Source organism: Argiope bruennichi, chromosome 7 (assembly GCF_947563725.1).
Source record: "Argiope bruennichi chromosome 7, qqArgBrue1.1, whole genome shotgun sequence".
In the NCBI taxonomy this organism is placed as follows: Eukaryota; Metazoa; Arthropoda; class Arachnida; order Araneae; family Araneidae; genus Argiope; species Argiope bruennichi.
This window is the reverse complement of record NC_079157.1, coordinates 67,043,596-67,302,138: the sequence shown is the minus strand read 5'-3', so window position 1 is coordinate 67,302,138 and position 258,543 is coordinate 67,043,596. Positions and strand designations below refer to the sequence as shown.

Sequence of the window (258,543 nt, the reverse complement as noted above, 5' to 3'; positions counted from 1 at the left end):
ACAATCCCCTTTTATAAAAATTGAGGATGGTGTAACTGCCTCTAACCCCATCCCTTCCATCATTACTTCACTCATCAGGGAAATGAAAGTGTGCTTACATATCTGACAGTCTTTCTTCCATATACTTATGGTACTCTCTAGTCTGGCAGAAGCAATATAATGAAAAGGGTTCCTTTATTCGTGTCTTTAAATGAAATTAAAATATTTTTGTAAATGTTTTATTATTATAAGCAATATTTTTTTACAATACTTTTTTACTTTTTAATGGTGTTGCTGCTTGTACTACTTAACAAACATTTTAAATTATTTCTGGATTAAAAATTATTATTTTAGACATTAATAAAAAAAATACTACAAAAAGAAAATGAAAATCTTCACCATTAAAATAATAGCCAAGAATAAACATAATGATTTGTTTGCAACAGTATGAATAATACAATCAGGAAATTATTACATGAAAATAATTTAGACATATTTAAAAATGTTTTTGCCATTTTTGAATATTTTTTAAAAAAATTATGTAACATTAGAAAGAGTTATTCCATCTATCATTACTCTGACTTCATCCTTGTGAAGTTGGGAAACAACATTAAATTTATGTTTTGAATTGGAAGCATATTATATAAGTTTTATATTTCTTTTCTTTTGTTTCAATAGATGTGTGGGTAGTACCTTTATGCACAGCTCTATGTGCATTAGGAAATAAAAGTGCCGGTATTGTAGTATGTTGGCAAACAGAATTAATTATGAAGTTAAGAGAGTTCACATCTCAATCTCATATTAATCCTGAAGCTACAAAAGCCATTGTAAGTTTCTTAATTTCATATTTAATTTATTTTGTTAAATCTGTTCTTCATTTTTTTTTTCTTTTTTTTTTTGCTTTTAGATAAAACTAGTTGATGTAATATTTGACATTGTTCAGGTTTAAAATCATTTAATATATTATATTTTTAATTTAAAACTATTATTGTATAAAATATCATAATATACAAAATCCTTTTATCATCCACTATCATTATCATCTAATTTTAATTAAAATTAGAATATCAATTGAACCTGATAATTTTTAAAAATAACTGATTGCTAATTTGTTTCATATTAACATCTATTACTAATATTGTTTAATAACAAACTTTGTTCACAAATTTTGAACTGTAAGAAAGATGGTTTTCATTTGAGCAATTGACTTAAGCTTAGTTTTAAGCATGACTAAATCACTACTTTAAGACCAATATAAAAACATCGTCAAAAATGTATATTCGAGAAATTTAAAAGAAAAAAAGTAGAGCAAAACAAAGTGTAAAAAAGACATACTTAATTTTTTTCTTATTATTCTTTTTTCATTTCTAATTACTTGAATAGGTAATTAATTTTTGCACTTTAAAAAATTGAAAGTATATTTTTTCATGTCTTAGATAATAAGTGTGCAAGATTTGGTGGAATTTGGCCCAATTATTTAGGAGATGTGGGACATACATGCATAGAAAAAGTGACTTCTATTTATATTATTAATAATTTGTTGTACTACAAAATGCCCTAAACATTGCATTAATCATTGTGAGAAAACAAGTTAATTCAAGAACGATGATTTAAGTATAAAGATATTGTTAATATAAACAGTGAAGAATTACTAGTATATTGGTTGATCAAACTACTTGTTGAAGAAAAACAAAAAATAAAATCATAAGAAATCAAAGCTTTTTTTTTTTTTTTTTACTTTTTTATATACAAAGTATAGAGAAAGTATTGTAACTGTCAAAAAATTCTAATTCGAGATTTTGACGAACTTCCACGTTTCAGATCTTCCTGAGTTCGAAAAACACATTTTTGGAAAATGCTCGTCTGTCTGTGACAAAAATAGCTCAAAAATTCTTGACATTTAGTATATGGTCGTTATACCAAATTTGCATATTACTATCAAATTTTGAACAAAATCTACATAGTGGAAGTCTGTCTGTCCGAATAAATTTAACACAATAATTAACAAAATGAATACAGCTAGGTAGACAAAATCGATACATGGGATTAACATCTACAGCCTAACACTTTTCAAATTTTGAACCAAATCCAATGAAGGGTTAATTGTCTGTCGGTCTGTACTTTCAGAAATAAGTATAAGTGATAATTCAGAAATGCAATGACTTAAATATATCATATTTATCACAGGATTTTGTGACGACAAGTGTAGTTCTGTTCAAATTTTTGTTTCATTTGGGTGGAGAAAATGCGTCTAAAAATAAAATTCAATTTTCAGGTAATATTTACCACATGCCTGAGATTAATCACCAAAAACATACAACATATACAACATACAACATATTCAATAAAAATGCTATCATCGAAAGTTAATATTTCATATGAAATGTTATAGAAGGCACTTTCTAGGACAACTCTTTTATTAGAGAGTATGTAAGAAACTTTTGGGGAAACATTCCTGCTGGTTTAACAGTGTTTACAAAATCAATAAAATGTGTGTATATCATTTTAAAGATGCCAACTATTATCTATTGTTAAATTTTTGTAACAAACACTTATTTATGAAGTTTTTACTTACGTCATTAAAGTATGAATTTAAAATAAAAAGAATGTACTTTCAAGAACACTTCAAAGAACTGTCTTAAAATAAATAAACAGAAATTCTGTACTGTTATAATATTAAAACAAATATGAAATGAGGGAAAAAAAATCGAATAATGAAAATCTTGCTTCATTATAATACTGGATCATAGATTATATAATATATGTATTGAAAATAAATTAAGAATCATTTAAAAGGTAATTATCTCCATCAAGATTACAAAAGAATTATTTCTATATGACAATTTTTTAAAAATTTATTCACGAAAAAACATGAAAAATCAAAGTAGTAATTTTTTATTTAGTAGGCAATTTTATTTAATAGTTTTAGTAACTTAGGCTGACAAATTCACAAAAAATTTATCTTCTGTGGTTTAATTTTCCATCATGTGCTGTGAAGTAGAACAAGTTTTAACTTATAATGAAAATATGTAAAAATTTTGTTAAAAATTTTCTTTTTAAAATGCAAATGATATGATCATAATATTTTGTTTTTAGGGTATGGTATGCACATTGCTTTTTCAAACAAGTGTCGACAAACCCTGGTTACTTCAGGAGGATCTGGCTATCATGAATGCTATAGACTCTGTCGATTTTTGGTGTTCTTACAAAATTGGGCGTCAAGCTACGAGATATGGGCATCATCAGTTTGCAATAAGAATATTTTCAATGCTTTGTAATAGGGTAATATGGATAAGTTGTTTATTCTTTAAATTTGTTACTTTATAAAAACTATTTTTTAAATTTATAAAAACAATGTGCTTGAACGCATGTTAGTAATTTGCTAAAGGTTTTAATATAATTTTTTTAGAAATATGGTATTTTCTCTTATCCACTAGTGCATAAGAGAAATGTGTATATCCACTAGTGTATTTTTTTTTAAAGTTTTAATATAATTTTTTTTAGAAATATTCTATTTTCTCTTATAAGTTGCTCTTATCCATTGATTTTTTTCTCGTCAGTGGTTCATTTTTCTTTCTCATGAAAATAGTATTGAAAGTCATTTATTATAAAGGAGAAATCCGAATCCATCTGGTGAGTGTTTGATACAATGAAAAATCCAAAAGGCCCAATAACAGATAAGGATGCTTTATTTGACAAGAAAGCATGAAAACTTAGATAACCAACACAGCCGAAATGGAACAGCACCATCAGAAACAGTACATGTAGTAAATGCACAGGAAGAACAACACATGCATTAAATAACAACAAACAAAAAGTAATCATTATTAATACATCATAGCAACACCAACTCAGAAAACTAACTGGAGATCAATACTCCAATGAAAGACCATAATCTCTGCAAATCGATATAACCTTTGTAAGGTGACGACAGAACTGAAAAATCAGGGGTATGTGGGAAATGTCAATGAATTTTATCAATCTGGGAAAATTAGGGAAAAGTCAGAAAAATTTGTAAAAATATCTAAAAATCAGAGAAAAATTGCCTATTTAAGCATTTTGCGCCAATCATGATCTTGATTGGCGATTTCGCGCAATCATTTCCCTTGATCCGAAGCCAAATGTCGCAAAACAATCATAGCAAAAGCAACCTAGGACAGCTTTCTTTCAAAGATATGGTGACTTTTTTTTGGTATTTCATTACGATAAGAAGAGCGATAAGCTGATGAATGTTGTTACGGGTAACCTCAATTAAACTTTCGGATAGATCTATTGTCACTTTTTGAAGAACAGAGAGTTTATAATTTTGGTTCAACCTGCTCGTGTAACGAACCTGCTTAGAAATAAAATATTTAGCTAACTGAAAATAACTTAATAGATCCTGAATCTTGGAATCCCCTAAAAGTTGAAGCTATAGAAGAAATATACCAAAGCATTTAACAGAAGTAAGACATTGTGATTTTTCACAGTTCAAAAATTTATATTCTGATTACCATAGGTTTCAGACATATATACATATATTTTTTCTTAAAACGGAAAAAAAAGGTGAATAAATGAGGATGGATGTTAAAAAGTTATATTGCTCTGTAATGTTTTGTGTCCAGTAATCATTAGATGATTTGTATTATGATAACAAAAATATTTTGTGTTTGTTTCACCCGAGTCCATAATTTTTTGTGACTTACAGTTAAAGAGCATGAGAGGTAATATATCTCTCCCCATTAATATATGAATTTTTTGCTAAATTATAAATAATAAATAAAGGTAAAATGGTTTTTTTTTTTCTGTATGTAAATATGAACCTGCTTATAATATACTATTTCGAATACTGTTAAAATGTTGTTTCAAATCCTTGCTTTTTCCACTCCTTAAAACCATATTGCATTATAACTAGTACATCAATGCTATTCCCGCATTTCCTCGCTGGTGTGGTGTGGAGAGGGGGGTGCCAGCTCAGGTGTCGTCCTCGTCATCTGACCGCGGTTCAAAATTACGTGGACCGTCCCAAAATAGCCCTAGTGTTGCTTCAAACGGGACGTTAAAATAACCAAAACCAAACCAAACCAGCATTTCCTCATGTCTTGAATATTAGTACAAGTGGGAACACAAGAATATTAGTACAACACAGTTTTTTTGTTTGTTTTTTCCCTTCAGATTTGAATAACAATCCTGATAAAGTTAATAGGTTTATTCAGAGAGGTAATTCTGTAGGAAAAATTGATACTGCAATACATCAAATGTAAGCAAAAGGCATGGAATATTGGTACAATGTTTCTTGTCAGAAGCAGTTTAGCATTTTGAGGAAAAGGGAAACATGAATTTTTCATTGCACTTAACAATGGAAATGTCTGAAGAATTTTAGGTTTTATTTCCAGATTATAATGATTTAAAAAAAATCATATAGAAAAATCAGGAAATTCAGGTAAAACCTATTATTTATCTAAAATAACGTGCATAGAATTCTTACAGCTTTTTGTATAAAAAAAAACAACTCAATTTCATAAATGTTAATTATCTCAATCATTGAGTTCAATTAATCTTTGTAATTCAATATGTTTTATTTAATAGCGATCTTGTAACAAGATTTATTAAATTCATGTTATTAACTAAATTATACAGCTATTGAAATGAAGAATTTAGTTTTAGACATATTTTGTCAATTGAAGATACAAGAAGCCAATATTAAGATAATGCTTTTATAATATGTCTATTCAATAATGAACTTAGACTTTATAATAGACTAGATTAGAAATAAGTATTCATTGCCTGGATACATCTCTTTTTTTTTAGCTCATACATTGATTTTAGTTTCTGCACAAACTGCCAATTCTTGTCTCCTATAAACTATTTATATTTATTCAAGAAAAATACGTTTTCTGAGTGCATTAACTACTGGATGACAAATCATTAAAAAAATGATTTGAATAAATTACCTATAATTTGTTGTAATAATTAAATATTTTTATTTATACCTAAATAAATAATTATCTAATATTTATGTTAAAATTTAAAGAAATTTATTATTTTAGTCATTTTTTCAATAATATCCTTATTTAATAAAAATATTTTTAAGTGTTATTAAGAAAGAAATGTAATTTAATATAAACTATGAACTGTTAGATAAGTTTTATAAAATGAAATTACATTTTTCAATTTATTCAAAAGGTACAATATGCTATTGCTAGGACTGCAAAAGATCTAAATTTGCCACTAATTATCACACGTATTTTTAAAAAAATTGAATAAAAAGAATGAGAAATCGAAGAGAATTTAAGGATTGAATAGTTGTACATGATTAAAAAAAATATTTATCCTATATGTTTGTGGGTATTTAGTATTTTTCCATGTTTTATTATGATATTTTAAAAATGGCATGTGTTTTCTTTCTCATCAGATTGACTTACATTTAAATTTTTTTCAGGTTAGCTCCGAGCATTTATATTTTTGGCTAGTAAGTTTAAGTGAGATCAGTCAAGCTGAAAATTGTCTAATGTCTAAAACTGTGAGAAGCAACCAAGAAATTATTGAATCTGTTTCTCAAGCTATTACACATTACATGAAAGCTGTGTCGGCTTTGAAAGTATGAATTTGTAATATTTTAAGTTGTGTGATATTTATAAAAATTGTTTTTAATATGATAAATTAAAAAATTATTTTGAAAATATGTACAGAAATATTGATGATTTTCCGAGTGAAAATATATCATCTTTATGAATTTTTTCCTTGATCATAAAAGCAATATTTATATATATTATAAAATTATTTTAGAATTCTTTTCTAATATTTTGAGATTCCATTAAAGAATTAAAACAAAGATATTAGTAATTGTTGCAAGGCACATATTGTTCTTAAGAAATTTCTTTGACAAATACTTCCACTTTCTGCATTTGATGCTTGAACATGTTTTAGTTAGTTTTCTGGTGTAGTGTAGTGCATAGTGTTTAAAAAATTGTATAAAATTATTCTGTAAAATATTAAATTTAAATTTATCATATTTTTTAACTGGCAACTAATATATAAAGATTTGGTTCAGAAAATAGATATGAGCAGATATATTGCAATGCATACTATCATTGTTCTTCTTGATATTGTAAAAAGATAAATAAAAGAAATTTTTTTTAACTTCTTATTTACTGGATATATTATTATTATTGTCAGTTTGCTACCTAGTTAAATTATTTTGATTGAATTTCTTTATCTGAAGAATTCATATGAAAATATGAATTTTTTTTATTGATATCTTGAGAAGGAAATAAGAAATTATTTTAATTATCTTTTAATATAGATTTGATAATTGTTATGTATATTTACATTAGACAATATTAGGAGAGAAAATTTTCAATATGTGAAATGATCACTTGTAATAATGCTGTTTGAATTTAAAATATTGTGTAAAATAATTTTTTGTCAAAATTATTTTAATTCCTCTTATTTCATCAAGCTAATCAGCATTTTTTAAAAAATGCATTGGGAAGATTTGAGAACATTTAAAAATTAAGAAAATCATGGTGGCTGAAAAAATTCTTGAAATTATGCTAGAATAAATGTGGTTTTAATGTGGAATTTGTAATATTTGAATGTGAATTATAAATCATTAATATTTTAGGCAGCTACAATACCGCAACATTCTCTGATCTTCCAATGTGAATATGCTCGTTTACGAAGTGAAGTTTTAGGGGCACATTTACAACTCCAATTGGCTTGTTCATGCATTAAAACATCACCTCCACCAGCCATAGCTGCATCTGTGGCAGCAGCAACTCGAGATGAACTTCAGAAATGTGGACGTGTTGTGTTACAGGTTCAGTGAATCATTTTATTATTATAATGTTGATTCCTTCAAAAAAAATTATTAAACAAAATTGGAATCAAATTAAGTTAAATTTTGATCTAATATATTTGAAATTTGTGAATTATGTCAGGAGATAAAATTATTCTTGATTTCATTATTTTTTGATAACATTCTCTGCTAGTATCATGGTTTATTTTGTTTTTATTTAAAATTGTATATAATTTATATTTTGAAGTTTATTTATAAATTTTCAGATAAGGAAATGTGCTAGAGATTTTAAATGTTTGGCTGATCAATATGGAGCTCTTTACCAATCTGTTTTCGATGCTGATCCTAAAACACTAACGAATATTCAATTGTATCCTTTGATGAAATATTTTATTGAAGATTTAATGCATAATTCCTAATAAATTGGGCAACAAAGTAATGTTTAAGTTAAAAAATAATAATAATTTCAGTGGAAGAGAAGGAAATAAATATTTTCAAATGTTTGCATTATATATTAATCTATTTATCAGTTTGATTTCTTCAGATCAGTTTTTTTAACTTATTTATTTTATGAATTCTTTGACATTTTTAAGATTGCACCAAGCATGCTTATTAATTGCTCAGGCAATTGATAAAGTGTCTCAACATAATCAAGGTATAAGGTAAGTTTTAACAATGTTAATAAGTAAATTTTTTAATATTTTTGTTACTCAATATAACATAATATTGACTCAATTTTGTATTGGGTTTTACGAAGCAACAATATAGCATGATTAAGATGTTTGATACCTTTTGTTCTGATACTAAACTTTTGGTTTGTAATACTTAAAAATTTCCTATTTTATGATTGTTTTGATGATGTTGTAATCTGAAATAATCCTCCTAGACATTTCAGAATTCATTGTGCATTATATGACAATGAATATATAAAGTTTGACTTTGAAAAGGTATTCTGTATGTGTTATAATTTTTCTTGTACAGTTAAGATGCTAACTGAAGACATGGAATTTAAATTTTAAAATTAGTTCCACAAAAATGTATTTTTAGTTTTTTTACCAAATAGTGATTTTTTAAAATTCTGTTATCAAAATAAAATAATTGTTTTTTTATTACTCTATTATATTAATTTTTTTAGAAATCACTAAAAATAATTCGATTATATTTCATCAATTTTTGAAAGCTTTAATTTTTTCTTGAAGGTTTTTTCATCTTAATGATGTTCTAAATAGAAACATTTTGTAATTTCATACCACACTATGAAATACTTGCATGAAAAGAACATTAAAGAATGTAAGAAGTGTATTGTAATACAAATGAGAAATTTGGCATGTCTCTTAAATTTCTATATGTAATCAAAATAAAAATTATAAAATCTTTCATTTAGAAACATTATCAAATGCATTTTTGAATAAAAAAACTAATTCCTTATAAATATAAAAGAAATTTTCTAATCTTTGTCAAGTCAACTTGTTTAAAAGACATAACTTTTAATAGTGATACAGTTTATCTATTTTAACAGATCCTAAACTTAATACTTTTAATGATTAGCAAATTATAAATAAATTACTAGTAATAAAGTAAAAGCTGAATTAATTTTTGTTTAAAATGATTGTAGTTACCAATTCAAGAGAAAAAAAATTTATATAAAATAGTTTTTATTTCATCAAAATAATATATCCCATAAATATCATTCAAAAATATATTTGCGTAATTTTTTTTATTATTGAAATTTTTTAACCTCTTATTCCTTTTTAGAGTTCATTTCATTATAGCAATATTTCTAGTAATTTGTTTTCATTATAATTGATTGATTTTTTATGTATTATACAAATGTTAACTTTTGATTAATTAATACATTATTAAAATAATTTTTTTGTTTTGTTTTAATATTATTTCAATTAAAATGGTGCTCTATTTAGTTCTAAGTGTGATTCTTTCATTAAACTCTATGATAGGAAATAGATTTATATAAGAAGTAGTAATGGCTCAATGGCTAATTTTTCACCAGTTTTTGAGCTGTTGAAATTTATATGTATATTTTCAAATATTTTTATTGCAGTGTCGCCACAGGGGAAGAAGATATATTGTCTATGGAACACTCTAAACAGTCTTTAGAAAACTACCAAATGGGTGAAGCTTGCCGTAAAGCTTCTACTCTCATTAGAGATTTCACAATTAACTATGATGAAAGAGTTGTTTCTAGACAAGTAAATATTTTTTTAACTTTTTTTTTCTTTTGTATTTTAGTGGGTCATTTTTTTAATTGGTGGTATATTAATTCAAATTTTGTTGTTAGCATTGATCTTAGGAAAACAATTATATAAATTTTAAGTATCAGTTATAGAAATGTTAAAAACTAAATCCATCTGTGTAATTCAAAATTTTTAGTACTACAAATTTTATGTTCATGACTAAATAAAGTTCCAAATATTTAAATACTATAAAAAGTTTTAGGATAAAATAGCATTCTTTTATCCAATGTGATCTCCAATTCTAAGACCACAATTATATAATTAAAGTCTTCACAACAATTATTTTTAATACTTCAAAATTTATCTAAGGGTATTGACTGAAATCAGCAGTGATAAAAGTTATTAAAATAGTTTCTTATTAAATTGAGTTTTCTAAAATCGGTGTTGACCATTTTATTTTACTAAAAAAAGGTATTGTTTCATGTGATATTGTAATAGAGTAATCCTATTCTATCGAAAGATTTATTTCATTTATTTTTGCAGGAGACAGACTTTTTGACAAAAATCAGTAATGAAATATTCCTTATTCCATTGTGTTTGCCAAGATTTTTTTTCCAGGCTCTTCAGTCTACTAGCATAAAGGTATATAAATTTATATTTCTTAATGTAGTTGAACATAAATCTAGACCAGAATTATACAGAACCCTTTTTCCACCAGAACTCTCAAAAATATTCTTGCTCAAAAATAATTTTTATATCATTTAAAAAAAATCAGTTACATTAATTTTTTGGGGTATTTAATTTTTTGAAAGTATTTTAAGCATATTTTACAATAATGTTATTTCTTGAAGTAAAACTCCTATCATTTTTACTATTACAACAGTTTTTTTAACTTTAGCTTTAATTTTCCTCCATTGTTGATGATCAAGATTCGTTTTATTTTCTATACTGAATAGGTTTCAACATAAGGCATGTTTTTAATTTTTGCAGTTGAGGTTTAACTTTAAAACTTAACAATTTTGAAAATCTTTTTAAAATGTATCTTTTTTTAGCTTTATAGCTCTTTTTTGTGATTGATTAAATTAAGATGGAAAATTAGGGAAATACATATCACAATGAATAGAATAGTTTATGGTTTCTGCATGGCTCCAATTTCCTTGAAAATCCATGAATACTCTTTGATTTTTATTTTACCTTAATCGGGGACCAAAATTATACAGAACCTTTTTTCCACTATAACTTTTTTGAAACTTTATTTTTCGTTGCCTTTACAATTTCGCCTATAGCAATAAATTAAAGTAATCTCACTAAAGCGTTCTTACACTTTTACTTATTTTTTTAAATTGCAGTTGGCAATCTCACCGCAGCCAAAAACATCTGGAGAACCTATTATAATACAGAATACTTCCCAATTGTCAATAAAAGTGGAAGGTGTAGTTCAGCATGGATCTAGACCAGGATTATACAGAAAAGTGGATAAAATCCTGATCACAGTTACGAGTCAACAAACTCGCACACCTCAACAAGATAATAAGGTAAGATTATATACAGAAAGATATCAAGATGGAAATTTAATATTGAATTCAAAAAACTCACCATGTTCCATTAAAATAAATCAGGCATATTTAAAAATGAGGAACTACCTATAAGAAATAGTTTACGACTTTAACATTTGCTTACGAGTAAAAATATGCATAGTGGTTTTTATTATTGATTCTTCTAACATTGAAAATGAAATATGTTTTATCTGAAAAATTAGAATCCCCCCCTTTTTATATTTGGTAAATATATATATATATATATATATATATATATATATATATATATATATATATATATATTCTTTAAGTGTTTTTCTTAGTACTTTTTTTTTTAATTTCTTTCTTTATTATTTTATGGGCATTGATAAAAAAGAAATCAATATTTTCATATTAGAACTTTTCATAACAATTAAAATTGCCATTCTAATATATTAATACCATTTTAAATAAACTGGTTTGTAGTGGCCTTGGTTTCTTGATATAAGGATTACAGATTTGAGTCTTGATTATGCTAAAATTCCATCCAGTATTTAGAACTACTCTAATGGCGTAGCAAAAGTATGGCACCAGGAGCATAATTGTTCTGCCCTAGTCATCATCAATGACTAGTCTGTATCATAATTTTCTTTAAAACATGATATAAATGCACAAATGTTTAGTCTTAGCATTCTTTAAGATATCTATCCAAGGCATTTATACACTCCTAGCTCCCCAAATACTACACCATTGAGCTGCTGCTCTTAAATCTGTTTATATATCACATTCTTTTGATGGTATGAGCTCAAGTTTTCTAATCATCTGCTCTTGGATACAAAATTATTAAGTCTATCTCCAGTAGCTCTAATGCATCTTTAAAATGAAATGTTATTAAAAATTATTTTCCCTGAACTTAATTATCAGTGGTTATCTTAAATATATTCAAATTACCTTATTATAGTGATTTTTTATTGTATTATACCACCGCCTATTTATTAAATGAATCTTCTTTTATCAGTCTTTTCCAGATAGTTTCCCAACAACAAGTCTTTCACAAAATGTCACTCCTCATTACGATTATTTTCATGCCCAGTTTTTGCTCGGCTTTCCTGTTGCTGGTCTTCATTCAATTACTATAGAAGCTGCAGTAATTGATGACAAAGAATCATTATGGAAAACAGGACCAAAAATGTCCCTTACTGTAAAATCTTATGATGACAGTAACAACCAAAAGCCAGTTGCACGACCCACATACCCAGCAAGATTTCAGACGTGAGAATTTACTCTCAATGAAGTCCATTTTAAGACAATTTTACATACCTTTCAACCATGTATACATTGCATCGTTTATATATATATGCAACTTGTATAATAAACTTTTATATATATATATTAGAATATATTAATTTTCAGATTGTTGAATGACAATTCTTTGTTTTAAGTATTTCAATAGTCTTAATAATAATAATAAATTATTTTACAAATAAAAGTTTTTTTTTAAAAATCTCTTCTCTAAATTGTACCAGAAAATAATTTCGTGGCATTTTGTTTCTTAAAGACAAAGGAAATTCTAAAAAAATTTCTGGTGCATGTTCTCTTATCTCACACAATCCTGGGGTGTATAATCATCTTATGCATAATGAGGCAACTATTCTCTTTATACATATAGCTTTTTTATTATTTAATTGACAGTCGGCTGGTTGCTGGGGATATAGTTTACATTTAATTTCATTTAAATGTTTTATGCACAAGTTGATGTTTAAATATTAATAGTACATTTGTACTATTTATTATGTTCATGAACTTTCCCTAATGGAAACAAGTGATTAAAAATATAATTGTGCATAATCTACCAAGATACTCAATAATACCTTGTGTAAAAATAATAAACAGGATTTTTCTTCAAGGCAAGATTTCAGGACAATAGAAAAAAAATACTAGGTGAAAAAATGAATTGTATAGTTAAAAAGTATGAAAAAAATATTTTTTACAAACTGTGTAATTTTTTTCTCGAATTTGACAACTTAAATAGGTACTACTAAAAAGATAAAATCTTGTAAAAATCAAGTTTTATTTATGCAATAATATTTCTGAAAATCATAGCGCATAAACTCATTTAATCAATTGAAATTATAATTAATATTTCTAAAAAAACCCAAAACCATTGTCAGTTTTACACTGAACTTGAAAGAAAAATGTGATCTAAAAGAGTATGATCGACTTCACAGACTAAGTCAGCAGAAGGCTGTGGGTACGGTGATTTCTTAAATGCTTCTCAATTAATTGTTGAAATGTAGGAGTAGTATTGAATTGGTAATCAGGGAGAATGATGATTTGATGCTAAAAGCAATATAAGTTGAAGAAGTTTTATCTAAGTAAGAGAACATGACAGACGTGTGAGTATATTATTTTTTCTTCAGAAGATAATTCATCCCAAGAGTAAATTGAATTGTTGATGAATATTATCATATGAATGGTTTATTTAACAAATGCTTAATGACTAAAAAAAAAACTGAAAGAATTAAATATATATGAATTATCAATTTTGTACTTTGTATTGATTTCTCTTATTGGCTCAGATTCAAAGTGATTGCTACAAGCAGTTCTACTATATCGCAACAAATTATTCTTTGATTATAAGCTTGACAATCAGAATAAAGCATTGACCTTATACATACATTTACTCTATGAATAAACTTGCCAATATCTGAAAGGAAAGAAATGCTCTGTAAAAATTGTATTTTCAATTACTAAATTTGATATTCTCTCGTACAACTGTGATTCTGTGTGATCATATGGTGAATACATCCATAAGAAGCATTCTTTGTATGGATACTATCAAGGCAAACTGAGTATTTCAATATTGGCAGGCTACTGGAAAAATGTATACACAAAACGCCTACAAATTCATAAAGGGCTGTAAGTTACTGCACATGTGATAATGCTTGGACTCTTATTAATTAGAAGAATATTTTAAAAATTCTATGTATATTTGGAGTTTTATTTAGATTATCTTAAGTTTATCAGCTATATTGATTATATTTAAAGTTTTTTTTTTTATTTTTTTAACTCAGCATGTTAAAATTATTAGGAATAGGCTTATACATTTTTTCTGAAGTAAACAAAACCTAGAAATTGGAAGCAATTATATAATAGTATTTAGATTCCAGTGTAGCTAGTACTAGGACTTTCATTATTGATATTCACCAATTACACTTTAAGATGATGCTATTTTGTAAAGACATTAATACATTGCAAGCAGGTATATTTCAATGCAGTCTTTACAGCACAAATCTAATACATAATTTTATGTGACCTACACTCTAGGGATAGACTACAAAAAAAGAATGTTTTAGTATATTGCATGCAAGAAACAATCAAATATTGTGAGTTAAAATGAATTTTTAATGCAAGTGATACTACCATTTTGGAAAAGAAACAAACTTTAATATTAAGATATGACATATGTTTATATCTTATTCCATACATGTTTTTAATAGAAGAATCACATACCAAAAAAAACTTTTATTCTGATCAAAAATAATAAATAATTGCCACAAAATAAATTTGCTAATTTTTACAAATATCAATAACAAAGGGGAAAAGCCTTAATGTAAAACTTAAAAAGTTGTAAGTGCAAATCATGATCCAATGTTGTGCAAAACATGATTCAGATCTGATACAGTTGAACCAATAAGAGATATCCGAAATTCAAATGAGCCCATATCTCTGTGGTCCTGGAAGTTTTTGATTCTCAATAATTATTTGTAAACAAACTTGATTAATAAAATCAACATTCTTTCGATAGAACGGAGACCCATATCTTGAAGCCCAGTGCATAATCTTGGATTAAGTATCAAATTTTAATTATTCTCACATCAGTATTTAAGTATATTTTACTAATTAATATAGAATTTATAATGTTTCAAAATAAAAATAAAAAAATCAGATTACTGTAAACAACTCTAATGTTAGACCATATAATTTTTTTTTTATAAATAAAGAAGCAAAATCACAGTACTAAAAAAATCAGTTCATTATTTTGACACTTAGAACTTCCAAGAACTGCTTTCATGCTAAATGAAATTTAATCATATTTTTCACAAATACTCTTGCAAAACAGTAATGAAAGATGCAATCTTCCATTTATAACAGTCTTTAGGGCATACAAAAAAATGTATCATAAGTAAAGCAAAAAATGAAAATTATGTACAGTCTTAAGTCTACATTCATAAACCAATTCCTTAATGATAACAGAGATATTCAAGTAATGATTTCAGTAAACTACAACATTTCAACATAAAACTGTGTATAATTATTGATGATTTGGACAAACAAGGGATGTGAATTCAACACTGAGATGCAAAAGAGTTTTAAAATTGTAAAAAGTGATCCATTTTCACTAAGTAATGTCCATCGTTGTCGTGACACAATTATGATTAATAAAATAGTATTCCTGGTATATCTGATGCAAACTAAAGGTTAAAAGACTTAATGTACAATGCAAATGCTAACTTCATATAAGAAATGAAACAATGGTAACAAGTCTACTTTTAATATTTCAAGTTCAGTTTATGCAAGTTCTTCAAGAAAAGATACCTTGAGAGCTGTAGACACACCATATTCCTGTTTTCAATAAAAAACAGCAAAATTATGCAGTCACACAGAATGTAAGAAATGAAGTTGAAACTAAAAAAGATTAAAAAGCAAGCAGCGGGAAGGAAAACTTTTAATATCTAATACAGTGTAATATGGCAGTAATGAAAACGACAAAGACTTATAATCCAACAATGTAAATTGTGTTTTGTTTTGCACACACACACACACACAAAATGATATATGATAAGGAAAATGCTTCCAGCTCTGCTTTATGCTACAACATAATCCTCCAAAAACACCTGAGATTTCAATGTAGGAAGCACGAACACAGTCATTCTTCCTTAGAAGAATCACAATATATAAAAGCACTTTGCACAGAACCATTAACTTCTTGTTTTGTGAAGATTAACGAAACGTCTCCTGAGTTTTGAAAGAGCTTACAACTTTATAATAAGTCCTTTGATAAGCTTAACACTTTTTTTTTTTCTATCGGAAATTGAAATGCTTTTCTCTGCTTTCCTTGTTTTGAGCAGCCTCATATGAAAATTGTCTTTATCTCAGTGAGAGTATGAAGACTCAGTCAATAACTGTTTCAGGAGGAGCAGTCGCAGCAGCAGTACTGGGCAGAGGGGTAGTGATGAGACCAGGAACAATGGGAGGTGGAGGGTTGTCATAATAAAAAGGAATTTTTAGATTCAATTTTCTACAAGGTTTGCGAGCAGATCGCCGTAATTCAGGTATGGTTATCTGTTTTCTTAGCTTCCTGGAAAAAAAAAAGAAAAAAAGTATTTTAAATTCCTGTTGTTTAATAGAAAATAGTCAATCTGAATTTAAAATACTTAGAAGGAAGTTTAAATATTTCTATGCTCCAAAATAATTCAAGTTGACAATATGGGGAAAGCTATACGAGGCACTGCCACATCTAATCAATTTAACATACCAACACTTTATTATTATGTTGAAAGCGCAATTTGATAATTATATGTTTTCGAGTTAAATAACATAGATTATGATCTCAATACATTAAAAGTAATTGAAATATCTGAATACAATAGTAAAACTAGCAAATGCTCTTTATCTTAAACTATTTCTTTGCTGCTATGGTGTATTAAAACACATTACTTCAATCACTGAGGAAATTGCAAGTTTGCATACCAACTTGAGTTGCTATTTACTGTTGTTTATATAAAAAAAGAGATAAATACATAAACATGTGCTACTTGGTCACATCTTTTATATAAGCTTTCAATAGAGTAAAATACAGTAGATGCTTATTGATCCATGTCTATATTTTAGTAAGTAAAATATTAAATATATATTAATAATACTATTAAATATTTGGGCTGGCAGTGCCAATAGCTGATTTAACAAAGTTTAATTTTTATGAAATCCAAAACAATTTCGAATGTTAACTTTTAAATTAAATACTATATTGTTGAATTATAAATATCACATTAGTATTTTATATTAAATCTAACTTTTTTTTCGTGACTAAAATAAAAGAAATAATTTCAAAAATAAAAAAACATAGATGTTTTCAATAATAAAAAGAAACCAGAAAATTTGCCATTCCTTTAAATTAATTTCATCAATATAAAGATACACTTCTACAATACTTTTCAAAACTTAAAATATTTCAATCATATAAAAAAAATGTGAATATAAATTCATTTAAACATATTCATGCTTTAAATCCAATATTGTTACTTTTTTAAGAAAAGACTTAAGGGAATAAAAGCAAATGTGTCAAGTCATTAAAAACACTTTAATCATCTAGAAGGCTAAGATAGCACACTAATGAATTTCACCTATATGAAAGGAATTTTTGAATAGTAAAAATGCTTCATTAAAGAAATATTGGAATACAACTGTGATACAGAAGGGAACAGGTTGCCACTCATTAAAACTGTTCTACTTTTTTGCTACCTAATATTTGAATAATTTAATTTTATTTAGCATAATGAACACAAACTAAAACAATTAAAAATTTTCTTTTCTTTTCTTAATTTTATCTTTCAGTCCCACTGTTAGTTTCATAAAATTAGGAGTTAATAGCAAACTTATTTTGTATGATTCAACAACATACTGTTGCTTTTCTTGGGAAAAACAACAATAATAGCATTTCAAGGTAATTTGTTCTATTTATTTATGTTATTCAAAAAGACAGAGAGGAAGAAAAGAAAAGAAAAGAAAAAAAAAAAAGATTAATCTATTATGCATAAACAAAAAGTTTCTTCAGTTATTATTACTTTCTGTTTTAAAATTATGCTTGAAATTGTATTTCATATTTTTCTAAATATATATGGGTATATTAATATGATCTTAATTTTCAGAAAATTTAATAATAAATACAATTTTATGCAATAAAACAAAGTTCTAAAACTGCATTACTTGTTTTGACAGGCTAATATTAAATTAAGTTGAAATTTAAAAAAAGTATTGTAAAAGCAATTTTTGTTTTCTAACAATTTTAGGGGGGGAAAAATTAGTATTATTTAATAACAATTAACATTAATTTTTACATTTGCTACATAAACATTTCAAGTGAAATGCTTTTCTAATTAATGATATTTACTAGAAAAAGCGACTGTAGTATAATGATTTTAAATTTTCAACTTTATTGTAAAAAGATATCAAAATATTTGTCCATTCCAGTAAAATGTTAATATCTTATTTCTAAATTCCAAATTCTTGCATGTAAATTAAAACTGTCTAGATTAATGAAATTTTGTGCAGAATAACAGAAATAATTTCAAATAAATAATTTTGATATGCTACTTGACTTTTTTAAAAAAAGCACACAATTGATCATGAAATATTTAAAGAATTCAACAATTGACATGACTATAAAAATATATCTTCTACATAATGGAATATCTGAATAATAAAATTAGAATTATTTATAATTTAATCTAATTTACCTGTTTTTAGAACAATATATACAAGTAAAAATTTTACACTCTAGCATCAATCACATTAAAAAAAATTTATAAGAAATAATCATATGTAATACAATATTAATAATTCAATCCATAAAAGCTACACAATTATAAATACATCCTGTAATGAGCATTTCAGCAGAAAATCAAAAGATAGATACCCAAACAGATCTAACAAATACTGTGTTGTCATTTATCATTAAAATTTTTTTGCTGCGATGAAATCATTTCAGCATTTAATTTTGAATTATATATTTATAGCATTAATATTACAAAACTGTTAAAATTCCTATTAAACTATTCCTATAAATTATTGTCAATAATTACTCATTTTACAATTATCATACCAAAACTCCCTCCCTCAATTTTTATTAACTTAAATCAGTACAAAAAGCATATTGTCCTTAACATTCATTAGCAAACAATGCATCTAAATAGTGATTTTTAAAAATTACACAGTCAAAGCATTAATAGAATATTTGAATACTAAAACACAGCACTGCTACCACAACCCAATCATGACAGTCCTTGCCTAATAAGTTAAAGGTTCAATTTTAGCAGAGATGAAAGAACTGGAAAATAAAGATACATCTCATACATTTAGATTTTTCTTGATAATGCTCTACAACTCTTTTGCCAGGTAATTCACTATATATTAGAAGCATCATTTCAATTAAAAATATCAGTTTTGTACAACTGTGGTTTACTTAAAAAATTAATTCCTGAGAGTTATCTATATCTACAAAACATTTTTTTTAATTAAGAATTTTTACTTGCTTACATTATATAAAAATTAAACTAATTACAGCTTCCTAAATTTAATTTATTTTGTTATATAAACCAGAATTCTCATGGTTCATTCTGAAATCTTTATCAAGTTTTAGTACTTAGGTCACATGTAGCTTTTTTCAACAAACTTTCAATGCTGTAATACCATTTTTTAAAAAACCAAAACAAGCTGCATTATTTAACATCTAGCTTGAAGAACAATATTTATGAAAGAGGATTGAATAGCAAATCTAAATGACAATTGTAAGTTATCTTTCAGCCAAACTATAGTAAGAGTATTCTTTAAAAAATGAATTTCAATTAAATTTTAAAAATGATGAAATGAATTTTTAACATCCACTTGAATGGTTATCAAGCCTAATTAAAATTTACTAAAATGATTAGAAATCCAAAATCAGTTTAAAATTTTATCTTTGATTTAGAATTATGCAATAAATGTACTGCATGCAATCATAAACACATTAAAATTTTGAAAAGAAAAAAAAATTACCCCCCCCCCAAAAAAAGCAAGAATATTTAGAGATTTCAAGATTATAAATATAAAATGTTGAAGTACATGCACAGAATTTGTTATTGTCAAATGACAACAATCAAATCGTTGTATGAATTTTCAAATGCTTCATTGAATGTTTTTATATCTGCATTGAACTCAATGCTTAGCTAGTCAATGGAATTACCAAAATATTTTTAGAAATACTTGCCATGGTCTTCAAAAATCCATTCAGTTAGAGGAAAAAAGATATGAAGAAAGAAATCTAGAAATAGGCTTCAACACAAAGGTTTAATCAAGGCAGAAATAAGCTTAACTGTTACTAGATGCGTAATCCTTATGACTTACCTATTGAAATCGATGTTCATATGTTCCAAAACAATTATTTTACGAAAATTGTTTTTGTATTAACTTAAGCCTAAAAATATTAATTTTTTATGCAAATTTTTTCTTTTAATTTTAATATTTTTAAAATTCAATTGATATATTATCTACAACTATGGTTTAAAATGTCATATCAGAATTTAAACTTGCACATCAAAATATATAACCAGGTACTTTTAGCAATCATAAACTCCATAGTAGGATTTTTACTTTCACTTTAAATTTGTGATATAAACACTTTTTTAGTTTGTAGTAAACTTATTGAATTGAATCCATGTTTTTTCATTCTTATCAAATAAAAATGGCAAATGTATTTTAAATGCATTCCATATCAATAATTTAACAGCATAAATAACAATCCGGCTGAACAAAGCTGGCTAGTAATTTTGATATTTATCAAAAAGTAATACTTTTCATTAAATATCAAAAATATACTAATAAATGTCTTCAAAGAAGTATTGCACTTGAATGTAGTATAAGTTTTCAATGGTAGTACAAGTAAACACAAATAACAGATTATTCAATAGAGTTTCTACACTATACTAACTTATGCTCATTATATTCTACATTACTTGAAAAGACTCACCAATGCTATTTAATGATTACAATCAAAGAATTCTTCCCTTACTATACTCTTAATATATCTATATATAGTAATAAAAATATAATCTTAATATATAATATATATATATATTTTAAATTTCAACCATTATATCTTAACATGTGTTAGAGGCCTTTGAGCTTATAACTTGGAAGCAAAATTTTAATTCAATAATAGTTTTTAAGATATATATATATAATCAAAAGTACCATTAAACCTTTTACTGTTCTTATCTGACATATTATAATCAGCTCCAACAATTACAGTTCATCTCAAGATCCTAAGATGAGCACTTTTCAATGATTATACTTCCAGTAAGGAAATATAATCATTGAAAAGTAGCAAGTAGAAAGATGAGAAGTTGTTATTTACAAATTCCATGATTAATTTTCTACCCTAATGTTAAATGTAAACATCTCTACCTTTTATCTCTCCTCATGCCCTATTTTTGACCAAATGAACAAATCCTTATGCATGTGCAAAATAGTAGAGGGTTTCTAAATTAAAAAATTATCAGTAGTTATATTTGTTAGTTTATCAATTAGGTTAACTTGTGTTTGTCAGCTACAATTGCTAATATCAATATTGCTATACACATGTAAGAAATTATTACTGTTTTGGGCAAAAAAGGGGCCTTTATAAATATGAAAATGTTATAATTCATTTTGAGAATAAATTACAAAATCATTTAGTATAAAGATTTTTTTTTTCAAAATTTTTAAGTTTTTATGTGGATATTTAAATAGATTAATCATAAATTTTACATGACAAAATGTAGATGGAAAATCAAAATCCTTTTTTTAAGGACTACTTTCAATGTTTTATATTCTAATTCCATTTATTTTTAGATAACGTGATTTTGGATTATTGCAATATTTCCTGCCCCCAAATCTTTAAATTTATTCAGCAATAAAATAATAGTTTCTAATTGCTATGACTTATTCGGCCATACTTTCTTAAATCACAAATAGTTAACAGATTACTGAATTTGATAAGTAAATTTCCCAGAAAACTATTATAACTTTTAATAATTGAATTATATTAGTATTAATTAAGTATATTTATTTTTTTATGATTTAAAAAAAATCAATATGTCTGTTTCACAAAATTTTTAAAGCATGTAAATATGTTACCAGAAGTTTGATTCCCCCCTCCCTCAATTCCTTCCATTTTCTAAAATGCCTAAACTTAAAAGATCACAATTTTTTTTTTTTTTTTTCAAAACCATATTTGACCTAATAAGATAAAAAGACCGAAAAATTTACTTAGATAATAAATAAATCCTTACATGCAATCTGATTAAAACATCTACTTTTAAAATAACTGCATATAAAAGAAACATTTTAAATGTCAAGATTAAATAATTTTAAAGCTACATTATTCTTAAACACAATTTTAAGGAGCCATGTAGATTTCTTTTTAATATTTGAAATGATCAAACCCTGCAGTAAATAAGACATTACCATTTAAGAAAAGGTGCAATTCATTAAAAACTACTATATATGTGTAGAAAGGTAAATCAAATTAGAAAGGTCTAGAAAAGTAAATGAAACAAATTGTCAAATTCCATTTTTTTTATAATGCAGACTTATGCATAGAATTAGTGATATCTTTTATACTTTATAATTTTTATACATAAAGTTTTGCTATATAATAAAACTTATTTCCTTGTAAGTTAAAACAAACAAAAAAAAAATCTCTACTATACTTATTGATGCAATATTCAAAACTATAGTAATAGAAATGATTATAATTTCTAGTTAACAAGTTACATCAATTATTCAAACACTCTTACCAATAGCAGGATGAAAAAAAGTATAGCATTAAATTGAAAATTGTGATTTGTATAAGAAAGCAACATACTTTTTTTACAATACTGATAATTTCCAAAATCTTTCTAAAAGCGTATTAAAGCGAAGTAATTTTGGAAATTCTAACATACAGTCTGCACCAGCAGAAAAATAGCCAAACATTCATTTGTTAAATCTTTCTTTATATATATAATAATTTGACAAAGTTCTTGTAAATAATGGAATATATATATATATATCTTATATAATATATATTAATCTTACATAACTTTTTCACAAACTGTTAAATCCAGATAAAAAATTTGCTACAACTGGTATTTATTTTATATATTTTAGCCAATTTCAATGAAAGGATTAACAAATAGTAGCAACTGAAATTTCTTAACTGTCTTTAAATATTTAACATTTATTTTACAATACTTCTAGACATTATTAAAAAGTATATGCACTATATACTTTACCAACAAAAATGCTGTATACAATGCCTAATAAAACACAATGAGCCACAATGAAAATCTTCTTTTTAACTAATGATTAATAGAAGAAATGACAGCAAGTAATAATTATTAAATTAATAAATAGGTATATTGTGAATATTCTGTCATTAAAATTTGAAATGCAGTTTTGAGTGGCAACCATGAAATTAAAATTAGAAGGGATTGATTAATACAAATATGGTTTTAAAAAAGCAACAGCCCTTTATTCAATTAAGGAAGTGTTGCAGTTTTTGTGCAAAATTGAGCACTCAAATTTAGGAGGGGAGTTTCATAGGACAATTTAGACAAACTATAATTAAAACAAGGCAAAATAATTTTTTAAAAATTAACAAAATAAAAAAACAAATGAAAACATGCTAAATCATGCATGCAAAAATGATAAATAAAAAGAATTATAAATTATTATAACTTCAAAATAAAAGGGAATGTTATTAACAGGGTTGCCACTCTTTATTTAAATAATAAATTCTGGGTCCATATATAAAAGCATAAAGCTTACAGATTACAGAAAGAAATGCTTCTTTTAAATATAATAAATAATGACAGTGGCAACTCAATAAAACATGTCAGAATTAAAATTCTCAGCATATCTGTAGCCACTATTTGTTAAACCTGATGGGAAAAATCTGAGTGACAACCCTATAAAAATTAATTTTTTAAATCAACATTAGAATTTTTTTAATTAAAAAGCCCAATAAACCCTATCTACCCTTAAATAACTTTTAAATTATATAAGCTTCATTACTTTATAATTTTTAATGCCAATTCAAATACCAAAATATTAAGAAGGGTTTGAAAAAAATAAAACTGAAAACATGCTAGAATATCTAAATTGCCCTCTTCAGAAGGTTTAAATGCAATTCGTCTTAAGGAACCTAATTCTCTCAACACTCACTTAGTTGAATCAGTGGCTACAAAGTAAACATCATCTGGGGCATCCACCCAACTGATCATTTGTTTGCGTCCACCCACTCGGGTGATAGTGGCCATCTTAGCCCGCCCATTCAAGGGCGTGTTCACTACGGAACTCCGAGCAAGGGAACTCACGTTGAAAATGTCAGGGGTAGACTTGATCACTCCACCACCAGACAGAGCTCTCCGCTTCGGCGGCACGGATGCTGAAATAAGTAGAAAATATTCATATTACATTATTAAGGCAAAAAACACATTTCTAAAAAAGTTTAAAAAATTTTCTTTCTTTCTCTCTATCTCTTTTTAGTACTTAAAAATGGAACAATAGGGTGTCCATAAAATAGAAAGGGGGAAAAAAAAACAGAAGTTTAATTACTGAAATTATAGGTAATTCAGACCCCATGCAAACTTCATAAATAAATTACTTTTTGAAAATTTACAGAATAATGATAATTTTTTTACATTTGAATAATAAATTTTTAGATTGAAACATTTAAAATTTCCATCTCATTACAGAATTGGCAAAAATATCATTCACAAAAACTAGCAACTGCAATCTTTGCACAAAATATCAACACATTAATCCCAAACCATTTTTAAAAATCTCACGAAGTTTTAAGTATAACACATCTTTAGAGATGCTTCTAAAAAAATAAATAAATAAATATAAATTAATTCATACAATATGTTGATTAAAATTAAAAGCAATTTTGGGTTCTTCAAGGAAGAAAAATTTGTGTATCGTAACGGAATCTAACACAGGAGTTTGACTATAATCCATTTAACTATAAACCTTAACGCTTTGTTGTACACTTCACATTAGTTTACAATTTAATATGGGCAGTTTTTATCTGCAAAATAAGATATAGTAAAAAATTCAAGTAGAATTCTTCACAATTTTACAAATCTTTCACAATATTACCAAAAAGCTGATATACTGAAAGAGCATTATATATATATATATATATATATATATATATATATATATATATATATATATATAAACTGCAAAAAGCAGTTACAAACATGGACATGAAATGTACACAGAAAATTTATTTAGTTAACAAAAAAATTTCAAAATATTACTAGACTGATTTTTAAATAAAAACTATGAAATCATAAACAGATTTTTAAACTCTAAAGGAATTGCAAGATTCAAAGCCAAATAAAATAATTACAACGCTCGTAGAAATTATTTCATTTGAATGAAGGATTAACATTACACACACCCATAACAAACCACTGTTATTATGGCCGAAGCATTTTAATTGAATGCACATATAATAAAAAAATATTAAGAATAAAATAAATTTTCTATAATTTTTTAAAAATTAAAATATTTCTCATATTTAACATAGAATTAGCAAATAACTGTAAGTGAATGTAAAATGCATGCACAATACACTAATCAATGCCTAAAAAATCACATAAAATGAAAGTAAATCTTATGGTGATAGTTCTTTAAAATGTGCTTAAGATCTCTTTTTATATAAAAAAAAACATTAAATTTACACTAACAATAAATATTCATTTCGTATTCTTCGATAAATTGTAGAAAATATTAAGCAATAAGATATTTTCTCATTTAGATTTCAATTGTATACTGAATATTAATCACTAGTTTTTAAATCCTTAAAATAAAACAAATAATAATGTTTAACTTTTTCTTCTAATTTAACATTTTTAGTAGAGGGGCAACAGTTGAAGTTCTTTTAAAACCCATCCTTATCAACGGAATTCTCATACTATTTAATCATTTTTAAAATAACTAATAGCAAATGGCATGAAAAATAATATATTACCACTTGCGAGGAAAGACAAAAATAATCTGTATTATAAATTTTATAGGAATTATAGTTAAAAAGGCTTTTTTTTAAAAAAGCATGATTTATGGGCAAAGCGCATTTTAAATATGCATTATGAGTGAAAATACAGATTGAATAAATATCTAAAAAATCGGAACAGTATAAAAATTTTAATTTTTATATTTATAAGATTTTTATATTTATAAGATTCATGTCTGTATAAGAAACCAAATAAACTTTCACATTTTATGGTTCAACAATTGTGTTATTTAATAAAACAAATCCCCCCTCTTGTCTAAATTTAAACCTTAAAAAAAATGTACCAGACACAGCATCAAGTAATACATTTTTTAAATATATGTTGTAAAGTTAAATAGTGCAATTTTCAGATAATTTTCAAAATTTTCAAAATATAATAAAGTTTTGATTATCTTTTATGCATTATGATACAATTAACTTTACTTCAAAATAGTAAAAATAGGCTACAACTGTTTGGAAATTTCTGTGTTATAAAATTCTGTCCTAGAAATCCCATATGCATTGGCAAATGCTAGATTGTCAAAACACTCTGAAATAACTTTGTGCTCCTTTGTTTGATGATTCAATAAGGTTACGTGTATTCAACTTAGAAAAATAGATTAATCGAGGGCTCATCATTTATTAAGCAGTAACCAGAAAAAAGAAAAAAAAGTATCCAAGAGCTTACCAATATCAACTCCATTCTGCTGCTCATATCCTCGTTTTCTAAGGATAGTAGGAGATGCACTAGCAATGTTAGGAGTCAGCCGAACATTGTTTTCCTCCATATCCATAGGATGTTTTGGAATTGACAAAGAACCATCTATTAAATATATGAATATATATATTATACTGCAAATAAAATCATTTTTACAAAACAAGATAATAAAAGTTTGATAAATGCAGGATATTCATGAATAAAATATTAAGATTATTTAGCTGTGTACCTTCATTTCGAGGAGGTGGTGGGAAAGCTTCCCTTTCTAATTTTGGTATTTTATCCAACGGTGTTGGTAGTAACCAATCAGGTGGTGGCAAATTTGGGGTTCCAAGTCTGTGTGACACATCCACAACCTTGCCTCTTTCATGAGGTTCTAATTTTGGTAAGTCTGGTTGACCTTCAATCATTCTTGAATGAACTAAGATTTTGAAAAATAAAATATCATAAATATATAAACTGATTGTAATTTGAAACTAGTTGTATGATTACTTTTAATAAACAAAATGCAATATAGAGGGAAAATTGCATATTAAGCAACAAATATTTAAAAAAAGCTATTTCTCTGCATTTTTGCTATAATGTTACTAAGGAGCAAAAAGGCTGAACACTTTAACATTTATGATAATTCAGATTTATATTCTTAATTCAATAAATGCAAAAACGAACTAATTTACACAGAAAATATATGCTTTTATTAAATAGAGAAAATAATAAAACAGTACAATTTTCAATATTACATCTACAAAACTTGTTTGAAATAAAAGCAATTAATCAGAAAACACTTAATATTTACATCCTAATTTCTAAGGGCCTAACAGCCTGTATATGCAAATATATTTTTAAAATAACATACTGTTTTCACAGGAACACCACTAGGTTTCAATCAATCAGAATTTCATTTTAAAAAATTCTAGTTTAAATATTTAAAGTAATGACAATTTGAACATAACTATTATAAAATTACATTTTAGAATATATTACACCAGTTTAATTTTAATATTTATAGTTTATACAGTTTTAAATATCAAATACTTATTCAAAGATATAAAATAAATGCTGAAAATGACATACATTCTTGTTTGATTGCCAATACATTAATAGGTTGGAATGGATTCCTAGCTGCATGCCGGGGTTTAATAAGATGTGCAGCATAACGTCTAGCTTTTCTTGTTAAAGGAGTAGTCTGTAAATAAAATGCTGCCCTGGTCTTCATGATTGGTCTTGGACTGCCAGCTCTAATAACAAGTCCATGAGCTGTAGCACAATGGCGAGCAAGGTGAGCTTTCAATTTAAATTCCTAAAAAACATTAATAAAATACAACAGAATTAGTAATCTCAATTGTATTCAAAAAAATCTTAATATTATTCAGAGAGATTTTTTAGAACATGTTTTATTTATATCATTTTATTATATCAAAAAGAACATCAAAGAGAAAAGTGGAAGTTTGGTTACCTTCAATTTTAAAATAAAACATTATTAAGAGGTTTATTTTAAAACAAAACATTTTTTATTATAAGACATTGAAAAGTAATAATTACGTTAAAACCAGTGAATCAATGATTAAGAAAATAATAATGAAAGATATCACTTAAGAATGATATTTATATAATTTTAATATAATGAATTTACAATTAAACTATAATTAGTTTGGTTTAGCTATATATTTTGCAGCACAAAATAATAATTGAAATATAGCAATTCTTTTTTCACTTTTAATATTTTTGGAATAATTTATGCTATTTAATATTTTTTTAAAGCTTATGTTTGAGTTTTTCTAAAGTATTAACACTAATATTCAAAAATCCAATATACATTCTAATCAAATACATAATTTCATATTCAAAATATATCTAAAATGATTTGTTAATATGCAAAATTTTAATTATTCTCAGACAGCTAAAATTTAAATACAAATTTTAAAAAACCTGATTGAATTTCATAAATTTATTTAAAATAATTAAAAAGAGCACTGTAACTTTTTGATAATGAAACAAAACCCAAAACTTCAAGGTGCATTTAATGGAAAATCAAAGGATATTTTAAGTGCTTACTTTTACACTTTTAAAATCTTGAAGCAATTTTATTTTGCACATTTAAAGGCTGCAAAATAATTTTAACAGGACAACTTTTATTGGTCAAGGATTAATACATAAATATTTTATTTATTTAATATTATAAATAAACTATAAGAAAATCAAAATATTTTTCCTTAAAACTCCTTACTAAAAAGGATTTAATAGTTCCTTTTTTATTACTCACTCACATTATTCCTATATACGAATAAAACTAAAAAGGCCAAAAAAGGAAGATAAAAACTTTTTCAGGTTCGGCTTGAAAATTCAGATTTATGCAGAATTTCAATTAGAACTCTGCTCAGGATTGGTTAGACAATTATTCTAAAGAAGTTGCACATTTCATTAGGAAAAGTACATTCTAAGAGAGATTTAACAAACCTGTACTAGTTTAAGATACATCAAAGGCATCCAATATTGCAATATTTAACTTATTAATGACCAATTTAATTTAAAGCATATAGATCAGAGTAAATTTCCTTTGTATTAAAATCATTAAAATTAAAAGAACTAAAAATTCAGAAAACGATTGGTCAGCAAAAATATTTTTAAACTCATATATTAAAAAAAGTTTTAAATTACAGTAAAATATCAAAGAGATTACTTTCAAATTCTTTACATTATTTAAAATAATAGTAATATATCAAAACAAGAAAGAAAATCCCAACAATTTTACCTCACAATCTTAGTAATGGGCGACATGAATCAGTTTAAAATTGTTTAGGAATTAAAAGAACATATACAGACTTTCTGGTGTAGAAGTCACAAAAAAGAACAAATTTTAAAATTCTTCCTCCCACTATATATATATGCATAAAAATATCTTCCCACTTTGAAACCCAAATAATTATTGAAAAAATTGCAACTCAATATATATATATATATTCAGTATTATAAAAGGCAGAATATAGCTTCCTTCATAAAATTCATTTATTCACAAATGCTTTAATTCTTTGACTTTAATACAGGAATTCCAATTCCTTAACAATTGCAATTTTAACAAAATTGATCATATTTCTCCATTATACTTGAGGTATAACTCATACTTTTGTATAAAATTTGAATTCAATTCTGAACACATTAAAATGGAAATTCCGAAGGTTTCTCCATTAAGTTTGCTTGCTTAGAAACATTTCACTTCTGTACATGAGAAATGTTACACTGTTAATAAGACACTGTTACATTCCACAAACTATTTATTTAAAATAATGAGACGTTTTCAAATTTAATTTGATGTTTTAAATTATAATAAGTATTTATATTTATATTTTAGTATGCTAATTTGAAATTTTAATTAATATTTGTATTCAACTGGAAAGCTTTCATTTCCTTTAATTTACATATAATATAGACTTAGTCCATATACCTTCTGCAAAAATTAATTTAAAATTGCATATTTTTAATGATTTAAATTTTTTAGAGAGTAAACAAAAAAAAAGTTTATGAACTAAATATATTAATAATTCAACAGACAGATGGTGTCCCCAAATGATCCTGGTAGAAAATAAATTGAAAAATTTTGCAATAAAATCCAATGTTTAAACCACATTAATCCTATTCATTGTGTTTTTCACTAAATTACAAAAATTTTAATAGCCCATAGTTTAAAAGGATGAATATAAAATAAATCCATATTTACCTTGCCACAGCCTGATATGGTACAACGATGAGGTCTATGTGATGCTACATGTGATGGAAGTCTCTCTGAACCTGAGCCAGAAACTAAATCCACAGATTCTAATAAAAGCCATAAATGAAATTAATGAGAAAAAAAAATTAAAACTTTTCATATTATAGTTTAAGAAAATCAGTATTATATACATACATTGACAGATACATTCACAAAACAAGTTTATATTTAAAATATATATATTACCTAGACGTGTGGGATATTTCAACCCTCCAAATCGTTTAAAATAGTTCCAACAAGATTGACATAGACGGCACTGTAAATGTGCAGGCCCAAATGCATACCATTGACTAGAAGTGGGAGCTGTAAAAAACAGCATCATGAGGCTATATAAAGATTTTAATAACTAAATAACATGTAACAATGAAAAAAATTTTTAAAATTAACACTAATATTGTTAAATTTCATACTTAAAAAGAAATTTAATATATATTTAAAAGAAACAATTCTTAACTAAGAGAAAGTTGAACAAGTTTAAAAAGTAATATTCGTTTTTTAGATTTTATGAATATTTCACTTTTAATAATTCCATAGTGATTATGTCTGAAGTTCACTCATAAATTAAATTATTTTTTTTCCATACACACTTATATATGTATAAAGTATTCAGATTTTAAAAATTAATTATTCTCTAATTACTTAAATGTAAACTTAAAAAAGCATTTTAATGTCTGAGATGTGTGGGTATTTTTATCATGCTTAATTTTTCAAACTTTCATTGTCTAACATTACACTGCAATATCACATGAAACTCATGAGCTTAAAAGAAACGTTTGCTCAGTTATATTTTGATAAAATTTCTTTCTAAAAGCTATATGTTCTACAAATATATTCCCATAGTTTCTTTTTCATCTTTAGCATAAAATCTATAATGGTGCCTGGTCATACTTTGAACAAAGGACTTTTAAAAGCTTTTAAAAGATGAAAATTCTACCTAATAATAAAGAAAATTAAATAGGAATTTAAAGACATTAATCTCTTGTCAATTTCATATATCTTAAATTGGAAAACTGAGGTAGATGTTAATGATTAGTTGAGTACAAATATCAAAACAATGAAATTTTTATAATTTTTTTGTATGTAAACTTCATATCCAATTTATTAATTTTTAATAAGTTTGAGATAATTCTAAATATTATTGAGTTAAAAATTAATATTTTAGATGAAAGTTAAAAAAGAATAGAGGTCATTTTTGATATATTTAGATACTGCTAAAAAATTTAATTGAGCAAATAAAAAAATCATTACAAACATCTGTACCTGCTAAAAATATTAGTTTTATGCACTAAGAATTTAATGGTACTTATTAATATTTTTAAATATTTTAAGGCATAATCATACTATAGCAGCTTTCACATGGACGACCGCTAGCTGACGGGCTTTCACCAGCACAAGCACCATTTAACACACCCGGTTTATTGTTGCTATAAATAAAATAAAAATACAATTAGTATAAATGAAATTTATTTTATTAATAAACAACAAATAATAAACATGAACATGATTAGACGAAATAACAAAATAGATTTAATAAAAAAGAATTCTTGAAAATTTAACAGTAAACTTACTAATTTGGAATGTAAACTTGTTTAAGTTTGCTCTCCGCTTCAACTGCTTTCACACGTTTCTGTTGAACATATCTGTCAGTTGTTTTCCACATATAATAATATTCAATCACATTTTTCAGACTTTTCCATGGTAGCTATAAATAACAAAAACAGAATATTCTAAATATTCCAGAAAAAAAAATCTACGCATGTGGCTAGAAGTCACTAAAAAAATAAATTGTTTAATTCCAATAGCTATTTTTTTTCAATTGAGGGGAGGAGGAACAAGCAGGCAATTTATTTTCAATAGAAATTTTATTAAAAAAAAAACAATGACTTGAAAAAAAAAAAAAAACTTACAAAATCCTGTCGAACGTCAATGAAATCTTTGCCATATTTTTCTAAAGCTTCTTCAAAAAGATTTGCTTCAGAAGCAGACCATTCTTCCATTTCATCTCGGCACAAAACAGGCCCTCCAGATGGTACAAGTGATGATATTGCACTAGTAATGTCATAATTGTGCTTGTGTAAAATGTCCATAGCATGAAACTAAAGGAAAATAATGAATCAATAAAACCATTTTAAATCATATACATTTCAAGATCTATTGCATTTTTCTATTTCCAAAGGCTTTAGTTAAAAAGATATAATCTAAAACGTTAGAACCTCATTCACAGATGCGAAACATTCAATTGAAAAAATCAGAAAAAAGCTATAATAAAAATTTACAGCCTGTATTAATGTTAATGTAACTAAAGATTATAATAATAAAAGATAAAACATTATTGCATATGCAAAAATCACACTATTCCTAAAAATAAAGGCAAAGGAGTGAGATTTTGTACAGTTGATTGAATGAGAACCATGCATCATCATATCATAATCAGAAGAATTTTATAAACAAATTTTAAATTTAAAACCAATAGTATAACAAATTTAAAACTTTTTTGGTTGGGGGGAAGGCACAGGGATAAAATAAAAAGGAGTCTTACCAAAGTAATATCACGTGATGCTGCTGCTGCACTCATATGTAAACTAGGCTGCTTAACTGAACTAGAACAATCCAGTGCTCTTGCAAAAGTGCCAACAGAGCTGTTAAAAAAAAAAAAAAATGCTCAGAATGTTTTTTATTTACAAGACGAGAAAGTAATACCCAAATAAGCAAAGATAAATTATTACAAAAATTGCAAATAATTATTACCGGCAAATGATGAGAAATTGGTCTATTTGACGATCTGTTAAGTTATGATGTGGTGTGTACACTAGCTGTTCCAAATCTTCAGATTTTCGTGGATCTTCGACACCTAAATAAATATTATAACAAATGCTTTAATTTTTTTTAATGCATTACACAAATAATATAACAACTTTTATTCTATTTAAGTACAATTTATTGCATCATTAATATTTAATCAAAATAAGATTAAAAGGAAAGGTAAAGTCAAATTTTTTAACTAGCAGAAATTTAAATAAATGACAGTTTTCTCACATACACAATATAAATGAGAATAAATTTTCTTTTAAATGTTTTCAAGAAAACAATTCCTCTTCTTTTTTTATTAATAAAGAATTCTAATAATATATGTCAAATACAAATTCAGTTTTTTTTCCTATCCTATATATTAGAACTTAGAAAGTAGATATAATCATGAAGAAATTTAATAAATTAATGAAGAAATTATGAAAAAATTTAAAAAATTACATCAAAAGAATATTCACCTGTTCTATAAAAACAGAAAAAGATATCTCAAGGGAGATAGTGTTTTATACTGTAATAATCTCAAAAGAGAAAAAAAAAAAATGTGAAAAATCATTTAATTTTTAAATTATTCAAAATATAAACAATTACTACCTTCTGGCAATAATGGAGGAATTTCAGCTTGGTATCTGGGTCCTACTCTAATTTCACCTTTATCAGCCAACAATGTTTTTTGTTGTGGATCAAACACCAATGAATAAAAGAAGCAATCCTTAAAAAGTAAACAAACAGATTGATGGAAATTTTTCTTTTAAAAAATCATATATTCAGCCTAAAATAATAAGAATTAAAAATTATATAACCTTATTAAAAATACAGTAAAAGATAAGGAGTATTTCAAATTATATTTCCCAGTCAAATGTGAAAATTTATCAGAATAAAATACAGGAATGAAATAAATATGCGATATGCCACTATTACAAAGTCCTTCCTTCTTTTCAAACATAATTGACCAAGGGGTTTCGTAGCTCTGAAGTATTTTTAAATAACAATTTTTTTTTAAACTTTTAAATGACAAAATTTTTCTTATTTCTGATTTATCTAAAAAATATTTTAATGTAAGAGAATTTTTTATTTTGAACTTTTTAGTACAGATATGATTTGGGTTTGTTTAGATTTGCAATTTTTTCAGAGATAAGTTTTTAAAATTCTATTTTAAAATTAAAAAAGAAAATCCTAATTGATTCACTAGTTATTATCTATAACTAGTGAATTAATAATTAGAGATAATTTTTCCCAATCCAACATTTTAGAGAAGGGAAGACTATTTTTGATTTGATTTCTGGCATTGTTCTGTGTATAAGTAATGTTTGCTAACTTTCTATTTAATAAAACACCCAAACCAAGAAAACAAAAGAAATGGACTTCATTGAAATTGGATAGATCCTCAAAGGAGTGTAAATGGCCAAAAATTCAGTACAAAAAGTAGCCACTGAAAAAGATGGCAAATTCAAGAAACTTTACTGCAATTTTGGCAATGCAAACATGTACAATTTTATATGCTAACTTCTGACAACAGCTATAAGTGATAAATGTCATTTTGCCTATACATGTATGAGAAGATTTATATTTAATAAAAAAATTCAAATTGGAATATCAAAAGAATGTATGATAAAAATGCAATCTTATTTTTCAAAATAAAGTGTAAGATGAATTTGCAATTTTAAAAATTCCACTTAACTATATAAAAATTGTATTTTAATAAAACAAACCTTTTAGAATTTAAGATCATTTTAAAAAAAATTTTAACACTAAATCTAATTTCATTGCATCGACTAATCCTTATTTTATAAATTTACAAGTAACATATGCTGAGCTTTTAAATTAAAACTTTTTCTAATTCAGAATATTAAAAAGTTCACAAAAATTTTAAAGTTTTGATCAAAGTATTGCTGTATTTACAAATACAATGTAATGAAAATAACATTCAAGCCTCTTAAGTAGAAGATCAGTGTAATCCTACTGCCACGAAGTCAATAAAATAGTAATAACAATTCTCAAAAGACATGATGTTCTCTCATTGCTTCAAATTCTCATATCTGACCTTTCCTTCTTAGTTAGCTATCTACAATTCTTTAATGTTTCTTTCCACCAAGTCATACAAAAAAAAAAAAAAAAAAAAAAAAACACTCCCTTTTATTAAAATTAAATTAAAAATAGTAAAGTTTGTTACATCCTAAAATAACTAACTACATAAATGACTGCAAATGATTTATAAAAATGTAAGATTTTATAAAACAAAAGGTAGAAAGAAACCAAGAACTTACATCTTTATTCAAATAATACAAGAGTGATTCTGTTTCATTCAGAAGAGTTACTGAACATTTCCCTCGAATGTGTGTTGCAGGCAAAGTCTCAACTTGTCTTGACAAAAAGAGTTCTCTGTGTTTTAACTGATGACGTTCTTTTTCAGCTAACTGTTCAGCTTCACGCTCTTGCTCTTCTTCTAAGGCACCTAAAATTAAAAATTAAGATCATTGTTTATTTGTTTAGTAACACAATAATTGAATAATAAATCTCAAATAGCAAAACAATCAAGATACTTTTTTTTTCTCAAATATTAAATCATTGTTTCAATAAATATTAACTTCGTTTATTGGAAAAATGCAATGAAATGTCTAAAAAAATCTACAGAGAAAAAAAAAAAATCATCAAAAATTTTATTGTCTATTTTTCAATCATTTTCTGATATGTTTTAAAACTAATTTTGAGGCTTACTTAAACACAAGAAATTATTTTATTCAAAATGAAATTTATGGAATAAGTGGCAATTTTTAAAATAAATTGAAATTTTATAGATAATTTCCATAGATTTACAATGAAATATACATCTCACCTGCCATTTGAATATTTAATATTCTAAGTGTAATCAACATATTATGGGATTTTCAAGAAAATGGCAACATAATAGAAAAGGGGCAGATGTCAGACAATAGATAAGGCAATGAATATTTGGTGAATAAGAGGCCAAAATAAAAACAGGAATCTTGTTATCCGGTTATAGAATTATTTTTCCTACTCACTCATTTTGTGGCATTAACAAATCAGAAATGACAAATTTTAATAAGAGGAATACAGTGATATTTGTTATAAAACAAATTTGTTGTCACAGTGTTGCCCACATCTGTCACAGTGTTACACATCTTTAATCACCAATAAAAAAATTGTGTCATCCAACCTTGTATATCTTTATTACAAAATTTATTATCAATATATATTTTTATTTACAAAATAGCTTATATCTTTATTAAGAAAAAAGAATGAAATATTAAAAGAAGTATTATGTAAACTTACTTATTAATGTAGCATCCATATTTTCATGACCTATTAAAACAATTAAAAGCATTTTAGAACAATATTTAACTATTTATTAATATAAATTGTTTTGTATAAATATGAATTTATAATTTTCAGATTTGGTACAAAATAAATAACTTTAAACATCAGGGGTGTTTGTGGGACCCCAAAAAATCCCCGGAAACTTTTACGGACTTACTACCGACATTTTGGAGTTTCGAGAAGGGGGGGGGGGGAGAAATGAAAAATTACGATTATGAAGTATTGAATGACCTAATTATAAAAGTTCAATGAATTACTTTTTTTGCAAAATTAATAACCATTAATTTTGCAAAATTAAGACCTTTGAACCCAGGTCACGTGATCGCACATCTGGTCGAACGAAGTCTTTCCCTTTTTTTTCTGCTGCGCCTACTTGCCGAAAAGAATCCAGAAGAGAATGTCCGAGAACCGGGGGAATGAGTCATAACTCGCAATAAGGAAAGAACAAAAAAGAAGTTTTTCCCCCCTTTTCACGCATTATCACTGCCTTTGGAGAAAGAAAGGAAAAGTTTTCACCACACACACTGACCTTGCGTTTTCTGCTTTCAAAGCAAACAAAATTACCCAGATCAAAATAAATAATTCATTATTATTCCTACTTCCTTTTGAACGACGATCCCCGGAATTTCCGGGTATCGAAGTTCAAAATCCCCGGAATTCCGGGGTTTCCCCGGAGCACAAACACCCCTGAAACATAATAATGTTTTTTTTTGTTTTTTTTTACTAATGTTTACTACTTAAATACATTTATTCACCAATTAAAAAATAATTTCAGTCAAATCCTAAATCCAGAAAAAATTTTATTATAAGAGCAAAAACAAATGTCGAGCATTAAAAATATATATATATTTCCATGAAAATTTATCTCACTATTAAAAGGAGAGTTGAAAGAAATATTCAAATCTGCAAAATGTTATTAGGTTAAATCTGTTTAGTTAAAAAAAAAAAAAAAAAAAAAAAAAAAGAAGAAGAAGAAAAAGAAGATGAAAGGCAAAGAAGGGAACAAAACATAATTGCTTTACAAAAAAATTACTAAAATTTTCTTATACCTTATAAAAAGAATGTTTTTATAAGTGCAAGCACATATGTCTTTACTTACGCTGCTTGTCAGCCATCATCACTAAGGATGTGGCAATATCACGTCGTCTGTAGAAGCACATAACTTTTGCCTCGACGTTTCCGTTTGGCGTCTGAAAATTAGATACAAAATTTATGATTATAAAAAGATATGAAATATTAATATATAAAATATATTTCTAATTTTTTTTTCTCCCTCAAATTAAGAAAAAAAAATCTAATTGTTCAGAAACATATAAATTTGAAAGGGGCTTTCTTTACTTTAAAAATTTAATTCCTGAAACAGCAAGCAGACTGCTATTACTTTGACTCATGAAATAGGAAATAATCAATGACAATAAAATAATTACTTATGGAATAATTTTTAAAACAGAACATTTAATGTTTTTAAAACTGCATTCGCATGTTGTTTCTTTTTTCACATCTGATATTCATCAATAAATATCAGAAAAGAAGATTTGTTTAGGTTCCTTGATTGAATAAATATTTAATAAAAAAATGAATTAATTTTTAATTCATATAATAAAGAAAAAACACTTTTTAGCTCAACTAAACTTTATTATATATGCAGTTTTAATTAAAAATAGGAAATTATATATGTGTGTTGTCATCACAAATTTTGTTTTTACAAAACATTTTTGGACAAATAAAATCATCATAAGATATTTTTACTACCTTTATAAGCTCTTCAATTCTTCTAATCTGGAAAGGAGCAGTTGCTGATGTCTCAAAATAGACATAATCTATAAAATACAAGATAAATTAAGTTTTTTGTACTAAACCATTCTATTATAACAAGCACTACATCACTTTCATTTTCTTAAATCAAACTACAACATAATCATTTTTTTTATATCGTCTTTAAAAAAATTCATGAATAATGAAATATTTTTTGCAACTGCATAGTAATTCTTCTTATGTTATCTTTAAAAATGATAGAAGAAATTCTAAAAATTTGAATTCATGATATAATTTTTTCTAATCCTTTTTCTAATTTATGCATTTTTTTTATACATTTAACAATAAAAAAAACTAGACTTTCAAACAGAAATTAATCAAAATGCTTTTTGCAAATGCAATTGTTTTTTTCTTTCTTTTTTTTCTTTTCTTTTCTTTTCTTTTCTTTTTTTTTTTGGCAATATTGTACACTTTAACATCATATGAAATGACTGGTAAAATAGACAAACAATCAAGACAAACTTTCAATTTCAAGCATTTTTAATTTTTTCACTAAGTAACAGAGAAATCTGGCTTGGAGAGCTATACTGATTTTGCAGGAAGATAAAAATTCAAGTTCTTGATAGAAGTGGAAGGGGTAATTATGGCAGGAGCTAGTTTTTACCCTATTCTACAATAATCATTAGTTGTACTAAATCAAAATGCATCATTTTAAACCTTCTTTTGCATAATGTCATTCACAATGACAATATACATACAAAAATTCAATGACTTTTTTTAAAAATCCACTAGTTGATATTCCTTCATACAAGCAACTAATGCCAAAGCAGAAATGCCAAAAAGCAGGATGCCAGAACTGCCTGAAAAATCCAAATTGAAATTTCATTTCAAAGTTACACCAAAACAGATTCTTTGTTTGACAATTCATTTCCAAAAATTTATATATTTAAACTTTAAATATCTTGAACAAAATTTACTATATTAAATATAAAATATATAAAGGTTTACTGAAATGAAAATTTACATTGAAATAAATATTAAAAAGAAGCACTAATAAGAATTATCTAATAGAAATTAAAATAAATACATAATTTTTAAATATCTTTTGTATTAAAAATTTATTAAAAAATTAATTCACATGATCATGAGATAAATAATTCTATGTATCTTTTACAATACACTCATTTGTATAAAGTTATCATTTCTATCTAAACTCAACTAGAATAAAAAGATTTCATTTTATAACTATTAATAATGATGATATGTAATTTCCAAATTCTAAAAAAACTCGTTTTTATAGCTACTAAATTTTTGTGAATGACTGAAACTTTGTTCAAATTAAAAGTGCATGGGAAAAAAAAGTCAAAAGCAGATTCATTTCATAAATAAGATATTCAGTTTAAAATTAGCAAGAGTATTATTAATGTAGCAGATAAATATTTGTATAATTACATTGATTCTTTTTTTAAAAAAGTATGACAAAATATTATTTTGTCAAAAAAAAAAAAAAAAAAAAAAAACCATGTGTTCAAAGTATCTATAACAATTTCTGATTTAATGCACATTATAAGAAACATAGCAACTGGAAGAGGAAAGCATAGAATCTCCTAGAATTTATGTTAGTTTATAAAAACTATAATAAAAGTGAAAAAAAAAAAAACCTAACAATATACATTAGGCACCATTTACTCTTGATACATCACTGATGATGATTGGGGGGGGGGGGGGAATTTAAAAAAAATACATATATATATATATATATTGACTCATGACTGCTGCAGTCATTAAAGAAACTAAAAATAATAATGGTAGTTAGTTATAAGTTACAATTTAATAGAAATTTATTCAACATGTAATATATCCTATATAAAACTTAAAGGAATCTATCTTAGTAGAAAACATCAAATCTGTATAACTTCCTATTTAGCAAACTTTTTTAAAAACTCAGTAAAAAAAATTAATAATTTTTTAAAACCTTGGAAAAGTTATACATAAAATATGCTATATTAATTCCATAAATCTAAAAATAATGTAGATTTAGTAATTATATAATAGTTATGATTTAAATTAATGTTTCAAGATAATCCACTCAATTAATATATTTAGTATTAATTAAGCACAAAATTAGTTTCAGTAATATAAGGAAATATACATAAAATACAATGTAAATATAGCAAAATACAAATTTTCTCTTGATAAATTCTGTTGTTGTTGCTTATCCCCCTTGGATTGAAATCCAATTCAAACCAAGTAAGAGATCAGGGAAAGAGAAGTGCAGTAGCTTCTGAGGGTAAAGATCCTTGATTGTACGAGAGCAGAAGTCTGACTTTAGCTCATATAAAGATGACACTCACACACTCGCTTGCAAAACTCCTTTTTATAGGGGAGCTCTTTCACACATCTCACAGATAAAACACTGGGTAGAGAACAACCATGCCCGAGCACGGGACGCCCAGATCACGGGGAAGACATGCTACTCCTAGGCCAGTGCTATATTTTACCCATGTATTAGATTTATTTTGCAATTTATTATTTTGCTTGGTTATTGCATGCCTAATTATTTGTTTGTTTTCAATAAAATTTCTGGAGCATTTTTAGTTTTTGGTCTATTATTAAAATTTAACAACTAATTCAGAATATATAGATAGGTGAGGAATCAAATTTAAATTAAATCTTTGACTGCTGCAGCCAATAATTATCAGAAACAAATAAACTATTAATAAATCAGCTTTAAAAAAACTAGGATATCACAGAATTTCAATTAAATTGTGAAGGATTTTACTTTATCTGCTATTCATGGTAAAAAAAAAAAAAATCTGCTTATAAAAATAAAAACAATAAAGAATTTTTTACACCATTTAAAAATTTTACAACTGTTAAAGTATACACGCATAATACAAAAAAAGCTTTAAATAAGTAAGAAAGATGCCAAATAAAAAGGAATTCACTTCTCAAAAATAGTTAATATTATCTTATACATAATAATACACCTTTCATGTTAATAAGATATAAAAATAAAGTTCCAAAATAATAATAATATTAGGAAAACCTGATAATATTTATATTCACAAACAGAAAAAAAAATATACACATTTATCGAATTCTTTAATTAATGCTCAAAATAAACAGAACAATCTTTCTGTAAAGCTTTGATAATATAAATTAATGGAAAAACTTTAATTCAAAATAATATTTTCACAATGTTATGGCTTAACAAGACAAATAAAAAAAAATAATAATTTTAAAATAATTTAAGAAACTTGAAAATCAAGTAAAAAATACAATATTCTTTAAATATATAAAAAAATCTACATTATTTCACTTAAAAAACGAGTCACACAGTATATGCTAGCATCATAATGCACATTAATTATCTGACATTATAATGTCTAATAGGGTTATATCACGATAGAAAACAAACTTCAATTTCCGAAAAAGTAATCAAATCATGTACATTATAATATAATGAGAATACTCTTCAGACTAATTAAAATGAAAAACTTCACATTATAATAAAAAAATTATGTTCTTCATCCTAAGTTATAAATTAATTTTTTTTTATATGGAGCATAAATTAAGATACCAGAAGTGCCGACAGTATATATCTAAGAAACCTACCTCCTACTCTATACATGTTAGCCGTCATCGTTAAATACAACTCATATAAAAGCCCATAGAACTTATTCCATTCATAAATTTTCACAATCAATAATTTTTACAGTTCATAAACATATCCGATTCTCAGTTCCAGTAGCACATCAGCCATCTTTGTTTTTTAAGAGAGGTAACGCATCTTCGATGTTAATCACTTCACTTCACTTGGTAAAAAAAAATCAAACATTATGGATGTTTTCAAAAACGCATTACAGAATTGAGATTGCCTTTTACTAAATCTCATCGAGATGATAATGGTTGATTTAATTAATTTTTGAAATTAACGGATTAGTATTACGTATTGACCCAATAATATGAGGAGTCATCAGATGAAAACGATTGCAGAAAGCCAATATCTTTCTCTAAACTTACATACCATATCTACATATAATTACTGAACTTGATAACAAAATTAAGGTCTTTGGCATGTAACGATGGCCTGCTACTAAGCGACATGAGATAATAAATGCGATACTTAATTCCATAGGAACTGAGGAAGATTGGTGAGGACCGAACTCGCAACGTTGGGGCTTGTAGCTGAGTAACAAGACCACTAAACAAAAGTGTACACTCAATCCCAGAAGTTGTTATCTGGCTTATAAGTTTCACCGCAGAACCATTGCACATGTGAGTCTTGTGCATGTAAAATCTGACAAAGAGAGTCAAGTTTCATTTAATTACATTTACGTATCGTTTTAAATCAACACGGAGCAATAGGAATAGACCTTGTAATTCTGAACCACTCTCATACGACGAGGACGACACCTCAGTTGGCACGACCTCTTTAAATTTCTACACCACATCAGCGGAAGGATGTATATCATGAGTGCATTTAGCACCGAATCGAAACCTGCTTCTGAATTGCGCGAGAAATGGAATAAATTATTTTGAGAATAGTAATATTTATGTACATAGAATCGTACTGCTAGTTTAGAATGAATATGATTGCTATTTTTTGTATTCTAAAGTACTTCATAAAAGTAATTTAAATAGAGAACCAACCGAATGAAACAAAATTCAGATGAAATTTCAACAATCTGTTGTTAGAACAAGATATTATACGATGTTATTCGATATTCCGAATGTCATATAATATTGTTAAAATATCGCAACAATGCTGGATTTTATATTAATTAGAAAGTTTGATACACTAATTATTACTTTTCAAGTTCAAATACACCGCAACAGTGCTTTAGTTACAGTGCGAAAAAATCGATGCTTAAAATACTTGCAAAAAGACCTGTGTTGAAGAATGAATTGAAAAATATGATTACTTTTGATTAAAAATACGATTAAATTTGTGAAGGCTGCAAAGTTGAGTGTTCTACCAAGAAGAGAACGGAAATGGATTTTCAAATGGAATTGTAGAAGAAATTGGTATTGCTGTGATTGAAAATGCTTCCAATTCCTAATATTCTTCGACAAATGACCCAGCGATGTCAAATGATTTGTCTCTCCCTTGGTATACAAACGAATGGATCTGCGATCCATTTTAACCCTTAAAGGATTACACACATATTTCGACACAATGCCAGGAGGTTATCAAGGATGCCCTGCACAGATTTCAGCATGTGATTTTAGTAAAGTAACTAGTTCGATTTATACACCTTATTGCGTAGAATGTTTCAGGTGCATTTTAACGTGTTTCTTTCCTCCCTTCAAGATTTGACATCTTGATGGATTGAAGTGAGTCAATTGAATGAAGTGGTTTTATAGTCATTTATGGATATTATAGAATCCGAGACTCCAAGAGTTCCTTTAGGCGTGTGATATTGTAGTGAAATTGGCGTTAAGGGTTCATTCAAGAAAAGAGAAGTATAGATAATTTCCCCATCTGTATGTGACATAATGGTTCTATGATGACTTGGACTGAAATGGTATTTTACTTCAAGTAGTATTTCCTTGAAAGAATTTATTTAATCGAAATGTTGTTAAATTCCATTATGTTTATATTCAAAATAGATTTTTAGGCTAACATGTGACTAAATATCGCATTGAAGGATTAGAAATGCAGAAAATTAACATATTCATATCTTCTTAATTATTTAATTAGATATGAACTACTATTCATATCTAATTAAACCTAGTTTTTTAACTGACACTTTTTTTTTTATTCAAGTATTTTTTTATTGTAAATCTGTACTTTTCACATTAATTTCTGTCTACGATTTCCCCCCCCCCCCCTTCAAAGTAAACTGATGCAGTTGAATGCTGCTTATTAAAACAATCTAAATTCCGGGAAATATTCTGAAAATGTATAATTTTGCTTCTTTTTTCAGATTTAAATTACTGAATTATTGATAATTTCAGTTTATAATGATTATTTCTTTTAATATTGCGTCGCTAAAATGAAGTTTCTTGATTTTTGTACATAAAGGTATATTAGCGTTAATGTTTATTCTTTTAAATGTGATTATATTTTCAGCTTCCTTAAGGAACTAAATAAAATAATTACTTTTGAATTCATAAAAATAACAATAACAATTTATTTTTTAAAATTATTTGTATTCGGAAAATTATCTATATTTAGTTTTAATGTATCTCAACGCAGATGAAAACAAAGAGTAAAATAGAATAAATTAAATGCTTGGGTAATTTTATTAGCGATATTATTTCTAAAAAATATAAATATCATTGAATGCATTAAATGATGAATGTGGAAGTTTTGATGCCATTAAGATAGATTTAAAAGATACCAAATATTATTTCTGATTTCAAATTAGTCACTGATATAAAACTTTAAGAAAAACATGAATTAGATAAATGTTCCAAAAACTTTGTACAGTTTTATAACAAAGATGTAGATGAAAACCTAATCCAGGAAATTTGTTTGATATGGGATTTGATTTTGAATGAAAGAGATGTAAATAACACACATCATATTGCAATGCATACTAAATAATAATTATGAGTTATTTCTAAATGCATTAATTGTGCTAAAACTTTTCTTTACGTTGCAGTTACTACTGCAAGTGCTGAGCGCTCTTTCAGCAAATTAAAATTAATAAAGAATTATCTTTGGTGAAGCATGTATTCAGGGCACTTAAATGCACTTGCTTTATTAAGCATCGAAAAAGAAATCGCAAAAAATGGTAATTTTTCTGAAGTAATTGATGTATTAGAAAAAAAAAAAAAAAAGCATTAAATAGCCATGCATTAATAATATGTGTTCGTGTTTGTATTTTTTTTTTTTACTTCACAAAAAATTTAAAACCCCAAATGGCTTCTTGCATCCAGGCCCATTCATAGAGAAGGCTGGCTCTATCTCTCACATAGTTATAGCAAAATTGTGCATACTCATTAGCTACAATATGGGAATATCATGAAAAAGAACTGCCTTTCAAATTGAAATTGGAGTGATCTATGCGTACAAAAAGATAGCGAGGGAAAAAAAACAAAAAAAAGGCGAATTTTCACGATTAGTGGTTGAAGCTATTGGCCATGATATTTTATTCTTGCAATATTTAGAGATTAGCATTTAATAAAGAAAAATAAAATAAAAAACTCGAAGAAACTAAACATTTACGGTTATTATTGATAGACATTTAAATTTTATATGATTTTTAAATTCCCTGTATTTCCATGATGCTGTGGCAACCATGTATCAATAAAAATGAAAAAAAAAAAAATTTTTTATTAAGAAGCAAAAAATGGGAAAAAAGCAAATTAGATAGGAAATGAATCAACAAGCAAGATAACGCAGTTCGAGGCGATTCTACACGTAGCCCATGAAAACAACCGATTGGTTAATTTGAAAATAAAAGAAACCTTTTTCTCTTTTTGAATTTAAAAGCACAGGAGCTGCTTTCTGAGCAGGTCTTGAAGTTACAATAAATCTTTTTTCACTCTCATCGAAAGTCTGGCTTTTTTTTCTGAATTGGTGTTTAAGAGTTTTGTTTTCGATTTTTGCTACCTTAATAGAAACACATCTGCTTTATTGAATATAGAGTTTTGTTACATTAGAATTTAATTCTTCAAATAAGGATATGTGGTTAATTTTCTATAACATTGTTCATATGAAACTTTTCATGAGGGATTCAATATTATTACAAACAAATATTATTATAAAAATCGATTAGCATTGTAGATTATTTATTGCACATCCTATTTTACATTCATTTTTTAATGAACATTATCAAGCTGAAAGAGTGACATGGAAGGACACTCTAACACTTTTATTTGTTGAATTATCACTTCATCAATAAATATAAATTAAAATGAAGGAATTTTTTTACAGCACTGTTCATTTCCAATTTTCAAGCTGCAACTGGTTTGTATGCACTTGTGATTAGTTGAAATTAAATATACTGTAAAATAAAATCTTTGCAGTTTACAGTACGTTACATGCAGAATGCATATTTAACTCCTTAGCATTTTGAAACATGCCTTAGAAAATTGAAATCGGGAATGATAATATGTAAAAAGATTTTAATACACTAATAAACTACTCAACTTTGCTACTCTGTTAATACCAAGTATTTTGAGATAATTGCTTGATGTAGTATGGTAACTTAAAATTACTCTTTTGAAATGTATATATTTTTAGGAAGAGTATTAATTCTTTTTTAAAGACAAAGAAACTGAGTGAAGAATCAATTACAGACATTTTACTATTAGGAGCTGAGACTTAAAACTCTTGAATAATGAAAACACATTTGGAAAATTAATGTATGATAAACAATAACATTTGAGCTTTTTAAGTATATGATTATAGTAGAGCAACAGAACCTTCAAAATTTTGCATTTTAAGACAAAGTGTAAATAATATCTGTTATGGGGAAAACATAAATACAGATTTCTTTAGTATAAATATATATACAGCTGTTAAGTAAATTAAATACGGCACAATTTGTAGTCTTAAAGGACATAATTTAATGGAAAATAAATACAGTAAAACATACATAAAATTGTATATACAATCAAAATAATATTTGTGTAAAAAAAAAACGAAAAAAAGAAAAAAAAAAAGATAGATTAAAATGTCTAAAAAATAAGTTATTGAAAATATGCAATTTTTGAAATGGTAAGAAATGTAGAATGATTTCTTGATGTATATATAAAAGATGCTGCAGACTAGGATAGGTTTAGAGTGAAAATCAACAATCTTTTGAACACACTATCATGGAAATCTAACAGGAAAAAAAATATATTATTTACAAAAATACAGCTCTGTGTTTTAAAAAAAAGAACTTCTAAGGAAGACACCTCAAAATTAACAGGGCACATTTACAAAACTTAAGTTGTTTTCAACATGAAAACTGGTATGACCAGATACATTAATTAAGCACTTTTTTTGTTGTTTAGCGATGATGAGATAAGTATGTCATTATAAAATTGGATTTAAAAACTATATTGCTATGTAATATAATCAAATTATGGTCTTAATATGTTATATTTTTTAAAATTTCTTACATGCAAATTCAATGAAAGATGAACTGAATGAGTATTATTTAATATTTTATACCTCTTCAACTGATATTTAATATAATAACTGCCATGCAATATATAGTGGTTGTAAGTATTCCTGATTAAATGTTAGACACAAATATTAATGCAAACTGTTTATTTCTAACAAATCTCAGATCTAAATTAAGACATTTACTGCTCATTATATTACGATGACAAGCCTTCGTATGGGGCATTTAACCAGAAAAACATAGAACAACCAGTTTAATTATATGGCAGCTGATTTTTTAAAAATTGATCATTCTAGAAAAACAGCCAAATTTGAAAGTAATAAAGATTTCAAATTTTTACAAACATTTTGTAAGTAATAATAATAATAAAAAAAATTCATAAAAATTATATTTAATTGCATGAATATTTCATACATTTTTAAGTCATTAATGTCAGTTAAAAATAAAATAAGTGTGTATTTATATAAAAAAAAAAAAGCCTCTACAGAATGACAAATCTATATTGTTTCGGAGAAGATATTTAATATCAATAAGTGAAGTTTACAAAAATATGCAACTACAGTCTTTTACATTTCTTTATACATATATACACATGCACATTTTTTAAATATTAAATTCACATGCATTCATTCCATTCAAATCAATGAAGTAAGTAAAGCCTCTTGATTTCCTCCTCCCCATGTCTTAATTTGGACAAATTAATTTTCAACTAGAGTATTTATAATAAAATTGAATGATAGTCATTAACAGAAAATAAAATAAATATATAAATAAATATTCATCAAAAATATTTAAAAAATACCTATTTGTTTTACAAATTTTCATTTACGAATCACATTATAATACTTGTCCTAAATCTCAAACTCTGGTATTGTAAACTTCTTTATAAAAAATGGTTATTTTATGTAATAATTACTTATTCAATGTTAATGTACTTTTATTGCACTACTAGTAAGAGCAAATTGTTCAAAGAGCAATGAAAAATATAATTTAGTTAAAATAAAACTATCACAGCTTTAAAGATACTTATATTATTAAACTATTATTTCATTTAGAAAATTCCGTTCAATGAACATTCTGAATGGAGTTATTTGATGTTAGACAATGATAGATGAGATATGTTAGTAAATTAGCATTGAAAAGTAAAGCTATATAATGTACTTTTATTCTGCATCTATAAAAATAACATTCATAATATGACTGGTCAGTACTGAAGAATAATGCCTTTCAATGTTCTTAGAACAATATAATAATATACAGGGATGAACTGCCAACCCACACACAAAAAGTATTCTATTTGCTTGTTTTGTTCTTCAACAGCTGATACAGCATACCTCTTTCAACTGCATCTATAACATTAAAAAATATATATATTTATTTATTTATTAAAAAAATAAAGCATGAAGAAAAGAGTATAATAAAAAGTATTAAATAATTATTTCTATGTATTACAAAATACAAATATGGCTGCTTCAGAAATTCTTATCTAATTTATTTATCTAATGTCAATTAAAAATTTGGCTCAAAAATGGCACAATATATTGAAGCCTCAGTTTAATATCAAAATCACTTCAGTTTAATATAAATATATTTCAAAAATATCCTTCAGGATTACTAAAATTTGCTACAAAAAATATTTCATTTAGACATTCTGTTTTGTCAAAAGCAGTGGATCTTAAATTTTGGGTCATGCTCCTTTTATGGAGTTATGATTGTATGCTTAAGAAAAGCATAAAAATAACAGGAGAACCCCTGGGTAGATAAAGATCCGAAAATAACAATGATTTAAGCGCGCGCGGGGGGGGGGGACACACACACACACACACACACTCAAAATACCAAAATTACGATGATTAAAAAAATTGTTTTTTTCATTAAAAAATATTTTAAAATTAAATTTTATCTAAGTTAACATAAGAAAAATTTCGCCACTTAATTAAATATATTTGCCTCTTAATAAAATTTCTCTGAAAAAAAATTAATGAAATTTGATTTTTTTCACTGAAGTTTTCTTTTTTTACTAAGATTTAGTAATAATTTTAAAAAATAGTTTATATGAAATATGTCTCAAGATAACAAAAATAAAGGATAAATTTGCTGTATTAAATTTTTTGTTTAAATTACCAAATGGAATTGAATAGAAATTTTAATATATATTGATTACTATCTCCTTCTGGCAACCACTTGGTTCACTAGGATTAATGATTGCTAAAGTTTAAATTAATTATTTTCTGTAACTCGATCTTAACAGTTTCATCAGCAAAATTTATTTATAATATCAGATTTGACAAATATATACAGCTTATACTATTTTAGAATCCTAATACCATTCTCTTCAATGGGTTATGGGTTCTTATAACTCTGGGGAGGACCATTCTGAGGATTTATTACAACCTTAAAAATGGGAATGAGAAGCTTTTGGGTTGGTTGTTTCCATTTGGGTGGGCAGAAAATGGTATAGAGTTAAGCCATCTTCTGTAGATGACAGGATGTACCTAATACAGGAGGTGTTACATTGTGGACAGTGGTGGTCATTAGGACACAATTGTAGTTTCTGCCAATGCCATCATAATATTCCAGTCATTCAGATTTATTTTAATGCCTTTCATGGTTATAGTTGCAGAGTAAGAGGAAAGAGCAGTAAAGTTTAAATTGGCATGGCATATCATTGATTTAAATTGATAAAAATTAAAAAAAAAAAATCTAAAGTGCAAATTTTCACATACAAGCTTCAAATTATCTGGATGTGGAAACTTCCAGATAATTTGGACCTTGGATTAACATTATTGTTTGGACCTCAGATTAACATTAATATAGTCTTATTTTTAATTTTCTTACTTAAGTTTAATTTATTATATACAAGAACCAGTCCCGTGACATCATATCACTATTAAAAAATGTATACACTCAATTCACCGATCTTTTATATTTCACAATATTGTAATTTCATTTTTTTTAAATACATCTTGTAAACTCCATAGATATTAAGTAGAAAACGTTGTAATTAGCTTTCAACAATAGCAAACAATTGACGAAACAAGAAAAACAATTTGAACTTCAGGGCAACAATATAATCTATTATTAAAAATCCGATTTAAAAAAAAATCTGAAGTTATAGCATGAAAACAGAAAAATTCAGTAGAATTTTTATTTAATTAAAATCTTAAAAACACTTTGAGGTGCACATTCCCAAACTCTAAGATATGTATATGCCAAATTTGGTAGAAATATGTTCTAAGAATACATTCTAAGCAAAGACTTTATGCTTGAAGTTTAAAGTTTACTGGTCATATGAAATAATTTAGAAACTATTAAACTATATTAAAATCTTATGCATGCATTAAATAAAAGTTATGCTAAGTTAATAAAAAAGCTATAAAAATGGACTAAAATTCAATTTTAAATTAATTGTTAAAACTATTTCACTTTAAATATTTCCAAATTTATTAGAAAAAATCTTGCTAGTACTAAAAGTAATTATTGAACTACCTGAATCTTCAGAATTCACAGTATTGACGTTTTCTGATAATTTTTCATTATCAGAATGATTTTCTTTTGTTTTGTCACTGGTAGAAGATAAATCTAATGGCACTTCTGAAAAATAAATTAACCTATACAATCAAACATACTTTGACAACAATGAAAATTAAATGAACTAAATATTTATTTAAGTTGGAATTTAAACTATTTTATTGTAGTAAATTCATTAATTTGCACTGCATATTATTTTAAAATTTTAACTTTTGTTTATGAAACACTTTTTTATTATTTTAACAGAAGGACACTGATTCAAAAGATATTTTTCTATTAATTACTGCATCATGATAAACTTTTACTCAAACATATTATTATATACATTGCATGATAATTCATCTGCATATGTTATTTCTATACATTCAAAATCTGTTCTGTAGCATTCAACTTAGCACTTTTTATTTTTCTCAATGTTAAAGTGTTCTTTTTTAGATACAATGAACGGCAAGTTTAGTTAATAAGTCATTAATTAAAATTATACTTAATTAGTGATTTTTACATTAAAAGCACACACATAATATTAATTACAATCTAAAGAAATGACCAATTTAATTAATAATTTAGCATATTTTGTTTTAATTCAAAATTTTTAAAACTTAACCCTTTCTGGTACATAAGACCAGACACAAAAACATTAAAATACTTAATTAATTAAAACATTAAAATACTTAATTAAGTATTTTAATGGGACATTAAAATACTTAATTAAAATAATTAATGTATAGAATATTACAAAATGTAAAAGATGAAATTTAATTAAGTATTTGTATTAAACAACTTTTTCCCTTTTCATGTGTTAAGCATTAGAATTTCCTGAAATAATAAAAAAAGTCTTTCTTATAGAGCATATGAAGTTAAATATGCAAAGAGAGTTTGACCTAATCTGGCATGAAAGAGTATGACAGAAAAGCCCATGTGGATCATAAAACATCATGACAACCTTGTCTTATCTCTTATAGTTTGCAAATTAAGGGAAATATATATGATTATGTTACTAACTAGAAAAAAAACAAACAAAAAAACGATTTAAATATTTCTAACAAATTTACACATAAAATATACACATATTTTGAAAGAGCAGGAAAAATTTTATAAAATGACACCATTTTCGTTAAGATACCTTAATTTAAAACCTAGGTATAAGCATCAAAATGAAAAATCAAACTGTCACAAAAATCTGTTATGTTGAAAAATGCAAATATCATTCTGGCTGAAGTATGTGACATATATAACAATTTTGTCCATTCCATCAGTTTTTATATGAACCTCAATAAACCACATCAGTGTTTTAGTTCAGGAGAATTTTAGCTTTTCGTTTACGATAAATCTCCTACATTGGCTTTCATCAAAATAGAAGACCGATGAGAGGCTATTGTCTGTCCTAATTTTAATTTCTGTTCAAATTAAGTCTACTGTTTCAATTAGGTTCAAGAAAGCAGATTTTAAAGCCAAATAAGGAAAGTAATATTTTTATTAAATTATGAGCACAATGGAATTAGTTTTAGTTCAGTTATATTAACGTCGCCGTTTTAAAGTAACACTAGGGCTATTATGGGACAGATCTCGTAATTTTGAATTGTGGTCAGATGACGAGGATGGCACTTGATCTGTCACTCCCCTCTCCACACCACACAAGCGGGAGGACATTTGGCATGGACAGATATAATGTGCACCAGACCCGCTGACGCAAAGTTTCTTTGGTGGAATCAGGTCACGCACCTGAAACCCTCTGGTTCCAAAGCCGAGACCTTACCACCAGGCCACTGTGGCCCTTGAGGACAATGGAAATAAACCAATAGATATCTTCATATCCAAAAGCAAATAGAAGGATTTGCATTAATTATAATTATCCACAAACCTTCCATCTGCACATTTTACTTTGAATGTCTATTTCAAACATTGCTGATTTCAGTGATGTATAGCAAATAAAGTACACAAAAATAGATAATGTCACTTGCAGATGGTAAGAGGTTAGCATAGAACATGGTTAATATAGTGTTTTATGTTCCACATAGACTCTTGTCATCTTTTGTTTGGCAGATTAGTTCAACTCATCCTTATACTAACTGCTGATTCTCATAAATCCAAACATACAGGGGGGAAGGATGATCTAATAACTTTTCTTAATACATATAAATTATTTTGTAAAAAAAAATGGGGAAGGATGAGGTATACTCTTGTACTTATTTTCCATGTTTGTTATTTTTGCACACCCTGTATTTAAAGAAACATATTCAGTATCTTATAAATGAATCACAACTTGGATTAGTTTCAAAGACAGCCAAAGTAAAGTGATATAAGTAAGAGGAGTAAATGGATGAAGGGAAAGGGGGAAAAGATTTAAATATATAAACATTAGTTAGAATAATAATCAGATGTTCATACATATAGTTATACAGTTCAGGGAAGAAAAATACAGATCAATTTTTCCCCTCTTTTGCTTGAATTCTTTAAAAAAATACTTAAAATTTTATATCAGTGAAGGATTTTTTTTTTTTTTCAAAAGCTTATGTGTGCATGTCATAAGTATTCACTTCAAAAATAAAAAGTATATGGCAGCACATATTTTACATAGAGATCGCTTTACAGCTGAGTACTCAACACAGACTGCCTTAATAAATTGTTTTTCTTTTTTAAACCAAGGCAATATGAGCGCCCATAAATCTAAAACTTATGAAATGCATACGCACCTGCAGTAGTAGATTCAGACATATGTGATGGTGCCATACCATACGATAAATAATATGGATAACATTGTGAATAATATGGATAATAAGAAGCCACAGATTTACTGCACCAAGAAGGATTCTTTTTACAGATGCTTTCATCTACATCAGTGACGATACAACAAGGACTTCCAGCCTGACATTTTTCAGCATCACTTTTATCACACAGATGCTCTGAGAATAAGGATAAATACAATAACAGCATAAAGCTTAAGGTTTTCCTGTTTGTTTGTTTTTTAATAAAAATTAGAACATTATTTTTAATATATTTTTAGGATAAAAAGTTAAATGTTAATTAATGGCAGAATCATGAGAACAAGTTAACAGATCAAAAGAAATGCAAAGAAATATGTGCAGACAGTATAAAATAGGATTTAGTCCAGACTCAGAAACAGATCGAGAAATTACGTACAATGCAAGAAAATATGGCAATAATATCAGTATATAATACCATATGATATGCCCCTCTCTGTTTTTACCATCACCCTCCCCCCTTATTTAATTGCAAACAAAAAGTACAAAAGAGTTGGTAGAGTAACCAAAAACCAGGGTCACACCAATTGTTATTGACCTAACTGTAATAATTTATTTCATGAAAATACAGGGTGTATGAATAAAATTTTGCAAGTGTATAATTCCTTGCTTCAGTATATTTTTAGGCATTTAGAAGAATATAGAAACTGTAATAAAGAATGAAAAATATTTCTTAATGGATATTTTTCTCTCATTACAGAATTTAATTAATAACATTTTGTATTACATCTAAATATTATTTCCATTAAAAAATTGTAGTTGCAAGTATACTTCTCAATCAATATCAATACATAAGAAAGTATATACAACTATTAATATGCTAAATACATACATAAATTCAAATATATTAATTTTTATATATTAATATGTAAACTAATTCAGTCTTTTTCAGCTTCAAATTAGACTATAGGGGTAAAATCTCACTTCTGAAGTGGAGTTGTAAGGTTTTGAGATTTAATATAACCTATAGATCTGTCATATATTTGGTCTTATCTTGACCAATGTTTAAAGGTTCTCATGCTAGTATAGTGTCAAATTTTTTTGGGAAAAAGTTCTAGATGTCTTTAATGCCTAATAAAGGTTTAAAATTATGAAAGCTTTTTTTTGCAGCTCAAAAAATGGCACATTAATTCGACTAATTAAATTATTATCAACATATTCTGAAATTTTTAGGAATATTCAACAAAGCAAAAATAAGAGAAAGTATTTCCATGAATAGGTAATTTCTTTACTTAATGATTGTTAAGCCATAACTACAACAAAATTTTTTACAAAATTAAAAAAAAAAAAAAAAAAAAAATAGAAAAAGCAAACAAATATTTGTTTAACAAGTGAAAGATTAGCGAGAATATAATTTACTTGAATTACTCAGATTGGCAAGAATTTGAAAAAATCAGAAAATGAAAACTGGTAAATCAAGAGACAAAATTCATGAAGAATTTTTAATAATGTTCAAAAGTTCTAAATATTGAACCAAAAAATAATTACTATAGGAACTAGATCACATTTAGAAAAGGTTTGAAATACAAAGTAAATACTCATATACATATATATAAATCTATTATTAATAAAATCAAAATATTATTTAATGCTAAATGTGACCCATTTCCAAGGCAATTTGATATATATCATACATAAAGTAAAAATTTGAAGAAAAAAAAAAAAAGCCCAGAATTTTTAAATAATATTTTAAAATTTATCAGGAAAATTTTCAAAATTATTTAGACAAAATAGGTGAATAACTACACAAATAATGAAAAATATAATATTAAAAAAAAGTGCTTGCAGATAATAAAAAATGATGGATTAAGGTGGGGACAAAGACAAAATTATTTTTACTGCAATCAGGGCCAGCCATGAGAGTGCGGTGGATGCTATGCACTAGGGCCCCCAACATGATCAAGAACTAAAATAATGTTTTGAATGGTAATAGTGGAATGGAAAGAAGAGAGAAATATCACTGGAATAATCGATGGGTTTTGAAATATACAAAGTTCACAGATATATTACAGTCTAGTGCAAGTGTGCAACATATTATAAGCACAAAGTAGAGTCATTTATCTCACCTACTAGCTCAAATTGCTCCCATTAGTTTGAAAATTCATACTACAAAATGTTTAATATTGTTAGATCTAATCACGTCCATGCCAAGGAAATATCCCCCCTGGGTTTCAAGACTGGATTTCAAAAAAAAAAAAAAAAAAAAAAGTAAGAAAAGTTATAGTTCAAAAAGTTATGAGTGGATCTGTTTTCCTGACAACAAAGTAATTCTAGCAATGAAATTACTTCCACTTCAGAAGTTACTATTCAAGCTTCAACTGACAAAGAAAGTTCTGTGCAAAGTACACAGTCTTACAATCAAAGTGTAGAAGCTGTGAAAATCTTTAAAGAACCATATGTTTACGCAAATATGATTGCATCAGAAATAATGGCCATAACAAATGTGATCAAGTGCATAAAAGGGATTCTGATTTACTACCAAGCACTATGACTGATTACCACCAAGCATTATGACTGATAAGTTTAAATAAGTTTTTATGTTAAAAACAGACCTGTCAACACAAAGAAGTTTTTCTACCACTTACTACTTAAAAAAAAAAAAAAAAAGCAAATTGGTGAAATGCAACTTCACAGCTGACTAATTTATTTCAAAACGCAAGATTCAGTATTTTGTTTTTGCTGTACATTATTTTTTTTAGAGGAAAAGAAAAATCTACATGATTTATAGGTGTCTATAATAACTGGAGAAAGTTATCAACTGTAATTCAAGATCATGAACATTCTATTTGCTTCTTTAAGTAACTTATTGCTTGAAAAGAATTACTAAAATGATTAAATTTATATTGACTATTGATAAAACAATTCAAGTTAATATAAATAAGGAATAAATGTGAAAAAACTTTTAAGTTGCCAGTTACTATAATAAGTGCTGAGCGCTCTTCCAGAGAACTAAAATTAATACAGAGTTGTCTTCGGTCAAGCATGAGTGCAGAATGCTTAAATGCATTTGCTATACTAAGTATCAAAAAATAAATTTCGAAAACAATTGTAATTTTTTTAGAGTAATTAATAGCAAAAACAAAATCACGCATTAAATAAACATGTAATAGTAATATGCGCTTGTGATTGTAATTTTTTTTTTTTTTACTTTACAAAAAAAATGTAGGGCCACAAGTGGATTTTTTTGCACCCAGGTCCTTTATAGAGATGGCCAGCTCTGACTGCAATGTCAAATAATTAGGAGGCTGCAGTGTAAAAGTTTTGTAAATTTTGACAATTTAAGAAGAATCCATCCCACAGAAAAAAATTGCTACAGAATACATTTTGAAATATATACATCTTGTAAATACAAAATACATCAAGAAAAACCGTATTTGTACTTAAATTTTTTTTCTTTTTGTAATAATTATTCCATGCTCTTTTATTTATTATTTTCAATGAGAAATATATGAACTGCTTAAATATATTTCTTTCCTGAATTTTTGAATAACACGGAAGAGAATTCTGAAAGTATTATCATTAATCTGAATTAACATTCAATAATATGTATACAAATATGAATAAAATTGTGTCATGACAATTAGTACATAATTGCGTTCAAATTAAAAATTGCCAAGATTCATCAATGAATACTTCTTACACAAACACACAAAGTGAAATATATACTTATTTGAATTTCTTCTAAAAAATTACAAACGAACATGTACCACAGAAAACCCTATAATAATGGATCATGTGGGCATATGGTAATAACAGCAGCTTCATTTTTAAAGATAAGTTGTAACATTTATTATACATTATTATTATTGTATGTGTTCCCCAAATTTAAAATTTTGCACATAATTACTCATATAACAGAGATGGTTTTTCTAAAAGCAGGGGTGTTTGTGGGACCCCAAAAAATCCCCGGAAACTTTTACGGACTTACTACCGACATTTTGCAGTTTTGAGAAGGGGGGGGGAGAGAAATGAAAAATTACGATTATTAAGTATTGAATGACCTAATTATAAAAGTTCAATGAATTACTTTTTTTGCAAAATTAATAACCATTAATTTTGCAAAATTAAGACCTTTGAACCCAGGTCACGTGATCGCACATCTGGTCGAACGAAGTCTCTCCCTTTTTTTTCTGCCGCGCCTACTTTCCGAAAAGAATCCAGAAGAGAATGTCCGAGAACCGGGGGAATGAGTCATAACTCGCAATAAGGAAAGAACAAAAAAGAAGTTTTTTCCCCCCTTTTCACGCATTATCACTGCCTTTGGAGAAAGAAAGGAAAAATTTTCACCACACACACTGACCTTGCGCTTTCTGCTTTCAAAGCAAACAAAATTACCCAGATCAAAATAAATAATTCATTATTATTCCTACTTCCTTTTGAACGACGATCCCCGGAATTTCCGGGTATCAAAGTTCAAAATCCCCGGAATTCCGGGGTTTCCCCGGAGCACAAACACCCCTGTAAAAGTTTCTTGCATTAAAGAATCTATGAAATTTTTAACTGAAATTTACAATAGTATCATTCTCCTCTTTCTGTTCAGTTCTACTAGTTTTCAGTATACAAAAAATAAAGCACATAAAAATAGTTCATCCTTTATTATTACTATTCATTTTAGCAATTTTACTGCTATAATGAAAATGAGGTATCTAAAGTTACAACTAACTTAAGTAAAACTTCCCAATCAAATCTATTTTTTACTTTCTTGTATATGAAATATAGAGAAAGTATAGTAATTGTTGAAACATTCAAATTCGTGATTTTGACAAATCTAAATTTTAGACTTTCCTAAGTTGGAGAAACATATTTTTGAAAAATGCCTATCTGTCTATAACAATGATAACTGAACAATACTTAGAGCTAGAAGGATGAAATTTGGTATACATTTAAATACTAAAATTGTAGATTTCTATCAAATTTGTGCAAAAGCTTCTCTAAGTAAAGCTAAATTCCTTAAATTTCTAACTAAGCTGTTCGAATATAAGTCAATGCTACGACTACAAAATTAAGAGAACAGATAGATAAAATTCAGTACATGAATTTAACATGCATAGTGTACACACCTATCATAATTTGAAGTCAAATCCAACAAGAAGTTGACTATCTATTGATCTGTCCGAAACGTATTAATGTGATGATTAAAAAACAAAGTGACTTGAATATACGAAATCTGGTATGGAATGTGCGACTACAAATATAGCTTTGAGTCAAATTTTTGTTTCAATCAGTTGGGAAAAATTCAAATGCAATTTTCAGATACAATTTACTACATGCTAGGGATTAATTGATAAAAAACTTACTAAGGATCATACAATAGGTCCAGTAAAAATGATAAATTTTTATTTAATATTAACATTTTGTAACTATTGCATGCCAATGTCATGCAAGAAGTTCAGTGGGATAACACCTTTATTAGAATGTATGCAGGAAAGTTTTGGGTAGATCCCTCCTCAATTATTTTTGGCAAAAATTTTAGTGAATTGAACAAAAAAATGCAACCAAATTTACCTAAACTTAAACATTGATACCAATATATAAATTCAAAACCAAAATTTGGCTATTTTTTGTCAATTGTTATCAATCAGTGTTCAAACAAAATTTTCTAATTATTTTAAATTAATTGCAATAATAATTTAGCAAATGATTAATAATATTATATATATATATATAATCTTTCTTATTTTAAATAATTTAAAGTATAAATATAAATAATCATATTCATAATTAACATCAAATAAATATACACATCAAAGAAATATTATATACAAATCTACATTACTTACCTTCTAACAAGCATTCTTTGGTGCAATTGGGTAAAGCACATTGGTATGGAAGATTACAATATGTATAAGGAAACTGACAGGAATTTTCTGAATCCTTACCAGAAGAAAAATCACTTTCTTCTTGTCTCAAACATTTTTCACAATGTTGATGGTCACTAGCAGTATCATCAGAGCACTTATGAGAGTTAATGGTTTCTTTGTATGGCGAGTCAATACTTTGGGCTAGTGATCCATGATTGGAAGACTGAGGTGAAAATTCACAACTGGCAGGTCGGGATTCTGATTCAGAAGGCATAACTTTTTCTATACTATCAATCAGCATTTTATGCTTATGTGTACTTTGTAAATTATGTTGATCAATGTCATTTGGGCCATTGTCCAACTTTGATGATAAATCCAATGGGGTTTCTGTAATAGGGAAAGAATGTATAAAGTTAATTTTAATTTACTGTTTTTTGAAATTTTACAAATAAAAGAAAAGCAATGACAAAAACAAAATAATGTTAGGGAAATAGAAATAAACTCCATGCAAAAAAATAAATAAAAAATAAGGACAATTAATAAAGTTAAGCGATGTCAAGCAAAAGGAAAGCAACAGCAAATTTCCCAGTACGTTAGAAAAATCAACATATATCTTTGAATGCATATGTTATTACTAAATATAAATATGATAATATGGTACAGGAAACTGACAATGTGAAAATTCAATTTTCTAACAAAGAAACAAAGTCCTCCTTACCTACCTATATTATGCGCCTTTTAAATATATTTACATAGATTCATATTTTAATTTAGATATATAATAAAACAATTATAAAACATGTAGCAAGATAATATATATATATCTTTTCACATTTTCAATAAAGCATTTACTCTAAATAAATAACAGAAACACACAATTATTCTAAAATAAGAACATATTGAGTTATTAGTCACAACAGGCAACTAGCTGGTTTATCAGAATATTGTATATATTTGATTTCAGATAAATTGTATGGATATAACTTTAATATCCACGATTCCGTCAAACTGTAAAGTCATGTTAATTTCTTTTTATTGCGTAAATGAACTTTTTAATAGACACCAAACCAATTTCATAATATCAAAATCTTATTGAAATCTGAGTATTGAAATCTAATGAGCTGGACAAAATCTAACTGTCCAGCTCATCTACGTTCTAAATTTTGTGATAGGTGTAAATTACACAGATACTAAACTAAACAGTCCTTTTCCTTCAGTTTTCATAAATAGAATAATATTATTGATTAGATATATATATATATATATATATAAAAAGATGAAAAGTTTGAATTTAAGGGCAACAATGCAACCAATTTCTGAAAATTAGGATTTTTTTTTAAACTGCTAAATTTTAGCAAAAATTCACAAGTTTATTAAATTGGTATAATTAAAAAAAGTTAATACTTTAAAACCATAAAAAAATTCATTTTTAAAAAATAAAATTTTAGAAGTTACAACACACACAAAAAAAGTGAGATTTCAGCTCAATCTTTTAATAATAAAAAAACAATCCGAGGTGGATGTATGTAAATATATATGACAAATGTGGGGAATTGGCCTGCAGATTACTAATACATACACACATGCACCTTCTACAATTAGTAGAGATTTAATTCCCTAATCAATGCTTAAAAGATGAAAACACAACTGAACAACAAACACAAAGAAAGAAGCAGAAAATCTTTATTAACAGGGCACTGAATAGGCGTTAATTGAAGTGCACATTGTATATTAGAAGTGGATGCATAGTCACACAAAGTAATTAATTGATTAATGATAACTTGACTTATCAACTGATATAATGCTTTATTATATCATGGCAGAATTCTTTATGTCATGATTGTGTTAAGAGACTATTCAATCATTCTTTAGGTAAAGCTGTATATGCATCAAACATATACCAATAAAAATATGGCTATGAGGAAATGTGAGCATAAAAATATTTTAGTCAAAAAATTGAAAGGACCGAATGTGATTTTCACTTTTTCATCCTGGTCTTTATGTTTAAACATACTTAGTAGTATAGAAGGAGATGGGAGGGGGAGAAAAAGAAAAGAGAGGTGAAAAAACACACACACACTTTGAGTTTATGAAACTGGAAGACCAAGGAAAGATCTTATTGAATGTTCTGATAGTGACTAGTTTTGCAGAGTACTAAGAGAATCATGATCATGTCAAGATATCATACTCCATACAAACAGGAGCATCTCTGTATTTCATAGTTAGTTATAGAAAATTATTAATAAACATTTCTACATAAGGGTTTAGAATAAGGTGAATACTGATTCATGATAAATTGCTTGTTATATCCATACCCATTGTATCACTAATATCTAATGACATGATAGAGATCCCTTTTAATAACTTCATGAAGTCTGGGAAATTATGGATCAAATTACTACTTTTTTTATATATAATTACTTACCCTTATCAATCAATGTTTTCTTGTCTCCAATATTGCTCAATCCATCTTCCTTGCATATAATTTACTGCTAGCATATTCTGAAAGTTTTGTTTTGGTTATGGAGATTTCATTTAATCATAATCCAACAATCATGTCTTTTTGAAATTTTGGTCTGATACTGCAATATCTCGAAAATGGTATGACAAGAGCACGTATGATTACTATTGAGAGACTCATACTGTTCCAATTCATGATTATTGGTGGCAGAGTTCTGTAGAAGTCTGAATAACTGTGTCACAGATTTCAAATACAGCATATTTGCTCAGATATTCATATCATTCTATATATACATATAATAAATACGTACCATATAATAAATACATTTTGATGTACTTAATTTTTAATAGCTAATTTTGAAAGAAAAAAATTGCAACGACAAATTTTTCTTTTAATAATACTAATAAAAAGAAGAATAAATAAACTGATTTTTTGAATATAAGTAACTAACATTTCTGTACATGTAATATAAATTTTAATATTTTTAAATCTCTAGAAAAATTAATATTTTCACTTTAGTTCAGCCTCACAGGCAAGTAGTTTTAAACTATATAGCTATAAACATGCAATGCTTTATTACTATATACACTGTGAAATATTGAGATAACCAGTAATAGCTATTTCACAAATATTTACTGTTTGAAAAACTGTAATTTATTTCAAAATGTTTAATAATGAAATTCAAATTATAATGCGACTATGTATTTTAGTAAATCTACTAATAAAATAAATAATTTAGAATTAAAAATTTGCACATTTTATTACAAGTTAAAACCAGAAAAACCAAAATTTAAAATCTTGTTGGTTTTGCCAGCTGTAAAACTAAATATTTCTTCTTGTATAGAAATTCAGTGATAAAATAATAATAATAATAATAATAATAATAAAAAACAATTGTTAATAGAATGCATCTATTAAAGCCATTTAGATAATATTAGTTTAAAATGTGATGATTTATTAAATATGAGGTATACAAAATTAGACTAAAACATTAAAATTCAAATACACCTTTCAAAAATCTATATTTATCTCTGACGAACTTTGAGTACAATAAAGCGTAATTCAAAGATATTGGAAGAGAATTTTTGTATTTTAAGATGGTATAAAAATCATTTCATGTAGTTCTTTCAAAAGTTACTGACAAAAACCGAGTAAAAAAAAAGTTACTTAATTTCTCATTAAAATTAAATTTTTTATTTTTAAAAACTGATAATGCTTTTTTCCCCTTTGCATTAAAAAACACAAAAGAGAAATTTCACCATGATTGGACAAAAATTTAATACATATATAAGGAACATAGGCAAACATAGTAAATTTTTGCTATTAAAATAAAATCATTATTTTTATTACTGCAACTGTATTTTTCAATCAAATTCCTTTTCCATGGTTACAGATAAAATTTACATTGTACTTTAAATATTAATCCAAAAATAAATATACACTTCATTTTAATTAGATACTCATTATACTATTTTTAGCAAACACTTTTACATTTGTAGAATTCAAATATTTGATGAATAATAATCAAATATTTGATGAATTTGTGATGATTTCAATTTAAACTGATCAACATAAACAGTTTGTTGCTTTTATCGCCATCAATTTTTAAAAAGTTATTTCAACCAAAACAATTTATATACTGTTTTACAATTTCTTTATCTTATGAGGATAATGGTTTATTTTTTTGCAAGCCTTCTTCCAAAATTGATATATTTTTCAAAATTCTGCTTTAATTATATAATGTTATACATTAACACCCAGAAATGTAAAATAATAGATGTTAAAATTTTTTATTTAAAAAAAAAGTTTTTTAGTTCATTTATATCACTTTCCTTATCAATAAATATTCAAAAGGAGAAAAAAAATCTCAAATGTTTTGGCTGTATTAATCTAAAATGATATGATTAACATCAAAGAAGCTAGATAGCTTTCTTAAACTTTTTTAAATGTTAAAAATATTAATATGAAATAGATTTATTTAAAATTTTATTTTTTATTTGATAAAGCTGAAAAACATGAATTTAATAAAATCATTCTACAACAAATTATTGCATGTGCAAATTAAAAAGTTATGCATTATGAAATAAACGTAGACAAAAAAATTTTACTTCGGAATTCGAAGCAATTTTTTTTTTTAAATCTTAATTTTAGCACTGGCAATTAAATGATTTGATGAAACAATGAAATTACTTTGAATTTATTCATAATAAAAAATAGTCATAAACTGTATGTAATAGTAAATTAAAAAACAATTATTAAATAAAATTAGTACAATTAAGTAGGTAATTTCTTTGAATTTTAAGATAGTTAAAATTTTTTTTGTCAATATTTTTCTAAGATACAGAAATAAAACCTCAAAAACTTGTTGATTATTTAGTATTTGAATTAAGAAAAGCCAACAGTGATCTTTCATTTTGGAAGATGCATGTATTACATTCCTTTTAGATCAGATAAAAATTTGAAGGTTTGTATGAACATATGCACATTCTGTTGTATATATATTATTTACCACTAATCTTGCATGAGTAATTTTTTTTAAAATTCTTGTATTTATTTAGAAAGATTTCAAAATTTATTTAATTTAGAGTAGAGAAAAACAGACTACTGTAGTTAAAATTTTTTTAAACTATTTTATATTTTACAAAAAAGTGTTAAAAATTAAACTGTTAGTTCTAACTATTGTTTTAAGATAGGCAAAATTGATAATACTTTGAATTGAAAATTTGGTTTAGTGTATAGGGCCTTTTTAATATTCAACATTTAAAATGTTTGCTTGTGAAATTTTTACATATCTTTTAGTTGTATATTCTTTTTCTTATATATTTTGTAATTCAAATATTTTTATAAGTGCTTAATAGGGGAAGAAAAAAAAAAAAAAAAAAAAAAAAGGGTTATTGAGATTTATAACAGGTTTTCATCATTGATTTATAAAGCAACTTTTTTATCTCTAACTCGCCGATTTACTTATCAATAAAAGTCCCCATCACTTTTATTAAGCAGTATTACTAGTTTATAGCCTCAGGCATTAAAAATAAATAATAGAAGGCAAACACATCTATCGACTTCCATTTCTTTTAAGGACATATTTCAATCAACTAACTTTTCTTCAGAAGATTGAGCTATAAGTTAATTGTTTAAAGTTGCTACCCATTGTCATTTCTAATTTTTAAAGCAAATTTGAAGGATAATTAAAACAATCAGTACTTTTGCATTAAGCACATACTATCAGCAAACAAACACATCATAACATTTTTGATGATTTTTCTGGTGATTAATGACTGGCATGTAGTTGATATATAAGTACCAAATAATCAATATGTTTTATAGTTTATTAAATTTTTTCAACTTTATTTATATAAACATCCTCTAAGGAGTACTTATTACTATAATTACTAAGATTTCTTCTTATAAAATTTGTTTGTAGAGCACTACATTCTGTCAGAGGTATTGCAGAAGATTTTTTAAAAAAATATTTAACATTTACTGCAAACTTACCCCTCCCCATATATCAATGATAACAAGGGAAGAAAAAATTCTTATGTTCTGCATTGGTGTAAAATTTCTTGCTTATAGGATGAATCAGATCCAAATTATGGCTACATTAAATAATAAATATAACTGGAAGACCTAATTAAAGGAGTTCTATCAAGGATAAGCATGTTAAATTTTATTCATGACAAGTTAAGAGTACTGCTTGAGTTGAAAATTTTTCTCTAAATTAATGAAAAATTAAATATTTTAATAATTGTCAAAAAATCTTCATTAAAACCCTGCACTTCCGGATTTATGAGCAAAATCTAAAGTTCTTATAACAAATATTAACAAGAAAAAAGTCATATTATGCTTAAAATCAGCCATTGAAAGCTATATAAAGCAATCCTTTTATGTGAAACATCTTTTATATAAATAAATTACTGTAACATACAAAAACATTCCTATCATTTAGAACTTAAGAAAGTTTATTTATATATCCAAGTTTCTTATGTCTCAGCAATTTTAAATTCAGTTTTACTAAATGGATATTGGATGCTGCAATGTTTGCTTGTGCAACAGAAACAGTCTTTAATTAATACAAAAACAAGGATTAATCATCATGAAATAGTTGTTAAATTTTTCTTCTGCTTTATAGAATTTGTAAGCCAAATTTGAAGAAAACCAATTCAGATGTTTCAATTTCTATAGCATTTTTAAAAAAATAATTTAGGCATGCCAATTTTATTTATATAGATTCAAGATGACATATCAAAGAAGCTTTCTGGATTTTTTAAACTTTGGATGAACAAGCTTTTATCATAACAATAATAAATCTCAGTTCAATTCATTTATAGTTAATTTAAATTTGTGATATTTTATTCCCTTAAATGTATCCATAAAATCAGTATAAAAACAATCATAAAGAGTGAAAATATAGGTAAAAAACAAAACTAATATCAGGAAATTTTGATATTGAAAATAACTTAATGCATGAAATATTAAAATACACATCCAAATAATTTATTTTGTGAAACATAACTGAATAAGATAAAACTCACGATTTAACAATATATAACAAAACAAAAGAATGTATTTGCACCCTTTAATTAAATATAAGAATAAGAATACAAACCTTTCAAGGGACTTTTTAAATCAACTACAGAAATGGGTGATAATGAACAAGGTGAAGTCCTCACTGGATATGTCACATTTGACCACTTACTCCACTGCTTTGATATTGAGCGACTGGAATGACTTGCATGAGGTTGATAACACAGGCTTTTTATACAAGTTTTATTGTGACTCAAGGCACTTTTATGATTAAGCATATCTTGCTTATATGGAGATGCATCATTCATGTGATTGGGGGAATTTTTTCCTCCAAGTATGCACTTGTTTTTTGAGGCACTATCATTCACAGTACAATGTTCAGAAGAAACATTACACCCTCTCGCATCACTCTTTGTCCAACACATATCTGAATCACACTTAGTGTCACTAACAGAATTAAAATTGCTACAAGAATCTGATTTCATATCTGTCTTTGAAAATCTTGAATTTGAAAGAACCGGGGATATGTAACCTTCACTAGTTTTAGATGATGCATCATCCACCTCAATGGACTCTTGACCATCAGCTACTGGTGGTGTCCAGGAAGAACTACAAAGAGGAAATTCGTATTCAGACTTCAGCTTGGCTTTTTTAACAGCAGAATGATCACAGTCTGATAACTCATTTGAGATCGAAGATAATTCGTCTGTTTTCTTTTTCAGTTTATGAACATCAGGAGTGATCACAAATAAATCATCCTGTATGCATTTTTTCTTTTGTCGGTCTTTTTTAAAGCTGTTTGAATGTTTTGGCAAGTCATTAGACTGTACCCATTGGCACTTGGTTCCAGAGCCACTGTCTTGTTGGGCATTTAATTTAAGTACTAAACGTCCTCCTGAAAAAGAAAATATTTATATGAACATAAAAAAACCATTAGGTTAAGAAAAAAAATAATAATAATAATAAAAAAATGCCAAAATATTATTATCACCATCAAACAAACAATTTAATAGTACTTATTGAATAGGTGAGCAGTCTTTCAATAAATAATAATAAACAAATAGCAACTAAAATAAAATATCAATAAGTTATTTGAAATTCAAAGCCTTTAAATCTAAACAAAATGACAATAAAATAGGCTTTCATGTACTTCATAGGATAAATTGAAAATGGATGATTTGATTACAGAAAAAAAAATGTTTATAAAACCATGGAAAGAGGTCATGTATAAAGAAGCAAGTAATTTTTATAGCAAAACATGGCATCAGAATGAAGAAGGTAGTTACTATAGGGAACTTTTTACTTTTGTTAAAGAATTGCCAAGTGATTGAAAAAAGCCTTTTCAGTATATAAAATTTGCCTAGTACGGATGTTGAAAACTTACAAAATATTAGTTCTTTTTTTTTTTTTTTTTTTTTTTCCCCTTCAGTGGTTATTTTCATCTTTTTTTTTAGACTTCGACTGACAATATCATTCTTTATGCTGCAAGTACCATTTCAGTGTCATTTACAGTTTTTTTTTTAAAACTAAGAATGTTAAATTGTTTATCTTCCTTCTAAATTATAAAAGAAAGGTATCATTTGAAATTTTTAAAATTTTATAACTGTATTGAGTGAATACTTTAAAACAAATGTTCTATTTTCTTGAACAGTGCCATAATCTAGATTTCATATCAAAAGAGTCTCTACAATCTAGAATGTTCTGTAGCATGTTCTTTGTGTTTATGACCTAATGTTCTATTGTAAAAATGACTATTATGTTTGCTTGACTTAAAGTTTGTCCCACAAAATTAGAATTACTTTGTAAACTATGTACATAGATGAAATATTTGCAATGGGAAAAGTTAAATTTCCCATTCTCTTCTGCAAAATCTAATTTCTAACATTAGTAACAAAACAGTACACCACAATGTTTAACCAATAATAATGTTAAAAAGCCTTTACTTATTTACAATATTTAAGAATAAGGTGTGTTATATGGAACAAAATTTGCTAATTTATCCTGCTTTATAATCTAAAAGAGTAAAATATTTAATTTAGCAAATATATCAAGAAATTTGTATCAATTATATAAATTTTATATAAAATATGACAATAAATGAGAAATCAAAATATCTACAAATAACACTAAAGTAAAAGGAATGAATGGCAATGAATTTTAACTAAAAACTATATAAATGTACATAAGATAATTAAATAATCAAACAAAATCCTTATTCTTTTATCATAACAGAGTATTATAGATCTTAATACTTATATTTTGGTCAGATTTCAGAATTTCAAACTATTAAATCTCCCCTTTTAAAGCATTTATCAAATTTAACTAGTACAGATGGTATATCACATTTTAGAAATATTTTTTAATAAAATTATTTTGAAACAGAAAAAAAACAACAACTTTTTTTTAACAATAATAATAAATTAAAATTAATTAAGAACATAAGATACATATAATAATTTATTACATTCTGTAAAAACTTGCTTTTTAAAGGAATATTCTAACTGCTTACAATTCAAAAATCATGCATTCTTTGCAAAAAAGGATAATTTATGATGGCTGTCAAATTATACTAAATTTGGTCACTAAAAATGCTATAATAAAAATCAGTTCACAGGAAAAATGGGACATAAAATTTATCTTACCTAAAAAAAATTTCAAACTTGCAACAGTTGATGATGCTGTAGTTACATCATTTTCACTTACAGGTATCTTCAACTCTGTAAATGTTGCCTTGCAAGGGTCAGTGGCTCTGGTATTTTCTAAAAAATTAATTGTATCTTTTGGGGGATCCTCAGGAACAGAATTGTTCTCAGGTACAGATTCTTCTGGTAATTCTTCTTCTTTTATACTAGCCTGTCAGTTTAAAAAGTATAAGTTGTAACATAACTAAGAGCGTCCATAAAATATTTTTACAAATTGGATATTTTATTAAAAAAAAAAAAAAACATCATGAATAAATAAATCTTAAGAAATTAGTATAAAAGCTGACATGGTTTGCCAATCTTGGTTATATTTAATTTTTCATAATTAATTAATCTTTTAGCTATAATTTCATAATTGTGATTCATTCAATTTGTAAGGTATTAAAACAATGATTTTTTAATTGTCTATAATATGTCCTGTTTATTACATACATGCAATTTGACAATGGAGACCAGTTCTATGGCATTATAATGGTTTCAAAAATGTCAACACATTGTTCGTCCTCTTCTAAATGTTATGGTATGGTAACTTCATATTTTTTAAATTCATTTTGCAAAAAATTCATATAAAAAAAATTCTTCTTTAGCTTCCAACAATGAAAGAAATTCACGTGATTGAATATTTGAAGAAACAATGAAAATGGTTTGAATTTTAGGGTAACAATATTATTACCAGTTTTGTGCAATAAAATTTTCATTATTTTGAAGAATCAAAACCTTAAAATTATCTGCTAGCACATATTTATCAAATCTGAAAAATAATATATATATATATATAAAAGCCTTTTACAAAATAATTTGAAAACATTGCCAAAATTTGAATAATTAATCAGATGAATCAAAATGCTTTTTCCTTCGTTTTTTAAAAATTATGATTGTATACCTTCTCCTCTTTAGGACAAGTGGCACTAAGTGTCTCCTCCTCCACCTCTTCTTTCTTCGGTGAAAATTTATTAGAAGATTCTCCTTCCAAAGCTTCTGTTTTTTCATTTTTACCTTCATAATAGTATTCTATTATGCTTTTAATAGGTTTCCAAGGTAACTGTTAAAAAAAAAGAAGCAGAAAATATTTATAACAGAACAGCATTCAAAAATAGCCTATTAAAATAAATAAAGTATATTCTTTTTCTAAAGAATTATATATGTATACATATATATCATATGTCATTGTATTTTCTAGAAAACGTAGTGTTATTAAAATTCCATAAAATTTATAACTTTGAGAGCTTAAAATTTTTACTCATATCTATTGAAAGTAATCATAATCTAAATAATAATAATAATAAAAGAATTACAAATAATGCCAAAGAATAACAAAGTCATTTCATGCATATTTTAGGAAATTTTAAATAAACAATATGCAATTATTTTATGCGAAATATAAAAGTGTCATTTATCATAAAAGGTCAAGTATTTTGCACAATAAAACATAAATAATCTCTTTTACTCCATTTATTAATGAATTTTTCTCAGATTACAATATTTATACTAATCAAAATCTATGATTATTATTGATTAAGAATTCTTAATCAGATTGGATATTATAAATGCATACAATTAAAGGGAATTCATTTCATTTCAAAAGCTAAGAGTTTTGATGAGTATGAAAACAAATATACTCCTATATTATGAGTTTTTAATCATTTCCTTGAAAAATGCAGATTAGTAAATATTAAACCAATTAATATATAAAAGTGAACATTATGAGAATAACATTAATTAAAACAACTGAAAGATTTTTAATACACACAAAACACAATACTTACATATTCTTTTTTAATTGCACTAAAATTTTTCCCACATGCTTCTAGAGCTTGAGCAAACAGTTGAGCTTCAGAAGGAGACCAATCATTTGTTCCAGATGATTTTGAAGAAGATTCACCAGATGAAGATGGTTGAGCTACTTTACAACCATCATCATGATGACAAGGATGATGAGATGTGACGAATTCAGACTATAAATAAATACATAATAATAAAATACAGAACAGAAGTCATCAGTTCCCAAAATGCATATCATAATAAAATTTACTATTACAAATACATCCCATTTTCAATTAATTGTCTGAAAGGTAATTAAAAAAAGGTAATTAAAAATTTTTAACTTAACATTTTATGTTCGAACATAATAAGGGTTATTTTGGAATAGATCTCAAATATTGAATTGTGATTAGATGATAAAGACACCATGAGCTGACACTGCCCATTCTACAAAGTTCTACACTTCAAAAGTACACAATTAAGAAATTTTTATTATTCTTAATATTGTAAATATGAGAAAAAACATACAATATTTTCATTTTTGTTATTTATATAACTCTCCTCCCTCCCAAAAAACACCCTTTAATATTATTAAATTCAATCCTATCAATAGAATCCAATGAAATTTAAAATTCAAATCAAAAGCAAATAAAACGCTAAAAAAATTGAGAAATATAATTCACAGAATTACTAACAAATAAGGATTTTTCTATGTAGCAGAATGAAATTGTTCTTTAAAACAAAGGAATTCACCAGTTTTAATACAATACCATCCATTACTAAAAAATCTTGACTAATGTAATATTTTAAATCCAGAAACTAATTTGCTTTCTGGTTAATTAAAAAATACAAAATAATTTTAAAAATATATAATATATTCATAACAACTTTTAATAACATAAGCATCATATGCAAAGGCGTTTTTAGATATTGTCCTCCCTTATGGTGTTTTAACACAAAAGTAAATTTCAATTCAATATACGAAACACATATATATGCTAAATAATTTAAGAAATGTAACTGCATACCAATCCTTTAATGGCTGACTGCAAAGAGTTGTCTGATTTTTCAGAAGATTTAGGGCTATCTAAAGATTTTGAAAATAATCCAATGCCCCTAAAAGAAAAAGGTGAACAAAAACATTACGATAGGGCATTCTTGACCACAGAGACAAAAATTAAGCATATATAAATGCGAGATAAAAAGAAATTTCCTTTGCAGCCATATTACTATGTATTTTAAGTTATTTGAGTAATGAATGCAAATGAGATTACTATAGTAAAATCTGATTCATAAAATCAAATATAAATTATAAGGTCATCATTTCCAATTTATAAATCTTGAAACAGTTTTATTCCAAGATACGCGACTAACAAAAAATCGGCTAATGAAGAAATAATTTTATGAACAGGAAATATGGGAAACAATAATTCTGTTATATTTGAACAAACATAGTATTATTACATTCAGATATTTTTCAGACATGGCATTTATAGATTTAATTTATAATGCTGAGAATGCTCTTATCAAAAAAAAAACTTTATTAAATGATATGTAGGCATTAATGAAAAGAAAAAAAAAAAAAAAAAACTATTTTTCATTAGATATAAGAGAAATTCACAAATGATTTCTCAATATTTTTAACATTTATTTCAGGAAAACAAAACCATTTTTAATTTTAGAATATCATTTTCAGCCTTGCGATTTAAATATAGTCTAGAAAAAAATGAATTTTAACAAAGCTGTTAATAAAGGGATAATTTATAAAAACAACATCATTCTTTTTTTTATATTTTTAATACAAAACACAATTTATTGCATTATACACTCATAAATCAGAAAATTCATAATACTAATTAAAGATAAACTTATTACCTACAATACAAAAAAAAATATTTTATTCTGTTTTTAAGTAATAAATACATATTTTTAAATAAATTTTAATCTAACAATAAGACATGAATATGTAAATTGGAAACATAATTAATTTAAATCTAAGAAAATACAGAGAAAAACTTACTTGGCCATAGACAAATACTCCTCAAGTGCTTGGTCACTTAACTGATCTGGCTTCCATTTTAAAGTCTCCAATTCCTCACTTTTTCTTCCATCTTTCTGACCTATATATAACATAGAATAAATAATATTGTTATTCATTTAATCAAAAGCAATAATATTCATTCCAAAATATGCAAAGAGCTATTTTTATGGCTATAAATTCACTTGATAATAAATTCTTAAATGGGTGAAATTCATACATAATTAATTCAACAATACTAGATAATGTACTACCTTTTAACCAAAAAAATATTTAGATAATAAAAAAATTATTTAACTTCAGAATAACCAAAGTAAAGGTGCATTTTGCCAATCAAAGTGTTTTTGTATTTTTTTTAAACAAGAACAGCCATGCTAATTTTTTAAATGTACCATTACCATCACAGATTTCTTGGTAAAACTATAATTCCCAACAATAGTAATTAAGCATATTTGCTCACAATATTCAACAGATTTTAAAAATCAAAGTGATCTTATTCTTAAAAGAAAAGAATATTGAAATGAAACTGCTTTAAATGGACACTTAATTGCAAAATATGAATTTGTATAATCCAAGAAAAATATTCAAAATTATGGGACAATTTTCAACATGATTTATATTAAAATCTGTAATATAATCAGAAAAAAAAAAAAAAAAATTCAACATAACTCACAAATTAGTCAATGAATTAAAATTCTTTAATATTTTTGCCTAATGAATAGAGTGGCTTATCTAGAACTTTAACATTATTTCAATGCAAATAAGTTTAAACTACTAGCATAATTGAGGAATTTATACTAATTTGAATTGGGCCATGAGAAAAAATCACATCACATTTCTATTTTGAACAACAGATATAATAAAAATATAGCTTAAGTATGCTTATATTATCTTTTATTTAAAACTTGCAGCTAAAAACAATCTATTTCTATTATAAAATACAAAACTAAGTGTAATTTGCAATTTCATGACAGATTCATTCATCAATAAATTATATTCATGCTGCCATGCATAAGATTGTAACTGTAATAAATTTAGATATCTACAAATGTATGAATTGATAAAAAATTATATTTAGAAATTGAATTATCCTTTAATATAAATTTTATAGATTAAATCATGGAATATATTCATGAAAAAATTTCACAAATAATATATTTATTATATAAACTTTATATAAATACCAGGTTTTAAAAGTGGAGGTATAGTGGCTTGATATTGCCTTCCAACTCTTATTCTATTTCTATTTTTGTTCTTGGCTTCATAATCCCAATATGAATCAAATTCAGCATCTGAAAAATGTTAATTATAAAATTAGGAAGAATATCATTTAAATCAAAGAATCAAAAATATTTGCATATGCTAAACCAACTAGTTTTGAAACAAATTTAAATGTATTAAAATACAATTTTTTAGCATGGTGCTTAATACTAAATTTCTGTGATAAAAATAAAAGCTTTTCATTTGTTGGAAATATTTGTGGCAGCACAGAAATAAAATTACTCTCTACAGCAAAAAACTTAAAATTTTTTTGAAAAAAATTTCTTCAACATAAGAAAAGAAAATTAATTAGTCAAAAAATTAAACACACACACCAATAGCAAAACAAAGAGATACTAATTCTCTACATTTAAAGATATACTAATATTCTGCCATATTATTTGTTTGTCTCATACATTTACAAAGCATGAGATTAATGAGAAATAAGTAATCAAAGCTTGCAAGGAAAATGATTCAGCTATCAATACTTAAATTTTAATTCACTTGATTGCAAACATATTTCTTTCAAATGAAGTTTCAAATCAATAAATAAGGTAGACAATACACAATACAGTAGATACAATTATACATTTAAAAAGCAAAGCTAATTTTAAATAAGCATTATCCTAATTTATAATAATATTTGAAATTAAAAGTAACTGTCATTTGGAATATTGTTTTTTGATTAATTAAATCTGGAGAACTTAAAAGGTTAGGATCAAACTTAGAAATCACTGACTTAGAAAGGGGTTCCAAATCTTTTTCTCTTTGTGAATCCCTTATAAAATTTGAAAAAAATTGATGAACTTCTTGTGTAATTGTTAGTAACAGGAAAGCAAATAATAAAGTTTAGTATAATATTTATTTCCCATGCTACACAATAGTTCATAACAAGAAACAAAAACATAATCTTAAAACATCCTAGTGCAAACATAAATAAAAACTATAATGATAGCTACAAAAAATAAATAATAATAAAAAAAACTTTCTTGAAATAGCTGTAGCTCTCCAAAGGAACAAAGAAATTCAAAGTTTGCCTCCATGTTTTGACAATTTCAGTCTTGGAACAAATTTTGTATTTAATCATTTACATTTATTTTTTACACAATTAAATACATACTGAAAACATCTTTCTCACATGAATATGTTATGTAAAGAGTAATAAGATTCTTTAACTAAACAGTATATTTATTCATTTACAACACTAAGTCAGAAATAAATTAAAGAGCGCTCTTTGAAAACAGCTTTTAGAAAAGTCTGACAATATAACTTTTTTTTTTTTCTTTTTTTCTAGTAAAGCTAGAGATATCTCTAAATTTATATCTCCTTGAAAAAGAATATGTATCCTATTGCTTATATCTATTAGGAAAATGTTCAGTGAAAGTTTAGTTTAAGATGTTCACATATTTCTTTCATTAATTGCGTTTTCTGATAAAAAGTAGCCAGGAGAACCAAAATATTCATACTTATTCATTTGCAAGTACTAGATCCAAAAATTGAATTTCCTTATCACATCTGCACCTTGTAATAACAAATTTAATTTACAAAAGATACCAGCAAAATATGCAAGTTTTTGCCGACAAAGAATATATATATTATGCAAGAAAACTAATAAAATGAAATGACCAGGTAAAAAAAAAAAAAAAAAAAGTGAACTTCAAACAAACATTCCAAAATTTTGTCTTAGTAAAGTTATCTAACAGCTGTGTTAAACAGTAAAGAAACATGAAGGATTCACAAGTCCTCACAAAGTACAAGAAATTGATAAAAGAAGTTTGTAGCAAACGATTTTATAAAATTTACAACTTTTACAGCATCACTTAAAGTAATAGATAATTTCACAGGAAATCCTTGTCTATGAATACAGAAATGAGAAAATTCATTAAATTTTCTTATTGATTTTCTTGACCCAGTCATAAATGTAGAATACTTTCATATTATTAATATAACATCATCTGTGCACATATCTACACAATAAAAAAAATTACCCCCCCCCCCTTTTTTTTTCTCCAAATAATCAATGAAACATTGAAAATTGTTCCAGTAGTAGCATAGGTTTTGGAAACAGTATGTCATGTTGAATAGAATTCTTAAAATATATTAAACCAATGATGGGGTTCAAGAGATCAGAATTCTCAATGCTTTACAGTTAACTAAATTAAACCTTGATGTAAAGATTTTACCTTCTGAATACGGAGATTAATAAATATTTATATATATTAGTGATGGCTTGAAAATGAATCTATTAATTAGTAAATGAAATAAAATAACCAACTCAAACAATCATGCATTTATCATCTTACATACATCAACATTAATACACTCTTTAATAAATGCTAAAAATATATTTAATATAGATAATCATTACTATAGAGCTTGCAACATTGGCTGACTTGGGACAGTATTGTTTGATAAAGGAAACAAATTTATTTTGTTGCCTTTTCTCAAAGCATACAATTTGCAATATCTTTTACCCACGGTCCAATTAAATCTGCTAATTATACTGTTCAGATCTTGCAATTTTATAACTTACTCAATATAATGCCTTGAGGGCTATTTTACTATCTTAACTTGAAGATGATAAGAAAGAAGGTATATTTTCTATTAGATGTTATTTTCTTTTAAGATACTTGACATTTTCTATCCTTTTATGTTGGATGCATTGTTTTAAGCTGTCTACAAAGACGTGATGATTTTAAACTAATGTTGGTTAAGAACTTTCTTCCAGAGCTGCAAAGTAGTTTAAGTTCCGACTCTTTCATAATAAAATAAAAACTCATTTGTAAACGATCATTGTCACCCCACCCTTTTCTTTTCAGTCAAGTGAAATAGTACCTTACTACAGTTTTCAGAAACATCCTGTTTTGTTTTGAAATCAGAAGCTGAAGAATAAACAATTGACTGCTTATCCAGCATGTTGTCACACTCAATTACTTGGCATACTTTCACTTATTGAGATTCCAATCAACAAGATTTAAAAACATCTGTATAAATGCCAGTTAATGAGCATATCCAGTTAACGAAAATATCAACCATGGGAAAACGATCTCACTTTGCTATCTAATCAGGAATACATGTCACAAGATAGGACAGATTTTAAAGTCGCAAAAAATCACAGTTAAGATACTTTATCTCATCCATTCCAGCAGCATATGTTATTTTGGTGCAGCAATGCACCTTTAAATATTTATTTTATCAAAAAATGCTTTTAGATTTTAATTATTAATATTGCAATACATACCTGTATGTAAATTTATTTCTTTATTTTTTTACATTAGCAATTTAAAATTCTGTTATTACAATATTATTGCCACAAACCTCTGGGAATGCATGAACCACGGATTAAGAACCAATATTTTAAACTATATACGATTTTTTAAAATGTTATTAGTACTATTAACTTAAATAATAACTAAAAAGTTAACTACTATTAACTGAAGTAATAACTAAAAGTTTAGCTAGTACTATTTGGAATCAACCCCTCCTTTAACAGCGACTATGATAACAAGGACTATAAATTAAGCAGGTGCAACTTGCTTAATCAATAGTTCATATTATTTTTATTTTATTATGAAATATGAGGACTTATTTTGGACTTATATGAGGACTTTTTTTTATTAACTTAGAAAAATACTCAGATGCTGAATCAAGCTGTGTTCACTTAAAATTATTTTATTTTAAAATCATAAAGATTAACAAATCAAATTGTTAGACTGTAAAAATACTGGAAAAAATAAAAAAGATCACATTATATTAATTTTCTTCTGGTAACTATTGAGATGTTTTCAATAGTTGAGATGATAACAATATATTAAGATGTTTTTCAATAGTTGTCAGAAAATTTTCATTATAACAGTAGTCAATTTCAAAGCAAATACTAAAAGGCATATTTCATTATGCATATTCATAATCAATCTGGGAAATAACTAATCAAACATCTTTATATAAATACATTAATCAAACACAGTGATAAAATATTGATCAAATTTAAGACATATCATTAAGATTTATAAAGCTCTGAAGATTCTGAATCTATATCAATAAAATGATATAAAATATTTAAAGAACAATTGCTTGAAAAAAATATCTGTAAGAGTAATTTATAGTATTGTTAATGAATAGTTCTGAGGATTTGCACAGCTCAACATAAAAATCATGATTTCTTCCCCCACCCCTTTAAATTATGTTCTCCACTGCTGATGAGCTTGAAACATGTTTCTATAAATTTCCAACAAAAATGCATTTGGCATTTTGTAGACTAAAATAATTCTGCCTAAGCAGATATTCCGAGTGCAGTTACAATTTTGAAAAGATAATATTTTATTTTTTAGGACTTTTAGCCTAGAGTATTTGAATCTTGTTTAAGAATACAGATATTTTTTATTAAAAAAATGCAGATATCAACACATTGTGCATTAAATCTTAAAAGCAATTTGCATTTATAAAATTACTATATTTTCAAAACATAAATTCTTTATATCTTACTTGATGTTCATAGTTTCCTCAGCAAAAAGATGTTCGAGTTTCAAATTGCAATAGACAATTAAACGGTATTTTTCAAGTATAAATATAACAGCACACTTGTTCTGTTCATGATATACTAGATCTTTCCATCATTTTGTAATGATGGAAATTATGCAGCATTACATGTTTGTTTATCATGCTCTTTAGGTAATGTAATACAAAATTGCATTAACAATAATTTTTATTTCTTAGATTTTAATAATAAAAAATAAACATCATTAAATATCTACATAGGCAGTGAATACAAATAGAATTTCATCATAATGAAGAAAAGTATTAATGTAAATTCTGCATAATAATTAACATTAAGAACAAATCAGTAAAAATAATCTATTTGACACCATCCAAAAGATATATATTTTTTATTTTAATAAAAAATCATTTTATGTGTTGTAAAATTTTAATATGGCAAAACAACACAGAATGCTTACTTTTTAAATTAAATTTTTTTTAAAAAATCACACCAATGAGCACATTTGTATCCTCTAAAATATCAATGAACTGAATTTAGCAATTTTATATAGAATAACCTGTATTTTAAAGTAACAAATGATAATAAATACATTTACTTATATTGTAGGTAATAATAAATACATTTACTTATATAAAATACTAATACAGAATAAGAGAATTATTTCATTTAGCACTTGGGGAAAAAAGGATTTCCATCAAACCTTAACTGTCGCATTAATAAAAAAATTATATAAAAATGTATTATGGATGTGGTCTCATAAGATAAAAGCTCAATGCTGAGAAACAGGAATTAACAATTTAATTCCTGAAATATCCACATGAATCATTGCATCTTGCCCTCTCACAATCTCTAACATGCATGTATGCATAACTCGTGGAACAAGCTTTTAAACATTTAAAATTTCACTTTCGACATTTAATTTCCAAATAATCATAAGAAATTTTTACCTTTTTAGAAAATTCTTATAATTAATTAGTATGATAAATAAAGGAACTATTAACTTAAGGTTTTTACTTAATCTAAATATTATTGACTTCCTGAATAAAAACCAAAACAATATACCATTTGAAATTAAAGTTTCACAGTTAAAATTTGGAAAAATATATGACCACAGGTTTTGATAATTTTTATCACAAAAATAAAAATTATAAACTTTTAAAAATTCTATTTCAACAAATTATATATAAGTATTTCTTATCACTATTCAAATATTTTCCATATTTATCATTCTCAATGCACATCAAGATACATAATTAAAAAATCAATTATTTATATCTACAAAGGACCATAAACAGTATAGCAAAAAAGCATTAATCCTTTCTGATACATGAATTTACGAATTGACAGAGAATCTTCATTCAAAGTTTTTAAATCACAATAAGAAATAAATAAAATATATATTAAATGGGTGGAAATTCAACATTAACTAGATTAATGCCTCACATAATAACATTCGCAGATAAATTTACTGATATAAACGAGATGATTAATTTCAGATAAATATATTTTCACAACACCACTATATTCACGAATAGTTTCGATACAACACGTAAATAACACTGAAAAACAAAAACAAAACTTGAAATTTATATTTTAGCTTTATTGATTCCCAAAATAGCATTTAGAAAAGCATTTTAACAATACATTTTAAACAGCGATTTCGCAAACTTTTATTTCACTATGAGAATACAATCTGTGAATAAAAAAACACGCCTTCTGCGATTACAGAAAGCAGAATTATAAGCTGTCACTAAATTTCAAGACAAGTAATGTGGTTATAGCAAATAAAATGTAAAGAACAATCCAAATCAACGTGACAATAATAGTCGACATCTGTTTTGTACCTAATATTCAAATATATGCACATTTATAAATAATCCAAACAACAAACAAGAGAAGGTAAGTACGGTAGCCGAACAAGTTAAATCATACCTGTGCTGCATTTATCCATCAAAACTGATATTCATTTGTTAAATGCAGTTCACACATTGTTCTCAATTTTCCAAAACAGTTTATTGCTAGTTAATATAGTTCTGATCATAATTTTTGGATTGTTTTAACCTCTTCAATGTCAATGACTAGTCCACTACTTAACGCATCGGTTCAGACGGGCGAGGTTTTCGGCCAGTTTACGACTACACAGTTCCGATACAATACAATCGCTAGTGGAGGCGCTTTCATCTGCGATTTAATAACACATCATATTTAATGGCAATAAAAAAAATTAAGTTGTCATTTTTATAAATGTTAACCTGAATTGATTTAATGCAATTCTATTTACTATTATAATTTGATTCAGTTAGTAAATGTTTGGTTAACGACTTTTATCTTTTTAAATTTCGAAAAATTATTTTTTTTCTTACTTCTGGCATATATTTGGTTAATATCAGATTTAAAATGGTACAGAAATAAATTTTATGCTTATTTATTCTTTTTAAATTATTTATAATCAGATATCATTCTTATCAAAATACGTTCAAAAATAAGTAATATTCAGCTGAAGCAGCTTCTTTTCTTTCTCAACTTTATGACCAAAAATGCCATCATCGGTGTTGAACTTACTTCGCTTGTTTCAATTTGCGTATGCCACGTCTAATTTGTGATTTTATGGTGTATTTTGTTCTTTATAATCAAAATATATTTAAGGATTGTTATTTATTTTCTAAATTGTATTCATGATGTTTTCATATCACCAGATTTTCATTTTAATATGTAGTGTTGTAGCTGTAAATAGTTTGATGTTTCGATTACCCGCTAATAGCAGACGGTGTTTAAAAGAAGAAATCCATAAAGGTGTGCTGGTTAGTGGCGAGTACGAATTAAGCGATGCGCCTGGCCAAAAGACTGATTTATTGGTTAGTTTTGATTTTTTGATTTCATTTCAGTCTTTAGAGCATATTTTTAAATCGAAAAAAAAAAAAAAAAGTGTGTTATCCTTTAGCGGGCCAAGTAAACATGGGGTTACCCGGTTGGAAAAATGCTTATTTCATCGCATCTTTTTCATTCCTTTGTCGGGAATATCCATACTGTAGTCATAAAATGTTCTATGAAATTAAAGAAAACAATTTAATTTCTAATACTTTCTTTGCCCTCCAAAGATGCATTAATTAGTTGATTTTTTAAAAAGAATCTATGTTTATGTTGGTTTGTATAAATATTAAAACCGACTCAATTACTTTTAAAAATTGGATTGCTTTTTTTAAGTACTGAGACTGCATTTTGAGTAAAACTTTTTTCAGTCATAACATTAGCCGCTCAAGAATAATCATTACACTGAATAAAACATATGTTGAACCTTGCAGACAATTGACAGTTATAGTTTTATTAAAGACTATGTATAATTGTTGCATTTCAAATTCTGTACTTCTATCAAATATTTTAACAAACTTGATTCTGAAAGTTTGGTTTTTGATTGCTTATGTTACCCAAAACTTGGTTATGAGTTTAAGCACAGAAATGTATGAAAAGAATAACAAAAAGACTATGTACTTTTTCAGTTTTCCAATTTTAATGTAAACAGTATCTCATAATCTTTGAAATATCAGAAAAACTTTTCTGAAATTAAGAGGTATTTATGTGTTTCTTTTAATAGCAGTGCTGATGCATGAATTCTAATGAAGATAGTAAAATTTTTATCTAAAAGGTAATTGAGATCAGAATGGTTTGGTTGCAGATTTTTAATTTCAGCATCTTATAAGTTTCTGTCAAAGATCTATTACAAACATGAATATAATTGTGAGGATCAAAACACTGTTTTGAGTGTAGTTAGGAGAAACAATGTTGTTATTATCGTCTAAACAAGCTTTAAAATTATAAAATCTTGCTCTAATAACTTTAATATAGCTTTAAAACAGTCTGTTAATCTAACTAAGTTAAACAAATCTTAAAAGTTATAAAATGTCATGATATTAAAAAAAATTCAATATAGAATCTTTAAATATTACATGCTAAAGATAGTTTGAATGATTTTTTTTTTATTTCAAAATTAGGGAATTTGTATGTCCTATAACATTTTAAAGAATAAAAAGAGCATGAAGTATGTTTTGTTAGCATTGTTTGTTACCATGGTAGTGCCATATTAACTGCCTTTATTCTTTTAGAGATTGGCAAACAACAATTTATTAAATTTCTAATTGCCTTTTCCACTGCATCAGATTTTTGACTGCATTTTTTAATTTCTGCATCTGATCTATGTCAAATTCCACGAAATGTTTTCATTGCTCACTTTATTTATGTTTGAATAGCTGTATGAAATTGCTTATATTTAATTGTTTATATTTGGAATAATTAATTTTACCACTTTGATTTCAAATTATTTTTGAAATTATATTTGATTTTCCGAAGTAATTTTAAAAAAAATATTGTGTTTTTTTTGTTTCTGTTTTTTTTAAAAGCTTTTCTCATTTTTTTAAAGCATTAAGCATGCTAAAACAAAACTGACTATTTCTTATTAGAAGTAAATATACTAACACTAACTGAATTTTTAAAATTCGTTCCATTTTCATAGAAGTAATTTTTGCTATGTGTACGCCGTTTGTTTTTATATATATATAGTGGATAATATAATGGATTTTTTTTTTAAATTTTCAAGAAATGAAACATTGTTCAGATTTCTATAAAATAGAAGTTTGTTTGAAATTTCTTGATTCATTTTGAAAAAAGTATTAACAACTAATTATATAAATTGGATTATTATTTTTTAGGTTACAGATACAAAAGGGCACATCCTGGTATCAAGGGAAAATGTAGATAAAGGAAAATTTGCTTTTGTGACAGATGATTATGATGTCTTTGAGGCTTGCTTTGTTTCAAAAGCTCCTGCTGGTACATATCAATTAAATTTTTTTAATGATATATTGTATATTCTGCTATTGTTTTTTTCTGGGATAGATACTAACTTCTTTGATCTACGTGTGATAAGATCAATATATGTTCTATAAAATATAATTTATGTGTAAAAATTGTACACAATAAATTTAATTTTACAGTACACTTATGAGTATCCAGTTCACAACTATCTGGCCTACTTTTCTTTTATCATTAAATGAGGAAGGTAAGGTGTTGCTTTGGCAACTTTGCAAGGCATTGGAAACAGACGTCTATTATAAGCTAAAACAGTCTTTTATTATTATTTTTTTTTCAAAAACAAAACTAAATTTTGACTCTTATTTCAGAGATACCTTTTCATATCTATATAATCATTTATCAGTAAAAAATAAAATCTGTTTGAGTCAATTTTCTTAAGAATTAGGCCATTTACATTAATATTCCCTGGATTTAAATTGTACAATTTATGTTAGAATATGAACAGTTTATATCCTTTAACTTACTTTTTCTCTAATAAATTCTTGAAACATGCTGTACAGTGTATAAACTATCAATATTGAGCCTTATATTTTAACTCGACACATTACCAACAACTGCTTCTATGATTCACCAGGCCGTGACAGCATTTACATTCTAAGAGGCTTGGATAAATGGAGGGCTTAGTGCTCAATAAAAAGTGAGAAAATATGTGTTATAAGCATGAGTTTTGGTATAAAAATTTTGTCTTCTGATATTAGTGTGTAAAGAAGTGAGATAAAACTCTGGCCTATCCATTTTTTTTTTTTTTTTTTTCCTGCTCTCCACCACATTAGGGTCAATACTCAGGAGTGTACTGTATTTTGTATGCATTATGTACCATCTAGTTTTAAGTATCTATATTTATAAATGATGTAATCTAACTTTCAATTACAGGTCAAAGAACACAGGAGCAAGAAGTTACTTTATCTTTGAAGCATGGTGTTGAAGCTAAGAGTTATGATAGCGTGAGTATTTTTATATATATACTTATCTAATTCATTTTTAGTTTTTTTCAATTTGTATGAATAATCTCTCTAACTTGCCCATGACCAAGTTTTGACTACTTTCAAGAGCCAGAAGATGGAATATTTTGATTTGAATTAAAATGCATTATTAGCAGTGAAATGCTTACCTCATATTATTGTATCCAGATTATAAATATTTAAATAATTGTCCAAATGTTTAGCTGTCTCTTAATGGAATGTAGTTATAAATAACACATTAATGTTTTCAGTATGAAAATTTACTTTTTGTGGAAACTATCCTCCTTTGGTAACCAGCTTGTTCATCCAGATTGATTATTGATTTCTTAGACTGTAAAACAATTAAAATGGGAAGTTAAAAAAAAATCACATTATTTGTTGGAGTTTAAAATTATGAATTTAGTTGAATCAATATGTTACAAATTACTGTGGGTGCTAATTAAATTTATATGTACTATGAAATAGAAATAGATGTGAACATTGTATTTCAAAATTAACATTCAAAGGAGCGAGTGAATGCATTAATAGACACGTTTGAATTTCATCTTGACCTTAAAAACAGATTGTTGCTATTCAATATTAAGTAAAAAAAAAAAAAATAGAAATGGAGTAAAATGTATATCGATGAAATTGATATCATTAATTGGGTATTTTTTTTTTTTTTTTTTTTTTTTTTTAAGATGCTAAAATCATTTTGGGGTTATACTTGTTTCTGCAGACATGATCATCTATTTCTACAGATAAGTGTGATGATTACCTATTTTGTTGATGGTTAGGCTTGTTTTGACATTCATTTAATCTTTGTTTGAAGTCTATGTCTTTATTTCTTTTACATTTTTTTTTCTCTGACTAAATAGAGCTTTTGAAGATACAGTAAGCCTAGTCCAGAGCTTTCTTAATTATAATTACTTCACCATTGATTTGCAAGTATTAAGTACAATTGCAAGAATGTTTATTGAAGCAATCTGAATCCTTTATACTGATTGCGAGGAGAACTCTTTCTGTTAAATGACTTTCTTAACAGCAGTCATTATAGAAACAGGTTTTGATGGAGAAGATCCATTTTGTATAGGTGGAATTCAGCAGATATGTAGAATTTATTTTATTCTTGGTATTAGTTTTAGGTTATAAAAAAGCTGTTTATCATTTCTCTTCTTTCTTTAGCTACAATTACTTGTTTTTATATTCACATATTTTACTTTTTTAAAATTTTATTAATCTTTTCCTTGGTTAAAATATCATTTCATTATTTTTTCTTGTCTCTTAAATTTTATTTCTTCTGAATTCCTCTCAGAATTTATTTCTTTTGCATAATCTATCTACAAAGTGGTCCATGGCCAAATGAACTACAAAAACTTAATGAATTCATTATTATAAATATACTTTTTATAGAGTTAATGTATTGATTTAAAAAAATTAAGAGAAAGTTACCTATTTTTTATCCATTTGGATTAATTGTTTTTTCTTGTGATCAAAATACTATATTAATAATATTTAGAATGTCGTAGGTAATAACAAATAAATTATCAAGAAATAATTATATTTCTGAAGTATCATTATTGTTCTTATAGTAAAATTAAAATGTTTATTAGCCTGCAAAATCAACTATTTCAACTACATTCAGGGAATGTTTTTGTTTTGTTTTGCCTTGAAATTTTAATGGTTTATATTAAGTATTACAAAATATAATTACAAATGCATTTTTTATTAATTTTCAACTAAAACCAACAATTTATTCTTTAAAAAAAATCTTATAGTACAATTTTTCTAAATAGATTTTTTTTTTTTTCATTTAATGCTAGAAATGGAAATTTAAAGAAGTTTTTGTCATAAACCAAAAATCAACAAAATAAAAATATATATATATATATATAAATAACTTTTTGAATTAATATATAAAATTGAAAAATATAGAAATCCATTTCAAGAATGTATTTTTTTTAAAAAATAAACATTTGAAAGTTTTTAAAGCAAATTATGCTGTATTGGAAAAATTAAGCTGGTTACTGATTTTGAATTCTTTTTATTTGAAAATTGTGTTGAAGAGTTTAAAATTTATTTCAAAAAATTTAATTAAAGTTTATTATTTTTAAAGGAATTATATTTTATGAAATTAGTATTTTATTTGCATCAAAATAATTGAATTATTTCCATTAAATCCTCAAGTACAATTCAACTATCTTTTGTTACAATCAATGTTAGGATAAAAGATAAAATTAGACCACCGATTTAAGCCTTTGTTTCGTATATTAAATTATAATTATTTGTGATTTTACTGAACTTATACATTTAAAAGAAGAAGAAAAACTTTGAAATTAAATAAAGACAACAATATTATTGAGCTGTATGAAAATATTCAGAAGTCCATGCGATTTTCCTTTTCTGGAATTCAATGAAATTATATGATTATAGAGAAGTAATTCCATTAAATATTTACTTCCAGGTATTATCCAACTCTTTAATGATATGAAGAATTTAACTTAGTATGAAGAACTTTATTCCTTTTTTTATAAAATAAAGCAAAAGAGAAATCAGTTCTGGGTTATTTCCTTGCCTTTTTATGTTTTGAATAGCTTTATTTCTCAGATATAATTCTGGGAAATTGAGAACTTTCCCACATGAATAGGGATTAAAAGAATTAGAATATTTAAGTATTAAGAAAAAAAAAACATTTCTACTGTTTAGATGTTCTAATTGTGATAGTAAAACAATGGTTTACAAAACTGATTAGTGTTTTTGAATAACATTGAATGGGCTTTGAACAAAAATGTAGAGGAAAAATTGAAGGATATTGGGAATGAATGATTTTCAACCCTGAAATGGTCAAAGGAATGCAGGGGAATAGTTTTCCTTTGCTGCTAATGATATTGATATTCATTTACAAATCTACTCATTTTTTTTTTCTATTATTTGAAATGACAGTTCATGAGGAAATGTTTCTCTTTAAAATAAAAGGGTCCTTTTTTCAAGCCTAGAAAAATTAATATTTGATTATGTAGAATACTTCTTGAAATAAATTTTTGCATCATTTTTGGTTGAAGTAATGTAAAGTGATGTTCAAATAATTTTTTTAAGGACTTTTATTTAGGTTTCCTTTTGAGTCTCAGCCTTCTAAAAGTAACTTCGAATTATTTTAAACATTACTATATAATTTTGTGCAATTAATTATGTTTTAGAAAGTGTGTGCATATTGAAATTAAGTTACAAATCAAATTTAGATTCTAAAAATCGATAATATGATAATTATTAAACGTGTTTGGAAAAGCATACTCTTCAGAGAAAATACAAATTTTGCAAGGATTTTATGATATTTAATTATGAAAACTTTACTTTATATTAAGAATATAAACAAACTTTCTTAACAAATATGAAATAATTACTATTATTTTAATGTTATAAAGATAGGTTGCATTTTTCCTGGAAAATTTAAAATGAGTGAAAGGAAAACAACTTTTTTCATGAATTGATCCCACTTTAAATATAATTTAGTAGGGAATAAAACAACATTTATTTCAAAACAGGCAAAGTTACAATATGCATTGTACGGATTGCATATTCTATAACAAAGTTTAGCTGATTTTTGACCATTCGCAAAACAGTATTATGATAAAATATTTTTTTAAATAAATAACAGTTTTAAGTCTGCCTGATGAGGATTTTTATTTCTCATGGTCCTTGTATTAATTGGAGTTACAGTATGCAGATTGTTTTCAAAATTTTACTTAAAATGATGAAACATATTTTCATTTTTGTGTTTAAATCTATCCTTCTTTTCTCAATGACTGTTATATATTTAAAATGTCTTCATTCTTAATTATAGATTGCAGAAGTTGGTCGATTGAAACCATTAGAAGTTGAACTTCAAAAACTGGAAGATTTATCAGAATCTATTGTGAAGGATTTTGCTTACATGCGACAGCGCGAAGCTGAAATGCGTGATACAAATGGTATACTTTATTTTCTTCCTTTTTTAAAATCAAGAATTTCTAAATATTTTTTAACATGTGTCTAGCCACAATTTTTATTAATTTTTTAATGATTAGAAACTAAATATTAGTGATTCTGTAATAATAATTATGAACTACTTCTGACACATTTACACATAACACAGTCTGTTCTCAACTTTTTATGAAACTTAAAGGTTGGAGAAGGCGTTATACTAGAAAATTGTATCAGACACTCAAATAATAATGAAAGAAAAATTTGCATTTAATAACTTATACATGTAAGTGATTTATTAACTGTGAACCTGTATGTTAAAAATAGTTATTTATCTATTTGTTTTTTAAAAATATTTCTCATTCTTTATATTGAAATATATTCAGCAGCATTGGTAATTGCCCATAGACTTTGAGAAATGGATTGTGTCATAGCATTAATCTGTATTGATTTATTCTTTTTTTTATTGGTACATGCATCTAAAAAAAAAGATTTATTCACTGAAACAAAAATATTCTGCTAGATAAATGCAGTTTGGAAACAAATACCAATATATGGACTTCATATCGCTGTTTCAGATTTTATGTATGCAATTTTGGTTTGTATAAGGGCCACCCAAATGAAAGTGGCACTATAATTGGTTTAATAAATAGTTTAATGATATTTATATAAATTAGTATTCAAAGAGAAGAAGTAATACAAGCTAGACAAAGTCACTTTGTAGGTGGAAATAAGTATCCAAGTGGTCCACGAAATATAGTATACCCAGGGTGAAGAAGTTCCGGGGTTAGTTGGGGTACCAGTTTTTAATGGCAATTTGGACTTCATTATCATCAGCAAATCACAATTTCTTCAGAACTTTCTTGAGTGACCGAAGACGTAGTAGTCACCTGGCGAGAGGTCTGGGCTGTAGGGTTTATGTTTGAGAACTTCCCATCAGAATTGTCATAACAATGTTTGGTACGCCACAGCCACTTGAGGACAAGAATCCTCATGTAGAAGATAACCTCACATGACAGCACGCCATGTTGTTGGTTTCTTGATATTCTTTTTCTGTTCATGCTATGTGGCAAGAGGGGCAGTTGTGCCTGTAGTTAGCCATTCCAACAGTAGCCGGCCATTGATGTTGAAGAAGCACATTAACATGATTTTACCAGTTCTAGCTGATGAGTGAGATGTCTTTGGCCATGGGGGTGAAGGGTGTCACCATTCCATGCTCATGCTTTTAGTGACTGGATCAGAGTGATGGCACCATGTTTTATCAATGGCAAAGATACTTGAAAAGAATTTATTCCCAATTTTGTGGTACCACATAAGGTGTTACAGGGAAATAGACATGTAATGAATCTTCTGCTCCGCTGTGAAATGTTTTGGCGCATATAGCGCACAAACTTTTCGGTATTGTAACCTTTCATGCAGTATTTTGTGAACACTTCCTTTGCTCATACACATTTCCACTGTTATTTCTTGAGTGGTGATTTGCTGATTAATTCTCATGAGAAGGTTCACACTTGCAACTGCTTCCTTGATTATAACCACATGTGCTTGACCAGGCTGTGACCTGATGTCAGTACTGCTTCTTTCACTATGAAAATTCCTATACCATGCTGATCTGTGACACATACTATTTGTGCCATACACATTTTTCATTAGTTGATAGACTTCACTAGCGCTCACATTTTCCATTATTAAAAATTTCATGACCGCATGTTGACATCATTTGGAGGCATCCAAGATGCAAATGATGTGCCTTTTAACATACTCCCATGCTATCACACATGTATCTGGTGAGATCTGATGATATCACATGCATTCCCAACACACTGCACCCTCTGTAGGGCATACACAGTCATCTTTCTCTTCAAATGGCAGAGTTATTACAGCAAGGTGACCCTTATAGTACAAAACTGAGTTATTAATTTCATTGCAAAACATACTTCTTATAAGGCAAAAATTAATTTAGCATAATTTGATTTTTCCTGGTTATCTTTTTCTAAAATAGCTCTTATTTCAGTATGCATTTTGAAATCTGTTTCCAGTTGCAATTATGAATCTGATAAAGTAATAACATGTAGAAAATGCTCTTTTTTTTTGTTTTTGTACAATATGATATTTTAATTTTCATAAATATTTTTTTTAAATGCCTTTGAATTACTGGATTATCCAATCTTTATAAAATATCGTTTCAAGACATTCTCAATTTTGCATGTGCTTATTACAATGCATAGTTTTAGAATGCCTGATTTTATTAGTATTATACAAATAATGTCATTTTTTCCCCCCTTCTAGAATCTACAAATACCAGAGTGCTTTATTTCAGTATCTTCTCTATGTGCATTCTTCTTGCATTGGCCACCTGGCAAGTTCTATATTTGAGAAGGTTTTTCAAGGCAAAGAAGCTTATTGAATAATTTTTTTTATTGAATTATGTAAAAATTTAAAAAGATGTTAAAAACTGTTTTTAAGTTCTAAATAAAATTTAAAATGCCATTTTTTAATACTTAAATTGGGTCAACTGGTTAAAAAAAGATATTGAAAACAAACTTTTTTTCTTGGTATTGGATCTGAATGACATGCAGCTGAAATTGAAATTTTTTTTAATGCAGTAATACATAGTTGAATAATTTGTTTTTATTGCCAGTACCTTTCAAAATTGATACTAAAGATTGAGAATTAAGAAACTAAATAAATAGTTTTCTGAAGCTTATTGATTATTTGTTTATGTATAGTTAAAAAGTATTTCATTTCATGTTTTATGAACATATTTTGGTTATTAGATATCATTTTATTAAAAATCGAAAGAAAAGATTTTTTTATTGTATAAATAATTAGAAATTATAAAAAGCATCATAATTTATATTTCTTTAAATTGTTTGATTTTTTTCCATTTAAATTTTCTTCATTAATGTTTACTTTAATTTTGCGTTATTTTGCATCAATTCTCCACCTAGCAAAAAAATCATGCGAGATTGGTTGTATACCTTTAGTTTGTATACAACCATTCACTATTAGTTTTCATTGGGTTGTTTTCAGTGAAGTTGTTTCCAAAATTAATTTTTAATGTATTATTTTATTCAAATATCAATACTCCAATGAAAAGCTGTGTTATTATTTGTAAGTTTTGTCATTAGGTGTTATTTGTTTTGTTAGTCAAAATTATCTCCTTTAAATAGCTTTTTTAATACTTTTGTATTAAATTGTTTTGACAATATCTCTATTTTTAATGCATTTACTTAAATAATATCAACTTTTCTTTGTAAATGATTGTTATATAAATTAATTGTTTGAAAACGCTTTATTACAAAAATAACTGAATATATTTATGTATATGTTTGTATTATTATTGTTCCAATTTTTTAAAAAAAAAACTCTAAGTATTTTGTCAGAAAAGAAATCAGCTATTCAGTGTATGTCCATCTCATTTGGCTTTCACAACATCAAAAAACACTGTGATTCATTTGAAAGGGTCTGAATATATTTTGTGTGTCAGACAGTTTTGCTTCTACATTAGTAATCACTGCTGTACACCAGAAAGAAATAAAGAAATTGCGAGTTTTAACTTAGTTCAGTTCTTTCTTGTTCTAAAATTTCTGAATGTACACAGTTCTTAAGTTTCTAACCCCTTATTCGTTTCAATTATTTTATGCCTCATATTAGGTACAATGATCTTTTATATTGCATAAATATATGAAATATGTACATATTACATCATTACAATATTTGCAAAAATATCTTTCATATTTCTTGTGATTTGCTCTTATTTCTACTTTTTAGAAGACAATGTGACATCAGATAAAAAAAGTATTTTGATTAATCATTTTAATAATTTTCTGTAGTCATTCACAAAGGAAATATTCATATACTAAAGTTAAGAAGAAAGAAAAAAAAATGTATAAATATCTGCAATAGCAGACAAACTTTAAATATGCAAATTTATACTTGTAGAACGAAATACTTGTATCTGTAGTGTTTAAATAAATTTATTGCCCTGAAATTACCATGTTGATAGCGGTCACTTGATATGCCTCAAATTTAAAAATTATCTCTCTAGATAAAATGCTGAGGTATCTAGTCCAAAAATTGCTCATGTTGTTTACTTTCAAATGGCAACAATCAAATGCAGATAAACTTGCTGTGTCAACAAAACTCCATGCAATCAGAGGAAAGAAGATGTAAAAGAACAAGATGATAAAAATAGGTGTCAAACAGAAAGTTTAGTCGATTTCAAAAATAAGTTGAACTGTTGCAAGATGAGTAATCACTGACTTATGGAAATTGATATTCATATTTTAGAAAATTATTACCCCACAAAAGTGGTCTTTGCATTGTCTTATAACTTCAAAGATTTACCGACAGTTTTAGCAAAGGCATTAAGCATGCTGTCAAAATATTTTGATAATTTCTCAGGTTCTGCAGTTACAAATAGCATGGGGTTTAAAACGAGATTATCTAATCTTCAAGTTATTTTATATAAATATACAATTTTTATGACATAGTTCTATCAGCTAGCTTTGAAGCAGTTTATTTAAGATGTAAATCTAGCCATTGACGAAATTCTGATTATGCTGCTGCCTAGAACTTTGAATTGAAAGGGTGTTGTAAACAGTTCAATTAAAAATGTTTTTTTTTTTTTTTTTTAGTTTTGTTGCTTTATAAATTTTCTGAAACGATGCAAATTCTATGAATTATAAAATATGAGAACTACAACACGTGCTTACATTGAATCATTTACATCATTATTAAATAAATAAATACTTTAAATAGATGCTTTTAAAAATAGTGTGGTTATTAAAAAATTAAATTAAAAATTGTGTGGTGGTTAAAAAAGTGACTCTATTGAGACCTCTTTAGAACCCATTCTGCCACATCGGATTTTGATGAAACTTCATATATACATTATGTGGACCACGGAGAAAAGATTTCTGCAATGAAAAAAGTAGTTCAAATTTCGACCACCAGATGGCGATTTTTAAAATTTTCTTATGCAAATTAGTCAAACTTATACAAAGACTTGCAGCTTGTTCTTAGGATTCGAAGTGCGTTCCGAACGTTCGCAAGAACGTGGATCCTTCAATGAGGAAAGAAAGTCCATGTCATCCAGCAAAAGTAATAGACTAAATTCTACAACCATCGCCACTACAGGAGATAACTTCTGTCTAGAAGCGGACACTCCTTGAAATTAATCGTGCCCTTACAGAAGAAAGATCGAGCTTTACTGGTAAAACTTTTATTAAAACGGCAGCAATAGCTTACTTGCCCTATGTGAATACCGCTGTTCAAAGGAATTTCGTAAAGAGCCCATGTCGAAAATGGTTTTAAGAAGATGATTCTGAAATTTGAAGAAACTGGAGACTTGGGCGAGCTGCCAGGAAGAGTGCGGAAATCGATTGCAAATGAACCTATCGAAGTCGCTTCTGCTGTGGTTGAATTAGCCTTCAGTTCTAGCTATTATTCAGCAAGTGTTTGATCGGTGTCCAGTGAGTTGGCGATTCCGTGGTCGATAGGCCGAAAAATTCTGTGATCCATTTTAAAATAGTATCCATATAAGATCCATGTAGTGCAAATGCTGCAACCTTGAGACCTTCAAGCACGCTATGTATTTGCTTGGCGATTTCTGGCGAGATGGAATTTGATGACGTGTGGACTTGGCAAATTCTATGGTCAGACGAGGCGCACTTTTCTTTAGGTGGAGCTTTGAATAATCAAAATTGTCGCATATGGGGTGCTTCACCTCCTAATGTCCTGTACCAACAACCACTGCATTCTAATTACGTGACTGCATGGTGTGGATTTACTGCTGATTTTATCCTTAAACCGTTTTTTTTTTTTTTTTTTTGAAACTTACTCGTCAAGATTTTAAAACATGCTCTGTCACGAGTGTATGGTACAGTGAACTTCTTCGACAGTAGGTGATCCTTGCTTTACAGGAACGGCGATATTTGCAAACCCCACATTGGATGCCAAATAAAAGAACTGCTTCGTGCTAACTGATGAGAATTGTGTAATATCTATAGCTTTCCCGGATGCCTGGCCTTCTCATTCACCCGACTTATATCCCTGTGGTTTCTGGTTGTGGGCATTCCTAAAACATCGTGTTTATGGAGGAGGAATCATGACTTTACTGTTCGTTTCAGGATTCCGAGACTGGCACTTTTAGACACTGGAGATTCGCTAAGGAGTAGTACGGAGAAACATGAGCGGTTTTACGACTCCTACTTCCGCGAATAATCCGAGTTCACCTTATTGTTAAATGTAAACATCTCCTCGTTTCAACTTTACTCTCACCCCTTTTTTGACGAAATAAATTCTACCTGACGCATGTGCAAAAGCGCTGGGGGTTAGAATCTGAGAATGAACAGTATCTGAGTTGAAAGCTAACATTACACTCCATATTGCTGAAATCCCTCAAATTTCATCGCACTGCTATAGAACAATCTATAATGCACTTTCAACATGCAATTAATGTCAATGAAGCACACGTTGAGTACATTAGCTGAATAAATTTTAATGATTCTGACAGATTTTTGTGCCCTTTTTTAGGCGTTACAATCCCCCTGGTGGTCAAAATTTAAACTATTTTTTTTATTTCAGTCATGCATCATTTATTGCCCCATGGTCCATATGGTGTATTATTTGACAACGGATTCTAAATCCCTCCACTCTTTTGCGCATGTGTTATAGTCTGTGTATTTTCTGTTGACGGTTCAATGCCATATTTTCTACCGCGTTACTAGTACCAGGCAACCAATAACGAGATAGAAAATGTGACCTTGAACCGCCTACAGTAAATACACAGACTATAGGATAGGTTTAATTCGTCAAAAGAGGGGTGAGAGGAAAGATGAAAAAGGGGGGATATTTACATTAAATAATTAGATAAACTCGGATTACTTAGAAACGAACGATATTCACATACGCGTGAAAAAAATTGAACAAAAAAAGTATCTAATCGGGCGAAAATTAAGGTCAAAGAATTCCGGAGATGGTATATACTAAAACGAATAGTATATACCAAGTTCCATCAAAATCCGAAAGACAGAACGTGTTCCAGAGGGGCTCTGAATAGCGTCACTTTAATTATAACCACCCTGCATATTGTTATATTATTCCTTAATTTTTTATGTTATATTTCATTAACAGACTTCTGTTACGATATCTCATGTTATATTGGTTTTAAATATTTTTATTTCTTTATAATTTTTTATATTAATTAAGTGCTTAGATTTGTAGGTAAAAGAATAATTATGATAATTTTATCAAGAATTGTATTATTTTATTTTTAAACAAATAGTTTTAATAAAAATGCATACAAACAAATGTATTGTCAGTAGAATCAAAATAATAACTAATATAAATCATCAATATGTTGATTAAGTTAAAAATAAATATGAAATTAAACTGATTTATTTATTGTTAGAGGAGTTTTGAATATACAAGACTAACTCCTCCTCCTGTGGTTGCAAAATGCCTAAATCCACCACTAGAACTTGTTTTAAAATAATGCTCACATAATTCCTTCTCTTCTTGCTCTTATTTTACAATTATTTTTGAATTCATTTATCAGTCATATTTCAATCCTTTAAATTTTCAATCCTTTTCCTTTCCTTTAATATTTCAATCCTTTAATTAAATTAATTTACGTGAACTTAATTTTAAAAGATGTAGTTCTGTGAATCTCCACTGGTCTCAGTGCAGTTTATTCAGTGAATTGATCTTGTGGCAAGATAAGGTTCACATCCTTTCCTTCCCTTGTGATCTTATTTTGAATTGATTCTGTAAATGATATTGAAGATTTTTCTCCAAATCTTATTTTTACTTCTAATTATTACTCGTCTTATTATTGACTGTTCTGTGTATTCATCTTTCTTTTCCTCTTGTTAAACTCCAAGCTGTGATGTGAAGTGTTTCTGTGCGTATCAGAGTTTCAGAGCAGGGTGATTTCTTTTATTTTCTCAGGATGTAAATGCATTTTGTTGTAAATCTAGTTTAAGTCATTAATTAATCAAATGTTTTTTTAAAAATCACTAATGCTCAAAAGATTAAATTTCGTTTTAATGACAAAAATGTTAATAATAATAATTTTTTTTTTTTCCAATTTCTCTACATATAAGAAAAATATGTTTTTCTTGCAACATAATTATATTATATAATAATAATTTTATTCAAAATTTCTTGAAACATAAAATAATACTACAAGATAATTACGAAAATGTTAAGACAATGATATTTTTGTTCTTCGAAATATGGACTGTCAAGCAAGCATTCTATTAGTCTGCCGCCCCTTTCGACTTTCAACTCCTTTGCTAATTATTATACTGCTCAAAATAATTAATAAGCAATTTTCTTTAATCTTTATTTATAAAAAAAGGGGTTATTTCATTTTTTTTTTCAAAAATTCTTCTATTGGAAAGAAAGCATGTAAAAATATGTTCTTAAAATTTTAAAAATTACGCGTGACTTTTTTTTTTACAAATTGAAAAAAAGTTAAAACATGTAATTAAAAACTGCAATTTATTTAAATTACTATTACTTTCACTAATATCAATGACATTTTTTTAGTTCAATGACATTTTTTTAAATGACATTAATAGTTAAGTTTTAAAAAATAGTATGAAATGCAAATGGTATGAGATCCATGTTAAATATTATCACAGATTAACTAAAGATATTATTGAAAAACAATCTCGTAACATAGTGCTTAACAAATAAAAAAATGATGTAAATATACATTAAGAGATTTGTTTTGAGATCTTTATTCATAATGTTCACGAACTATCAAATCAGACTAATAACAAATTCAGTTTTTTAATTTTGCTGCCATCCAGCATAAAAAATATAAATAAAATGTGATGTTTACGATCCCATAATTAATTTTTATTCTTGCTTAGCTGTATTAATTGTCCAATTAAAACATTAAAGAAAAAGAAGGGGGGGGGAGCCTTCCTCAATTGATAGACGCCAAAACAGATTTCGCATCCGATAATGACGCAGACATATGCAGCAGGTTATATTTAACTCCACTCAGCATTACAGACGACGGTGGTTGATTATATAATATATGATTAAAAGCCAACTTCGGCGATCTGCTGTTTGCCACTATCGTGTGCATCTTATTATAACAAAAGAAAGTATTATTTTAAATTGTACTTGCTTAATAAAAATAGGACTATCTAATTAAGTTGCGGAGTTGTGAAATGAATTGTTGAAACAGGCCCATTATTAAAGTTAAAGGATTTTGTCGAGGTTAAATCCAAAGAGAATATACAGGTAAATAGTGCTTCTGAGACTTCTTTCGAAACGAATAATAACAGGAGGGCAGATAACCATTGATGGCTTATCTGGTGGACAAGAACTTCCATATGAAAAAAAAGAAAGAAAAAAACTGTTTGCGAAATTGGTGTAGTGGTTGTAGCTAGGTACTCTTGTTTTCCTTTTAGAGAGCGTGTTGTTTTTGAGATTTTTCTCAAAAAGGGAGATTGGTAGTGATGGGGAGGTTGCAAACGACCATCGGTGGCATATTTAGAGGTCACGAGCTTTCATGTAAAAAAAATATTGGCAAAATCGTACCAATGGGTCTGAGTGACCAATTCTTTGGTTGTGTCAATTTTTTAAATATATAAATTTCATTAATAGCAGTAACTCAAGAACACTTCCTTATGAGATTAAATATCGTGAATATTAGCCATCTTTGGAGACCAACATTTACACTTAACTTATATCTAAACTAGTTAACTAAATTAATTGTTAATTTATCTAATTAAATAATTTAATTGCATCACCTAGTTCACCGAGTGTTACCGTTTGTTTAGTTTAGCTGTAATGATCAAAATCTATGAGCCTTGTAATACTGAACCATGAGAGAATCTTGTAATATAGAAACAATATGAGAAATGGGATATTAGCATTTTCCTCTCCATATTTCAGAACCACATCAGCAGGAGGACGACCAATGGTAAATATAATGACTATATTTAAAGAATTTTTTTTTCATTCATAAGCAATTCAAAATACCCAAACACAGTTTTTAGCCTTTGGGATGTATACGCTACAATTAGTATTTAGCTGTCCTATATGTAAAATTTTCAGCACGCTGATAAGTTTGATTGTTTTCAAATATTTCATTTATTCTGTTTATTAATGCTAAATTTTTTAGAATTATAGTCGATGTATATCATATTGTAGCAGAAATGTATGTTTTAATTGAAACTAAGAATATTATTCGATCTCTTTATTCAAAAACAGTTTAAAGAAACTTAAAAATTATTGATCAAAAGAAACATTTATCAAAATTTTAAAATCGAACCCGACTAAAAACTTTTATCAATACACAGTCTAGTGTATTGAAATTTTGTGTTGCCCATTAAGATATAAATCATTTTGAAAGCATAACAGCTTTTGTAATAAAAAATTTGAGAAAAAAAATTCCAGCATTATTTTACTTTAGACTTGAAAGATTTTGAGAGAATATTCTTTTCAGAAAGATGTCAAAGCAATTTATAGTTATTTCTGTCAGAAATTCAAACAGTAACTAATTTAACTAAGTTGAAATGTAACTAGTTTTGGGCGAAATTTTACCATAGTGGTTCCGGCTTATCGAAATCGGATACAAATTTAATGAGACCAAACGATAATAAAAAAATGATTTTTTTGGCGTTGATATTTGCTATTAAGATTTTCCCCCCTTTTTCCCGTGCTCTCTAAAATTTTTCTGGTGTTGCAGAAAAATTTTAGAAAGCACTAACGTGTTCGTGAGGATATAATTCTGATTACACAGAAGAAGTAATATTTATATGCATATGAAAAAGATGAAGGGATACATATCACGTTTTCGTGTGACATTTCTGTGTCACGGTTTTTAGATGTAATCCGCCACGAGCATGAAATATCCAGAAAAATTACCATTTGACCGGATTTTTCGAATTAATTGAAATATCCTTTATCCGAATGGAGTACAGGATATCCAAACTGTTTAGAAATTTTATTTATTAAATATAAAGTTCAATGTAAAGTGATTATCCAACCGGAATATAATTAATTATAATTTACTAATTTTCGATGAATCAATATTATTTACCAGGATTAATGAAAAAATGTGATCATATTCTGATAAAAATTAATGATGCTTCATAATTTCTTTCTCGATTTCCTGTTTAACTACATCAAAAGTTTCCCTCGTGTACTTAAACATTAACTTCATTGAAGTGGGAATTATTTTCATCCTGTAGATATGATTAGTAAAATTATTTCTTTTGATAGTAAAAATTTCTTTTAACACTGATTGGGCATATAGAAATCAAAAGGAAATTGGTTTTCATTGTTGTGAAAAACTTTGAAAATTTGTATAATTTATTCATTCAATGGAAAGTTCCTTCAAATAAGTCCCTTACGAAATTACACCTTTTTTTTCTTTCTGTCTTTTAAATTAAAAATTAGGTATTTTAAAGATTTTTCACGATCCCAGTTTTTTAAATATTTTTTTTCTGAAGTTAATTTTCAAAATGATTCATTGAGAACGTGCGAGTAAAATTATATGAAGTTGTTCAAGCACATTATCCATCATTGTATTCTGCTTTCACGAAATTATTGTTTTATTGAATTACACACAGTTTCGATTTTAAGAAAAACATGCAATTGTTTGATGACCTAGTTTGTTTAAACATGATATGTAGCATTCTTAAAAATTACTAGAGAGAAAAAGAATTTAAAATGTTTCCTTTTATTCGACTCGACTTACGTTGCTGGCAACTTCAAATATAACTGCACTCTGTTGACGTAAATCATTCATAAAGACTTTTTGTTTCTTTATTTATTTTCCTCACTTATTTATTTTTATTCTGGTTTTAAAGGTGACTCACTTTAAGAACACCTGGCGTAACACGAAGGGGGGGGGGGAGAAAAGAGAACGTCACAAACCGGTTGCGTAAAACTCATCTTCAGTGAGAGATTCACGTTCGGATGCGTTTCCGAGTTTTTCACTACCTGTGTGCGTCGGAGTTCTACCTCTCGGTTTAGAAGAAAATGTGTTTAGAAACAATGGAAGGCTCTTGATTCGTTTGCTAGTTTGAACACTGAGTTCGAAACGTTCTCATAGGAACCTCCATTTTTAAATAATGAGCTTACACGTTCTGATCTACGGCTGAGGTCGAAATAGTAAAATGACAACCTTAATAGAAAAAGGAACTTCTAATGTAGCACCTGCCTCTGCAGACAATTGTATTCAACGAGTGAAGTGTGTTTTAGTGGGAGACGGTGCTGTAGGTAAAACGAGTTTAGTAATTGGGTATACGACAAATGGGTACCCGAAAGAATACATGCCCACTGCTTATGACAAATATTCAGGTAAGTCAACAATCATTGATCTATTAGTTTAATTCTTTTGTAATTTTTATATTTCATTTGTTTTTATCATTCAGAAGTTGAAGTTCAGTTTTTTTACTAATTAAATAATTTTATTTTATTAATCAAATAATGTTTCAATTTTTTTTAAACTGTTTTTTTTTTTGGTTAAAAAGACTTTTAAATACCAAATAAAAATGTCACTTGAAATTTTTTTTCTAAAATTATTGCAATATAAATATTTATTTTTTATTTTATTTACTAAAAAAAATTAAAATAGTAAAAGGAAACAATTTTGTTATATTGTGTTATAATTTTATTTTGTACTCTTATTTATCTCTCTTAAGTAGTGGAGAATTCTTATTTCTCTACTATTTAATTTTAAATCCTTAAATATTAAATAAACGTACTCATAAAAATAAATAGTCATGACATAAAAACTCTTCGTAATTTTTTTTTTTTTTCACCTTCTAACTAAAAGGTGAAAAGAAATTTCTTGATCTTAATCCACAATTTTCTGGAATTCTATCTTAAAACGGAGAATCGAACTTCTTTCATGAAATAAAACATATATTTTTCAGATTCTCATAAACATGTTATGATAAGTTTTTGTTATTCTTAATATAGTAGTACGTCTTGAAAAATAGATTTAAGAACATTATTCATTGCGTAGGAGTGTTTCAAAATACTCTTGTCTGGAGGGGGCGTAGGAAATGTCTACTCTTTAAATTTAGCCACCATTATTTTTACAGTATCAGTTACAAAATTTGCAGCGTCACAGAATAGTTAATTCTCCATAGCATTTTTTCATAACTTAATTGTAAGGAACCCGAATCGATCAACAAACTTTCAGAAACATAAAATTAAATTAATATTTTTTCTACTTATGAGTTCCAAATTTATCCTTTTCAAACTCAAATTAATTAGATAATTTAAATAAGGTTAACTGAGAAATATCGTAATTTATCATATATTCGTTGAAATCGATATATTCGTTATAAATCAGCTGTTAATATTAATATTTACTTTTGTGTATTTCTGTATCAAAAGATATAATTATTATTAAGAAGAATCGGTATTTTTTCTTTTGATTATGATGTCAATGTATATATAAATATTGAATCATTTTTAACGTTTTGAATTAATTTGACAAATTAAAATTAAGGAATTTAATGAATCAAGTTCTATGTTCGAAAAAAATGTAAAAGAGAATTCTAATTTCTCTACTACTTAATTTTGGATCCATCAATATTAAATATACGTGATTTGCCTGTTTTCTCGTGAAAATCAGCTATTAATATTTATAATTACCTTTTTATATTTCTGTGTCAAAAGATCTAATTATTAAATGGAAGAATCGATATTTTTTATTTTGATTATGACGTCAATGTATATATGAACATTGAATCTTTTTTAACGTTATAAATTAATTTGAAAAATTAAAAGTAATGAATTAAGAATTTAAAAAAAAATCGATGGAATAAAAAGGAATAACACTATGTCAGAAAAGAAAAATGCAAAAGATGATTCTTATTACTTAATTTTAGATCCGTCGATATTAAATTAACGTGATTTAGCTGTTCTCTCGCGAAAAATCAGTTATTAATATTAATATTTACCTTTGTATATTTCTGTATCAAAATATCTAATTATTATTTAGAAAAATTGGTATTTTGATTATGATGTCAATTTATATTTAAATATTGAATCTTTTTAACATTTTAAATTAACTTGATAAATTAAAAATGATAGAATTTAATGAATCAAGAAAAAATATTTGATGAAATAAAAAGAAACAGAAATATATCTAAAAAAAAAGATGTAAAAGAGAATACTAATTTATCTACTATTTAATTTTAAATCCTTTAATATTAAATTAACATCCTCTTAAAAATAAAAAGATATAATATAAAAATTTTATTCTGGTGCCACAAACTATTTTAATAGCAGCAGATTTTTTTAGAGAATCCATCAATTTATAATCATCATTTTAAATTGGTCATAGCGAATAAAAAAATAAATAAAAAGTAAATAAAAAAAAGGAATTGTATAAAAATAACCGACAATACTTAATAATTTTATTTTCTCACATTAAAGAAAAAATCATACTGTGTTTTAGAGCATTATGTGGATCATAAAATGTTAAATTTAGTTCATATTAGAAAACTTTTCTAAGGCATAATATCACATCAATGTATTTTATATATGTTGCAAAATAAAATGTAAAGATAGTTCTATGCTAATAATAAACGCTTCTATTTATTTATTTATTCAAACCGATTATAAAAGAATTTATTCCATCCGAGATTGGTCTTAAAAGATTGTCTAAATCTGTCTTAGTTCTTAATTGAAATGTTAGATCTTTTATTTAAAATCAGATATTAGATTTTGCCTCTAATTTTTTCTTAGAAGAAAGGATTTTGCCTCTAATTTTTTCTTAGAAGAAAGGCGTGAAAATTTGCATTCCACTTTTCTGTAAAGACGTTAAACCAGTCTTTCAATTTTCAGTTGAATTTGAAGAAATTATCAATGTTTCCTTCGCATGACTGATCATGGTTACGATCGAAAATACTAATAATATATACAAAAATTATTTGTAATTGGAAACTTAATAAATGTCAGTAATGCTTATGATATTTGTAAATTGTAGTGAAAAGTATACAACTTGCTGTTTAACTAGTTTTAGTGATGCCGCCAATGGTTCTTATAAACACTTGTGATTGTTTCATATAGAGATTTAAACGCATATAATAAAAATTTATTTTTAAAATTTCTACTTCTAATACTCTTATAACTATTTTAAGTTAATAGAACGACTTTTTGAGTTTTTGGTGATATACACTTGTAGCAATTGTGGCTACTTTAAAATATCCGAGGGAAAAAAAAAAAAAAAAAAATAGATTGAAGTAATCTTCAAACTGACATAGTTATATTTCAAACATGTATGTATTGAAGTAAACGCGATTATATTCTGTTAGAAATGAATTCGTTTTGTCATAAACATAAAAGAAATATTTTACCATTTAAAGAAATAATGCTTGTATTAGAGCTATTTAAATTACAATCTAGAATTTTAGATGCAATTTTGAAGATGGTCTGGATTCCATCATGCTGAAAAGTAATCTTATTTTTAAGAAAACAAAATTTCCTGTACAGAGATGAATGCGATGCAGAGGGCAAAATTCAAACAACATGAATGACGTGAATACTGACTCTTTTGTTCTTTAAATAAATCAAATTTGTTACCAAAAAATCTCTTCTTCAAATATCATTGTCGAGTCTGTTCCCTTCTTTTGGAATACAATGTTAGAAAATGAGAATTCTAGCAAAAAAAAAAAAAAAAAAAAAAAGCTGAAATTTCCTTGTGGTTAATATTTGTGGTCTCTTCGTCATTCTTCTAATAAATAAATAAATTATAAAATATAGAAATCGAATAAGAATAATTTACAATGGTTTCGTCACAAATTTGACCTTCGCATCTTACTTTGCTTTGTTGTGTAAGCTTTTGATTGCCTACAGTAACATTTTGTACTTCCTCGTTTTTAGAATTTTTAGGAATTGCCTCATTAATATCAACATTGACCTCCACATTTCAATATTGGGCAATATTTTTAAGGTGTGTCGTCTTCAACTGAGATTGATTACAGCTGAATTTAGACGATTAACAAGGCAAATGTTTGAAGCTATTTATATCTTCCAAAAAGTTATTTTTAATTATGTAAAGTGGTCAATGATCGAGATGAAATTATCTTACTTTAGAAATAATGTTTTTGCGATAATTGATTTGAAACAAAAACATCAAGGAAATATTGGATTGCTGAATTTCAAAAGTTTTTCTCAAAAAAATTCTGTGTTAAAAATAACTGAAATTTCCTATTGATAAAAAATTTCAAGAATATCTTTAAACAATGAATTAAAGCAAGCAATTCACTCTTTTCATTATATTATGACAATTTAAATAAATATTATGTGTAATAATCTGTTAAATGCTAATCCAAATGTCTTAAAAGGGAAAAGAGAATTTGTGTTAGTCAACAATTCACATTTGCTTTCTTCCGGAAGTTCTTCTTTGTTTAGTAATTATTGCATTATTTTCAGTATATTTTTATAGAGTATATAATCAGTGTAGTATATATATATATATATATATATATATATATATATATATATATATATATATATATATATATATATATATATATATATATATATATATATATATATATAAATGATATATAATTATACATTTAATGATATATAAAATAAGTACAGTACATATGGTTCAAAGATTTTCTTGGTATTAAAAACATTACAGCTTCTTATATACATTATTTTCCAAAACAAAAGAATAGTTGGAGGGGACCCTGAAAAAAATATAGCAAATGGAAAGTAGAAACGATTGGTATTGACAATAGATGTTGGCTTATTTCAAGTGGAATGAGAATATAAACTATAATTTCGAGAACAATACTTTTCATAAGAAATAGGAATTTTCTACGTTTTTTTTTTTTCAATTTTAATTGCAAACGATAATAACAATAATATTATAAAATTGAAATCGAGAAAAAAATCTTATCGAGATTGCATTCTGACTTCAAAATTCACATTCTTTTTTAAAAAAAAATTATATGTACTAATTATACTTAATAAATAAAAATGGAATTATTCAAAATATTGTAAAGTAGTTACAAATGCTATTCGTGTTCGAACAAAATAGAAAATGTAGAAGAGAGTGAAAGATTTAATTTATGTAAAAATATGACTGCCTGGAGAATCAAAAGACAACTCGTAAAAATTATAGAAACCAATAAAAGTGTTCTTCTTACAACTGCAACTGTTCTTGCACAATGCGGCGTATTTTGTATGTATAAAATGGGTATGCATTCTGTGAACTCTGTTTATTATTTAGTAATGCTCAAAATCGATATAAGTCTATGATTTTGGTGTCAAAATTATAATTTTTGTTTGTTTTTGAGTTATAGTGTTTACATGTACATAGATATTCAAGCATATATCGTTTGAAGGATTTGATCCAAAGTTAGACACAAATTGCAAGTTTGACTGAAAGAACGTACTATATTACCTCGCATTTACGAAACAGTCATTAACATTTTCGATTTCTTTTTCAACATTTTTTGTTGATCCCTCTGGTTACTATAATGTAACTAATATAAAGGATTTTCCATTTTTGTCTTTTCTCCCAATCTCACTCTATATCTCTATTCCTCTCTATCTCTGAATCTTACTATTTCTCTGATCATAATACTTTATATTAAAATTTATCCATCTAATTTGTAGCGTTTTCGGTTTATTGCTTTAACCTGCACACAAATAGACAAGTATGATTTTCAAAAATTTCATTCTAAATTTGATACAGATCTATAAATCCAGTTGTAAAAATACACGCATAATTTCATCTATCTAGCTTTTTGAGCTTTTGAAATATATTTGCATGCGCAGCGTTAACCAAACACAGACTTTACATGCACGGATCTCATTTAAAATTTGAGAGAAATCTATAATTTTGGTTTACCAGTGTGCCGTTTAATAATGCTTAATATTTCTTAAAGAAAGCCATCGTACCTTGGGAGAAATGTAATTAATACTTTTTTTTCAAAGTGTGCGGTATCGCTATCTATACATTTTGCGCATCTGCCTTTCAAATAGTGAATGAGCTCTTACAAAAACTGAGCGACATTTAAAGACAATTGAGTTTACAAACGATTTTTCGAAATTTTTGTAATTATTGAAGTTTTGCTGGAAAAGTGTGAGAGACAACAATGAAAACAAATGGTAGTCCAAAGTGGTAACTCGGCGGGTGGGGCAAGAGTTGCCAAGCATATGCAGAAATGGTGTCTCATAGGTGAAATGGCGAATTCATAGAACTATACTATTCATTTTATTCTATATCATGCGATCCATCTACTTCTATCCTAAACTAAAAGCAAGGCATTTATTCAAATTTAGAATACAAAAGAAAGGATATTTTATAAAAACGTGAAACTTAAGATTCTTCTTCTTATTATTATTATTTGCTGAATTGAATGCAACATTTTATTTCATCTAGAAACCTGCACTAGAATTTGATTTTCAAACATTTAAAATTAGATAGGTTTAATTGAATTATTTATTTACAAATTCTGTGAAATAGTGCCTTTCTTTTTGAAGAATAAAATAAAATATCAAAACATTATCATTTTAAACTGGAAACACACATGTACACTCCATGAATATTCTAATAATTTTCTGTATAGGCATTTGTTTATGAAAATTACGTTTTATCTTTTTCATGCTAAAAACGTTGCAACTCGTCTTTCGAAAATTAGTGACGTATAGATATAGATTTTGCCCATCTGTCTTCCAAATAATGAATGCCTTCCTAGAAAAATTGTTCACATTTTGAGGCGATCCATTTTTCGACATCTTTATAATTGCTAGGAAAGTATATGAGACATTGATAAAAACAAATGGCAGTCCGAAGAAGCCAAATCTGAAGAATACGGCTGGTGGTGCGAGATTTCCAGCCACGCTTTACTGCCCAATCTGGAAGCTTTTCGATCAATGAAATGATTCAAATTGATCAGGTGTTAATGGTACAGAACGAAATTCATTGTTTCATTTGTTTTTAGAAATTCATAATGCACTTCAACTTTCTGATCCCACCAAATACAAAAGTGTGAAATCACCACTTTTGAATCTTTTAAATGAGCGTCCATTCACGTCTTGCGTTAGAGTATTGTCACTGTAAATTTCCACAAAGATACGACAGGTTGTACTTGCATATTTCTTTTGATTGTACAAGAAAAGTAGTATGTGTCGCACATGCTCTTTATTTTGTTTGAAACTAGATATGTTTACCACACAAATATCACGCTAACTAGAACACTTCTATGGGGTTTTGACAGGTACTGTCCTAGCAACAAATTAACATAACAATTGAAACTTTAAATCAACTAATTCTTCCAACCATCAAGCGGGGAAATTAAGAACTATCAACTGGCATACGTAGCAAACGTGGCATGCAAAATTTCATTTATCAAGTTTGTTATAGTTTTGAATTAACGGGTTCACAAACACATTACTATGAATGAAGTACGTCTAAAAGGATAAAATTCTTTAAGGTTTTGAGGTATAAATATTTTGCCAGTACTTTCGTTTTGTATACTTTGGGTACAAGTAGGGATTGCAATACCGGACCAAAATTTCAATACCGGTATTCGATATTTTTTAGATCTTAATACCGGGATGCAGGTTTTAATACCGGTATTAGAAATTTTAGAAAAAGAAAGAAAACAAGGTGTTTCTTTGTTATATTTGCCAGTTTTATAAGAGAGTGTAAATATCACAAAAAATAATATGTAACTTATAAATTATAACAGTATATAAAGAATTACAAAAAAGTAAAAGAACAACTTATTTATTTAAATCACAAAAAAAGTGTAAATATCACTATTCAGTCTGTGGTACTATTACACATTTTTGAAATGTGATCTTAGAAAACATAATGCATCCATTGTACTGTCATTAAGCCTGAAAAGTAATTTTGTGTAAAAATTACTAGCTGTCGAAAATGCTCTTTCGGCATCTACGCTAGTTGGTGATACTGTTAGCAATACGCGATATACTTTTTCCAAGTATTTACCTCTAAATCCCTCATCTTCAAATAAATAAATTTCTCGTCGGATGGTTTTGGATATAGCTGATTTCTGTATTGTATTTTGGTTCGTTGATTTTTTTTTTTTATTTATCGCTAATTCTAATTTTTGTTCAAGAGACAATTCATTTTCATTATCGACATTAGTGTCATCATAATCTTCGATAACTGGACCGAATTCTTCTGAATGTGGATATGTTTGTGAGTAAAAAATTGTACGAAAATTTACTATAAACTTAATCAGATTTGAATTGATTATTTTATTTTCTTCTTTTTCATTTTCATCTTTAAAATCATTTTAACTATGTAAATACCATAAGACATATTCTATTTCGGTATGCCTTTCTTCTGTGCGATTTTTCAATGTAATATATAATTCTTCAGATAGTGATGTGTGTTGTTCTTTCATGATTGCAACATGGAATTTATGGTTGCATTAGCTGTTAATAAATTAAAATCTCTCCGACACAATGCCTCTATAGTCAGTTTTATTCGAAGTAGAGCTGATATAGTTCTGGATATTAAGTCGAATTCACTATCTGAAAAATTAATTTACAGGTTTAAGTCGATTATTGCTTTTTGGATTGGATTTCTCAGTTTCAAAAATCGTTCCATCATTAGGAGTAAACTGTTCCAGCGTGTTTTAGAATATAATATTAACATATATTCTGTTTTATTTTCAGTTAGTATACATTTTAATAATATATCATTTTTTATAGGAAAACGTTTAAATATCTTAACAATTTTTCGAACTTTATAAATTAGGGGAAGTAATTCTTGATGGGTTAATATTTCATACTCATTAGCAATATCTTCTTCAACAATTACATTGTCATTATCTTCACTATAAATATCACTCTCACTCGGAATCCGAAGTTTCTATACCCACAGTATTTGGATTCTTCTGTTCTTTATTTTTTTGGTATAATGCATCTATTACTCCTAATTGAATTCCATGTACATAGCACAATTGCTTATTTGCACCAATCAACTTTCCAACTTTTTTCATAACTGTTGCTCCATCAGTCATTATGGATGCAATATCTTCTTTCGGGAATAATCCATGTTTCGCTAATTTAGATTTAAGCAATTAATTAAGCTATTAATTAGCTAATTAATTTCGCCCGTTAAGGAGACATAAAAAAAAACGTATACTATTTTGCTATGTTCGCGATCCCTGAACATATAGTGGAGACAATTTTAAAAATTTAGTAAATACCGAAAAACCGGTATTTAAACTTGTGAATACCGGTATTACAAAATTGTAAAATGACTCAAAATACCGGTATTCGGTATCCCGATATACCGGTATTGCAATCCCTAGGTACAAGAAGGTAAAAATTGCTAAATAAGATTAGAACTTAATAAGTTGGAGATCTCGTACATTTTAAAAGCATATACATTATTTGGAAATATTATATATTTAATTAGAAATATATATTGTTATATGTTTTACTATAGAATCGATATACCAATATAACAGCTGTCATATTCATAGAATTCCATCAGATTCATTAACATTCATTATCATATTATTATTCAGAACTAAAAATTCATTATCATTAAAATTCATTATCATGTTATTTTTCTTCCATACAGAAAATGTACTGAATTCTTCAATTAGTTAATTTTGCTCGTTATAATTCCACACACTTCGTTATTAGCTGAGCTTTGCAACAAGGATTCGTTCACTTGTTCAACCGAATGCACGATCAAAATAAACTTTCAGACTTAAAGAAAGATGTGAATTAAAATTCCTGGGACATTTTTAAGTACGACAAATTGAACTTGATTGCGTTCCAGATCGTTCTCAAGGAACTAAAACATTTTTATGGCGTCCGCCAAGTAGGATTCTTGACTCGATCCGTCAAACACACCCCATAACATTCAACACAATTAAAAGATCTTCGTAACTAACCTTGTTTCTGGAGGTTTTCCAGGGGGTTCTCTTTATTTTGGCTGTGAACACAATGGCAAGCTTAACAAATTTCTCACTATATAATTTTTCTTTCTTTTTTCTTCTCTCTCTCTCACTCTCTCTCTTTTTCTTTTTGGATACAATTCTAGTGTTTTCTGTTCTGAGGAAATTACCAAATCGAGAATCCTCTGCCTGCGATTTTTCCCTTTTTAATTTTGAGTATAGAATTAATAGCAAGCTAGACTATTCAAATAAGAAGTAAAATATAATAAACTGCCCTTGATATATTTCTCAAGGGGCTGAATAAAACTTTTTTTTCCTTTTTTGAAAAGATACATTCAGTTTTAAGGAAACATTTCTGTTTTAAGGAGGCATTTTCTGTTTTAAGGAAATTATCAAATCAAGCATTCTCCGCTTTCGATTTCTTTCCTTCCTTCTTTTGAGGTTAAAATTAATAACAAGCTAGACTATACAAAAGAAGAAGTAAAAGGCAATAAACTACTGTTCATATAATTTTCAAGGGGTTAGGCTAAATATTTTTTTTTTTTTTTTTGGAAAAGGTACACGTCTAATATTTTCTGCTCTGGGGAAATTGCCATATTGAGCATTCTTCGCCGCCGATTTCATTCTTTCTTTTGAGAGTGGAACTAATAATAAGCTAAGTTAAACAAATAATCGATAAAAAAACAATAAATTATCATTTATATCTCTTTTAAGGGACTAAGTTAAAGCCATTATAAGCGAAAAAACGAATAATCTAAATTTTGATAAAGTACTTTGTTTTATCAGATTTTGATAAAGTACTTTGTTTTATAAGATTTTGTTAAAGTATTTTGTTTTGCATTACAAATTTTATAATTTTAATGCAAATTCATTTAAATGTGGTCTTAAAGACAGTGTTACTATCTTGCAGTATAGTATTGAAAGCAATAATTAAATTTTGAAATAAAATAAGCCGGAGTGATCCCCAAAACTTCCTAATATATTTTCTATTATGCTAGAGAACTAGGCATTGGCATACAATAGTAATGAAATATTAACTTTTGGCTTAAATTTAGCATTTTACTGAATCTATAGCGTCATCCTTGGCGAGTTATTTGGCAATTGGCATGGGCTAATAGTATCCAAGAATCGAATTTGAGTTTAAGACGCGTTTTTTTCAGCCGACTGAAACAAAATTCTGATACAAAACTGTACTTGTAGTCATAAAATCCCATACCAAATTGGACATATTTAAGTCACTGTATTTTTGAATTATCACGTTTAAATGTTACTGAATGTACAGGCTGATAGACAGACAACCTGTAGATGGATTTGGCTGAAAATTTGACAGGTATCTACACTATACATGTTAAATCTATTTACCGAATTTTATCTTATCGTTTAGACGAAATTCCTCTGAACAGAGTGTACTCAAAATTTGATAGAAATCTACAAATTCGGTGTAAAGACCTATACCAAATTTCAACCATTTATCTCGAAACATTTTTGAGTTATCATTGCCAGAGACATACAGACGGACATTTTCCAAAAATGTGTTTTTCGAATTCAGAGAAGTCTAAAACGTGGAGATTCATCAAAACTTCGAGTTCGAATTTTTTTTGAGGATTACTATACTTTCTCTATACTACGTATACGAGAAAAAAAATGAGCAAAATTATACTTTTATCACATATAATGAGCAAAAATAGTATACGACTAGTATACAATTAATATGCATGCGGGTAAGCGTTCGTTTGAAAAATCTTTAATTGTCTTTTTACGTGCAGATTGTCTATGCATGTTAAATACAAATTTATAAGTCAAATTAAGTTCACTGAATATTTTTTCAACAATGCTTTAAGGAACAAAATGATTTCAAAGTTTTTCGAATGAGTCAGTGGCCTCTTTAAAATGTTCTTCATCATCATTTAAATTAGCAACAGATAATTTTCTTCTACTAATTCTTAAGTTGTGAGTAATTCCGAAGTCATGCTATCGGTGTCATAGTTTACATTCTCCTTGAAAATGATGCTTACTCTCAAGCGATTACAGCTTTCAATAACGGAAAGGATGTATAAATAAACATTTGCAACCTTTGTGTCGCAGAAACAAAGTATTTCATCTTTACAATGATTACGATTGAATCGGAACTGTGATGAAACTATTTATACATGTACACGAAATATAGATGAAAAATTTATAAACCATGGTTTACTGTATTTATAAACTAAGACTGGTAATAGAGTAAATAAAGAATAAAAGTAGTATGTAAAGCAAAGGTGTCAAACTCATGTGGCGCACAACGTATATCTTTGGTGCCAAGCAAACGTAGTGGTATGAAACAAAATTTTTTAATAAAAATTTTATAACTAATCTGTAAAAAAATTATTTATACATCATTATTGTCACTAGTTACAGCATTATGAACAATTAAATAAATATATAATAGATGTGAAAATCGAAAACATGTGGAAAAATTTAAGTCTTAAGTTTGAAGATTACAAATCCTTAGAATAAATATTTTCTTTATTAATTAAAAAAAATATCTGTATATATAGAAGTGGTACTTAACAGTGCACAAAATCGGCAATTGATGTTCAGTGTTGTTTGAAGGCAAAATTCATTGAGGTTGGAATACCTGAATTTTCAAATATTTGTCAGTCAAATTTGAAAATATTCAAAAACTGATATATAAAATCAGTTTCTTGTTTAGAAATAGTTTATGAACTATTATTTTCGCTCATAAAAAGAAATAAGCTTGTCAGATAAAAGGCTTCTGACATTCACCTTGGGTCAATTTTGAAAGTAACTACTGCGAACAAAATATCTCCTGAAATAGTAAAGATAGCAGGGAGAAGAGAAGGCAAGTGCCAAGAAGAAAACTTCATTTGCTGTTGTTCTTGTTGTTTTTAATATGGAGTTTTCTAAATAAAGCTTACTTTAAAAAAAAAAAAAAAAAAAAAAAAACATTCATTTTTTTTGGCCCACTTAAACTTGTTTATTAGCACTTGTGCTTACATTTCATTTTGACAACTTAGGTGTAAATAAACACTGTTCTGTGCAAAATCATAATCACCGTATTTAGTTATTATTATAAGATATTTTGAAGGAGCCTGTGCAAGTTTCTTTTGGGAATAAGTTAGAATCATTTAAAGCTCCTCCATCTTTTTTTTTTTTTTTTTTTTTTTTAACTTTGGATTTCTGCATACGTTTCACTTTTCTACATGTGCCGTATTTGTTTTCGAAGGATTGAAAGTTAACATAAGGCATAACATTTTTAAAAGTATAACGAGCTTTTAATTTTGCTATCTTTTTAATGGTTCTCGAGAGTTTGTAAAGCTACTTTTAGTGATTGGATTTTGAAGCGTTAGGAAATAAACGTTCATAGATGGCGCTAGACAACTAGCGCGAGTGTAATTAAAAGAGTGAGGTCATTCGAGTGTTGGTTGGCTCTTGGAGGAGGAGTTACTGAGCAGAGTAACTCGAACGAATCTGCAATAAATTTGTTAAGTTTTCTATTTGCCTATTTTTTCAAAGCACTCACGAACCAGCCACGACACTACTGTTCCACTGTGTAATGTTTTTCACATCGGTTTTTATGTTTTGTCATCGAAATTGAATTCTCACCTTTCGGCTTACCAGCAACTCACCGCAATTTGTATTTCGTGGATGTACAAATGTAATGGATTCATCAATCTGCAACTCCCTTACTAAACTTTAACAAAAAAGAAATAAATAAAATTAATAATACGTGTGCTATTAGTTTCAGAATTACTTATAAACAGAAGAAAAAGAAATACTCATATAATTCCCAAATTTCAGTTAATAATTCGAAAAGCCGCAGGAAAAAAAAAAAATTCCGCGGCAAATTTGTTTTATTTGAGACTAGTAGCCGGGAATATTGATTATATTTAACTTCATGTATATGATTTGACAGACATTAAAACCGTGTTATTTTAATTGTCTTAGTTAAATTCTGCTTACAGTGTACCGAATCTTTCTAATGTGGACCAGACAGACATTAAAACCGTGTTATTTTAATTGTCTTAGTTAAATTCTGCTTACAGTGTACCGAATCTTTCTAATGTGGACCAGACAGACATTAAAACCGTGTTATTTTAATTGTCTTAGTTAAATTCTGCTTACAGTGTACCGAATCTTTCTAATGTGGACCAGACAGACATTAAAACCGTGTTATTTTAATTGTCTTAGTTAAATTCTGCTTACAGTGTACCGAATCTTTCTAATGTGGACCAGTCCCATATCATCATGCTACAATTAAAAATGTGATTGCTCAGTTCATCTGAATATCACGGTACTGTAATTTAACTTTTTTGTTTGTTTGTTTCTTATGGCACTTGCCACTGACAAGCCCGCTGTTACGAAGACAGCGATTTAAGCCTGAGGGGGAACGTCTCTTATTTTTTATAGCAGCGCCAACTAGGGCCAAGAGTACGACTTTGCCACTCACGCATCATTCATTCGCTTGCACAACCCCTTTTTACAGGAGGGCACATTCACACATCTCACAGATAGAACAACAGAAGAACAACCATGCCCAAACCGGGACTCGAACCCGGGACGCCCAGATCACGGGGAAGACGCGCTACCCCTATGCCAGGACGCCGGCTTAACTTTTTTAATCGCCTTATAAAATGCACATACATAAAACAGAAACCTTTGGTTTTCAACAATGGAAGAAATTTACACGATTGAATATTTGATGAAATAATGAAAATCATTTAAATTTCAGGGCAACAATGTAATTCCTTTTTAAATTTTAGGCACAAAATAATATTTTAAAAAATTTGCATTAATCAGGAAAAATGTACAAGACTTAAATTAGCATCACATTAAAGATATTTTTTGAATTTTAAGATGATGTAAAAATCATTGTTATATTGTAGCATTTTCAGGAGTTAACGCGAAAAAACGTAAATGAATTAAAATTTCCAAAAAATCGCTCCAAAGTTCACATTTTCACCCACCAAGTTATATATAAGCCAAATTTAGTAGTTATAGGTCACATTTCCTGATAAATTTATATAGAAATAACATAACCACATATGCATGCACACACGCATGCATCTTTATTAGTTGTACAGATAAAGATTATGGTAGTCTTGTCAAAGTAAAAGTATCTTATTAGGTAAATGATGAGTTATTATTGTCTTGCTTTGAATAACAGACAAACAAGAATTATCGTTTGTCACATTGTAGATTTAGGATCGAACGCATAATTCATTTTAATGGGATCTGATAAATCTCGAAAACAATACATCTAAATGACACGCAAAGGATGAAAAAATAATATTTTTACTTCTTGTTAATGGAAGATGATAGAGTAACAAGCAACCGGATCTTTGATATCTAATGCAGTGGTTCTCAACCATTGAAAATTGGTGGAAGAAGCTAGAATCTGTATTAATTAGCCTAAAATCTCCTTTCCATTATTCAGCCAATAAAAGAAGTAGCGCAGTATATTATGCTTAAATTAATGCCTTTCGTACCCTATTTAAATGTGGATTTTATTAAGGTGTACGTACACACTTGAAGATTTTTTTTTTTAAATTTTAAAATCCAGTTTTTTCACAGTAGGTTATTAATTTATGTTTAAACTCATTTCAGTGAGAAAAAACCATATTACACTAATTATTAATTAAATAAATAATACTTAATGAGCTAATTAGCCTATTTTTTGAAGCATGATATCTTAAATTCTAATTTGTACAGACACACAATTCTAGTTGGAAATGATGCCTAATATTAGTCTTCATGTTGTCTGCCTCTAACAATTTATAAAAATGTTTAGTTTTTTTAAAACAATTTTTTCATCAACGATGAATAGAAAAAGCGAGATTTTTTCTGTCATTTTAACTTTTAAACAGCTATTAAAAATTTATTTCTATAAATATAACTTTCATTGTGGCACAAAACACCCGCTATTTCATACAGATTATTTTGATATTGTATTTGGTATAATAACTGTATTTGGTTCATTTCTTGTTGAGTTATGATTGTTTGAATGAAGCAACATAGTGGAAAAATATCATTCTTCACAAAATGAGTTTTAAAAACACAGTAAATAGAGTTTTTAATGAAAGCACTTCAAGAAAAATAATTATAACTCGAGAAATATTTCGAATATTGACAACATGTTGGTATCGTTTGAAAGCTAAAAGATCAGAGAACATTATTCAGCAATAAAAAAAAAAAATCGATATTTTGAATGAGTTTCGAAGTTTCAAGTGTGTACAATTCACAAGGAATAGGAACTTTTAAATTATTGTAAGAAACCAGTGGGAGAGATCTTCCTGAAGCTTACTAGCATACTCTTCAATAACAGCATTATCAACCTCCTTCAACGTAAAATTGTGAATCTTCGGTAAGGCCACAAATTCCTTGAATGGCATTAGCGAATAATAGTTACGAAATATGGATCTTTGTCGTGAATCTAATATTTTTACCGACTGAATGAAAACAATAATTGACACAAAACTGCAACTTATTCAGTCATAAGATAATATACCGAATTTTATTGATTCAAGTCATTCTGTTTACCAGTTATTCCGTTTACATGCATGCGAAAAAATAGATCGATAGATGGCGAAGACCTTAGACAGATTTGGTTCAAAATTTGAAAAAAAATCTACATTTTAGATACTAAATCTATTGTTACGAATCTGTGATGCTGCTTTCCAGCATAGTTGGTTCCATCATCAGAAAGACTGTTTTACAGTCATCTGTATTGGACGGAGTCCGGGTGTCGCGTCGGAGGTTCCAGAGCTTGGCGACAAACTTGGCGACTTGGCTAAAACTTTGGCGCCAAAATAGATTATACCCGAAACATCGAGAATTTTCCCGATCCGTCCATTGGGAACCGAAATACGCCTCGAACGTTCCTGATTGGATGAGAGGCTTCTAGCCCCGCCTCCTGAGACCTATAATAGGAGGCAGTCTGTAGCTGCCGGGTAGTAGTCGGAATCGACGGTAAACAACGGGTCTTCCAGAGATTAGCAGAGCAGCGACGGAGTCAAGCTAGTGCTGAACTAAGCTGTGCGCTACTGTCTGCAGTAGAGTCTTGTTGCGTGCTGCTGTGTGCCCATCTCGGCTGAAGATAATTGTCTTCTCTATGCTGTATATAGTTGTCGTCTTTGTGCTGTCCTGTGTGTCGTAGAGTCAATAAACGTGTTGTGTGTTCGTCTACTGAAAGGACCGATCATTGTGTTGTGTTATCTTCATACCATACACAACCACTAAATATACACAAGTAAACGAACCCGACGGATTGAAAGTGATAGAGGGAAATCCGTAACACTATGTACCAAATTTAATCTACCTAGATCATTGTATTTTGGAGTTATCGAGTTCACTTGTAATCGAACAGGTATACAGACAGACTTTCTGTGAATGGATTTCATTCAAATTTTGATAGATATCTATGAATTTGGTCTAAAGTCTATGCACCAAATTTTGCCTGTCTTATTCAAGCGTTTTTGAATTTTCGCAACAGACAGACATGTATAGTAGCAAAAATGTGTTTTTGAACTCTGAGAGGTCTGATATTTGGAGATTTGTCAAAATCGCGAGTTCAAGTATTTTGAAGACGAAAATTTTTACTCTATACTTCATGTGTGAGAAAGTAAAAACGCTTTAAAGCAGTTTTCTTTTTAAGTATTATAAAAGTTGACAGCAATTTCCGACAAACGAGGCTCAGTATTATCTGGTATATGTAACTATTTTCAATTTGAGAATTGCTTTTAGTTTTTTTTTAATGCAAGATACCTCTTGTTTTTATATAGTGCAGCTGTTTTTTAATCTAACCTTTAAAATAATTGGCAAAAGCGAAAAACCAGTTATCAACTCCTGGCCCGATATCTATAATTTTTATTTCAAAAGAAAGTTCATAATCTCTAAATATGTCATGAATGGCCACCTACCTACCTAGATAGCTACACCCCCCCCCACACACACACACATTTTCGAAAAATATATTAGAAATAATTGTTCATTCAACATTTCATTGCAGGGGGGGGGGAGGAACCCACCATAACAAAGCCCACCCCCACCCCGCTACTACACAGATTTCAAGATAAAAGTTTATGATGACTAGATACGTCATCAATGGGCACCTACCTCCTTCGCCTTCACATTTCGAAAGATATCGCAACATGAAATCTCCGTACAGCCCTCAGCCTCAATAACTGGACTAATTTCACCCTTTATTCGGCAGTTAATTCCGCTACTTTGCATGCCAAGCTAACTATTTAGAATGCTTTATATTTATATTGTACAAATATAATTTAACCTAACACTTTCATTTGGATGGATACGATGTAAATATCAAAGTTGTTTGATATTACATAATTTATTAATGCGGAGGCGAATAGTTGATCGTCGAAAGCGGCTAGATTCTGTTTTTAAAAAGTTAATGATATTTCTGCATAATGATGATTTGACTTGATTAATGGAATGTCCATTTAAGGGTGATGGTATGTCTGCGTTATGGCGAACTTGATTTACTTGATTCATTTTACCAACGTTTAATCTGGTTCTTACAATGCACATTTAGGCATTTTGTGGCCATATGCCGATCACATTACAAGTCTTTTTCTTTTAATAACCAGACAATTTAGCTTCACATTTCAACAAATTTTAAACACAATTAGGATGTTAATGATTTATTTTCGGTTAATTTGTTTGATAACTTTGTAAAAGAAAATAGATTTCTATTCCTTTTTTAACATGTATAGCATAAAAATTAATCAAATTCTTGAAAAGTTATTCATAATTATAAGTTAATATTTTTCGTATTTAAGATCAAAGCAGTTAATATTTATATTGATTATAAGAAAATAAAAGCTTCATTCAAATTTAATATTAAATATTATTATTTTACAAGACATCTTAAATAGAATTATAAATAAGTAATAAGTAAAAAAATATAAGTAAATAATTAATTATAATTTTATTTATTTAATATTGATTTTAATAAACCAATGTAAATACATATTTTGATTTTAATATTTTAAAATTCATAGAATATATATTTTTATAGATTTATTTACCTTGCAACCAGACTAATCCAATTTTATAATCGACCGGCCTTTTGTGTAGTCCTCAAGTACTACAACTTTGGAATACAGAGTGTAACTGTGCATGATTTGGTAGCTTTCAGTACAATGATGTGTGTGGTCAGGGGTATTTTGGTTGGTAGAACGTTGAATTCGCGTCCATTGGGTTTCGAGTTCGAACCCCGCCGGCCGAAGACTTCTCGTGTGTGTGTGTGGTGGCTGGCGTGCTTATACGAGGTTCTTTAAAAGAATATCTATATGTCCACCTGCCCTTATAAATGTGAACAATATAGATTAGAAGTAGAAAACTGAAATTTGACATTCGTCTTTATAATAGTACCTCAGTGAGTCAGATGTCTATTTATTTCCTGTCAGCACGATAACTCAAAAATACAAGTAGCATGATGGATAAATTTTAGTATAATGTTTCTTAAATCAGGATTAAATATACGTGTCCAACTCTGGAGTAAATTCGTTAAATGATAGATTATGTGTTTATTTATATGTTTGTATGTACATGAATAGAATGGCTCAAAAATCCAGTAAGGTGCATAAAATTTAATATCGCCTGAATTGTAGATTATTTCAATAAAATTTTGAATCAAAATCCACTAATTCTGTCGATACGTCTATTTGTTTTTACATGAACTCGATGAAGAATACGAAAAACAACAAGAAACATAGTTTTTTTTTTTTTTTTTTTTTTTTTGAAAACTTTGCCTCAAAATTGTATACTTACAGCAAATTTGGACCAACAGATGACAAAAAAGAGTTTGAAATATTTTAAATACGCGTTTATTATTCAGTGTAACAAAATAAAGTGCTCTCATATCATGTAAGTTGATAAGGATGTCCAGAAAAAACACTCTAATTGTGTGAAAGGGCTTTTATTTTTCTTTGTATCTAAAAAAAATCTTGTTGTGTATTGTTAAGTCTTATTTTTGTTGAAATATGATATGCTAGTTAGTTTTGGCGACCAACCGGTCCGAGTTTTCGGGAGTTATTGGGGGAAAATACCAAAATTCAACTTAATTTTTAATTAATTAAAATTCTAATTAAAAATTTTAAAAAATCGTTCTGAGGAGCACATTTCTATCCTCTAAAGTATATCTGTAGATCAAACGCTAAAGCATGTGTGTTGGCCTGAAAACCGCCAATATACACAGACACGCACACACATTCATCTTTATTATTAATAGATATATAACATAATTTTACATCTCTGAATATTATTAAATTTCCATTATAAGGCAAGATAGAAACTAAGCAGGAAAATAATTTTTATCACTCTTTCTTTCAAGTAAATATTATTTCCAATCTTCTCAATAAATATCCTGTCTATTCAGGTTGCTTAACTCAGAAAAGCAGTATCTACCTTAACTGAAAAAAAAATATCGAACAATAATGTGAACAAATAAAAACCTGTTAAATATATAAAGGAAAACCGCAGAGCTGAATCAATTGACGTAGCTTCCAAATACGTAATCGTCTACAATATGTACGTCAGAGTCTATTGCATGTATTTAAGTTTGTGGAAATTTCGACAGAAAATTTTGATTTTAAATATATTTTTCTTCCTTTTTAAACCTCAACTAAATCATTCTATTATTCATTTTCCTTTAAAAATTTAAAAAAAAAGAATTAAAAAGCCTAACGATAATGAATAAAATGCACATGTGCTGAACAAGAATGGGAAAGGGGGAAAAAACCCTCTACTAATAATAAAACGAATATCTTTTTGCATTAGCATGCGCGTGTTAATGATCTACAGATCCATTAAAGCACATATATACATTTTCAGGGTGAAAAAATATATATATTCATCTCAAAAATTTGAAAAACAGTTTAATTAATTAAAAAATTAAATTAAATTTTGACATTTTCCCATCATAACATTCAGAAATACAATACAAAAATGCAAACAGCTATTTTTTTTTAATGGTTTCAATCATACCACTTGTTTTCGTTTAATTTCAATTAATTAAAAAATATTTTTAAATGCATTTTGCAACACATTTTACCAGTGTATTACCATTCTGCAACACATTTTACCAGTGTATAACCATTTTGCAACACATTTTACCAAATTATCTTCTTTGTTGCTAAAAATATTTTATCTTGAGCTTTTCTTCCATTGTTGATGATCATATAAGTTTTTTTTCCATGTTCAGGAATTTAAAAATAAAAATTTTAATATATCCATAGTATAAATTTAACATTAGAAGAAAACAATGATGAACAAAGATTATTCAGCTAGGCTACATTTAAACATTGTTACCATTTCCTGTAACATAATTGGACGTATCAAAATATATTATTGCTTTTTTTTTAGCTTGAAAATCTTTTTCTGATTATGGACAACTTTTTTTTGTTGAATCAGAGAACATTTTATTGAATAATCTTCTGTTTCGTTGATTGTGAAATATATTCTATAATTCTCACAAATTTTCAAAAATGCATATTTTTACTTTATATTTCTTGAATATGTTTTGATTTTTAAAAAATCATTGTTGATATTTACTGATTTTCCATTGCAAACTAAAATTCAATTTCAAATGTGTTAATAGACGAGGTGCTTTGCACAATGAAAAGGATCATGTAAGATTTCTAAAATAATACACGTTACGTGCCTGTTAAAATTTGACTTTTAAAAGCATTTTAATAAGGAAAACTACAAGACCAAATTACGTATAAAGGATTTTGAAAGATTGAAAGGTTTATTTATTTAAAGTTTATCTTTTCCAGTTTTATTTGTTTAAAACCTCTCCCAACAAACGAGCCAAACGTTATTGGCTTTTTTTTGTGGCATTCATATCAAAATCCTTAAAACGTTCAAAAAAAAAAAAGTAAAATTAATAATTTGTATTATAAACAATGAAATTTAGAGAAGACGAATTGAATATTTAGAGATTATATTTCAATTTAATTTTCTTCTTTCTTTTACGCTTATTTTGCAATTTGGCGGTGGTTTTTTGTTTCCCTTTTTTCTTCAACGAGTGGTCAACATTTTAATATTGATCAATATAGAAAAAAGAAAAAAGAATCAATATTTTCCTCTTATAAATGAACACTGAATTTATAGAATAATATCTATTCTAATCCTTCGTGTTTACTTTTCAGTTTAATTTTTTTCTTCTTCTTGCATTTATAACGCAACCTGCCAATGTTGTTTATTTTGTTATCTTTCCCTTTAAGCAACATTCAACATTTTAGTAGTGATCAAAATAGGACGAAACCACTATATTTTCTTCAGAGATGAACATTGAGCTTATCGAATGTTTTCTAATTAAACTTTAATAATTCATTTTTGTGTTAATAATTTATTTTATAATGAATCATAACATTGAAAAAGCACTTATTTATAATTAATTTTAGGACCGGATTATTGAACAAGCAAAATAAGAAATTGCCCAGGGGCTTTACAACGTTAGAAGTCCCGAGTCCCTCCCCCCCCCCCCGAGATTTTTTTTTCGGTATTTTGAAAATTATTTAAATCTGTATTTCAATTAATTATAAAGTGATCGAACTTTTTCAAATTGAAATCAAGTATTGGTTCAATAGATTTTGGGGCATTATTCTAGTAACATTCATAATTAATTATCAAGTTTTATATCAGGTTATTTTATAACTCTATAATAGAAATGTGTTGTTTTTTAGTTCTAAAAAATTGCCCCATCCTTTTATAAAATATTTTTTAGATTTTGTTAATAGAAGTTGCGTCATTTTTTCATCATTTTGTTTAAAATAATTTTTGAATTTCATTTGCGCATTTTTTTATACGCAATATATTGATACCAATATTTTAAAAAATAATTTGCAATTAAGAATTTTCTACTTTAATTGTCAAAATTTGCTATTTAAAACTACTTATTTTGTAATAAAATTAAAATTGATAAAAAAAAATATTGGTTTTGGAAGTTTCAAGTCCAACATTTACATTGACTAAAGGCTTAATCTGTATAGTAGCGAAGCGAAATTTTATTTATATAGGTTTATAGTAATAAAATTTTATTTAATGCATTTATTTTTCTATGCCCTTGTTAATCTATAATTTTTTTAATCTTTTCAGTCATTGTAAATGTGAATTACAAGCCTATACAACTGCAAATCTGTGATACTGCTGGCCAGGTAATATTTTTTTGATGGTTTATAATAAATTTTTTTCAGAATAAATTTCAGCAATGTGTTGTGTAACATTCATATCTCGATATCTATGGTGTATTATTTTATCTGTCCCAACAGTTAATTTCTTAATTGTTTGACATATGCATATACTTCCAACTGGAGAAATGCTTTCAATGACATCAATTATTTTATTTTATGTTGAATGAATCAATAAAAGATATTGTTCGTAACTGAAAAAATTACGAATCTTTATTCCGATCAAATTACTCGAATTTTAGAAAATATCCATGAGATATAACAATTTTAAAAAGTCGTATTCGCTGTGTCGAAAACTGACCGAGTTATGAAGCTTTGAATATCACCAATTTAAATGATTTTAAACAACTTCCATTCCCTCCGCAAAGAAGATCCGTTGATCATTTCCTCTCGTTGCACATTGTTGAGACTAAAATAATTCGGTTATATTTGGTTGTAGAAGAGTGGAATTATTTTTATTTAAAATGGTGATGTTTCAATTTGCTTGTGTATTGTCAACATTTTACTAAATAAAGCGGAGACTATATAAAAATTTAGAATTCGTATATTTTGATCAATTCCTTTATTGATTCAAATCACATGAAATTTAATTCTTCACATCATTTTCAATATTTTTTCAATTGAAGACTTGGAAAATTTTGTTTGTTCCTAATGATTTAAAAATTAACTATTGGATTACGATTAGAGCATATGTTATTTTGCTTTTCATTTGTACACGTAATTTTTGTATTTAATGTTATCACCAATATTTTTTTTTCCTAACACAAAGCTATTGAAGTCACAAAGAAAATATTAGTGATTTTGTATTGTAGGAAAGATTTAAATAAAGAAATTTGTACTGGAGCAAATACATTCATGCTTTAAAATAACTATTTAAATTAGTCGTATCAGGATATACAGAGCAACTCAAAACTTTTCTAAAGAAATTGAATCGAAATTTTCAAATTGCTTTATTCAAAAATTTTCGTTTTTTATTTGTTTATATCTGATATGGCGAAAATAAAAATAGACGTTTTCAATACTTTTTGTTATAGTTTATTGGTTGAACATAATGAAAATGAAAAGAAATAACAATCAGAAGTCAGATATGTTTAATGCACAGATACAGAATCTTTTCACGCAATTGCGCATGCGCCAGTCATATTTTATTACGTTAAAATAGCGGTGAAAATGATAGATAAATGGTAGAAGAGAGAGAAGTTCTCTTAGTAGTACATTCTGTGCTATTAAGAGAATATCTTAGGTAGCATCGAATGTCGTACAATATAATACGATATTATATTATTTATTCAATTATATTAAACAATATTGCGAATATTGTTGAAAATCGTACAATATTATACAATATATGTACATTGAAATTATTGCACACATATCGAACTAAAACCTATTAACTATTATTTCGCATTACTTTTCGCATTGGGATTACATTGAAATTATTACACAAGTATTGAGCTAAAACCTTAAAAAAAAACTAATAGAAAATCAATATTTGAAAAGAATAGCTAATATATGTGAACATTATTTTATGTGAAGCAGGATGCAGTTTTGAAGACAGTGAAGAGACTTTTTTTTTAATTCTTTTTTATCCATCGGGAAAGCATGATTATTTACAAGCAAAGACGCGGACATTGCGCGTCCGCCACAGTGTGGCACAAAGCAGAAGTGGGGAAGAAGGGGCGAAATAAATTATCCCTCGCCTTATATAACCTTAGATTTTGATAGGGAAAATATTTCTTCATAGTGCTAATATATTAATAAGATTCTGATAGGGATTTCTGACTCATGTCCATCACATGTAAGGGAAACACCGGGATCTTTTAAGAAAGAATGTGCTTACTGGACATTTTTTACCCCTTCACGCCGAGCGTGTGAAAGTGTTGGCGTTTAGTCGATTCAGCAATTTTATAAAGCTTTTCTTGAATGAATTAAGTAGAGAAAGCGGAATTGGATCACGAAATAAGAGAATATTCTAGAATGAAGTTACTCTGGGCTAAATTAAAATAAAATCTTGGAAATTAATTAAGTTGAAATTAAAGTTTAAAATATCATTACATATATGTATATATACTTTACCAAAAAAAACAACAACCTGAGAAAGCGTTTTTTTTTACTCCTTATCATCCTTTTATCCTCTTGCTTATCATCGCTTTTCATCGTTTAAAAGAGATAGACATGGTTTTTTGAAGCGAATACCACTTAAGATTGCGAGTTTGTCAGTTTGCTAAAAGGCTTCTAGGAATAACCATAACATGATATTCTAATTTCTTCTCTTATTGGCCCTATATAAATTTGACTTGTTTGCTTGGTTTCAGAAAAGCGCATTTGTAGAAGGTCAAAAACTTAGCAGCAAAATACGAAGACCGATTTTTTTCAAGCTCTGATGGATCATAAGAAATAAGTATAGAGAATAAAAGCAATTTATTATGAAAAATTAAACACCATGTTGGTTATTTTTCGCCAAAGCGGCCTTGTAAATTCTGGCATTTTTCATATTCGTGGACCAGGTTTAAAGCTCTCTCTTCGAAGAAGTCCAGTCATGTAAGATCGTATTTAGTTTTTTTTTTTTTTTGAAGTTCTTTATTTGCCTGGAATTCCTTCGAATTTCCATTTAAGGAAGGAATAGGAATGCCAAAATATTCACATTCCAAAGTGATAATTATAGTTTCTTTCGAACCCTTCATCAACTCGTTGAAAACGGTTTTCTGTTGTGGACCCGGTTTCCTGTCCCCTCTTTGCAGAATCTTACTGCCAGTGATGTGCGATGGTCTTTAGGCTTCTTTGAGGTTCCTCGTTCCTCTGAAAGCTCTTTGAATATTCTTTTAAAGGAAAGAGCAGAAGACAGAAATGCCTAAACATTCGTCTTCCAACCAGAATGCAATTTTGGCATTCTGGTCAGCTAGCTCATTTCTTTCGGACAGCTTAATCAACTCGTTGAGCAAGGTTTTCTGCTGTGGACCATGTTTCCTGTCTCCTCTTCGCAGAACCTTACTGCCAGTGATGCGAAATGGTCCTTAGATTCTTTGAAGTACCTTATTCATCTTGAAGTTCTTTGAATATTCTTTTTTTCTAAGTCTTTTAAGGAAAGAATAGGGAACAGATAAGCCTAAACATTCACCCTCCGTCGAGAATGCCAAAATTTCATTCTGGTCGGTGGGTGCTCGTTCTTTTGAATGATCTTATAAACTCATTGAACAATATCATCTGTTACGAAAGTTTTGCGCTTTTGTTTCTTTCAATAGAGAATGCGGCTTAGAGCCGAGTGATTTAAGTTTCTTTCTTGAATTTAAGAATTTCCTAGAAGACCTAGATAATAATTCCAAAATAGAGATGAACTACAAAGGAACGTTAAATCAAATCTCACATCACTTCAGATAACATTTTTCGTAGAAGGAGTAGGAAACCTGATTCACCGATATTACAAATACTTTAATCTTCTCGGCGATGACGTCGAAACGTAATAATGATTGCATATAACTTTCATAATAAACTCATCTTGTTCTCTACTCTTGCCATTTTTATGGTCCATCGGAGCTTGAAAAAAAATGGTTCTCGTATGTTTCTAATATGTAGTCTAAATCAGGGGTCCCATTCTTAAATTAAATGAAATAGAATTTCCCAAGGGCATATAATGAAAATGTCAATTTTTCAAAGTCATTGCGTGGTGTTTTTCTTCCTTTTAACAAGAGTCAGCAATTGTTTCGAATAATGTGCCCAGCGAAATAAATATTTAATGTATTTTAAATCCCAAATTTTTGTTCGTTTTATAGAACACTTGAGGCAGTAAAAATGAAAACGTGACCAAATTTCAATGCATTTTCATAAGTCAAAATCCAGTATATAACCTGAACACTGTAAATGTTCGCAGACATTTAATTTTATGTATTTATTACATACGACTAACGATGTATTTCTTCTTTGTTCTTCTTCAACATTTTGTATAACAAAATCTGCATAAATGCTGACAGAACTTATTTAAGAGAATCTTACAACACGATCTTGCGTAATAAACTTGCTCCAAAGCATAAAAATGATGTATTATTATTTTGGATGATAAGAGACTTATTTATTTGACTTTATTAACTTTACTTAACTTTTGACTTTATTTATTAACTACTAGATTTTGTTCATTTAAATTCAAAGTCATATTTCATGCAGAAAATCCACATACATTTTAAAGTATATTTATCAGATTTTATGTATTAGAATATATATTTAGATTCATAATCATCAAAATGGTCTGAGTTATCAAAGTCGAAATACAGTGTCAATTTAAATATAAAACATAATATACTCAATGCTTTTAGAAAATGTAAATTATATTAATTTCTTAAAAATTTATTTCCAATTTCTGTCATTTAATACGAAAGAAAGACTTGCCAAAAATTTTATTTTCATCAATTATTTGTTTACAGTTTTTTTTTATCATCATTATGAGGCTTATGAATGGAAGTTTCTACTAGCTCATTGCACAAGAAATTAAATTTTCTATTTTATTTAATTATAAAATAAATTCTGCAAGCTGGGTACATTTTTTATTATTGCTGATTTAGTACATAGCGTGTTCACTTTAATTTTGTCTAACAATTAATTTCTAAATCATTGAAGATAAAATATATTTCCAATTGGGAAAAATGTTTTAAAAGATGTAAAGAATTATGTTTCAGGCTATTTTATCCAATAAATATGGCGCAGAAAATTACGATGTCTACATTTTTTTATATATCCCCTAAATCCTAATTGTCATTGTTGATAAAATATTCTTTATACTCTTGCATTTTAAATAAAGAAATTTTATTCTTCGACGACAAAAACTAATAGAATTATGACACTTTGAATTTCATTATTTTGAGTAAATTAATGCTTGATTTGAGTGGCAATCTCTGTGAATGTATTGAATTGAGCATATTTGCTGTAAATATCCAACTGCAAACATTATCTTACTTCTGTAGAATCAAATAAGGAAATAATATATTTTTCAACTACTACAGTATTCTAAATAGTTGATGAGAAAACAATATCAGTTTAGAGTTCAAGCAAATCTCACGCGCTGATTATCAAAGGTTTTTGCCAAACTTTTCAAGTATAAACGTTTCCTGAATCATTTGGTAATAAACATACGAATTAGTTTTGGAACATTCTAAAAACATTTTTTGTATTTGCCAAACTTTTCAAGTATAAACGTTTCCTGAATCATTTGGTAATAAACATACAAATTCAATTTTGGAACATTCTAAAAACATTTTTTATAAGCAGAATCATATTTAGGTATCCGATACACATTCATAGAATATGTAGGAACAGTCTCGGTAAATATATTGAATGGAGCATATATGCTATAAATATTCATCTGATGATTACTTTCCTTCTGCAGAATCAATTAATGAAATAAAGTTTTGCAACTACATATTATTCTGAATGATTAAAGAGATAACAATACCAACAGTTCACCATTCAAGCAAATCTCATGTTCTGTTTATAAAAGGTTTTTACCAAACTTTTCAAATACAAAAGCTTTTTGAATCATTTGGTAATAAACACACAAATTAGGTTTGGAACACTCTAAAAATCTTTCTTATAAGTGGAATCATATTTAGATGTCTAATATAGATTAAACAGACATTTTGGCATCTAATATATTAAAAAATTATTGACAATTTTCTATTCTTGCAGGATGATTTCGATGCTTTGCGTCCTCTCTGCTATCCTCACACGGACGTCTTCCTCCTCTGTTTCAGTGTGGTCTACCCTACCTCTTTCTACAACATATTCGAAAAATGGATATATGAAGTAAGGCATTACTGTCCAAAGGTACCCATAGTGTTGGTGGGAACCCAAAGCGATCTCAGAACGGACATTAATGTTCTGATTGAACTTGCCGAATACAAAGAAGAACCTGTGAGTGTGCAGCAAGCCAAGCACCTTGCTGCTAAGATTGGTGCTGTAGCGTACATAGAATGCTCTGCTATGACTCAAAGAAATCTGAAGGAGGTCTTCGATACGGCATTGATGGCTGCCTTGAGAACTCCCAAGTTCGATTCCATGAGCAATGGCGTATGTCCTCAGGGTAAATCCAACTGTGATCCAAACCACAAGAAGTGCTCGTCTAGTCAGAAAAGACGAAAGAAAGGATTGAGAAAATTGTGGTGTTTTTCTTGAATCTTGTGTGATATGTTATGCTGTTCTTTCAGAGTTTTTTTAAATGTTAAATGAATGTTTAAAATGTGCGATGGATGGAAGAAGAAGACGTTTTAACTTATTGCCCAACACTGTTATTTTTTGTGCGTGGAACCTTGTTTTTTTTTTATGTGTGTTTTACTTTGTTACTTACATTATTTTTTAAAAAATACTTCTGGTATGATGGTGAAATAGAAATTCATTTTTTTAGAATAGTATTTTATTTTAGCAAATTTTTGTTAGGGAAAAAGTTATTTTTTAACTATTGTATTAATATGTCACACTTTTGTATATGATTTTTTTGAAGAAATTTTCTTTTGTCAAATCTCGTTACAAAGCCAACTCACAATATTGAATACTGATCGCAGCTGTCTCTAGTGAAGAAGTTTATTGTCATTACGTGCTAAAATAATAGCAAGTAATAACAATAATAAATCATCATATTTTCAAAAGAAATTTATAACTTTTATTATCGTAATTATTTACTTCTTAAAATAAAATTTTAAAAAAAACTTTTTGAGATATGAATGGAACAATCTATGTTTTTAAACACTAAAATTATTCTCAATAAGCTAATAAATTCAATTTCTCAGAATATAGATTTTTTTTTGTACTCTCAGAGATGTTCACAAAACAATTGTGGGGATTGATATGCAATTACAGCTTATTAAAACCATTAGATAGTTGAATAATTGACTTAACACATGGAAATTGACTCATTTCAATTTAGTTTAACTTCCTGTTTTAAAGCTAACCAAAGATTATTCTGAAACGGATTACGTAATTTTGAACTAAGGTCATATAATGGAGCCAGCACCTACAAAGTTAACCCTATTCTCCAAATTTCTTTACCACAGTAAAATGAAGACGACAGATTTAGTGTTCGCCAGTCACATATACGGCGGAACTTCCGGTATATCAGACCAGTTTTATCGAACCTGAAACCTTAACAGTAAGCCATACCTGCCTTATACCATAATAAATAAGTAACGTTCGATTGGATAGTTAGAAAAGTACTTTTAATATATATATATACAAGAAATAAAGAGAATAAGGTCGGAATGTAAATACAATTTGAAAGAAATGTAGTCGTAGTAAAATACAAAATCCTTTTACTTTATCTCGCCAAATGATCTTTAATCTTTAAACAGGAAAAAATATTATTAACATTAACATTTTAAAGATGAATTTTTTTAGCAGTTTCCAAACCATGACCAGCTGGAATTATTACACGCAAAAGTGGTGCATTCAAAAAAAGGGAGGGGGGGGGAGTTTGATAGTAGATTTTATTCTTTCAACACGTGATTTACAACGTGGATTTTAGCTAACACAGCAGCTATTGGAGGTTTTCGAAAAGTGCAGATGCACATTATTTCGAATTCACTTTCACACACGAATGTAGAGGTGCTTTTATCTTTATATCAAAATAAAACTGCCTTTATTTTTGAATTAAAACATAAGATCATATATTTTTAAAACTAAAATGGCAATTAAAAAATTAATTTTAAAGGTGCGCATTAATGAAATTTATCATATACATTAATACAAAAACACTAGAAATCAGCAAATTGTAAACAGATATTCGTTACAAAAAAATAAATTAATGGTGTATACTTTTTATTACATAAATATTTTTAACATTAATATATCTTTAAAAATGTTTTTATTATCAAATGGTGGCAAATTATCATGTGTGTTGAAGGCTACGTTAGTAGAATAATAAGTTTCTGTTTGATCGTTTTCTTTCAGATGACAATGATATTACCCATAGTTCCTTTTTATAGCTTTTCTTATCATGTTTGTATATGTTATTGTTTATTGATATTAACTCATTTACTAAAAAGATTTCTTTAAAGAAAGACTTTATCATATTTATTAACCGAAAATATTACCATGATGAACAGGCAAATATTCATTAGACTATGGCATTTTATGAGAATTTTGTTGTTGTTGTAATTGTTCCATTTGTGAGGCAGCAGTTGTTGACAAACTTAAATGCTGAGATTTATATTTGGCACAGTTCACATATACTTTTCCGTACATTATCTATATTGTTAAATATTTTGTAAAGAAAACCATTTATTCATCGAAGGAAAAATAACCTTTGGAAGATAAAATATTGAACTTATTGACGTTTTGTCACGACAGCAAGATAAATCACTCATTAACCTAAATTCTAATATTCACTATGAAAGTGTTAAAAAGAAATATGTCACGCTATCTATTCTATTTTATTGATGAACTAATTATGTTTCACGAGAGGATTAATATTGTTAATTCTAATAATCTCTTTCAGAAAGAGGATATGACAATTGTGGAACATAATGGCACTTAATAAAAATCTTCCTATTTAATAAAAATCTTCACCATCTTTTGTATAAAAAATTATTACTTTATGAGTTTTAGATTCCAATAGAAATAAACAATTTATTCGGGATTCGCCATTTTGTTTTCTCAAGTGCAGTTTACAAGAGTTTAAAGCATTACCTCAAGCCATTTTCAGAATCTTTTAAATCACGCTCATTTTCGTTCTTCCCCTTACTGCTGAATGAATAATAGCATTTGGTCAAGCGTCATGGATGACTTCATTTCGTTCACACGGAAATGCGTGACTTAAATAACAGACGGAAGAATACGATTAATAGTGTATATTTGAAACGAATGAAGAATGCTGCAATCTTATATATGTATAAGCAATAAATACGTGTTTATAAAAATGTTAAATTTGTTCCTTGAAAATTTTATGATATAAAATGTTTTAAGCTGCAAGTATTTTGTTGAAAAAAGAATTATATCAAATTAAAACAATCTGTGATGAAATTTGCTACAAAATAAAATAATAGTTTATTGTTATTTATTCAAATGTTTGAAAATGAATTTTGAATTTTGCTAAATTCAAATCTTTTTGTGAATATGTAAGTATAAAATGCAAAATAAATAACATAAAAATTTTATACATTGAATAAAATTATGTAATTTGAAAAAAACCAGTTATAATAAGAGATATTTGTTATTTATTTATCATTTGAAAAGCTACTTAAAACAACTGAATTGTTTCACAAAAATCACAAAGCTTTTTGCTTTTGAAAACTAATAATCAAGCTTATTTAATTGTTCTTGTGCCGTTTTACAACCTAAATTTTTCACAAAAAAATTTAACATTTTTAAATAAATATCAATACAGTGGTGTTTACTTTTAAAATTGAATTTTTAATTTTTAGATACCTAAATTTGTTTATTTATTCCTTTATTTTTGTGAATTTACAAATTTGTACTGTTTCTTTTTACTGTGAAAACCGAGTTATTATTTATCCACCAATAAATTATTTTTCACTGAATATTGTCGAATTTATTATAACTTAAAATTATTGTTACGAAACCAAAATTTTAAATGATACATGTATGAAAGCGCAAGTAAAACTTATATCCAAATATTTTTTATTTAAGTTTTATATCAAAAATAACTTATCATTAATTTAATAACTAAATCATAATAAATATCATTAACTTAATATCATAATAAATATCATTAACTTAATATCATAATAAATATCATTAACTTCATATCATAATAAATATCATTAACTTAATATCATAATAAATATCATTATCATTAACTTAATAACTTAATCATAATAAATAACTTATCATTAACTTAAAATCTATATCAAAATATTTTTTATTTAAATTTTACATTAAAAATAAATTATCGATATAGTAAAATCTGTATCAAATATTCTTTTTTGAAGTTCGTCAGACAACTAAAATTCAGCGACCTTATAATATACGTTTGTTTGAATAAATTCAATGGAATCACTGTGCAACATATCGAATATTTCTTTTAGATACACAACATTAAAAAAAAAGAATTGAAGTGGTTCAGAAATTTAGTAATATAAACCAGCTCGAGTGATCTCCACACAACTTTCTCACTCTCTCATTAAGAAGTCATTCTTGAGTACACATTGGCTTACAATAGTTACAAAATATTAACTTTTTGCGAGAATTTAGCATTTTAATTGAATCTTCTGAGACAATTAATTTTTGGCATGCGTTTAATAGTATCCAAAAACCGAATTTGTGTTTTAGACATATTTTTCTCAACCGATTAAAACCAATATTTGATTCTAAACTGCACTTGCAGTCACAAAATCTCGTATCAAATTTGTTATATTAAGTCATTAGTTTAGAGTTATCACGTTAAGATGATTCTGAAATTACAGACCGACAGATGGTCAGTTCCTTGTTAGATTTGGTTCAAAATTTGATAGGTGTTTACATTATAGATGTTAAATCAACGTACCAAATATTATCTATCCAGCTCTCTTCGTTTTGTAATTATCGTGTTATATTCGGGCATCCGGATCAGATTTTACTCAAAATTTGAGAGAAATATGCAAATTTGGTGTACAAACCGTATACCGCATTTCAATCATCTAGCTCAGAAAGTTTTTGAGTTATCATTGTCACACACAGAAAGACCGATATGCTCTTTAAATGTGTTTTTCGAACTCAGGGTCTAAAACGTGGGGATTCGTCAAAATCTGGAATTCGAATTTTTTGACAATTACTATATTTTCTCTGTGTTACGTATACGAGAAAGTAAAAATGAAAGAAAAATGCGCACTTTAATTATTTAACAAAGAATATTATTCAAGATGATAAAAACATAGTAGCATTTATATCATACAATTTCAATTCATAATAAAAGTTTAATATCATCTTTAAATAGCAATTCTCATGCGTTCATGTTTTCCATATTGAACTTAAACGGAAAAGAGCTTTATATAAGGAGCAAATAATACGTTATAAATTTGCAAATAAATTTAATTAATAATTTTTATTATTTTATTTTTAATAATTTGTTTGGTGGGATAGATACATTTCCATCACCTATTCAGCTTCAAATTTATTATAAATCACCAAATAATATATTTTATTTTATTATAAAACAATTTATACAATATATAAAATAAATTTTTAGAAAAGAAACAATTTAAACCGTTATGAAAGACAAAATTAACTGAACCACACAAACTTAATTACAGTAGCGCCAATATTTCATTAATACTTTTTGATTTATATATATATATTTTTGTTTTCACTTTTTTACATATTTATCATTGGGGTATAAACATTGTCAGTTGGATGAAAAATTTAAATAAAATATTAAACAATAGAACTAGGAGTAGGGTTTTCATTTTTTGATGGTTTAAAACAGATTTTATGATACATAAAAAGCTAGGTTAAAAATGGGATAGATTTAAACCCATCTAACTCCAAAGACATATAGTGAGCTTTTTTCAGAATCAGGAAATTTCAATGGAGAAATAGATTTTATATATGAAATAAAATTTCTGCGTAATGACTAAAACTTTCCACATAAAAATTATTGAATCAAAACACGACCTATTAATTTCGTTCGTAAGAAATAATATAAATCAAATAACGAAAAAATAATGTTTCGCTGATTCTTACTGCAATAGAAGTTCTCGGGAAAACTGGAAATCGTTTATAAGAAGCGGAATTAAACTTGCCAGTGATTCATACGTTATTTCCAGCTTTTGTTCGAAGAAACCGTTTCCGAACTTTTTAAAATTCAATTTGGCTTTAAATGTCTTATTGTAAGTATGGATCCTAAATCTTAATTTTTATTTGTGAAAAAATATAATCTATACTTATAATAAAGCTCAATGTGTGTGTGTGTGTGTGTGTGTGTGTTGGCGCTCTACAGGCCAGACCGTTTGACCTACAGCTACCAAATTTGGTACATGTATACCTTGGAGGTTCGGAATGTGCACCTGGGGTTCCTTTTTTCGAATTTTTAATTAGAATTTTAATTATTAATTAAAAACTAACTTTCTTGCCAAAAAAATCTTCCATTTTTCCCACCGCCAACTTTTCCGCCAAATGAGTAAGGCTTCAGTTTTTTTTCTCCCAACAGTAATGAGGCTAGGGTTAATATTTTTCGGCGGATTGTTTCAAACGATTCTGTTTATTTTCTTAATGTTTTATGCATTTAAAATTAAACATTGTTAATTAATCCATGTTTCAGATTCATTCTGAAGTACTTTTGAATTAAAATAACACATAATAAAGGAAATTAAAAATGTATAATCTGCATAGCGTTACCCCAACTGGCGTAGAAAAATTCACGCATTTGCGTTACCTGAGCTGGCGAAGAAAATTCACGCATTTGCGTTACCTGAGCTGGCGTAGAAAATTCACGCATGCGCATTCTGATTGTTGCCATGACAACCGTTATCAAAGGACGATTTAAATTATTTTTAGGTTAGTTGCATGGTTTTGTAAGTAAATTGTATTTATGTTAGTTATATATTTTTTGTATATGCTTATAGTTTTAAGTACATCGTTTTTTAAGTAGTTTTTTAAACCTGTTTTCGACCGATTATTTTAAACGATTCATTTTATTTTCTTAAAGTTTGATGCATTTAAAATGAAACATTGTTAATAAATCGATCTGTTCATGATGAATCTGAGAAAATTTTGTTGACAAATTCTTGAGATATTACATAACTTAAGAAAGATATTCTTTAGTGCCCATAAAGTTTAAACGCTCAGTGACTCTATTATCAGTAATCATATTATTAAAAAAAATTGCTTTGTTTCAGTAAAAAATTTTATTATATTAATTGCAGATTAATCATTTACACTTTAATTTAAAGCATAAATTCTACGAGGGGTAACAGAAAATTAGAGAGATACATATGACGTTATGACTGAAGGCCTTTATAATATTATGAGTGAATTATATGACTATCAAAATTTGAAGTTTTAAAATATTTTGCTGAAGAATCTATTAAAGTTGGAATTGCATAAAATATTTAATTATTAAAATTTTAACGAACATTAAGATTGGCGAACCGGCTGGTCGCCAAAGGCGGCTACTAATTTATAAAAGACGTAGAAAAAGAAAGGATAAATAGAAACGCGAAAGAAAAAAAAAATGGCAAATATGGAACTTTCCGTTTTGGAAAAATTCTTGCTATTTATACAATTTTTATTTTTTCGTATCCGCAGCATGGAGAAAGCATAGGTAATAATAATAATAATAATTAAAAAAAAAAAAAAATTGGAAATCGAGATTTTGACGAATTTCCAGCTTTCAGACCTTTTTGAGTTCAAAAATCACATTTTTAGAAAATGTAATCTGTCTGTAGATGAACAAACTAAACAAACAAAAACAACACACAAGAAAGCAAAGAAAACTCAAAAACATTTTGAGCTAGACCGTTGAAATTTGGTATACGATCTTTACACCGAATTTGTAGATTTCTATCGAAATTTGAGCAAACTCCATCTTGTCTGCCCTACTATTCGAATATAAGTGAACACAATAATTACAAAACGGAGAAAGCTAGATAAATAAAATTCGGTGCACAGATTTAACATGGATAGTGTAGACATTTGTCAAAAATTTGAGCCAAATTCAAAAAGAGGTTGGCCATTTGTTGGTCTGTACTTTCAAAAATATGTAAACACTATAACTTAAAAATTAAATGACTTTAATATATCGAATTAAATGTATTTTTTGCCACTATAAGGGTAGCTTTGTGTCAAGTTTTTGTTTCAATCGGTTGGTTATATTTAAAACGCGGTGGCGTCCTGACATAGGGGTAGCGCGTCTTCTCCGTGATCTGGGCGTCCCGGATTCGATTCCCAGTTCGGACATGGTTGTTCTTCTTCTGTGTTCTATCTGTGATGTGTATGATTGTGCCCCCCCCTCCTTGTAAAAAGAGGTTGTGCAAGCGAATGTGACGCATGAAGTAGCTAAGTCGTACTCTTGGCTCTAGTTGGTGCTAATGAAAAAACAAAAGACCCTCACTCGGCTTAAATCGCTGATAGATAACTGTCAGCGGGCTTATAAAGTGCCATATGTCACAACAACAACAGTATTTAAAACACAAATTTCGGTTGCTATAAACTGCATGCTAGGGATTAACCGCCAAAAAACTCGCCAAGTATCACGCGATAGATTCAGTAAAAATTCTAAATCTATCCCAAAGATTCATATTTCGTAATTATTATACGCCAATGGAAAGCAATGCATTCTCTGAGATAATGAGAGAGTTTGGGAATATCAGTCACGCTGGTTATAGTAAATTATTTTGATTATTGAAATTTTTTTAAGTGTTTTAACCCTGGCATAGTTGAAAATGATGAAAACTTTGCTGTGTGTAAGCATTTTTTCTATACTAAAATTACTATGAATTGAATTATTTTCCAGGTATCTTTAAGTTCGATATAAAGAAATTTGACTGCATTCCGAATTTTTCATTCTTTGTTTTTTATTTTAACCTGTAAACGAAATACTTTGTTCATAAAAATCCATTTCAAACTAAAATATTCGATATTCATCCACGGTAAACTACTGTAGACGCTTCGAAACAAAAATTCAAAAAAATAAAATCAGAGTTGTAATTGAATCTACACAGAATCATTTACATTGATGCATCTAAGAATCATATTCAAGATTTTACTTTTTGATTTATAATTTTCTTCTTATAAATTTCAAGTTGATTTTTCCTTCGTGGGAAGGTCGCGTGCTAGTTGTTTTCTCAATCATAAGAGACAATTTTCCGTCGTAGCAGATGATATTTTTCTTTTCCTTAGATTTTCCGAGAAACTGAAAAAAAAAAATCTTAGCACGTGGGCTCTATTCTTGGAAAAAATAATATATTCTTTTATGAGACGTGGGCGTTTCTTGGAAGATTTTACTTTGCGATTGAAACTTTTGTTGATTTTCTCTCTTGCTTTTTAAATACAAGCGCAAGTAAGAAAACATTTCTCAGAGGTTAGTTGATTTTTGTCGGCAAACAGGATCAACTTCTAAAATTAATGACAATTGAAAACTTAAATTATTTCCTTAATTATAGATCCTTAGATTATTCGGAAGTATTATTCAATTAAAAAATTATTATTCTTAAAGTCAAAATTATTGTAATGCCAACGAATTGAATGAAGTAGTGAAAATTAAATTTGAAATTAATGTTTTTTTCTCAATTATTAACACATTTTACGCTGACTGTTACCCTCGCAAACACTGATATTTAACATTTTTTGAGAACCATTCATCACATTTTTTTTCTTTTATTAAAATGTAACTTCAATTGCTTTTTTGCAAATCGATTCGTATAATATCTATCATCCGTAATGTAAAATACTTTAAAAATAGTAATCTTTTTCGGTCCGCAAATTCTCACTGATTGAAAAGTATTGATGGACATTTTTTGATGACCTTGCTTTTCTTTCTTTCGACGAAATCACATTTTTCAAAAAAAATAATGTCGATCTGGAATTTTTACAAGTTATTATCTTTAATGTTGCATATACTTGAGAGGTAATTCAGCAATTTCGTCCAATTTTTTTAAAATTCAAAATCTTTCTCTAATTCGCATTTAAAGAAATGTATTTATGACCTGATTAAACTTTCGTAACGTTTGACATCTCATTAAAATTATACGAATTTTGTTAAAATTTCTTTCACTTACGGCAATAGCTTTTTATTCAGAAGCAGAAAAGAAACGTTTTAACTTTCCACCCTTTCCTTCCTTCTGTTACACATTCGGAAACAAACTTAGAAGAGTGTTTTGGAAAATCATTCAACAATTTAAGCCAATAAAATTGTTGTTATCTATTTGTCCATCTCAAAACACAGTTCTATTGGATGATAAGATGAAAAATATTTTAGTTCACCGATAAGAATATTTATCATTTAATTTTAGGCAAATTAAAGAAATTTGAAGGGATTTTTTTTTAATTCCAAAATTAAGTAGAAATTTCTAAAAGTTGAAAAAAAATGTTAATTTAACTAAATTTTGGATTTTATTTTTCATTTAATAGGATGGCGACACGAAGCGACATTTCTTTTTTGTCGTGTGACTATTTTAAGCCAAGTTTTTACACAGTAGCTTCTGAGGGTAAAGATCCCTGAGCCCCCGAGGGCAGAAGTTTGACTTCTAGCTCATATAAAGAAGAAACACGCACACACTCGCTTGCATAACCCCTTTTCACAAGAGGGGGGGGGGGGCTCATTCACGCACTTCACAGATAGAACACAGGGTAGAGAACAACCATGCCCGAACCGGGACTCGAACCCATGACGCCCAGAACACGGGCAAGACTCGCTACCCCTATGCCAGGACACCAGCAAGAAGTGATATATTATAATAAATAAATAAAATTGTTGAATCTTATTAAGTTGAGATTTAAAGAAAAATAAAAGCCACTTTTAATCATTAAAAAATCCTCATAACATACGACCAAATAGGTAGTTTGATTGTGATTGTTTCTTGAGAAATAATGAAAAAATAGGAAAGTTACTATAATATGGCCATTAATTTTCGATGATACTTTAATATTTGCTATTTTATATGGATTATTAATCTCTTCCCCCCGGGTGCCACCTCAAGAATGGGGATGAGAGGTTTTCGGTATGATGATTGGTTCTCACTGATTGAGTAAGTACAAATATAGGGCTGGTATTATGGAGAAATGGTATGGGGTTGGCTACTTTCTACCAATGACAGGATGTGCTTCTTATGGAAGTGGCTGTTTTGTGGTTGGTGATAATCCATAGGGCACAAACATAATTTCCGTTAATGCTGTACGGTGTCCGGTCATTCAAATTCATCTGGATCCATCTATCCGTCCCTTAGGGTGGCATGGAGTAGCCTTTCTTAATTACCTGGACTATTATCTGATTATTTAGAGGAACATGTTTTGCCATGGGATTTTTCAAAATTATAGAAACATCATAATGAAGCTCCAATTCAAATTTTTTATTTCAATTCATTTTTTAGCTAATGCATTTGGAAATAATGTTATTGGATATGCAGATTTTTTTTACACTTTTTAAAGTTTAGTTTATTGTAAGAATTAATTTAATCTTTTAATTTGAGATCAAATAACGAACTTCAACGAGATGGCAACATGTTGATCAAAGCTAATTTTTTCATGCAAGTATAACATGCCGGTGAAAGTTAAATTTTATTTATACTTTGTCTAAAATATATTGTTAAAGTATATGCTTAAAATATTTTTAAATTTGTAAAAATTTAAAAAATAAAACAGCAAAGCGATAGGTATCATAGAGCAGATAAGCTTTTGAATTTTAAGATGATGCAAAAAATAACTTCTACAATGTTTTTGGAAAATATCGCGAAAAAACGCCAAAATTTCGCTTGATTTTTAATAAATTAGAATTTTAATTATCCCACCCTAAATAGTACACATTCCCGCCCCCCAAATTATATATAAGAAAAGAAACGCTAGATCAATCGAATGCGTAGAAAGCCAGCGATAGACACATGTGCATGCATTCATCTTTATTATAAGCTAAGATGTCATATTTTATACCTGCGCGTGGGTGTTATGATAAATCATACTATCCCGCCACAAGCGCAATTAATATTACAGTGATGACAGGTAAAAATAATTGAAAAAGAATGACACGCTCTGGCTATTCATAGAATGATAAGAAAGTGAATATAAAAATCTAAACAACTTAATACTTCGAGAAACAGGTGATTTTGACCGGGTAATGGTAATTAATTAGTGCGCAGGTGCAGGAAAGGTTTAGTGATAGCACTAGTATGTAAATTTTATCATCTTTTTAAAAGGCAGGTGATTTTAAATGAGTTGTGATTCATTCAAAAATATTGTCATTAATTCAAATTACAAAGTATATTAATAATACACAAGTATTAATATTAGTTACTACAGAAGTGCCTACTCTTTTGAAAGATATTAAACAGCGTAATGGTTAATGATTCCAGGAATTTTTTTTTAATATTTCAGTTTTGTATGTTCCTTTTTTATAAGATGCAAAATCAGTGGCGGATTTATTTTTCTAGGCAGTGAATATAATAAAACTCTTCTTTTAATAAGATGGCCAATTTAGTTTCATACTTTAGAACATTTTTAACTCATTAATGGTCATTATTTTTGATTAATACATTCTTTATTTTATTGCCTTTGTGAATACGCATTTGCATTTATTTATCTTTTGTGGCTCTATATTGCTTGGCGTTAATTAGGTTAATATATTCTCTACATTGTCGGTTTGGAAAGTCAGCCATCTAACTCTTCGATACGGATTTAAACCATAAAAAATGACCGGACTGCCTCAACAGCAACATTGGCGGGAACTGTAGTTGAGTCCTAAGGGCCGTCACCGGCCACGGTACAACCTTCCCCGAAGGAAGTACGTCCCGTCATCGATGGGAGGAGTCAGATCCCCCACCTATTAGTATACTCTCCAGGGTGGCGAGATCCAACCACCATGCCGGAAGCATCTCATCCTCATTTCGAGGTGCCCCCCGGGGGGTTTGTCGGTTTGGAAATGATGAGTTCTGGACTAACTATTCGTATTTTTGCTGGAGGGTATTTGAAGAATGTCAATTTCAGCACTATATATATAACACCTCACAACCCTTGTTCCTTGGCAAATAAGGATAGTATATCCTTTTATTGTGAAACCATTCTGTAAACACATTTCCTAGAATAATACCGGGAATTTGAGAAACGACGTTTTCACTTTTCCATGACTAAATCGGATTTTGACTACAAGTAGTATAAATCAACATCATATCTAAATGTTTTTTATTACTGAAATACAGGAGAACCATAAATTGGTGCAAACTTCAAAAAGTATAATTCGGTTTTAATGGCGACCAAAATATGCCAAGAAAAAATTTCGTCAAATTATAAAAATATACTCCAGTACGCTATATAGTTTGACGACTGAAATCGCCAAACTGGCGAAATTTTTTCTTGGCTCATTTTGGTCGTAATTACAACCGACAAATACTCTCCAAAAAATCATAATAAACCAACCGGAGTGGCCTCCCCAAAACTTTCTCGCATTCTCACTAAAAAACTTGTCATGCCAAAGAATGCCTTGCATGGCATTGGCGTACAATATTTACGAAATATTTACTTTTGGAGTGAATTCAGTATTATTCCTGATTGTCAAATTGGCGAGTTATTTGCCGATTAATTCATGGCATGGATTAATAGTATCTAAAAATCGAATTTGTGTTTTAGACACGTTTGGATACTATTAATGTGTTTTAGAACTTCTAGCAATCGATGAGGGACTTAAGACCATTTTACACGAAAATAATTATAAGGACCTTCGGATTCTTACTGATAGCCGCAGCTCAATGGAACACGTTAACAATTGGACCTATGTTGGAGATAAAGCAAGTTTGTCTATTCTTCAGAAGTTGAAGCTGATTTCACTCCAACATGATATTCATATCCAATGGATCCCATCTCATGTGGATCTACTTGGTAACGAAATAGCAGACAGGCTTGCAAAGAAAGGAAGCAGCCTAGCGACTTCATCTTCTGCTGAGCTCACATACTTAGAACTTTTCTCTCAGGCGAAATTCCTAAATAAGAAGAATTGGATGGTCCCCCCTACTCATGATTGGTATAAAGCCAATAAGCCGGGCCAGTCCTTAATTCTTCCTTGTGATAGAAAAACCAACACTTGCCTGTCGCGCCTTGCCAGTGGCCACCTTAAATGTCTTTTCTTTTCCCAGGGTGAAAAAGTTTACCTTCTTTGCCCGAAATGCTACCAACATCAGGCCTCTGCTGAACATATTCTAGACTGTTTAGGACTTCATTGGGGAGAAATTTATTCTTCTCCCTTTCTCGTTTTTGACTTTTTTCTTGTCAACGGATTTTTGGATTTTTTCTGACTAAGTCAGACCATGGAGATTAGCAACAACAACAACAATAATATCCAAAAATCGAATTTGTGTTTTAGACACGTTTTTTTCAACAGACTGAAACAAAACGACACTAGCAGTCACAAAATCCCGTACCAAATTTGATATATTTAAGTCATTTCATTTTTGAACGATCGCGTTTACATATTTCTGAAAGTAGATACCGGCAGATAGTCAACACGTAGTTGGATTTGGTTCAAGCAGTGTCTAGTGTTTACACTATAGATGTTAAATTTGTGTATCGAATTTTGTCTATTTAGCACTCTTAGTTTATAAATTATCTTATTATATTCGAAAAGATGGATTACTCTAAACAGATTTCGCTCAAAATTTGATAGAAATCTGAAAACTTGATGTAAAGACCGTATATCAAATTTCAACAGTCTAATTCAAAGCCTTTTTGAGTTATATTTTTCACAGACAGACAGACGGACATTTTCCAAAAAGCGTTTGTCGAACTCAAGGAGGTCTAAAACGTGGAGATTCGACAAAATCTCGAGTTCGATTTTTTTTTTTTTTGACGATTATTATATTTTCTCGTATACGTAGTATAGATAAAAAAGTAATGCTGGAAAAAAATTACGATTTACAAGAATATGTTTTAAAAGTTTTCGGATTTTTCCCTCATTAAAAGATTGATTTAAAAAATAAACGATAGATAGCGGATAGACGTCAAATTGAGACGGTTCATGCAAATCAAGATAACTATAAAACACAATACTGGAAATGGATCCATCATTAGGTGCCAGAGCGTGCTGACGTTACCGAGCATTTGTGGTTAAACTTTTCTCTAAGATTGGCGAATCTGTGAATATAGGATTGTGAAAGTTCCGCAAGGTTAAAGTAACCAAGGCAAATAAAAGCCCTATTTCATTGAATGGATATTGAATTTAGTACATCATTTTGAGGAATTGGATAATTTAGAGAATCATCCACGAAGTGGAAGATCACCAGTCTGTGTGAACCACGTCCCTGTTGTACAAAATGTCATAGGATATTTGGCAATCGAGACATTAACGGGAAGTAGCAGTGCACGTGAAGCTGAGATAGTGACGGGGATTAAGGAAACATCAGTCTGACGCGTTCTGCACGGAATCTTGAAACTGCTTCCGTACAAGATGCAAACATTTCATCAATTATTGCTAGCAGATTCCGATGAAAAACAGGCCTTTGCGATGTGGGTGCTTGCACAAATGGAACGTGGCCAACAATGGCTTCTGAACATCATGTGGACAGATGAAGTCTACTTTACATTGCACAGTGACGTCAATATGCAAAACAGTTGTATCTGGGCTACATCAAACCCTTGAGAGTACACTACCAAACCACTACATTTTACCGGGTTGTGACTGCTTGATGTAGTTTCATCGCATCCTTCATTCCGGGCCTTTTCTTTTTTGAAAAGCGTTGTTCGGTAAGCGGTTTGAAACCCTGTCCCGTCATTCCAGAACGATACCTTATGCTTTTGCGAAACCATATCGAGTCTGCTTTGCAGCAAAGACGTGCGTTACCTGCTGTCACCTTCACGCAGGATTGTGCCCCGTCTCAAGTTGCTTGTTCCGTCAAGACGTTCGTATTCACTTAAGTTGAGGATGTTAGATTAAGTGGTCCTCACGATCATTATACGTTACTCCAGCGAACTTGACTTCTGGTTGTGGGGATACCTAAAGTCTGGTGTCTACTGAGATTCTTCAGTCATTTTGGTTGAGCTGAAAAATGCCATTCAAAGGGTCATCGGTAGCATCGAGACTGATATGTTACACTCAGATGTTACGCGCCCCTCGTTTGCTTAGTACCAGTCATGTTGAACATCTCTTACTTTAAAATAAAACGAGTTAAGTTATTGCACTGTGTTTTCCCTATTTGCATAAACCATCTCAGTTTGACGAGTGAGCTAATTCTCGTTCTCTGAATGGGCGAGGAAGAATATATGAGTGTGAGAGAAAAGTTTGTGGAGAATATTGGTTAAAGCATGTGTTTTCCTTCAATTATGTTTTTCAGAAAATAAATGGGCCTAATCAATACTATTTTTTTTTTTAAATTTTGATTTGTCTTCATATTTTAATTTTGCTGATATTCATCAGACTGTTCTAATATGGTAGTACACTGAGAAAATAGTTTCTTTAAAAATATTTTTTATTTATTATTGGTAGTAATCATTCTTTTGTTAATAATCTTTCGAATAGTTGTCATTCTTTTTGATATATGGTGATAGCCCAGGGCAGGCAAATAGGGATCAATCATTACGGATAAGATCAGTGGCAATTGCAACATTTTGCCATCTTAGACAGAGTACTCTAAGAGACTCCTCTTTTAATACATTGGTTCATTAAGTTTCACATTTCAACATACTTTTAACTCAACCAACATATAATAATTTATTTCAATTTAATATTTATTTAACCCTTTCTAGGGCCGTGGGAAGTATGCTTCCCACCAAATTTATCAATCTTTGTATGAATTTATGTAAGTTGGCATCAGTTCTGAAATTTTTTTTAGAAAGGCAGAAACTTAGAGGCTTCAGCTCTTTATCTTACACAAAATGATGTGTCTTAATTTGTTCCTTAATTATTAATTCACCAAATTTTAATTAATCAAATTAAATTTATCTAATAAGCTAAATGAATCCCTTTTCTTATTCTAATTTCAAGCCTAAAAATATTTTAACATAATATGACTAGAAAAAAATGGCCCTTTAAAGTGTTATGCAGCTTTTTGAAAATGTACATGTTATAATTTATCATGATTGCCATGGGGGTCATCTTGGATCAGTGGGCCCATATAAATTACATTGTAAGAAATTCAGCACGGCATTCAATGTGTTAAGCAGATGCTTATAAATAATACAAAAACAAAATGAATGTAATGAAATTGATAGGAACATGAATTAATTATACTTCAAAAAGGAGTATTGATATTATCGCAACATTTTGTAATTCATATAATTTGTATTTGCTTAAAATACAATTATTTAGCTTGATATTAAAACTAATAATTTCCTTTTAAACAACCTGCCTTTGGGCCATGCTCAATTTAGCTGATTTAGCATCTACCTCATTTGGCTGCCACTAGATAAAGCCTTTTGTAAAGGCTAGTTGTTGGGAGATGCTACAATGGGAATACCCAAATTTATCTAACACAAATGGCTATTAAAAAAAACTATTTCAAATTATTGCATTTTGTTTTCTTTATAAATTTTTTTAAAAATAAATATACAAAAACATTAATATTTTTTTAAATAATCATTTCAATACCACGTTTTTAAAAGGGCTAAAAAGTATAAAATAATTTCTTCTATCCCCATTCAGATACTTGAAAATTTATGACTTTGAATTTTTAAAATTCACTATCACAAATGGAGTTAGGAGAAAAAATTATTTTATGCTTTTTAATCCATTTAAAAAAATGTAGTATATTAATTATTTTTATTTAAATATTTATTTTATGTTCTTTAGTCTTGTGTGTATGAAATTTTGTAATCGATTTTAAATTAATTTCTAAATGAGCTACAACCTATGACAAAATTTGAAATGAACAGACAAGAAAATGAATTATTATGGCACTGTCATCTCATTCTGAGTAATTTTTAAAGTTACAAATCTCTAGCTCATCAGTAAGTTAGTTTAATGCTAACTTTCCAATGAGTGGATCTTTATATTGAGCAGGCATACAGACAGACAAGAAAGTGAGATAAGTTTTATACTCATAATAAAAAAAAATGATAAATATTTTAATTGAATAAATCACCACTAAAGAAAGAAATCTACAAAGTACACACAGATAACTTTTAATAAGCATTTAACAAACCTATGTACAAATCAGGAATGTATACATATAATTAGAAAAATATATTAGTAAATAAAGTATCTTAAAGAATTTTCAATATCTGTACGATAGATCTATAAAAAGTAAAGTTAATTATCATTCATAATAAACAGTTAAATACAGTAGTGAAATGTACATGATTCAGAAGAAGCGTTGAAAAGCACTGTTAACAATGATATGTCAGATAAATAAATAGAAAATAACATTCAAAAAGAAAACAAAGGCTTAAGTTTAAATCCTTTTAATCAGTCAGATGAATTATTTTTTTCAGGCTTATCGGTCAACACTAGTATCAGTTGATGTTTCACTATTATACTCTGCGGATACTTTTGCTAGGACATCAGATTCTAAGAGATGCTGCAATTCCTCGTACGTTACACCATTTTTCTCAGGAAATAGTTTTTTCTACAACAAAAAAGTAACAGATATTAAAAATATATTAAACCGCTTTTTTATGACAAAATCAATGAAACAGTACATTATAAAAATCTGTTATTTTGTTAAATAATATGTACATGACTAGTACAATAGTGCATAGCGTCAGTGAATACAGTTCGTAAAGTAATATATATGCAGTTGAAGGCTTATTTTCATTATTAAAACATTCAAGGTCAAAGTAAGTACAATTCTTCTAGAATAAAAAGAAGTCTCATGAGAAATAAATTTCAATAGTATAAGACATTGCAATTTAATCCATACAAACAGAAAACATCCCCCCCCCTCCTCTTATACTGCTGTAGTTAGTAGGAAGCAGGAATTAGTGGCGGATGATTTCTAACTAAACTGAGAAGGAGCCGCAAGTGGTTGATTAAAAACTCCATTTTGTTTGAAACAGAAATTTGGTGTTAATTTTTCTGAAAAATGAAACACTGTTACATGCTAATGGATAACTTAGTTAATCTATTTCCAACCTGAAACAAGAAACTGAATTGCTGCAAATTTTATCTCATTCTATACTGATTACATAGTCAATAAATACAATACTATTTTAAAGGATCCTAGTTATGCAACCCAGTATTATTTCAATAAAATCTGATCTCAGTTTTTCTTTGTTTGTTTAGAAAAGGTTATTGTTCATGGAATATTTTGTAAATGAAAATTTAAATTTATCAAATAAATCATTATCTACAAGAGAAATTCTAGACTTTTTCAAGGCATTTGAACATGACTCTGGAGTAAATGCAGAATTCCTAGAAACTTTATTCCTAATTGATAATTCTAGAGTAACATAAAATACCATAATACCAATGAACAATATGATAAATAATCAAATGAATGCTGGAAAATGTCTAGCCGAATGTAAAGAAATTTAAACATTTGTCATTTTATTTCAATTTAAATCACTGCTCTTGAGCAATATATTATCATTTAAAAGACTGATGTCAATATTTTTGTTACAAAAAATCAAATGTTGTCTATCAATCGTTTATTTGATTAATGTCCCCAAGAATGGCACCACTTGAAAGGTTAAAGGACTTTGAGTTGTACAGTATAAGATCATGTCCAATATACAAGTAATTAAAATAATAATTTTCATAAATAGCACCTTTTGGAAGAAAATGTTTTAAATTATATCCAAGCAATATAAGGTGTTCCAAAAAAAAAAAAAAAAATTGGAGCAATTTATTTTTTTACCCATTAGAGATAAGTGGATAATGTGAATTGAAAAACAGTTTAAAATAAAGTATGAAATAATAATAAAAAAATTTTTACCATTAATTTTTAAAAGTTACATTTATATTGCCCACTTATCTCTATTGAGCAAAGAAATAAACTGCATTTCTTCTGCTTCTTCTTTTTGGTACACACTGTTTATTTAATAATCAATATCTTTTATATGTGTGCAATTTAATGTGTATGGTCTTACTTTCAACAAAAAATGTATTTTTGTAGGCATGTCAAAAATGTTTTTCAGTATTTTTTTGCTTGCTGAATTCAAATAAAACCCAGTGTTTAAATACTTCTACAGTAAATTGAAATTTAACTATAAATGAAATATTTGATAGGTTACGATATAAAATCAAAGCATAAATCTCACTTAAATGGTTAACAAGGATAGAAAATGATCTATACTGATTTGAAAGAAAGACTGTGATCCAATATAAAAAAATAAGAACTGATAATTTACAAGAAAGAAGAAACAAATAAGAAAATTTTAATATAAAAAACTTATATAATATATTCTATTAAAATAAAAATATCTAAAATATCGAGTAGAAAAATTAATAGCACAATGAATGATAATTAAAAAGAAAATCTAGATTTAAATAATGAAGACTGCACTTTTTAAATGAGGAGCCTCTCATGATCAAATATTTCTTGAGTGTATGAGATTAAAAATCAGAAAAAAAAAAACCTTAAATGCCCATATATCAATCAGATTATAAAAAAATAACCCATCATGCATTGTTGCAAGATTAATTTGCACGTACAAGAGGGACAACAGGAAAATGTCTGTAATTGTTGCAAGTGATATCAGTTCAAGAAAATCTTATATAAATAATGTTTTGGATATTTCTAATTTATTAAAAAGTAGTCTTCAGTTTCTAAATGTATAAGAGAAAGCTAAAAATAGATTGAGAAATGCCTCACCATCTTAATTCAATAGCTTGAAAACTGAATTATTTAACAATTGTTGTCACACAATAACTGTCAGAACCATATTTTCACACACAATATTGTCAGAAGTCATTAAACATTTATTGTAACCTAAAAGAAAGGTATTCTGCCAGAGGTTTTGCAGCCTTTACTATCAACTTCTAAAGAGTAATTTCTATATGAAGAAGATTACAGAGAATGAAGCAAGGATAATTAACATTTTTTTTAATTGATGTCAAGGGGAGGTATTATATTATTTCTTCATAATTTCATTTTTTGCAATTACTTCACATTTAAGGAGGGACTTTTAGAAACGTGCTTACATATTTCCAAACTGGATATTTTATATAGTTTAATTTACAATAGATAATAAATTATATTATGAAAAATTTGTTTGATTCAGAAGTAAAATGTTAATTCTATGATAAAATGGAAAATATTTTCTAGTTTTCATCAAGCACTATATATCACTAATAGAACAAATGCACTACACATTTTTATCATATTTTTCAATATTGCAATATTATTATTTTGATAAACTTGGGATTTGGTAACATACATATTTTAAAAATTAATGGGAAATCTGACAATCTTCATGAACAAACATTCTAAAAATTGTAATTTACCAGAACCCTTTTTCATATTATATATATATAAAATTAATAAAGAAACAAATTTCTTTCTTTCCTCATTATTATGCATCATTATTCTAAAAGCTTTTAGCTGAAAAAAAAAAAAAACTAATAAAATTTAATATTTATCAAATTGAATAATAAGCAAAACTGATTAAATTTAGATTAATTTTGTTAATAACATAATATGGTAGGCTAATTGAAAATTCAAATTTTCAGCAAAACCCATCATTACAAAAAGTTTTAAAATTTTTCAAGGTGGATTTCGAATGCATAGATTTTTGTAATAGATTAGATTTAATATTATATATATGAATATATATAATGATATTTCAAAATTTAATTTAGTCCTAATTAATTACAAAGCTTTATCTTAATTTAGCCCATATTAAATTCATTCTAAAATGTTCTTCCATTTCCTGATCCAATTCCACCTTTTTTATTTAATTAATACAACACGAGTTCTAAAATTGTTGAAGTCTACACGTTCCCACACAAAGTGAAGGGATAAAAAATTGTCAAGCCAAGCACATTCCTTTAATCCTAATTTTTTTAATCCCTATAATTCCTTTACCTGGGTTAACAAGCGTAGAGAAATTCCTATCAAAATCTCACAGTATATAATCACAGGCATAAATTTTTCATTAGCTTTCCCTCATTCTGCTCTTATGTTGATCTGTGCTGACGTGCTCATCACTTCTGCTAGTACATAAATCATACCTCCTGGGATAGAATAAAATGAAGGTAAAAATTCGAAATTGTCTTCTATGTCTTTGGCGATGATTTTGCTCAAAAAAGTATGTATGTATGTATATATATATATAAACATATTTTATAACAGATTCATGGCTGAAGGCATAGAAGATAATTTTGAATTTTTAACCTCATTTTATTCCATCCTGGGAGGCATGATTTATGTACAAGCAAGAAGCCATGAGATACATCAGTCCACGACAAAAGAAAAGAGCGAAAAGGACCAGAAATATCTTTTCCAATAATTTTATACTATGAGATTCTGATAGGGATTCTTTAACATGTGTAGGCTTAGGAAAGGGAAATATAGGTATCTTTTAAAAGGATTTACTTAGCTTGACAGATTTTTATCCCTTCACTTGGAGCATGTGAAAGTGCTGATTAAAGAATTTTTACAGAGCTTGTGTATCATTAATTAATGAAAAAAAAGTGAAATTGGACCAGGAAATATGGGAACATTTTAGAATTAAGTTAATATGGGTTAAATTGAGATAAAAATGAAGAAATTAATTAGGATTTAAATTTAATTTTAAAATATCATTATACACACACCACCTTTTTTCAAAAATGCTTTATTTGACCTTAATATAAACAAATAAAAATATACAACACTGAAATAGCTGCAATCCTTGATGATGATAACTAAAAAAATTTCTACCACCAAAGATCTTATCAAAAGATCATTTCTGATTATTATTGGGTTGCTTAGTTATCAATTAGGTATCTAAAAGATAGACATAAAATTTCAAAGATTTGTTTGACACTTTACTTAGAAAGAATAACAATTAAAAATACAAACTAAACACGATGAAAGCTTTATTAAACTAGAAATCACAAAAATGAAACTATATGTAGAAATTAAGGGAAAAAAAAAAAAAAAACCATTTTTCTTTGGAAATTAAATTTTGTAAACATAAATGAGGTACATTTTTTATCAACAAAATAACCAGAAAACAAAAAATATTACTTCAACGTAAGATACAGAAACTTCTTTATCTCCATCACAGTCATCAAAGGATAGTTGTCCAGTAGCTGAGGATATTAAATGACTCATATAATCATCCTTAGCCTTTTGTAAGACTGTTATCATATCTTTTGAAGTTAGACTTTTGTTTAATCCTTTCACTTTGGACAATCTTGTTTCTAATGAAAATAAGCAAATTTCAATAAACAACTAGCTTTTATGAAATAAGTATTGCAATACAGACTTACAGAAATGTAATTGTAAATTGAGAATCTTGATCCATATTTTATTCATTGTCCTTATACATTTTCCTTCAAATAAGCTTTAATTTTAAATTGACATTTAAAAATTAAATTTTTATCTCATTGATAATTTTAAACTGTAATGTATTTAAAAAGATTATACTTAAAAATAACTTAGAATTATAGTTACAGTAATTAACACTGAAACATTTATTGATCTAAAGATAATTTTTAACCCATTTAAGATCTTATTTTAAATATTTTATTAATGGTGCTATTGTTAAAATAAGTGATGAATGTTGCCATTAATGGAATAGCTTTAGAACAAGCTATTCTATTAATGGCAATACACTATTCTATTAATAGAATAACTTTTAATACATTAATCAATATAATAAAGCATAAATTAAAATAAAAAAATATATAAATTAAATTAAATGTTACCTTTTGTAGAATTAAATGCCTCATATCAAAGATTTATTAAAAGATATTTTTTGCATACCAATATCAATAAATCTGACAAAGGTACTTGGAATTAATATTTTCATGAATTAAACCTTTTTATAAATACTCTTACTAAAAATTCATTTTCAGCAATCTTAAATTAATATTTATTTTTGAATATTAACCATTTAAACTACAGTAACCAAAAATCATTAAAAAAATATATTATAAATTAGAAAGCAATGATAAATCTAAAAAAAAAAAATATCTAATATTTACTAAGAATTATAAATAGGATTATATAATTTAAAATGACTTTTCTGTTATTAAAATTATTACAAATGTCAAAATGATGCAGTTTCAAACATGACAAACCATAACAATCATAATTTAATTTGTCTTAAGTCAAACATAAGTTATTTATCTTTTTCGTCTTAGACAACAGTATACATACACACACATGTTATTTTACATTTCTAGTGAATATACAAATAAAAAACTAGAATTCATTGGGATAATAAATGACAAATATTGATTATCTAGAGCAGGGATGGCGAACCTTTATGGACGTACCATTTTTTCTAAAGAAATGTTTCATGAGGTATATACATCTTCAAATTTTGCCTTGTGATTATTGGGAAAATAATAAAACTAAATATTAACAACTCGAAACTCTTTATTTACTACGAAAAAATACATTTTGCACTGTAAAGTAGTAAATGTTTTACTTATACGTGTAATTGAAATTAAAGTAACATTAGTGTGACTTCTGTTGTTGCAGATTAGATAGATGACCAATAACTAATATTAGGATTGATACCGAATTGTCTTCATCCAACAAAGCATCAAACTTTCGCTTATTTAAAGCCTGCAACAATACGAGGTTGACTTTTTTTTGTAACTAACATACATTATCAAGAGATGTTAAGCAACTTTTATCTCACAAGGCTTGTTGGTGAATAATGCAATGGAATTCAAGAATCGAATGTCCTATGTCTGCTTGAAATAAACTAGTGAAACTATTTTTTATTTGCCACCATATTTGGAGTACCATTAGTTGTTACTGAAAAAATTATTTTTAAATCAATTTCTTTCTCAGTAAGCAAATTTTTAACAGTCATACAAATATCTGTGTCCTTTGTTGTTGTTAGCAACGATGTTTTCTCAATTAATTCTTCCTTAAGGACGTTTCCTACACAATATCAAGCAAAAACAGCTAAATATGCAGATTAAGTGAAGAAAGTACTTTTGTCAAGACACTGCATAAAAGCAGCAGAGTTAATGTCATTTTTTATTGATCTGTTACCTTTCCGGCCAGTTTTAAGATGCTGTCTTTTATTGTGTTTCAAGATAGAGGAATATCTTTGATGTGCTGAATTAACTTATCTTTTTTATCAAAATTGTCAAAAAGTGAAGATGCTTATGCTAACCAGGGTTTTTAAAAATATTCTTTTTCCCAAAAAGGTTAACTCCCGGGGAGGGGGCACCTTGAAATGAGGATGAGATGCTTCCGGCATGGTGGTTGGATCTTGCCACCCTGGCGGGTACACTAATAGGTGGAGGATCTGACTCCCCCACCTATTAGTAGTGACAGGACGTACTTCCTTCGGGGAGGGTTATACCGTGGCTGGTGATGGCTCTTAGGACTCAACCACAGTTCCCGCCAATGTTGCTGTTGCGGCGGTCCGGTCATTCAGTTTTATAGTTTAAATCCGTGTGCCTTCGTGGCGGGTCGGAGAGTTAGATGGTTGACTTCCCAAAAAGGTTTACTATGCTGAACAATGACATTTGCAGCTGAGTAACTTGCTGCGCCCGTATGACAATTTTTGCTAATATATTTAATCATACACATCAAACTGTTTATTTCTGTCGGTTATTTTGAATTAAAATGCAAACCATTTTGATCTGTGGCATGTCCAAAATATTGTGCCGCATTCCATTGGTTCACCATTCCTGGTCTAGAGTATCAAATTTTCTTAGATTTAGAGAGACTCTTAAAAAATAAAATTAATACAAAGAATAAAAACTATCTGGAAAACATATTTGCTTCAACCTTTAATCTTAGTGAGGTTTAATTTTAAATTTACAATAAATACAAATTTTAGGTAATTTAATAATTATGATAAGAATTACAAACATATAAATTTTATACTTTGAACTTTGCTTATCAATATCTAATATATTTTGTACACTACAGAGAAATTATAGCAGTAATTAATATATATATACACACAATGAATCTCTCTTTTCTTCAATTAATTTTTATTTTCTTAATTACTATGCCTCTAAAAGTATTTGACTAGATTGAAATGCATTCATAAAATAATTCATATAATATAATCATTAGCAAATTATCCATATAGATTTTCATTTTTTTTATTAGATGTACATCCTTTTAGGAGGTCATTGTTATCATTGTCATGCCAAAAACAAATAATGTTTTAAAGATAAATCCAAGATATAGCTATGCTTTTTTAATTATGTGTTTGTAACCTAATTGAACTATATATTCTATAATTTAACTTAGTTAATAAGTATTCTAAAAGAAAAATGCATATATTTTGAATAACTAGGAAAGCATTAAAAAATTAACAGCAAAATTGAAAAGTAGTAGTACCATGCATAATGATACTGACATCAATAAAAACAATTTTTAAAGTATGAACGATTTAAAACATTTCTAGATTCATACAGATTTTCAGCAATAAGTATGCTTTGACATTTAATTTTTTTCCCTCACTGGAAACACATTCTTTCTGCAAATATTGATTGCTCAGATATTTCTTAAAATATCACTTGACAGTTCATATATATATATATATATATATATATATATATATATATATATATATATATATATATATATATATATATATATATGAATATAAATTTCAGATTTCTTTCTAAAATTCTTCCAAATATTTTTTCTCTAAAAACAATTTTGGACAAGCAATTTACACTAAGCCATCTCTAATCGTAGAGTATTTAAATTACCTAGTTTACGAATATAATCATCAGAATCAGGCAAATGACTAAAGCTAGATGAAATTTGGTTCGAATCATCCATTTTAGCTGACATTTTTGAGTGTCGTTTCAAATATTTATCGTTTAATTCACTTCGAAAGTTTTGAACTTTTCAAGACTTGATTGATTGATTATTAGCAGCAGACTTCTTTCTTTCTTCAATTCATTTCAATTTTTTATGTTAATTTTTCCCCACTTCTTATATATTCCCTCTAATTAACAATCTTATATTTAAATATGGGAGATAATAAAGGATTAATATAAAAATATATTATAAAAAACGTACTATCAGGGTCTTAATGGAATTTCAATTTTTGATTGCTGCATCACTAATTTTGTTTAAAATAATTAGAAAAGTGAAAAATCTTTTAAATAATTATAGATATTTCAAGAAAACTAATGATTGTCATATATTTTAAATTAAAAATTGTATCAGATTATATCTGATAATATTAAAAAAATATTGATAATAATTTAAGCAATAACTCATATCGGAAAAAATACCAATGGATTTTGATGTGAAGTGAAGTAAAGTCGTAGTCGTTAAGCAAATAAGAATTTAACTCCTCAAGTTTTCGAAGAGTAAATAGAATTTTCTATTTTGAAATAGTGTGTTTTTGAGAGTTAATTTTTTAATTTTATGGCTTCATCAACATCTTCACAGAAACATCCAAGCTCAGAAGAAAATGCTTTTGATGCAATGGACAAATTTATAAATGAAAGTGGCTGCGCTGATTTCCATTACAAATTGCAGGTATAAGTACTTTTAATATTGCATCAAAACTTCCCGTCTGTGAAATATTTAGAGCGATTTCCATTTACATAAGAATTATTATTTGTTATCTTCAATCATACATCATGGATTTGAATATACCTTTGCCGAGCGCTGCGCCTTCTGAAGCGCTCTTTTCAAATTTCATCGCCGAAGTGAAAGAAATTGAAAAAAGAGACTCCGTGTTTACTCCTAAACAACAGATAGATCGTCTTTTACGTCCAGGAAGTACGTATTTTAATTTGAATCCTTTTGAAGTTCTCCAGATAGAACCAGAATCATCAACAGATGATATAAAAAAGCAATATCGCCGTTTGTCAATACTTGTACATCCCGATAAAAATCCGGATGATAGAGAGAGAGCCCAGCAAGCATTTGATATTGTCAATAAAGCATATAAGATCTTAGAAGATGAAGCTCAACGTGCCAAAGCTTTGGAAATAGTAGAGGAAGCAAAAGGGCGCACAGATATGATGATTGAAGAAAAAAGAAAAAAACAGAAGAAAGCTGGGAAAGGTTCAAAAGTTGAAGAAGATGATCCAGTTAAATATAAACATGCTGTTTATGTTTTGACAATGAAATTGTTTGCTGATTTAGAGCGAAAACGACGACAGACAGAGGAACGAAATATGGAAGAGAGAAAAAGAAAAAGAGAAACAGAAATTGAGGAAGAGGAAAAAAAGAAAATTGATAAGGAATGGCAAAAGAATTATGAAGAAAGTCGAGATAACAGAATCAACAGTTGGAAAACATTCCAAACTAATAGCAAATCTAAAAAGAAAGTTAAAGAATTTCGCCCTCCTAAACACAAAGCTGAAACTCGTTCATGATTTTCAGATCTTCATGACAGAATGTTACATATTTTACTCAAACCATAGTTATATTTGATCTGGGTATTTTATCAAAAGTGAGTTTCCATTTCCAAGTATGGTTAACTTATGCTCAATAAAAAAATACATCCTCTACTCAAAGATCTGCATTTTTAAGAAACATTTTAAAGGAGAAGAAATTTTACATTTATGTGTATACCTTAATGAAGCACAACATTTTTGACTGGGTCACAATTCAGGTATTGATATTGAAATTAACATAGTGACTGGGATTTTTGTAGAATGAACTATATGAAGTACAACCATAGATAGCCTTGATAAATTTGATTATAATAGCTGAAAATTTTAGCTTTACATATATTTTTGCTTCATGTGGTTTTTGTTAAGTAATATGGAAGAGAATATCTTTCATTACTAAGCAATGCAATCTGTAGTGCTTTATAAATTGTTTATATTCAGTTCTTCAAAGTTATTTTGGGTTATTTTGTTCATTCAGTGTAAGTTAGAATAAAATATTGCTTCTTGGGATGTCTGATATTTTATTTTGTTGTATAAACTGTATATTAAATTAATTTATGTGGCATACAGAATATGAAATTTTATTTTCAGGACTGCTTTGCTGAGACTAAAGATTGGAGAAAATGTCAGCAGGAAGTAAGAGATTTTCGAAACTGTGTAAATGCAGCAAATGTGAAAAAACAAGTCAGCAGTTGAAAACTAAAACTGATATCTAGATTGTATATTTTTTACAGGAAATTGATGTTTGATAAACTATTGTGCCACATCTTTTTCAATTGTTTATAGTCATTGTAATAAAGATATAATAAGAGGTTTGAATTTTACTAATTTTTAGTGAACTTTAATTATTAAGAAAATACTAATTTTGTTTTAAGAAAATATTAGGAAATTGTATTAAAATAAGTTCTCTTTTATCAGTTATTTAGATCAGTGATTTAGATTTAAAATCAGTTATTTAGATTGTAAGAATTTTTTAAAAGTATGATTTGAAGGATGCACTTAAAAAAAATTCTTCTTCTAAAAAGTAGTAACATCATTTGTTATCTTTAACATAAATTTACCACTAATCTATCAGTTTGAAAATATTGTTATAAATCTTATAAATAAATGAATTAAAAAATAAACTCTCAATGATATAGTTGTATAAAATTAATATTTTTAACAACTTAACTTCTAATTTTACCAGAACAGAAACTAGTAAAATGTATAGAAATCTGTAATAAATTTTTATATCCAGCTAGATAAATATATAACTATTTACAATGTATTAAAAAGAATTTGTTTTTTTTTACATGTATTTTTTATTAGAATTCATTTTAACAATGAACAATTTTTCTAGAATTTGCTGTGTGTTAGAACGACCAAAAAAAGAAAAAAAAAAAAAAATGATGTTGACCGGCTATTTGCTGAATTGAGAAAAATGATGCGAATAAAATGTTAATTAAAAAAAAAAAAAAAGAGAGAAATCCAGGAGTTTATCTAGCAGTGGATCATATTTATTACATTTGATTGATTTATAACTAATGGATTAAGTAACTATTTTTTGAATATGAACTTAAGTATTAAAAGATTGTGAAATTTAAAATTTTGCATAGCTTTGTTTATAATATCTTATATTTAATATTTCAGAATTGAAAAAAGTATCTTTAAAACTAAGATGACTTTCTTTTTTGTCCAGAGAGACATCTTTATTTAGAGCCAAGATGGGGTGGAGAAAAAAATTAGTAATTAAAATTTACTTAATAAAATTTGTCTTAACAAAATTAGAAAAAGAGATGATAAATGGTGCTATGCAGTTATGAACATATGGACTAATGTGTTTGAATGGAATTTCATTCCCAAAAGTCAATGTCATCTCTTAAGAGCCAAGCCTTCAACAGTTCTCCCCAATTACAGGAGATAGCTTCTGATTGAAGCGGGTACTCCTTAACATCACTTCTAAGAATGGAATTTCGTTAGTAAAGCTTTGTATATTTCAATGACTTTCGGAAATATGACATTTATTTTATGATTAATCACTCCAAGAAACTGTCCTATTCATGATTAGTCAAAATATTTGTTTTTGAAGTATCTTTAGAAGAAAATTGATCATCAGTATCTGGTTGCTTGGATACATTAATATAAAAGTCATATTTGATATCCATTAATCTGATTTTTAGTTTTCTTACAAATATTCAGTACTAATTACAAAATTTGACATTTTACACACATAGGGATTTTATGCCATTAATCCATGGTTTGAAGTAGACATTTTCATGCAATGGTAATATTCCTTACATTATTCAATGTCATTATTTCTTTTATTTAAGGATATTTAAAGACATAGGGAATAGTGATTATTAATGATTTTTTTAAAATTTCAACATTGGTATGATGTTTTATCTAGGACTTGGGTGAGTTATACAGATGACAACATATTTAGATATTTTGCTGCCCTAGGCAATGGGCCATATAATGTCCTCATTTAATAAGATAATTTCAGATTTTTAATATTCATTTTAATTTAAACTTTAAAAAAATCTTAAATTTTTGAAATTATACTTCTTTTTATCTATTATGATACTAGGCTGCTTAGCATTCATGCTTGTATGCCAATTATTGATATAGAGCTTCTGTTTTATAAAAAAAATTAATAATGAGAAACATACAAAAATCTGACCAGTTATGCTTGATTTTTAATATTATCCGAATATTTTATAATTCAAAGAATTTGTATTTTTTTGCAAGTTTATTTGGCAGCCAGGAAAGTAAAGTTTTTGTAATTAACTTGCTTGCGATCCCATCTTAGCTTATTAGCCCTATGTGGAAATCAGCCCCCGTATATGGAGCATAACTGATTATGGATGTTTATAAAAAATGATAATCTTTATTTCTATTTATCTTTGACTATTGGTACTTTTAAGATGTGACTTCTTCCCTTCATTTTTTAATCATTAGATGCATGTATTGGGACATATAATAAAGAACAAATATATTTCATGTCCACTATTCGGTTTTCATCATTAGATCTTCTTAATGGAATATAATTTTAAATCTTACTTCAATTTGTATCAATATTTAATTTTTGAATTACAACCAGTGCAAGAATATATTTTTTTAAAAATAACCGATTCTTATTTTAAGAATAAGAATTTATTTAAATAGTCGCAGTATTGTTATTGGAATAATCACAATTTTATGTTCAGGAGTTTGACTTATTATCTGAATTCATAGGTAGCTAACTTTTTCATTTATGCACAAGAATAATTTTTATCATGAAATATTGCTGATATTATGTAAAGAAATTTGATATAAAAATTTAATTATTAAACTTTATACTTATTATTTTACAATGATAATCTATTAAAGAAAATTTCAATGAATGGTTTTGTGCCTTAACATATAAAAATTAGCTACTGCATTAAGTAATGATTGTGTGAATTGCAGATTATAGAAAACACTAGTTCATTTTGATATTTGAGAAAAAAAATCATGTTTATATTTGATCAACCCTTGTGCTAAGTGATCAAATGAGAAATTAAACTGTTCCGTTTCTGCTTTCTACAGAAGATTATGGTTAATTTTTTTTTTTCACTTTTTTGTCATTAAAAAGGATTGATTACATGCACAATTGGGAAAAACACTGATATATTGATCAATATTACTTAACTTTTCATTTAACCATATTTTGATAATTAGAAGATTACTTAGTAATTTTAAAAAAAAATAAATTCATTTATTTTGTGTGTGTGAAAGTTAGACCTAAATATAGCACATTATGAAGCTTCACATTTAATAAGCTGATAAATGTAATTTCACATTTCCAGCTTAATGAACATATTGATGATTTATTTAATCTTTTATTTTATTACTTTAATAAAAACATGTATTTTGAAAAATTTATTTTGATTTATGATTGCTCTCCCTTCATTTTTACTAATAATAACAATGAATTTATGTGTATTGGCATTCGAGTCTAAAGCATTTGGTCTACGACTAGATTTGGTATATATATATATATATTTTGCAGGATGGAAATATACATCTTCCAACAATTAAATTTTTTTTAATTAATTGAAAATTAAGCAATTTTGGCATTTTTCTGTGATAACTTCTGAAAATACTGCATAAAAGAAAAGTTTTATACTATTTGAAATTTAAAAAAATTATCTTTTTAATGATGTTACTTCAAGTCAGGAAAATTTTACCTAAATGTTTTTTTTTTTTAACCTAATTTCTAACAACAGATTACATGGGCCCACTGAAATTCAAATAATTTTCATTGTTTCATCAAACATCTCATAACTTTTTTTTCCCCATTGTTGAAAGTTAAAAAAGGAAATTCTGTGAAAGTTAAAAGATAAGTTTTAATTTAATGCAGGTTCATGGAACTAACCTGCATTAGAAAGATTCATATGCAGAATGAATAGAACATACATGAGATAATTAAAATTACACATCTTTAATATCTAACAATTTCATGGTATCATGGGCTTTGATGGACTAATTCTAATTTATTCAACTGGATTTAAATCTAGCTAATATCTCCAGTGAACCAGTTGGTTGTGGAAACGATCAGTATTTTATATTTAAGCAGATGGTTGGTGTTTATAAAGTAGTAATTAAGTGAAAATCATGAAGATATATAGGAACTTGATTTATGACACTTAAAAAGTATTTTAATTATCTTAATACTTTATAATAAATAAAATTTGCATTTTCAATTGTATTAATTTGATAACTAAAAAAATAATATTTTTAAAAATTGACTTTCCTATACACCCCCATCCCAATTTCAACAACACTTGGCAATTACCTAGTCAGAAATTTCTAACTGATCTCCTAAACATTACAATATCTTAATATTTCCAACTTTTTAAAAATAATCATTTTAATGGCGTAATTATATTAAACAAAATTATGATAATAATTTTAAGTAGTGTGATGTTAAGTTTGCTATTTACTGATTGATATTAAATAAATGAGAATTTTAATAATATTGCAACTTAAAAAAATAATATTAACATATAACTATTAATATTTATTTTTAATAAACAAAATGTCTATAGAAAACACTAAAATCTATATAAAATAAACTGTACAAATATTTGAACTAATGCACTCAAATATCAAGATTTTTTTAAGGCTTCCACTGGATCTTCAGACTGTAGCTTTTCTTTGAATTTCAAATAATCCCTTTTACGATTAAAATGTTGTACCTGAAAAAATAAATAAATAAATAAAATATTAATGAGTAATTTTAAAATACTTTATATAACTGTTACTTTATTGAAGTATTCTTTTATGTATCCATTTATAAATTCCATATATTATAAAACACAAATATAATTACAAAATCGGATGTTGAGTGAATCATTTTTTAAAAACTTTATTTCTTAAAACTGTTGTACGTTTGAGTTGTAGAACCATTTAACTATATAAGCAGATGGAAAAATTATACACAGATATAAAATTAAAAATTTTCTAATGAAAAAGTGTATTTCAAAGAAGTATTTATTGCAATTTTAATCATTTTACAAGATGCAGAAATATTTTACATACAGAAAGTATGGTATGAAACTAAAGAATTTTGAATGAAATGTTTATCTTATACAGCTGCAAATCCATTAAATTGTTTAATTTACATAAATACACCATAAAAAATTTAAATCCAATTATAATGTTTATCTTGTGTTATTTTTAAAAATAAATATATAAAACAATTAATGAAATATTTGTACATTTATATTACTTCTAGTTTATATATAACCAAAGTTGTTTAAGATGAAAATATCAAATTTCTTATAAATAAAATATAACATTTTATGGAATAACAAAACTTACATAAATAAATACATTTCTACCAATATATATAACATAAAAAGAATTTTTTATTAATACACAAAATGCTTTCAATGACTTTATAACTTTATTTTCAATAAAAATATAAACATTAATTGTAATAAAATTTTTTTAAACCTACTAAAAATTAAACATTTTTAAAAACCAACACAAAAATTAATTGAATACTGTTCATGATAACTTGTGGTAATTAATAAAATGATTTAAAATATCTATAACATTTTCCATTCAATAGGAGTATTAGTGCTAAAGAATATTTCCTAAACATAGAAAGATATTTTATCATTAATAAAAAAAATTAACTAATTAATTGTCATGAAATCTTTTTCTAATGTTTCATACTGTTTTTTAGTAAAATTAAACAATATATATTCAATGTTTGAATTTCTTTAACATGCATAATTATTTATATATTTTCCCCTTTTATAGATATTCTTCGCAGATTTGTAAGAGTAAATGAAAAATTACCCATAGATTGGGACAGTCATTTTCAAAACACTTTTTCTCTTCTAAACAGCTACTTGGATCATCATTATTTTTATCTAGGCATTCCCAAAATGCGTCACGAGAAGCCCAACATTTTTTTCTCTTGTCTTTATCAGGGAAAGACATCTAAAATAGAATGCTCTCCTTTAGTTTTGGGAAATATAATAATATTAAACAAAAAATGTTATAACTTTATAATATAATGAATTATATGTAATGAAATTTAGAACAATTGTAATCCAGCCATATTATTTTAGGATTCAGGGTATCATTATTATATACATGCATAAATAAAATTCCCTGACATTCTGAAACAGATAGTTTAGAAACGGAACTGAATATGCATAAAACTCTTTAAGAAACTTGTATAATATGTCTGAAAAAGGTCTTATGAATACCTAAAATATCTAAATTTATTGAAACATTTTATTGATAAGCATACTATATATTAAAGAACAAGTAGAAATTCATATCTATTTTATTTAATACAGTTCATGGGAGGGAAAAATGATGACAGACTTTAATGATTTGAATAAATGTCAGAACTTATGATTGAAATCTATACAATAATATTTATTAAATTTACTGCAGCCAAATATAAACGAATACTGTTAAAATACACATAAGTTTATAATTGCTATTTATCAGTCAATTATAATGAACTGCTGTCGATACGAATATGAAATTTTATCAATCAAAACCAGGAACATATTAATTCTGCAACTTTTTGAATATTTTATGACAGCATATTTTTATTTTTTAAAGAGAAATAATGTTCAAAGAAAACTGTATTTTTCACAAAATAAATAATACATCAAAGAAGCATACATTTCAGTTTTATTAGTGAAATAATTAATTTGTATTAAAATAAACTATCTTAGAGAATGACTACTCCATAACTGTTACCCCAGAAAATTATACATCAAGAAAGATAATTGCTTATGCTGTTTTAAATATCAAACAATTAATTATCGTTCGTATAATGTGGGGAATAACAGCTTCGAACTGCGATTAGCCTGCTTTTTTTTTTTTGGCTATACAATTAATGCTAATAATTACATACAGATTATCATATTTACGGAAGCAGTTAATGAACATACAAGTGAGATTTTCACAATACTATACATATTTAAAGAATATCAAGATATATTTTCATATAGTTTACAGAATACTTGTGTAATTTTTTATCAAACAAGCTACAAAATGACAAGGTTTAAAAGAATTATAAAATTTATTAATCTCAATGATTATCAAATATCATTTCAACAAAAAATTTCTCGAGTTACAATTAACATGCAAATTTATAAAACGAAACCGGCATCTTCAAATGCTACAATTACAACAATATTATGTAAAATAATGAATCGTTTGTTAGTTAACAAATTATAAAAAACTGCGGAAATGTTTAGACAAAATTTCAAACGAGTAAATAAAAACTAACTTTTCAACACGGCACAAACTTTGAAATACGATCTGTGTTTAGTTGCCAAAAATAATGTCCAAATATACGAAATCCAAATGAAAGATAATTTAGCAGTTTATGATAAATATCAAAAATTATGAATAATCAATTATAAATCAATATTCTATTTATAAAATAACTTTTGTATCATGGCATAATTGTTGATGAGAATTTAGAATAACTTTTCTATTTAAACTAATCATTTAAACGGCTTTGCTTAATCGTAATTTTTTCAGGCCGCATGGCAGACCGAAATATTTGGATTTATTATTTTTTGTCTGCTCTGTTCGTAATGCGAGCTGAGCTCTAAATAGACAAAATACTAAAAAACTGAAATAAAATTTTATACCATTTGATTTTTAAGGGAAAGAAAGTTTTATAACTTTTAATAACATATTTAAAATGAAGAAAGCAGATAAAAATATTTCAAACGTTTTGCTTCAAATGAAAAAGATTCCGAAACAAGTGAAAGAACAGCTAAAACCTCTCGTTCAAAAACTTTTAGCTAGTAAGATTTATTGCTAGAATTGATTTTCATGATTAATAAGTTCCTTTTTTTTATCAATATATTTATGGTAAAATGTTTTTACTAATATGTTATTCCAAACAAGTACAGTCTATTTAGAATTTGATTGGATATATTTATTTTTACAGTCGTCACACATGTATTAGTTTTTTTAGATTCAATGAATGACGGTCAATTATGGATATTTTTAATGAATAAAATAATTCCTAGAAACTCTTATATGTCATTTCGAGCAATTGTTTCATGGGAATTGATAAGTTGGAAAACTCAGTGTTTTCATTATTGCATTTTTTAAATTTCCTTTATATATTTTAGGGACTAACTATATCTCATCTGTAAGATATGCACTTATATTTAGTATGAGTCTTTATGAGCCTAGGAGAAGCTCTTTATTTAGGAAGAAACATGATAATTAGCAGTATAGTATCATTATGCTAATGGGAATAGTAGCATAAATAGGATGGAATAGACTAAGCTAGTACCCTGGACACCATTAGGAGGGAGCATAGAATTGTTGAAAAAGTCAATTGCATTTTTAAAATTAGTGATTCTTATATGCCCTTTTGATTCTTATATACCCAATCTAAAATAAATCTGTTTAGAAACAGAAACGAAATGTTTTAATTTCTTGATATATTCCTTAATCTGCAAAAATCCTTTATTCAAATTGTTATTTAAGTACTGTGCATAAACTTCTTTCCCTGATATTCACAATCAAATTCTGATAGTCTAAAATATTTTTTAAATTAAAAGTAAAGATAAATGTGCCGTGTTAATATAAATGAATCATGACAGCAGTATTCGATAAAACAAATCGAGCTGAGAATGAATAAGCTTAGAAGGTCATATTTCTATTCGCCATAAATTTCTATCAGTCAGCTAAATAGTGATTAATGTTTTAAAAGAGCTTATTTAAAATTGCTATAATCTAAAATGAATAAGAAGAATGGAATAATTTTAATTAATAATAACAGACGAAATGCAAAAATTGTTAGCACTAAGAATTTTGGTGTATTGGAAGAAGGCATGCATGATGTAATAAATTATTAATTTTTTTATTTTTATTAACATATTTTATTCTAAATTTGCATTGCAGAAGAACAACAAAAAAAGATACATCATTACATCATAACCATAACACACTTGAAAAGAAATTATTCGCTGGATTTGCAGCTTTGTTTGACAGATTGGTTCTGTTTGAGAAGCTCATACAATTAATAATAATTACCACACAATATTTACTATTGAATAATTAATTGAACAGTTTCTTTCCATAATTTCATTGAACTTCTGAGCAAAATGTGTTCTCTTCCCCCCTTCTCACCCCCAAATCATTTTTTTATGGTTTAAACTAATATTTTTCAAAGGAAATTTAATCTCATTGTTTTTGAATTTGAAAAGAATTGTTTTTGAAATCTTGTGGTATATTTTCTATAATAACAATGCATTTCAAAGACTTGTGAACAATTTTCCCTAGTTAAATCTTTAACTCAATATTAAAATAAGAATTCAAATTGAATTTTATATTACCAGTTACTGACATAAACCTTTGATACTATAAGCTCATATAAATTATATTACATAAGGATTTATGAATATGAATTGTAAATCTAATTTTAAAATCATATCTAGTTCACTTATCAAGTTAGTTATAGTAATTTCATAATGAAGCAATAAAATAGGTTTGATTTAAATTTCAAAAATGAAAATTTCAGTTGCAGATATCATCCAGAAATATTTTTAAAATTTTGTTAAAATTGGGGGGGGGAATTCTACAATAATAATATATCATTAAAAAGATTTTTTTAAAAAAATTTTAAAATAGTGGATTTATGAATATGAATTGTACTTATCTTTAAATTTTGTCTTTTTTTATCTTTATCTTTATCTTAATAAGTACTTTTGAGCAATAAACTTTTCAAAAGTTGTCACTAAGACGAGCAAGGTTTTGTTTAACTTTTGATTAATCAAAATTAATACAGATTTCGAAAAATCACTTTGAGGTGCAAATTCTCACCAATCAAATCATTTTCGAATTTCATTTGATACAATTGTATCAAATAATTTGATCTTTACAACCAACAGATATACAGGTCGTAGATTATTTTTTAGATGCTAAATTTGTGTATCAAATTTTATCTAGCCAGTTCTTTGCATTTTGTAATTATCGATTTCATTTTGACACAAAGAGCCAGATAGACTTCCTGTCAGTCAAATGCTTAATGCATATTAAATATTGACGGTTCTTTCTTCTAAAATGCATCTTATAAAATATTATTAAAAAATATATTTTTTAAAATTTGAAACTGCTTCAAAAATTTCTAATGAAATTTCGTTAAACTTGCTCAGAAAATGTTTTATAGATTAATTTTTTTAAATTGCCCAAAGAAAGCTTGAAGGATATTCTTAGGAGCCCTTCTAAAAGAATCACTATGACATATATTTTGATTTGTTTGACCTTGGTTTAAAAAATAATTTTAATAGCTTTTCTGCATTTTAACAATATTTTTGTTTACAATTATCTTTATGATTGCTATATTATTTAATTCTTAAAAATAGTTTAATTTATCTGTTGAATAATTTAGATATATTAATCAGCTGCTAAACCACATTATTCAAAAATGTTTTATATATAATTATTTAGATTTAATTTTAATTTCCCTTGTTGTCATTAGGGGAAGGGGGCAAAGTAAAAGGGGAAATGAAGATTGCAGTTTTAAAAAAGAGGGAAAGGGAATTTATTTGTTCTGTGTGCTATTTTATATAGATACACTTCTGGATGGAATTCAAATTGCTCATTATTGATAGGAGCACAAGATTTCCCAAATGTGTAAAAAGTATAAAATTTGTCATTTCATTTCCTCTGACATTCTAGCATTGCTTAAATTTTACAGTTGATGAAGTTTTGTCAAATTGTTTATTATTTTTAAATATTCAAAAAGTTGATATAGTTGATATAGCAAGCTAATTTATATAATAGCAACAATGTATCTTTTTGAATTTTTATCTTTTTCTGTTATCAAGGAATTATAAATTACATTGAGCAGTATTGGTGGAATATTTTGAATGCTTTAGTTAATTTTTTTATGCTGTATATTGATATATTACTAACCATCTTTGATAACCAACTGGTTCACAAAATTATTGTGTATAAAATATTTCAATAAAATTTTTATGCATCATTTGATTTTCCTAAGCAAGTCATTTCAGCAAAGTATTATTAAATTTTAAATTTTGATAGACATGTAACATTTTAATATTTGGCAAAAATTTTATGATTCTTTAATTAGAAAATTATTGTAGTTTTATTCATTAAGAATTTTAATCAATTATCTAATAATAACTTGTTAGTTTAATAAACCATTGAAACTTCAACCTTAAAGATTGATGAAAATTTTTGTACATCCAGTTATGATATAAAAAAGAGTAGTAATGATAAAAAATGTGCAAATTTAAAAAAAAAAAAATCATGATTTATTATTTTGGTGAAGTTAAACTTTATCTGTAATTATGAACAAATTTTTTTTTCAAAGATAAAATTTTTAAAAATGGAAACTTGTTAATTTAAAATAAATTTAAACGCTGGAAGGGAAAAACAAGGTGTATCAACATTGAAAGGGGAAAACTGATGATAAAATATTTATATTAACAATGAAAAGTATTTAAATTTCTTTACAGTGATGAAAAGCATTTTTATAAGGTATACCTACAAATATTTTTAAGCATTTATTGAAATTAGAAAAAAATATTGTAGAACAATACAATAAGAATCATAAAACATATTTTTTGAATTTTTAAATGGTGTTAAAATTATTCTTGTATTGTATTATTTGAATGTAATATATTAATATATAAGTTATCAAGACAAAAAAAAAAAAAAAAAAAAAAAGCCAGAATTTTTTTGTTTTTTTAATTAATTAAAATGTCAAAAAAAAAAAAAAAAAAAAGCTCCAAAGTGCTTATTCTAGTCCTTCAAAGTATGTTTCAAATTTTATAACTCTAGGTCCAGTAATGTGTCCTGTAGCATGACAAATGACACAAAAATGACACACATTTTTGTATGCACTAGTATACAAATTGCTTTTTGTATACTAGTGCATGTAATTAAAGAATTGCTATTTGTAATTTCTCTCTGCTTTAATGACATTCATGATCTAAAATGTTAAAGCAGAAAGAAGTTAAAAATAGCAATTCTTTAATTACATGCAAAAGTTTCTCGCATGATCTCTGACGGGGTCGAGGTATCACACAGTCATGATTTAAAAAGTTTAAGGCTTCTGAATTCTACAACATCTTGTTTTGTTTTTTAGTGACATTTTAAAGATTATAAGCATTTTAATTTAATATAAAATGCTCTTTTGAAGTCAAGTAAAATTTATATTTTCATATTTATTAAATTTACTTAAAGTGCATTCATTAATATTGAAATAAATGTTTTTTTGTTTGATATATGGATACAATTGTTTGATCAAATATTATTGAAAATGATGTTTATTGATTCCATGAAATTGATTAATTGATAAAGATGTTTTGCTTATTACAACCAATCATTAATTACCAAAAAAAATGACAAAGATGTCTTGTTAGTCTATTGACTATATTCACCAATGAAATCTAGTTAATTTTGCCAATAATATATAGTTAAGCCAAATGTCTGTCAGTGGCTTAACTGCAAATACTGAAATTATTATTCGTTTTCATAATCCAGGCCCAGCTATACATTATTAAATGATACTTTAAAAAAATTTCCAATTTTTAACAAGTACCAGAATGCATTTTCAATGTAAAACATGTGCATACAAAGTGAAATAAAAGTGTTTCATCTTTTTTTTTTTTTTTTTTTCTTCTGAAATTAATTTTTTTTAAAGGAAGTGCTAAACTATAATTTAAAAATAATTGCTTTTTAACAATTGCCTTCAATCTGTATGCTATTTAGCCAAAATTGAATGTTTTTGTTTTTAGAATCTTATGTAAATTTATTAATGAACATAGAAATTCATAAAATTGGTGCATTTAATTATAATCCGACCTAATTAAATAATTCTTTTCTAAGTTATATGAACTTGCACATTTATAAATTATTTTTCTATTGATACTGATTTGTTGATGATATTTTGTGGTATAATATGAAGATTTTTGAAAATACAAATAATTCACATATTGCACTTAGACCATAGTTATCTTTTATTGTTTTTACTTCTTTTTTTAAAAAACAACCATGTGCTTTAAATTGATGTAGAAAATCAGAAACAATTTATCCAAGAAGTTTATCTACTATTTTATATTTTATTTATTATTACATGGGCCCACACATTCATCTTAAAAAAAACACCCCTTCAATATTTAATTGATTCAATTAATCAAAATGAATATCAAATTCATAAAATATGCAGTAACCTTATGCCATGGAGCTGAATTTTTTTTGTCAGATTTGCAGTATAAAAGTTTTTGTACTTGCTCATCTGAATACGTTTTGACAATTCCTTTCTGATGAAAAAATATTTTAATCCAATATGTTTTCTAGACATCAGATTAGGTCAATATATCATAAAGTGTACAAAAAGCCTTTTATTACTCTTAAAATCAATGAAATCAAATCATTACATTTTTTTATTTAATATAGCTAATTTTTATCTTTTCCTGTTATTATTTCAGATTTCTCATTATTAAAGAGTGAATTCAGAGAGAAATTCAGTTATTAAAAACAACAACATTAGAATTGTCATTATTTTCTTGCTGTTCTATGAATGTGAAAGTGTGTCAAAATATAAACAATTTTCTGATAAATCATTGAATTTTTTAGAATGCTCAAGTGCAAAAGCTCTAACTAAGAAAGCAGAATGGGATGAAATGGTGGAAATTTTTGAAACTTTAGAAGCTATCCAGAATCTAGAAAAGAGTATGTAATATAGTTCATATTTAAGGTTTGTTAGATTCATGATTTTATTTGTATATGTATGGAATTGTGGTATTTAGTATAAATTCCAAACATTCATGATGAATAAGAATTGATTCCTTTTTTTTTCTTGCCTATTTAGATTACAAGATTCCTTTCCCAGACAGAAAAAATAATTGGGAAAGATTTTATGAATGGTGTGAGGAAAATGGAGCAGATTTCAGTTCTATTGAGATACAAGACATAAAAGAAGGCAATTATGGAACACTTGCTAAAAGAGATATAAAAGTATTATTTAAAAAGTTGTTTTAAATACTTTAGAATTTATTCTTACTCTAACCTACTTGTGCCTCTATTCCTTTTATGTAATGAATTTATAATTTTTTTTAATAATGAATTTAATTTTGCTACTGAGATATTAAACACCTTAACCGTAATTCTAAACTTTTTTTCAGAAGAAAAATATATACTGAATAATATTTTTAAAAATTTGTATCAGTTAGATATTTATTTCTTTATGGTTTTTGAAGGAAAAAAAATCTTTTATTCATTTTTTTTAAATCATAAATTTTTATTTGGTACTATCAAATTTGGCTTATTACTTTTGACTTTTTATTTTTTAATACTTGCTTGCATAAATAAATATTTGAACTGTCTTAAAGCATGTTCTTTCAAATAGCAAATAGCATTGTATATATATATATATATATATATATATATATATAACCTTTCAAATAGCATTGTATATATATATAATATAGACAATTAGTAATACAAACCAAGTTAATAGGAAAAAAGGTATCAAAATTAAACCAAATAAAATAAGAATCCGGCCTGAAGACTTTTTCAATGGTCACCCTCAGGCAGGGATTCAATATATATATATATATATATATATATATATATATATATATATATATATATATATATATATAACATGCATTTTATTTGTTTATAAAATACAGAATTTCATAATTTTCTTTAAAGGAAAATGAAGCATTTTTAAAAGTACCTAGAAAAATCATGATGTCTGAAATTTCTGCAAAAAAATCTCGATTAGGTAATATGATTTTCTATGTAATTCTAAACATTCATAGATTGCTATATTGCAATTAAAGCACTTTTCTTTTTTCTGAGATATTTCTTATATGTAAATATAATTCATAGATAGTCTTTTAAATCTTTATAAAATTTATTTTTATGATTATTTTTTCGAATACTTTTATTTTTAAGTATTGAATATAGTTATAATGAGGAATAATATGCTATTTTCCAATGGCTCAAGCATTGAATTTATTAAAAATATTTTGAATGTTTTTAAATAAAGAATTTATATCATATTTTATTTCATTGAATTATTTACTTCTCTTGTAAAAATTTTATGTATAATGTTTCCTGGTTCTTTATATATGCATAACATGATTAGATACTATAAAGAGATTTATACAAAATGCAAATTTCTTCTTTCCATATCTTCTGAAATTAAATATCCTCATATTGAATTTAATTTAACCTCTGTTAAGCAGTTTTTAAGACATATATTATGATCACCTCCCCTTCCCCCCAAAAGAAAACAACAACCCTGGTTTAATTTTTGACCATTACAAAACAGTTTCAATATCTTGCATACAAAAAAAAAAAAAAAAAAAAAAAAAGATAAAATAAATTTAAAAGCAATTTTGAAACAAAATTATGAAATTTTTCAATACAATCTATTTTTATGTGAAAGCTTCTCAAGTTGTTGATTTGTGAGTTAGTCACCCAAAAATACAGCAGGAAATAACAATAATTATAGTAAACAGTAATAAAACAAAAAAAATGCAGCATAAAAAAACAGAGCATTGTATTGATATCCAGAATCCTTAAATCAGGTAATTGAAGAAATTTTTGTGGAGGAAAAAAGAAATTTTCACTTCTCTATTTGAAATCATATCATGATTACATATATATATATATATTGTTACGAATTCTGTAAATTGGTGTAATTTGTCTTATGATAATGAATGTTATATGTATCCCATTGTATTTCAATAGCAAGTCGCCAAATTGGCGAGATATTGGCTCATTGGCGATGTTTTAGGCAACTAATTTTTGTCGCCAAATTTGGCGACATTTCGCCAAGTTTGGCGACGGAAGTTGGAAACCTTGGCGACAGAGAGAATTTTCTAGAGGGATCCTGATTTCTTGAATTCTCTCCAAGGTTCTGGATTTTTCTAATATGACATAACTTCCTGTTAGTGACGTCACTTCCGGCAGAGAGCATATAAAAACAAGCACGAAAGATTAGGAGTTGTATTGGAGCCTTAGACAGCAAGCAAGCTGTAGGCTGGTGACTGAGCTATTGAATGCGCAGTCTTCGTTAAATAAATAGCTTTATTTATTTTTTTTAAAAGGATTCTGCTTATTGAATTTACTCTAAGCACATCGCAGGAAATTCGTAACAAATTGGCGTCAGAAGTGGGATCGAATAGTGAAGATAAAGGAAAATGTCTGATCTTCATCGAGAATCTCTGTCGAAACTCACTGTGGCCGCATTGAAAGACGAACTGTCGGCGAGGAATTTGCCCACATCAGGACTGAAAGATGACTTGATCGAACGTCTTCGAGAAGCTCTTGAAAGAGAGCAAAGTTGTGGTGGTATATCCGACAACGTTGGTGAAACGAATGAGCAGAGTAAGAAGGCTGCGGAAGAAAAGCAGAAGGAAGAATCCGCATTGGAAGACAAATTAACGCAACTTTTGTCATTCATGACAGAAATGAAAGCTGGACAAGTTGAAATGAAAACAGAAATGAAAGCAGGACAAGTCGAAATGAAAGCAGGACAAGCAGAAATGAAATCGGAGATGAAGGAAATTAATAACGCCGTGAAGGTAGCCAATGCTAAAGTAGAGGGATTTGAAGGAAGATTAGAAGAAATGGAAAAGAAATTTGAGAAATTGAAGCAAGAAATGGAAGTTCAAGTTACTGAAGAATCAAGAGAGTCCTATGAAACTCCTCAAGAATTTGGATTGGCTGCTGCAAATCAATCTCAAAATGCTCGATATATGCCTGTTGTCAACAGACCCTGTATGAAATTACTGCCGTATGATGGACTAACATCTTGGCAGGTGTATAAGACGCAGTTTGCCATTGTCGCAGAAGCTAATGGCTGGGATCCAATTACCAAAGCTCGCCAATTGGCTTCTTCTCTCCGAGCCGAAGCTGCAGATATACTGAGGACCATTCCCGATAATGAACAGTTAAATTTTGATGCTCTTTCAAGTGCCCTAAAGTTGCGTTTTGGCGAGAAATGCCTGAAGGATTATAGCCGACTTCAGTTAAAGACTCGCCAACAAAAACCCAACGAAACCCTTCAAGAGCTCGCAACGGACATTGAAAAGCTGCCCCACCTCGCCTTCTCCGATTGTCCTACTGAAGTAAGAGAGACTTTAGCTGTGCAGTATTTCGTCGATGGCGTCAGAGACGTAGAAATACAAAAAGCACTACGAATGGCGGAAACTAAGGATCTGAAGTCCGCTTTAGTCTACGCGATCAAGTTTGAAGCGGCACAACAAGCATCGAGAAGGGATCGTCACTTTATCAGAGGTGCGGAGGTGAAACGAGATGAGGATCCTTTACTTAAAGTTATGACACAACTGTTAGAGGAGTTCCGGGGGATGAAGCAGAGGTCTGGAGAGGAGACAGGCAAATTTAAAAGAAACAACGCCCGTTGCTGGAAATGTGGAGCAGAAGGCCATCTCCAAAGGCAATGCCAGGCTCGCCAAGATCAACGGCCTAGGAGCCTGTCGAGGAATAATACTCAGGAAAAACTAGGTAGTGGCGGTCTCGCGGGGCGGAGGTTGCCAGAGAATGAAAAGCCCCATTTTGAAGTGTTACAAATTTCATCAAGCAGCGAGAATGGACTGTTTATTGAAGCGAATGTAAATGGAATTCCGTGTCCAATGGTCGTTGACACAGGGGCCAATGTCACCATTTTGCGCCAAGATTTAGCACAACAACTTGGCGTAAAAATTCTTCGGACACCGCCCTGCGTTACCCTTCAGACCGTGAAAGGGGATAAAATCCCCATTATTGGCAAGATGCATATAACAATTAAGTTTGGAAATGTGTTATATGGCCATACCGTGTTTGTAGCCGAAATCACCGACATTTTTATACTCGGTTTGGACTTCTTAACAAAACATAATTTTGTAATTGACTTTGAGAATAATGTGCTACGCTCAAATTCGGAAGATGTAGCGTTATTCCAGTTAGGAGCTGTTGAAAGAGAACCGTGTCATCGAATAACTTGTAAAAGTGATATTACTATTCCAGCTCGAATTGAGATGCTTGTAAGAGGGGCCGCTGAGAAAAGTCAAAACTTTCGACATGGTCTAACTGAATTTCCGGACTCTGAAAATTTTCCAAAAGGTGTATTGGTTGCTTCCGCACTGGTAGATCTTTCGAAGGAAACTGTACCAGTCAGAGTTGTTAATCTAACTGGTAATCCTAAAACAATCAGGAAAGGCGACGTATTAGCCACATGTGCTCCAGTCACCTGTATACAGAAATATCCCGAAATCATGTCGAAAAAGCCTTCTAAAGAACTCGAACTGAATCTGTTGAAGCCCACGGAATTGAATGAGGAACAGAAAAGTGTAGCATGGAAGCTTATTGACGAATACGAGGAACTGTTTTCCTGTACATCTGGTGACCTCGGGAGAACGAAATTGGCTCAACATCGAATTGAAACTGGGAATCACTCTCCTATTAAACAGAATCCCCAAAGACTACCAATTGCTAAGACAACAGAAGTTAAAGATCTACTAAGGGACATGCAGGAACGAGATGTCATCGAGCCTTCGTCGAGTCCCTGGGCTTCTCCCATCGTGTTAGCCCTAAAGAAAGATGGATCTACGAGATTTTGTGTAGACTATCGACGGCTCAATGATGTCACAAAAAAGGACAGTTATCCACTTCCACGAATCGATGACACGTTAGACATTCTTAGCGAAAACAAGTGGTTCTCTACCTTGGATTTGAAAAGCGGTTATTGGCAGAGATACATCCTGAAGACCGTGAAAAGACAGCATTCACGACAGGAGGACAAGGACTTTGGCAGTTTAAGGTCATGCCGTTTGGTCTCTGTAATGCACCAGCTACCTTCGAACGCCTCATGGAGACAGTGTTGAACGGACTCACTCCGGAAGCTTGCCTTGTTTATTTAGACGACATCATTATTGTAGGGAAAAGTTTCGAGGAACACCTCAGCAACCTAAGGAGAGAATTTGAAAAATTGAAAGAGGCCAAATTGAAGCTAAACCCCTCCAAATGCAACTTATTCCGTCACGAGGTGAATTATCTGGGTCACATAATTTCTGCTGATGGTGTTAGAACTGATCCACAGAAAGTGTCAGCTGTAAAAGACTGGAGGCGCCCTAAAAATGTGCATGAGCTTAGAAGTTTTCTCGGTCTGTGCACATATTACAGAAGATTTGTTAAAGGATTTTCTTCAATCGCGAGACCTCTCCACAGGCTGACTGAAAACAAACAGAAGTTCTTGTGGACAGACGAATGCGAGGAAGCATTTAATAGCTTGAAGGCGGCTCTAACATCGTCTCCCATTCTAGTTTATCCGGATCCCGAAAAGCAATTCATTCTTGACACGGACGCAAGCCATGAAAGTGTCGGAGCAGTTTTATCCCAAGAAATTAACGGCCAAGAACATGTCATCGCATACTGGAGCAAGTGTCTTTCAAAGCCTGAAAGAAATTACTGCGTCACCAGAAAAGAATTACTGGCCATTGTAAAAGCTGTTGAGAACTTTCATAGTTATCTTTACGGTCGGAAGTTTCTGCTCCGAACGGATCATGCGTCCCTGACATGGCTTTTAAATTTTAAGAACACCGAAGGCCAGATAGCTAGATGGATTCAGAAACTTGAAGAGTACGATTTCGAGATCAAACATCGCAAGGGGTCCCTTCATGGTAATGCTGACGCCTTATCAAGAAGACCATGCTCGAATGCTTGTTCTTACTGCACTACAGTCGAGAAGAAATATGACATGATAACACCTGTCATTCGTCAAATAAAGGATTCGGTATCGACACAAATAGACCGTTGGAGCGATAAAGAAGTCAGAGAAGCTCAACTTACGGATCCCGACATAAAACCTATCTTGGAACTTCTTGAATCATCTAGCACTAGACCCAGTTGGCAAGATATCTCCAGCTATCGTCCGGATAGCAAACGCTATTGGGCTCTCTGGGATTCACTCCATATTCGTAATGGTGTATTATACAGAAAATGGGAGTCTGAGGATGGCAAAACATCAAAATGGCAATTAGTACTCCCACGATCAAGAATACCGGAAGTGTTGGAACAATTACACAGTAGTCCAACCGGAGGTCATTTTGGAATATTGAAGACCATCCAAAAGGTTCGGGAGCGGTTTTTCTGGAGCAAAGTAAGAGATGACGTAGAATGATGGTGCAAGTCCTGCGATGCATGTGGGGCCCGAAAAGGACCCAAAACACGATGCTGTGGAAAATTACGGCGCTATAATGTAGGGGCACCATTTGAAAGAATCGCGTTGGACATCTTAGGGCCTCTCCCACGTTCAAATGATGGCTACAAATACATCTTAGTTGTCAAGGATTATTTTACCAAGTGGCCCGAGGCTTACCCGATCGCTGATCAAGAAGCTACAACAGTTGCCGAAGTATTACTGCAGAACTGGATTTCTCGCTATGGGACGCCCCTTCAGAGGCACTCTGATCAAGGCAGAAATTTCACTTCTGCTGTATTCAAGGCACTTTGTGTCCTTCTTAAGATTGATAAGACACAAACTACCCCCTTACATCCCCAGTCAGACGGCATGGTTGAGAGATTTAATAGAACAATCTTAAACCATCTCTCTATCCACGTTTCCATGAATCAACAAGACTGGGATCGGAAGCTTCCTATGTTCCTGCTTGCCTATCGAAGTGCCGTCCATGAAACCACTGGATTCACTCCCTCCCAGATGCTCTTCGGTCGTGAACTCCGTTTGCCCTGTGATCTCCTGTTTGGGCGCCCTCCTGATGTGCCTTCTTCTCCTGAAGAATATGTCCATGAACTACAGGAGCGTTTAGAAAGTGTGCACGAGTTCGCCCGTAATCGGATCGACATCGCAACGGAAAAGATGAAGACCAGGTACGACACGAGAGCTACAGGACATGAATTTCACGAAGGTGACAAGGTTTGGTTTTGGAACCCGATTCGACGAAAAGGACTTTCTCCAAAGTTACAGACAAATTGGGACGGTCCATATACAGTCCTAAAAAGACTAAATGACGTTGTGATTCGTATCCAAAAATCTAAGAACTCAAGGCCTAGGGTAGTGCATTGTGATCGGCTGGCCCCTTATTTTTGTAACTCTAGGGACGAAACTAGCTGATCGAAAGAGCCACTTATATGCTTGTATGTAACTGTGTACTGTCGACCATTGTATATACTTGTAAATAATTTTTACCTATTCAAGGATTGTACTGCCCGGGACGTGCAGTCCTTGAGAGGGGGGCAATGTTACGAATTCTGTAAATTGGTGTAATTTGTCTTATGATAATGAATGTTATATGTATCCCATTCTATTTCAATAGCAAGTCGCCAAATTGGCGAGATATTGGCTCATTGGCGATGTTTTAGGCAACTAATTTTTGTCGCCAAATTTGGCGACATTTCGCCAAGTTTGGCGACGGAAGTTGGAAACCTTGGCGACAGAGAGAATTTTCTAGAGGGATCCTGATTTCTTGAATTCTCTCCAAGGTTCTGGATTTTTCTAATATGACATAACTTCCTGTTAGTGACGTCACTTCCGGCAGAGAGCATATAAAAACAAGCACGAAAGATTAGGAGTTGTATTGGTATTCGTTGTTGGGTATTGGTATTCATTCACTTGTGTGCATAAAAGCAGGCTGTGATTTTCACTTGATTTTGTTTGAAGTCATTCTCGTGTTAGCTTCCGTCATGAACGGTAGCGTTTGCGAAGAAGGTGGAAAGCGCAGATGCGCGGAGACGAATGAAGAAATGATCATTGATGGCAATCATAGTGATCTGCCTCAAACTAAAGAGAAATACACTTGCATCCATTGCAAGGAAAGATTGATGATCCGCGATGCGGTAAAAGTCCTAAGACTTGAAATTGAAGGTATCAACCAAGCCACAAGGCATGCCAAGAGGGAGCAGATTGATTATGCTCACCCGCATCTTGCAGCCATGGAGTCTAGAAGAAAACAAGCGATTCAGGAGATGGAGACCCTTCTGGGTAAGATGACACTTGTTAGTTCTTGTCAGGACTCGAAATGTGAACACTCTAAGGAACCCTCCCTGAACCTGAGTAATGATAATTTCGTCTCTCCAACAAAGAGGAAACTTGCCAGAAATAAGCCGGAACCCCCTAAAAATGTAATTAACATAAGCAATAAATTTCAAGTCCTCAATAATATTCCAGTTGAAAATGAAACTCCCAACACTGCAGAACATAAAATACCACCAATAATGTTGAAATATGCAGATAACTTTAATGAAATTTTATCCCAAATTGCCAAAACATGCGGCAAAACTGTCAACAAACTGAATAAAGGGTTCATAAAAATATTCCCAGAATCGGCTGATCAACACAAAGCCATTCAAAATTTCTGCAGGCAGCAGGGTTATGATTATTATATCATAACTCCCCAAAACAAAAGACCATTAAAATCAGTCATCAAAGGGCTCCCCCATGAATACGACACAAAAATAATAGCTCAAAACCTAGTTGATAGTGGTTTCCCAGTGACTAGGGTTGTTCAACTTACCCAGCTAAGAACTAAGAGACCTCTTCCATTTTATATGGTTAAACTTAATAAAACTGAAAAAGCCGTGGAAATCTTTAAAATAGAACATCTGGATTACCTTAGTATCACAGTAGAGCCCTACAGAGGTCGCAACCTAGTCTCGCAATGTTATCGTTGCAACTTTTTTCACCATGCAGCGAATAACTGCAACATAAAGCCCAGATGTCTGAAGTGTGGCGAAAGCCACGAAACTAATGCTTGCGTAATAAAAGAAAAAATTGAAACGCCAACTTGCATCAATTGCGGCAAACAAGGGCACATAGCATCTTACCGCGGCTGCGAGGCCTTCCCAAAAATTCAGTCTGCGAGAAAAAATAGGGACAACTATTTTCACAAAAATCAAGCTCTGATCAGGCCAAATGTCAGTTTTGCAGGTCTTTTTAAAAACACAAGCCATCATGAGATAGCGCCTCCATTACACTCTTACCACACAAGCCCACCAGAGCTGGCGCCACAAACCTATGGTCACAAACAAGCCAACAACACCGTTTTAGAAGGCAATGATTTCGCTGACATTATAGAAGCAATGAAAGAACTGAAAAAGCTAACGACCGAGTACCCTTTACTCTTTTCACAGCTTAAAAAACTAAAAACCGCAAACACTGTTATGGAAAAACTGGATATACTCATGAAGGCATTCGATAACCCAAGTCTACCTGTCACTAACTAGTTTTCTCCTGCAATAGCCTTCGCATAGTCTATTGGAACGCAAATGGCATTAACAATAAAATAATTGACCTTCGTAATTTTGTAAATAAGTATAACCCCGATGTAATCCTACTGCAAGAAACCCACCTTAGACCACAAAGAAAAATTTTCCTGGCAAACTATTTCTCATATTACAGTTACAGAGCTAACCAGGCTGGCGGCGGTACTGCAATTTTAATTAAAAATGGTTTACCTCACAGTGAGGTCCCCCCACCTTTACTACAACATGTAGAAGCTAGCGTGGTAAAATTAAATTTTAAAAATCAAGATCCAATAACCTTAATCTCTATTTATATCCCCCCTAGTGCAGATAATTCCAATTTTATTTTCGACATCGAAAACCTGATGCAAACAGGACCTAATCAAATAATTTGCGGAGACTTTAACGCTCACCACGTTAGCTGGGATTGTAAGCGTAACTGCCCAAAAGGTAATTCCCTAAAATCATTCGCCCTTCAGGCCGGATTAGACATTATAGCACCGTCCATCCCCACTAGATTTGGGCCTCAGTCAGCCAATACAATAGACCTCACCTTAATTAAAGACTTCCTGTACCCATATGAAATTCACTCCTTACCTGAACTTAGCTCTGACCATAATCCCATCTTATTAAATTTTTTCTTTAAATATTCCCTGCCCAATAATCTTAATAAATTTAAAACAAACTGGAATAATTTTAAATTAACCCTCAGTCAATCAGAAACCCCAAATATTGATGAATTTACAAACCCAGATAAACTTGACCATTTTGTAAACATCTTCGAATCGCAAATTATTAATGCAAAAAATCTAGCCTCCACCCCCATTATAAATAGTCAAAATTTTATTGACCCTAAAATTAGAGACCTAATCAGGGACAGGAACTTTGCCAGGAAAAATTTTCAAAAAACCAGAGACCCAGTCTTCAAGAGACTAATGAACCAAATTAATAAGGAAATTGAAAAACTTAACAATAAAATCCAAAGCAATGAATTTATACACAAATTAATTAGTGTTAACACAGAAGACGGATCAATCTGGAAACTTGTCAAAACTTTTAAAAGTAAAAAACAAAAAATTCCGGCCCTTACAGGCCCTGCTAGTATTGCAATAACTGATAAAGAAAAAGCAAACTGCCTGGCGGCTAGCCTTGAGAAACAATTTCAACTTAATGAATTGAGCAATTTCACCACAGAACATAATGTAAATAATACAGTCAAAGGCTTTCTCGACTCATTGCCACAAAAATTTATTGATATTCCCCCTCCCTCAACTGATGAATTAAAGGATCATATTAAAAAACTTAATATCAAAAAAGCCCCTGGCCTTGACAGTATTAACAACAAAATGTTAAAAACACTTCCGGACAATTACCTAAAATTTTTAATTAATATAATTCATAGCATTCTCAAATTAGGATATTTTCCCATGTCATGGAAAACAGCTGCAGTTATCCCCATATTAAAACCAGGAAAAGACCCAACTGATCCCTGCAGTTATAGACCCATATCCCTACTCTCTTCTGTCAGCAAAATTGCTGAACAGATAATTCTCAATAGATTAAATAATTACCTAGAAGAACATAATATACTAACACCTGAACAATTTGGATTTCGCCGTAACCTATCTACAATCCACCAATTAATTAGAGCAGTAGAATTCATTGAGGAAGGTTTTGAAAATAAACAAAAAACTGCAGCGGTTTTCCTTGACATTCAGAAAGCTTTTGACAGAGTTTGGCAAGATGGTCTTATATACAAGCTAATTAATTACAACATACCCCCACACCTTATCAAAATTATAATTTCTTACCTCAGTTACAGATCCTTTAAAATCAAGATAAACAATGAATTTTCGGAAGTAAAACCTATTCTTGCAGGTGTACCTCAAGGATCTAAACTAGGGCCAATTTTATTTTCCTTGTTTATTAATGATATCCCCAAGCAATTTAACACTATGTTGTGCATGTACGCTGATGACACTGCAATACTAGCTAGAAACAAAAATCAAAATTTCATTACCATAGCTTTAAACCGACATATTAAATCTCTTGAGGACTGGTTCGTCGAATGGAAAATTGAAATAAATGCTAGTAAAACTGAAGCTATAGTTTTTAATAAAAATAACTGTAAAAAGAATTTCTCCCCAGTTAAAATTAAAAATCAAACTGTCCCGTGGTCTAAGGAATGCAAATATTTAGGTGTTATTCTAGATAGTAAATTAACTTGGAAACCCCACTTTATTTACACAGCTAAAAAGTTTCGAGACCTAACTCGTAAATTTTATCCCTTAATTTCTCGAAACTCTAAAATGAGTAGACAAAATAAAATGCTTATTTACTCTGCCTACTTGCGTCCAGTATTAACTTATGCCTGCCCTGTGTGGGGATATGCTGCCAAGACTAATCTTAGACTTATTGAACGCCAGCAAAATAACTTAATTAGAAATTTCTGCAATATGAAATACTACATGCCCAATACAAATATGTACTTATGCCTAGACTATCCCCCTCTTAAAAAATTCATTAAAAATCTAGCCACTAACTTCTTTAAAAGCATGGATAAGAATGAAAATGAAGCAATAGCTAAAATCCCTAAATATAAACCATCTACAAACTCTAGAAGACCCCGTAATATACTACTTTAATTTATCTCAGCCCCTTAGTTTTTCTTCCTAACTTTTATTTTTTCAAAATCAAATTATACTGTATCTCAATAGCCAATTCTAGCTCACAAGCAGTAAAAACTTACTAAGCCCAACGGCAGCGTACCCCCCCCCCCACTCTCACCCTAATATCAGACAATCACAATGAGTCCTGACACTCGTCATCTCCAAATTTCGTCGAAGACGGCCACGGCAAAGTATAGACGGCAAAGCACTGTGAAGTCTCTCCTTACCGGGGATAAGCCCCTGCCGGGGCTAGGTGCCCCGTCAACCCAACCATCAAGCTAGGAGTTGTATTGGAGCCTTAGACAGCAAGCAAGCTGTAGGCTGGTGACTGAGCTATTGAATGCGCAGTCTTCGTTAAATAAATAGCTTTATTTATTTTTTTTAAAAGGATTCTGCTTATTGAATTTACTCTAAGCACATCGCAGGAAATTCGTAACAATATATATATATATATATATATATATATATATATATATATATATATATATATATTGATAATCATGCTATTCCCTAAAATTAGCTTCTTTGTTTTGCTTTTTTTTTGTAGAATTTTAAATTACATCATTTTTAAAAGCAAACAAACATGTGTCCCTGTAGTAGGATTGATACAGATTTTTAAAAATTCAATTTTACCTTTGATGCAAATGATGCCTGAACATAAAATTTTATACTAGTTATTTAAAAAATATGCTATTTTAATATGTTTGTCATTAAACAATGTTTTAGTTGCTTTTAAAAAAAATTTATTTATTGGAGGATGATTTAGCTGGAATTTATAAGACCTATGTTTAAAACATTTTTAAAATATTTTTTTGGGTAGGTTGTGACATCAATGAAACAAATATGATTGATTTTAGCAGCAATATTTTAATTTGTATTCTTTATTTTTTTTAGCACCACTAATTTCTTCTGATCCCATATTACAACACATGCCAAATGTTCAAGTTGCAATGCATCTTTTGACTGAATTATTAGATCCAAAGTCATTCTGGTTGCCTTATATCTGTATCCTTTAGATTTTAATTCAAAATAAATTTTACTATTCATAATTTTCTGGTTAAAACTTTATTTTTTTTTTATGTAGCGCTTTGAGAAAAAAAAAAAAGTAATGAGCACTAAAGTAATTTTATTATTTATGGAATTGTATTTTTATTAGATCTGTAATATCTTATTTTTCCTTTTTATTTCTTTTCTTTCTGAAGGCATTTTTAGAATAAAGTAAATTCTGAAATTTAAAGTAAATACTAGTAAATCATTAATTCAATTTTTGAATGCATTTTCTGAATAAAATGAAGGCCTTATTGAATGGATTTTGCTTCAAAATTTTAGAGTAATAAATAATCATTTTGTGGTCAAAGTATAAAAAATGTTATAAATGCAAAATTCAGATTCTGCATTTATGCATCTGAAAGAATAATGTGTTCTTTAGAACACATTATTCATTTGTGTAATGTAACACATTATTCATTGTGAAATGAATAATGTGTTCTAAAGAACACATTATTCATTTCATTTTTATAATATCTATTATTATTTTTAGAAATTTCTGCTAAACATTTTAATTACAAAATGAAGAAATCTTCCTTTTAGGAAATGTAAGTTTTTTCAGGTTTTAAGGTATTAAATAATAATAATAATAAAAAAAAAAAAAAAAAAAATGTAACTTTTTATTTCAAACTCTATAAATTTGCAAATAGTATTCCTAAAGGAGAGAAAAATAGTTATATATATTTCATTTTGGACAGAGTTTTTAATTTTATTGCCATATTAATTTTTATCTATTTGAAATGCCTTTAAAAAAATCTTTATTGAATGTCCAGTTGTCTCATTTTTTTTTACTGGATCCTTTTGTCAATATAAAATTAATTTCAAAAACTCTCTTTTTTATGTTAAAGTGCATTTAAAAAAAAGTTTTTTGAAATTTTATTAATTGATTCAATGAATTAGCTATTAAAATATTTTAATTGCTAAGTTATAAGTGATAAACTCTTATTTGTCTTTTTTTGCTTATTTGGAACTTTTTCAAGTATATTTCCTAAATGCTTTAAGCCATTTTGCCTTCAAGTTATTCTACCATTCTTTACTTCACTTTAAATGAAATAAAGGAATTACAGAAATCACCTGTGATAGGTAAGTTTTGAAAATAAATTTATTTTTATATAATGCTCAGTGAACCCAACAATACTGTGCTATTGCTATATTTATTATTATTACATTGGTATATTTATAGATTAAATAATTGAACATAATCGAAATTTTAATATCCATTATTGTATATAGTTAAATTAGATATTTACATTTGCATTATTATTTTTGTGTTTTGGATTTCATAAATTGTAATCACTGTTATATTCAACTTCATTTCAATACTTTTGGATATACAATGTTTTTAGTGATTCCATTTGTCATGTATTCAAAAAAAAAAAAAAAAAAAAAAAAAAAAAAAAAAAATCTTGGATTTTTACAAATATAAATATTTTTGAGAAAATATATTTCTTCATATTAAATCTATATACTTACAATGATGGATATTGTGATTAACTTTACTTCATGCACTTACAGCAGAATCATCACAATTAATACTGATTATTGAGAAATTTATAAAAGATTAAAAAATTGAACATCATGGAACTTATCAAAATTTAACCTTCACTTTATAAAAGTTGGAATGTTAATGTTCTCAAGCTTATCTCACTACATGTTAGAAAATATTTCTTGCTTCATGAACTTCAATGTGAGCAGTGCTGTCATATGGTGCCATCACAGCTACTGTTGATAGTATATTTTAAGATCTTTCTTTTTACTAATTAGATTGAAAATTTCAGTAGTTTTAAACATTCTTTGGAAAATACAAAACAATTTGAAAAAAAAAAAAATCCTATGTGTAAATGCGTCCAGCAAATATATGATTATTCGCTTGTCCCTTCCCCTATGTATTCCTATACTGTTTATCCAATTATAATGAAACTTTGGTTAATTGTTGAGTATTTGTTTTATAAAGTTTCTAACAACAACAACAAAAAAACATAAATGTCTTACTTTGGCTCATTGTAATATTTTAACCATCAATAATAATTTGGTTATTATTTTATTTTTACATTTTGTATATATTTTAAATTAATGACCATCAATAGTGCAGACTGCAAATACAAAATTAAACTTTTTTAATATCTGGAACAAACTAATATTCTCATTTTGCTTAAAATATTATGATAGACCAAAGTAAGACATTAATTTTTTTTTGTCAAAAATCTTTTTGGGTAAACACACAGCAGCTTGCAAAGTTTCATCATAATAGGAGGAATAATATAAAATTGCTTAGAATAGGAACAAAGATACATTCATTTTTATATTGTATATTTTAAGTAGAAGTGTAATTTTTTGTATCAGTTAATTATTATTTAATATTGCTGTTAAAATTTTATGAGTTCAATTCTCGTATTTCATATAAATATTTAGAAAATTGGAATTTACATTTAAAAAATTTAAAAAACACCCATTAAAATGGTAATTTTGATTGTTTAAGTTAATTTAGTTAATTACAATACAACTTGATTGCTCTGCATCTTTGTTGTATTTTTTGATTAGGAATTCACTGGTTGCATCAGATTTATTGAATATATATATATATATATATATATATATACAGTGGGTCAAAAAGGTTTCCGTATGAAAGAATAAAATAAAAATAAACAAGTGTAATTTCTATTCTTTGCTTTTTATCCTTATAAATTACTTATATATGGATAATATGAGTCTTTAAAGGGGGTTTTCATAATAAATTCCTCTTTTTTACAAAACGCAGCAAGTCTTTGCAATTTTTAAGATAAATGACGATGTATCATGTAAAAAGTGTTTCCGTAAGCAATATGCAAATTGTTTATGACGTGTTTTACAACTGGTCTGCTGTAAATATTCGAAATTTGATGGATTTTCAGAGTGAAGAACATAACATAGCAACAGTTGTTTAATTTCAATTTGTCGCTGATCATCTTAAAATGGAAATTCAAAAAGCCATTGGAGAATTAGTGATTCATTATGAAAAAATGGATTATCTTTGAAAAAAAATCAGTGAAATCACTAACAAACCAATATATACAGTATAGTATTTTATTGAAAGATACTGTGAGCTGCAAACATTTGAAGATAGAGATCAATCCGGAAAACCACTGAAGTTAAATTGCTTGCATAAGAGAAATATCATGTGTAAGGTTCAAGGTAATCCCACGGATTAGTGCACCTCAACTTGAAATTGATTTAATGGTTGATTTCAACATTAAAGTAGTACTTCAAATGGTGAGAAATGTCATTAAAAGAAAAAATTATAGTAAAAGTGTGGACTCTAAGAAACCTGTTACAGAATCTCTGCAACAGAAAAACGCGACTCGAGTTTGCAAAGAAGTATATAAGCAAGCCTCTGTCTTTCGGAATCTGTTCCTATTAGTGATGAATCAAAATTTAATATCCGTGTGTCAGATGGTCGAGTTATGATCTGGAAAAAGCCAAAGCAGCATATTAAGAATTTATGCGGAACTGTGAAGCATGGTGATGACTGGAACATGGTATGGGAGTGTATGAGTGCTGCTGGTGTTGGAAATTTATGTTTCATAGTATCAAATATGGATAGTCACATGTATTTTGACATTCTAAGACTAAATGTTTTAACCAATGCAGAAAAACTGTCCCTTGGAACTGACTTTACTTTTCAACTGGACAACAATCCTAAGCACACCTCCAAGATTTGACACAAGTAATGTCTCTTTCATGTTGAACAACAACTTCATAGCCCTCCCCAGTCTTCCAATTTAATCCCTATAGGACATTTGTGGGAAGAAATCAGTTGTGAACTAAAAAAAGTATGACATAAAGAACAAGGTTGAACTCGAAAGAGCCATTCAAGACATTTGAAGCAATATTTCTGTAGAAACAGCAACAACAAAAACTTAACTTATTAACTTAAACTTGTGAGGGTTATGTCACAACAGTTAAGAGAGGCGATAAAGGCAAAAGGAAGGCCTACCGATCATTAAATGCAAGTTGGTTAGTATGAAAAAGATTTTTCATGTACTATGTAAATACCATACGGAAACTTTTTTGTTCCTTATTTGTAGCATTTTTCAATTAATTCATTTATATATTTAATTTTCTTCATAGATTTATTTTATAATATTCATAAATAATAAATGAAATTGTGTTAAACCAATTTACAAATTTTCATTTTCATAATAAAATATTTTGTGTCAAAAATTAAACTTTAATTAGCAGTCATAGCTGCGTACGGAAACTTTTTTTACCCACTGTATATATATATATATATATATATATATATATATATATATATATATATATAAAACAGTTACATTTTTTTTAATTATAAGATTGCTGTAATATTCTTTAAAAAATGTTTTGGCATTTTATTCTGGAAGCATTTTCAAGAAATATTTTGAAAATTCCTTTCATTATTGGTTGTACTTACACTTAACTTTTTTTCAGATGAAGTGTTCAAATTAATTCGTAGTGTAATTAGACAGTACTGCTATTTTTTTCAGCTTTTTCAGGTAAGTTTGTTTATATAATTGCTATATTTTGTATGATTTAGTTATGATGCACCTTTTGTGTCATGTTAATTTTTTTGAGTACTAGTTTTCTTTATTTATACATCTCAGCTTATTTGTTTTAATCATCGTTTCCTTAAATTTTGCACATGGCATTTTTTTAAGCATTATTTTGAAATTTGGCTGCAGAGTCTGCTATTCTTAACTTGGGTGGTGAGATTGTTGATTAGCTACAGACACCATTATGGAACAATTTGATTGTGTTTACTGAGGTGTGCAAAAAGAAATGATTAACCAGTGTTTTAGTTCGCCAGTTTGTTGGCTCATGTTGTGGCAGAATTAAAAGATTTATTTATAGAAATGTGGCATTCAGCTCCAGCAATAAAGGGGAATTCAAGCAAACAATTTCAATCCAAAAGATGTTGCATATTGTGTTTTGGTATTGGAAAGAGTTATTGCTTTTGTGTTTTTTGCCTTCTGATGACACAGTAAATTGAGACCTTAATTAAATTGCAGCATGCAATCCAGAGAAGAAGGTATTGTCCACTGAAAGAGGACTGCTTTGCTTCATGACAATGCCTGTCTAATGTGACTTAACATATCCAAGATCTCATTGCATCATTTGGCTATAAACAACTTGATCATTCTCCATCTAGTCCTTGTGTAGCACCTAGTGACTACAACTTATTCCTGTATTAATATATATATAATATCTTGGTGGTCAGTGACATGATAGCCACCTCAAAATGGCCTTATTGTAGTGATTAACAAATCAGGTAGAAATTTTTATGAAGATTGAATACAAAAGCTAGTTTTATAACATAAAAAATGCCTTGTTTGAAATTATGTTGAAATTTAGATTAAAGTACAAATTTTCATGTGAAATTAAAATTGGTAAAAAATACAGTGGAAAAGTAAAAAGTGATTTTTTAAAAAAGATTTAAGATCGTATTTACTTAAAAAACATGTTTCACATATATTTTTAATTTCCGTTTTTTGTGTTAATTTTACTTTGTGTAATGGAATGCTATAAAAAAGTTTATTTCAGAAAACATTAATTGCATTGTTTAAAATTGAATGCTTTTGAATGTTCCTTAGCGTTGTAAAACATTTAATTTATACAAAACTGTATCTTACATTGATTTTAATCTATTTCTTTTCACTCTTTCGTAAATGAGTGCATATATTTATTTACTTATTTTTTTTAGCGGGATTCTTATGCAAAATCCCTTAATATTGGACAGTACTTCACATATGATCTCTATCGGTAAGTCTATTCCTTGTATTTAACTCCATGGAATATTTATAAAAAGCATGTTGGAATATTATATATAATTGTTGCAATAATCAACACTTGTAAATATCCAATTTTAGGCAAATTGTTTTTCATACTAACATTTTGAATATGTTGTTTTCAAAAATGATTAATTTAAGAATGAATCATGTTTAATTCATGATGATATTCTAGAAGCAAGTTAGAGATGCATGCTAATCAGAACTGGAAAATTGTATTCTGTCATGAAATTATTTTAAAAGGCTTGCTTTTTCATCTTTACAACTCTATTTACTATTTTTCGATATTCTGAGTTTGATGAACAATGTAAATGGGTAAAAAAAAAAAAAAAGAAAATAAAAGAAGGAGAATGTGAATCAATAAATGGAAAATGCACAAGTTTTGGCTGATCAAACAGCCTAGGAAACATCAAAATCACCTACTTGTACATGTTTGACGCAGCATGGTCAGATATGGCTCTTGCACCATAAAACACAACTCAACCAACCAACCTACTTGTACAATGGTAAAAGGTGGAAAGCAAAAATACAGAATTGGATAATGACTTGGTTGTTCTAGTCACAGTCAAGTATTAAGACATGATTAACTGTTTGATGATCCTATTCATTTTTTCTTCTAATTATGGAAAATTCACTTTTGACTTTTTTTTTTTTTTTTTTTGCTGTTATATGATTCTGATTTTGCTTTCACATTGCTCTAATGTAAATTTATAAAACTTAATATTCATTTACTTTCCTTTGTTAGATATCATTTATTGAAAAAAACAACAACAGATTGAAATTTATCTAAAACATAATTCAGATAACTGCATTTAATTATTATTATTATTATTATTATTTTTTTTTTTTGCTATTTAGAAGTAAAGCTGCATTAAAAAAATATATATTCATTATATTTTCTTGTGGAATATTTTTTGCAGTACTGTTCATTTCTGAACTGATGAGCTGTTATTGGTTGCATGATTTTTTAAAATTTGATGCTGTAAAAAAATAAGACAGTAATACCTTGGATATTTTATAATTAAAAAAAATTATGACGTTAATTGTAATAATACATTTAGATTATTTTTTGTAAATGAATTCTTATGATTTGTGTATGAAATGCTGTTTCTAAATGTAAAAGTTAAAAAAAAAAATTAGATTAATTTTAAATTAAGACTTTTATTATGAATTTCATTTTCTGCTTTAAATATGCTGATGGAAAAGACAAATTTATTATTTCTTTTATTTTTAGAAATTACACCATGAAATATGAATCTTTGTCTATAAGTAGAGATTCACTCAATTAATTATGAGCAATTGAGTAGTAAAGAGCATTAATTTGTTTCTTTCTATTCCAAATAATTTAATATACTTCAGAATAACATTAACTCCCAATTCTTGATAACAGTTTTAATATTAATTATTATAATTAATGGTATATCTATACAATGTATCATTAATAATTATATGACATCAAATTTTTTCCACATTTAATTAGGTGGGCTGTTTCATGTGCTATGACAAGACAAAATATTTTGCCTGATTATGATGGAAAGCAGCAAGTTACAACTTTGGTTCCTCTATTTGACATGTGTAATCATTCTAATGGAAGGGTAAAAAATATTTTGTTAATTTATTATAATTTTTCTTTTAGAGTTTTAAAAATAGGATCTGGAAATGGGCTGGGAAATATAAATAGCAACAAGATTAATGAGGAATAAATAAGAATAATTTTTTATTTCTGTTTTCTTAATGTTTTTTGTATTATTTCATATTTTGTATTAGATAGTAAATCATTAATTCCTTTTATTCAAGACACAATAATTATATCATGAATTTCAATTTATTTGTGTGAAATATTTGTATATTAGCAATGATATTTGATCAATAAACATATCTACTTTCTATTTTTAAAATATATTTTTGTAAATAAAATTGTTTGTGGATTAGAAGTAATGTATATTCATAGAAAACAAATTTATACAAAGAGATAATTGCTGGTCAAATAACTTAAATCATAGTCACTTAACTGCCACATTTGAAAAATTCAAAAAGGAAAGATAGGAATCTTATTGTTTTGATATGTTTTTTGATAGATTTGTTATTGAATAAATTTTATTGAAATAATGAATGAATAGTTTTAGGCATTAATAGAATTAGAAACAAAAATAATAAGTTTATATTTTCATTGTACATGAAATTAACTTTAAGCTTCCTTTTTTTGCATAAAGAAATTCAATTACAATAAAAATGATCTGAAGTTTTATATCAATCTATTAGATTTTAAAATGATGATTTGTATATACATTTTTATTGCATGATTTTTCATTTTTCTTTTGAATTTGTATTACTGTTTCATCAATTTTTGTAAATGTTTAAATTTTGATAATTAAACTTCAGTAGAAAAAACGCTTATATATTTTTTAGTAATAAAAGTGTCTCATAAAACTATTATTTATATTAACAATGAATTTTTAAAAGCCACGTGTTAATTTTTATGTAAAATATTTTGTAAATGAATATAATGGTTCCTAGACAAATGAAAAATAGATTTCAACTTTTGCTTATTTGTTTTCAATCAATATTCTACACTATTTTCCATTATAATAAAGTTTTTTTTTCCCTTTCATCTTTTAGCTATCCACAGATTTTGATGTGGAGAATGACGCATTAATATCTTATACTTTTAAATCATTTTCTCTAGGTGAAGAGGTAATTTCATTTTTATTATTTATACTTTCATTTTAAAAAAAAATATTTATTATTCTTTTTGTTACAAACTTAAAACTGCAATCCTAAGAGTAAATTAAATACAAGTTCAATGATGATTTAATGACTCAACATATATCATACGACATATATCAATATATGACTCATTGATGATTTAAAAAAAATTAAAACTCATTTGATTGGTAAATTTATGAGGCTGCATATTAATAAATATTTTCTTTAATTATTTAAATTTCTTAACTTTTAAAAAGTTGTTTTTTCTATAATATAACCAAAGAATTAGTTTTAATCAATGATAAATGCTTTCAAATAATCTATACATGATTATGATCATACTGTTGGATTTAAATGTTGTATTATTAATCATTTCAATTCCATAAAATAAGATATTAATGTATTGTATTGAATGAAACTACAGTTTTCTTTGTAAAATGTTGAATACTGTCTCTCTTTTGCTTCTATTTAAAGACAATTACTTTCATCTCTTTCTTCTGTAAATATAAAATTTCCTTACATAACATTCTGAAATTCTCAGTTTAGTTATAACGATTGCTTAATATTAAAATCTATACATTTTCTACCTATTTGGCATGTTTGCATATTTCTGAAGTAATTTATATAAATTTTCTTTTATTAGTTATAAAATTTATAAAATTAAATTTTTATTATTTTATTTCCTAATATTGGCTATACTTATAATTGCTATATCTGAACCATTTTGATTTTAGGTGTTCATGTTCTATGGTCCCAGAACTAATGCTGAATTTATGGTACATAATGGATTTGTATATCCTGAGAATGAAAATGATGCTATTGAAATTAAATTAGGTACTTGTTTTAGATCATTATGAATTTTCATGTGTTTTTTCAGTGAATAGAATCTGAAGTATTTTTTTTTCTCTCCTGATTTTTAGGTATTAGCAAAAATGACCCTCTTCATAATCAGAAAAATGAGCTATGTAACAAACTAAAAGTTTCTATGTAAGTGATAGAGATTGTTTTTAGTAAAAAGGAGCTTTAATAGTAATTACATTAATTTAAAAGTAGTTTAATGAATTTTGATTTTGTTCTGTTGAATAGTTGCTTGTAATGCTTTAAAACCATTAATACAATGAAGCACTTTTGATATTTATTGTAAGTATAATTATATTAGTTTTTTATTGTAACATTTGCAGTAATTGAAATTGAATGTGAATTATGAAATCTACATGTTTCAGCCATGACACATTTCCACTGAAACACAAATTTTAGCAGTTTTAGAATCAAATTTTATTATTTTTGTGATTGATCAATTTTTTTAAAAATAATAATTTATTCATTTTATAATTAATAATATTCAATTTACTTCTCAGTGTTTATATTTGGCATAGTTTGGCATAGTTATGAAGTTCAACAAGGCTTTATTATATCTGACATTTGTAACTTGCAATAATATTTTAAGCTGACACTGTTATGCAAATTTTTTTACTATAGTAAATGAACCCATGTTTTCCGTATACCGATAACACAGGTAATAGTTGGTTTGTGAATAAGAGTCGAAAAAAGGATCTTAATAAATGAATCCATTTTACATTGATTTGTTGGTTTCTGTTTAAAATTTTTGTATTGTGTGATTAATAATAATATTAATGTTTATTTAGTAATATGTGATAAATAATTTGTATAAGTATTTAAGGATTGTTCCAAACATTTAAAAAATATTGCCATCATAATAATTTAAAATTCAAATTCAGTGTTGAAGATCATAGTTTCAATTTTATGATTATTTGTAGCTTTTGTGAAGAATTGTCTTCGTGAGCTATTAATTTATTTTTAGATTGTATTGCTTTTATTACAATATGGAAAGAAATATTTAAATTCTACATATTATATGTCAGTTTAAACTTTTTGCTGGTCTCAAATAGAAAGTATAATTTTCTGATATCAGTCATAGATATAGGAAATTTATTAAATTGTTTGTTAAGTTATAAATTGTTACCTATTTTTAAATTAAGTTTAAAATTTAGCAGTTAATAATTTTTTTTCTACAGCGATGCTAGTTTTCCAATTTGTCATAAAAGTCATTATGTTAAGAATGTAATTTGGATAAGATCATATGACTTTAGTTAAAAGCCTCCCTTTATCTTTTTTTAAAAGTATTCTTTTTGCTACTTGCAAAAAAAGATCTAATTAAAAAAAAAAACTTATGGATGATTGAAAATGTATGAAAAAAGAGGATTCTCCTGTCCTCTAATATGTTTTGAGTATTTGTATATACATTACTTTGTTGGATATATCTTTGTGTAAAATTGTAATTGCTTTTTTTGTATACTTTTTTATAAGATTTACAATTAATAATAATTTTTGAAATATTTCAGTAATGGGCCATTTTATCTTTACAAAGAAAAATGTGTTAATGAAGAACTTCTTGCATTTCTAGAAATAAATGTGATGAATTTGGGTATATGTTTTTCTTTTGTTATGTTTATAAAATAAAAATGAATTGTTCTTACTTTCTTTCCATTCTTAGTAAACATTTTCAAATATTATTTTAAAATCTTTCATATAATTGCATTGAAATGTTTTTTTTCTTTCTTTATAGGTGAGTTGGAACGTGTTTTAAATGAAAAAGAAGATAGTACAAATCTACTTTCTGAAGAATTTTCTGATCTCAAGGGAAGAGCTTTTTCTTTTTTGAAAGATAGAGTGAATCTTTTATTAAAAGCATATGGAACAACATTAGAGGTAATAGTTTGATTTTTTAAATCACACAAAAATGAAGTCTTAAAAAAATTGAGCAATTTACTTAATCTTTTTATGCTTAAAAGCATTTTCAGAAGTCTTTATGAATATTTTGGAAACATAATTTATTTAAAACTATTTTGATGCAATATTAAAAACTTAAATTTATCCTTTTTTTTCAAGGAATAAAATTAACATTTTTATTCTGTGATGAAATGTTTAATATATAGTGTGCTCAGAAAATGTCTTTCAGTTTGTAAAAAGTGGTAGGTGAAACATAGTGATTTTTTTGTTATTGAGATCATAAATTCTGCAATTCCGGTGCTAGAGAGAGAAAGAAAGTTCCAGCAGTTTTTAGAATAGACACTATAACTAAATAGTCTTTTTTTACTTCGCGTTCTGCTTATATCAAGCTTGTATTAGCTTTTAACTTTATTATGTTTCCATGCATGTGATCATAAATTAAATATTTCTCTTTGAAACAATATGAATATATTGTTAAAGTAGTGATAAAATCATTTTCGAAACTCTAGGATAAATATTTATTTATAGTTCTCAGCAATGGGTTAATTATATTCAAGGATTTTAAAATATAGGAAATCTTGTAGCTGAGTGCCTGTTGAATTCTGCACAAATTCTATCATCTGGTCAGAATCACTTTTAAGACACAGTCACTCTTATTAAAGTCCATTCAGAATTACCATGCATTACCAACTATATTTGGCAATATGTGCAACTGACATATCGTTTTCTCTGACTGAAGCCCAACAAATAACAGCTTCCACCACCTTTAGAAGAAACCACATAAAATGGAAAGTTTTAGTCAACTTGGCAGGCAATTTTTTCGCTATTATTTCCAATTCCATTTCAAAGAAAAAATATGACTTAATACAAAAATCATTTATTTAAATGCAACAATAATTAGAAGTTTTCTTTTATTGTCATTTTTGATGAAACATTAATTATTTACTAATAGTTTTTATTAAAATAATTCTTGGAAAATTATAATCCAAGTTAATATAAATTACTTTTGCTCTGCAATTATTATGATTAAAATCTGCAAAAACAATTTTCTTTGTGTGATTATACATAAATCAATTTAATCAACACGTGATATGGACATATACACCAATTCCTTATTAGTATCTTATTACTGTTACTTATCTAACTTTTCAGTACTAATATTAAACAAAATTACCAATGCAAATGAAAGAATTTGCATAACATTAAAACTAATGTCAGTTATTAGTGCAAATATTTCTTGATATGATTAAGAAAAGTAATTTGTTTTTCAGTGTTCTCTAGATAGTAATGTGTAATAATAGCACAAAAGGTGATCTAGTGAGATTCAATACAAAAGTATTTTATCTTAGCATTATTAAATAACTAGATTAATAATTAACATGTAAAAAATAATACAAGTATAAACTTATGAACCTTACATACATTTCATATTTGTGTCAAATTCTTCTCTAACAAAAAGTGAATCTTCCCCACAAATTTTAAAGACAGATTAGTTAAATTTCTCCCCTACATTTTCCAACAAAACTGATACCTTTATGTTCACATTCCATCCTTTCATAAGAAGGAAATGCAAAGTATTCATTCCCATCTAAATTATCTGGTTTGACATTAACATTCAGTTTGTTTGGATTGAACTAATGTACTTCATGAGAAGGATTTATTGAAACATTTTCTGAATTACCCTGAAGTGCAAAACAGACATTTAAATCTTTAATACCTGCAATTACAATATTTTTTTGCTTCTAATAAATTATCCAATTTTAAAGTTTGTGTATTTTCAACATTGATAATGACTTAAATACTGAAATGAAACTCAATGCAATATTTTGAAACCAATGGTCATAATTCATGTTTTAAATATTTTCTGATTATGTTAGTTTCACCATTAATGTCTCCAAAAATTAAATGAAATTAAAGTTACCATTTCAGAAATAATCGATTTGATCAGCTTCTTTTAACTGCATAATTAATTTAATAGACTATTAGTTAAATCATTTTTTGCATCTGCTTAGTCTTGTAGTATAATGGTTCAGTTCAGCTAGAAAAATTGCTGGCTTTCTATCTAATCACCCTTCCCCAATATTCTGCTTCCTTTAATTTCATTATTATTAAATAGAAGATAGGTATTGTTATTTCTTCCTCATAATTACTGTTAGACAAAATTAATTTTTTTATAATAACAATAAAATATTAGGGATTGTTGGCAAAGATAGTTAATCAATGAGTCAAACCTTTTTGAACTTTTTCCAAATAAATGAGACATGAAAAGAGAATGTGATGAAATTATCTCCTAATTGCTCTGAAAATTATTCTAATATTACCATTCCACTCAACATTAACATACACATATTATATATATACAATGATATCTCTTAAATCTAATTTAAGTCCTAAGAAATTTCCTAATTTTTATCTTAATGTACTCCACATTAATTTCACTCTAAAATGGTCTCTTATTTCCTGGTCCAATTCCCATTTTTTAGATATTTTTCACCCACATTTTAGAAAACTGCTGACTTCAGCATTTTCTCATCCTCTAAGTGAAAGAATAAAAATCTCTAATGCTTGCAACATTCTTTTAAAGATACCAAAGATTCCATTTCCTAAGTTGACAAATGTCAAAGAAATCTCATAGTAAAAAAATTCTGCCTTTTTTGCTCTCGTGTCATAATGAAGACCAAAGTATCTCTTACTGCTTTTATCTGTACTGCTTTTTATCTGTATCATACTCCTGGGATGAAATAAATCGAAGTTGAAATTCCAAAAGTTCCATGTTTTCAGCCAAGCATTGTTAAAATATGTTTACATCATATATATATACACACCTTTTTAAAGAAATTAGGAGTTTAATCATAAAATTTTTAGTATTTCAATATGCTTCCAAGTCAAAAAAGTACTTATCATTTTTATAGTTTAATAAGATCAGATATCACAGAGACACCACAAGATAATTGCTACTAAATCAAAATCTTCTCTTTTGAAGTTAATTTTGACCTCTCAAGGACAGGAACTATGAAAATATTTTGTAACTTTATTTTTTGTACATTTTTTGTAACTTTAGTACTCTATCATTAAGGAAGAATCGGCAAATGTTCTGCTGCATGCAAACTGAAGAGATATTTGTAATGAAATATACACTTTTTAAAGCACAAATAGAGGAACATCAAAACTTTTAATTTTGCATGTTTTAGGCATTTTATTCAATAATTTTATGCACATTGAATTAACACTTAACTGTTTATTAAAGTGTAGCTAATTTCGTCTTTGCAAATTTTATGTACTTTTTTGTACTTACAAGTATCGTTAGTTCCTTCGTGCGGTTGCTGCTTGGCAGCCCCATCAAGTTTCCTGCATGGCCTCTGGCTAGGTCAGGGTATTGCTTGCATATACCTTTTGTATCTAATGCAAGCATTTATTTCATAGTTTTTGAAAGAAATTGCTGAAATAAATATGTTTTTCTTGTTAAAAGCCAGCCCATTCTAAAATAATAATTTTCTTACTACAAATTTTACACTCCTAAGAGTTAGTTTGTCCTTAAATGTCATGATACTGCTTAGATTTTAGCTGTAGCATAACAGGTAATGTGGAACTCATTAAACATGTTAAAGTATTGAATTTAGAAAAAATATTTATCTATATAAAATAACAATTTTGCTAATTACAACTCTCAGATATGAATTCTTCATATTCAGGAATTTGAAGACATGATATCTCACATGGCTAACTAAATATCCACTAAAAATATATTTGGTCAGATTTTTTCAGATTTAGTTGCAATCATAATCACAATTAGTACAACCTTCTGTGATTTATCACAAATCCCCAGTGTGTCACTAATTGCATCTAATCATTGCACAGCAAGTATCTACTTGGAAATCTGAATTTGCAAAAGCTATATCTTTATATGTATTTTTTGCAATAATACATTCATTTCTTAGATTTTGACAGCAATGTGTATAAAATTGATACAATTATAATAATTTTTTTTAAATGTTTACTTACTTGATTAAAACTTGTAGTGTTTTCTATTATATAGGAAGATGAAGATCTATTAAAGCAGGATATTTTCGAGTCCGACCATCATCGTTTAGCTGTGCAGCTACGGATCTGTGAAAAGCAAATTCTATCAGCTGCCTATGAATATTGCATTAAAAAAATATCATAACTTGTTATTTTTATTTTCATAATGTTTTTTTTTGTATGCTAAAATTTTTAGTGTTGTACTTAAAAATGTTTCATGATATCAACATTTGATTTATTTTTCCTTTGCAGTTTTGTTTTAATGATCTATGTTACATTATTATTTATTTTGAATATTAATTGCTTATATTTGATATAAATTTTTTGTTATTTATATAACTTTCAATGATTGAAATGATTTTCAGCAAACATTAATATTTGCTTCATATTTAAAAAAAATTATTGCATTTATTATTTGTCTATATTACTGAGCAAGAGAAGTACATTTTTGCAGATATATTATTTGCATATTTGGTACAGTTAAACCAAATTATATTGTTATTTATTCAGAATTATATGCTTGTTACATTGTTTTGTATCATGTTCACAAGTTAAATTTGATAATTCAAAACCGATTTACAGAATGAGAAAGCCAAATATTATGATTGAACCTCTTTATGGTAGAAATGAATTTTAAAATGTAGAAATGACTTTTTTAATATCATATATCAAATGCATGGGAAAGTAATGAAATAATCATAAAATCTTCAGTAACATATAAATCATTATTTCAAATTGAAATGATCTTTTTCTATATTTTCCCATTTCCATTATACTAATAGTATAATTTATAATTTACTTTGAACTTTAAAAGTGGTTTTAATCACTTTATTGCATTTATTTAAAAGAATTGGTGAATTACATATTTTTCGTCATATTTGAATCTATGATTTTTGAACTTATTCCATGTTATTCATAATTTTGATATTGAAAATGAAGTACTTAAATGAACAAATAAAATTGCCTACTGTTTTAAACATGATTGTTTTCTTCTTTCCATTGAAAATATACCTTTTTTTTTTTTAAACGTTTTTATATTATTTAGTTTCATTTTGGAAGGAAAAAAAATCACCTTAGAATTAAAAAGTGAGATAGTTACAAATTTTTTTTGTTACATAATTGCTGTTTTTCCGTTAAATTAAGAAGTTATTACTATTATATTGTAATGATGCTCATTTTACAAATTTTTCATAATTCTGTAAGAAAAAAAGAACATAAGTAAAGAATCTCATTACCTTGGAATGAGTTAGGCCTCACTTGATCTTAAATAACATATATGCATTCCTCCATGGAAATATTCATTGCACATGTTAATGGATTTACTTGAGGAAGGTTCTATAAAATCTCATAAGGAGAAAGTTTTCATGATTTGAAGGGTAATTTAGAAAGTAAAAAACGATTAAAAATTCAGTGAACCTTGAGTATAATGATACAGCTTATAATGATATTTTCTTTGGCTCTAGAGGAATTCCTATTTACCAAATGTATTTTGAACCTACATACAGCAGCAATCACCTTTAATTGTACTAGTCTATAACTTTATCAGTTTTCTAAAGAGATAATATTTTTCTAGAAAAATCGAATGCCATGTTCCAGAATGTGAGATAATAAGTGAATCGAAAGAAAGGGCTTAAGAACAAAATAGACGAGTATTTTTTCTGTCTCTAATCCAGAGGCATACTTACATAAAATAGCACTAGGGTGCAAATGCTGAAACAGGGCTTTTAAACTGGATTCCTGAAACTGCATTCCTAAAACTTTAAGTCAAGAGCATTAAGTCTGAAATTGTAAACAAGCATAAATAACAATTTTAAATCTGACATATATTTTAAAATTAGCCTTCAAAATTCACTTGGTTCATCCGTTAGTTTGTATTCATTTCATAAGGTTGAATAACTCTAGTTACTGAACTTATTTAATATATGATTTTTCTTTTTTCAAAGTCATTAATTATTCCTAACAACTGAGAAATAAAATGTCATTGCTTTTTTCACATTTTCCAATGTCCAAAAATCATATTATTAAAAAATTAGATCTTAATGCATAAACAGAAGAATATATTCTAAATGTTTGTAACTAATGGAGTTCCTGATTAAGGCCCTCAATTTAACTATAAAATTTTTTTTAGGTAAAATACTTTTTATAAAATGAAATTTATTTAAGATTTTTTTTAATTAAGCATAAATTTAATTAAAGTAAATGCAAAATGCACTTAACAATTAGCTAAGTACATATTTAATAAAATTATCATGGAACTGAATATTTTAATAGTGGCAGACACTGAAGCTAAGTAAAATTGTCATTTTAAGAAATATAATTAAATATTTTTAAAAAATAAAAATAAAATCATAGCAATTATTTAAATTTTTTATTTGCATAAAATAAATCATTTTATGTCAGTTATAATTCAGAAATATAAATTATCATATGCTCATATTGACACATGTAAATTTTTGAAATAACTGCATTTGTTATATTATTAGAAATTACATATGTTATTCACTTATGTAATATATTATTAAATAATTCAATACAAACAGATATTCTAACTCTTGAAAGCTAAGAGTAACTATATGAGCTATGAAAATCTCTTAAATATTTAATTTAGTCAACTTAAATACGATAATGCTGAGGTCAAAATGTGCATTTGGTAGGTCATGATTTTTCAAATTTGTGAGCTAGAAATTACGGCAATAGTAGAAAAGATCATATTTTGAAAATAAACGCTAACCCGATGGAGTAATTATTAAAACAGGCTGCTTTTGCAATATAAAGCTGATAACTAATGGTTCCAATTTATTTCTAATGCTTTTCTGCTCCAAGAGTGTCCAAATTGCAATCAAACAAATGCGCATTTAACACATTTTGTTTGAAACGAATAATTTTCTTCGTATTGAAAGTAAGACCTCTATATAATTGCCTCTTGTACCTTATTCTGCATCGTTTTCAAAATAGAGACGCTAACTCTTTTGGTTTCCGATAGATGGCACTGTAACCGATCTCGTTCTGTAGTGCATGGTTTATGGCAATAGTTTCCATTCTCATGTTAATATAGTGTAGATGGATGGACTTCAATATATACTCACATAGAAAATTTATAGATAGCTCACATATGCTCAAACTATCTATTACGATTAGTTTTCTATTACAATTTTTCTCCATGTCTTTACAATATAATTTTAAGCATATTTTACTGTATCTTTTATAAAAAATAAGTTTCGAACTCTTTATCCAAAACATCATGATATTGTTTTAAGGCTCTCTATTTTTTAAATTCATTTTTAACTATCTAGCTGCGATAAAGACAAAAAAATTATTTAATATCACCGCAATGTGTTCAATTTTAAATCTAGTTATTAAAATAAAATAACAAAAAGTTATCTGGATAATATTAGTTTAAGTGTTTTTTAAAAAGTTATTAAAATTAGAGGAAAACGTTTGTAAAGAAATAAAATTAGTATCGTTAAAAAAGTTCAATTTTTAAGAAATTTTAAAATGGCATAAAAATTATTTTTCGCAATAATATTCTACAAAATTATTGAGGAGAAATGTTAAAATGCTGCTTACTTTTTAATTAAAAATCTGGTTTAAATTTTGGAAAAGAAAAACTTTTTCGATGTTCAAGTAAAAATTATTATGCAAGAAGTAACTACGTTCCTAATTGGTAGGTCTAGGTCTGATGGTCTCCTACAAAACATTTTTGAAGACATTTTTTTTTTTTTTTTTTTTTTTTTTTTTTTTTAAATCATGCATGTCGCAATTTACAGATAGTAATTCAGGTTATAACTATTACTATGAAAAAAAAAAAAGATTTTAGAGTTGGGAATTTTCAGTTATTATCACCCAATGCAAATATGTCTGAATCCTTTCTTAAAGTTAAATACAGATGCTGGACCAGTAGATGTTTTTTTTTTTTTTCTTCCTTTTTCTATTGTGCACCCACTTTTATGATATCTAAGCCACAACTGAACTTTATATTAAGAACTCATCATCATCATTTAGTTTAATCTATGGAGTTTTAAGCTATCGAAAGCTTTTCTCTCTTGCCGTATTGTATCATCAAAATGTGTGATAAATAAGCTTATTTTTAATGAAAGAAGGCAAGAAGATAAATAGTTATATCAAAAATTATTAAAAATTAGGGCCAGTCTTGGCAGGGGATGGACCTAATTGGAAATATTTTTGAATAGTCTCATTTTTTAGCAATGTTACAGGAATGTCTATAGAATCATAAGAATATAAAAATAATTTAATAAAAACAATTTTTAAAAACACACATTTATTATGACCTAAAAATATAACTTTTAGTTGTTTTCATTATTTTAATGTTTCTACAGAACCATGTTAAATCTTATTATTTTGAAAAAAAAATAATCAAAAATGCTATTAAGAGACAAAAAATGATTATTATCTATATGCTAAAAATTAAATATAAATTTAATTCAAACTGAATTTTTGTTCATTATTATAGCCCCGAAAAGATTTGTTGTCTTATTTTTGTTTGAATGTTTGAAATTATACATAAATTGTGAACAACAACTAGGCCAATTTAGATCTGCATATATTTTCAGAATTTTAATGGATCTGTTAAAATAATTCATGCTCTTTTTTTAGCAAATAATGATTCAAACAAAGCAATAAAAATTGATAGTATAAATTAATCATCCATATCTATATCTATACTCATAATAAAGCACAATGTGTGTGTGTGTGTTGGCTCTCTACAGACCAGACCATTCAACCTACAGCTACCAAATTTGGCACGTGTATACCTTGGAGGCCGGGAATGTGCACCTGGGGGTTATTTTTTCGAATTTTTAATTAGTATTTTATTTATTTAAAAAATAAGCGAAATGTTGGCGTGTTTCTGCTATAACTTCCGAAAATATTACTGCACAAAAAAGATTTTTCCATGAAGTTAAAGATCAAAAATTTATCTTTTAAATGATACCAATGTTTTAATCTTAAAATTAAATTTCTATTTTTAATGAATTTTTAGATAAATATTTTAACTATATTTTTCAACAATTTCTTTCGTACAAAATAAAAATAAAATTTAAGCTGTACGAGCACGTTTCGCATTCATGGGAAAAAATTAGCTTTTTTCTAAGTGTTGCCATCACATTGATTAAAGCTCCAACTAAAAATAAATTAAATCTTTTTGGAAATGAAATCTGCAAAAATATAATTTTCAGCACGTGTCTGTAGAAAATGAAACAAATATGAAATATTATTTTTTCTAAAAAATAAATTCAAGAAAAATTATTTTATGATCTTTTACACTCTCTCTATTATTAATCCAATAAATCAGTTATATTTTAAGGCAAGTTTTGTTTAATATGAACAGGATATCCATTCAAATCAGGGCCACACAGCTAATTTGTAAACCTTTAGTAATAGACACAGATCTGCTAAAATGGTCTAAAAGGGAAAAGATTATATTTCATGTAACTTGATTCAATAAATGCTCTAATAAATAACGAATTTTTGATTTTACATAAAGCTTCTGCTGTGGAAATCACGTTTAACAAAATGTTCTTGAAACACTAATATTTTAAATAAAAAGAGTTAAATTCCAATCAACTAAATCAATTACTTAAACTGACTGATTTATGAAAATTTGAATATCACTATTCAATAAAAAAAGGATAATTTTAGATTTTCCATCGAAGAAAATACGCCAATCAGCGCGCAGGTTTCTCAAGATTAATTGACCTAAGATTATGAAAATGTTGAGCTTTTCTAAATTTTTAACATTCAAAACTTCATAAACAAGTCTTAGTTGATCATTGAAAATAAAAACATTCACTCATTTATTTAAAATTTGGTGTGTCCAGAATATTTCTCAGAATCTGATACCTTACTGCATTAAATTTAGACTTCATAATTTTTGAAATATATTTATAGGCCGGAAAAAATATTTTTATTGATTTCATTTCAATCCTTTTGAAAGCAAAACTAAAAACTGAATTTTATGCTGAATCTGAGAAATTTTTGTTGAATTATTGTTTGAGATATTACATAAATTATGAAAAATATTTTGTAGTTCACATAAGACTTAAATACCGAGCGATTCTGTTTGCAATACTCATATTCAATAATAATAATAATAATAATAAAATAACAATAAAAATGATAAATAAAATAAAAAGCTTGGTTTCATTAAAAAATATCTTTATACTAATTGCAATTTCAGCATTTCCACTTTAAATTAAAGTTGAAGTTTTATCGTAAATGACAACAAATTAGCAAAATATATATAGTAAATTGAACGAAACGATCTAAACAACAGTATAAGTTTGGTATGACTATCAAAATTTGAAGATTAAAAATGTTTTATTTGAGAATCTATTAAGAGACCAGTTACTTAAAATATTTAATCGCAAATTGCAGCGAGCGGCAATACTGGCGAACCGGCTGGTCGCCAAAGGCGGCTAGTAAATAATAAAAATTGATCCATGCAAAATTTGAGTTTAAAAATAACTATCTAAAAATAAGTGCTGAAAAAGGAATAACAAATTTTGAACAAAAAACGGCAAAGGAAAATTTATTCTTGATATTTAATACTTTTAATAATACATAATGTATAAATTAAAAATTTATACATAATGTATAAATTTTAAACAAAAAACGGCAAAGGAAAATTTATTCTTGATATTTAATACTTTTGTATAATACATAATGTACAAATTAGGCACGCTTTCAATAAATTCTTGAAATTTTGTTATGCTTACAGTTAAAGTTTAACTTTAGAACTAAACAATGGTGAACATTTTGTTAAATGAGTTCATTTTTAAGCACTTCGGTTCTGTAATATAATCTAAATGTAAATAAAAATCTTTATAATTAAGCTGTATATGTATATGATTTGTGTATATGTTTCAAGTCTCCTAAACGATTGGGTCGTTTTGAACAAAACTTTGACACTTATTCTTTAAAATAAGATAAATAATATTGTCAAAATTAATTAGATATTCAATTAATCAGAAATTTCCCCGTTTTCCTGCAGTAATTCCGGAATAAATGATTTTACAAGAAATATTTTAATGAAATTTTAAATTCAAAATTTTTCTTTTTTAACTACATCAAATTCCTTTATGTGTAATTTTTTTTAGTTGTTATCAATTCTTTTAACATTTAACGCAGACGATTAGAAATGTAATAGTAATAAGATTTTGATTTATTTATTCTATTCCTATTTCTTGAAATTTTTGTTTCATATCTTTTGGAAATTTTGATTGTTTTAAAATATTTATTTAATTTTAACTAAAAAAAGCTGATAGACGATTACAAGTGACCTTGGGCCATCATCAAGTAGTGTGATTTTACAAAGGATTGTGTATATTATCAAAATCGCTTTGAGTAGATGGCTAAAATTATATGTGGAATTATGACCAAATTTGTGGATTTCTATCAAATTTTGAACGAAATCTATTCACAGGAAATCTGTCCGATTGGCTGTTGGAGTACAAGTGAACTCGATAAATACAAAAGGCTAAGAGCTAGGTAAATAAAATTTGGTATATTAATTTACCATCTAAAATATAGTTGGTAAATTTTCTCTTTAAATTTACCATCTAAAATATACAGTGGCTCAAAAAATTGAAATACACCTTGCTTTTACTTGATAAATCCGGCTTTCAATATAAATAACACATTACCGGGAAGTGCAAACATGTTTTTATTTTTACACATAACAAATGGTTTAATTTTGAGTAAAAATAAAGAATGCATTACGAGTCACTGCCAAAAATGTTGAGTTTTCTTTCATTACTAAATAAAGCTTTCTTTCAAAGGTTATTGGTCTTCAATAGATGAGTTTTTGCAAACTTCAGATGCTTTTTCTGAATTTGCAAGCTGATGAACGGTTTCTCTCTAACAATGCTACTTTTATATCCAACTTGTCTAATAGCATTTCGTAAAGTTTCAACAATTACACTTCTGCCTATGATTTGAAAAGTTTCTGCAACAAGTTAGATGGACCATATGGTTGCAGCAATCTAAAGGAAAGTATAAAAATTTGGGTTTAGATGCAAATTCCATTTTCCAGCAGGACAACGACCCCAAACAGAATGCACGTAACGTCAAAATATGGTGCTTTTTTCATTGTAAACAGCAGTTACACGCACCACCACAGTACCCCGACATCAATGCCATTGAATATTGGACCATACTCGAAAAAGTGGTTCAAAACACAAAATTAGAAACAAAACCCATTTAAAACAAATGGTGCAAGAAGAATGGGGTAAAATATCATCAGATACCATTGAAAATGGGTTGAATCGGTACCATGACGTTTAAAGGCCATTATAAGAGCCAAAAGACATGCAACTTAATAGTGACACTTTGTTTCTATGCATGATATTTCAAAAATTTCATTGGTGTATTCTCAATTTTTTGAGGCAAAATTCTACGTATGTTTATTTAAAATGCTTCTGAAACTTTTCAATTTAGAAATTTTTCGTTGATTTTCTTTGTTTTTACTCTAAATTAAACCATTTGTTATGTGAAAAAATAAAAACATGTTTGCACTTCCCGGTGATGTGTTATTTATATTGAAAGTTGGATTTATCAAGTAAAATTAAGGTGTACTCTCAATTGTTTGAACCACTGTAGATGACATCTCAAATTTTGAACTAAATACATCAAACAGTTGATCGTTTGTCGACCTGTACTTTTGTATGCAAGTTAAACACAATAACCCATAAATACAACGACTTAAATCTATGAAATTAGATACGTTATTTAATGACTACATCTGCAGTTTTTTGTGAAATTTTGGTATTAATTGGCCTGGAAAAAGGCTTCCAAAATACATATTTTTGCGACAGATTCAGTAAAAAGTGCCAAATTCCCCTATGTCAAAAATCTATATTTCGTAGCTAATGTTCGCCAATGCTATGCAACGTATTCATTATCTTACCCAAGGTCCCAAATTTAATGTAGAAGAAAGGGGATATGACCTTAATTGTAGAGAATGTGAGAAAGTTTTGGGGAGACCACTCCTGCTGGCTTTGGTCGATACATCGTACAATTATTAGATTCTCGAATGAATTGTGAACAAAAGAGTCTTTATTCATGATCCCTAAGAACACAAAAACGGAAGTATTTAACTAAGTAAAATATTTCATAAATATGTTATAAAAATTTTTTACATGCTTTATTTTCAATTTCAAACTATTATTAAGTGCACAGAAGAATTCAAAGACAAAAAGAAAAAACAAATTCGAACTACCAACAAAATCGAAATAAAAACGTTCGAATTAGTTTAGTTCCATTAAGAATGATTTAGCTGAGATTTTTGAAAGCAGATTTAGTGTAAAAGTCACTACATAATTAACAGCATTCTTTTTCAACATTTCACAATTTTACAGATCGAAAAGAAGGGAATTCTGGCTTATTCCATCTCTAGAAAGCAGTACAACCAATAATTTGCCCTTGGATGGAACGAGGTATTTATTAAACTGGAATTCAAGAAATTCTGCGATGCAGAAACAACGTTTCCACTGTTATAAATAAAGCTTAAGTCAGCTCGTTTCCAGTCTTTTTTTTTTTTTTTTTTTTTCTCACCGATGTTGTAATTCGAAGGCATTTCAAAATACGCGATTCCAGCTGATGCATGTTCCAAGATAGGAAAAAGAATTATTTTATGCAATTATTTCCGTGGTTTAGTTTCAATGTATTTGAATATAAATGTCAAACTTTTATAAGAGCAATTTTGACATTTTATTTAAGAAAAAGAATGTTTCCTTGAGGTAAAAAGCAGATATGTTTTTCTACCATTAAATGCATCAAAGAAAGGGAAAGGTTACAAAAAGATATTACAGAGGAATTAAAAAAAAATATGCATGCGATTTTTCAACATTGTCTAACCTTTCTTGTTTAATTTTTTAAAACTGAATTTTAATGGAGTCTCATTTATAAAAAAGTGCATTCCAAGCAGTAAATATTCTTAATAGAAGTATAAAAAAGCACCTGAATTTTTTTCAAATAATAGATTGTTGTTCATGTGAGCGGCGAAATATTATGACATCTTTTAAAATTCTTGAAATAATTTATGATTTAAATAACTTAATTATAAACAGTGGCAATACTAGATGTTATTAGAAATTTGCAATGTTGCTTCCCAAGACAATTAGTTCCAATGTCAGGCCACTAGTTTTGTAGATATCAATGATGGTTGTTAAATAGATGCAAGAGCAATGACATTCGGCCTAGGAGAACAAAATGGAAGATACCAGAATCAACACAAATTTTGGTGAGAGGACCATTAGGACGAGAATGATGTTGACCCTTCAAGAAGTTTCAGGCTCTTCTAGGGAAATTATAAAAAGCCAGGTGATAGAGTTGGAACCAGTCAATTGAGTCGATCTCAAGTGGTTAGATGAGTCAAGTATTGAGGCAGCACCGCGTCGTGTGCTGAATAGCCATTGTAGAATAGCAGACGTTTGAGAGACATAAATTGTTACCTGAAGTTTCTTTTCCTGCGGAGTTCTTTCTGCGAGTTTATTACTGATTTGCTACTTGCGTGCTCTGTTTATTGTAAGTGTTGTTCGCGTGTGCGCTCTGGCTGTGTTTTGCTGTTTGCAAGCTCGTGTCCTCGTAGAATAAAGCATCATTATTTGTTAGTGAGCCTGTTGAAATGTTTCACTGTACACTCACTACACCAGACTTGTAAATTTTGCGGATTTTTAGAAAATTTTCGGGACAATATTTTAAAAAGCTAATACACCGGAATCTCAAAAATGAAGATGTTTTAGTCTTCACCTATAATTCATTGAGCTTAATGGTTTATCATATTTCTTTTTGAACAAAAATTGCTAACAGAAAATATTCAAGTAAAAACTGTAAGGAGAGAATTTTATTCATCAAATACATACAGCAGAATAAAAGTTAAAATATACAACATTTAAATGATATTCAATTGATTACTCTCCTAAAATAAAGTCTATATTGGTGAAGGAATTATACTGTTTGAGAGAAAAATTTCAATTCTAATTTATTTGTTAATTTATTCGTATACTTTTTTTACAAATAAAAATTTTGGCTTTCATAAATTTAGTTAGTTTATTTGAATTGAGTCGTGGCATTTCAATGCGACAGACGAAAAAGGAATAGATTACCAATGAAAAAAAAAATGGAAAACGGACATTTTAATCATTGTTTCTGTTTATTATTTTTAAAGCAAAGAAAAGCAATTGTATAGCATTATTAGTTTTTTTTCTTTTAAAAATGGCTTACACACAAAAACAAGTATTAATCTTATTTTTTAATAAATATTTAACGTCATAGAAAATCTATGCCAATAAGACGATTTTCTTTGGCTTCTAAATGATATCCGTTTCATGCAGGTGGCATTGTCTATAAAATTATAATACAGGATGATTCCATATTTAGTATAAGGGAAAAATTTAAGTTGTCAATAAAAAATTTCGGCCTGATAAGAACTTAAGTTGACGGTATGAGATTTTTCCCAATCTCGCCAAAATTGCGCTAAATATAAAAAAGTCACCAAAAATATTTCTAGTGCCATTTATTGGGTCTATACATTTGGTGAGCTATCACCAAACAAAAATAGAAATTTCTCGATACTACCGTGCAGTCTAATTTTTGGTTTTATTCGCTGAATAAATTTTATTGGTTAAGTATTTTCTACAATAGCCGAATGTTTCCCAACTTTTGTTAAATAATTTTAAGCCTTTTTATAAAAGAAAATCGAACTTTTCTATGCATGGAAACAGTTTTTAATTAACAAAGAATTAAATATTTAATTAAATGTAGTGAAAAATTCCTTATTTTATAAAATATCTGTGGACAAAATTTGATGATAACCCACTCAATAATTTGATTTCTATAGCAAAACTAATTAAGAATTTTCATTTTTATGCATCTGGATCATCTAAAGAGAAAATAAATGGCAACATCATAATTATTTTGACATTATAATGCTGCATTCTTTGGTGATGGTAAATTATTAAATGTGGTAACTTAATTAATATTATGAGAGCTTATTTGATTCAGTTTTGGCAAGATTGGCGGAGATTGAATACACTAAAAGTTTAACTACTGTTTGATTAATATCATATAAAGGCCTTACATGATTAATTAATTTTCAACGATGCATTAATGGAATATAAGCAATAAATAAATCAAAACGTCTATTTTATTAATGAGAAAAAATTAATAGGGTACAATAATTCCCCGTCAGGTATAAGAAAAAAAACCCCTCTACAACGGAAAGACTAATCTCTTTAAAAATTCGAAAGATTGTTCATTAGAAAATAAATCTGTACAAGATTTCTTTAAAATTTAAGTATTTTTTTCAGAAGTTAATCATTAATTTAGTATAAAAATAATGGTTGCCAGTTTAAATTACTTAAGAAAATAACTTTTTTTTGATAAAAACACGAAACTGACTGTAGAAAAAAGTTTTTATTAATTTAAAAGATAAAGTGCAATTTGAGATATTATTTAATTATCTGCAACTTTCATTAAATTAATGAGGCATTAAAAAAATTTTTTTTGATGGAAAGTCGCATTAACAAATTTTTATAAATAATCGATAATTCAGGATGGCATCATGGAAGTGTTAGGCTTTTGATCTCATTTTATTAGAATACAAAAGGAACTATTTTTTCCTCTCATCAAATGTTTTCATAAATTTTTTATTCAACTGAAAAAAAATCAATAGAGGTAAGTTGTTTACGTAATTTTAGTACAATTTAGATGTCGTAATGATGTCCAATAAATAATAATCCAGTATTAAAATGAAATTTTTTATGGCATATTAATTAGTTTAAATTAAGCTTTTTCTCTATTAGAATCATTTTTAACAAATAAGCTCTAGTACAAAAATGAATTTCTTATTTATATTTGAATAAGCCTATTGTTCACCAAGAAGTTCATATTCCAGAACAAAAAATAAAATTTATTTTATGATTACATTTAATGAGTGGATGAAATTTGATCTGAGTTGATCAAATTTTCACTTAAAAGGCGATTGCCCCGTTTTCTTCATATAATTTGGATTTGGTACCCTATCTAATATTCTCGATAAAGGACATAATAATACTTTTATAATAGTTGAAATTTTATATTGTAGCGACTGATTTGAAATCTACTTTAACCCTTTCTAGGGCCGTGGGAAGTATGCTTCCCTCCAAATTTATCAATCTTTGTATGAAATTATGTAGGTTGGCATAAGTTCTGACACATTTTTTTAGTAAGTCAGAAACTTAAATGCTTCAGTTCTTTATCTCAGACAAAATGATGTGTCTTGATTTGTTACAATTATTAATTAATCAAATTAAATTTATCTAATAAGCTAAACGAATCCCTTTTCTTATTCTAATTTCAAGCCTAAAAATATTTTAACATAATATGACTAGAAAAAAATGGCCCTTTAAAGGTTTAATGCGTCTCGTTATATGACCAAAGATCCCAACACTGACTAAATTATATTATCAATTATTTAATAAATAAATTGTATATATTATATTAAAATAAAAGATGCCAATTATTGTCACCATTTGATAAACATTTAACCATAGACATGGTACAACTTAGCCAAGGATGGCTTTTGTGCCAATAAAATCTCAAAATCAAAACCGTGGTCTAGTCGCACAAGTCAAAAATCAAGATTGTGAAAAAAAATAAACAATATTATGTGCAGAATAATCAGAAGAATTATTCTACTTTTTATTTGGGTTGCCATATAGGCAACAAACTCGAGAAGCACTTTAAAGAAAATTTTAACTAATAATTGTTTTTTTTTGATGATAAAGATGGGTAAGATTTAAGAACAAGATGTGCAAAGAACACCAGAATTGCAACAACCTTCGAAAAATTCACCAAAAGACCATCTTGGAGACCACAAGAAACGGTAACAAATGCCTTTCAGGATTGTAATAAAAATTGTCAGGGCTACCACATTTGGCAAGAAATTTAAATTTAGCAACAACAGAACTTCAATCTCAAGTCGAACAAAGAAAATCCAATCTCTATTTCTATCCAATTTCTATTTTCAATAATAAATGAATAAGAATCGGGAATAATAGCATAGTTGCAAATTCAGCATTAGGAGAATGTTTTGACCTAGGAGGTATTGTTGAAAAGGGGGATATGGAGGAATAGCCAGCAGGAGTGATTTCCCCAAAATTCTCTTGGATACACTCTAATAAATTTGTCATGTTGGAGTACACCTTGCATGACACTGGTGTACTATACTTACGAAATATGCATTTTTAGCATGAATTGGCATTTTTACTGAATTTATTATTTCATCCTTGACTAGTTTTTGTGGTAATTATTGGATTCGTGTTTTAGACATGTTTTCCTCAATCAATTGAAACAATGATTTGGCACAAAATTGCAAATGTAGTTACAAAATTCCATATCTAATTTAATATATTTAAGTCTTTGTGTTTTTGGGTTTTTGCGTTTACATGTTTCAGAAAGTACAGACCGACAGGCAATCAGCTTATTGTTGGTTTTGACTTAAAACTTGACATGTGTCTATACTATAGATGTTAAATCTGTGAGCCGAATCTTATCTATCTAGCTTTCTTGTTCTAGTTTTGTTGTTTTCGCGTTAACTTATAAACGAACAACGGAATGGTTCTGACCTCTGAACAGATTTTACACAAAATTTAATAGAAATTTTCAAATTTGACGTGAAGACCGTATACGTCTAGCTTGAAACATTTGTGAGTTAATTTTGTCATAGACAAGGAGACATTTGAGAACCATGTAATGTCTTGATCTAGATTGATCAAATATAGACACAGAATTTCCAGACAATTCTTTATTTCACAGCCCTATATATACAAAAGAACAACTTGTTCTAATCTTGGTTAAATAAGTAGTTATTTACACCTGTAGTAGGAGACACAATAGTCGAAGGTTTTCTTGAAACTCAGTTCTCCATCAATACGGAGAAACAACAACACAGGAAACTCACAGGTTGTTAGTCAACAAGACCACTCCAGTGGTAGTTCTTCGGACTCCGAACTCGTGGGCGTAGTCCAACAGCCTGCCGGCAATTCGTTTTTCCCCTTCTCCTAAAAAAAATCTCCGCACTTTATTTCGGCGACAATCTCCGCCTCTTAATTTACATTGGTCATTTAAGCTCTCTTTAGGCCAATCGGGGTTAAGCAATATGCTCTCTCAGCGGCGCCAGTAGGTCGTGGGAAGGTCCCTTTAGTGAAGCACCTTTCATAACTGACTATTCTGGAATACGGAGTTATCATAGTCCTTTCACAATGAGAAACATTTAGCATCCAGATGTTTGGACACAACTTTCTCTTTCAAGGTACTATCAATATCTCTTGGACGAGGAATTCCCACATGTGGCCTTTCACTGTAGTCACTAATGAACAGATGCGAGGCCACCCAGGTGAAAAGATCCGCCATCTGATTATCTCGATGAGTTTAGCCATTAACAGCGACGACACAGCTAGCTGTAAATGTCTTATCAGTACTGGGAAACGGGGAATGTTACAACCACTGAATTCAGCAAGGTATGGCCGTTTGTTAGACAGGATAAAAAAATGTGTTTTTGTGCTCTTATAGTAATTCTTTCAACTCGTGCTTTTTCAGTAGCACGAGTTGAAAAAAAATATCTACTGTAACACCAAAACCTAATGATATTGTAGGTTTATGACATTAATGATCAGGTGTAATTGTTTTAATGCTCCCAAATCAAAAATATAATATTTTTATGTACTTATTTTTCTTATGGTGAAACAATAATATCAAAATAATGTGAAAATTGTCTATAAAATTTTGAATGCATTACAATTTTTTTAAAAAATAAATAATCAGCAAAAACTGTATTGAGATTATTTCACTATTGGTCATATAAAGGTCAAAAAATTGATGTCAATTTTTTTTATTGTAGCTTGATGTCACAGCAATCCATATCTAATCTGACCCTTGCATCTGAAGAAGGAATTGAATTTGAAGATTGTGATGACTTAACCAAATTGGTATTATTTTTAGATTATTACAATTAAATTATTAAAATTCAATCCTATTTTGAAGCCGAGTGAAAGCTATTTCGAAACGAATTTCGTAATTTTTACAAGTCAGATGAATGAATCTTAGCATGTCATTTCTTTAAATCTTCCAACCTAGGCATGGAGAGATATTAGAGGCATGTTAACAAATTCATTATTCAACAGTCCATGAACAAGATGGTTCTTTTATTCTATTTGGCATGAACCCGAAATCCTACAAACCAGTTGTCGATACTTCAACCGGATATACAACTCATAAATTACGTTCGAAAAAATATAGTATGCAATAACTTAAAGTTACATTTGGAACTGAAGGAGTAATATCGCATTAATCGCTAGTCTAGCATACAAAAAGTTTTCTGGTGTTTTACTTTTGTGGTGAAAGCCAGTTAACAGCTACGTTACACGAGCAATTGCTTTTGTATTGTGGTCATGTTACTCGGCTGCGAACCACAAGGTCCCAGGTTCAATCCGCCACACTCTGGTATGCAAATTAAAAATTAGTTTTAGGAAAGTTTATAAAGTTTTAAATTTCAAGATTTGCATGCATAAAAAATAAACAGTATAAGAAAAAGCTGATATGTAAGGAAAGAATACACAAATTGTAAAAAATGTGAAAATCTCTGTATATAAAACACGAACGTACGTGGCAATGAAATCGAACTTACTAATAATAATCGAATGGCAACAGTCAAATATAAACAAAATATCAAACGAATTTCAAATTACTTTATTCATTAAACAGTTTTGCAGCTGTACTGAATCGAACGCTTCACTTAGCTAATGAATGGAGTTGCAAAATATTATTAGAAGTGTTCCGGGGATATTTCGCCATGTCTCTAAAGAGGACATGGTACGGTTGGAGTTTAACCCCCTGCTTGGCACAATTTTCAAAAATCGCCAACTCGCCAACAACGGTCTTGCGTCGTGTTTGGTGAAATGTTCAAAAGCGAGGGAGCGGATGTCCAATCATAGCGCATATAGTTCATCAACGGATTCTGAGACGACCATATTTCGACGACTCCATCTCATTAAGGGGTGAGACACGGAATTCCCTTTGACCTTGGATTTCCCTTATTAGATACTAGTAAAAGTAAACATCTCCTTTTTCATCTTTCCTTTCACCCCTATTTTGACGAATTAAACCCACCCTAACGCATGCGCAGATGCGCGGAGGGTCTTACAATCCGTTGCAGAACTATAATGAAGGTGAAAGATAATAGATTTGCCAGTCTGGAGGTTGCCAGCTTTGGCGCGTTATCGCAACTTGGCGAAGAAGGGGGTTAAACTCCGGTTCACCCGAGGACATTCATTCTGAGGAGAGAAGATATAAAAGAAATCACGAAATAGGCTTCAAACAAAAGTTTCAAATAAAAAAAAATGTGTGCTAAGTGCTAAAAATGTGTGCAAAAGTGCTAAAATAGGCTTGGCCATTGTCAGATAATTGTGGTAAGATTTAAGATTAATGTACGATTTCTCGCCAAAGACATCAAAATCGTGCCAACCGTCCTAAAACTCTCTAAAGTCTGCATTCCTGGGTATATAACAAAAATTCTAACAAACTTATAAAGTTGCAATAAAAAATTGTCATTATTATATTTGTTGAGAAATCGCTCCAAAATTTTTCAATTTTGGTGCTCGTATATTAAGTCTTGCCACAATCGTTATGACTTGCCTTCGGAAATTGATACTCATATCTTTCAAAACAATTATCTTATAAAATATTTTTTGTATTATCTTAAGATAAAACAATTACCTTTGTAATGATATAAATTTCATATTCGCTCAATTTTTCATTTAACTGTAATAATATTTTTAATTCAAATTTATATGCTACCTGAAACAATGTTTTTAAATGCTATGATGCAATTCAAACTCCCCATCAAAACATTCAAGCACGTTCTTTTGCCAATCATGCAATTTTTCCCTTCTGCTTTTATTTCGTAATATTATACACTTTGTAATTTGAAGTAAGTTCTTTTAATTAAATTCATGTATTTTAGTCGTATCAAATTACAAAGTGAAATATTTTTTAAAGAAATGCATCCCATATTACTAAAAGAAACAGCCTAAAAACCCAATAATCTTACTGAACAAACTGGTCGCCAAAGGCAGCTAGTTTACATTAAGTTATTTAATCCTCAGATTTTATCAGTAATTTATATTTATGTCTTATATTCTCTATTTTCAGCGTATATTTAATTACGTTCATAAAAATTTTTATATTCAACAAATGCATCCATAAAATAACTTTATGACTTTAATTAAATTGGAAAGGATAAGGTTTTGTTATCTCCAGGTAACTTTAATTAAATTGGAAAGGATAAGGTTTTGTTATCTATCTCCAGGTAACTTTAATTAAATTGGCAAGGATAAGGTTTTGTTATCTATCTCCAGGTAACTTTAATTAAATTGGAAAGGATAAGGTTTTGTTATCTATCTCCAGGTAACTTTAATTAAATTGGAAAGGATAAGGTTTTGTGATCTATCTCCAGGTAAATTTAATTAAATTGGCAAGGATAAGGTTTTGAGATCTCCAGGTAACATAAAATTGACGATAACAATATTTCGAGAGGGTATTCTCCTCTTCTAAGATCTTCCACAAGATAACTATGCCTTCTTATGTCCAGACTACATTTAAATAAAAGAAATAAATGATAATTTTCCTCGAATTTATCTATCCACATCTGCTAGAAATTCACATGTTCTGATTCTGTCTTGCTTATTTCTAGAAAAAGAACTCGAGAAAATCGAAACCTTAATGAATATTATGTTCTTGATATATTACTGTTTTATTTGGTTTAAATAGGCTGATTCCCAGTTTTCTTTTGATAAATAGGAAATTCTCAAGAGCATGAAAAGAACAACCGATCTAAGATTCCATTCCAGCAATGGAGTGTGTCTTTTACCTCATGCTTGCAAACATCTAAATAATTTGAGATCTCTTCATATAGCAAATAGTCACGTCGAAACGATGAGGTAAATATGATTTTGCATAACTTACATAGCATGGCAGCAAAGCGTTAAATCTATTATGTAATTCTTTTCATGGAATAGGTTATAAACTCGGAAGCATCTTAGAATAACTTATTCATTAGGGCACTCTCAGAATAACTTATGGCTTTAGTTACTATTTTCCGTGCTTTCAAAATCATTAAATCAGTTTTACCTTATGAAAACTCATTCCTTGAAATGTAAATGGTATTATGGCTAATTTCACACTTGAATATGTTACATAAATAGAATTTTCATTTCGTGATTATTCTCTGTATTTGGTTAAGGTATCTGACTAGTTTTGGGAGGGATTAAAAAATAACCTAAATATTTCAAAATTTTATGATTTTTTTAAAAATTAATATAAGGATAAAATGATGAATAAAAAGGAAATTATTTAAGTACATATGTAGGCTTTTGAAGAAAAAGTATATTTTGATGCAGATTTTAGCATTTATTTACATAAACTAGGATTCTTCTAGAGAAAAAAAATTGTTATAATTTTTTATTTTTCTTTGTAACATTATATTTGTAAGATATCTTATAGAGTAATTATAATTATATTCGAAAATAAAATTTGTCTGTGTAATATATGAAATTATCCATGCAATTTTCGAATTTTTTTCAATCATATTTACATTAAGCAATCATAAATCCACTTCCAGAGCATTCAACATCAAATTGGTAGATCATTACATTGTGCATAACATACCGAGCACTAATTATAAATTTCATTAAAATAAGTTGATTATTTTTTGAGATATGACGATACTCGTACAGTAGAACTATGAAAAACTCGTTCATCAGTTTTTAAATGCTTATAAATAGGCATCACTTACGTGTCATAAGTTTGCTATAACTTGGATTCTAATTGACATAGAAACAAAATAAAGATATCACTGGAAAAAGAAATGTACCTATTTTTTAAAACTACGAAAAATAATTAAAAAAAAATAAAAATGCAAATTTTTATCCAAATTCGTATTTTTAACTTAGTCAGATGCTCATATGTATCTAAAACATAAGATAATATTGTTACGAATCTGTGATGCTGCTTCCCAGCATAGCTGGTTCCGTAGGAGGTCCCAGAGCTTGGCAACAAACTTGGCGACTTGGCGCCAAAATAGATTATACCCGAAACAGCGAGTATAATCCGTCCAGTAGGAACCGAGATACGCCTCGAACGTTCCTGATTGGTTGAGAGGTTTCTAGCCCCACCTCCTGAGACCTATAAAAGGAGCTGCAGCTGCCGAGGAGGAGTAGTGAACCAGATCGGAGAATAGTCGGAATCGACGGTAAAGAACTGGCCTTCCAGAAATAAGCGGAGCAGCGACGGAGTGAAGCTAGTGCTGAACTAATCTGTGCGCTATTGTCTGCAGTAGAGTCTTGTTATATGCTGCTGTGGTTGCTGCACGCCTCGGCTGAAGATAATCGTCTTCTGTGCTGTATATAGTTGTCGTCTTTGTGCTGTCCTGTGTGTCTTTGTGTAAATAAGCGTCGTTGTTTTATTTTCTACTGCCGCCTGCTGATTGAGCGTTCTCCACACCATATAACTCTGACTATCCAAACGAACCCGGAAGTTCCGTAACAATATTAAAGGATTCTTTAATTGCTAATTGATAAGTTTTCAATATTTTAAATTTTTTTGAAGAAAATTAGTCAAAAACCATAATGTTATGGCGAGCAATTATAAACTTTAAAGTATAAAACTTAATTATTCCAAAATGTTATGATTCTGTTAAATAATAACAAAAATAGTAAATATTCTTTAAATTTCTTACTTTGTTATCCATAATTCTTACATTAATGCGTTATTGTTAATGTGTTATTTTTCTTCCTTGCTCGTATTTTGATAGTGAAAAATTTCGAAACTTTCAAATAATCTATAAATATTCACTTCGCAAATAATCAAATGACATTTCAGTAATTGTTTTTTATGTAATTATTCAGGTTTCTAGGTGCACATTATCCTAAAGTAAAAGAACTCTCACTTGTAAATTGCGGCCTGAGAACCCTGGACGGTATCACGAGTTTCCCAAATCTGAAAGTTCTTCGACTTCCTGGTAATGAAATTCAAAAAGTCGATAATTGCATCTACTTGTATCAGCTGCAGCATTTGGATGTCGAAAGGTAATTCGTTTGTTAATTGACATTTAAGCCTCATACTGTTGATGGGTTTAGTTCAGTTATATTAATATTCCGTTTATAAAGCAACACTAAGGTTGTTTTTGGGAGGGCCTCGTACTTTTGAACCGTCGTCAGATGACGAGGACGACACCTCAGCTGGCACCCCCCTCCAAATTTCCGCACCATATCAGCGAAAGGCCCCTACGGATTTATCGTGCACAAGACCCGCATACTGTTGATGGGAATGGTCAAGTAAAAAAAAGAATAAAAAAATATCTCATTGAATATTAGATACTAGCCGCCTTTTTCGACCAACTTGTTATTCAAGATTATTGATATTATATGCTACTAAATTAATGTAGAATGTATAATTTTTAGAACCACATTTTTATTTGATAAGACCGATAAACATGAATTTAACCCTTTCTAGGGCCGTGGGAAGTATGCTTTCCACCAAATTTCTCAATCTTTGTATGAAATTATGTAGGTTGGAATAAGTTCTGACAAATTTTTTTAGTAAGTCAGAAACTTAGATGCTTCAGTTCTTTATCTCAGACAAAATGATGGGTCTTGATTTGTTACTTAATTATTAATTAACTAAATTAATTAATTAATCAAATTAAATTTATCTAACAAGCTAAATGAATCCCTTTTTCCCTAAATGAATCCCCTAATTTCAATCCTAAAAATATTTTAACATAATATGACTAGAAAAAAAGGGCCATTTAAAGGGTTAAATGAACAAATCAAACAAGTTTCAACGCGTGCAAATTAAAAAAGTGCATATACTACAAAATAAAAATGGAAGTGAAAATCCTTTTTCAAAATGAATTGTTTCAATGAATACAAACGAAGAAAGCATTTAAAATTTCTTTTTATTTGAACGAGGTTGAATAATAATCGAATGAATATTTTGATGGATAAGTTTGAATTTCATAACATTAAAGATTGTTACCAAATTGTGTATTACATAAAAAAAAAATTCATTAAAAATAAAGAGAAGATTGTACAAAAATGAAACTAATATCATTGAAAAGGTAATTTGAATTTTAAGAACTCGAGTTCTAATGGAATTATCGCTAAGATTCTCGAATATTCTGGGTCTTTGATTTCTGTTTAAAAATTCAGCAAATCAGTCAAATATTCAGCTAATTTGTTGCCAAGTTTGGGGTCAATGACCCGGTATATATAAATGTAATGATATTTTAGTTCTAATTTCAATTTAATTAATTTCCAAGTTTTTACCTTAATTTAGCCCATAGTAACTTCATTCTAAAAATATTCTCTTATTTCTTGATCCAATTCCACTTTCGGTTTAATTAATCCCTTTGTAAAAATAATGCGCCATCAGTATAAAGTATCAAATGAAAGTGATATCATCTGTACCCTTGAGAAAATGTCAAATGTCCCCCACGTGTATTGAATTGGCGCTTGGCTAGAAATCCTTATATAAGACTAGTCATCATTTGTTCGTCCCTTTTTGCCTTCTGTTTTTGAGCCGCGCTGCCGCTTTGTAAATAATCATGCCTGCCACTCGGAATAGAATAAAATGAAATTAAAAATACCAAGTCTCTCCACTGCTTCGAACCTGCATTCTACTTAAACAAAAATATGTTACATATTATTTAGTCGAAAGGATTCGAAATTCATTACATATTATTTAGATTTTAACAAGTAGGCGCAGCGCGGGACAAAAAACAGAAGGCTAAAAAGGAACGAACAAATGATCACTAGTCTTATATAAGATAGGATTTCTGGCGAAGCGCCACTTCAATACACGTGGGTGACATTTGACATTTTCTCAAGGGTACAGACGATATCACTTTCATTTGATACGTAATACTGATGGCGCATTATTTTTACAAAGGGATTAATTAAACCGAAAGTGGAATTGGATCAAGAAATAAGAGAATATTTTTAGAATGAAGTTACTATGGGTTAAATTAAGGTAAAATCTTGGAAATTAATTAAATTGAAATTAGAATTAAAATATCATTACATATATATAGTATCCATTAAAGCTATATAGTATCCATTAAACTTTTTCTTACCAAGAAATAAACTTCTCAGGGAAGCAACATTAAAAATTCGTAATAATATTTTTTTCCTTCTGAATATAACCTTTGCTTTAAATAAATATTGAAGGACGCCAGATATTTTCTAAGTTTTTGACCATAGAAGCTAGCTGAAAAGGCGGAAAAAATAATCTTACATTCTTATATGACTTTCAAACGACATTCAGAGAGACTCTTGAACTTCAATCAGCGTTTATTGTGAAATGTTCTGGAAGCAAGCGTAAAGATTTTAAACCGTTTCAAGGAAAATATTGGGAAATCAAACCTTTTTCCACTTGCACAAAATTAATGAGTGCTTAATGAATCTTTTAACTATGAATGCAATGTAATGCAACAAGTTTTCAAAGTCGAAAAGTTTCGTCTTGTTTAAAGCAATTTAAATCTTAATCTTTGGCTTCAGAAAACAGTCATTAACTAATGAAGAAGATTAGGAATTTGTTTTTTTCCTGGAGTTCCTGCAGCTCATTTCAACTGGAGTTCCTGGAATCCTGGAGTTCATTTCAATTTGCTAAATTGAAAGCATTCATTACTGACAACAAACTATTTCCTCCGTCAAGTTTATCTGATGACTCTCGTAGCATTTAATAAGATAGTTCTATCTTATTGAATTAATTTTAGTTATGCACTCGGGACAGAGATCAATGCATGTAATGTCGCAGTCATGCAAGAAGTTTCATTTAAAAATGGAAGTAAATGTTGAAATTTACGACACAATGCACATGCCTTCGTCGTCTAACTTCTAACGCTGCTTTTACATTTTATATTAATTAGCAGTGTAATTAAAAACAAGCGAGAGTGGTCTCTCCAAAATTTTCTCGCATACTCTCTAACAAAGGTGTTATCCCAGAGAATGCCTCGCATGGCATAGTTCTCTGAGATACAATAGTTACGAAATATTAATTTTTGGTGTGCATTTAACATTTTTACTGAATCTATCTTGCCATCCTTGGCGATTAATTTGGCGATAAAGCCCTGGTATGCGTTAATAGTATCCAAAAAATCAAATTTATGGTTTGGACATGTTTTCTGAATCGATTAAAATAATAATTTGACACAAAACTGCACTTGTAGTCAAAAAATCCCATACCAAATTTGATAGGTCAGTGCGTTTTTGTGTTATCTCGTTTACATATTTCTGAAAGTACAGACTGACAGACAGTCAACCCGTAATTGAATTCGACTCAACATTTGACAGGTGTCTATATTGTAGATGTTAAATTTGTGCAGAGAGTTATGTCTATCTAGCTCTCTTCATTTTGTAATTATCATGTTAACTTATATTCGAACAGCCGGACATCATCTGAACAGATTTTACACAAAATGAGATAGAAATCAGGCAAATTCGGTGTAAAGACCGTATATCAAATTTTATCTGTCTACTTCAAAGAATTTTTGAGTTATCTTTGTCAAAGACAAACATTTTCGAAAAATGTGTTTTTTGAACTTAGGTCTAAAGCGTGGAGACTTAGGACTAAAGCGTGGACTTAAGAAGGTCTGAAGCGTGGAAATCTCCAATTTGAATTTTTTGACGAATACTATGCTTCTTCTGTGCTTCGTATTCGAGAAAGTAAAAAATAAGCAATTGCTCAACCATTTATATAATTCAAATAATAAGGAAAAACTTTGAATCTATCATTCAGCCATAAGCACAGATCCAGTTTTGCCAATTTTTACTCCACATGAAAACCTTTGACTTTTAGATAAATTATCAATGATCGCCTGTCCTTCTCCGTTCTTAATTCTCGAGAAATATTAAATTTTGGCAAAATCTCAAAAACTCTACCGTTTCATCAATTTTCATTGCCAAATTGCCAGTTTTTTATTCTGAAGTACAGTTAAACAATCAGAATTCACGCTGGAAGGCAAATGTACATTCCTTTACATCCGAGTTACTATCTGGCAACATAAATTGTTGATTTAGAAGCAGTCAAAATTAGGGCTTCAAAATCACTTTTCAGTCCCTAACTTCTAAGATATTGGAATTATGGAAGAACTTTAAATACAAAAGTTGTTCGTCTTAATGAGACCCTCATTTGGCTAATTGGATTTATTTTTCTATCTTCAATATTAAGAAAAGCCAATTAAAATACAAACAAAATTATTCTAGTTATCCTGTTTACAAGATAGCATGGACAAAGATTCGTAACATATTATATATATTGTTACGAATCTGTGATGCGGCTTCCCAGCATAGTTGGTTCCATAGGAGGTCCCGGATCTTGGCGACAAACTTGGCGACCATTTGGCTACTTGGCAACAAATTTGGCGACTTTGGCGCCAAAATAGATTATACCCGAAACATTGAGAATTTTCCCGATCCATCCAGTAGGAGCCAAGAACCCTTGAACGTTCCTGATTGGTTGAGAGGCTCCTAGCTCCGCCTCCTGAGACCTATAAAAGGAGCAGCCTGCAGCTGCCGGGTCATCGTGAACCAGATCGGTAGTCGTAGTCGGAAGCGGCAGAGTCGAGAGTAGTCGGAATCGACGGTGGCGAACTGGTCTTCCAGGGATTAGCGGAGCAGCGACGGAGTCAAGCTAGTGCTGAACTAAGCTGTGCGCTACTGTCTGCAGTAGAGTCTTGTAGTATGCTGCACGTCTCGGCTGAAGATAATCGTCTTCTGTGCTGTATATAGTTGTTGACTTTGTGCTCTCCTGTGTGTCTTCGTGTAAATAAACGTCGTTGTTTTTTATCTACTGCCGCCTGCTGATTTAGCGTTCTCCACACCATATAACTCCAACTATCCAAACGAACCCGGAAATATCGTAACAATATATATATAAACGTTTAACGAAGGTGGTTTTGAGTTCTAGAGACCATGATATAATTGTATAAATAGGTATTTTAGATATTTTATGTAGTGATTATGACTCTGTAAAGATCCCCCCCCCGTAGAGACGGTATAATAATGTAGTGTTTTCTCATCGACACCTGTATATTTATAAAATTCTTGAAATTAGTATCTGAATCATCCTTTGGATATCTTTCCGCTCTTGTCGAAAGTCGACATTTTATTGTATTTTATGCTATACAGTTAACAAACAATAACATTTTATGATTTTATTTTACTTCTCGCTTCACTATATTTCAAGGTAATATTTGGAGGACCGTGCTTCACTCGGCATTTTTTTTTTGTTGTTGTTGTAAAATCGTGTTTTTCGGAGAAAATATTTCGATACGAATCACATACTGATTATATATGAATATTTTTCAATCTTACGTATATATAAACTGGGCAGTTAAATAAAAAAAATCATGAATGTACTTAGTTTAACACGTTATTCGAAATAATAGGCTATATAACAACATTCATTTTGCAGTTTATTTATCATTACTCATATTTTTGAACTTGCACTCAATTTTACCATGGTGAAATTGAGTCCGAGATGGCGCTATGTGACATTGTCAGCATGAGAGCAGATAGAAAAAGGCTCTGATATTTAATTATAAATTTTTTTTCTGTGTAAAATTGAGTTTTTTTAGCAAAGACATCCATATAGATAAACTTAAAAATCAGAAATATTAAATATAAATAAATAAGTAAAAAAATAAAGCAAAGAGTGCGACTAGTGCCAAAGACCCTAACGCACGTGTCATTTATGCTGTTCTGACCACTCACTATACTGCACTGCCCATGGAAACTTAAGCTCTTGCTCAAGTTGCAAATACTTGTTCTAATAGTTAGTTATAAAAATGTATTTTTTTGTGTCTAAAATCGCATTTTTGGAGGAAAGACACTTAAATAGATAAACATAAAAAGCAAAGCTTTATAGCCCAAGTTGTTAGAATCATTTCCGAGATACATGAAATAAATATATATATATATATCATGTTTCTGAAAAGTAGAAGGCAGGTTTGAAGACATAGAAGATGCTTTGGATTTTTTAATTCTCTTTAATATCCATTCCGGGAAAGAATAATTATTTACAAGCAGAGATGCGGACAAGGCACGTCCGCCACAGTGCGGCACAAAAGCAGAAGTAAGAAAAGGAATGAAACAAATGATCACTAGTCTTATATAACATGGGATTTCCAGCCACGTGGCGATTGAATACACGTGTTGACCTTTGACAAAGGCACCGAAGGGATCATTTTCACTTGATACGTAGACTGATTCCGCAATAAATTTTACACAGCTTCATACGTGGAATTAGATCAGAAAATAAGAGAATATTTTACTATGGGCTAGATTAAGATAAAGTTTTGGAAATTAATTTGGATTAAATTAAGAGTTTAAAATATCATTACACACACACACACACACACACACACACACACACACACACACACACACACACACACACACACACACACACACGTATATATAAGAAGTGCTCATTTAAAGCTATAAAATATTTATCAAATAAAATTTTAAAAAAAATTATTAAAAGCAAGTATAAAAAGTGTATAATTCTTGAAATTCCGTCAATTATTTATTCTATTATTTCGTTCCACTTTTAGAAATCTTATCCATGATGTGAAATCGTTGGAATGGCTGGCTCTCTGTCCCAAGCTGATTTCCATCGTTCTCCTGAACAATCCTTTGTACTTTCAAGTTAATGACGGAAAAGTATGATTACTCTTATATTGGATGATAGGTTATAAAACCATTTTTTAAATCAATATGAATGAAAATCTAAACTTACTATTTTCACAATTATTATAATAATGGTAATATATAAAAAAATCAGAGGAAGTGGTTCTCCTCCAAATTTTCTTGCCTACTCTCTGATAAACTTGTCAAGCCATAGAACACTTTACATGGTCCTGGCGTACAACAGTTAAGAAGTCTCAACTTTTAATGTGAATTTAGCATTTTTACTGAATCTATCGTGTCATTCTTGGCCAGTTATTTGGCGATTAATCCCTGACTTGTGATTTATAATATCCAAAAATCCTATTTGTGTTTTAGAAATTTTTTTTTTTTCATTCGATTGAAACAAAAATGCGACAGAAAACTTTTTGAAGTCACAAAATCTCATATCAAATTTAATATATTCAAGTTCATTGCGTTTTGGAATTATCACGTTTTCATGTTTCTGAAAATACCGACCGACAGACAGTCAACCCATCGTTAGATTTGACTCAAAATTTGAGAGGTGTCTACATTACAGATGCTAAATCTGTGTATCGAATTTTATATATCTAACTTTCTTCGTTTTATAATTAACGTTTTAACTTATATTTGAAAATCCAGAAAGCTAACGCCCTGTGAACAAAGTTTGTTCAAAATTCAGTAGAAATCTGAAAATTTGGTTAGATAGATAAAATTTGCTAGACAGATAGCTAAAAGTTAGATACACAGATAGGCAAAAGATAGATAGTTAACATTTTGTACACAGATTTAACATCTAATTTTGATCTAAAACCAACAACGGGGTGACTGTCTATCGGTTTGTACTTTCAGAAACATGTAGTAGAAACACGATAACTCAAAAACACAATCACTTTAATATATCAATTTTTTTAAAGGATTTTGTGACTACAAGTGCAGTTTTGTGCCAAATGTTTGTTTCAATCGGTTGAAAAAAATTTGTCTAAAGCATAAATTCGATTTTTGGATACTATTACCAGCAAGCCAGGGATTAATCGCCAAAAAAACTGGTCAAAGTTGACACGAAAGATTCAGTAAAATGGCAAATTCATGCCAAAAGTTAATATTTTGTAACTATTGTATGCCAATGTCATGCAAGGCGTTCTCTAGCATAACATAACAATCACACAATAATTACAAAACGGAGAGAGCTAGATAGATAAAATTCAGTGCACAAATTTAACAGTCCACCAACCATTGTAAACATCTGTCAAATTTTGGGCCAAATCCAACGATGGGTTGACTATCTGTTGACCTCTACTTTCAGAAACATGTAAAGACGATAATTCAAAAACGCAGTCACTTAAAATATATCAAATTTTTAAAGGATTTTGTGACTACAAGTACAGCTTTGTGTCAAATGTATGTTTCAATCGGTTGAGAAAAGCGTGTCTAAAACACAAATTCGATTTTTGGTTACTACTACCAGCAAGCCAGGGATTAATCGCCAAAAGAATGACCGAGGATGACACGATAGATTCAGTAAAAATGCCAAATTCACGTTAAAAGTTAATATTTTGTAACTATTTTACGCCAATGCCATGCCAGGCGTTCTCTAGGATAAAATCTTTATTAGAGAATATATGAGAAAGGTTTGGGGAGATCACTCCCGGTATTTTTTTTAAAGAAAAGGCCAACTTTTTTACAAAATCAGCTACGGATTCAATTCATTGCTTAGATTGAAAAGTAGGCGAAGATTATTTACATTTTCAAAAAAGAGAAAAAGTATGAAAAATTGCAAATATAAAACTCTCTGTGGAACATCCATTCAGTTATTAATCTGTTGCTATGAATGAGAAATAGTCATGATATCACTATTCTATTTCTTCTTTACCTGTATGTCATAATTATTGTTTACATAATAAACTCCACAAGACATTTTCCTATCAAGGAAATGATACTAATATATTTAAATCCACAGACTGATTCTTTAGAGAAAACTTCAGAAAGAAAGCAAAATATTTATAATAATACACAGTTGAATTGTATTTTGTTATGCAAGCATTTTTTTGTTTTGTAAGCATTTTTACTGCTTACAGTTGCTACGATTTATTATCCAAAATATAACACTATATCCTATACTTGGATATCGATGGAAGGAAGGGAGGAAAAGTTGAAACATCCGCGTTTGAATAAAAATCTATTAAAGTCAAAAAATAATTCAAGTATAAAATAGTCCTTTTAGTAAAAAAAAAAAAAAAAAAAAAAAAAAAATCCAGCATTAAAAAAAGTATGAACGAGCCGTTGTATATTAAGATATCCAATAGCATCCGGGGACATTTGTTTTTGAAAAATAACTTTTATATTTTCTTTAATTTTATTTTTTAACTGCATTTGTTTCAAAACTATGAAATTATTTTAATATTTAGCTTTAAAAATATTTTTTCAAAAAATTGTGAAATTTGTCGGAAAATTAGTAAAATAAAAAAAATTAGTCTTACGCTAACAACCATATATTATATTCTAAATATACATAAATCCTTACAGGAGAACATTTTTATGATAGATATCTGTGTTAAGCTCTAAAATATTTCTAGTAATTCAAAAAGGTTTTGAATTACATCTGCAAAAAGTTACTAAACCCGTAATTTTTTAGGAAAAAGACTTTTCATTTAGACTTAAAAATATCACTTATATTCAAACTTGACATTAATTTTTAGAGGAAAACATCAGAGAATATTCTCAGAAGATTTCATATCAATACTTGAACAACTTCTTGAGAAATTATTGTTATGATCGATCCTTATTTTCAAAAATTTCGTTTCTCAGAAAATACATTTGTAGCCGCTTTTGAAATATAAAACCCATAACGGACTTGGAGATGTCAGAGATAGCGCCCTCTAAAGTCTTTTGGCGCTATTACTCAGTTCAGATCAGGCGATGGCATGTGCTGCGAGCTTTGATTCATGCTCTTACATATGTCTTAAAATTATTCTAAAATTTTGTATGTAAATTGTCTGTGTGTAACGTAACCTGTAAATAAATTAATGTTACACTAATTTGGGACTTTTTACTGAACCCCTTAACGATCTCACACATTTAGTTTTAATATAATACAACATAATGCATGTGACTCAGTATTAAAACAGATGTAACTTCATTTGTGATTCACACAGAAAAAAAATGTTTTAAAAAGCTTGCAATACAGTCTACACATTTATATCATATAAAAATTAGACAATTTCATCGAAACGGACAATTTTAAACCAGTCGTATACCTTAAGCTAGTTATTAATTAAATCAGTACTAAATTAAAAAAAAGAAAGGAAGTTTTTTTTTTTCTTTTTTTAATTCGAGTGAAAATTTTATAAGTATTCTAAAATACATCTTATATAATAGTGAATATTTAGTAAAAACTTCAGAAAAACATCCATATTACTTTTTGAACAATATACTTTTAGTGAACAAAAAGATGTCATCAAAAATGTTAATAAGTATATTTCTATCCACCCGAATTAGAGAGGGGGAAAATCATATTTTTAGAGGTTTGTTCTTAAATTTCAAACGGTTTATCATTTGTAGAACTTTATCGAATTTCATTATTTGCAGAACTGTATCGAAAATTAAATTTGAAGTTAACATTTTATTTCAATCATGCTTGAAACCTGTATTTTTTTTCTTTTGCCTGAAGCTGTATAATACTTGTAATAAGGTTTCCATTTTTAATTTTCTGAAATTCATACCAATAAATCTATATGAAAGTCAAAGATGTTTTTTTTTCAGATTAATTTCTCAGATAAAGATGCGATTAAATGTTTGCCAAAGCTCAAGTATATTGACGGTCGAGCTCTTGATGCAACAGCGCAAAAACTGAAGAAGTTCCGAAAATGGCTGAAACCATATATAATAAAGCAAGAGAAAGAGAATTTTTCAGAAAATTTTTCTAGAATGTCATTCGATACCAACACAGAGTATTCGACAACCAAAACTTCCGTCTCTTCGAAAGAATCCATAAGTGACAAAACATTTGACTTGAATTCAATTTAGTTTAATGAAATCTTGAAATACAGTGCTTACAGTTTTTCAGAATTCTTACATAAAATAAATGGTTCAGATACTTAAAAGCTTCTTTTTTCAATACATTAATTGTTTATCTTTTAGTATGTGTTTTTGACGAAAATAAAAGATTTCTTGAAAAGAATGATAATGAATATGACTAATTAAAAAGATTTGATTTGTTGAAATAAGAAAAAAAAAAAAAAAAAAAATTCGTTCTCTCCATTTACGTTTAATAATCCGATTTATAATGTTGTCTCAAATTAAGAAAAGTACAAATTGGAATTTGGAAAAACTGGAATTAAATAGTTGTTCATGTATCTTTAACATATCTATGCAAATTTTATGTCTCCTAATTAAAAAAAGTAAATGATGATATCCGATTACGTTTTCTTGTTTCCTCAGACATAACTTACACACAGATTAATTGTTGTATTTGCAGTTCCAATTGCGTTTATTTATTCTGCATATATGCAAGAAAATGTAAAACACACATACTTATAAAGTGATGAGATTTTACATTTAATTTATAAGAAGATTAACCTCAACCCTAAATTAATTATTATTCTAAAAAATCCAGATAAGAATACATTTTTGTATCAGTATGTGGCATATATATATCTGACACTTCATTCTATAATCCTGCAACATACAATTGGTTATAAGAGTTTTGAGGTTCATAGTAGCGATTTCAAGTTTTAACGTAAAAGAGTAATAGTGTCAGGATATATATATATATATTTGGCTCAGATACTTAAACCTTTTTTTTTTCAAATTCTGTAATTAGGATCTTCAGCAAAAGAAGGCTATGACCTACTTCCAAAATAATAATAATAATAATAACAACAACAATAATACACGTCAAAACTCTTCACTGATAGATGGAGAATTTACAGATGGCATTTATTAAAAACTGTTACTTGGATTACTTGGACAGATGACATTTATTTGTAATTATATTTGTATCATAGGTTTTTTTCTGCGAGTTGAATGTTCCAAATAATTCAACAGGAATATGAACATTGTCTTTTCCTTTGTTGCAGGAGGAAAAATATTTAATTTATTTAGCAGCGCCGGAGTAATAATCATCAAAGTTATTACATCCTCTTTTAATGTCTTTTACGCCACAGGGTAAGCGATAAAATGAAAGTAATATCATCTGGAGTTTGTTTGCGTTTGCTATTTTGATGAAATTGGTACGTATTTCGAAACGAAATTTTCTGGCAATATGTGGTATATCTTCAACTACGACATTTTGAAGTACGGATTCGACTTCGTGGCAATTTATGTAAAGGAATCTACTTTGTCATTGCCAAAAATATTGAATTCCTAGATTCTAAACAATCTAAGTTTGGAATCTTAAACATTCAATTAATCGAATGGCCCTCTTTTTGGTTTAGTTTTACTCAAAGATTTATTTTTCTTAGTTTTTCTTGGTGATGTGAAAGATAAACTTTTTAAAGCTTGCAAGATAGGAAAACTGCTCATTATTAATAGTAATTTTTTTTTCTGGAGGTCATAAATGGCTTGATGGATTACTATATATTTGGTCAAACATGGAATTAATGGAATAAATTCGATATTAGAAACACTGTCACGGTAAAATGTTTAGCGGTCAGAAACAGGCATTTTACTATCAGCTACTACTAAAGTGGAATTCTTGTAGTTACAAAATTTAGATAACCCATAAGTAATTAATTTCAATGGAGTAAGATGCAATGTGTGCATTGGAAAGGCCAATGCGAAAATAAATAAATATATATTTTGAAAATAATTTAGGTTTGTTTATTTATTTCAAATAGAATTTTATTCAATAAATTCAAACTAATAATAGAAGACTTGAAAGGTATGCTAAAAAGTCTGTTCAATTTTTGAAAATTACTGAAATATGAAACAAAATTTGATCACACAATTAAAAAAAATGCAACATCTTTACAACATCTTTAAAATACAACCTTTTAAAATATATATCAAACGCTCTACATAATAATAATTAAGCTCGAATTCAAAAAAAAAAAAAAAAAACCTGTGCAATAAATGCAAAAATAAAAAAGACAGAAGAAAGTAAGTTAATTTCAACATTGGTGAAAGACAGTAAGTGATAAATTTATTAAAACAGAAAATAGGCTTAATATTTCGAAAAAACTACAGAATATTAGAAATATTAGAAACCACTAAAATTTAGAAAAATGACAATTACAAATTATACTTAGCTTAATTAAAAAAAGCTTAAAATTAGATTTATTTATAAATGAAGTTTATGCCACTAAATATCTAATTTTTTAAATTTCAAGTTGTTGTAAAATAAATTTTATGCAATGATTTGTTCAGAAGTTATGGCGGAAAAAAGTAAAATCTTTAATCCCCTATAACACGACCTTTAGAGGGTCTTAAAAGCTTTTTAATAGTGCATTAAATTCTTTTAGATCCTAAGAATAAGTATTGAATTTCTCCCGAGTCCGTCAAGGTATGTGGAACTGTATAAGATTCAATCATACAGATGAAAGGATTTTCAGCTTTATACAAAATGATAGGAAAATTTTTATTTTCCTTTGTACGAAGTATAAAGAAACTATTGCAATCGTCGAAAGATTCGAACTTGAGATTTTGTAGAATCTCGATGTTTTAGACCGAACTGAGTTCGCAAAACACATTATTGGCATTATGGCTCTCTGTGACAAAGATGATTCAAAAACGCTTGAGCTAGACGGATGAATATTGGTATATCATTTTCATATCAAACTTGTAAATTTCTATCAATTTTAAGCAAAATCCATGCAGAACAAGCTTATCTATCTGGTGTCCGAAAATATAATTACAAAATGAAGAGAGCCAGATGGATAAAATTTGGTATCTAAAGTGTAGATATGTAGAAAATTTGGAATGAAATCCGTCAAGTAGTACACTTTCTCTAGGTCTGTACTTTCATAAGCTTATAAACGCGATAGTTCAAAAACATAATGACTTAATATATATTAAATATGATTAAATATATAAAATTAGTATGTGATCTTGTGACTAGATTTGTAGTTTTGTGTCAAATTTTAATTTCACTCGGTTAGGGAAAACCGAAAATTTGATTAACCTCAAGCCAAAGATTAATCGCCAAAAAAATTGCCAATAGTTGTATTCTTAATTTTGTTTAGTCCAATAGATATAGGCAACAAATGCAAAAATAGTGATTTTACATTCGAATGTTATCAAAACGGAGTCAAAGAAGGAAAATATGCCCAATGTGTTATTTGATACCATGAATTCAAATTAGTCATTACTGTTCAATGTTCGTTTTGGAGTTATATGAAGGACAGTGTTTTGCAATGGCAGTTGAAGATACTTGTATACTAAAGTCAGGATTACGGATGATATGTTTAGTGTGGTAGTTATAATATTAAACAATATTTGGCGAGAATTGGAATATAATTCTGACATTCATAGAGTTACTCAAGGTCCTCAAACTGAAATTTACCTTTATTAAAAATTATATAAACAGCTTTACAATATATCTAAACAACCTTTGAGTAATGCTTTTTTTAAAGCATGTAAAGATTTTGTGACCATATTGAATATTTACATTTTTTTTGTATATTTTTCTATTATTTTCTAATTTCGCACTCTTACTTTGTTTCATTATTTATTTCCATTTATTGTTTTGAATTTTGAAGGACCTAAATGTAAATGAGCCAGCAGCAAGTTCTCGGTTTTAACCTATGATTTCTTAAGATGTTGTTTGGGGTTTCCAAACCGAGTGCATTGCTTCGTGGTGGCTCATCTTTTCATGTTAGGCTTCTGCTTGGAATATCCATCGCTTTGAACAGTTTCATTGCTCAGAGAAATGTTATACAGTGGAAAAGAAGAGCACTTCTTAAAGACTCAAACATGAATGTCCAGAAAAAATAATTTATGATAATTTAAACTTTTTTTTTAAATATACAGTTAATTCGCTAAAAAGTAAAACGTTCATCTGTATTATTTAGTAAAAAGCAAGCATCTCGCCCGCCATCTTTCCTCTCACTCTTAATTTGAAACGAGCGGGAATGGTCTCTCCAGAACTTTCTTGCATATTCTCTAATAAACTTGTCATGCCAGAGAATGCCTTATTGGCGTATAATAGTTACGAAATATTAACTTTTGGCATGAACTTAATTTTTACTGAACCTATCGTTTAATCCTTTGGCGAGTAACTTGGCATGAGGATAATAATATCCGGAAATTGAATTTGTGTTTTAGGCGCATTTTTCTCAACCGACTGAAACAAAAATTTGACACAAAACTGCACTTGCAGTCAAAAAATCACATACCAAATTTGATATATTCATATCACTGCGTTTTTGAAATATCTCGTTTATATGTTTCCGATAATTCATACCGACAAACAGTCATCCCAAAATTAGATAGAAATCTGCAATTGTAGTATAAAGACCATGTACCACAATTCAACCATCTCGTTCAAAGCGTTTTTGAGTTATATTTGTTACAGAGTAATGGGCATTTTCTAAAAATATGACACTTGTATGACTGATATGACACATATGACTAACGTAATCTGCTGTGCATTGAGCCAAAACGGCATTTATTTTTAAAATAAGCAGATTTATTTTTACAACAAACAGTGTAAAACAAGCCGCATGAATAAATTAATCAAGATAAAATATTTTATGTTTGTGGACGTAAGGAAGTTAAACATTCTTCGCGTATTAATTAAGATATCCTCTTCGGACAAAATTGTAATTCATTTTTAAAATTAAAATTTTAATAAGAATTTAAGGTGCGTTTCCTTTCATCAAAGTTAACTAGCCAATATTTCACGAGAAAAATTTCATTCAAAATTGCTCTTTATCTTACGAGAATGTAAAGTTTAATTAGAATTTTTCTTGTACACTGTTCTTTGTTGGCTTCGAAATATTTCTTAATGTTGTCAGCACTAGAGGGTGTTGTTACACAGCTTTTATTTCTTTAAATTTATATGACTGTTTAGTCTTTTGCTGCATGATTGCACTTTTTCTTTGTTGCTGGGATTCCGTTCATAAAAATATTTATGAAATTCTTACATTTTTGCTTGATAAGCCTAATGATTTTGACGTAAAATAGCTTAGGAAATGTTTTCTTTGAAAATTACCATAATTTGGATATGTAAAGATTTGCTTTGCTGAAAATAGATCTTGCATCGTTGTCATTAAAGTTTACCTTTGATAATTAATATCATATAATTTCCTGCTTTAATTTTTTTTGAAGAATCAGAGCAGGGGAAGTATTCATACTGGATTTATTAATATATTAATTTGATAATTATCTTTTCATTAGTTTGAAACTCCGCGGTAGGAAAATCTGCATTAAGAATAAAAGTGGTCGTACATATGTCAATATATCCGTTTTCGCTCGACAAGATATTTATTTTTTACGCTCCGCCTTAAGGGCTTTTATCGTCCAGCAACCGAAATATATTGCCAAAATGGTTGCATTGCGCATAAGGAAGCTTGGCGGTCTTGGTGTTTTATGGAAACCGCCAAGTAAACCCGGGAATTGTACAAATAAACAAGCAACTAAACTTTGAGCGCAAGTTTATCGAATTTGACACTTGTAAAGGGAAGAGGACAAGGGACGTCTTCGAGCGATTGTTTTGAAATTATAATTAGAATTTTCATCAAAAGATTATTACACAAAAAGAATATTTACACTACTTTAAAATAAAAACTTATTTTTCATAGATTTTATTTTTGTTTATGTGCTACTTTTCCATAATTTTATTACATTCTTATAAAGATTTTTAAATATGATTTGCAACAATGCGTTTTATTGTCGTAATTAAAATTTCACCCATTTCATTGTTTTATCAGTTACTGAAATCAGGCGTTTTATTTTCTTAAAAGTATTTAGTTATATATAGTTTTTACTTACTAATTTATTAACAGAATATCTTTATACTGAGACATTTCATTATAGTGATTATATTTTAATAAATCTTCAAAAATAAATTCTAAAATATAAATTGTAATATTACTCTCTTTCATTGATTAGTAAATTTTTCAGCTCAATTTTTTTTATCTTTTCAGTTCAATCTTTGAAACATTTATAATTCATTTTTTTCCTCTCTTTGAAAGAAAAAAAGTAAAATCAATTTTTTATTAGTTTTAACTTAGCTGCTATTTATCCGAGATATTAATAACAATGTTTTACCGACTGAAAAAATAATTTTGTCAACATATTAAGGTATTTATTTATATGTTTTAAATAGCTTAAAAAATCAATTTATTATACACATGTATTTATAATTAGTAGCTAATGCAAATTAGAAGTGTTAATTAAATAAATTAAATAATAATCCTGATTAAATCCTGATTAAATATATTTTAAAGTATCATTTCACCTAATACTATTTTAGAAACTGAATGTAAATGTTAAAATTATTAATTGCAGCAAATGCAAAATATAGAGCACTTCAATTATGTTGATACTTCAAAATTTAACTCAAATATCAATAAATACATTTTCTGTTTTCTTTGTTTATATCTTTCAATTCGTTCACAGGGCTTTTGTACAAATTGCTAAAAATGAAAAAAAAAAAAAAAAAAGTACATTTCGGGAAAGTGGTTGACATAACTAAAGTAATATTATTAATCAAAGAGGCAAACTAACTCATCTTTAAAGTGAATAGTAAATAAATAATAACCAAAAAAGTCAGAAGTGCTTTTCAGTTGAGTGCCTCATGCGCCGGCACGAAGGTTTCACTTATAATGTTAGGTTCAAAGTGGTTTTTCTTAGTTGTTATGTAAGCAAGTGTTCTTGATAGCATTTAAATTATAAAATTTTTAAATTATTTTCTCCATTCATGATTTGCCATCATAGGTATTAAATGTATAAAGATAATTTTTTGTAATAATTCAAAATAATTGCCATTTATATCTGAAAAAAACAGAACAACAACTTATGTTTTAAAAAAGGCAAGACGAAACGAATATCTTGATTTCAAAATCGCAGCAATGACAGTATTTATTTAAAAAATTGTACTCTAAGAAGTAATTTATTCAAGGTATATGAATATAAACACTACACGAATTCAATATGCATTCCATTTGTCACAGCATGCATCATTATTTCTGTTGTGCAATTCTTACTAAACCTTTTTGAAGCATGCTCTTAAGACGTTTGCGATATCAGCTGCAGTGCTAGCTTTCATTGACGTCTTTGAACATGAAAATTGCTTCAGTAACATATACAATAACTCAATAACATCACCGGATTGGCAATTCAACTGGTCGAAATAGATAATTGTTATGTTGGCCTCCACAATATCCAAATTACATTGACTGCGATTTTTTTAATAGGGTTCATAGAAGGTCAGGTCGAAGTACTGTTTTCTCGGAAAGTAAGACCTATTCCCAAAATAACATGATTTTTCAGGATGCGAGCAGTATGAGACACATACCCAAAATAAACTTTTGTTAATATCCTCAGTTTGGTGAGCGCAGTGGTTATTGCTAAATGGTCGGTTAAAATATTGATATAATATACATGCACATTTGGTTATTAATGGACCTGGCTAGAACTAATTAGAATCTTCATTATTGAGAAGATTTAACTTTAGTTCACAAAAGGGATATATAAGTTCCATGGAATAGAGCAATCACCAATTAGATTTTACCATTGATAGTCTAAAGTAAATGATATTCTGACCTTTAGATAAGATGAATGCGAAAAGAACAATATATTCCATATTTTACTAGAAAGAGATTGTGGAAAATTTCCATAGTAAGAAAATTACAACCTCCTGCAAAGAGAGATCTTTGAATGGTCTAAAAATGGCCCCTAGAATGCGATAACTTCAAACAATAAGGGGATGGATGATATTTTGAGATGAGTATGATTGAATTGGGTCAAGAAACATTATTTCCTCATTCAAAGAAATTTACAGCTAATGGATTGCTGGCAAAAGAGAAAAGTGCTTAGCCGTTTGTAGAGCTTATAGTTAAACCTTTGTCCATGCAATTGCAGTGCAATTAAATATACCATCAAAAGAATTCAAATTAATATAACGATAGATGTATGATTTCTTGAACAATATTGTTTCAAACCTGTAATTTTGCTTCCCGGCACGAATAGTGCCATCGTGGGAAAAACCGTTGTACGATCTGTCCTGTGCGTGCTGAGCGGGTGTCGCGTTAACGATCTCAGAGCTTGACGACGAACTTGGCGGCTTTGGCGACAAAATGGATAATGCTGGAAAGTTTGTGAACTTTCACGATCCATCCACTAAGAACCAAGATACACCCAGATACGCCCTGATTGAGTAGTCGGAGTCGGAAAAGTAATGAGTCGGCAGTTAAAGCGAGAGGACAGCGAGAAGTTCAGCCTTTCAGAGAGACCGTAGAGCGAAGCTTCGAGAAACACCTCTCCTGCTGGATTCTGTCTGGCCGCTTCGTGTGCTATGGACGATTACTACTTGTGGGCTACTGTGTGCTGTCCTGTATTCATTTCTGCTGTAAATATTTGTCGTTTGTGTACTCGTCGTCTTTGTTCTGCCCTGTCTTCGTGTAAATAAACGCCGTTGTTTTCTACTGAGGCCTGCTGATTGTGTGTTCTCTTCACCATATCATTACCACTATCCAAACGAACCCGTCAATAAGGAGAAAATCCGTATCAATATAAACTGTTTACAGTTAGTTATTAATGCAAATTGTGCAATGACATCTGTTGACAGTGTCCTAATATGCTCGCTGGAGTAAAAAATAAATATAAAGTTGTATTTTCGGAGAAATATAATATATGCTTGAACCTCCAATGACTGTCATTTAAAAGCTCGTATCGTAATTACTATTATATTATGAATAGAGATATAGTACAGAAGGTTTGGCAAGAATTGGATTGAAGACTTAATACATGCTGTTTGATAAAACGAGTGCACATTGAATATATTTGTTGTTGTTGTTTACTTGCATTCAAAACTTATCTCTTGAAAAATTATCTTTCAAAAAGAGAAAATGGGATTAATTCTTGCCTAGTGAATACATATACAATGTGGAAGCGAACTCTCTCCATTTCTATGCTGGTATGTATTTCTTATAGGAAGGGCTCTATTGTTGATGATGGCCAATATGATTCAATTTTATGTAGTTTCCGCTTCAATGCTGCCATGACATGATCATTCAGTTTATCCAGAATGCTTAGGCATGCTAGGGGTAACTTTGATGTGGTTATGAGTTAACAGCAAAATCAGATTTGTAAGCTTTTATTTTATCATATTAATAAATTTTAAATATTATATGGAAAATAATTTCATTTTCTAAAAAAATATTAATTACCTATGTCTTTGTTATCAGCCATATATATATGTCAAATATCAATTTTACAGCTATTTTCGTATTATCATTTCATCATATATAATATTCATCATATGAATTGCGACATCATTTTGCCTTTTTTTATGTATTAAAGATAAAATTTCATTTCACAGTAAAAAAAACTAAATATGATCTGAAAAATAATTAAATGCTATTGTTTTTAAAAGGTATTGGGTCATGTTTTTAAATATCAGACTCATTAATAATTAAAGCTTTCTTAACAACAGAATTTCAATTAATTCACTTCCTTGTATACTTGACTTGCGACATTTTCTATTTTTCTTGAAACCCACTGACATTTATATTTAATTCAAACAAATCATTTAATTCATTTCCATTATGGTAGACAGTACGTCTTTGATCCATTTTAATGAAACGTTATTTTGCGATCTCTAAAAATCTGAGTAAATGTCATCTTATCCGTTGAAAGATATTTATGGATTAATGTTTCAGCAATTACTCTGGAAGAAATACAAAGATAAATAAACGAAATTCTTGTTTAAATATTTATTCATAAATATTTTTATTCAGTAATTCTTTTTTATTATAAAAATGCTTAATTTAAATTAAGCCTAATGTAAACTGAATTAAGAGAACTTCAACAATCAAATATAAGCTAGTTTTTATAAAAAAATAATTAGAATGTAACATTGATTGTGAAAAGCAATCATTTTTATCAGAATAAAAAAAATTACAAAAGAATTTCACCTGAAATAAATAAAGCAAAATAATGAAAAAAATCCCTCACAAAAGCTGACGGGTAAAAGTTTTAATAATCCAATATAAATTATGCATGCCTCATCATCAAATAATAATAATATATGGCTACTGTAACATCTAGATTAAAGATATCAATTATACAGAAAGTAAGTTTAGTTAGCAAATTCAATTGCAGCTGCACTGCAAGTTTGAATCACCTACAAAACTGAGAGGTCATTGTTACGAAAAACAACAACGCAGATGTTGATTAAGGGATTGTGATAATGTTCATATCAGTCGATAAGACCACCATATTTTTATAATAAAATTGCAACATTAAGATTTGTTGAGTATTTTGAAAGGAAATAATCCAGTATCCATTTTAAAATCAGAATACTTTGGTTTTTATATACTTATGCAACTTTAAGAATTCTTTTTCAGATAAGAATATTGTGAAGGGAGCTGCTACAACCCGATTGTCATCAGAGTTGGCATCTTACTTCGATACGGAATCCGTATCGTCTATAAGAATGCAAACTTTAGTATATGAAAAGTCAAATTTTCTCATTTTACCCTCTAGAGGGTTTCATATGGTGACCTGGATATCTAAATCTAAAATCCGTTTGCATACTAAAGAAATGGCATTTGAAATGTATCCAAAATGTATTGTTTTTTATGGTTTTCTGTGATTAAACCCTTCACATGTATGACACGAGTACCGAATTACTGAATTTTTTAGTTTTTAAATCTGCAAGTAAGTGAGAGAATCAAGTATTTAAAAATGAAAAAGTCACTTATAAACGCTTCAATATCTCAAATGCTCATTATATTATTATAAGAATCAAAATAACAATAAATATAGAAAATAGGATGAGTCTGCAAATTACAAAGTTAAATAAATCCGTATGTCAAGGGGTTAAGCATTTATTAAATTTGATAAAATTTGTAGTATATACATAAACAAGATGCAGTTGAAAAATCTTGGACAAAGTTATTGCATCATAGAATAGAAGTTAACTAATTTCTTTTTAATTTGAGTTCATTTCTTTTTGCCAACCACTTCAATTATAAGATATTTTATAATGTATCTTTCACTTTACGTATTATTTTTTTTTTTGGCTTTTTTACTATGTCATGCAAAAGATCTGCTATTTTAGAGTTGTTTAAGCAAGGAAAATGACAGTGTGAAATCGTTCGTTTGCTTATTGTGTCTGTCTACAGAGCTGGTGCAATCAGTCGTTTCAAAGAGCTTGGCAATGATGGTCGGCTTCCAGGAAGTGAACGAAAACATAGGGTGAACACTTTCAATAGGCGTAGGGCCATCAGAAAGCGAGTTCGAAATCCGAGGGTTTCAATGATCATTCGTGAAATGGAAATAAATGATCGATCAATGCGACAAATGGCAAAAACAGAGCTTGGACTAATGCCTTAAAAGTTCCAAAAAGTTCAGCTTCTCACTGAAGAAAACAAACTTGAGCGGCTCCAAAGATGTCGAAAAGGTTTCAGAAGGGCCGCAAGTCAGCACTGGAGGAGTTTCCTTTTCAGTAATGAGAAGCGCTTTACAGCCCAACGAGTTCATAACTCCCAGAACGATAGGATCTGGTCTGTAGACGCTCCAAGTAATTCAGCAATTGTTGAACATCGCCAACATCCGAAGTCGGTCATAGTCTGGGACGGAATTCGCGCAAACGGCAAAGCATATCTGGTTTTTGTGGATGAGGACATTAAAATAAATGAAAAAGTGTACCAGCGGGACATTCTAGAAGTTGTTTATTTTCGGTGTGCCAAAACGCACTTTGGAAATGTAAAATGGACGTTTCAACAAAACTCGCACCAACTCATAAGCCCAAAAAGAAGCAAGAGTGGTGCAAGGCGCATTTTCCGGACGTGATATGATCTGGAGAATGAGCATAAAACGTGTTATCTCAATCTCATGGATTACAAAGGCCCGTTCTGGAGTCTTGGGCTTGCACTAAGCGACACAAAAGTTTAGACTCTCTAAAGCAAATCGCTTCGACGGGAATGGGATAGATTAAAGGTAGAAGACTTGCTGCCCATTGCTGAAAATTACAATAAGCATTTGCGCCTCTTCATCGCTGCAAAAGATTGTCATGTTGAAATCAATTAAATTTATTAATCAATAAATGTCTATTATTATTATTATTTGTTATCTTTTGTTAATTAATTAATTTTTTTTAAATAAAGTTATATTAAAAATTGTTTGTTCTTTTTGCCGCACCCACCCTGTATAACATTGTAAACGAAAAAGTACTCTCCTAAATAAAATTAAATACTAATTGAATCATTGAAAAGAATTGGAAAAAGGTTATTGACGATTTTCCGTGGTTATTTTTAATTGGTATGATGAATTAGCCATCATATCTCATTCTAAGATCATAACCAATGTTGCTTGGCCTTTTTGAACATTTTAAACCATTTTCAACTAATTTAAAATTTTTCAAACGTGTTTTTGACAATTTTAAAGAATTAAAAAAAAATAAAGCTTAAAAAGCAATTTTTTGTACCTGCATGTTTTTGCGTACAGTTTGTTGTTTGAAAATTTGCTTATCATGATAAAAGATGCAAACAAAAAAAAATATTTGAATCTAATATATGATCAAAGGAAGTTTTAAAATTGTGGTCTTTTATGAGAAACTATTTTTGTAAAATATCGCGGTAGACTGTAAAATAGCGTTTTTTCATTTAATAAATTTTAATTAACTTTGACATTAAAAACCTGACTAGGTAACTTGAATAATTTCCACCATTTAGAGGAGTATGTGCATCGAATTTCAACGAGATTAAGCAAAAACAAGAATAAGGAACCGCACATTATTTCTTTCTCAAATTATAAGAGATAATATTAAGCTAATAAAATATAATAGAAAATAAATGAATATTTTTTTCACTTCCGAATATTTGTCCTCAAAGATGTTTACTTAAAAAATCGCAGACGATAATTCAGTCCAATTATTGTTATTCAAAATGTTGTGCATTTATTGCACTGTTTTATTTAACTGTTTACATCAAGTTTATAAAGATGGAATTTTAAATTGAATTTTCATTCACTACCTAATCTGCTAGAGTTTGAAAATTTATCACACCTGCATATTCAAGATACGACACTGTTTTTATATTTTAAACATACATCTGCCAATTAAATTTTAAAATACAAAAAAAAAAAAATTACTAAAATTTTTGCATCTAAGTAAGTGGCCTATGTGGTTGGGAATCCTGGATTTTTCATAATATTTACAATAATCAATTACAAATTAAACAAATAAAAAATAATTAAAATACAAGGAATTTATTTTATATACATTACTAAATGTGCATTCTAAAAAATATTTGAAATTAAAATATTTGAAAAAAAAATTGAAATTTGAATCTATAGAATATGATAATGTTTTAGGTTTGAATTTTCCATCGTGAGACTTGATTGTATTAGTTAATAAATTAAGTGAGTAGAGATTTTTAAGACATGTAATCCACAGAAAGAATGTAGCCTAAACCAGCGGGCGTGATCTTACCAAAACTTGCCCCCATATTTTCTAATAAAGATGTTATCTCTGTGAGCGCTTTTCATGGCATTGGCGTACAATGATGATGTCGTGTCCGCGTTACCACGGAAAGGGGCTGCAGTAGCTTCTGAGGGTAAAGACCCCTGAGCACCCGAAGGCAGAAGTCTGACTTATAGCTCATATGAAGATGAAACTCACACATTCGCTTGCACAACCCCTTTTTACAAGGGGGCACATTCACACATCTCACAGATGGAACACAGATGAAGAACAACTATGCCCGAGCCGGGATTCGAACCCAGGACGCCCAGATCACGGGGAAGATGCGCTACCCCTATGCAAGGACGCCGGCATTGGCGTACAATAGTTATGAAGGTACTTACGTATTAACGCAACCAGGCCAAAATTCGCATAAATCGCCAAATTTGGCGACCCTACTTACGGCAACCCTACGTGTTAAAAGAGAGAGAGATACAATAGAGATTAACAAATCGCGCCAACCTGGTTGCGATAATACGTAAGTACCGATATGAAATATTAACATTTGGTGTGGATTTATCATTTTTTAAAACCTATCGTGTGACACTTGGCAAGTTATTTTGCGATTAATCTTAAGCATGCGGTTAATAGTAACCGAAAAATAAATTTCTGTTTTACCCAACCAATTGAAAAAAAATTAACAACAAAAAAAAATCATTTGTAGAACATAAAATAATTCATTATAATTCATAAATAATTCATTGTAGTCATAAAATCCCAATCCCAATTTGATATATTTAAGTCATTGCATCATTGAATTATCACATATATATATTTCTGAAAGTACAGACCGACAGACGGTCAATACCTTGTTAGATTTGGCTCACAATTTGAAAGATGTCTAGATTATAGATGTTAATTCTGTATATAGAATTTTAACTATTTAGCTTTCTTCATTTTGTAGTTGTGCTAATTTTTATTCGGACAAACGGACTTCTCCTGTGTAGAATTGACACAAAGTTTGAAAGAAATATGCAAATTGGTGTAAAGACTATATACCAAATTTCAACCGTCTAGCTCAAAGCGTTTTTGATTTATCTTTCTCACAGACAAACGGACATTTTCCCAAAACGTATTTCTCGAACTCAGGAAGGTCTAAAATGTGGAGATTCAACAAAATCTCGAGTTCACATTTTTCGATGATTCATTACTGTATTTTCCTTATACTTCCCCTGTATAGAATTTGAGTAAATATTGAATATATATAAAATTGAAAGAAATATGCATTATGATGATTCATTACTGTATTTTCCTTATACTTCCCCTGTATAGAATTTGAGTAAATATTGAATATATATAAAATTGAAAGAAATATGCATTATAATGATTCATTACTGTATTTTCCTTATACTTCCCCTCTATAGAATTTGAGTAAATATTGAATATATATAAAATTGAAAGAAATATGCATTATAATGATTCATTACTGTATTTTCCTTATACTTCCCCTCTATAGAATTTGAGTAAATATTGAATATATATAAAATTGAAAGAAATATGCATTATAATGATTCATTACTGTATTTTCCTTATACTTCCCCTCTATAGAATATGAGTAAATATTGAATATATATAAAATTGAAAGAAATATGCATTATAATGATTCATTACTGTATTTTCCTTATACTTCCCCTCTATAGAATTTACTCAAAGTTCGAAAGAAATATGCATTATGATGATTCATTTATGTTTTTCCTTATACTTCCCCTGTATAGAATTTACTCAAAGTTTGAAAGAAATATGCATTATGATGATTCATTACTGTATTTTCCTTATACTTCCCCTGCATAGAATTTACTCAAAGTTTGAAAGAAATATACAAATTTGGTGTAAAGACTATATACCAAATTTCAACCGTCTAGCTCAAAGCGTTTTTGATTTATCTTTCTCACAGACAGACGGACATTTTCCCAAAATGTATTTCTCGAACTCAGGAAGGTCTAAAACGTGGAGATTTATCAAAATCTCGAGTTCACATTTTTCGATGATTCATTACTGTATTTTCCTTATACTTCGCATACGAGAAATTAACCCGGCAGGACGCGCGCGGGGTGTTTTGGCACCCCACACCTGAAAATATTTTTCTACCTTCCCTCCCCATGAACCGAAGTGGTTGGGTCTATCAGTACCTGTTTCCAAGGTCACATTCCACAGATAGTTTAAGTAAACCGCAAATTTGGAACTATTTTTAGACTGTTAGATTGAACTGGGGTGTGCTGACACCCCGTGCGCGCGGTCGTGTTAGAATTTTTCAGTGCAATAGCATGGCTTCCTGCAGTCGTTCAGTTCGGTCTTTTCCTCGTTTGACTTATGATGAAGAAATGGAAAGACTTCGGAAGTTATTAGAAGAGGTTTCCTCAGATGAAGAAACCATTGAAGAAGAAATAGAGGATTCAGATAATGAAGACGTTTTCAGCGAGCACCAGTCTGAATCAGAGGAAGAATGCAGATCTTCAGATGATGAAGTTTGTGAACAAACTAGCTTTTTTGTCGGAAAAGATAAAACTACAAAGTGGCAGAAAGAACCTTTCAGAAATCAGAAACGCATACCTGTACAAAATATAATCAAAAAAACTGCCTGGCAATACGCAATTTTCTAAACATGTTACTTCGCCAATCGATGCTTGGAGACTGATATTTGATGATTCAATAATAGAAATGATTGTGAAATGCACTAATACTTATGTAGAAAGTATTTCTGGTAATTTCAAAAGAGAAAGAGATGCAAAACCTTTAGTAAAAGAAGAATTTTGCGCTTTTGTAGGACTATTATATATAGCTGGATTGCACAAATCTTCTCATGTGAATGTTAGAGACTTATGGGCGACAGATGGCACAGGATTAGATATTTTCCGTAAAACTATGAACTATAAGCGATTTCTTTTTATACTTCGTGTCTTGCGATTTGATGATATCAAAACTCGGAATGACAGACGAAAGATTGATAAATTAGCTCCAGTAAGAAACTTGTTTGAACATTTTATCAGGAACTGTCAGAAGTCATATCATGTAGGTGAATACGTAACATTAGATGAAAAACTAGAGTCTTTTCGAGGCAGATGCTCCTTTCGACAGTATATGCCAAAGAAACCAGCAAGATATGGTTTGAAGATATTTGCTTTGGTCGATTCTAGGACATTTTACACCTACAACATGGAAATATATGCAGGTCAGCAGCCAGATGGCCCTTACAAGACAGATAACAGTTCCTGCGAAATAGCTAAACGCTTGCTAGTTCCATTATACAATTCTGGAAGAAATGTCACCACAGATAATTGGTATACCAGTTATGAATTAGCCGAATTTTTACAAAAACAAAAAATTTCTATTGTTGGAACAATACGTAAGAATAGAAAAGTTATCCCGCCTGAATTCGCCTCGCATAAAAATAGAGAAGAATATACAACTCTCTTCGGGTTTCAAAAGAATATAATGATTCTTTCTTACATGACGAAAAAGAATAATTGTGTAAATCTTCTGTCAACCATGCATAATGATAATCACATTGACGAAAGTACAGGAGATTTAAAAAAACCGGAGGTAATAACATTCTATAACATGACGAAAGGAGCAGTAGATGTTGTCGATGAAATGGGAGGATCTTACTCTGTTGCTAGAATATCTAACCGGTGGCCTATGGTGATATTCTTTTCACTGCTAAACATTACTGGAATAAATTCAAGGATCTTGCTGTTATCGACCAAAACCCCACCTGAAAAATTCAGAAACAGGAGGCATTTCTTGAAGGATTTAGCGTTTTCACTTTTAGAACCTCATATGAAATCAAGGCAAAAACAACAAGAGTTTCTGGATGAACCACAAGCAAAAAAGCAAAAATTAAGCTACCGTAGATGCTACTTGTGTCCAAGAGAAAAGGACAAGAAATCAAAAACTACGTGTTTGAAGTGTGAAAAAAATATATGTCGAGAACATTCAGTAATTGAAGCGGTATGTACAAACTGCAAACAATCTAATGTTTCTGATCCATGTACACCCTAATAAGTTTGAAAATTTAATAAATATCACTCTTTTTATTCACAATAATGCGTTAAGTTTCGATTATAGTGAAAATTATAAGCAAAAAAGAAAAAAATCTTTAGAGTCGATATCATTAAAAGTCCCTTCAACAAGAAAAAAAACAAGGTGAGTGTATTCATTATTTTTTTACATGAATTTTTTTTTCTATTAATCGTTTTTAAAGAAAAAGGGTATAATTACTATAAAATTCATTAATTTATAGAATTCCATTGATTTCTTTCGTCTTATGCCATTTATTATGGCTGGGGTGTGCTGACACCCCATGCGCGTCCTCGTGTTGCGTTTCACAGCGCGCGTCCTGCCGGGTTAAGAATTTATTATACTCATTAACAGTAAAAGCGACATTTACTCATTAACATATTATACTCATTAACAGTAAAATAATTTTAGAACACGAAAAGGACATTTGATATAAAAAAATTGGTTAACTTTATTACAACATAAAAAAATATTGGGAAAATTATGCTTACTTTAAAAATTTGCTAAAATTAGAGAAGAAACAGAAAGGAAATTTGTTCTAACGAAACAAAGCTTTGAAAAAAAACCCTACCTTATTTATAAACAGAAAAAATTATAACTGAAACAATTTTTCTTTTCAATATTGTTTTGATAAAATTTTTTAAAATATATTTTAATTAAATCTTTTCCCCATTGAACGTAAAAAAAAAAAAAAAATTCAGAAATACCTGAAACATCTTATTAAAGTTAAAACATGCCATTGGAGATTTCCGGAAGGATTAAAGCACAAATTAAGATATAATTTGAAACAAAGAGACTATTTTCAACTTTAGGGAATTAAAGAAAAGTCAATTTTGTAAAATTAAGAAGTAATGCACAAAAATTTCTTGATTTTTCTTAAGGGCAAAACTTTTAACAGCAGCAAAATTAAATTAATTTAGCATGAAGTAGAAATTTAAGAGAAAATAAAATATCAAAAGAACTGAAAACCAATTTAAAAAAGATTTCGGATTTGGAAGAAAAGAATTAGAAACATTTTCAAGTTTATTTAGTTTAAAGCTTTCTTTTTTTTTGCTGCTTAATTCACTTTAGTAAAATAGGATTACGTTTAGCTAATAGGTAGGTATAGCATACTGTTATTGCTTTTGAAATTAAGTATTTCAAATTCGATAAAAAAATGTAAGAGATATTTGAATTTTGAAACATTTTTACAAGATGTTTTACATTTAATACATCTGTCTTCATATTATTTTTTTTAAAAAAAATATACTCTTAATTCTATACGCCGTTTAGTGGGAGAATTCGAGTGCTTTTAAGCTGGGGTTCATTTTTCATGCACGAAAACAAAATGAAATCGTTCCTTCAATGTGAGCAGATAGTTAATATTCATCTCTAGATTTCAGATATGTGCCTCAAAATGTCCGAGTCCGGACTTCGTCGAACAGGACGTTTTGGAATGAGTCCGGACTCATTGGGTTATTATATTACAGCGTACACATACAAAAAATGCATTTAATAGTGATACAACGTTCATATATATAAATGCAATTGGTAAAAATGTAAAATACACTTTAAATTTTTTTTTTTAAAAATTAGTAAGATTAAAGAAAAATGCTGAAATAAGATTTTTGTCATTGAAAATCTATTTTTAAAAATTTTAAGACTTATGAAAATCGTTTTTTTTTTTTTTTTGTGACAATGTATTCCAAAGACATTGAAGAGAAATTTAAAAAATTCACTAATAATTTTTAAATTGAAATTCTAGAAAATATTTCTTTGTTTACATTTACTGTACATGAAGTAACTAATTGATAATTGTAGATCTTTTCCTGTGCACTATAGGATATACTTTGTACAGGATTTTGTACGATTTCCAATTGTACATTTTTCACACGAAGCAGTTTGTAGATATTATGCAAATTGGAGCGTGATCATAAACTGCATCGTTAACTTGATAAATATTATCAAGTTAATAGAAATGGGAGGGAAGTTTGTAATTCATTCTTTATAAAAAATTCTTTTCGTGGGAAATTCCTAAATGAAATATACATTTTTTTTAAATCTAATTTATATAAACTTATATAAAATCAGAGAGGAATTTCTATCCTCTCTTAACACGATATAATTAGGTTTTGAATTCAGTTTTTCAGTATAGTATACATTATAAACTTCTCCATTATTTGTCTGTTTGGAATTTTGAGGGAAGTTTGAATGGGAGGGAAGTTTGTAATTCATTCTTTATAAAAAATTCTTTTCGTGGGAAATTCCTAAATGAAATATACATTTTTTTTAAATCTAATTTATATAAACTTATACAAAATCAGAGAGGAATTTCTATCCTCTCTTAACACGATATAATTAGGTTTTGAATTCAGTTTTTCAGTATAGTATACATTATAAACTTCTCCATTATTTGTCTGTTTGGAATTTTGAGTAATTTGGAGTTAAAATTGGATATAGATAAAAATCATGATGTTGGCAGAAAAGTTTAGCAGTACCCTATAATAGTGGATTAAAAACGGCATATTAAATTGCATCCATTTTTCTTATAGCATTTTTATGTCCAAAACCACATATGGGTCTATAACTGACTTTTTCTCAGAAGGTTCGAAAACGTAAAAATTTAATAATATTCTGAGGTTGAAACTTTTGGCCAGTGCAATATTTTTATTTCCTATATTTTGTATATGAAAAAAAAAGTGATAAGCATTTTTAGAGAAAATCCCATGTGGTATGAAATGTCTGTCAAAGAGAAACTTAATTTAAAAATAGTTTCAATAACTTTACTTCATTCCTAAATGTTAGCTTTCGTTGTAAAAATTTTAATATAAACAAGAATCAATCTATTTGGACGTGCAGAAATGAAAATGGTAATTAAAAATATTCCTGTAATTTTCACATTCCATTCTAAATGAAATGTGAAAGAAATAACGCTTAGCTGTTATTAATAATTTAAAAAGATATCCTGCCTTGAAAAAGGAATTAAACTTGAGGAATAGTACTTCAGTAATACATGCAGTGAGCTGAGATATGATAATGATTCAGATTAGAACATTACAAGTAATAGTACATTAACGGCACGATGAATATTCAACTTGTATTTCCGGTTTGGCAGGTGAATAATTTGGAAGCATCTGCGTCATTTTAAGAGGTTGTAGTTAGGGTAATATTTGTACAATGCCTCGATGACGACAATAGCATCCACAGATGCATTTAACACGCCTAATCAAAGCCACTTGATGAATTTTCCAGACGGAAGCTTTCATAAGATCGAATACATTATCTAGTTCTCCGAAGTAGAATCTTAAGGTTTATTTAGCTCTTTACCTCTATCTCTACCAATAATAAAAGACAATTCATATATATTTGTTCTTTATAGGCTAGTCTATTTGATTTACAGAACGTGTGCAAATCATGTTAACCCGTAACTGAAGAAGGAGTCAAAATGACTCCGCGTTGTTCATTAGCTTTAATTATCTCGTGACATTTTGTCCTTGAATAAAATCATCTCCTCAGCACTTGTTTCTCCTCAAGCTGTTCTTTCAGTAGTATGTTCACAAAAGTTTAAGTATGAACACGTGCCTATAACCGAGTTATTCTTTTTCAAAGTTTTTGTTGTTATTTATGGAGTCATTGACTCCATGTCTCTGAAACAGCTTTAATTTAAATAATGCAAAAAAGAATGAAGAAATATTCTTAAAATAATATTTTAAAACATTGTATTCGTCATTATTATTTGTTAAATTCTAACTGTTATTAGCATTAGTGTAATTCCGTAATATCTAAACGAAGTAAATACTCATTAGAAGACTGCTTAGGTTTTTCTTATAACTTCTTTCCAACATTTAATATTATAACATTTAGCATCTTTTATATTAATATTTTTGGTAACTAAATAATTTTTAGAATATATTGTGTTTCAATGCTGTTTACAAAAGACAAAAAAGGAAAATAAGAATGAAAGCATTTTGACTCCGTGTCTCTGGTCGATTGAGGAAATTGATATCTCTAATTTGGAGGGTACCATGAGATCATTTTAATCCATCGGTAAACTGTTTTGAGCTATTCTATGATGTCACACTCCCTCCTTCCCTGAAAAAAATGTATAGTGGATTCCAGTCGTACTGAAATATATCCACGAAGGTGAATTGCCTTCGATAAATACAAATAATAAAATTATTTTCCCATCGAAATATTAAAAAAAAATGTATTTATTGAAAAGAATAATTTTTTACATATGGTTTTGATGAATCTTAAAATTATTTAAATCACCCGATAGCTGTTTGGAAAGATAACAATTAATTGAATAAATGATAATTAAACACAAGTGTATTACTTAAACTCTCGAACTAGACTCCACTACTGTTAATATTTTTCTGATGTTAATTTTTTAGCTTTTCAAGAAAAATATAAAAAAGTCTATCATTCCACTATTTATTTATTTTGTTTTATTTTAAAGACTTATTTATTTTTGAAATAAAATTAAAAAAAAAAAAAACAGATGTAGAAAAAAATAAAAAATGAAATCTACGATCGCAAATTTCAAGTTATCATGTGAGAACATTATTATTTTTTAAGTCATTATTTGTCTTAATTAATTTAAGTCATTAACTAGTTTAAACCGGTTTGAAATAATCACGAGACTTCTTTATTTGTTTCTATCCCCCCCCTCTCTCTCTATATATATCATGATAATTTTTTTAAACTTTCATTTTCAATTTTTCTAGCTGGCAAACCAAGTTTTGGAGCTCGACCGATTTTGAGATGAAAAAACCCATCGTTTTTCTAATTATAGACGCATGTGTAATCTGATAGTCTCATGATTGGTTTAAACCGGTTAATGACTTAAATTAATTAAGACAATTCGTAAGAATTCAGAGAATGAATAATTTGGATATCAAGTTGTAACTTTAGTTGGCGATAAATCGCCAAATGTGACAACCTTCTGCATTATTTTCTAATAACCCTAAAAAGGGAAAAAATTGATGTCTCAAAAGCGATAAATCGTCAATTTGTTGCCTACGCATTTTGAGGCTTCAAAACCTCAAACCAAAACAACATCATGTTCTCACATGATAATAAATGGATCTAATTTGTATCTTGAATAAATCCTTTTCTCTAGAGAAGTAAAAAAATGAGTAAGCATAAAATGAAAAATTAATTTAAGAACGATCTTTCTTTTCCTGCATCCCTAAAATTTATTCATTCTTTATCTTGAAATCTTTTGTGCAAAATTCCTTTTTGTATTTTATTTAACTCCTTTTAGATTTCTTTTTTTTTAAACTATTAAATACATGTATTTTATCTAAGATATTTTTGAATAAAACTCTAAATGCAAGGTTTTATTATCTCCGTCTCCCTTTCATTCCCCTTTTCTTCTTTTGTTCTAACTACTTCTCCTTCGATTCATAGAAATTGAAAGTTGGAAATTATATCGATATCTAGAGCCACTATATCGAATGCCATACAGTGATTTGAAATGACGACCATGGCTTCCTGCTATTTAGTTTTCTGATGTTTGATGAATCTGTAATTTTTTTCAGCATATATCTTATCTTTTTAAAGGTGATTTTCACACGTTTTTACTTTCTCATTTACGAAGTATAGAAAAGTATAGTAATCATCAAAAAATTCAAACTCGAGATTTTGACGAATAACTCAAAAACGACTTAAGCTAGATGGTTGAAATTTGGTATACGGTCTTTACACCAAATTTTCAGATTTCTATCGAATTCTGAGTAAAATCTATTCAGTGGTAACCCGTCTGTCTGCTGTTCGTATATAAGTTAACACAGTAACAACGAAATAAGGACAGCTAGAAACATAAGATTCCGTAAACAAATTTAACATTTATATTATAGACACCTATTAAAGTTTGAGCCAAAAACCAACAACGGGTTGACTGTCTGTCCATCTGTACATTCCGAAATAAGTAAAGGTGACATTTCAAGAACGCAATAACTTAAATATATCAAATTTTGTAAGACAGTTGTGACTACAAGTGCAATCTTGTGTCAATCGATTGAGAAAAACATGTCAAGCACAAATTCTATGTTTGGATATTATTAACTCATGCCAGAGAATTATCGCCAAAAAATTCGCCAATTTTTACGCCAGTGCCATGAAAGGCGTTTTCTCTGGCTTGACAAATTTATTAGAGAGTATGAGAGGAAGTTTCGGGGACACCTCCGTCGCTGGTTAATATTTACTTTGCTTGCTTTTCATCCTGCCATCAGAAAATAATGATGAAAATTATTTCTGTTCGCTTAGGATAATCAAATTACAATGTAGCAGAAATATTTGTTTTAATCTCTCTGCAGCATTTTTTATTTTTGGTGTAATTGCAATTTCTTTACTGAATTTATCTTTTCGCCCGAGAAAGTCCGCTTTTATTTTAAATTTCATTTATTTTTAGCATTTTAATGATTATAGATTGACCTATATTAGCATTTACATCTATTATGCGATATACTTGAATTCTTTATATTCTGACTTCATAGAAATATTTCATATTTTATGATAACGTTCAATATCTTTAAAAAATTTAAAATTTTCATTAAAAGTTCTTATAATATTTTTGATCCAAATGTAGTATTCCGATTTTAATTTATAGCATGCATAAGAAAAATATATTTCGATATAATATTTCGCTCACTTAAAGGTAATTACATGAAAAATAGGAAAGGGCAAGGAAAATGATTTTGATACAAAATTCGAAGGCTTTGAAAAACTGCTATCAAATCAGTCAATTATTAATTTTTAACATCAATCGACGCAAGCCGCAAATTACCATTCTCCGTTATAAAAATAAAAGTAATTTAGAATTTCTATTGCATTTTAATACGAGTGAATAAAAAATATTCATTTTTATGTAAGAGATATTTTAAAAAGAGAAACTGATTATTTGCTTCTGTTATATATCAATTCCTGATAATATTACTGCATACTCATATGTCTGACTTATCTATGCGAAAAATAACCTAGAGTGTCTCTAACAATATCCGATAACTTGGAAAAATAAGCTCCCCATTATGAAAGGTTTGCATTTGGTATCGACCCATTAACTGAACAAATACTTCGCTAGATTTTTCCCGATTGACTTTCGGCTATTTTCAGCACATTCAACTCAAGACAAAAGGCTATTTATTTTCTATGAGTATGGGTTTATTTCTTAACTCACAATGAGAAGCTATGTTTTAATTTATTTTGGTTTAATTTATTTCCTTCTAGAAACTTGAATGGTACTCTTCTACCGAGAACAATGTTTATAATGAATAGAACCCGTTAGTTTAATGCGAAAGTACACTTGTTCACATTTCTCGGCAATCAATGCCAAAGCTTTGACATGATGAAAATAAATAAAATTCCTAATGGGGTAGATTTCCTGTTGATGTCTTAGGGATATAGCATTAAGTTAATTTACTCCACGCTTAACTGCTTTGCAGAACTTAATGGATTAATCCGGGAAGTAAATTATGTGGGAGTCTCTTCGATGAAAATTAGTTTTCGCTGCGTCTTGGGTTTATTGGTTAAAGACTACATTAAATTTGAGGCATCCATAAAATTTTTTTAAAGGTTTGATAAAAATTTGGAATTTTTTTTAAATATCAGTGTAGTAAATCTGAATAAAATTAAAACTAAAATAAAGTTTCAATTTATGTTTTGGATTTTAAACATCTTTGAAAAATTTGTATTGAAACGAATTTAAGGCTAAAGCTCCTAATAAGAAAATAATTTCTATCATTTTGGATTAGGAATAGTAAATTATAAGTTTTGTTATATTACAATAATTGATAGGAATCTATTTAAAAATGAATCGAAAATTTATGAAAATAGTAAAGTGAAAAATTGGTTAACCATAGATATTCAAACTATTGAATGTACTTCCTGCATATTTTACTCTGAAATATCGTGAAGGCCTTGACGGCCTGGTGGTAAGATCTCAGTTTCAGGATCAGAGGATTCCAGTTTCAAAACTCGATTTAAGCGGGTCTGGTGCATGTTAAGTCCGTCTGGGCCAAATTTCCTCACGCTGATATGGTGTAGGAGTTCTCTTTGGAATTGCAGGAGTTAACAAAATTATGTAATAAAACAAAAGATTGAAAAAAATGCTGACGAAAAGACGTTAAACATCAGTTAGAACAAGAATCAATGCAGACTAATGTACGAGTTATTATGAATTCAATTTTAAAAAAGGCATTTACCTCGTTGAAATACATGGACAATTTTTATCTAAATTAACTTTTTTTAAAAAATATATACACTTAAAATTAATATATCATACGGATAATATCTCAAATTACATAATATTTGCAGCCTTTAAAACAACTGATGAAAAATTTCGAAATTTTTGTAGTTAAACCTTTTTCT

General features: G+C 28.2%; 9 protein-coding genes across 15 annotated transcripts in view; 5 read left to right on the top strand and 4 right to left on the bottom strand.

Moving 5' to 3' along the window:
- Positions 1 to 12,808, top strand: part of LOC129974982 (integrator complex subunit 7-like) — a 52,916-nt gene extending 40,108 nt beyond the window's left edge. For all 5 annotated transcript variants that reach the window (XM_056087823.1, XM_056087818.1, XM_056087821.1 and 2 more), the window contains 10 exons: positions 658 to 806; positions 3,076 to 3,261; positions 6,401 to 6,559; positions 7,586 to 7,780; positions 8,026 to 8,129; positions 8,353 to 8,421; positions 9,819 to 9,966; positions 10,495 to 10,593; positions 11,301 to 11,486; positions 12,487 to 12,808. In XM_056087823.1, coding sequence (XP_055943798.1) covers positions 658 to 806; positions 3,076 to 3,261; positions 6,401 to 6,559; positions 7,586 to 7,780; positions 8,026 to 8,129; positions 8,353 to 8,421; positions 9,819 to 9,966; positions 10,495 to 10,593; positions 11,301 to 11,486; positions 12,487 to 12,744 — 1,553 coding nt within the window. In that variant the 3' untranslated portion in view covers positions 12,745 to 12,808. The remainder of the gene's footprint in view (positions 1 to 657; positions 807 to 3,075; positions 3,262 to 6,400; positions 6,560 to 7,585; positions 7,781 to 8,025; positions 8,130 to 8,352; positions 8,422 to 9,818; positions 9,967 to 10,494; positions 10,594 to 11,300; positions 11,487 to 12,486) is intronic.
- A 2,170-nt stretch (positions 12,809 to 14,978) lies between these two features.
- On the bottom strand, positions 14,979 to 42,490 carry LOC129975719 (metastasis-associated protein MTA3-like). Of its 2 annotated transcripts, none has more exons than XM_056088895.1 (18): positions 42,315 to 42,490; positions 38,694 to 38,761; positions 38,041 to 38,131; positions 36,897 to 36,926; positions 35,870 to 36,057; positions 34,197 to 34,314; positions 33,546 to 33,648; positions 33,337 to 33,436; positions 32,705 to 32,893; positions 32,366 to 32,499; positions 32,139 to 32,221; positions 30,984 to 31,100; positions 30,747 to 30,844; positions 28,106 to 28,331; positions 27,261 to 27,452; positions 27,002 to 27,136; positions 24,474 to 24,696; positions 14,979 to 16,830 (listed from the first exon to the last, which is right to left on the bottom strand). In XM_056088895.1, the coding sequence occupies exons 1-18, from the start codon at positions 42,340 to 42,342 to the stop codon at positions 16,644 to 16,646; spliced, it is 2,310 nt and encodes a 769-aa protein (XP_055944870.1). In that variant the 5' UTR covers positions 42,343 to 42,490; the 3' UTR covers positions 14,979 to 16,643. The 2 variants fall into 2 exon arrangements, with proteins under 2 accessions (XP_055944870.1, XP_055944871.1); XM_056088896.1 differs by having other exon boundaries at positions 16,662 to 16,830; positions 24,626 to 24,696.
- A 6,420-nt stretch (positions 42,491 to 48,910) lies between these two features.
- LOC129975217 (uncharacterized) lies at positions 48,911 to 81,258 on the bottom strand. Of its 2 annotated transcripts, XM_056088210.1 has the most exons (12): positions 81,038 to 81,258; positions 74,532 to 74,639; positions 73,330 to 73,429; positions 72,338 to 72,425; positions 71,315 to 71,503; positions 70,432 to 70,590; positions 69,489 to 69,699; positions 66,929 to 67,741; positions 59,841 to 60,248; positions 53,992 to 54,201; positions 51,257 to 51,361; positions 48,911 to 49,116 (listed from the first exon to the last, which is right to left on the bottom strand). In XM_056088210.1, the coding sequence occupies exons 1-12, from the start codon at positions 81,054 to 81,056 to the stop codon at positions 49,061 to 49,063; spliced, it is 2,466 nt and encodes an 821-aa protein (XP_055944185.1). In that variant the 5' UTR covers positions 81,057 to 81,258; the 3' UTR covers positions 48,911 to 49,060. The 2 variants fall into 2 exon arrangements, with proteins under 2 accessions (XP_055944185.1, XP_055944186.1); XM_056088211.1 differs by lacking the exon at positions 53,992 to 54,201 and having other exon boundaries at positions 81,038 to 81,257.
- A 380-nt stretch (positions 81,259 to 81,638) lies between these two features.
- LOC129975788 (transmembrane emp24 domain-containing protein 10-like) lies at positions 81,639 to 92,431 on the top strand. The gene is made up of 5 exons (XM_056089007.1): positions 81,639 to 81,960; positions 83,809 to 83,929; positions 84,845 to 84,915; positions 88,754 to 88,880; positions 91,162 to 92,431. The coding sequence occupies exons 1-5, from the start codon at positions 81,781 to 81,783 to the stop codon at positions 91,281 to 91,283; spliced, it is 621 nt and encodes a 206-aa protein (XP_055944982.1). The 5' UTR covers positions 81,639 to 81,780; the 3' UTR covers positions 91,284 to 92,431.
- Positions 92,432 to 100,818: 8,387 nt separating this feature from the next.
- Positions 100,819 to 133,194, top strand: LOC129976135 (rho-related GTP-binding protein RhoU-like). The gene is made up of 3 exons (XM_056089544.1): positions 100,819 to 101,211; positions 123,906 to 123,964; positions 129,671 to 133,194. The coding sequence occupies exons 1-3, from the start codon at positions 101,028 to 101,030 to the stop codon at positions 130,154 to 130,156; spliced, it is 729 nt and encodes a 242-aa protein (XP_055945519.1). The 5' UTR covers positions 100,819 to 101,027; the 3' UTR covers positions 130,157 to 133,194.
- Positions 133,195 to 147,705: 14,511 nt separating this feature from the next.
- Positions 147,706 to 156,563, bottom strand: LOC129976102 (coiled-coil domain-containing protein 32-like). Its single transcript, XM_056089485.1, has 3 exons — positions 156,387 to 156,563; positions 152,710 to 152,885; positions 147,706 to 148,164 (listed from the first exon to the last, which is right to left on the bottom strand). Exons 1-3 carry the CDS (start codon positions 156,469 to 156,471, stop codon positions 148,033 to 148,035), a joined length of 393 nt encoding a protein of 130 aa, XP_055945460.1. The 5' UTR covers positions 156,472 to 156,563; the 3' UTR covers positions 147,706 to 148,032.
- A 463-nt stretch (positions 156,564 to 157,026) lies between these two features.
- On the top strand, positions 157,027 to 201,626 carry LOC129975404 (actin-histidine N-methyltransferase-like). Its single transcript, XM_056088467.1, has 16 exons — positions 157,027 to 158,010; positions 166,190 to 166,333; positions 172,155 to 172,250; positions 172,390 to 172,535; positions 173,235 to 173,307; positions 185,354 to 185,464; positions 186,509 to 186,589; positions 189,953 to 190,017; positions 191,223 to 191,281; positions 192,788 to 192,902; positions 193,927 to 194,001; positions 194,748 to 194,847; positions 194,934 to 195,000; positions 196,377 to 196,459; positions 196,601 to 196,743; positions 200,801 to 201,626. Exons 1-16 carry the CDS (start codon positions 157,275 to 157,277, stop codon positions 200,927 to 200,929), a joined length of 2,223 nt encoding a protein of 740 aa, XP_055944442.1. The 5' UTR covers positions 157,027 to 157,274; the 3' UTR covers positions 200,930 to 201,626.
- Positions 163,044 to 165,757, bottom strand: LOC129975055 (cytochrome c oxidase assembly factor 6 homolog). Its single transcript, XM_056087931.1, has 3 exons — positions 165,650 to 165,757; positions 164,346 to 164,489; positions 163,044 to 163,234 (listed from the first exon to the last, which is right to left on the bottom strand). Exons 1-3 carry the CDS (start codon positions 165,656 to 165,658, stop codon positions 163,145 to 163,147), a joined length of 243 nt encoding a protein of 80 aa, XP_055943906.1. The 5' UTR covers positions 165,659 to 165,757; the 3' UTR covers positions 163,044 to 163,144.
- Positions 201,627 to 248,835: 47,209 nt separating the features above from the next.
- On the top strand, positions 248,836 to 250,176 carry LOC129975403 (piggyBac transposable element-derived protein 4-like). The gene has a single exon (XM_056088466.1). It carries the CDS (start codon positions 248,836 to 248,838, stop codon positions 250,174 to 250,176), a length of 1,341 nt encoding a protein of 446 aa, XP_055944441.1.
- The last annotated feature ends 8,367 nt before the right edge of the window (positions 250,177 to 258,543 follow it).

What these genes read in the sequence shown, in the direction of transcription:
- LOC129975404 (XM_056088467.1), top strand. Translation starts at nt 157,275, where the DNA reads ATGGATTTGAATATACCTTTGCCGAGCGCTGCGCCTTCTGAAGCGCTC. An exon ending in TGCAAAAAAATCTCGATTAG is followed by an intron (nt 173,308 to 185,353) that starts GTAATATGATTT and finishes TATTTTTTTTAG; the next exon opens with CACCACTAATTTCTTCTGAT. An exon ending in TTCACATATGATCTCTATCG is followed by an intron (nt 191,282 to 192,787) that starts GTAAGTCTATTC and finishes ACATTTAATTAG; the next exon opens with GTGGGCTGTTTCATGTGCTA.
- LOC129976102 (XM_056089485.1), bottom strand. Translation starts at nt 156,471, where the DNA reads ATGTCAGCTAAAATGGATGATTCGAACCAAATTTCATCTAGCTTTAGT. An exon ending in TGATTATATTCGTAAACTAG is followed by an intron (nt 152,886 to 156,386) that starts GTAATTTAAATA and finishes TATTTTCATTAG; the next exon opens with AAACAAGATTGTCCAAAGTG. An exon ending in TTTCTGTATCTTACGTTGAA is followed by an intron (nt 148,165 to 152,709) that starts GTAATATTTTTT and finishes TTTTTGTTGTAG; the next exon opens with AAAAAACTATTTCCTGAGAA.
- LOC129975217 (XM_056088210.1), bottom strand. An exon ending in CAAAGAATGCTTGTTAGAAG is followed by an intron (nt 54,202 to 59,840) that starts GTAAGTAATGTA and finishes CCTTATTCTCAG; the next exon opens with AGCATCTGTGTGATAAAAGT. An exon ending in TGTGAATTCTGAAGATTCAG is followed by an intron (nt 49,117 to 51,256) that starts GTAGTTCAATAA and finishes TTAATGTTATAG; the next exon opens with ATGCAGTTGAAAGAGGTATG.
- LOC129975788 (XM_056089007.1), top strand. Translation starts at nt 81,781, where the DNA reads ATGATGTTTTCATATCACCAGATTTTCATTTTAATATGTAGTGTTGTA. An exon ending in AAGCTAAGAGTTATGATAGC is followed by an intron (nt 84,916 to 88,753) that starts GTGAGTATTTTT and finishes TCTTAATTATAG; the next exon opens with ATTGCAGAAGTTGGTCGATT. An exon ending in TGAAATGCGTGATACAAATG is followed by an intron (nt 88,881 to 91,161) that starts GTATACTTTATT and finishes CCCCCCTTCTAG; the next exon opens with AATCTACAAATACCAGAGTG.
- LOC129975719 (XM_056088895.1), bottom strand. Translation starts at nt 42,342, where the DNA reads ATGACGGCTAACATGTATAGAGTAGGAG. An exon ending in TTGACGTTCGACAGGATTTT is followed by an intron (nt 32,500 to 32,704) that starts GTAAGTTTTTTT and finishes TGTTATTTATAG; the next exon opens with CTACCATGGAAAAGTCTGAA. An exon ending in GTAGCCACTGATTCAACTAA is followed by an intron (nt 16,831 to 24,473) that starts GTGAGTGTTGAG and finishes TTTTTTTTCCAG; the next exon opens with GAAGCTAAGAAAACAGATAA.
- LOC129975055 (XM_056087931.1), bottom strand. An exon ending in ATGACTGTCCCAATCTATGG is followed by an intron (nt 163,235 to 164,345) that starts GTAATTTTTCAT and finishes TTATTTTTTCAG; the next exon opens with GTACAACATTTTAATCGTAA.
- LOC129975403 (XM_056088466.1), top strand. Translation starts at nt 248,836, where the DNA reads ATGATTGTGAAATGCACTAATACTTATGTAGAAAGTATTTCTGGTAAT.
- LOC129976135 (XM_056089544.1), top strand. Translation starts at nt 101,028, where the DNA reads ATGACAACCTTAATAGAAAAAGGAACTTCTAATGTAGCACCTGCCTCT. An exon ending in TGCTTATGACAAATATTCAG is followed by an intron (nt 101,212 to 123,905) that starts GTAAGTCAACAA and finishes TAATCTTTTCAG; the next exon opens with TCATTGTAAATGTGAATTAC. An exon ending in TCTGTGATACTGCTGGCCAG is followed by an intron (nt 123,965 to 129,670) that starts GTAATATTTTTT and finishes CTATTCTTGCAG; the next exon opens with GATGATTTCGATGCTTTGCG.